Genomic DNA, 261,665 nt, shown 5'->3' on the forward strand with positions numbered 1-261,665 from the left:
TAACATAAAAAAATTGGAATAATGCATATTAAAATATGGCTCATGTCATAAAAATTTATGAAATATCTTATACTATATCTCGCATTAAATTTTGAATAAAATTTATGAAAAGAAAAGTGTGTCAAATTTAATGTTTTTTAGATTCGATATATTATCTCTATTTTCTAATCATTTTAAAATAAATACTATAATTACGATTAAATTATTTTGTGAAACTATTGTTTTCTATTATTTCATGGGGTGATTAATCAATTATGTTATTTTAACTTTCTTTTAGTACAGACGTTTTAAAAACAGTCAAACTGTAACTTATAGAATATTAGATATAATTTAATTTTATCTGAGTTTTGTCTTTAATATAATATATATGATTATTGGATACAACGTGATTTTTTAAATATATTAGAACATATTTTATATTTTTAAATTAGTCTGTCATAAATTAATTTGGCTTCAATTTTTATTTTAAAAGTATAAAAACATTTTTTTTTTGTTTTAATTGGTTTGATCAGTAGTTTTATTTTTAGATTATATTGTATATGTTTCTTCCATTAGGAAATAGATTATATGTTAAAACTAAAGGTTATGTTATGATACCATTATGCTATTTTTCTTTTCTTTTAGTACATATGTTTTAAAAATAGTCAAATGGTAACTTATGTAATATTAAATACAATTTAATTTTATCTGAGTTTTGTCTTTAATATAATATATATGATTATTGAATACAATGTGAATTTTTAAATATAGTAGTATATATTCTATATTTTTAAATTATTTTATTATAAATTAGCTTGGTTTTAATTTTACATTAAAAGTATGAAAACTTTTTTGTTTTAATTGGTTTGATCAGTAGTTTTATTTTTATCTGAGTTTTGTTTTTAATACAATATATATGATTATTGTATACAATGTATTTTTAAAAAATTATTAGTACATATTCTATATTTTAAAATTAGTCTTTCATAAATGAACTTGGTTTTAATGTTTACTTTAAAAGTATGAAAACTTTTTTTGTTTTAATTGGTTTTATTAGTATTTTTTTAAGTTATATGGTATATGCTTTCATTAAGAAATATATTATATGTTAAAACTAAAAATTTCGAAGAAATATATTTTGTAACAATGTGATTTTTTTAAAAAAAAGCAAACTATACACCATATAAGATATAAATAAAATAAAGTATATTAAAAATGTTGTTATTATAATTTAGTTTTGCCCATGGTGTAACAGAGAAGGTTGATGTCGTGAAATGTTGTTATTTAAAAAGAAACTAAATATTGATATAAGATAGAGAGAATTTAGAAAAGCTTAAAAAAAAGGAGCAAGGGAAGATTAGTCGTCACAGCTTCCCGATACACTCACACTTGCCATGCTTACCTCTTCTTCTGGTTATTATAAAAATATTGATTATTGTATATGTTCAAAAAAAAAAATAATGCAAGATGATACAGATAATTAAGAAATTAATCGCATCACAAAATTTTCTTAATCTTATTTTTTTTTTAAGATGAGTTTGAAAAGTGAGGTCGTTGTCCGTACATGAGATATATAAGATCAAAGACTTGAAGAATATAAGAACACCTCTCTTAATGATTTAGAAAACTTCTCAAAAACTAAATCTCTCAAGTCTCTCTAGTCTCATGGAACACCTCTCCATAGACTCATATATTTATATGTTTCATCTTTTCCTAAACCTATTAGGATTAACATATTACAACTTAAGACTTTAGGAACTTTTCCTTTTCCTATTCTATCTCTTAAGGCAACTTCCTAGGAGATAGCTTGTTCTTTAAGTTGGAATTATCCAACATTCTCCCCCTTAATTCCAACATGAACTTTGGGAAGCTTGATCTCTTCAACTCCAAGTAAACTCCTCATTTCCTTGAACTTAACCCGTCCTAGAGGCTTTGTAAGAATGTCGGCCTTCTGTTCTTCTCCTGGCACATGATCAACTTCGATTTGATCATTCTCTACACACTCCCGAATGAAATGATATTTGGCAAGCATGTGTTTTTTTTTCCCGTGAAAGACTGGGTTCTTGGTTAGAGCTATGGCTGATTCATTATCGATTCTAAGCAGGATCTTCTCTCCTTTCACGCTTAGTATCTCACTCAACAACTCCTTAAGCCATATTGCTTGTTTTGCAGCCTCTGTAGCAGCCATGAACTCTGCCTCGCATGATGACAACGCAACAGTCGGCTGTTTCTGTGTTGTCCAAGTGATAGGCGATGAACCATAGTAAAAGACATGACCCGTGGTGCTCCTCCCATCGTCAATGTCAATGTTGTGACTACTGTCACTGTACCCTGTGACCTTCCTTGATCCATCCCTCTTAAAGAACAACCCGTAGCTCATAGTTCCTTTCAAATACCTTAGAACATGCTTGATTGCTTGCCCATGTGACACTTTCGGACTCTGCATATAGCAACTAAGCACCCCAACTGCAAAGGACAAATCCGGTCTTGTGTGAAGAAGATATCGCAAACATCCAATGGTCTGTACCTAGTCGCATCAATCTCTGTTTCTTTCTGTGCCTTCGACAAACTCAGTCCCGGCTCCATCGGTTCATGAGTTGAATTGCAGGAACCCATCCCTGCATCAATAAGAATCCCTTGAGCGTATGCTTCTTGCTTGATTCTTATTCCATCCTCTCCTTGGAAAACTTATATGCCAAGATAATAAGTTAGTTTTCCCAAATCCGACATTTCAAACCTCCTTGACATGTCTTCCTTGAAACGTTTATTGATACTGAGTGACGTCCCTGTCACAAACAGATCATCAACATAGATAGCCACAATCAGAAACTCCTTATCCTCTTTCTTGCGATAGACTGTTGGTTCCTTCACACAATTCTTGAAGTTCATCTCCTTAAGAACTTGATCAAGTTTCAAATTCCAAGCTCTTGGTGCTTGACGCAGTCCGTACAAAGCTTTATGAAGCTTGTATACTCGATCCTCTTCTCCCTTCTTCTCGAACCCCTCAGGTTGAGTAACATAGACCAATTCTTTTAGTTCACCATTGAGAAAAGCTGTCTTCACGTCTAAATGATGAATCTCCCAACCTCGTGTTGCCACGAGTGCTATCAGAAGCCGTATAGTCTCGATTCTTGCCACTGGAGCAAAGACCTCATCGAAATCAATACCTTGTTGCTGCACATACCCTTTTGCAACTAACCTCGCTTTATATTTATTCACCGAACCATCAGCCTTCCTCTTGAGTTTGTAAACCCACCTAACTCCTATAGGTTTGACACCAACCGGTTTATCCACAAGCTCCCAAGTATTATTCTTAATAATCGAATCTAGTTCAATGCTCATAGCATCGACCCACTCTTTTATCTTTCCAGCTTCAAGATAGTTCTCTGGTTCTCCATCGATTGTTAAGAACAGCCTGCAACTCTCTGCTTCTGCATACAAGACATAATCATTGAGATGGCGTGGTTTTGTTACCACACGACCAGACCTGGTCACCAAGGGTTGTACTACTGCAGCTTGTGGTTGAACTACTGCAGCTTGTGGTTGAACTTGATTCTCGACAATCGCATCTTCCTCATTGTCTTCTTCTTCCTCTTGATTACCATGATTAGCATATTGGTCTGCATTTTGCTGGTCGTTTTCTTGACCATTGTCATGTCCACCACCATCTTCTATAAAACCTTCTTTGAAGAGTTTAAATGCTCCTGGTTCACCTTCTGACTCCACTGTCGCAGATGACCAGTCCCAAGCCTTATTTTCATCAAAAATCACATCTCTACTAACCATTACCTTCTTAGCAATCGGATCATAGAGTCTATACGCCTTAGAGCCAGGTTATGTGCCGAGATTGATCACTTTCCTTGATCTATCATCCAGCTTTTTCAACTGTGGTCCATTGACCTTCGCATACGCAACACAACCGAATACTCTTAAGTGTTCAATGTTCGGTTTCTTGGACATGAAACACTCATATGGAGTCTGACCACTCAAAGCTTTTGTGGGAACTCGATTGATGAGATACGTTGAGTGGTGAACAGCTTCTCCCCACATATTATCTGGAATCAACATTCCCTTCATCAAGCTTCTTGTCATCTCCATCAAGGTATGGTTTCTTCTCTCTACTACACCGTTTTGCTGTGGTGTATACGGTGCAGTCAAGTGTCTAGTGATACCATTCTCCTCGGAGAACCGATTGAACTCACATGAAGTGAACTCTCCTCCTCTATCGGTTCGAAAGGTCTTAATAGCCAACCCACTATGTTTTTCAACAAAGTCTTTAAACCGTTTAAAACGTTCAAAGGCTTCGCTCTTTTCCCTCAGCAGCATCGTCCACATGTACCTAGAGAAATCATCAATAAGCACAAAAACATAGCGGTTGTTGGCTGGTGTTTGTGGTGAGATAGGACCACACAAGTCTCCGTGAACTAACTCCAAAGGTTGAGATGCACGAAAACTGGTTTTACTTGGGAAAGAACCTCTTGTTTGTTTCCCTACTAGACACACATCACACACATCCTTCTCATGAATCATGTGTGGCATTCCTTCAACCATGTTCTGTTGAACCAAATTCTTCATGACTGCGAAATTTACATGCCCCAGCCGAGCATGCCAACGCCATGTAGCTTCACCATTGTCGATCTGCAGACACATCGGTAAGCTAATCTCCATCGGAGTTTTATACAAATGGTTTGGTGACCTGATAACTCGCACAAGCAGCCTTCCACATGAGTCTAGAAGTGTCAAAAAATCCTTTTTCATATTCACCTCACACCCTCCTTCTGTAGCTTGTCCTAAACTCAATATGTTGTGCTTCAGTTCGGGTATGTAGTAGATTTCTTTTAGGGCTCTTATCTCGCCTGTCTTCCAAACAAAATTAATAGTTCCTTTCCCAACAATGTCAACATATGAGCCATAACCAAACCTTACTTTCCCCTTAATTCTTTCGTCCAAACTACAAAAGAATTCTCTGTTCCCTGACATGTGATTACTCGCTCCATTATCTAGATACCATACACTTGCATTGCCTTTGTTGATATCGTAATTTTCCGGAATCACCTTGTCTTCGTTAAGGAACACAACTTCATTCATATAAAGTCCATCTGCTTCTTGTGTCTCATTCAGGTTCGACTCTTGATTATGATTCTGTATCGGCTTGTTGGTGCAAGTCGTCGCATAATGTCCAGGTTTGTCGCATCTCCAACATATCACTTTAGACAAGTCTTTCTTCGGTTTGTTTTGGTTGTCTTCTGTGGTTTCTCCTCCTTGGTTTTGGCCATTGAATCTCCCTCGACCTCTGCCTCTACCGAAACCACCTCTGCCTCTATCGTACCTTCCTCTACCGTAGCTGCCTCTACCTCTTGATCCTCCTCTAAAACCTCCATATCCTCCGCGATTGTTAGAGGTATTAGTGAACATCAACTTCCCTTGATCTTCGATCGGACTCACTTCACCAATTCGCTCCTCATAAGCTTTTAGTCTTCCCACAATATCCACAAACGTCGTGGTGTTTAAGTCAAGGACTTGTTCTAGAGAAGCTACCATATAGATAAACTTTGCTCTAGGCATGTCCTGTGAGAAACTTCTTTACAAGTTTCGATTCATGAATGGTCTCTCCCAATGATGCTGACTGCGATGCAAGGCCTGAGATCTTGCCTGCAAAATCATCTACGGTATCTGAATCATTCATCTTCAAACGTTCTAGTTCAGCTAACAGAGTTTGAAGTCTAGCCTCCTTAACACGCTCCGCTCCTTGGTGACGTGATCGGATGGCTCCCCAAAGAGATTTGGCTGAATCTTGCTCTCCTATTTGCAAGATAAGTGACTCTGGAACAGACTGAAACAGAAGTGCAGTCGCAATATCGTTCTTCTATTCATCTTTGGATCCAGGTTCAATAACATCCCATACCTCGCTGACTCGAAGTATGATCTTCATCCTCATCGACCAAACTGTGTAATTAGTCGGTGTGAGTAACGGACATTGGATCGATGGATTTGCTTCAGCCGCCATGCTTTGTCGTAGTTCTTCTCCACCGGTTTTAGGTCAGAAGCACACCTTGCTCTGATACCAAATATAAGATCAAAGACTTGAAGAATATAAGAACACCTCTCTTATTGATTTAGAAAACTTCTCAAAAACTAAATCTCTCAAGTCTCTCTAGTCTCATGGAACACCTCTCCATAGACTCATATATTTATATGTTTCATCTTTTCCTAAACCTATTAGGATTAACATATTACAACTTAAGACTTTAGGAACTTTTCCTTTTCCTATTATATCTCTTAAGGCAACTTCCTAGGAGATAGCTTGTTCTTCAAGTTGGAATTATCCAACAAGATAAACGTGATATTAGGCCGGATGGGATCAACCGATCAAGTCTTCCTATTTACCCTTTTGAAACTCATCTTATGACTTTGTTGAATTATTTGTATATATTTTACTCAACTACCTATCTCTTCTCATATTTACAAAATACAAGTCTAATATTTGCACAATAGCACACTTTATCTAAAACTTCTTTCACTTGACACACTTTTTGCTATTAGAGCACTTTTTGCATCATATTTTTTACTATTCATTAATTTTATGACTATTATACCCTTACTAAAAGCAACAAAAAAAAATACAAATATTTTTGTCTCCTTTCTCATTCTTCTCTCTCTTCATTTCTTGTATTTTCTCTTATTTTCCTTCTCTCTTTTTCATTGCATGTTTTTTTTCTTATTCTCTATATCCTAAACTTTAGATCATAAACCATAATCATAAATTTAATTTCATAGAATTTTAACAAATGTAGCCAAGTCTGAATAATTTTTACTAGAAAACATGAAACTGAAGAATTTTGACTCCTTGTATTAGATTCTTTATAAATTTCCAAATTCATTGATGTTGTTCTTAATTGATAATAAAATATTTGAGGATTATATCACTGGTTTTTGTGCTAGAAATACTTGGAAAAGCAGAAAGATTGAAGCTCTCTAACCAAGTGTTAACTAGAATTGTCCATTTTTTTCTATTCTTCACTTTTTTCTTTATTTTTTTCTTTTCTTGTTTATCTCGTTCTCTCTTTGTAATCATTTTATTTAATTATTATGACATATATTTTCAATTTTGTTTTTATGATTCATTATAATTTTATTTAATCTACATTTTAAGATCCATTTTACTATATTTAAAAATGAATAATTGTATTACATATTCTCCAATTATAGTTGAATATTTGTGAATTATTATGTGGATACTTATTTGTGGATACTTTTTTATGGATACTTATTTGTGGATACGTTTTTGTGAATATTTTTTTTGTGGATACATAAGAATGCCTAATTAACATAATAATGCAATGTTTCCAATAAGAATGTTTCTCTAATGGTGTCCATTATGTATTGTTTATGTGGACAACATTCTTTACAAAATTGGTGTCCATTAATTTGTATGGAGTGGATTGTATTTGTATCTTCAAAACTAGGTTTGTATAATGAAGATTTGATGCCATCATGTGGATGAGGTGCTATGGATACTGATTAATTATACATTATCTATTTATATTTGAATAACTGTTCGCTATTATGTGGATGGTTAACATATCTAGATGAATACTTACTTTTGGATGATCAGAGAAAAATATATGAATACCTAATTATCAAATTATAGTTGAATATTTGTTAATTGTTACGTGGATGCTAAAAATGTCTTATTATGTGGATACGTATTTGTGGATACTAATGTCTTCTTTGTGGATACTTATTCTAAAATCAAATTCACATGGATGATGAGTTATACACGTCCACTAAAAACTACTTGTGTTTTGGTGAAACAATCGTTGTTAACTATCAAACAATTTTAACCTCATCATATTCCTAAAAAACTAAGCATGAGACCGTTCATTATATCCTATCCTAAACCCTAAACCACTGGCGGACCCATAAAATATTTTTACTTGTGTCATAGGGAGGATTGAACCCTGGTTTAGGGGTGTCAAAGTCTATTATTTACCATATTTCTATACAAAAAATCTTAATTTCAACATGAATGGGGGGTCAATTGAACCCCCTTTCCCCTTAATAGGTCCACCACCCTAAACCTCTAAACCCTAAACCCTAAATCCTAAACCCTAAACCCTAAACCCTAAAGCCTAAACCCTAACACCTATATCCAAAACTTTAGACCTTAACCTTAGATCATAAACTATAATCATAAATTTAATTTCATAGAAACTTTAACAAATGTAGTCAAATATGAAGATCTTTAACTATAAAACATGAAATTGACCTACCCCAATCTGTAAACCCTGAACCTTAAATTAGGCCAAATTTTTGACTTCTTGCATTACATTCTTTATAAATTTCCAAATTCATTGATGTCGTTCGATATTATTTGGATGGTTAACACGCATAGATGGATACTTATTTTGGATGACCAGAGAAAAAAAACATACGAATACCTAATTAGTTAAACAACTTGTGGTTTAGTAAAGTAGTCATGGTAAACTATCAAACAATTTTAATCTTTCATGTCCATAAAATCAAGTCCACATGGACGCTAAATTATACACGTCCACTAAAAACTACTTGTGTTTTGGTGAATTAGTCATTGTTAACTACCAAACACTTTTAACCTCATCATATCCCCTAAAAACCTAAGCATAAAACCGTTCATTATATCATATACTAAAACCACTTAAAGAGATGATATATTGTAAAGAAGAAGTATCATTTAAGAGTCTTTTTTCTGCACTAACCTTAATATAACCTCAAACCCTTTGAAATCGGCTTGAAACCATTTTGTGACAGCAACTATACTCGGTGATGGAGTTTGATTCTCTTGACTCAAATTCTTCTGATGGGTCACACTCCATCAGATATTTTTCGTACATACATCGAATGAAGCTTCTAAAACCCAATGGGCCTACATTTCAATAAATAGAGATAAACGCTAGAGGGATCCAAATTTATCGTCTTCAGTATAGATCAGATTACCTGTTATGGTACGAGAGAAGTTAGTTTTACTTGAAGCAAAGAATCTGTCGTGTGGTGGACACGATCCTCTGTTAACGTTCTTACTCCAACACTCAAAGACACCAATATGCTTCTTCCTTTTTTACCTTTTCAAATACACTTTTTTGATGGATGGATTTAGATCAGATCTTACTTATAGTACCGAAGAATCAATTGATTCCTCAAAATTTGATGAAAGAAGAAAAAATAACAATGAAGACTACAATGAATTGTTGTATTAACAAATCAATTACACACAAAGAATACGAATTAGTATTCTTAACTAGGTGTTAAAAAAACCTAGCCTTCAACTCTGTTTTTATAACACTCACGTCACCTGACGGTAACCCAATCCCCTTCGACAGACCAATCAGGTAACGATTCACTAACCAAACTCCCAAGTCTCTTCACCGGAGAATCCGACGGCGTGTGAGAATCCGATGACATTAATTCCCAATCGGGAAATTCGAATGGACACTTTGGTGACGTCGGTGCTTCTTCCTCCTTCACCTTCAAAACATAGTCTTCTCGTTGGTCGTGCTCATCACAATCAACGTCTACGAACGGATGGTTCAAAAGCATCTCAACCGTCCATCTTTTCTCGGGATCTTTGACAAAACACTTAGACAAGAAATCTTTTCCTTCTTCCGACAAGAACTCTGGGATCATCGGTGACTCACCGCCGGCACCGATACGTAACAAAAGCGACATGAAGTGTGATCCTTCTTTCACACTCCACGCCGTTTTGCCACTAATCATCTCAACTACAGCGCATCCTAACGCCCACACGTCAGCCGCTGATCCATACTCGTTATAGTTAACAGATTCCGGCGCCATATATAACGGCGTCCCTCTAATCTCAACCCCTTCTTTTGACGGCGTTAAAACTCCGTCAACTCTTCTCGCCAATCCGAAATCGGCTATTTTAACGGCGCCGTCGTTAAACAACAGAATATTCCCGAGTTTTATATCGCAGTGAGCAAACCCTTTCGCGTGGACGTGACGTAACCCTCTGAGCACCGATCCCGTGTGGCGGCGTACGGTGGATTCCGGTAAACCCTCACCGCCTAGTTTCTTCAATTGTGTCGCTAAACTTCCTCTCGAAGCGTACTCTAGCAACAAGTTATGTAACTTCTCTCCGTTCTCCACCGTTCGCTCCTCGCCGTAGCACCGTACGATCTCAGGGCAATCACCGAGCGAATCCAACACTGATTTCTCGTTAGAAAGAGAAGCGGCGCCATAAGAATCCGACGATTTCACGGCGATAAGCCTCGGAAACTCACCGGAATCTTTACTAATATTCGTCGCTACACTTACAGTAGAAAACGTTCCGAACCCTATTGTATCTCCACGAACCCACTCCATTGAGACAAAAAGCTTCTGAGATTATGAAGAACTATATGATGTGTGGATGAGAGAATTGTAAAGAAAGGTTTCGTTTTTATAAGATTGGAACAATGAGATTTTAGGGTTTTAAGAAAGTTTCCTTTTTTCTTTAGGATTGGATTCACCGATTCAGAATTGGAATGGGAATTGAAGTATATTAGCAAACAGAGAGATACAGAGCATGTAGCTCGTGACTGTTTATTGTGCCTTATAGCGCAACTTCTTCATTATATACTAAAAATTTTATTATTAATTTTTTAGATGTTGATAATTATTAATTATATCTCAAAGTTTAAATTTTTGAGATAATAAAATTTAATGCACGTGATGAGAGAGTGGACATTTGATTTTTCATTGTTGGGCTGCTAAAATTAAAAAGGAAATTAAATAACGAAATATATCTATTAAATTGGGAAATAAATAGTATCGCACGACTTTGGACTTTGGAGTTTGAGACTTTACAAAATCTTGATATATTTAGTTTACTAATAACCAACATTATACAGTAAAATCTAAATAGAAATATTTGTTTCTCACCTAGACATATATAGCTTAATAGTTTACATAGTAACTACTAGTACCAAATATGTAAATTCGAATAATAATATGTGTTATTAACTGAAAGGAAAAAATTATTTTATGAATAATGGTGTAAATTGGGATTTGACATCGAGAAATTTGATAGTAAATCTTTAATTAAATCTTAACCGTGAACTAATTAACCAATTAATGACGATCAATATTAATTACTTATATAATCATATAGTTAGAACTTCTTTCAAGGGCCGTTGATGATATAAAAATTGTAAAAATTGCAAGTTGGGGTTTGTAATGTTTGGTTGGTCAATCCAAAGTATCAAATTCTTTCTCCATTTAGTAACGTTTTTGCATTTCCTCATAGTTTACGGATATTCTTAGAGCAGCTGCAATTTGCATGCTTATTTTCGAATAGTTTAATGTTTCTCTGTTAAAAAAAAAACTAAACTTATATTGATAGATGAGAAAAATGCTGAATACAATGAAGTTGTCACATGTGAATTCTACTATAGTTTGTTTTTTATTTGTTTTCTTACCAAATTCCAATAACAATTCAACAGATTTTTGTTTGTCCAAAAAAAAAAAAAATTCAACAGATTTTTATGCTTCAATATATGACTTTATCCGACAACTCTTCCAAACACCATTCTTTTTGCGAATATTTTATTAGTCACGACTTTACGATGAACTTTACTTTTTATCGCTATAAAAATGCTTGATATAGAAGTTTTCACAACAACTTGCTTGGCCGTCCAAGTTTTGAGGTCGTTATGGGCATGATTGCATTAGAATCATCGAAAAATAATACTCTATCATTTGTTTTGATAAATACTTAATTTCATAAGTCCCTTTGCGTCATGATTTCGATTTTTTTTCCGTATCTAATTCATATCTAACGTTAGAAAAATCTTATTACAAGTACAGTTTTGTTACAATAACTCAGATAGTGTAGTATATATAAACGATATTTTGATATTGCTCATCTATACACTTAAGCGTTTGCACATAGTTTACTTAATAGCGCTGATATTGTTTACTTCTCTTCTTTTGGATCAGAAGGTTGCGAGATTGTCTTGAAATAAATTGCGGCGCAACTCACAACTCTAGAATATAAAAGAATAGTGATAACTAAAATAAATAAAATAATAGTGGCCAAGAAACGGCAAAGAAGTGCTTCACAGTGAAGTTTAGTTTCTTTTCTTTCTTTATTGTCGGAATCAGCAGACCTGAAGTCTTCGATTCCAAACAGAGTAACAGACTTTCGCAAGTTGCGGCTCCTCTTAAAAACATACATAAATCTATAATATTATCATATGATTTGTTTCACCCATTTTTTAGTGCTATTAGTGAAAATAAAAAAGAGATAACAGACATTAACGGAACCTGACGATGACGAACGCACAAAGGTCAAGAGTTGCAGTAACACGAGTTTTGATGAAAGTGAAGTTAGTATATCCTTAATTACTTAGCCGCCACTCCGTCACCCTCACATGTTCGCATGTTCTTCCCACCATTTTTTATTTTATTTCCTTCTATTCAATTTATTTGTTTCCTAGATTTTCTTGCATAATAAGTATTACTATTACTATTCTTCTAACAAATATCTTCCTCGATAATATATATAGATATTCTTTTCTCTGTATGAATGGATAAAGATCTTGCGACTTGCGAGCTCTTTTTTCTTTTTTTGGTTTTGATACCATGAACCAATCACATACTCCGATTTTTCTTTTCTTTTCTTCTTTCGGCTACTTTATCCTATAGTTTATACTTTTTCCCTATCTGCTTAAATTTATTTCTGTTGCAAGATTTCTATGATTCTTCTGTATCCTACACATTATAGAGTCTTCAACCGTCGCTTGCTATTAACGCATGATTATTGTTATATGTCAGCTTTCACTATATATATATATGACTTTGCTTATGGTATATGCATATCGACCATTAGTTTCAGAAGAAAAAAAATTATTCAAATGGTATCATCCCAATTGTGTTTCGTAAAATAAATACAGTCTTAAAGGTTGGAACTCGATCATCAAAAAAAAAAACCCCTTTTCTCCCAGACACGAGAATTGAGACACTTTCACCACCGCTTTTCTCCGATGCCGGCGAAGGAAAACTTTGCTGGCGTCGGGACACAACTCGATCGCTCCCTCTCGTTTATTGCTCTCTTTGGTTCTTCTTTTTATTTTATCTAGTTTTTCTTAAGTTCTCAATCTCTATTAACCCCTCTCGACCCCTCACCAACACCATGCACCAATTAGCCGATTCTAAATCCAAGGAGGCCAGCGTTTGGCCGGAGTTTCGCAGCTCTTACTCGCTACCCACCTCTTTCCTGGAAAAGGTATCAAAAGATCCAGCAACCTTCAGATCTAGGTTCTCATCTCACCAAGAAGAGATCTCAGACCAAGTAGGGACGATGGCAGGAGCAGATCCTCTTAGCCCATCATATGCGCCTTGCCTGGTGGAGTCGTCGGCGGCACACGACGGCCATCTCGTTCTGGTTTTGCCTTCGGGTATCGGAGACCATAAGATTCTTGGTTTCTCTTTTGATGCCTCCAGTCCCGCTATCAACCTTCACCCAACATCCTCCCCCTCGTCGGAGATGTTCTACCCCATGAAGCCGATGTCGCTTCAATCCGGCCACCGCTTGAGCAATCCCCTGCATCCGACTAGAAAACTAGGGTTTTCTTTAGTGGATCCACCAATTCTCGGCCCATTAAGGCAATTGAGCCCATTAATTCAAGGTGTCTCACAAAAGCTTTCTCCGCGTGTACCCAGGTTCGAGCAGAACTCAACTCTCTCCCATTCTAGCCAATCTTTGTGTAGATTTATAAAACCTCTTGTTCGAAGACTGCATTTGGTTAGTAAACTACATTTGGTTGCTAGTTTGGTTAAAGATTTTTTAGACAACCTGTTGTTAGTACCACCTAGGATCTCTGCCTTTGGAGATAGCAGCTTGAATATAATCGGCATTATGATCCAGTCCATAGGGCACTGTGGTTACCGATGTATGTTCAGGCTCCCTCCATTAACTCGCCTGGTTTCTGAACCCGATAAACTGCTTATCATCAACTTTTTGAAGTTTCCGTCTAAGAACCTGAAGATTAGTGGCATTATGATCCCAATTCAATGTAATGGGGGTTACCACAACACCTTCAAGTGTTTCACTTATGAACCTAAAACCGCTACCAACCCTTTACATATCCTCAACCAGAGCACTTATAACCCTGCTCAAACCTTTGGCAAAGCCCTTCTTTGTGAAAATGCTCTCAGCCTTAGATTCCTCAACGCCGTTTGGTTTTTGATCCAAAACAATGGCCATCTCTTCATCCATTGAAATATCCATGGAAGAAGCATCGATATTTCTTGACCTCACAGGTTCCAAATCCCTTGCAAGGAATTGGCTCATAGCTCTCAAGTCTACAATCTCGATGAACCTTATCTATATCTATCTACTTGTTGTACTAGTTCTCATCTCTGCTTTTCTTTGCTGTATGTTAAACAATGATCTTTATGTTGTATGTTGTGTTCTATGTTAATGGAATAAAGCATATGTTTGTTCAAAAAAAAAAAAGGTTGGAACTCGATCTACGGTTTAAAAATAAATAAGTTGGAAAGAAGGGAGATTGTCTAGCAAATGGAACGGAACAAAGTCGTGAGCCTTACCGATCGAATATTTTAATCTCTTGGTATGGGATATCTCTACTCCTAATACACAACTTGCCTTGTTCTATTAAATTAGACATATATATATCTAACAAAATAACATACTGTACATAGGATGTCAAATTACATACCTAATAAGCAATGGAAGTCTATAGTAGATATTAGTGGAATATGTTATATAATGTTTGTTAGCAATGATTTTGGACAACAGAATTGTACACTATCATGCAGTAAATAACACGTTTACTTTTATATGATCATAATATATAATGAAAAGTATAAATTAAGTTTGATATAGTAGAATTCCCATATTAGCTTAAAACATTATATTCATTGGAGTGGAAACATATAACTCAATTATACTGCCACAGGATCCTAAGTAGGCCTCCTTTTTTGTTTGGTTAGATTATAAAGAGATTCAACTACAACATTGCGTTTAGCCTATAAAGAGAAATTACAACATTGCGTTTAGCCTATAAAGAGAAATTATTTGAAACTTTTTTGATATGTTGATAAGTAAAAGCACCCGTTAGTTCTGAAGAAACGGAAACCCAAATTCCCATACGACTTGATCGTTTATTCCCATACAAATTCCTATAGTATATATATAAGTAATTCAACTTGACGTCCTAATAAGTGGAATCGTTTTCCTCAAAGCTAATAAATGGGGTCCCTATCCTCTAAAGATAAGCATAATTCAAGATTTTCGAATATTCCTTGGAATACGGATTGTAGTAAACTTCTAACCCTTAAACGTCGTTATATAAATGCTAAAACACTGCACGCATGGTATCCCAAAATTAGACAAAAGACTAATTCAAACCTTATGCTGATTGAACAACAGTCAATTTCAGCGGATAGATCAAATATGGTTTGGATTTTAATGAGAAACACTGCATGTATCCACTTCATTGACCGAGTTGATAAATTCAGAATTAGGTCATCTTATTAAACCAAACCCAAAATGGGCGGCCGAAACCAAGTGCATGAACATCAATTTAAACATGTTTTTCTTTCTATTGTTGAAGTTGCAGTCAAAGGCTATTCTTAAAGTTAAAACATATGTTATGTTTCTTTGGAAGTTCCCAAAAAGGAAAGCCATCGGTAAACTATTCACGATAAGAAGATTTTTTCATGCATTAATAAATTTGGCTAGGCCAGTTCCTAAAGTTATCAATGAAACGAATATCTAAAATCAAAAACTTGTATGGGTTTGGACTTTCGAACAAATTTTCCATCTCGTAAGGGCATGATTATCGGGGGTTGTTAGGGGGGTTTTTAGATTTTTGGTAGGTTAAAAATAAATCAAAAGTAAAGAAAATAGAGTAGAGACTCTCTTATATAACATACTGAAATTAATCTTAAGAGACGCAACGTGTCCATTTATTGTTGGTCCAAGAGAAAAATAGAGAAGGGAATAAATTTTTTTTTCCACGATTTCTTTCTTTCAATTTCTTTCTTTCTTTCTCTCTTTCTCTCGTTCTCTCTTTCTCTCCCGATCAAAGTGTCGATCCGCCAAAGGAAGAGCTGGTTTAATCGCAGGCTACAGATTGAGGCAAGTTGAATCGGCGGAGATGTCATCATCGTGACGGTAGCGGTGGCGATTTGAATCGTCGTGGAGATTGTAGCGGTGGTGAATTGACGGAGTATGCGATGCAATCGGAACACCAATAATCAATTCGATTGAGAGGGTAAGTTTATCAGGGCATTAGTATGATTTTAGGTAAACTGTTAGGTTGATTTGATTTTGTTTGCTTGAAATTAGGGTTCTTTGTTCCTTGTTCGAAAATTAGGGTTCTTTGTTCTTTGTTCAAAAATTAGGGTTCTTTGTTCTATGTTTGACTGATATCGTAATTCATACTCCTTATTTCCAGGTTTCTTCTTCGTCTTTCAATTCTAATTTTTCTTCTTCTTCTTCGTATTGCAGAATCCTCTCGTTTCAGAGGATTGAAGGCACACGAGTTTACATTGGAATGCCTGTGAGTTCTTTCAGTTCTGGAATCAAAGGTTGTAGAGGTGATTGAGATAAGCTCAGACAGTGATGAAGAACATAGTTTAGTTCTTGTCCGAAAGAAGAAGGCTACTAAGAAGAAATCAACCACTTACACATCTGTTCTTACCGCTAGAAGCAAGGTATTAATTTTGCTTTGTGAAGTGATGATTCTTGGTTTTGAAAGTAAGAAGATGTTTGGTCTGTTCTAAATTATCTCTTTTTGTTTCTTTCTTTTGATTTTTCAGGCTGCTTGTGGTATAGAGAAGAAACAGAAAGAAGTGATTGTTGATATCGATTCTGCTGATGCTAAGAATGACCTTGCAGCTGTGGAATATGTGGAAGAGATCTACCGTTACTACAAGTCTGTTGAGGTTAGTATACTATTTAGTCTTATATAAATCATGAATCTTTCCTTGTAGAGTGAACTTGTTTTATTTAAAGTTCTCATTTGGATTGGCAGAGTGAATGGAGACCATGAGATTACATGCATTCACAACCTGAGATTAATGAAAAGATGAGTTGATTCTGGTGGAGTGGTTGATAGATGTACATGTCCGATTCGAGCTAAACCCAGAGAAGTTTTACCTCACTGTTAACATTCTCGATCGGTTCTTGTCAGTTAAGACAGTACCTAGAAAAGAACTGCAGCTAGTTGGTCTCAGTGCTCTTCTCATGTCTTCCAAATACGAAGAGATCTGGCCACCACATGTAATAGAAACAGGTAACTCTTAAATCATTTGTAGCTTCTGATTATGATTCTTCTTGTCTTCAGCTTCTGAATTATAATTTTTTTTGCAGGTGTCGGACTTAGCTGATATTGCAGACCATGCATACAGTCACAAACAGATTCTGGTGATGGAGAAGACTATACTGTCTACTCTCGAGTGGTAAGACAACGGTTTTAGAGTTTCTTCCATGGTTTTACATTACACTATATATAACATTTCAACTGGTCTCTTTTTGTCTTCAGATGGAGAATATGGTACACTATTTGGCGGAGTTAAGTGTGATGCATTACGATACTACGATAATGTTCAGTCCATCTATGCTAGCTGCTTCTGCAATCTACGCAGCAAGATCTGCTCTACACCAAATTCCCATTTGGACCAACACTCTCAAGCATCACACTGGCTATTCCGAGACTCAGCTCATGTAAGTAAACAAACCTCTGTCAATTTCTTCATATGGGTTTTGTATATGTGGTTGGATATTGATTCTTTTGTATGAAACAGGGACTGTGCAAAGCTATTGGCGTATCAGCAATGGAAGCAACAACAAGAAGGGAGTGAGCGTCTCTTACTGAAGCAGTTAATCATCTCCCATTTCCCAAAGGTAAAGTTTGAAACCCGAGAAAGTTGGAGAATCCTACAAACCAACGGTAGAGTCCTTGTTACTCTTTACCTCACACACACTTTATTTAATGCTAGTTAAAGTATGATAGTGAGTCATTGATGTTTGTTGGTTGGTTGTGATAAATGTGTTTAGTACTTGTTAGTGTAGGTATTAGTCTAGTCAATCATTATTGATGTTATTATTTGAAGTGTGTGTGAGTTGGTTGTGAAGATGTTTAATGTTTGGTTGTTGTAGTTTAGGGAAGACTTAATTACAAAATTTAAACCAACTAGTTGTAAAAGTAAAAATAACTTACACCTTATAAATTCATTGTCTTCCTCTTCATAGTAACTAGTAACTTACACCAACTAGTCTCTTTGAATCTCTTTTTTCTCCTTTAACACCTTTGAATCTTCGTTCATAGTCTTCCTTATAAACTCGCAAATGAATCTCTTCTAAACCCTTTAACACCTTTCAGTCTCGTTCATAGTCTTTCTTATAAACTTCTTTGAATCTTTTTATTCTCCTTCAACCCCTGTGATATGGATTCTGACGACTACATGAATCCATATCATCCCTCCTCTAGCTATATGAATCTGTTACAAAGTCAGCTTGAAACTCAAAACATCGACAGTCCTTCTCTAAGTCCATGTTCTGAAACTCCATCTGAACCTGCATCACCTCAAGAAAGCCGCAAGTTAAGGCATGCTTGGTTACCAGCTGATGATAAGATGCTTGTCTCTGGTTGGCTCAACACCAGCAAGGATCCGGTAACTTCTAATCAGCAAAGACGCGGTGCTTTTTGGGGAAGGATTGCAGACTATGTTGGAAAGTGTCTGAATGCTGTAGGTCGGCCAAAGAGGGAGGCGAGTCATTGTAAGCAGAGGTGGGGGAGGATCAATGACTTGGTGTGCAAGTTCGTTGGTTGTTACGAGACTGCTACAAGAGAGAAGTCGAGTGGGCAGAGTGAAGATGACGTGATGAAGGTAGCACACAAAATATTCTCCAATGATCAAGGACATCGGTTTACCTTGGAGCATGCTTGGCGAGACTTAAGGTATGATCAAAAATGGTGTGCATCCATATCTACTAAAGGCAATGGAGTGAAGAGGGGAAGGGAGGATGCACATCCGGTGAATGACATCGATGGATCACAGCCACGTCCTCCTGGTGTTAAGGCTGCAAAGGGGAAGTCGAAAAAGAGCACTAGTACACAACCGGCTGTGGAGGAAGATGGAGGCGATTTCTTGGAGCTTCAGTTGGAACGTGTAGAGAGGATGTATGAGATGAAACAGAAAGATTTCACCTTGAAGGAGAAAGAGTTCGCTATGAAGAAGGAGCATATGAAGCATGTTATGCTTGAAAATCTGATTGCTAAGAAGGATTCACTATCTGAATCCGAGAAAGCTCTGAAGGACAAGCTAATTGATGACATGATGTCATCAAGTTGAATCCGAATTACGCTTGTGTTTTTAGTGTTCTATGTATTTGGTTGTTGTAGTTTCGAATATTGTTGTGTTCTAAATATGTTTGTGTTTTTTGTGTTCTAAGTATTTGGTTGTAATCGGACAAGCTTGTGTTTTTTTGTAATCGGACAAGCTTTATGTAATCCAAGTGTTTCTTGTTTTGGTGTAATCGAATTGTTTCTACTTAGTTTATGTTTTACTTAGTTTATGTTTCAGTTTGATTCAGTTTATGTTTCAGTTTGATTCAGTTTATGTTTTACTTAGTTTATGTTTCAGTTTGATTCAGTTTATGTTTCAGTTTGATTCAGTTTATGTTCTACTTAGTTTATGTTTTACTTAGTTTATGTTTTACTTAGTTTATGTTTTACTTAGTTTGATTCAGTTTTATTTGTGTTTTGATTCAATTTTGTTTGTGTTTGTGTTTTTGTTTCAGTGATGCTTCGTGACACCAAAAGAACAGCAAGATTATGTCATCATGTGACACCAAAAGAACAGCAAATGTGACACCAAAAGAAGGAAACATGTGATGGAGTCGGTCAAGATTATGTACTTTCACCACATGTTTTCATCCCCGTGACACCATGTGAAGAGCAATAGGATTCACTTTTGTATAATTATGTATTTTCACCACATGTTTTTACGAGGGTTTTTGTATTTTTGTACATCTACCACATGTTATCTTTTCATTTAAGACCACAAATTGTATTCAATATTTTCTATCCACATATTTATAGTTTTGACTGTCCCAAAATTTCCTATATATGTCCACTACTAGCACACAAAATATTCACACCAAACCAATGAAAACATAACTCCATCTCTAAATTCTAAACACCAAAACACTTTTCCTTTATTTCCAAAAGCTCCAAAATGGCTTCTTCTTCTTCTTCCCATAATGATGATGTTGATGATATACTTGATGAATGTTTTAATCAAACATGCGATCAAATCACCAATCATGTATGGCAAAATCTTCTTACTCCACCAATCCAAAGTCAACCACCACCTAAACCAAGAAAAAAGCGAATTCACATTGAAAGAAATCGAGAAGTCGGTCATGACCACTTGTGGAATGATTATTTCAGTGATGCTCCTACTTACCCTCCCAACATTTTCCGTCGCCGTTTTAGAATGAACAAGCCATTATTCATGCGTATTGTCGATAAGCTTGCAAATGAAGTCCCCTATTTTCAACAAAGAAGAGATGCTACCGGAAGATTGGGTCTGTCTACATTGCAGAAGTGTACAGCAGCAATTCGTATGATGGCATATGGTTCTGCAGCTGATGCGTTTGACGAATACCTCCGACTTTCTCCAAACGTGGCGCTAGCATGCTTGGACAAATTTACAGATTCAGTCGTAAATTTATTTGGAGATGAGTACTTGAGAAGACCCACACCAGCAGATCTTCAAAGACTACTCGACGTTGGCGAGTATCGCGGATTTCCCGGCATGATAGGAAGCATCGATTGTATGCATTGGGAGTGGAAGAATTGTCCTACCGCATGGAAAGGTCAATACACCCACGGAACAGGAAAGCCCACAATTGTTTTAGAGGCGGTGGCTTCATATGATCTCTGGATATGGCATGCTTTCTTTGGACTACCAGGTACATTAAATGATATCAATATTCTTGACCGATCTCCAGTCTTTGATGATATTTTGCATGGTCGAGCTCCTAAAGTGAAATACAGTGTCAACGGCCATGAGTATAAATTGGCTTACTATCTGACAGATGGTATTGATCCAAAATGGGCTACTTTTATCCAATCTATTCCACTGCCACAAACTCCAAAAGACGCTTTATTTGCGAGACAACAAGAAGCTGTGCGTAAAGATGTAGAGCGTGCTTTTGGAGTTTTGCAGGCTCGATTTGCCATAGTCAAAAACCCGGCTCTTATTTGGGATATAGTAAAAATTGGGAAAATAATGAGAGCGTGTATCATACTGCACAATATGATAGTGGAGGACGAACGAAATGGGTACAATCTGTTTGATCAAACTGAATTCACACAAAGGGAGTCAAGTGCTTCAGAAGTTGACTACACGCTTCCAACACCCATGCCTTCATGTGTCGCTACTATGCTCAAGAATCGAAATGATGTTCGTGATAAAGAGAAAAATAAATGCTTGCAAGATGATTTGATTGAAAATATTTGGGCAAAATTTGGAGCAAATCAGTATTAAAATTAATCATTCTCTCCATTTATAAATTGCACTTCTGTTGTAATATGTATTAATGTTTTTGTTATGTTTTGTATGTTTGAAAATTAATTAAAATGCATTATTTTCTAATTTAATAAAATCTTAAATGTTTACACATTTATATCACTTCTATTCTAATTAAAATTTTTTAAAAAAAAATTTTAAAAATAAGAGACCCAAAATAAGAACCTACCAATAAATAAGAAAATTTTATCTAAGAGATCATGGGTTCTTATTTTTTAAAAAACACACAATTAATTCATATTAAATTTAACAACCCCCTACTAACATACTACCAATAAACTTGGTCTAATGGGCTTTAATATAAGAGATGTAGTTATACACCTAGAGATGGACATACTTAGAGCTTTGAAGAAATTGTTGGTGTAGTAAGTAAGTAAGATCTTTCTCTGTGTTGACATGGGATTTTATTAACTGATAATGCACCATATGATTCGTAGTACATCTTCTGCTTCTAGAACAAAGTCCCTTGGTCAATAATGTTGTTGTATTTCCTCGACCAAAACATGTATAATATTGGACTAACTTTTGTATCGGTGTCGCCGTGTCGATTAGATCAAAATTATATCTCATTTATGGCATGGTATGCACGACCTATGATTGTAGTGGTCATGGGCTCAAACTTCTAATCTTTGTGAAATGGGTATTTATTTGGGCTTAGGTACCTTGTGAATTGTGACACAAACAACATACAAGTTAGGATGTCAGCTAGTTGGGTTTCACCATCTTTTGTAATGAATGTAGGTGATTCAAGTTCCAAGAAACTAATAAGTAAGAAAAAAAATTAAATCATTTTGGGATTAAATTGTTTAATGTACACTTATTCAAAAGATAAAAAGTTATTTATACAGCATGATATTATTACAATAATCCACAATAACAGTATGTATTGCTCAATCGGAGTATTGTATTATACAATATGCCTTTCTACGTTAATTTGAAATATAAAATTTTTGATCAAGCAAAGAAGATCGAACTAGTTAAAATATAATTTTAAATATATACATTATGTTACTTATCCATTTTTATCATAATTTTCAATATTTTGAGTTCATTAGTATTCAAATCACTATATATGGTAATTTATTTCCTATAACTATATTTGTTCAGGAAATGATTATTAATAAGAGAATTAGAATTTCAGAATTTGTAATTCAAATTTTGAATTTATTACATATAATATATCGCAGACTCTTACAAGTTAAAAAGTATCTGATATACTTTTTTTTTTTTACAAGAAATGTAAAAATTTCTTTACAATATCAAAAATATTCAACTTATAATCTATCCCCCAAAACTTTGTAATCTAGAAAAGCATGTGCATCAAGATAGTATTACAACAAGTACGAAATGACATAAATTACACACTTTGACACTTATTACATTAGAAACAAGACAGAAACATGTCGGATTAATCGGTGACAACAGTGGATTAATTCACTTGGTGATAATTAAATATTACTAGTACTCCGTAATACTTTAGTCTTTACAACACAAGACTAACTTTTAATTAAACCATCCCAAAACTAAAACATCATCGATAGCCGGAAAGATTGAAAAGGATAGTTTCATAATATTTAATTCAACTCCTCCTAAAATATTGATTCACTTCATATTAATAAATATGAAATATATTTTAAAATCATCATCATCATCATCTAAGAATCTGTGCATTTCCAAGCATCTGGTGATGATCAGACCGCATAGTCCCACACCCTTTACCTCCATATCCTCCACCAACAGTACCCGCCAGTGCTCCTCCGGCCACCGCCGTCATTCCTCCCCCGTTAACCACCGCATGTTCCTCCAGCGATTGCACCTGCTTCTTAAGAAACTTAACGTAATGGATAGCCTCGTCGAGCATCGACGCCGTATCCATCTTGGTTCCACCGGGGACAAGCCGTTGAAGAATCCGAATGCGCTCGCTTATCCTCTCCCTTCGATGTCTAGCCGCCACGCTCTGTGGATCCTTAGAGATCCTCACGTTCTTTCTCTTCGGTGGCTTCACGGACTCCGGATCAATATGTATAGGCTGCATCACGGCTATGCGAAAGATCATCTCTCTCATCGCCGCCATGTTGGCGTTGTCGCTACATCCTCCTCTTCTCTCCGGGAGAGATGATGACATGGACGGGGCATACCGGAAATTGAAACCGGGTTGGTGGTGATGAGAGATGGTTGGGTCAAGTGGGAGATGAGTATGGGTGGGGTTGAAGAAGAACGGATGGGTGTTGGATTCGGAGAGCATCATAACGTTATGGGAATTAGGGTTAGGGTTTGAGTGAGAGAAGTGTTCAGGAAGCTTCTCCATCTGCTGCATCATCATGTTCATTAGAATGTCGGAGTTATCCATCTTATTTGATCTTTTTGGGAGAATATATAGGGTTTCTTTTTTCTTTGAGAGATATGGAGAAGCTGGTGAGATAAGGTATGGAGGAAGAAGAAGATGGACTGACAAAGCTTGAAAATTTAGGTTTTTGTGTGTGTCTGTTACACAGAAGAGATGGTGATGAAAGAGAGAGGAAGAGAGTTATGTGCGAAATGTAAACTGGTTACTACCAATCAGAGATTCAGCAATATAACAGGAACTAGAAGTGATGGATTTATATAGCACTTTGTGGCCCATTCTTATTTTTTAACTTATTACATAATATATAATATTCAACAATTAGGATTCTTTTCCTTCTTCTATTTTTCACACTCGTAAACTTTTTTACACACACATATGTATGTATGTATGTATTAATGTATCCTAGCTAGGTGTTGAAACTCTTTTGAATACGATGTTGAAATTTTTTTCCTTGCTTTGACATGTATGTTACAACCTTCCATGCAACATTTATATCTTTTTTTCCCATTTGGCCTTTTATGTTTGATTCTAGATGAATTAAAATGTAGTTAAGGAGAAATTAAAAAATATAAATTTATTTACCTCAACATTTCAATGCTAGTTTTGCATTAAGTTCAGCTGGTGTTACATCCAGAACTCGCAAAAATCACTGATTAATCAGTTGGTGTTATGTTGTAGTCATTTAGCTGCTGAATGAAAAATTCGTATCACTTAAAGAGTCATCTTGATTGAGTCTTGACTGTCGAATTATGAAGATATTATCCTTTGTTTGGATCGACCGTCCACGTGTAACAAATCGGTGGGATATTGGACCCACGAGTTGTGAACCAAGGCGCCTCTGGACAAATCAAAGGTGCATGAACCGCTCTCACCACCATTGAGTGAGGCACCAACCATGAATTTTCCTATTTTTACCATTTTAATTTGTTCCTTTTTTTTTTTTAATCTAAGTAACTTAATTTTTTTTCTTATCTGCGCGAATGCTAGATATTGAAGAAAATAAGAACTACTTTGAATTATAATGGGAAAGAGAGTAGTCGTGTATTATTTTTATATTTACCTTTTCTACTATCAATATTTTATACTATTAGTTTCTTTATAATTGTTAATTACCCCCACATTCACATGAAATATGTCAGAATCCAGGGAACCCATCTGCTTCGCCGGGATCTGTTCAGGCGACGGCGAAATATATTTAACAAAATATTACCTTGGATTCAAGGTTTTCTTATTTAATCGTTTAATTTGGATCCAATATTTTATGCATGAGAATATTTTATGATTTTGTTCACCAAAAAAAAGAGAGAATATTTTATGATATGCATAACACATTGTCTTGGTTAGTAACTATTTAAGATTGATGTCACGTGTTACTACTTCTTCGAATATAATTGTAGGAAACGTGAATATAATTAAGGTTAAATTGATTTTTTATATAACCATCAAGTTATAACTCCGATCAAATTTTCAGTATATAGTTGATAACTTTACATTGACAGTTTTCCAGTGTATTATATGATACACACGTTAGTTGTTCATATATTGTGGAAGAATATTGTCTATAATGGACTAAATATATAAATCGAATCTCACTTGGCGTCGAGCGTTAGCATATGGGCACGCTTATCAAAGCCGATCGGAAAGGACTTATTGCGATCTTCATTAAATTATGTTTTCCTTTATTTATTTATTTTTTTTTTTTGTTTCAAGAGCTTTACGTGAACATAGAGTACTTGTGTGTGTTGACAAAGAAAGAACAAAAAAAAATAAAGAAAAATTAGTAACATTAGTTAACAAGGAAGCACTGCGACAATCAAATTAATAAATGACCCTTTCCTTAAAAAGGCACAAGTCCAAAAGACACCAAAAACCACACAATCTTCAGTCAAGATTAATGCTTGGCTTCATTTGTGCAAAATCATTGGTTTTTTCTTTTCACCCACAAGAAAATACTAACTTCTTTTGACGTCACATTTAATACACATCAAACGATTGTTAATTTAAATCTACATATGCTGATTTCTTCTTCTTCCCTAGAATTAGACAAAAATGGACAGACACAGTAAGTTGCTTTGGACTTGGTTTTACCCTCTTATGTTGACACTGAAACATGTAAGAAAACCCAACGGAACGATGACGTTTCGCTGCACTCACTTTTTCAATCAAGAAACCAGTTTTTGATTAGATGCTATTTTCCCTTTTTCACCTTTTTCGTTTTTACTTCAACAAAGTCACTCTAAGAATTAAACACTCCTCTCCTTTCCAACGAATCTAAATTTCTTAACCAAGATTCGAAGTCTTGTTCGTACTTCTTTTTTTTTTCCTGTCAATTGAAGACTTTCTTTTCGATTATTTATTACTATATTATTGAACCTGTTTTATCGAAAGTGCCCATGTCATTCATTACGTTATGGATAGATAAATACCGTTAAATTTGTCATCAGACCGAAACATATTAATTAGCTTTGATTGTTTACTGCAATCTAGCTACGATGCAACTCTATAATAACTACACGATTTGTTTTCTTTAATCTGGTTTATGTGATCCGTTTGTATCTGGTTTAATCTCATCATCTCACCAAATAAAGAAAATGCAACGATCTTATCTGACTTGTTTTTTTTTTTTGTTTTTTTAAATATATGAAACCCCTAAAACTAATTATAAAATAGATGAAATCTATAGTTTAGTATTAGTCATTTACGACTGGCTCTTTTTTAGTCAGATGTATTTATTAAAAAAAAAAAATTGTCGTCGCATTATTTGGTTGTTTGGTGAGGATGGGCACTGTATTAAAATAACAAACACTGGGATATTGGAAGCAAATAGCATACAATTTTCAAAGGAATCATACTATTTTAATACTACAAAATTTAGGGTAGGTTGCCTCCCAAGGCAAGGTAGTGATACAGCTGTGTTCATGTCCCAAGCATCATCTATGCTCTTTGCTCCATATTAACACCACAATTTATATCCCAAACGATTAATCAAGATTTCCGACAATATTAAAAAATACTCCGTAATTAAAATATTCATAGTTGAAAAATGAAACTAATAGTGCTGAGAAAAATTTATCACACTAAGGTCACAACATTACCACTGATAGTTCTGATTTTTCTGATCATTATTATATCACTTTTTGTAACTCGACCATTACAATATCTTTAATACTATTAGGTTTTATAGATAACTCTCATATTATATCTTATAATTTCTTGAACAAGTGCTCTGTATTATTCTGACACATTTTTATCTTTTTTCCTTTGTTTTTAGTTATTATATTGTTCATATATGAAAATAAGATAAATATGAATTCATTTACTTTCTTCAATGCTTTTTTTTTTTTTCAATTATGTCTCTCCAATCTCTCTTTTTATTCGGATAAATTCTCATGTTCTCTGTGACAGGATAAAGTTCATGCACCCCTCTTTAATTATTGCTATTATTGAATAGTATATTTATATTGCACTATTTCTGGTGATTTCTTAAGAAATGGAATTTTCTTAAATTTTTTAGACAAACTTCTGAAACAATACTCACCAGCTTTATCAATAGATTCAATACATAAGTTCAAACAACGGGAGGATACATAATACTTAAATCAACCCAAAAACAAAAAAAAAAAAAAACAATGAAAGAAAAAATGTATGCATGGAGATGCATACGAAAGTCAAAAGTGACTAAAACCCTAGAATGTAGGAGCCTCAATCGGGAGAATCAAATTATCACCAATTTATGGAAGAATTAAAACAAACAAATATGGGGTGATATGATAAGATTTGTTGATTTTTATTATAAAGAAAAACAAAAGAAAACAAATTTTCCCAAATAAGGAAATATTATGGGATGAAGAAGAGTAGATCACACATATCCCTATTATTGGTTCTGCTCTTTTTTATTTGTTTGCGTCTTAGTTTTAGTAGATTTTTGGTATTTGGTACATTCTTTGACTCTTGTTTTCTAATACCCATCCATGTCCCTTGTGCTATATTAAATATACTCAACTTATTTATTTTCCGGTGCACCTCACAAGACATATGTAAAATGTATCCTCTAAGATAATAATTTTTTTTCTCTATTATTGAATATATGTTTTGAAAGAATTGAAAGGATAATGCAAAATAGTTTGTCTTGTCTTCCATATATGGAGTATAAGGAAAGCGATGGTAAAAGCTGTGGATTAAACAGAAAATAATAAACTCGTCGATCTTCTCAATGTTGTTAACGATAGTCGATATATATCACATAATTATAAGTCGATATCTCACAAATTTGTATAATATATTGCGTGGGATATTTTGTTTTCTGACAAAACAATAAATGGCTGTTAAAATGTTTCAGTAACCATTGCAATACACATGAAAATCTATAAAACAAAAGAAAAGCCGGTTAGGGAGAAAGGACCGACATACAACATCATAATAATATCAGCTCTGTTAAGAATTAAATGGGCCTGAAAACTTATGTGGCCCAATACAGGCCTATAGCTTTAATCCTTACAGAAGCATTCTCACACAAAATGCTGACATGTCGCACTCACAGAGCTTCAGACATTATTTCCTTTATTTGTTATTAATTATTCATAATATTTATATCAGTTTTCCAAAAATATAATTAACACCAAAAAATAAATTCTTATATTCTCTTTTTAACTTAATTATATCTTTTAATTACATTATCGTAAAATCTTTAAAATAAATTTTAAGAACTTTTTGTTCATATGATATGATAATACAAGATTAATATTATAATAATTCTCACGGGTTAAATTTTAATTATTATACAAAAATTTTATATATTTTTATATACTACACAATCAAATTTTATATTCTAATTACTGATAAATATTATAGATATAAAAAAATATAGTAAAAATATTTAATAATTATTTTATACCGCACATAGTGCGGGTTGTTACCTAGTAATGATAATAAGCAGATTATTTTTTTTTTTACAACAAAAGATTAGCTCATATGATCCAATTGGGTGGGAAACTGTTTACATACAAAACATTATGCGGAGATATACGTGCTTGGCATGCCAAAAAATCTGCATTTACATTTGCATTTCTAGAAATAAGAGATAAAGAGAAAGAAATAAACTCCTCCCTGTCAATCTTGACATCATCAAGGTACGTCGAGGAATGCCGGCCAGTCTAAAGGAGAAGACACCATCTTCACCAAGTCTGAGCAGTCTGTATAAAAAGGCACATCCCGATAGTCATGTCCGGTCATGCACCGCAAAGCCAAGATGAAAGCTTCCACTTCAGCATGTAAGGGGAGACTACGCTGGAAATTGGTGGCTCCCATAGTCGGCGACGAATCCTGAAGCAACGTACAAAACCATCCTGCACCTGCAAATTTATCACTCTCTTTCCATGATTCATCTATGAAGCACCGATCATCCTCCACCTGAGCTTGCTGCCATGATGTCGCATCACCTTCCGCTATCCGAACAACCTCCTCGGGCTGCTCGTCCTTATTCTCAAAAACTCGTGCGTTCCTTGCTTTCCAGATATACCACATAAGCCAAGGAAAAGCCGATATTTGAGAACTTGAATTTTTAGGGCCAAAAAGATGATCTACATTTGCATACAAAGACTCCGTCGAAAAATAGTTTGGCCCCACCGGTACCTGAGCTAAAGTCCAAGCCTGGCGAGCCGGAGGACATACAAAAATGGCATGATTGATTGTTTCCTCATCGGCACCACACCTTGCACAGCCCGAATCATAAGCAATACCTCGCCGCCTCAAAATTACCGATACCAAAATTGACCCTGACAATACTTACCACATAAAATGTTGTATTTCTAGTGGACACTGAACCAGCCAAACTCTGGCTAGAAGAGGGGTAATCTCTGGACCACAGCCAAGGATCTGAAAAGTCCTAGGTGCTGCCTTCCGTTCCGTACGATACCCTGACTGAACCGTATACTTCCCCGTTTTTGTAAAATGTTGAACCGTATATTTCCCATAATAAGCAAATTGTTCTTTTGCTAATAGTACAGTAATGGTGGTAGGAAATTTAACTAATTTTTTAATCATCCAATTATTTTCAGATAGTAATCAAGAAGAGGGATTGGAGTTATAATCCTTCTATGTTTTCATATAATGTCTTTAATTTTTAACGAATGTAATTACGATTTTCAACTAGAAATTTTTACTTCTCTACGTTTGGTAATATATATATATATATATATGTCAATATAACTTTTCTTAAGGGCAATATGCTATTTTGATATAACGAAATCCCCCAAAATTAAGGGCAATATGCTATGATGCGGATGGGGCAAACAAAATCCCCCAAAATTTTGTCCTTCTCCTTTGTATTTTGAAGATTGATTATAATGAAGCCAATTTCACTAATTGGTTGCAGAATTCCTCTAACTTTTGTTTCTAAATGATATGAAAATAAGACCAAAAAATTATAAGATTTTGAGTTGCTTATCTTTAATAAACGCGTAATTTTTTACTTTTGTTTATAGTAACTACTGATTTTTTTGTTAGGGTCTTAAAATCTTCATATCCAAAAATAACATATAACTAAGTAACAACCCGCACCCTGTGCAGGATAAAACTATGCAGATAAAATAGGGTTATGACTAAAGTTATTTTCTGGGATCTAAAATTTGTTTATGTAAAAACAAAATATATAACCCGTAAGAGTATGTTTAGATCAAACTATTATGTATCAACTAAATATATGTATAACTCACTCTTTCTTCAATCTATGCAAGATTTTTTTTTAAGTATGTTTATTTTGTGTAAGTATGTTTCACCCGCGAAATATTATAACATTAGTATTAAATAAGTCTATTCCCTATAATAATGATTATTGTGATAATTTATTTTAGAAATGTTAAATATGTGAATAGTAATCAATTTTTTTTAATATGTGAATAAATTCCGGTTTTAAAAACGTTTTAGATCTAATAATTTTATATTTTAATAATTAAACGATTGAAATAAATTTTAAAATTGAAATAATTGATTTTTTAATTATTTGTAAAGGAATATTCCTTAATCATTCAATAGCAATTATGTGTAAATATCCATAAAAATGAAGGTAATAAATTCTTTGGTATCTCGAGCTTTATAACGACGACACATCAGCATTTTCTTGAAAGTGCTTCTTGATTAATATATAGGGGATCACAAGTATAAATTAGTTAGGTTGCAAGTTTAATGTAAAACCAAAAGAATCATAATCCAGCACAATGCATACTATTTTACTACATTAGTTTTAAGGTGTGTTGAAATCAACGGTCTATGCCTCTGTAACAATATTATCGAACGTACTTGTAAGACTTTTGGGCCTTAATTGGTAACACACTTTAAGACTTTAAAAATGTTTAAAGTCTTACAAGCCATTTGTTTACCAATCATACTTTTTTTGCTTTTAAATTTTTTAAAACTTTGAAAGCCACTTTTTTTTCTTTCTCTTCCTTGTTTTCTCATTTTTTTTGAAGCGTCAAAATTTATGTTTTAAAACTAAATAGTTTTAAAAACATTCTTTTTCTCCTTTTTATATTTAAAAGCTCTCCAAAAGTATATAATATATATTTTGCATATTTTATTTTTATAAATTAAATTTTCACATTTTTTTTTCTCTTTCTTTTAAGATCCATTTCAACAATAAATTTTGTTTTTTCATCATCATCACTAATAAGATTGCTTAAAAGAGTTTATGACATTCATCATTAATAAGATAATAAAATCATTAATTATTTGTTTGTTTGTTATAGTTGTTCCTATAGTTGTTTGTTTTAAGATCTTATTCTTATATTTGTTTGTTTTCAAACAAAATCACATATTTGATTGACTTATATTTTTAAAAATTTTAATTTATCATTAATAAAATTTATTTTGTCATTAAACTGCTATATGAATTAATTTCTGACATAATATATATTTATTATTAATATTTAATAATAATAAGAAAATAACAGCTACAACTTTAAAAGTTGTTGGTAAACAATCAGATTTTAACAGTTAAAGCATCTACAGCCAAATTCTCTGCAGCTAAAATTTTAAAGTCAAAGTCTCTACAGCCAAAAGTAACAGCCATTATCAATCAGAGAAATCTGTTTTGTTACATCAAGTGTATCTATATCCTATTAATTATTATCCCATTTGTTTCTGAATATAAGATATTTTATATTTCTGAGTCTAACGCAAAGGCAGATTGTCTAGCTCGTTCTTAAAGATCTTTAATTTCTGAAATTTATTTTGTAAACTCTTTTCCTTCGGTTTGGGTAACCAACCTGGGAGTATTCTTTTAATTTATTAATGTTTGGTTGAAAAAAAATATAAATATATATATATATATATATATATATATATATATATTTTTTATATTATTTATTTAATATTTTTGCAAGTTTTTATGTAAATTTAAAAGTAGTTTGTGGTTGGTTAACTTAAATATGTTTTAATTAAATATACTATAAATATTTTTTTTTGAAAGAAAAATAAGTTATCTAAATTTGTGTGTGTTTTTACCTCAAACATCAGAGAGAGTATTATTATTATTATTTACTTGCTATGTTTTAGAGATAATCAGACAATGATGTGTGCACCAAGTATATCGCAAGATAATTAAAACAAATATAAATTATTAAAAGATCAAGGGGATACTATATTATATTATGTTCACACAATTGAAATGCGCATAAATGCGAGGATACAGAATACAGTAGTAAAAGTAAGAAAGCGATATACAATTCTTTAGTAAGAAATAATAATAACGTCAAATTTTCATTAATACTACAAGATATGTATTCTTTGATTCATTTATGCTATAGAGTTATGCTTTAGATTCCCTTAATTGTCGTTACATCAATAGGGACGTCGACCAAGGGGGATATTCCCCGGGGGATCGTAGCTACATATGATCCAGACGTACTCCTCATTATAACACCTTATCGAGCCGCAACCAACCTGTTGTAACTTCGTTTAGCTCTTTACGTGGTCTGTTACTTAATCTATGTTGTGTTTGTTGTTTGCAGGTTAGAACAAAAAGTAAAGAGACAGAGGATTTACGAGTTCCCAAGGCTTAGACCAGCCAAGGTACGTTTCGGTGAGCTTGACCGCTCACTAGAGGTTCCACTATGAACAAAGAACAGAGTACAACCTGAGAATCACACACCCTTACAGAAAGCTTAAACCCTTAAGAAGAAAGAAGGAAGATGATGAAGAACTCTCACCAAAACCCCAAAACCCTCTCAAACTCTCACTGAACAAAAGGTAACTCTCTTTGTTGTCTTATCTTCTGTCTGATTGTCCTTCCTTTTAAAACCTCCTTGTCCCCTCTGTTAATTCCCGTTTTTACCCTGTAGCAGTCTCTCTTGAGCTCCACGCTGAAGCTTGTCGCGATCTGCTACTCGACAGGATGAAGAGTCCTGTGTTCGTACAAGTTGTTGACCACTTCACTCTAAACCGACTTCTTAATGGGCTCAACACAGCAAGGCCCATTTACGGTTTAAGTCCACCAGCCCAAAACCATAATCGTTTTGACATTCTCCACCTCGATTGTGGTTAGGGCACAAACCCGAGAAACTCTACCTTCTCTCCTCCTTTCCCCGACATCAACCTGCCGAATCTGACCTCCGACATTTACCTGCCGGATCCATCCTCCAACATTTACCTGCCGGAACAATAGCTCCTCAACCGGAGCCAATTCAGTCTCTGGGCAATCTCAGACGACTCAAAGCTTCTTCAAACTTCAACACCGGTACCGATTTTGTGAGAATATCAGCCGGATTCTCCAAAGTCCCGATCTTAGTCACAACCACTAGTCCATCCGCCACCACGTCTCGAATGAAGTTAAGACGAATAGCCATATGCTTAGTCTTTGAATGGAACACGCTATTCTTCGCCAAGCAGATCACACTTTGAGAATCACTGCAGATTTCTACACTCTTTTGAGGAAATCCCAATTCCCTGGTAATTCCCTTTAACCACAACGCTTCTTTCCCTGCTTCTACTAGAGCCATGTACTCAGCTTTCATTGATGACATAGCTACTACCTGTTGCAGTCCTGAGCGCTAGCTGATTGTGTTCCCTCCTGCCTGAAACACATAACCAGTGATCGAACGACTTCTATCATGGTCAGCTCCATAATCACTATCGCAGTATCCTTTTACTTTAAATTTCTCAGATTTCTTGAATGTCAGACTCAAATCTTTAGAGTCTCTTATTTATCTGAGTATCCATTTAACAGCTTCCCAATGTTTTTCATTAGGTGCTCCCATAAAGCGACTGACCATATTGATTGCATAAGCAAGATCTGGGCGGGATCCCACCATCGCGTACATCAAACTCCCAACAGCACTAGAGTAAGGTACGTTCTTCATACTGGCTTCAGTCTTAGCTTTATCTGCTTCCTTTGTACTGCATAGTTTAAAATGACAACCGAAAGGTGTTTGAACTGGCGTAGACTTGTCCATCATAAACTTCTTAAGAACCTTTTCCAAATAACCTTGCTGTGACAACTTCAATACACCTTTGCTTCTGTCCCTCGAAATGTCCATGCCTAGTATTCTACTTGCTGCTCCTAGGTCTTTCATTTCGAATTCACTGCTTAGGACTGTCTTTAGTTTGACAATCTCTGACATATCCTCAGCAGCCACCAGCATATCATCTACATAGAGTAGTAGATACACAAAACCATCCTCCTTGTAACACTTGAAGTACACACACGTATCAAATTGACTTCTTGAATACCCTTGTGACTTCATAAACTGATCAAACCTCAAATTCCATTGTCTTGGAGATTGTTTTAACCCACACAGAGATCTCTGTAACAAACAAACCTCATTATCACCCTCTGAAAAACCTTCCGGTGGTTCCATAAGTATCCTTTCATCTAACCTTCCATGTAAGAAAGCCGTTTTCACATCTAACTGTTCCAACTCCATATAACGGTCTACTACCATCGATAAAAACAGCCTTATAGTGACATGTTTATCCACTGGTGAGAAAATCTCATGATAATCAACTCCCTCAATCTGTGAAAAACCTTTAGCAACCAACCTTGCTTTGAACCTAGGCTCTTCAACCCCTGGAATCCCTGGTTTGAACTTGAATACCCACTTGCAACCGACTGTTCTTTGCTTCTCAGACCTTGAAATAGATTTCCAAGTGTGATTCTTCTTATGAGATTCCATCTCCTCTTTCATTGCTTCTATCCATTGCTCCTTGTACGGTCCACTGATAGCTTCTAGATAGGTATTAGGCTCATCATCATCCATCAGTTCCGCAGCACTTAGAGCATAAGCAGTTATATCAGCCTCGATATACCTACTTGGCTTCTTGAAGTTTCTTCTTACTCTATCTCTTGCCAATAGGTAGTTATCAAGGGGTGAATTTGAGACTTCATATTCAGACTCTTCTCCCGAGTCTTCTTCTTCCTCTTCTTGATCAGAAACTTGCGTAGCTCCACCTTCACCAGAAGTTTCTCCTGTAGTACTTGACTCACCAGCATTTTCTTCCTCAGGGAGTTTGAATGTGACTTTATTTTTCCCTTTTAGGTCTGATATCTTGTCTAGCTCAGTAGACTGTTTCCTGATATCCTTGTAGACAATATCCTCACAGAAGATAGTGTCACGACTGACAATGCACTTCTTGTCTTCTAGACTCCAGATTCTATAACCTTTCACACCTTGAGGATAACCCATGAAGACTCCCTTCTTAGTTCTAGGTTTGAGCTTCCCTTGATCAACATGGTAATAGACTAGACATCCAAACCTCCTCATATGTGAATAATCTGGTTCTTTCCCAGACCACACTTCTTCTGGAATTTTAAAGTTTAGTGGTGTAGATGGTGTTCGATTGATCATGTACACCACAGTAGATGTAGCTTCAGCCCAGAAGGATTCACCCAATCCAGTCTCGATTAAGAGACTTCTTACTTTCTCCAGTATGGTCCGGTTTAACCTCTCAGCGACTCCATTTTGTTGAGGGTTGTACGGACACGTCTTGTGCCTTAGGATCCCATGAAGCTTACAATGGTCGTCGAAGGTCTTGTTGCAGTATTCAAGACCATTATCCGTCCTTAAGGCTTTCAACTTCTTTCCACACTGATTCTCACTGACTGTATTCCACTCAACAAATCTCTCATAAGCTTCATCCTTAGTCTTGAGAAAATAGACCCATACCTTTCTTGAGAAATCATCAACAAATGACATGTAGTATTGGCACTTAGACAAACTTGGAGTGACATTAGGAGAGCCCCACAAATCCGAATGGACATACTCCAAAGGTTCTTTGGAAGTATGAGTTCCTGTCTTGAATGATTTCCTGTGAGCCTTACCAAGAATGCAACATTCACACTGTTTAAAGTCTTTAAACGTGCTTGAGCTTATTAGCTCCTTCCTGACTAACTGTTGTAGTCCTCTTGCACTCAAATGGCCCAATCTACTGTGCCACAAGTTGGTTGTATTTACTGACTTGACAGCCGCATTAGCCTGCTCCACCTCAGGTTTACCATCTAGGAAGTAAAGAGTATCCTTGTAATCACCAGCTAACACTTCTCTCTCTTTATAGAAAACTTGCATCCTGAAGTTTCTTGACTGAAACCAACACCCGAGTGTTTCTAATTGTCCCAGAGAGATCAGGTTTCTCCTAGTTGTTGCTGAATACCTGACTTGCGTTAATACAACTGATGTGCCGTTGTAATTAACAATCTTTACTTTCCCAATCGCTGTTACTTCACAGTAGGAATCATTTCCCATTAGGATTCTCCCTCCATCGATTTCTTCCACATCAAACATCAAGTCTTTTCTGAATGTCAGATGGTATGAACATGCTGAATCCAGAATCCACTCTTCTCTTGCAACATTTACCGAGACTGATAGCATCACAGGTTCTGCCCATTCAGCTTTTGCAACACTAGCTTCTCCAACCTCATGTTTACTATTGTTTGATGACTGCTTCTTCTTAGGACAATCCTTTTTAAAATGTCATTCTTCTCCACATATCCAACACTCTCTGCTTTTAGGTCTTGACTTAGACCTACTGTTGTTTTGCTTTCCTTTACCTTTCTTCTTTGTTCTTCCTCTTGCCTGAATGACCAACCCTTCACTCTCTGACTGCAGTTTGTATATCCCTTTATCCTTCAGCTCCAACTTAATAGAATAGGCTGCTCTGATAACTTCCTTCTTGGTGATAGTACTTCTTCCACTGTTGTACTTGAGAGTGTGAACCAGGCTTTCAAACTGCTTTGGCAAGCTGTTCATGAGAATTGCTGCATGATCCTCGTCACTCATCTCAACATACACACTCGACAAATCTGATATCAGCTTGTTAAATACGTCTAGGTTCTTGTCCAGATTCTTTGAACTATCCATCTTAAAGCTGTAAAACCTTTGCTTCAAGTAAAACCTGTGAGGTAGTGTCTTAACTTAATACTCAGATTCCAGCACATTCCACATGTCGTATGTTGTAGGTTCCTTCATGACCTTTCTCAGAACAATATCGAGTAGGCTCATGCTCAAGAGATTCCTCACCCTCTGATCCTTGTCAAGCCACTTTGGATCATATCTAACTCGTTCTTCTGCTTGTTTTTCATCTTCTCCCTCCTTAACGTTGTCCTTATCGTCTCCAGCTTTTACAAACGCCGAGGCAGGTAACTAGGCAGATTCGAGTCCCAGTATCTCTAACTGAGCCTGGATCTTATGTTTCCACAAAGCAAAATCTCCTTCTCCATCAAACTTTTCTACTTCAAACCTTCCTTGAGTGGGTTCCATACTCACCTAGTTCTTCTACCAGATAACTAAGTGAATAACTTCCACTACAACCCAGGAGTTACCGATCTACAAGCCTTTATAGATCTACTACCCAGAAAACCCACAAAGTTTGCACCTTTCTTAGATTTAGTACCTTAGACACGCTTGAGCTGCAACCTGAAGCTCTGATACCACTTGTTGTAACTTTGTTTAGCTCTTTACTTGGTCTGTTACTTAATCTATGTTGTGTTTGTTGTTTGCAGGTTAGAACAAGAAGTAAAGAGACAGAGGATTTACGAGTTCCCAAGGCTTAGACCAGCCAAGGTACGTCTCGGTGAGCTTGACCGCTCACTAGAGGTTCCACTATGAACAAAGAATAGAGTACAACCCGAGAATCACACACCCTTATAGAAAGCTTAAACCCTTAAGAAGAAAGAAGGAAGATGATGAAGAACTCTCACCAAAACCCCAAAACCCTCTCAAACTCTCACTGAACAAAAGGTAACTCTCTTTGTTGTCTTATCTTCTGTCTGATTGTCCTTCCCTTTAAAACCTCCTTATCCCCTCTGTTAATTCCCTTTTTACCCTAAGGTCACTTCACTGTTTTTGTTTTTTTTAGAGACGACAAATCAAAATTTACAAAACCTAATTTTAATTCCAAACCGGATTCCGGTTATTTGGAAATCCGGTTGAGATCAAAAGCTGTAAAAACGACGCCGTGTTTGATTCCCAAGATGAATTGGAAAAAAAAAGCTCTCGGCACAGAAGCAACCAAATATGAGAAACAAGCGTGAGCGTTCTGAATGTGTGAATGTGAATATTTTATTAGTTCCAATCAAACAGTAGAAAAAGAAAAAAAAACGCAAAATGAAAAATTGCATAAGAAAATTACTTAAAATGTGAATGTGATGCTATCATGCTAATTAGATACATTTTGTTGAATGAGTAATGGGACTACTAAATGGAGATGGCCTAGCCGAACTGGTGAGCGTATACCATGCCCGTTTTGGGAGATACAGTGTTTATGTTACTTCCTTCGTCCACGAGGTTTCTTGGCTACGCATAGCATTCTTTCTTTTTATGTCTAAGCGGAAATTAATGTTGTTATGTTCATCGTTTCAAAACCTTTTAATGAATGTTAAAACTAATATGGCTTTGTAATTTCTATCTTGTTTAGTCTTAAATGTTGCCTTATGTGTCATGTAATCGCATCAATGGCTAAGGCAAAACCTTTTAATGAATGTTAAAACTAATATCGCTTTGTAATTTCATCTTGTTTAGTCTTAAATGTTACCTTATGTGTTATCATGTAATCGCATCTATGGCTAAGGCAAATCAACTATCTAGGAACTAGGGGAATTTGCTGTTAGATCGTATGTATGTGCGTGTACGTACTGATATAACTTCAAAATATAAATTTTGGATTTTGTGGAGTGATTTTGAATCCCTTTACTTTTTTACCTTGCGGAACTTTAAAAGCTAAATAGCATCAAGTTACATATATCAAAACCTTCACATGTCAAGGTTTGATAATATAATCTCCCATTATGTATTACTACTAGATTAAACCCGGATTTAAATTCATTTTATTTATATTGTAATTTTAATATAAAATATAGTTTATGTAATTTGAATAAAACATTATGCTATAAAATCAAATATGATGGCTTGAAAAAAACACTTATTTTGTAAGTTTTATATTGTTAATGATTCTAGATAAGTACCCGTGTTATAACACTGGTTAAATTTAATTTTATACAAAATTTTGTATATTTTATATTTTAAAATAAAATTTTAATATGTTGTATAAGTTTATGTATGTGAAGTTATTTCCACAATACATCATGATTTGAAAGTCATTATAAGACATAACTAGATTAAGACCCGCGGTATACCGCGGCGCAAAATTATTTATAACTAAAATATTTAAATTATAAGTTGTATTTGTTGGTTAAATATGTTATAATTATATAATAATTATTAAATAAAACCATATAATACTGCAATATAATTTATATTTTACATAATATTTACTTAATCAATTTAATTAGATATGTCTATTCTCTCATACCGACAGTGTTAACAAAATAATGAAATGATGTTTTACCCCTGTAACACCGAATTAATGATATTTTTTAAATATCGATAAAACTCATCCCGCTATATAACTCCGTCCCGAGATATTTTAACTCACACTATATCATCTTAATTTTTAATATTTATTGTGTATCTACAGTATAATATTTATCATATTTAACTTTTTAAAAGTTTTAAATATTTTTCATATTTAACCTTTTAAAAATATTTAAAATAAAGAACCGGAATAAACCAAATAAAAGTTTTAAAGTTTGAATGCCTGATAAATCAAGCATTCTACTCATTTGTATTCGGAATCATTTTGGTCTCTTTTATAGTATGACTATGAAACATTGCCCAATTTTTTAGACGATGTGAGATATTGTATCCGTATTTTTTTATTCATCTATTGAGTAATATATGTCTATTTTTAAAATTTTGTATTACATAATATGCAGGAAAAAATCACAATTTTTATTAACTAAATGTATTATAGAATAATTCATGATAATTTAAATATAAATGCAAATAAAAAATGAAATGAAAGCATATATTTATGTTTGAATGAGGTAGAAAGTATTCCTTATTTTTAAAAATCTTACCTATAATTAATTTTGAAGTTTTGGTAACTAATATTAAAGTCAATACATTAAATGTAAAAACTTTCCAAAAAGTATTTTTGAGCAAAAACTGCTGCAAAAATACTAGTATAGATTTTGAAAATTTAGTTTTTAAAAATCGAGTTATTATATTATGAGTAATTTAATATATTTTTATACTTTTTGTTTCAATATAATTGGTTTCTTGAAATTCTTTCATATTATTGACACTGCTATAACAAATCAATTTAGAGTGTTTATAGTTTCTAGCAGTGTCAATAATATGAAAGTTTAACAAATCAATATTGAAATAAATTATTTAAAGTTTATTATATTATATAAAATTATATAATTCAACAAAAAAATATGAAATTGAATTTAAATATTCAAATTTTAACCCATTACTTAGTAAAAGTTTTAGTTCAATAGATATTATTTTAAATGAATAATATTACTAAATCTTGAATATTTTATAGATTGAACAATTTATATTTGTTTTTAAAAATTCAACTTATGGTATATCAGGAAATAAAACTATTTTTTAATTATAATAAAAATTTGATAATTTAATTGTTTCACAAAATAGACTCATATACAAAAATGAGAGGTGAAATATAATAATAATTAACAAATTAATATGTTAAGTTAGATATCAACTGATTTTATTTTATGAATAATTTAATAAAAGAAATTAATATGATAAGTTAGATGATATCAAATGATTCTTTAGAATATTCTTTTTAAGATTTTTTGGAAACAATGTGATCTAGTAATAAAATCTTCTGAAAATAAATTAAGTTTGCACCTACTATTTAACTTGTAACCAATTAATCTATCAATTAATTTATAACTTATTTGTAATTGTAACTAACTTATTAAAATTATATAGTCTACAAAATAATGTTGTATATTTCTGTTTTATTATAAAGGGGATTACTAATAATACTAATGGTTTTTTTTGGGATCCATTTTGTTATAAATCCTAAGCATCGTAGATAGATTATATAATTGATGTTTTTGTAACAAATCAGGCACATACAATTTGATATACGTAAAACCTCTATAAATTAATAAGATCGGGACCATGAAATTTTATTAATTTATAGAGGTTTTAATTTATCGATAAATTGATAAAATATTAATTTATGAAGTCGACTATTCATGAACTTGATGATTTGATTAATAATTTTGACTATCGTAATAGGATTGATGCCAATAATTTACTAAATTATCCATGTCAAAATAATACATGTATAAGTTCATCGTTAAGAAAAAATCAATGCTACTATCTTTCAGGGTGATGATGAAGTTGAAGAAGATATTTCGGTACATTAGTAACAAGTTATATACGTAAGGAATCAATTATCGCGTATAAAACTCTCTATAATTTTTAGATGCGATTTGAGAAGACAACACCAGAAGTATTGATGTAGTCAGAAATATTATAGATAAACTCCAACAAGAATACAAATTCAATAATAAGCAAATAACAATAGAGTCATATATTTCACAAGATTTTCTTATATATATATATATATATATATATTTACTTGATTATTAATTATGATATTGATGAGACCATATTTTTACACTGGGTTTTCAAAAAAAATATTATTTTATTATTTTTTCGAAATGTGTCATTTTTTAGACCGGCCCAATTCGGGACAGGAAGAATTTATTAATTTATAACAAGTATTAATTTAAAGAGTATTAATTTATAATATTGTGAATCCCCTATATAATAAAACGGAAGTAAACAATTTTTTTTTGTAGACTTTATAATTTTTATAAGTTGGTTATAAAATAGGTTATAGATTAAATATAGTTTGGTTACAAAAAAAATTATAGATTAATTGGTCAGTCCTTAGGCTATATGAATACACTTAAGAATATCTCAAAGAATCCTCTTAAAGGGAATATTCTAATAATTTATACAATTTCCAAAATAAAATCTTTAGTATTTCATGTATTTTTACAAAATATATACTGTTAGGCATAAAAATATACTGTCAGGCATAAAAAGTAATAAAATCTTGACAATTTATCACACTTAATCGTGATTTCTGAAATCTTATCGTGCAGTTGAAAATAAAATCTTACTTAAGCACGAGTCCTATTAAAAAACTTTCACCAAATATTTTCAAAAATTAAAATAAAAACAAACAACAAACATAACAATTTCTCATACATAAATTACAAAATTATCAATATAAAACTTACAAAATATGTGTTTTTTTCAAGCCATCACATTTATCATATGATTTTATTACATAATATTTTATCTAAAAAAAACTTTTAAAAATAATCATATAAATTATATTTTATTCTAAAATTAGAATATAAATATAAAAAAATTTCAAGGGAATTTTGTTTAATCTACCACATTCAATATAAAACTTTCCTAATCTACCACAATCATAAACTCCTTTTCCATTATACCACAAGTGGCATTATAAATGTCGAAAATACCCTTATATTTACTTGACATTTATTACGCACTGTAGCGCTGAGCAAAAGAAAAATCATGTTTAATTTTTTATGGATAGACAAGTTTCGATTTGTTGAGGCTGTAGACAAATCATGTTTGATGAATTTATAGTGAAAATATTTCTGTAGACAAGTTGAGCATATAGATAACTTATCAAGTTCATTATGATGGACAAGTTCCAATTTGTTGGGTCTATGGTCAAGTCGTGAAACTAGTACTATACAAGCCATGAAAATTAGTATCTAAGTGTAATTAAGTATAACTTGTCCACAAACAACAAAACCAACTTGTCTACCAAAAAAAAAAGAGATTTGGTCCACTGGAACTGGTTCACCGGATCTGGTCCATCTACAACCAAATGTGTGGTCCACAATGTAAATCTGGCTGGATCGTGGACAACGTCTTTCATAAACGTATCACTTGTTTCATCCTATGATCGATAACTTGCGGCTTCAGAAGATATACATGATGGACAAAATTAATTAGTACAGTGGACAAGTTAGGTCGACCAGAAGTGGTCCATCCGAACAGGTCCACTGGATTTGGTTTACTGGATCTGGTCCATCAGAACTTGTCCGCCAGGGGGTGCATCATACACCTCAACATAAGATTATGCATAGCAGATCTATACCTCTTTGCTGGAGCAGATGGCGGTGTGTCAACAAACATCACTGAAAATGCCGCAGCCTACACTTGAAATTACCTAGATAAACAGAGAGAGAAGGCCAAAGCGTGTTTAAATACCCAAGCCACCATTCTCAGAGACGAACCCATAAATGTAGAACTCAAAACCAGACCATTGCAAACTCTGTAAATGGTGTGAAACGATAGCCACCAAGGAAAAATCAACAAACTGTAGACTACACAAAAGCTAGTCCAACCACTGCAAATACATCTTGATTTTAAATTTCAACCAAGCCTAGAAAGACAAAACTCTATCAAAAAAAAAACAAGAAAGCAAAACAAAACTAAAGCTGAAGAAAAACAGGAGGCCGTAGCCGGTGGTATAGAAGCCACCACAGTCTCACATCAGATCTGAAATTTTTTTTTTTTGACGGCTGATGGTAAAACTAAAAAGAAAGTTAAGGTTATGTTTTAAAAAAAAACAACTTTGGCAAAAATATAATAAAGAAACAACTATGAGGAGGGTTATATTCGTCTTTCTACACATGAGTTGTGGTATTGCTTGAAAGGAAAATGGTAGAATACATAAGATAAGTTTTGAAATATGGTAGATTCTTTAAAAAACTCAAATTTCAACTCTTACTCTAGCACAGTCCTAATCTAGTAGTGATTGAATTGAAGAGCACCAGCGGAGGAAAACAAACACATATATCCAAAGGAGAGGATTAAAAGCGTCTAAGAAATATGTAATGCAAAGCACATTTAGTATATTATTCTTTAGTTTCTAAAACGGTTACACTTTTTTTTAGCATGTTTCCACTAATATCAACATAAGTAAGATTAGAGGAGATATGGTATGAATAAATGTTTTTTTATTTTTTTATTTTTAAAGGTATTTAATACAAATCCCCGTGAATTCGTTTGTATCTTAAGTAATTTACTTATGAACGGTACAACATACAGTATATACATATTACTATTCTTTTTAATTAGATTGATAATTTTAATCCTTGCGAACAAAACCCACCAGCAACAACCGGTGAATATTTATTTTTATCCGGTCGGATTATTTCTTTCAAGATTTTATACCGGGTTGAAGAGAGTTGTGCTAATCATTTTTGGTCCTAATTATTTTTGGTCTAAGTGTGTGATTATGTCTTAAAAGCTGGGATTATTACAGAAATAGGCATTTGTTCAGCCAAATATTAGAATTTAGGAACTATTGTCCATGCTTATGAGATTAGGCACTTTTTTTACAATTTTATCCTTGGTTCCCAGTATCTCTTTTTTGCTTCTTCTCCGACCAACACCATCACTTAACACACTTCTCTAATTCTCCACCATTAACATCATCCCGGAGGTTGACAAACTCAATGAATTTATAAATTGTGGTTTGTATTAAGAAAACTAAACTCTAAGGGGATCATGTCTTGAGAACCCAAGGGCTCCAATCATAAACACTAATTGAATTAAAACTTCCAATTCATCTCCATATCTAAAAATTACATGTTTTGTGATTGGAAAAATCCTGAATAAAATTAGTAGTTAAATCACCAGCATTAAACAATGGTCAAGTAACCATTACCAAGGTGGAATCAATATCTTCGTCGCCGCCGTTGGAAGCCGAAGAAGATGAATCGTTGTGAGGAAGCTTTTTATAACCGAAGTTCAGATCTGCGACGAGATCCAATAGCCTGAGATTTTAATGCTTTATGTCCGACAAAGCTTCAGTAGAAAGGGTTCATAGAGATGGGCCAGATGGCCGGTGGTCGAACAGATGCGAGCCGTCGGAGAATGAAATTGAGAGTCTGAAAAAAAAAAACTTGTTCACGGCGGAGAGAAAAGAGGAAAAGAGAGTTTAGGATTATGTGAAAATAGGGATAATTTCGTCATTTGAGTCCAATTAAAATACCTCTTTTTGAGAGTCCGGGTAATAGGTCCTAAATCCATAATATTTTAGAAAAATGACTATTTCTATAATTAATCCCTTAAAAACTTGCTTAACTAGAACAACTGACACAAACAAAAGGCACATAAAGTGTGTTTTTCCTCTTTAGGGAACTCTTCGTAAGCACACATATTCTGATCTACACGAAAAAAAGAAACTAACGGGAAAAGGTTTTGACCTGAAATAAAGTAAAGGTTTGACCTCCCTTAAGACGAAAATGAGAAGCGGAGAGAGAGAAGAAAGAAGATCTGATGTGTTCCTTTTGTTCTTGTTTTACCTCTTTTCACTTGTTTCAGTGGAGAAGAATGATCTGGTTGGCCTTGTTTCTGTCTCTGATGGTGCTAGTTCCGAGTTCTGCATTTGCTGAAAAATCATGTCAAAGACAAATAGACAATGTGGCAAGATCACTACAAGAAAATATTGATGTTACAACAATGGAATTTGTTGCAATAATTTAATATATCGTTACAAATCATGAAATTACAACAAAACTATGACATATTTGTATTCTTGCTATTTGAGCGTTGCAAAATTTGCATTTGTTGCACATATGTTGCAAAATTTATAATGAACTGACTTCTTGCTATATATGTCGTATTAATGTAAGAATATTAGTATAGTAAATTTGTTGTAAAATTGTGACGTACATTTGTAACTCTAAATTGTTATAACTTATTGCTACATAAACATATAGCAAATATCATTACAATTTTAAAATAAATTATTTATTATTATATGTATTATAATATAATTGCAAAAATATTTATGTAGCAAAATCGCAATTTAATTACAACGTTTTAGTGCAACAATAAAGTCATAAGCTGAGGCAATATTATTGTAGATTTGTAGTAATTATTTTTTACTGCTGCATATATTTTATGACACTGATCAAAACAAAAACTGGTGCAAATATTAATACTGCAATTTTATTCATAATTGTAATTTTGTAATCGCTGCATTTTGCTATATTTTTTGTTCAGCACATTAGTTATGTTATTAGTTTACAATTGTTTATTTAGTGTTTTCTTATAGTAAAATATATATCGTAATAGTAAAATCTAAAAGAAATAACTAATTTTATTAATTTTATTAAATAATCATATATTGAAATATTCCAACAATAAATAAAAACTTTTAAAAAGCGTAACTAAAACAACTAAGTAAACATTGGTGATTTTTCTGGTGACTATAGCATCATGGTTGAACCTGCAAATGGATTCAAAATAATTACACAAATGATGAAAAATGAAAGTTCTAAAATATTTTTATGTCTTTATACCACAAGGTTCCATTCAGTCTTTGAGGAATTAAGAACACCTTAAAGAATGTGCCTCCTTGAACTTGGCCTCCTTGATGGATTCATCTAAATATATTTATTGCTAATCAGATCTTAGAACAAAATTGGTTAATGGAAAACTGCGTGTTTGAAGAATGAATGCTGCTTGCTAATGTATTATACTGACAAAAACATCGATCCTTGACCTATATATAATAAATTTAGCCAAATCTTTTATTTGATACCAAATAATAATAGATTTAGCCAAATCTTTAAAGTATCTTTGAAAAAATAAAAATAGATAACAAATGCGAAGAAAGTGTGAATATTAGTTTCTTTTTACACGTGAGGTAAATAAAATACTTTAAACTAATAAAATAATTTCATTTATACATAAATGTTGGATTTGTGTAATTACTAGTTACATTGTTCAAATGATTTACATAAAAGCTGGAAACGGCGGTGGGTGACAAACGAGCTTACACATAATAGCTGAAAAAAAAAATTAACATATCTATATATATAAAGTGCAGTTTTCTCACTCCTCGTGCTGCCAGCTCAGCATACCCCTCTTTTTAATAAGCCTATATTTTTTAGATAAGCCCATATTTTTTAAATAAGCTCATATTTTTGATATTATCCACTAAGCAGTTACTATTTATTTCTATCACATTTCTGTAAAAGCCCAATTCATTTTCCCAATTTTGCGACATTACCCACTAAGCCATGTTTTTTTGGTCGGCGGAATAAAACCCCTCTCCACGTTACTCCACATTGCCGTCGTCCGTTGTGGACCTAAAGCGTCCCTGTCCTTCTCATTCTTTCATCCCGGTTCACCTAATGGTTATCTTTGAAATAAATGTTCTCTACTCCTCCACACCCTTTTGTTGTCTTCCCTCTCTTCCATCTCCATTGTAATGTTTTTCTCTATTACTGTAATTTATCCCATTCAATGCTCGCTCTTTCAATTCAAAACCCACTACTCTATCTTTAATTGGTGTAAGTCCTATATAATGTCTTCTCCTCCAATTTCATGTTTCATATATTTTTCTTCGTCTCTTTAATTAATTTCTCCTCACTAACATGGATTCTCCTGTCGTTTCATTCAAAAATCTCAAAGTTGAGCGCCTTCACCAACAGATCGTCGGAAGAATGCTTCATCACTGGCCTGATCGCAATGTCAAAAAAGGAGGCCAACTCATGGGCGTCGACTTCCTACTCATTGATGAGAAGGTTGTTTCCATCTTAACTAGACTTTTCATTTATTCTTTTGTTACAACTCTATCTAATTTGAAGTTTTTCTCTAGAGTTGTGTCATCCAAGGGTCGATTAATGTGACCCACTTTTCAAAATTTGAAAACTCGCTACGTGATGGGGGAATATATATTGTGTCTGACTTTGAAGTCATAAGATGCAACTTCCGTTTTAAGCTAACAGATTCTCCCTTTTCAATACGCTTCACACCAACCACTGGCAGCACTTCACAAATCAATCACCAAAGACAAAAAAGCAAAGAGATGAACACACCTTTAATAAACTAAAGAGATTCAAAAATATGAATGCCACAATCAGATAACTGTAACACTAAATTATATTAAAAAGAAAACTAAGCCAACAAAAAAACAACCCGGACTTTATAAAATTACAGTAAGATAAACAAGAAAATTAACTTTTCTCAAAACACAACTCACATCAAATTGAAAAAATCACTCAGAGGAAAAAGGGAAAAAAAATTACAAGTAAGAACACAAAAAAAAACTCACAACTTAATTAGGAAATCTAAGGAAGCCATCACATTTTCATATAAACAAATTTGCAACCCAATTCACATTTACCTTTAACGAAATCAACAGGGGATAACCAAATATACCTTACAGATGCAAAGCGAGCGGGAATCAACCAAATACGCAAACCCCAAAACCAAATACGCAAACCCAAAAAAAATGAATATTCAAGGGAAAACGATTACGAAAGGGATGACTGAAAAAATGATTAAGAGCATCAAATAAATAAGTTTAATACTCATATTGTCCTCTAGATCGCAAACATTGCTCTTCTCCTATCCGTTCACGAGGACATCGAATTTTGAAAAAGAACAAATCTATTCCCAACTCAATAACATACAAATAATGACTCAATAGACCAACACATTATAAGCCTTACAGAGAAACTGGGCCCGACTCAAACAAAGAAATATAGCCAAAAAAAAGAAATGTAAGTTATTGTTATTATTTATTTTTCTTAATAAAATCCACAACCTTTTTCACTCCAAACACTAAAACATTGACCAAAAAACTACTCCAACAGTTTACAAAATACATATGAAAATATTAAATAACAATCCAACCACAAAATAAAAAATAATAATAAATTAATCACAACTAATAACTACAGCCAAACAACAACTTCAACTACACAACGTTAACTTCTAATTATAATTTTTTTTAAAGCATTAAAAACACACAAGATGATCTCAATTTTTAAAAAAATAAACAACAAACTAAATTATACTTACTGCAAAACCTATTTTTGTAAAAAATATCCAACAAAACAACAAAGCAACCAAAATCAAATACAAAAACAAACGTAAAGATGAATTTAAGTAACCAAAAAAATAATATACACAACAAAAACTGGAATACACCTTAATCCAACTACCGCGCGTAGCGCGGATCAATTGCTAGTATAATATATTAAGTACTTTTTGATCTAAGACATTTTACGATATGTCAACATATGAATTTTGAACCCAAAAAAAAGTCGACATATGAATTAAAATAGCTTTAGTGTTACTGTATATTATAAAAAAAAATTACTATGATATAACGAATCCTATCTAACTACTAACTGAGGTAAAAGTTTTTTTCAACTTTCAACTCCTTAAAAGAGATTTCTCCTTATTCTCACTGATATTTCTTTTGTTCTCTGCTCAGCTTTTTTAATAATAGAGTGTAAGGTATAAGTAATTCACTGATGACAAAAATAAGCATGTAATATACTAGTTTATATAAGTAACTCATTAATGACAAAAAAATATATATATATATATATATAAGTAACTCATCAAGTCTATACCATAATATACTAATCATGATATAATCGAAAATTGAAGTTAATAAATTTACAAAACATATAAAAATATACATATATATTTTCTTTTGTCAATCATTAAAAATCTTATAGATACAAAATATATTTATAAATTTAATTATAATTTTGTTACAAAAGAGTTATAAATTGTTGTAAATACATTGACAAATGTGTCACATATCCTGCCACATATATTTACTATAATTTTGTAACAAAATAACCACAACTCATAATCGTTACATATTTCTTGCAAAATTTGCAAGACATTTTTGTATGTTGTAATAACGTTGCTAATTTGTAACAAAAAAAATGCAAGGAACAGTTTTATTGTTATTTTGCAATAAACTTGTGACGATGCACTCATCAGTGCAAAATAGTAGTAGTATTTTTTACAAAATCTTAGCGAATATTATCATTACAAAAATATCGTTGCAATAATACTATTTTCTTATAGTGCAATGTTCGTACCGTATCCATTTGGCATTGAAAAAGGTTGCTATCTTAGCAAGTTCTTTGAAGTTCATTGTAAGAGAGGTACGAAGTATGGTGAGCTTGTGGCATATCTCCCAAGTATCAACAAGAAACTGCTTGAGATTAATCTACCGAGGCAAGACGTAGCCACTACTTATGGTTCTCTTCGCGTCGAAGCAGAAATTACATATATAGGATGCCCAGACGATTGCTACGAAGGATTCCCTGGAAGGTCCAAATCTTGGGTTCATGGCGATGGGAAAGAGACTGGCAGTTTCTTGGATCTCACAGGAACTCCTTATACTATCGGTCGGTCCAACAGCCTTGTGGCTATTGGTTGCAACAACCAGGTGTTACTAACAAACCTTGCGCCTAGAGTTATTGGATGCACTTCATCTTGCATTCAGACAAGGAACAACAGAGATAAAGGACCATGCCGCAATTATAAATGCTGCCGGGTAAACACTCCTGAGAGAGTGGGACATGTCATTGGGATAAGCATTGAGGGCATTAATGGTAACACCTCAACAGGAGGGTGCAAAAAGGTATTTTTGACAGACAGGTTTAACATAGGTCATTCACCATACTTTGATATGGGTCGGGTAAATATCGATTATGGATCGGGTCAATTTCCAAAAATTACCCGAAATTAAGGGGGGTGTATTCAAAATAGAATTTAGGAGGATTTTGTGAGATTTATGATATTCTGGATTTTAAGGGGGGTGTATTGAAATAATGATTTTGGAGGATTTGATAGGATTTAGAAAATTTGAAATTTTGATAGATTTTAGGGAAGTTGATATGATTTATAGTAAAATTCTTTGAAATCTCACCTAAAACCATGAGATTTGGATTTGTGTATTTTTAACTAAACAAATCCTCTCAAATCCTCCAAAATTCCTACAACTTATTAAAATCCAAATCCACAAACTGTTTTGAATAATAGTGGATTTTAAAGTAGATTTTAAAGTCATCATTTCAATAACAGTGGATTTCAAGAGACTTTTTAAAATTCATGATTGAATAACATAGGATTTGTAACTTTTACACAAATCACTTAAAATGTCAAGTTGAATAAGAGATTACAGTGAGATTTTATGTTAGTTTGGTGGATTTAATATTATTTTCTATTTTTAAAAAGAAAAAATAGTTTGTGATTTGATGAGATTTGGTGAGACTTTAAAGTGGGGTTTTGGTTGATTTTAAAAGATTCTTACCCAAAACAAATTGTTCGTCAATTTTTAAAACATAGTCATCCTCCGTAATAGTCATATCGTAATGATGAACAATAATAAGTGAAAGAATAACAGAACACCTCTCGTTGCTTTCGTGTCTTCTGAACACTCTTGTTGACAAACCCATATATTTTATATAAATCATAATTCAAGTGTACTAAACCCAAATTTAAACGAAAGTCAAAATAGTGGCTCAAAAAATATAACTCCATACACGATGCTTGAGATTGTTTTTCCCATAAAGGAAACCAAAAGATAAACAAATTAGAAAGATAAGCAATCAAAAATCTAATCAAGTGAAAGTTAGGAAAGCTAAGCAATCGAAAATCCAATTTTGAGATTGAGAAATTTCAGAATTTTGTGTATGAATGATTTTAAGATTTCCCCATTCCCCAACATCGGATTCAAACCTGAAATCAAAAAATTCAGAACTCAAAGACGACTCTTGGATCAATGAAAAGTTCAAGGCAAGATTTCTAGGACTTTTGTTAGTGAGAGAGATGACTTAAGCCAAGGGACATGCAAGAAAAAAAATAGACAAGCTTTTCTTCTGGTGGTGGTGTTAGTTTTTCTGGGATTTTTGTTAGTGAGAGAGATGACTTAACGATAACAATGTGGAAAAGTGACTTTTCCTTCTTTTCTATTAATTGTTTTTTAACAAATCCTTCAAAACACCACTTTTAAAGGTGGGATTGTTTAAATAGGATTTTCCTTACAAAAATGTATCCAAAGTCAGTCACAATCACTATTATGTTTTTCTTAAAAAAACAAAATTTCATTTTGAATAACAGTGGATTTGTTATGACTTTTGCAAATTATTAATTGAATAACAGTGGATTGTGAGTGATTTTAAATGATTTTTAACAAATTCCATATTCAATAACAGTGGATTTGAGAAGTGATTTTAAAATCACTAGTTGAATAACAGGGGATTTTTAAAAAAATCACAAATCCTTTAAAATCCTATTTTGAATACACCCCCTAAGAAGTCGGATTCGGGTATAAAATAGAGAAATACCCCTCACTAGCACTAATCTATATTTTTCTTCCAAAGTTAGCCCCTACTCTCAAATATTCCATATTTAGCACAAATTTAATATAATTAAATACTTTTAATTTTAAGAAAACTCTAAAATATCAATATCTTCTATCTCTCTCGTTTTCGCTTTGTTCTCGTTGCCGAAGACCATCTCCGACGTTCGTTGTCACTGGAGTCTCCATTTCTTCCATCTCCACGGATCCAAGATTCCAGTGGCTGCCGAGATGTGTATTTACAATCAAAATCTACATCAAAAACATCTTCATTCACCAGATTCTGATCAACAACCAGAGTTTATTTAAGCTAATCAGTCTACGATAGTGTGTGGCGGCGGAGAGTCCTCCGGTGACAACAATAGCGGATGACTGGGAGAAAGTATAGGTGAGTCTGATTGGATAAGGAAGGTGTGCTTTGTAACAATGATTAGCTTTCTAGATGCGCCGCCGTTGATGTTTTTGCTGGAATAAGTAAAAAAAAACTTGGCAAATCAATTTGAGAATCTGTTTCATGTTAATGTGTCTTTAAACTAACTGATTTCTTGATTTTTTGGGTTTGGTGATTCACATGTGAAGCTAGGTTTTTAGGAGGTGTTGCTTTACTCAAAGGAATAAATGGATTTTATACAGATGCAACTAAAAAGAGGCCAAGAATTTAATAGATGCGGTTGGGGATTTGTGAGTCGTCTTTTGAATTTTTCTCTCTTTACCAGCATGTCCAAACATAATTCTGATCACATTTTTGCATTTTCTGTTCAAAGGCATGTTCCTTATTGGGTTTATGAAGTTTGATTCTCAATCAAAGAGAAGTGTTTCATATAATGGATTAAGATCTGGTGAAGTTTATGTGTGTGATTTGTTATCATGTGGTTCTTTCATTTAGGTGAAAGTTCAAACGTGGGTTGATGGAGTTGAGAATGTGGAGTTTTTTTGGGTTTGGGGCTAGATTTGGGAGGTGGATTGTGTCCAAGGAGAAGAATGCTAACCAGAAACACTTTGATTTTGCAATCCTTGTGATTCTTGTGAACGTCTAGGTGCAAGTATGGGTGTGTAGACTAGTAGTTACCATTCCCCAGCTTTTATGCTGTAACATGAATGCTCAGAGTCTAAGGGACCAGTGACATGTGTTCTTCTTTTACTAGTCTGATTGTTTCTTGAAAAAGTTTCAGTCTTAGAATTGTCCCATTCATTTCAGCTATACAGATTTGGAATGGTTATGTGAGAATGGTAACTGCTAGTATTATTGTTAGAGGTCTGCTTGCTTATTACTTTGGAATTTCATTCATATATTAATGAATTTAGGAAGGGATCCGTAAATATGAGGAAGACCTCTAGATGATTTAGGAAGAGATCCGTAAATATTAGGAAGAGATCCGTAAATATTAGGAAGACCTTCCTAAACGGATTTTAGTGTGATGTCTTTGAAATGTTTCTTTACAAGATAGAATTATCTTGTGTCATGTGTTGGAGAAGTGTGTGATATCTTTGATGTGTTTCATTGTAATGTGGGTTTTTTGTTTACATATTGATTTCAGCAAAGAAGAAAGAAACAGTGTATGGAAGTTGAGTATGTTGTTCCAAAAAAGAAACATAGAGTTGATGATGAACAAGATGTTCCATGGCAGAGCACTTAACATGTTTAAATCAACCTGAATTTAAGCAAGAACTCTTTAAGATGTAATTTTTTTTAACTATTATTTTATAAAGACCATCATGAATTTCAAGAAGTCATTCCTAGATATTATTGAACTCTTCATAAATTTTAAATTTATGTGTTTCTGAAAATATTCTTTGTATATTTTGGATTAATGTGTCAAATATTAGTAGATACTCCATTAGTGAAGGGTAATGATTTCGTTTTTGTGCATATTCTAATGTTTGGAAATCTAAACTTTCTTATGAAAGTCATTATGAAGTTCAAAAAAATTCAGGAAATCCTTTCCGAATTTCATAGAATCCTTCCTGAATTTCACATACTCATTCCCAAATTTCATATAATCTTTCATGAAGTTTAGTCACATTTAAAGCAAAGTGCTAACATAAAACATGTGAGAATGTTATACATCATACAAGTACCAGAAAATCTAAAAAAGTTTATCAAGCATCATATATGTCAAAACAACAGATAGAGTAAAATTGAATAAAGGAACACAGTCTCATCTACAGATATCCAAAATATATATGCATCTTGTATCATCTGCAACATGACATAGCTTAGAGAAATCTTTAACTCCATTTCCTGCAACAAAAATTGAAATCAAGGAATAAATTTCAGGAAAGTTTTCATGAATTCTCAACAATGCTTCCTTAATCTTCAAATGTTAATGAGAAAAACATCAATACACGAGCAACAAACAATAAATTTTCTTAATCTTCAAATGTTACTGAGAAACACATCAATACACGAGCAACAAACAATAAACATGTAACAATCAAAATTATTAAATCCTAAACCATCACAACTTTCCCTACTAACACAAAAAAAAAAAGTTAAACGGACTCTCCCTATTACATTTAATAGAATTCTACTTAGTTAGAAGAGGAAATTGAAGTGAAGCTAGTGATTAGTGTCTACAGGGGAATACAATGTACACAACCTTGAACATGAAATTTCATATTTGTATCCTATGAAATCATATAATCACTACTACTAATGCTTTGGTTTTATTAGCAAGAAAAAAAACTCACCACTCTAACTTTCTTCAAAGCTACAACCTTGTACACATTATTATACGTTCCTTGCCCAATCTAATTCATAATAAAAATCAAAACTTTACATCATTTAATTAACACAAAAAACAAAAACTTTTTAATTTAAAGAACTGAGCTTTTAAGGCACCTTATCGAGCTTTTCATATGAGGTAGCACGACGAGGTGTTAAGTCTTTGATTGAATCGCCATAAGCAGCAATAAGCCACATAGGCCATCCTTCTGAGTCGAACGGAGACTCATACCCAAACGGCGAGATGAGCCGACGGAGATTGGGACCTGTGAATCCTGGGCTATCTCGTCTTCCTGAACGAGAGCTCAAAGATCTCTCCAGTCCTTAGATTCATGCTTTTCACTGACTTAGACTTGATGACTCACATATTCGATTGGGTTCGCCGGTGGAACGTCTTCTGCGAATGAATTTGGAATCGGCGGAGAGAGCCAAGTGAGAGAGAACAAGATTATTAAAATCTCACGATTTTGACAATTTTATAGTGTTATTAATATTTTATTTTAATAATATATAATTGTGTGCAAGTTTTGGAACTTTTAATCATGTGTGCTAGTTTTGGAACAAAAACTTAAATTGGTGCTATTTTTGAAAATCTCCCTATAAAATATCCGCTGCGTTTATAGTGGGTTATCGGGTTATAATTTAAAACTAAAATTTAAATAGATTTTCTATAAGTGAACCACATTAGTTACTTAAATATTTTGTGTTCCTGTAATTTAGGAAACTATCAATCATTATCAATTAATATTTAATCGGACAAGAACTTTACCAAATTTTGCAAATTGAATCAAACTAAATATAGCATATATCATAAATTATAAATGATATACTCTAGATCGTTTAATATAATATTCTACAATAAATTTTCATTAAATATCTAACTAAAAATATATAATTAAAATTAAAATATTGATATATAAGAGATTACTATATGAAATTTTTCAAAAACGAAACAATTATTTTTATATAAGAAAATAATTTGATATAAAAAATATAAAAGGCATATATGTATATCTATATATATAGCAGAAATTAACATTATTTTAATTATAAAATTTAAAATTATACTAGAAATTATTCTTATTATTATTAAAATATTTTCCATTAATTTTGTTAATTTCCTAATATTTAAAATATTTACTACCATTATTTGGATATGAATAGAAACCAAAAAATTGAAAACAATAGTAATTTTATTAAATTTCTTATGATATAATCGTATAACAAATACAAGGAAGTTACTATTTTTATTGAAACAAATCTTTCGTATTAATTGTCATAATTAATAACCGATTTTTATGGTAATTTTTCATATTAATTGCTCCTAATAAATGTGCAGAATTTTAAAAAATATAATTATATCTAAAATTAATATTAAATTGTTGGATACACTTCTTCTTCTTATAAATATAGAAGATGAGTAAATACTTTCATGATGAAAACATATTCTTTTCTTCTCTCCCTCTCTTTTAGACCATCTCCAATGGTTTTCCCTATTTTTTTCTTTATGATAGAGGAACTCTATAATGTTTTTACCTCAATGGTCTTCTATTCTCACCTCTAAAATAGATATTGCTATTTTTTTCTTTATTTATGGAGGAACCTTTGTAAAAAAAAAAATAGGGTTCTTCTATAAATAGAGGAAAAAATAGCAATCTCTATTTTAGAGGTGAGAATAGAGAACTATTGGAGTAAAACTCACCTCTATTATAGAGTTCCTCTATAATAGAAGCAAAAATAGAGAACCATTGGAGATGCCCTTAGTCTCTTATCATACATTATAGTATTAACTGTATTATACTAATTTAAGTTCTAAAAATCTTGTGATCTTCACATTACCTCTTCCTCATTTCTAATATGATGGTTGTTCATCTATATCATATTGTAAATTATCATATGGATTTTTAATAACATAATACAATTTGCATATTTTCAATCAATTTGGATAGCCATTTGTTTTATAGAGCAAACTGATCTATGTGTTTTACAATAACATTTTATCCAATATCATGTATATTAATTGTTTTATTATTTTACAGGAATGTAAAAATATATGCAGTTATGTAAAACTCACATGTTATTATGCCATGCGGGTATGTACATGCATACAATTTCATCAATATTATTTATGGTTTAATATACATTTATAATCATATAATTTATAATATAAATATTATTTATTTAAAATAATACTTTTAAGAATATACAAATTGGTTTGCAAAACTCACAATCATATTATAGAGCGGGTTTGTCCAAAAAAACAAAAGAGCGGGTTAGTAATAATATCAGTGCTGATGCAACATATATTATATGTTGTACTTTAAACAAATAACATATTTTACAATATTTAAAGTTTATTGCTACTTTTAGTATAAATTATTACATATGAATAAATATTTCCCCGCGTTATAGCGCGGATCCATTTCTAATATCCCTTTTTTTTTTTTTTTTTTTTTTGAACAACCCATTTCTAATATCCCTATTATTGGTTCTGCTCTCTTTTATTTGTTTGCGTCTTAGTTTTAGTAGATTTTTGGTATTTGGTACATTCTTTGACTCTTGTTTTCTAATACCCATCCATGTCCCTTGTGCTATATTAAATGTACTCAACTTATTTATTTTCCGGTGCACCTCACAAGACATATGTAAAATGTCTCCTCTAAGATAATACATTTGTGTTCTTTTTCTCTATTATTGAATATATGTTTTGAACGAATTGAATGGATAATGCAAAATAGTTTGTCTTGTCTTCCATATATGGAGTATAAGGAAAGCGATGGTAAAAAATGTGGATTAAACAGAAAATAATAAACTCGTCAGATCTTCTCAATGTTGTTAACGATATATATCACATAATTATAAGCCGATATCTAAATGTGTTATCACAAATTTGTATAATATATTACGTGGGATATTTTGTTTTCTGACAAAACAATAAATGGCTTTTAAAATGTTTCAGTAACCATTGCATTACACATGAAAATCTATAAAACAAAAGAAAAGCCGGTTAGGGAGAAAGGACCGACATACAACATCACAAATAATATCAGCTAAGGGTTAAGAATTAAATGGGCCTGAAAAGTTATGTGGCCCAATACAGGCCTATAGCTTTTATAATCATAATAAGCAAATGGTTCTTTTGCTAATAGTAAAGTAGTGGTGGTAGGAAATTTAACTAGTTTTTTAATCATCCAATTATTTTCTTATAGTAATCAAGAAGAGGATTGGAGCAGGGCGGTCCTTGAATTTTGGTAGCCTAAAGCATAGAAAAATAATTTTGTTTATTATATAAAACTAATATTTTTTTCACTACAATACTAAAATATTATTAAAAACATGGAAAAAATGTAATAACAATCTAAAATTTATTTTTTTTTAACTTTTATTATAACAAATACTTGTAGACAATCGAAAGTAGTTTGTAATAATGTATTACTATAATAAAATAAAGATTAAGGAGAAGAAGTAATTTTGATATTCTTGTATAAAATTTTAGTTTTGTTTGAATATTATAATATCTTGTAGTCAAGTTAATTCAAATTTTTGTAAAAAAAAACAAAAACCAAAAACTGTAAATAAAAAGCAAAAGAAAAAGAAAAAAAAACTGTATGATCAGTAGAGTTGATGGTTTGAACCCATGACTTGCCACATAATTGTATGACACAGATCCAATAGATCTACCTAATCTCTCAAAAATATATTACTAAAATTTTTACTATATGATGTGGCCTATGTGCTTTGCCTGCTTTAGGGTTGGGCCGGCTCTGGATAGAAGTTATAATCCTTACTATGTTTTCATATAATGTCTTTAGTTTTTAACAAATGTAATTACGATTTTCAACTATAAATTTTTTACTTCTCTACGTTTGGTAGTATATATATGTCAATATAACTTTTCTAATAAGGGCAATATGCTATTTTGATATAACGAAAACTTCTATGATGCGGATGGGGCAGACAAAATCCCCCAAAATTTTGTCCTTCTCCTTTGCATTTTGAAGATTACAATGAAGCCAATTTCACTAATTGGTTGCAGAATTCCTCTAACTTTTATTTCTAAATAATATGAAAATAAGACCGAAAAGTGATAAGATTTTGAGTTGCTTATCTTTAATAACCGCATAATTTTTTACTTCTTTTTATAGTAACTACTAGTATTTTTTGTTTGTTGGGGTCTTTAAATCTTCAATTCTTCATATATAAAAATAACACATAATCAAAAGTATAAATAGTTAGGTTACAAGTTTAATGTAAAACCAAAAGAATCACAATCCAGCATACTATTTTAAGGTGTGTGTATAAACCAACGCACTAGTAAATTTGTATTATATAGCCACAAAAATTTGCTACAAAAGAGTTAATAACAGATGATAGCTATAAATTGTTACAAATTAGTGACAAATAGATATTGTAGCTAATTCGTTACTAAATGTAGCTATATAGATATCGTTACTAATTCGTAGATCTACATCACATACCTTCGATTCATCTCTCTTTGCCACCACAATTGTCTCAATTCGTCTTTATTCTCCGCCATAAACAACGAGGTCGATCTTTTCATCTCCCCTTCTTTCTGTCTATGTATCTTTCTCTATTAAGTCTCAATTTCTTTGACTCGGATGGATTTTGTGAATTTATGATTGTTCCAATTTGATTAAAGTCGATGGGGGTTTGACTTTTGATTTGTCGATGCTTATAAAGAAGGGAAAGTTTGATTTTTGTTCTGAATTCTCGATGCTTGGAGGGACGATTATGGGTTTTGAGAGTCCAATTATTATTGTTTCTTCACTTTCCAATTTCTAAGATTTGTTAAAAACAAACTACATATCTTTATCAGTCAACAATAAAATATATATTTGCTAATGAGGCATAAAACGCTTGCTTCTCTTATTTTTTTTCCCTTTCTTATTGTCAATGTCTTGAGGATTTGTTTACTTGGGTTGTCACATAATCATAAATAATTTGTACTAAGTCAAAATTCCTCTGATAGCATATTCACAAAGAGTAAAAGAATAGATTATTTCATTATCTCTTCATTCTTCATCATGGATCAAATGTTTTTTTGTTGTTGTTCTTTTGTGCTGATTTCTTCAAAGATTCTTTTTTCCAGATGGAACCTGCTGATTTTACTCAAACTCAAGATTTTCTAGATTTCCTACAATGGCAATCTAATCGAAATAATAATCAAAGCCCAACCTCATCTGCTGCACATCTGCACCAAGTACCTCACAACGTTCATGAGACCGAAGACTCATCAGCAACATTCTCAGAAATGTCAATCACTGACTTGCTTTTGACTCCGGGACGGGAATCCATGACGGTGCTCCACCCTACTCGTGCTGGCAACACAACATGGTATCTACCAAAGAGTGTCTTTTTAATACTTGATTTATTAAATTGCTATTTTAACAAATACTAATATTGATTTGCTGTTTATGATTAGGTTTAGTTATGATACACAAATCAACTAAGTCGGTGTTGCAGATGATGAAGTCAGATCTCCCAATGTTCTGTGCAAAATATTCTGAACTCCCCGAGAAAATTAAACGACAATGGTTCAAATCATTTGCGGTCAGTTCTATAAATGTTAAATACAAATCTGGTTTTGTTATTGTTGTTAAAAATTGTTTTATGCGACTTTTTTCTCGTTATTGCAGCAAGAATATAATTGGAATCTCACATATTCGCAATCTGTACGAAAGAGTTATGATAGAGTTGCTAAATCAGTATTTAAGAACCAACTATATTCATGGAAAAAGGGATGGAAAAATGGGAAAGGACATCCCAAATGGATGACGAATGTTGATATGTGGAATGGATATGTCAAATACTGGAAAAGTGAGATGGCGGAGAAAATGGCTAATAAAAACAAAGGCAATCGAAACAGCAATCGCGGAGGTGACGGTCCAGCAGCACACACCACAGGCTCTAAGTCTTATGCAAGACGTTTCGATGAAATGGTAATAGATACATGTGATACTTTTTTATGATTTTATACCAACTAACATCATTTGTACATATGTTGGTTGTCTTTTTATAATTATAAGACAAAAGAAGCTGGTGAACCTCCAAACATGGTGGCTTTTATGATTGACACACATACAAGCTAGAAGACCAACACCATTATTGACAAAAAGGCTGCACGGATCGCTGAGAATGTTTCTGAGAAAGAACAAAATATTCTTTCTGAAGAGACACAAGATGGATTGGTACAATCTAACTCGCTTTCCCAATCTGAAATGAACGAGCTTTTTTTTCAGGTAAATAAAGTATTACATAAGAACTTTTGTATATTGTGAGTGTAATTATCTAGCTTAATAAACAAAATTCATTGGAAAGATGAGTTTGTCTTATAAAGGTAAATAATAAAAAATTTAGCTAGAACCTAACACTGTATGTGGTTTGATTATAATCTTTTGGAAAAGAGAATGTATCATGTTTCTGTTTAACAAGTATGTACGCTTACATTTAGGAATGCTACCTTGCTAAATTGATTATTATTTTAATCTTTCAGGAGATTAAGGATAATAAAAGAAGTCATTTTGGCTTCGGTAGTCTTCCACACTTCAACAAATCCTCCTCTAAATTCTCAGATACTTCTAGTTTGGTAATGCAAGAAGAGTTGAAGGCTGCGAACTTAAAGATATTAGAAATGGAGAAAGCACAAGCAGAACAAGCTAAAGCGCAGGCTGAGCAGGCAAAAGCGCAAGCACGGCAAGCCAAAGAGCTCGATTATTTCAGGAAAGTGTTATTCAAACAATTTCCCTACTTGGTTCCTCCAAGTGTTGAGGCTTTGGATGGAGATGATAATTAGTATGTGTATTTATTAACATTCTCTATGTATTGACTTTTCTTTTCACTTTAGTTATTCTAATTACGTAATTTAAAAGAACAAAATTCAGTTTTTTTTTTTAATATAATTTTGTAAAAAAACAATTTTGGCCATTTTATAATATGAAGTATTCGACCTCTTTTGGGTCAGTAATATAGAAATTTTCGACCAATCAGGTGGTCGATAATTATTGACCAATTTATTCGTCAGGAGATTTTGACCATTTTTTGGTCGTAACTATTTTTGACCACCTTACTGGTCATAAATTTTTGACCATTTATTTGGTCAGTATTTTCGACCACTCTTTTGGTCAAAATTAGTTACAAATATATATATAGCAATTAGTAGCAATGGATACAAATTAATTTGTCACAACTGTGTAGCAAATTTGCGACGAAGAGATACGATGGTGAAATTTGCTACAATGAAATAGTTACAAAGTTTATTTGTAACTAAACTGTAACAAATAATTTTTTGCTACAATATATTTGTTATACCTACAAAATCTATAGTAACTATACATGTCAATTTTGGTAGTGACGGTCTATGCCTCTATAACACTATTATCGAACGTACTTGTAAGACTTCTGGTTTTCAGATTCTTCAGAAAATATCATCATGGATCCAAACTCCCATATCTACCTTAGATCTTGGACCAGACTTGTGGTTGCCCCACAGTGCAAGCACTAGAGTCAAAAGTTTTGTACTTATGTGGCCCAATACAGGCCTATAGCTTTTATAATCATAATAAGCAAATGGTTCTTTTGCTAATAGTAAAGTAGTGGTGGTAGAAAATTTAACTAGTTTTTTAATCATCCAATTATTTTCTTATAGTAATCAAGAAGAGGGATTGGAGTTATAATCCTTACTATGTTTTCATATAATTTCTTTAGTTTTTAACGAATGTAATTACGATTTTCAACTATAAATTTTTTACTTCTCTACGTTTGGTAGTATATATATGTCAATATAACTTTTCTAATAAGGGCAATATGCTATTTTGATATAACGAAAACTTCTATGATGCGGATGGACAGGCCCGGCCCATAGCACAATCTAGTGAAGCAAGGGATTAGGGCATGAAAATATATGGGGCTTATTTTAGAAAAAAAATTGAGGTCTTTTATGTTTTAAAAAAATTCTAAGTTTTTTATAATTTTTTTTGTTTGGCTTTCTTTTTACCATCTTTTATGGGCATTAAGTTTATTAATAAAATGTTACTTAAACATTTTGTTAATAATTTCTTTTGTTTGGTAGCATTTTTTATTAATAAAACCCTAAGAAACTTCAACCGAAGACTTCCCTAAAGCAACAAAATGCTGGATTTTGATTAAAAATTTTCAAGACTTATATAGCTTTAGTCTTTTGATACGTAGATTGGTGTTGGGTTAGCAATAGTGAATCTATGACTATGATTACTATTATTATACTTGTTTTGTGATTGTGTGAATAAAAAATAATATAAAGCATCAAGATAGAATTCAAATTTGATTCAAGTTTTTGCTTGTTATTCGTAAACCTTCTTGTTGATTTTGCAGGCAAAAGTATTAAAAAAACATTTTTTTAAAAGTAGATTTTGTTTTTTACCTTTTTCTCTTTTTACAAATTGGTTAAGAAATTAAACATATTGTTTTAGTGTTTTACAGTTTAAGTATGGTTATATATTATTTTACTAAATAAAGTATGGTTATTTATATTTATAAGTTTGCCAAAAAAAAAATTTATGGGGCATAATTTTTTTTTTTTTTGTGTTGGGCATTAAAAAATGTCAGACCGGCACTGCGGATGGGGCAGACAAAATCCCCCAAAATTTTGTCCTTCTCCTTTGCATTTTGAAGATTACAATGAAGCCAATTTCACTAATTGGTTGCAGAATTCCTCTAACTTTTATTTCTAAATAATATGAAAATAAGACGGAAAAGTGATAAGATTTTGAGTTGCTTATTTTTAATAACCGCATAATTTTTTACTTCGTTTTTATAGTAACTACTATTTTTTGTTTGTTGGGGTCTTTAAATCTTCAATTCTTCATATCTAAAAATAACACATAATCAAAAGTATAAATAGTTAGGTTACAAGTTTAATGTAAAACCAAAAGAATCATAATCCAGCATACTATTTTAAGGTGTGTGTATATGCCTCTATAACACTATTATCGAACGTACTTGTAAGACTTCTGGTTTTCAGATTCTTCAGAAAATATCATCATGGATCCAAACTCCCATATCTACCTTAGATCTTGGACCAGACTTGTGGTTGCCCCACAGTGCAAGCACTAGAGTCAAAAGTTTGTACTTACAATTTTTTTATTTTTGTTTGACGTCCAAATTTACTAAAACGATACGTTTCTTTTTTCATTTTTTTTTTCTTCTGAAAATAGAGGAACTCTATAAGACTATACCAAACTATCTCTTATATTTCTCCAAGTTGTTAGAGAATCTATGAAATTATATGTCAGTTACACACAAATTTTCAAATTAAAAATAATTAAGGTGGAAAGTCAAAGCCTCAACTAATAAATAGTTCACACTTAACAGACGACACACGTAACATATTAAGCGGACCGAACCAACGTTTTATGATACACGGACTCACGAGTTCTCACGGTCGTCTGCTCCACGCCCACCACATGTTCATACGCATCTGTCTAATCAACGGCCCAGATCCGATATGATATGTCATGTTGGAATAAAGAGACGGATGAGGAGGAACGTGATGGGCGGTGGGATCTGCACGTGATCGATCGCAGGAGCAACGGTCTGGTCAGATGGTTTCTTTTAGTGGTGGTAGTGACCGTTTTCAAGATATTATTATTGTGGACCGACATTAAAATATTTACAAGTACGATACTACAGTATCATATAATCTCCGATAAAAAGTAAACTTGTCGCTAACTCGTTCATCATAATTTGCTTCTTTTTTTTTTCAAGTAATCAACTTGGTCAGGTTTGGTTTGTATTAATTTTTAGTACTGCTTTAAAATACAGTAATATTGATTTCTCATATGTCACAAATAAATTATCTCTACCAGTTCAAAATTCATCCGGTTACATCAGAAAGTCTTTTGTTTGACTAATAAACCTATGCTCTAATGAAGAATATGTTTATTTTCCTCTTTATGGGAAATATTTAAAATTATACCAAAAAAAAAGTTTGGTATACAATAATAGTACCAGAAATGTAAGGAATAGTATTATTATTATTATTATTTGGATATAATGATTGCAACAACAGTCCTTTTACTGGTAAAAGGTTGGTTATGATCACTGATCACAACGTAAGCAAACATATTATTTCCGAGTGTACCTAGCTGTAGATTGTCTGATACATCTCATCTAACCTCATAATTTTTCCTGGATTATTAAGTGTGTTTGGTATATCAGCTAGTAGTAGTACACATCTTTTGTATTTGGCTGAATTATCTTATTAACATTTCCCAATAATTGTCCAAATTATTTCCAAAACATTATTTTGTTTACTTGCTTTTGGTTTAAACTTTAAACATAGCATTTGTTGATAACATGTTAAACCATCTGCAACAACTATCAAACAAAAATTGCGATTTCCTTTTTTCATTTCTGATCTTTTCTATTTTGTCAATAATTTTTCTCTTGATTGAGTAAAAAAATACTAGTAATACTTTGTTTTATATCGTGGTTTAGTAATCATTTCATAGTATATTAACAAAAAAGTAATCATTTCATAGTTTGTTTTTCACGTCGACCGATACGGGTACAATTTACAAAAACCACAAAGGTTAAATAAAAGACAGCGTTGCGTTAAGAAAACGACGTCGGCTTTGGCATCGATCGCGGGACCCCAAGTTGGTCACACGTGCGTTTGTGCTTCTTTTTGATGATTTTATAGATAGATATTCCACAAACGAACCTTTCCCAAAAGTAATTAATTCAAAAAACACCCCGATAAAAACAAATCGATCAAATTAGTCCCCCCACACAAATCGCGAAAATGATCAGAGCTGTACACCAAATCATATTAATATACAAATTTGGATCTCTTTATTTATTACTTATTTAGTGTACTTTTTTTCTTCACAGTGCAACAACGCTCACCCCATTTTTTAAAATCTCTTGCTTCTAAATAACAAATACAAGATTACACATATTTTATACCTTTTTTTGAAAACGTTAAAATCTAATTCTGTGTTTTTTTTAATATAGTGATAGTATTCTTGAGGGGGTAATTAAAAGTGAAAAAAGAATCTCGATATTTGGAATATATCATGACCGAGAAACCGACTCAGCAAGTTTCCCGATTCGTTGGACTAGTTCAGGAGATAGCTTCTTAACCGGTTTCTTCTCCTTCTCCGGTCTAAAATCAAAACCAAGTGCATCCGATACTTCTTCGGAGCTCCATCCAGCTTTTCGGAGCGACTCCGAGAACCGACCCGCTTTCAAAAGCAACGCATCAAGAACCGCTTGATTGTCTAAAATCACCATTTCACCCTCAAAGAATCCAGATGCTGACACGTGTACAATATCATCGACGTCGGATTCGCTCCACCCGCCTCCTCTTAAAACCGACCCGATCCGGTTCACGTAATCGTCGACCCATTTCGGCGTCTCTGATCTTGGTAAATCTAGAAACCTCTCCGGCGACGAAGAGTGTGACGAAGACATCGAAGAAGCAGAGTTTCTCCTCCGATGATCAACCGCCGCGTCACTCCAAAACTCAACCCATCTCGGTGTACCCGACCCATGAACCCGACCCGAATCTAAACTCATTCTTGATAAATTAGACGACGACGATGACGATGGCCCGGCTGATTTCTCACTAACCGAACGTTGCTTAGTTAAAACAACCGGACACGTGTCGGAGCCTCTGAACAAAGAAGACTCACGCTCGAAGAAATCAGAAAGATCCGACCCGCAACAGAAAATCCGGGTCTCGTCAATGTAAAAAACCGGGTTACCCGCTAAAGACGGGTTACAAGGAATATAGCAGTGATCAAAGATTGGTATCATCAAAGGAGCTCTTTTGAGAGCATTTCTCGCGACCCGTAAAGCTTTCTCCGGGTCGGACGGTCTTAAACCCCAAGACTTGCTCCAGAGAGTGTTCCTCGCGATCTGAAACGACACGGCGGCGATGGGAAGATCGATCATAGCTCTGAGATGGAGACGAGCTCCGGGAGAACGCCAGTCTGGGAATCCAGCTCCGACGGGTAAACCGGCGGTGAGAACTGCACGGAGGTCAGGTGGGAAAGCGAATGCGAACTCTGCTTCGGCTATGGCGAATTCGGAGTCGGTTAGACCCGGTTGGACTTGGATCCTTGAGGTGTGTAAGTGTGAGATGACTTGATCAGCTAGAGATGAGAAAGAGACGAGACTGTTTCTTACAGTTGGTGTCGTTGGTGCAGCGGCTCGTGCAGAGAGACGACGGAGACCCGCGGCGTGTGATGGTCTGAGACCGGTCATTCTCCGATCAACGTCGACCATTGTTTTTGGGGAAAGACAAAAACTTTGGAGTAAGAGATGTGAGAAAGTGTGAAACTTTATGAGTTATGGGGTTTCAGATATGTCTGATAGCGAACTGAACCAACAAAAAAATAAAGATGATAGGCCAAGAGAGAGAGAGAGAGAGAGAGAGAGAGAGAGAAGCTTTGTTGATGAAAAAAAATGGGAGCTTTGGTATATTTATAGCAAGTTTTATTGGTGGGGTTCTTCTAGTTATTGTCTTTTTATTTTATAATTGTATATAATATGGTTTTTATGAGATATGGAAATGGTGGTGACAAGAAGAAAAAAAAGGGGTGTGTGATTGTGGGAATCTGTAGTGACTTCATCGACTAGACTAATTTTGATGATTATAAAGTGTTTTTGTATTTTTCTTCTTCTTCTTCTTTCATTTGAGAGATTCTTTCTTGTAACTTTTTTTTGTTGTGTTTTGTGTTAATTATGTAAAATGAAGAGGCATCAGATACCTTTCTGATCGGTTTAGACTTTTGTTTTTAAGTTCTCTTATTCACACGGCTCTGATTTTCTTGGAAACAAAGTGTAGGACCCTTGCGTTAAGTGGATGCAAGCATGGTTATTATCCAAAAATCTGATTTATCCACATTAATCGTTAAATAGTGTTTGAGTCGGTTCATTATTTGTTCCTCCTTTTATTTCCTTCAGATTTCTAACGTGATTTAGATCTGGATGAAATTGAGAATTATCATATAAAATTTGAAAAATTATTTTTCAGTTTTTTTTTTCCTTTTGTTTTTTAACATGTAGTAACTTAAGAACTAGATTATTGACAATTAAATAAATTTTAAGGATATGAGAATTTCAAATCATATTATGCTATTTCTTTTGTCACTTTTTTTATTATAGATTAACAGAATAGAAAAATATAATGCAGTATTGTCGAGTTGAAGTATTACAAACTAAAAGCGAACATTTATATACTTAAGTTGGTTTAAGTTCAATAATTACATAAACATATACAATAAAACGTATGTAAACATAATTTTATAATATTGTTATATATTAGAAATTTGACTAAAGTGGGACAAATTAGATCAACTCATCAACTTGTTTTTTTTTTTTTTTGGTTAGTCGGTGTGTTAAGGTATTTTTTGAACTTACAAAAAAAATGGGGAAAAAAGGAAGAAATTCTCGGTTTAAACCAAAACCGATATGGTTTATAGTCGACCTCTTAGTTGGATTAGAGTTTTGTTTCGGATTTTGAAGCATTGTAGATAGTAGAAAACAACAGAAAACAAGTGATTAGACGTAAGCCAATATCATACCCACTCCGCCACGCTGCATCAAATCATGCTCCTCATTCAATTAGGGACAAAATAAATACTTATTAACTACTGTTTGATTTTGATTTGGAATGATCTACTTATAATCATAAAATTTCGCAGTGGAATTAGAAGTAATATAATATTAACCCTACAGCGTACCAAGACGTCGATTATATTACAAAATGGATTTAAGAGTATTTTTTGTTTCTTTCTGAAATCTTATTTTGGAAAGTTCCAAGAAAAGAAAAATAAAATAACAGTACACACATGCAGCTTGCTCACGCGTGAATTGTAGTTGTAAAGTTAAAAATTCCACCGCTTGTGGTTTTGATTTATGTTAAAAAAAAAACTTTTTACTTGACTATTATCTGCATAGTTGTGATTTAATTTAATGTGATGGTGAATCAATGACCGTTGAAGCATACGTATAATCTTTAGGGGTAAGCAATAAAAACGGTCACGCGACTCTAGGCCACACTACTCGGGAATCTCACATGCTAATACCAATATGGCATGGATTCTTTAGATAAAAATGTTTTCGAGTGTTTAATCGAAAAAGCATCATTTTAAAAATGATAATTTGATTCTATTACATATTCAAATTGGCTTCTTACAATGTGTTTAAATATTACAATATGAACACACTAGTTTGTGTATTTATATGTTAATGTCGCCGAAACTACGTATTAAAATAAGTTTTAGTTTCAAACTAAACGGTCATTATGTCAGGCTTAACCACATGGTATCGAACTAATTTTATCACATCACATGTTAGGTATTGCTTGCTTACTTTTTCAATCCCTGGTTATGTTTAAGATTTTGCGCATAATTTCAATCTTTTGTCAAATTTCCATGAACCATTTGGCAAATTTAATATGTTAGTGGGTCAACGGCATACCGTACGTGAATCAGGCGTAATTAATGGAGTACCAAAGGAACTTATTATTGCTTTTACAAGATATTAACTTGTAGATTACATTTATATTTGAAGCTCACACTTGCAAATCATATACTAATACAAAATCTATTTGACATAATTAAGCTTCTCCTCCAGCCCCTTCTCAAGTATGACGTTCTTTGTTTGTAGTTTAATCGCACCAACAGATCTGTTTCATTCTATTATTTTTCTGCGATTTTGTTATAGTGTTATGAACATGTTAAAATGATAATAAATAACCAAGCTAGCTAACTTAGCTAAGAAACTTCTATACCACTCCACTTGCTCTGTCCAGTTATAATTGTGTCCGACCCATTTCCAAAGTTTAAACTATTTATCTATAGCCCTTTATCTATTCATATACTGTACTTCTCAACCGTTGGTGGTGTTATACCATGGCATTCACATACATTATTATGCACTACTAAATAAACAATTTCACTAGAAAAACATTGTTAATGTTATAGCATAACGTATTGTGGTTTTCAGAAATATGGATCACAATTCACAACCTTAGATCTCGTGATCATATAAAAATGAAAAGAAAATGGAGCAGAAAAGAAGCTGGATCAGATCTGTAGCCTGTAGGTAGTAGTAATATACTACTAACTTATAAGAGGTTTTTGGGATTATCATCGATGACAAGACCATACTGAATTTTATTTATTAAAATTAACCATTTTTTCGTCTATACATGAACTATAATATCATACACGATGTGAAAGGTTAGACTTAGGTATGGGTAAGAGTTAATGAAATGTTCTCATAACTCATAAGGTGAGGAGTATTTGTTGTCTGGGTGTGAATCTTTAGGAGGAACATTTACAAGTTAGATGTTTAATTGTTAGCTGAAGTTGTGTGACATTTGTAGGGTCCATTTTGTCCCAACCACATAATCAAAAAAACCTTTTAATGATTTTTTTGTAGGAGTTCTATGGGAAGGTGCCATTTTTTTGCAACTAGTTCATTTAATATATAGGAATATGTATGTTGTCGTGGTCGTCTGGCTAAAATAATTTCTCATTCAAATCTTCTTTGCTTCGCAGACGTGTATGTACTAAGCTATTTGATTGTTCTGATTTGGTCTTCTTACTTCTTCATGTACGTATAACATAAAACAGGAACATGTTAAATAGTCTCCTTCTTCATGTCGATGTATGTACGTCGACAACGACAAGTCTAATGTTCAATTGCTAGCTGAATACACAGTATAGATGTATAAATGTTAGCTAAATATATAAAATTTTTATAGTTAAAATGATTATTACTTTTGTAAATGGCCATCGAAAAAATTATACTCATTTACTTCTTCTTCTTTTTGTTGTTGTTGTTGTTGTTGTTGTTGTTGTTAAAGTATATACTCAACTCATTTACTTGTGAAACAGATTAAAACAATGCTACATGATATATTATTATTAGTTATAAGCTCTAGTTGACTATCATCCATATCAATTTAAATTAAACATGGACGACAAATGATAAGGTCAAAACACCTTGGACTTCACGTGATGTTCCTTATATATTTGACAAATATGTCGACGAAATTTATGGCAATATCACCTTGAATTGAAAGTGTCGTTACAAAAAGTCATTATCGTAGACAAATTTGGTCCGTTTGTGTGGCTTCGACTCTATCGACCGTTGCTATGTCCCCACTCAATCACAACAATCTTTTTTTTTTTGTTGTTGTTAAAGACTCAATCACAACAATCGATCATTCAATTTGGTCCAACAGCTTTGGTTTGGTTCAATGTCTTCGTAAGAAAAATGTCAAATCTCTTGTTGCATGATGGGGTTGGTTTTCGTAATTGCTTTTATTTGTTTGGTGATGTATTTACCAATAATATCACTATCTAAATCAACATTACAAAAGTTTACTAGCACTGGTAAAGAATTATGATCAGATCCAATAATTTTTTTTAATATAATTTGAACAAAGTCACATATATCTTCTTTAGTTCTTAACTATAATAAAGTTTTAATTATATGTTAATAAAAATGAGAGGACCTTAAAATAGTTATTCAAAACTTGTTTTGTTAATAGTTCTTTTTGTTAAACAAATGTTGATTTGTCGCATTTTAAGGTGAGCCACCCGAATATAATATCAAACTACACAAAGATGGCCTATATGATCTCAATGATAGATTAGCTATGAATTTTATGATACACTATTATATTAACTACTACAATTGTTGTCTTAGTTAAATAAATTCAGAGTGGGTTATATAGCTCCCCCCATGTGCCTAATACATTATTAGTTATTACCTTCCACAATAACCTATTTCACGAATAATTAAGAGAACAAGTAGACCATATATGCATGCATATAGCCATATCAAGTTGCTATTAGAAGTTTAAAAACAGATGCACAATAAACACATTACTCATGTTCTTATAAACTTATGATTAAAATCTAGCACTGTTAGTAGCCCAAACTCAATTATAAGTCTAATGAGAATAAGATTAAAACACACATAAAATATACGTCCACTAGCTTGTCGAATGAATATACTCTTTATTAACAACCGAGATGATATATGTGACCAAATCAGTAGTTTTTGTGGTTGCTAAGTCAAAATTCTTAACAACCGAGATAAACACTTTATCAAAATTTATTCCTCGTTCATCACCTATACTAATAAAAGAGACGATTGATTCTAGTGAAAGTAACATTTTTTTTTTTAATATAAAGTATGAGAAACTTTATTGCTTAATTCGCTACCTCCTTTTCATACACAAATCTCCTTTTGATAAAAATATACTCCCTCTGATGTGATCGCAGGACGCGACCTCAGCCAAAAAGACCAAGACACGCCGGACGCGACCGAGACGCCTGACCAAGACGCATCGGACGCGACCAGGGCAACCTCTTCAGACGTGGCCAAGGCTCCAACGATCCTTCCCGGAGCCACCACACGTTCCAAGAGCTCAGCAAAGGCGGCCAAACAGCAGCTCAACCTATTTGTCCGAACCTACGTCCGACACCAGCCACCCAACGAAGACTCCAAAGGCTCAGTCCGCTTAGTCTTCACTCTTACCCAAGAGTGAAGACGGTCAAGTCGTTAAGCGAGGAAGTGTACTCTTTTTCCTCACTCCGGGTTTGTCCCAATGGGTTTACCGGAGGAGGTTTTAACGAGGCATGGAGCTAAACACAAAACGCCTAAGGCTAAGTTGCTTCACGCGCAAGGCCAAGGCGGTTATCTCTCTTTCCCTCTTATTTTTGGTTTAATTTTGAACTTGAGAATATTCTCTTTTGATCCTATGTTTATGAACGTTGGAGAGTGTTTGTGGCTAAGCGTGTTAGTCAAAAGGTGGCGATGTGTTCTCTTTGTAAAGGGGACACGTCAAAAGGACGATGTGCGGATCAAGATGAATCCGCGTGTCCTTAAGCTCCTACCTAGACCTAGCTATTTAAACTCTTCTTAAGCCCTTGTTCCTCCTTAGACTTGTATGAAAATAAAACTTTTCTCAAGAGAGATTCTTGAAACTTGTCTCACTCTTCTCTTTCTTCAATCCGGGATTGAACCTTGAGAAAACCCTAACAAGACACGAATCGGGTTCGCCCTTGTTAGCGACCGTATCAAGAGGTGAGCCAAACCTCTTGTGTCGTCAATCGATCCATCCGTATTTTCCCCTCACTACGTTTCCATCTGTCCTCTTTCATCTATCTCGAGTCCCCTCGAATCATCTCAAATCATTCCGCTATCGTTTCCCTCAAAGACGTCCACCCGCTCATCCCGCATCCGTATTGACCGACTGAACCGTTCGTGGCTTCCTGAAGTATCTCCCGAACGGCTCGTTTGAATTCCTTCAAACTCCGTTTCCATCGTTTGATTCTTCCCTAGAACCGAAGCCCAGAACCTCGGCCGTGAAAGCTTCACCGACTGAAAGTTGGCCGTAAGTCCAAGCCGCGTCCGTACCGCGATCGTACCGAGACCGCGTCCGGCGGTCACATCAGCTTGGTATCAGAGCTTCAAAGCTCCTACGAGGTTGTTTCTTTCCAGAACTCTCTGTTCCTTTAAAGTTTCCATCTTTGAGTTTAAAGCTTGCATCTTTTAGCTCCATAGGACTCGCTTGTTCTTTTTGGTTTAATTTGGTGCATGCTTAGGTTTGTCTTTCGTCCGCTTAGGTTGTTAGAATTCGCATTTGTTCTTCGTGTTCATATCTCTGTTCCTTTGTGTTCTTGCGAGTTCACTTTTAGATCCATAAAGCTAGTTTCGCGATTAGTTTTTGTGTTTCCGGTCTTAGGCATAAAGCAATTCTTGTCGCGTAGTACTTTTACTTTTGCTTTTGCTTTATTTGTTTTAGTCATAGGATTGCATGTGTCATAGCTGTCCTCAATCATTGATAGTGGAACGAATCTTTGTGTGGTCCTCTTGAGCGTGTGAGACTCACGTGTGGTTTTCTTTTTGCGAGGTTTAAATTCAAACCTATACCGCGGAGCCACGCCACGTCACCAACAACCAGTCCGTACGATGGCTGAAGAAATTCCACCAGCGCCACCAGAGATTGGTGTCACCCTCGCCGCATTACGAGCCGGCCTAGAGCAACTAGCTGATCGCCTCACGAGGATTGAACTTATGAATCCTCCTCGCGAAGATCCGTTACCCGCGAGGCGACCACGACGCGAGCCAGCGAGTGATCAGTCCGATGAGGAATTTGAACCGAGGCCTAGACGACGACACCGCTATGATGATCAAGACGACGAAGGTCCGAGACGTTATGAGCCGAACCACAAGATGGTCCCACCAACGTTCGCAGGCAAGTCAGACCCTGAGGCCTATCTTGAATGGGAAAGTTGCATGGACCACTTATACTCGTGCCATGCCTATCCGGAGCTACGAAAGGTCCAATATGCGGTGGCACAATTCACCGATCACGCCCTTACCTCGTGGGATCGACTGGAGGCTGAACAACGACGCAACCGCGACCGACCTATCACTGTTTGGGAGGTCTTGAAAGCAGAGATGCGAAGGCGCTACGTGCCTCCCTACTACCACCGCGAGCTCCAGAAGAAGTTTCGGCGACTAACACAAGGCGCACGGAACGTGGAGGAGTATTACGAAGAATTTGAACACTTGCGCAACCGGTTGCAAGTCGATGGCTCCGAAGAGTCACTCATGGCTCAGTTCTTGGACGGATTGCAAGAACGCATTGCACGCAAGGTCGAGCGCCAACCCTATCAAACTTTTGAGGAGTTGTTGCATCTCTCGGTGCAAATTGAGACTCAAATCAAGAAAAAGAGCGCCTCTGCGCCTCGTGGCCGAACTCAAGGAGCTACCAATTGGACTCCTAACGCGTCGCCATCAAACCGATTGCCGGAAAAACCAAAGGCGACCAGCGCGGACTCAAGGTTCAAACCTAGGGAGCCGGCCACCAATGAGCGCCAAGATCCGCGACGCAACACCACCGACGTCCGGAGCCGCGACATTGTATGTTTCAAGTGCCAAGGGAGAGGCCATTACGCTCGTGATTGTCTGAACGCACGGACGATGATACTGACTGAGGCTGGCGAGATCGAGTCCGACGATGAGGCCACTGAAGAAATGGTGCGAGGAGAAACCGAGCTGGAAGAAGCTGTTGCGGAACCCGAGGTCGGAGAACTGCTCATGATACGCCGCATCCTGAACGCCGGTGTAGCCATGGATGACGCCAACCAACGTGACAACATTTTCCACACGAGATGCACTGTAAGTGGTCGCGTTTGTGGCTTGATCATAGATGGAGGTTCTTGCACTAATGTGGCAAGTTCCAGTCTTGTCAAGAAACTTTCTCTTGAAACCACAAACCACCCTCGCCCTTATCGCTTGAGATGGTTAAATGATAAGACCGTGATCCAAGTAAAGGAACAAGTCACGGTCCCATTCAGTATCGGTCCGTATAAGGATCAAGTTCTTTGTGATGTGGTGCCTATGCAAGCTAGCCACCTCTTATTGGGGCGCCCATGGCAGTTTGATAAGCGCACCACACACTGCGGCCATACTAACCAATACTTTTTCGTTCATGACAACAAACGTATTTGCTTGAAACCCTTGAGCCCCACGCAAGTACATGAAATGCAAGACAAGTTGTCTAAAGACTCGAACGATAAAAAGAATTTCCTGATTCAATATGGTGATGTTAGAAAGTCCCTTAAGGACTCAGCCCAAGTGATTTTGATGTTGTTTCGAGATGCATTGCTTTCAGGTCTTGATGGTTCACTAGAAGCCTTACCGGAGGTCATACGCGGCGTCCTCAAGCGATTCGCCGATGTGTTCCCCGAAGAACTCCCCGAAGGCCTACCACCGATCAGAGGGATCGAACATCAGATCGATCTAGTCCCAGGAGCGCAGCTTCCGAACCGGCCGGCCTACCGTGTCAACCCCGAAGAGGCGAAGGAGCTTGAGCGACAAGTCAAAGAGCTCATGGCGCAAGGTTATGTCCGAGAGAGTTTGAGTCCGTGTGCTGTACCAGTGCTACTAGTCCCGAAGAAAGACGGGTCATGGAGGATGTGCGTTGACTGTCGAGCCGTCAACAACATCACTATCAAATACCGCCACCCCATTCCATGCCTCGATGACATGCTAGACGAGCTTAGCGGCGCCAGTGTCTTCTCAAAGATCGATCTGAAGAGCGGCTACCATCAAGTTCAGATGAAGGAGGGTGACGAGTGGAAAACGGCCTTCAAGACAAAACAGGGTTTGTACGAATGGCTGGTAATGCCATTCGGTCTTTCTAACGCCCCCTCTACCTTTATGCGTCTTATGAACCATGTTTTGAGGTCGTTTATCAATAAATTCGTAGTGGTCTATTTTGATGATATATTGGTATATAGCTCTAGTTTGACTGATCATGTAAAACACCTAGAGGTTGTCTTGTTTACCCTCCGCGAAGAGCAACTCTACGCAAACTTGAAAAAGTGCGTGTTTGCTGCTGATGAATTGGTCTTTTTAGGCTTTGTTGTGAGTTCGCAGGGCCTCAAGGTCGATGGAGAGAAGATACGCGCAATAGAGGAGTGGCCCACGCCAACGAGCATCACTCAAGTCCGGTCGTTCCACGGCCTAGCCAGTTTTTACCAGAGGTTTGTGCGAGATTTCAGTACGATCGCCGCGCCTCTCACCTCCGTGATCAAGAAGAACAGCGAGTTTCGATGGGGAGAGGAACAAGACAAGGCGTTCACCGAGCTCAAGAAACGCCTCACGCAAGCACCCTTGCTTACATTGCCCGACTTCAACAAAACTTTTGAGGTTGAGTGCGATGCGTCGGGAGTTGGAGTCGGAGCTGTCCTGACTCAAGGAGGCAAACCGGTGGCGTACTTTAGTGAGAAGCTTAGTGGGGCTACGCTTAATTACCCTACGTATGACAAGGAGTTATACGCCCTCGTTCGTGCCATGGAGGTTTGGCAACATTATCTATTGGCGAGAGAGTTTGTGATTCATACTGATCACGAAACCCTCAAGCACCTCCGCGGCCAGACCAACCTCAAGAGACGTCATGCGAAATGGTTGGAGTTCATTGAGTCGTTCCCATACGTCATTAAGTACAAGAAGGGCAAGGAGAACGTAGTCGCCGACGCCTTGTCAAGACGGCATGCACTAATCACTACAATGGACGCGCGCGTATTGGGTTTTGAAAGCATCAAGGATGCTTATGCTGGAGATGCTGAGTTTGGAGATTGCTTCCAGAACCATGGGAAAGGAATCTACACCGAGTTCTACATTCACGAGGGTTTCTTGTTCAGAGGTCGAAGGCTGTGTATACCAAATAGTTCTATCCGGGAGTTGCTAGTGCGGGAAGCCCATAGTGGAGGTTTAGCGGGTCATTTTGGCATCACCAAGACCTTGGCCGTGCTCAAGGAGCATTTTTACTGGCCAAAGATGCGAAGTATGGTAGAGAAGCACGTCGGCCGTTGCATAGCTTGTCGCACCTCCAAGTCCACAACTCACCCGCATGGCCTCTACATGCCTTTGCCCGTGTCCACCGCACCATGGATCGATCTCTCCATGGATTTTATCCTCGGCCTACCCCTCTTGGCGCATAAAGATAGTATCATGGTGGTTGTTGATAGGTTCTCGAAGATGGCTCACTTCATTCCATGCAATAAGAACAATGATGCTGTGCTATTGGCGAACTTGTTCTTTAGTCAGGTTGTAAGGCTTCATGGCATTCCGCGCACCATCATATCCGATCGGGATCCCAAGTTCCTTGGTCACTTCTGGCGAACTATTTGGCGCAAGCTCGGGACGAAGTTACTGTACTCCACCGCGGCTCACCCTCAGACCGACGGCCAAACGGAGGTCGTCAACAGATCAATAGGTGCCTTACTCCGCACAGCTATCGCCAGCAACAAAGGCTCCTGGCTCGAGTGCATTCCGATCATCGAGTTTGCATACAACCAAGCGGTGCATTCAGCTACGAAAAGGTCGCCATTCGAGGTCGCATACGGATTCAAGCCTTTGACGCCCCTGGATCTCCTCCCTATACCACCGAATGAAGCCGAGAATCAAGACGGAGTCGCACGAGCAGAAATGGTCAAGGCTTTGCACGAGGAGGTCCGAGCCAACATAGAGCGAAGGAACGAGCAGTATGCACGCTTCCTCAACCGAGGACGTAAACCGATGCTGTTCAAACCTGGTGATTGGGTCTGGTTACACTTAAGGCCGGAGAGGTTCCAGCAGAAACGCAAGGACAAGCTCAGCCCGCGAGGAGATGGCCCATTCCGAGTCATCGAGAAGATCAACGATAACGCCTACCGACTTGAGCTTCCAGGTGAGTATGGTACGTCCACCTCATTCAATGTCACTAACCTCGTTCCGTTTGATGTAGGTGAAGACGAAGATGTTTTGGGGACAAAACCTTTTCAAGGGGGAGGGAATGATGTGATCGCAGGACGCGACCTCAGCCAAGAAGACCAAGACACGCCGGACGCGACCGAGACGCCTGACCAAGACGCATCGGACGCGACCAGGGCAACCTCTTCAGACGTGGCCAAGGCTCCAACGATCCTTCCCGGAGCCACCACACGTTCCAAGAGCTCAGCAAAGGCGGCCAAACAGCAGCTCAACCTATTTGTCCGAACCTACGTCCGACACCAGCCACCCAACGAAGACTCCGAAGGCTCAGTCCGCTTAGTCTTCACTCTTACCCAAGAGTGAAGACGGTCAAGTCGTTAAGCGAGGAAGTGTACTCTTTTTCCTCACTCCGGGTTTGTCCCAATGGGTTTACCGGAGGAGGTTTTAACGAGGCATGGAGCTAAACGCAAAACGCCTAAGGCTAAGTTGCTTCACGCGCAAGGCCAAGGCGGTTATCTCTCTTTCCCTCTTATTTTTGGTTTAATTTTGAACTTGAGAATATTCTCTTTTGATCCTATGTTTATGAACGTTGGAGAGTGTTTGTGGCTAAGCGTGTTAGTCAAAAGGTGGCGATGTGTTCTCTTTGTAAAGGGGACACGTCAAAAGGACGATGTGCGGATCAAGATGAATCCGCGTGTCCTTAAGCTCCTACCTAGACCTAGCTATTTAAACTCTTCTTAAGCCCTTGTTCCTCCTTAGACTTGTATGAAAATAAAACTTTTCTCAAGAGAGATTCTTGAAACTTGTCTCACTCTTCTCTTTCTTCAATCCGGGATTGAACCTTGAGAAAACCCTAACAAGACGCGAACCGGGTTCGCCCTTGTTAGCGACCGTATCAAGAGGAGAGCCAAACCTCTTGTGTCGTCAATCGATCCATCCGTATTTTCCCCTCACTACGTTTCCATCTGTCCTCTTTCATCTATCTCGAGTCCCCTCGAATCATCTCAAATCATTCCGCTATCGTTTCCCTCAAAGACGTCCACCCGCTCATCCCGCATCCGTATTGACCGACTGAACCGTTCGTGGCTTCCTGAAGTATCTCCCAAACGGCTCGTTTGAATTCCTTCAAACTCCGTTTCCATCGTTTGATTCTTCCCTAGAACCGAAGCCCAGAACCTCGGCCGTGAAAGCTTCACCGACTGAAAGTTGGCCGTAAGTCCAAGCCGCGTCCGTACCGCGATCGTACCGAGACCGCGTCCGGCGGTCACATCACCCTCTGTCTCACAAAGATTGATATTTTAGGATATATTTTTGTCCCACAAAGATTGATGTTTTGCAAACTTCAAGAAGTAATCATTTAAAATATTAAAAATTTTGAATTGTTATTGGTTTATATTTTCTCTCTTTACCAAAAAGTAATTATAAATTAATTAACAAATAAAAACTAAAAATTTTCTTAATATATGTGAAAGTCTCAAAACATTAATCTTCATGAGACAGAGGAAGTATATACTTTTACATATCCAAAAGATGATAAGCACTCGTGTGGTCGATATCTCATGTCCTGTTCTTTATAATTCGATTCTTTTGGTAAGTTCTAGGGTGGCTATAAAAGCTTACCATTGTAGAAGCGTGCGTGCATGCGGTGGTGAAGGATAAAGTGAGCTTCTCATTGTTTTTCTTCATAATTTTTCATATTTGATTCTTTTTTTTTTTAATGTTGGATTGAGGTTCGCCAATGTGATTTTGCAGGTCATATTTGAGCATCTCTAATGGTCCTCTATTTTTTCCTTTATTTATAGAGGAACTCTATTTTTTCCTCTCTTCTATAAATAGAAGAAAAAATAGTAATCTCTATTTTAGAGGTGAGAATATAGATGGGTTGGAGTAAACTCACCTCTATTATAGAGATCTCTATTATAGAAGAAAAAAATAGGGAAAACCATTGGATATTTTCTTATACAGATTAACTATTTTATTCAAAATTTAGAAAATTAAATTTATGTGTAGATATAGTAAACTTTTGGGCATGCCATGATACATTTATATAAGAACGAGTTTAGTTATATTGTGGAATCACGATCACGTCAAAAGTGGAATTTACGAATTTACATTGGACGAACAATCAGTACCGTGCCCAGGTTTATCGGGGCTTAAGGTAAGCTTAAAAAATTGGAGGTCATTTTAATATTTTTAAAATTTAATCAAATATTAAAAAATCAAAATTAGAATTAAATAAATATTTCAAATTCAAAATTATAGAAATTATTTGCAAAACAAATATAAATCTAAAAAACTAAGACATAATCGTTTTTTCTTCTGTTTCACTAAATTATTTACCAACTTCTCGTAATCTTTCTTGTTTCTGTTTCACAAGCTTACTCGATTCTTCATAATTTAAGGGTATTGTTTTCTTTTTTTTTATACTTATAAAAATTATATATATATATATTTAAAGAAGTCTTACATGGATTGTTTAGGTAATAATAAGACTCCTAAAACCATAATGATACACCATAATTTTCAGAATTTAAGGTAAAAAAAACTATATATTTTGGGGGCCCGACGCAAATGCCTTTTTCATTAATCATAGGCACGGCCCTGCGAACAATCGGTAAGAATAAATCAAGCAAAAGGTGCATAGTACTGCATGAATCAATAATCATGATCATATACATAAGTGTAACATATATATATATATATATATATCAAATTTTAGTTTTAACATTTAATGATCGAAATTCTTAGAACAAATTTAATTCAATTCGTGTGACTATTTTCAAAAAAAAATTATTTCTTTCTGATGTTTCCAAAAGAAGATTCAACTGCACGTCAACCGTTTCCATTTAAGGTTTCGAATGTGATGATTATCATAGAGCACCACATTCTTCTGATATAAAAGTGTACCGTATATCATGAATAAATATTAGAAATGGTAGTGCAAGCCTATATATTCAATGCAGCAATGCGGCTAATCAAACTCTAACGAGTAAAAGACCCTCCACCTGACTCTACCCGCAATATTGAGTTATGACTTAATGATCATCGGCTATGATGTTGTGGTCCAAACATAATGAGTCTGCTGAGGTTGGTTCACACTGTCTAAACTGGACCCTTTTTTGGTTCAACAACTAGTTCAGGCAGTAAAGTATTATTTAATACAGTTAGTTCAACCGGCCATGAGAAGCTTTTTCCCTGATTGGACATTAGTGATTTACACGTTGTGATACCTCCAATATATATGATCTTCAACAATCTAAGTTTGACCTAGCTCCAATTCCTATTTTGTTTCTAGCTACTCGAATCAAAATCTCGTTGCTAATCTTATCATATATCCCAAAAAGGTTATATATTTTGATCAAGATGAGCAAGTGTAAATGACCGTAGACAGCTTTATGTATGGTTTAGTTATTGGGCCGTAAGAAACCAACTGGACCAATAATATATCCATAGAAACAATCCTAAAAGAAGTCAAATCCATATCGTTTGCTAAAATCTAAAAACAGTATCTTTTAATCTCGAAAGGACATTATATAAAGATGATGATGATGATGATGTTACAACATTTAAGGTCGTTATATCAACCCACTAGTTTTTTTCATATACATAAAACTCATAAAAGCAATTTTGTATCAGACTTTTACTCATAAAGATACCTTTATTCTAATAACAAAAAGAAGAATTTCCAAAATTTTCAGGTATTTAAACCTTTTATGCAACACCAACTTGTGTTAGCTTAGTTATTTCTAGGTACACATTACATAATTTAATAAAATTAAAATAAACAATTCTAAAAAAATCCATGTCATTATCATGATTTGGGCCGGCCCAATATCTCTGAGTCGACTATATCTTCTCCACTTCCTTTATAACTAATCTTCAACTCAACCTCTTTCTCTCTCTCCCTCTAACCTTTTCACCCAATTTTTTCGACTTAATTACCAAAAAAACCAGCCATTGATCGTAAAACCTTTCCTCCACCGCACACCCCCTCGCCGGGGGTAGTGCGTCGTCTCCACGCGCCTCCTTCTTCTTCTTCTACTTCTCTCTTGAAACAGCACTCTTGGTCTCCGGATCTGATCCGCGAAGAAGCTTGGTCAAAACGCCAAGATGTCTCCCGTCGCCACCGTTACCTTCGCCGGGGAAAGAGCTTGACCGATGAAGATCTCGACGAGCTCAAAGCGAGTTTCGAACTCGGATTCGGATTCGGATCTCCAGAGATCGCAGATCAGAGACTCTCCGACACGCTTCCCGCGCTGGAACTCTACTTCGCCGTTCAGAAAAGCTACAACGACGCCGTTTCTAACAAATCCACCACGTCGTCTTCTTCACTCTCCTCCGACGGCGATACCAGTCCTCACAACTCCGTATACCGAAACAGTACGTATAAATCGATACACACAACACATATATATTTATAGAGACAATTCACTGATTATAAATATCAATTTTTGTTTTTGTTTGAATAGGCGATGATCCGCAAACGGTGAAGACGAAGCTGAAGCAGTGGGCGAGAGTGGTGGCGTGCACCGTGAATCAATCGCCTCCGAGATGAGAATGATTATAACGGCGTTAAATTTAAACGTGGTGGGGATGAAGGTTAATTCCGGAACGGGATACGTAAATTGAAACGGCCAAACAAGTCAGGTGGAGTTCAGTCAGCATTGTAATATTATTTATTACACAACACTATATAGTAGTATATAATTATGTTTGGGACACAACTTGTTTATATAGATTACATTATTGTTTAATGTATATTGTTGCATGATTTGATTTGATTTGATTTGATATATACAACAGAGCTCCATTTGCAAAAGTATATTCTTAGATTCTGTTAAGTCTTGACTTTTGTCAGGCATGGGCGTGGCGTGGTGGTGGCTTCTGTAGTTCTGTTAAGCTTGATAAATGATTAAAATAAAGTAAACTTACGTGATTTTTGTGTATGTTGGTTAATTTCAGATAAAACTGATTTTGATTCAAATCATACGTGTATAACTGATATGAATACTTCTTCCAATCACAAACACTTGTCATCATCTATTAACATTGTTGTCGTTGATATGGTACAATGTTGGCATGTTAATGATCAATGGTTAGAAAAATACAGTAATCGTCAATTAGTTTTGATTAAAAATACAAATACAAGTTTCATGAAATCTTCATGTTACATTCTCTTCCTCTTTAAATTAAATTCCAGAAAATCAACCTCAGAAAGTCTTTTAGCTTTAATAAGTTATCATCCACGTATGACTAATATGCATTGGGGACAATGAATCTACTACACTTGTATTCTAGAGAGATTGGCACTATGGCACACTTTTGATGAAAGTGTTTGCATTCTAGCATACTTTCTATCCATGAGACATCTTTTTACAACTTTTTACACTGTTCACATAATTTTTGGACTATTTTGTCCTCTACATATAACAAGAATATGAGAGAGAGAGTTAAGATCAAACTAGAGTTTAAACAAAATAAAATGTGGGGACCATTTTTACTATCAACTAAAACAAATATAAATGTTCTATTTTTTTTTTGTCAACCATTGGACCACAATAGGCCCGCCCATTAGCCTAATCCCTACATTCGTAGGAAGCAGGACTCGATCCCAGGTGTGATGGTGCCTTGTGTATTAAAGACTTACCTTTGGCCACTGCACTAAGGTCACTTCACGTTCTATTTTTTTTATCTCAAACACTTTTATGTCATATTTTTTCTATTCTTCTTTTTACTTTTTTTTTTGTATCTCTTTTTTTTTCTTCTCTCTTTGTAAACACTTTATTTAATTATTATGACATATATGGTTGATTTTATTTTTGTGATTCATTATAATTATTTTTTTCCTATATTTTAAAATCCATTTTACTATACTTAAAATGAATAATATGTATAATTATTCATCTATAGTTTAATATTTGTTCATTATTATGTGGATACTTAAAGTATCTTATCCTGTGGATACTTATTTGTGGATGAGAAAGAGACATAACTCTTGGTTATTGAGTGTAAAGGAGAAAGAGAAGGAGATCAAGCTTTTTTCTTAGTGTTAAGAGAGAAACAGAACTGTCAGGATTTGGGAGAAGGAGGATTCGACGGGTCAAATCGTTTTGAAAGGTACTGAATTTTGGTATGGTTGTAGCTAAGAGATTTTCGTGCACTCGCCTTTTTACAGAAGTGAATTTAGGTTAATATTCTAGGAGATATTGACAGTTTTGTGGGGCGTTTCTTCTCATTCGCGGATTAACACCAGTGTTGCGGGGACGATTGCGGTTTCATCTAAAATCTGATGGTGCTGAAATTTTGTGGGAAGCTTCTGGACGTATATACCTTGCTTTTCACCGGAGGGATTAGAAAGTTAACGGTTAGTTTTGGTGTCGTGGTTTCATTTGTGAGGTTGTTCTTTTCTGTTTTTTTTGACAGTTTGTTTTCAATATTTGTTTGTTGTTGTGATTTGGTTGTAGGAACAAGTTTGGTTGTTATTAGCTATTGGAAAGCCTCTCATTTGGTTGTATTTAGTTTTGTGAATCACTTGTTAAGGTAAGTGCAGGACCATGGCTTATCTAAGCTGGAGATTTCTCTAATCTGCTTGTTTATGTGTTGTTTGGCTTGTTGATTGTTGATTGTTGATTAATGATTGTTGGTTGATGGTTAGAGATGTCTCTATTTCTTGTGTGTATAGCCCAGTAGATGGGAGGATTGCCTTACTGAGTGTTTATTAAATACTCATGCATTACAATATGTGTTTGTGGTGCAGGTAAAGGTAAAGTGTGACCGTGGAATCAGGGCGATGAAGAGGAGGATGTTCTAGTGGTTCGTTTGGTTGTCTGGCTTCTGTTAGGTTGCTAGAGTGGAGTCCTAGAATGTTGTTTAGGATTGCTGGTTCTTTGGATGTTGTTTGGATCATTAGTTTGTGATTGAAATTAATATTGGCTATTTATATTTATTGGATATTGGTAATGTTTTCCGTTGATGATTGTGATTGTGGTTAGGTGGCTAGTGGATATGGGACCACTAGTTGTAGTTTATTATTATATTATATTATATATTTATTATTAAAAAAAAGGGTCGGTCTTTTCATTTTGGTATCAGAGGATGAGAATATAAAAGTATAAGAATATATGTAAACTGACCACATGATATCCACGAGACAGTGACCATATATTTAGTTTCTTTGTGGCATCAACAATCAATTCCCATATGTTATTTTTTTAAGCGGTGTCCACGAGACAACGACCATATGGTGTCCACAAAATACTAACCATATAGTTAATTTACATGTAAATTAACCACATGATATCCACGAGACAGTGACCATTATTCAATTATAGTTGAATATATGTTAATTGTAATGTGGATGCTAAAAAAGTCTTATTACGTGGATACGTATTTGTGGATACTAATATCTTATTTGTGGATACTTATTTGGATACTTAAAATCAAATCCACATGGATGATGAGTTATACACATCCACTAAAAACTACTTGTGTTTTGGTGAAACAATCGTTGTTAACTATCAAACAATTTTAACCTCATCATATCCCCTAAAAAACTAAGCATGAGACCGTTCATTATATTATATCCTAAACCCTAAACCTCGAAACCCTAAATCCTAAACCCTAAACCCTAAAGCCTAAACCCAAAACCCTATACCCTAAAACTTAAATCCTAAACTTTAGACCTTAACCTTAGATCATAAACCATAATCATAAATTTAATTTCATAGAAATTTTAACAAATATAGTGAAATATGAAGATCTTTTACTATAAAACATGAAATTGACCTACCCCAACCTGTACACACTGAACCTTAATTTAGACCAAATTTTTGACTTCTTGCATTATATTCTTTATAAATTTCTAAATTCATTGATGTTGTTCGCTATTATGTGGATGGTTAACATGCATAGATGAATACTTATTTTTGGATGACCAGAGAAAAAAACATATGAATACCTAATTAATTAAATAATTTGTGGTTTAGTAAAGTAATCATGGTAAACTATCAAATGATTTTAATCTTTTATGTCCATAAAATCAAGTCCACATGGACGCTAAGTTATACACGTCCACTAAAAACTATTTGTGTTGGTGAAAGTCATTGTTAACTATCAAACAATTTTAACCTCATCATATCCCCTAAAAACCTAAGCATGAAACCGTTCATTATATCCTATACTAAACTCTAAACCCTACACCTCTAAGCTCTAAACCCTAAAACTCTGACCCCTAAATCCTAAATTTTAGATCATAAACCATAATCATAAATTTAATTTCATAGCAATTGTAACAAATGTAGCCAAATCTGAATAATTTTTACTAGTAAACATAAAACTGATGGTCAATAACAAATGAAAAAGATTTGATGGATGATATTATATATATTGAACATGAAACTAAATAATCACAAACATATAAGCATATAGATTTGATTTTGTAGATGATAAATATATCAAAATGCAAAATTAAAAGAAATGTATAAATGTGGCTAAGAAATATATATATTGTTATCTACCACTCAAGATTATTCAAACACATATATTAAAGAAAGGGAGTAAGATAAACAAATAAAATAAAAATTATTTGGAGATGGAGAGAGAGTTAGTGAGGGTGAGAAAAAAAAAGATAAAGGAAATGAAATAGAATAAAAAATAAAAAATAAAAGAAAGATGTATTGTTGGGAAGTAATATGTTTGGAGAGAGAGTTAAAAAGTAAGAAAGTAAAACAATATAAGAAAATAAGAAAAGTGTGTGGTGGTGCAAAAGTGTGTTAGAATGTAATTTTTTATAGAAAAGTGTGTTAGAATGCAAATATTTCTGTATTCTATAACAAGTTGATTTTGTGCCCAAGAGACCTCAAATAAGAAAACACGACATGATTAAAACTTAAATGATATAACAATTTGATTACAAATCTTAATCATGGTAAATCTTTCAATTTTTTTTTTATCTCTCGTGTAATTGGAGTAGCCCTCAGCCCCTCACAAGCTCCGTAAATGTTATTCTTTCTTTTATGCCTTAAGAGAAATTATGATGATTATTACTTTATTAGTGTGGGATTAAGTTGCTAGTTATGGGCCTGCACTATTAGGCCCATCTGACCCACTTCGTTACCGCTTTTTAGTTTTTTTACTTTTTAGTATGAAAGCAAAGAATAGGAAAGCAGAAACGTTAGATTTTTCTCCAGACGCGCAAATTGAAAGAGCTTTTGCTTCATCGATCGATCTGTTGGATTCATTGCTGAGATGGTTCGTTCGTACCTTTGACTGCTGCTTTTTGTCTTTCTTTTATCTGTAGCGATTAGGATCTATATTGTTAACACAATTTTGCATTATCGGTTATATAAGATCTGATTTGAAAACCGGGATATTTTTTGGAATCAGCGAATATTAGAATGAAGAAATTAGGGTTCTATGATTGAAGGTCATTATTATTATTACAATTGGTTAGATTTCATGAGAAACCCTTGTCGTGTTAAGAGCTGAGATTTTGTTTGAAGTGATTTAAGTTCTGCCTTGTGTTGTTGGGGTATGTTGAAGAAAAAAGATTCGAGACTTAATATGATAATTTTTGAATTTGGTGTTTGTTACTGCAGTCGAGTTTGTACAGAGGTGTTTCGAGGAAAGAGAAACCAAGACGTCATCATGGGTTGACAACGCAGAAGAGGCAAGAGATTAAGGAAGCTTTTGAGCTGTTTGACACTGATGGGTCTGGTACCATTGATGCTAAAGAGCTTAATGTTGCTATGAGGTAATCTTTGTGCTTTTTATGTTTCTCTTCGTTTTTACAAAGGTTTTACGTGATTTTGTTTTGGGAATTGATTTTTGAATTTACAATGTTTGATAGGGCGCTTGGTTTTGAAATGACGGAAGAGGTATTATTATTATTATTATTATTTCGGTTTTTCTAAGAAAGATTCGTTGTTTATTTTCTGATTCTTATAATACCTACCTCGATGTGTTGGTTTTTTGAAGCAAATCAACAAAATGATAGCTGATGTGGACAAAGATGGAAGTGGAGCCATTGATTTTGATGAGTTTGTTCATATGATGACTGCTAAGATTGGTGAAAGAGACACAAAAGAAGAGCTCACCAAAGCATTCCAGATCATTGATCTTGACAAAAATGTATTTTTACTCTTTAGTTTATGTACTTCATTCTAGAAATTACAATCTTAATTTCTCTAGATATTTGACCTACTACTTTCCTTCGAAATTTCAGGGGAAGATATCTGCTGATGATATTAAACGCATGGCAAAGGACTTGGGTGAGAATTTCACCGATGCTGAGATCAGAGAAATGGTTGAAGAAGCAGATCGAGACCGTAAGTTTCTTAATTTTTGTTTTTTCTCTTTCTCTTGTGCAGAGCTTTATTTGAGTAAGAAAGATATATGATCCACTACATAACTCAAAAACTGCAGATGATGGTGAAGTTAACATGGATGAGTTCATGCGGATGATGAGAAGAACAACTTATGGTGGTAACTAGAAAGGTCGTTGTTTTTAACAATATTGATGAGCTCTGAGGCCTATATGTTATCTGTAATTTTACTGAAAATATTTATTATCAGTTTTTATCTATAGCAGCTTATCTTCATGGGAAGTATTGGTCTCTGTCTTTGTATTGTAAGATGAACTGATGATGTATAAGCTGATGAGTCTACTGTGAAAACTTTAGGAGCGCGCATTGGTTACTTAATAAGTTCTGCTGAACCTCTTATGAGCATATATATAATTTGCGATGGACTATAAAATGAATTTCACTAAAGTAAAATATAGAATATTATTAGTTCAATAAGTGTAACTATTTTGAAGAAGATAAGATAATGTTGACAACAGATACATTGGAGCCGTGAATTGGGTATTCTACACCGAAAACCTCACGGCAATATTTTACCAACATCGACAAAATCTAATTATCTAACGAGAACAAAAAAGAAAATGAAAAGCTAATGGAAGTATGGGAAAATTGATTTATAAAAAATCCAGATCTTCTTATGAAGCCAAAGCTGGTTGGGTTATTGGAAAGAGTTTTACATATCTGAACGGACCTGGATGGGGAAGAATCATCAAATTGAGGGGGAAGTGTTGGTGGTGGAGGAAGCAGAGGCGTTGCTGTTACCAGTCTGCTTAGCCACATAGATCTGCTTGACCTTTGGGTTGTTCGGAAAACCTCTCTCTCTTGCCATGGGTTGGTTTCTGCCATGGAAGCCTGACCTCCGGTTGTGCTGGTGTTGTTGGTGGTGGTGGCTAGACCCACCGCCATGCTGAGACGGCGTGATCTTCTCCTGAGAAGATTGTTGTTGTTGTGCTGGTGGCTTGAAGCCAGGACCAGTTGGATTCTGAGTGTTGTTACTGTTGGGATCAGACAAGGTGGTGGTGGCCTTTGGAGGTGGAGCACAAGAAGTGGAACTGTAAGCATTTGAGGACTCCACCATTGCATCTGCCGCTGTGGATGCTTGCATGTTGGGATATCTACTAGGAGGAGGAGGAAGCATGCTGTTGTTAAACTGAGGTGATGGAAGATTGGAGCCATCTGCTGCTTCCTGCTGTTTCTGCATTTGCATTGTTGGAGGACCCGAAAATGGCATGTAAGGCCACCGTGCTCGGACAGGCATCTCCTGAGAAGAAGACTGTATGAAAATTAATATGAAGTCACTGGATTCTGATTTTACTTAGCATTGTTGGAAACCATAATGATGGGATCAAATACCTGGAAAGAGGATGGGTCAAACATTGGCATAGGGAGGTGCTGAAGAGGCGCAGGCACAATGTTACATTGCATGGAGGCCACATTTGGATTGTTTACATCACCATCTCCTCCAACCGGAGAAGAAGACACGATTGGGTTGTGTTTCCAATCTGGTTGTTTTCCAGATGGGATGTAAGTTGTGCCCATGAAACTCAACCCGCCAAACTGTCCAACAGGTGCAAAGTGGTTATAAACGAACATGTGAGGAGGGCCCTGAACGCCAGGAATAGTACCGGGTGGGGTTAGGAAAGGACCCGTGAAACCAGCAGGAGGAGCATAGAATGAATCTACTCCTGAATGACCCTGCTGCTGCCAGGTCGTAGGTGGACCAGAAACTGTTCCTGGACCTTTCTGGGACTGTGATTGGTTTGCTCCTGCGTCATGGTGCGGGCCAAAAGCATAGATGGGTCCTCTTAACATGGGGTTCACATCAAAGAAAGGGTAATGAGGAGGGCCTGGCGGGAAGTGAGTGATCATTTGGTTTGAATTGTGTGGACTTGGAACTGGTGGCCACAGAGAGATTGGGGTGTCCACTGAAAGATCTGCAGGGAGAGAAACAATGAGAGACTCTTCAGCTTTTGATAGACTAGGCTCCCCACCAACAGTACCTGTCAAAGCGAAAGAAATTACTTTAGACAACAAATAACCATTTGGGAATATGCATAAACCCGACAGAAAGCAAATATTACCACTGGCTGACCCATCGTCTAACTCTGTTCCTCCGTAAATTTTGGTTTCAGCAGGTAATACAGGGCCAGTACTCAAGGCATTCCCACCGGTTTCATCATTAGTTATGGCTGCAACAGCAATAGCTGAAGCAGCGGCTTCGGCTTCTGCTTCACAAATCTCCATGCCAGTGGATGATGGATTGCAATGTTTATTATCTTTTTCAAAATATAAAGAGCTATCGTTCTCCGTACGCCCACCACAGGGAGGGATAACAGTGGAAGATGTAACTGCACCTAATAGAGAAGAAAAGATGCATCATTTAAATGCAAAGACGAATCACTTCAAAAGTGACAATCGAGGTATTCCGGCCAGCAACTCACCAAATTGAATTTTGCCCTCGGCAAGCAATGAATTTATTGGAATTGTGCTGCTTGAAAAAGTACTGTTCTTTGGCACGACAGATATTGGTGTCGGATTCGGCTCGCTAATTCGGTTGGCACCATTTTCAACAGAAACACATGAAAGAAGAGATACGGGTTTCATGGCTTCATCAAGCTGACTCTGGGTAAGGGCCATAACCTACAAGGTAATATCAAAAGGCTTCAGAAACTTGCATAGGTACAATCCGTGACTGGAGGTAGAGAAAGAGTCAAAAACTACTTATTTTACCTACTATGACTTTCTTTGTAAATTCCTACTCTTCACGTTTTCAGTAAACCATTCTATCAATTCATATAGAAATCTTTCTTTTTGTTGGATGTCTATTTACGATTTTTGCAGGATCCCAAGTCAAAACAAGTTAGCGAAACCTTGAGCAATATATACTCACCGGCTGATAGGTGAGTTGGTTACCCCAAGTCCCCACAGATGTATGACTATTATCCAGCACCTTCTTGTTGCTGAATACTAAACCTGACGCTGGATTCTGATCATTTTTGGGTATAACTGGAAGAGCACTACTTGCCTGAGCGGACCTGCAAAATGAATTAGAAGGTAAAAAACATAACCAGAGGGGAGCTATCTCTGCAAAAACAAGCATTTCAGTTGATCAAATAGAGGAATGTACTTGTTGCTCCCAGATTTTTCATCAGCATGGGAATCTGTTTTAGGGGAGGGTGTGCCAATTGGTGCTAACAGCTGTCTGTTGGAGACGGGATTATATTGCTTATTGTTCGTAACTCGGCCAGCTGGTGGACTTCTGTTGGACCTGGCTGCAGTAGTACTGTTCTGGAAAGTTGAACGAGGTTTTCGGGATGCCTGCAAGAAAACAACTTCACTTTTAGTGAGAACTACCTCAGACATTGTAACAATTCAGAAGTAGAATACTAGAGTTTTTAGAATGCATCAGAACCTTGGATGCCTGAGACTTTTCCTTGATTTCCTTTTCTCTCTGTTCACGGCGATCATTAAGCATTTGCCTTTTTGATCTTACCTCAATAAAATCATCATCGTCACTAGGACCTTCAATGCCATGTTGCTCAAAGACGCGAACAATTCCACTCTGCAAAGGTGCATCAATTTCCTTTTCAGAAATCATATTTCTTTTAAGGTTTGCTTGTCCAGAATTTGGACTCAGTGGATTCTTCACGACAGCATCTTTCCCAAGTCTATTCTCATATGAACCCCCACTTATTTTTTTCTGCATAGCATTCAAACCGGACACTGAGCTATCCAAGGCTTGTTTCTGGAACTTGTTGGACACAACATATTTTCTACTCCCGTTTTTTGTAGAATTGTGAGCCCTTCCATTGCCATTTCGATTGTCCTCAGAAGATGGCCAGTTTGATTCCCGAACTCTAAATTCAACCCTCTGACGCCGATATCTTCTATTACCACCGGAATCTACACGAGAAACCTCAGCAGTACCTGATGAGCGCATGCCAGAATTTCTAACTGCAGTAGTGTCGGATTGGACTTGGTATCCTGATTGTCTTTCAACAAAATTTGATTTTCCATGACTCATCTTTCGAGAAGGTAATTGCGACTTACCAGACAACTCCGGCTGCTTTTGAGGTAACACAGCAGCCTCAATGCTCGCTCCCACTGGAGATTTATTAGCATTCTTCAGTGTGCCCCCATCAGAAACATTCGTCGGTCTTCTAAGAACACTAAGCTGAGGGTTTGAGACAGAGGTTGCTGCATTTCTAGCAATCAGGTTACCCGAATTTCCTTGAGCAGGCTGAACAGTCGCCGAGAATCCAGGATTCTGATTCAAAGCATAAGTCGATAAACCATTCCCTTGGATAACTGAATGATGTGGTGGTGGCAGCACCCCTTGGGATATTGGGGATGTATATCGTAATTGACCAAACTGAATGATAGGAGACTGGGGCTGTTGCATATGGGTAAGCGAGGAACCAAATTGGGGATGAAGAGGAAGTGGCATTTGGATGGAACCAATCTGTATGGCAGGGAAAGGAGACGGTATCAGCGAGGGACCAGAAAACAAACCAAACTGAAACTTAACAGGCTCCTCCATCTGTGCTGATGTCGTAGATACAGGAGGAATAGCTGTCTGAAGAGATGATGGATGCAGACTAGTGCTGTGAGGGGGTATGACAGGATGAGTAGAAACGGTTGAGTTACTTGTGGAGCCTACTTTATTGGCCACCTCAAATGACTGCCGACCATTATTTTGGTGAATTGGCAAGTTCTGCGTCATGGTTTCAGCACCCTGGAAGTTCATAGACATATTATGCATGCTCAACGGATCAGAAACTTCAACAGGTTGGGCGGCTTGTTCACCACGGCTTTTCTCAATAGAAGGTCTTTCATTATCTAAAGAATCGACACTTTGCTGAGTAAGTGGAAATGTAGCTTCGGAGTTCTGTTGACATTTTTCAAAGTCATCGCTGGGTATTTCAACCTCCACTCCTTCATTAAAGCCTAAGACTAGATTAGAGTCCTTATCCTCAAGATGCATTTCTTCTAACTCTTCAGCAAGATCTATGTTCTCATCTACCCCGTGTATTTTATCATCCTCCTGGTATCCATCTTCATCTTCATCGTATTCTTCTTGTTCCTGCAACCGTTCATTACTATCAAGAGTCCACTCTTCATTATCCCAACAAGACACAGAGCCTGTAGCAATCATCAAACTATCCTTTCCAGTGTCACTAGGAATATTTGGTGCTCCCCTCTTCTCTAGTAAACCAGTATCTTCTCCCTTTCTGGATGTAGCTAAGACAGATGCATCTGCTGATTCATCCAAGTCATCATGAGAGAGGTGAACGGGGGAATCAGGTGGGCTAGTGACGGAAAGTGAAGACTGTGAGTCACATCTTCCAGTCAGCTTGCTATCAAACTGATGATGTTCATCGATACCACTTCCAGGCAGCACATGATGATCTTGAAGATCCCCTATATAACTGGCTAGAACGGTCGAATTAGTCCTACCTGTATGGTTATAATTAATCCCTCCAACAGAAGTTGAGGGACCAGGATGCTCACCCTCACCACTTCTAAAGGACGGCTTCTGCCTAGACTCCTGGGGAGGGGGAAGAACACGCGGCTGCCTTACTGAATACCTTGGTCTTCCAAAAGGATAATAGTCATCTCCCTCGGGATTCTGATACAACTTTTCAGGATAAGTAGGGTATGGACCATGGCGTGCACGGCCATGGTTTTGTCCCCATCCAGGTTCACCATATTGCTCTCCAAAACTTTCACGAGATTCAGATTCCATCCCATAATTCCTAGCATGGGTCCTTCCATCTCCAGGAATTCTCCAACTCTGATCAATTGAATGCTCTGGGAATCCTGGTTTGAAGTAGGAAGGGGCACTGAGATATCCAGTTGTACCAAAGAACTCTTCTTGTGGGCTATGTGGAACATTCTCCATATTTTGTGGAACAAATCTTGAATTGCTTCCACTCTCAATATCTTCCTTTCTCCAAGTAGGCTTTTGTCTATCAGGGAATCCAAAAGAGCCGTCTCTAGAAAATTGAGAAGCGGCATTGTTCTCAAAAGATCTAATGGGCACTGGTAGATCTGAAGTTGATGACGTAGTAATTCTATCCACCATTCTTTCGCTGTCTTCCCAGTCAACAACATCTGCAGACTCTTTTTCTTTAACAATATCTAAGAATTTATCCTCTGAAACGGTTGAAGAGCTGCTGCAACCTTTGGCAGCTTCGGCCTGTCTCCTGGATATTTTTTCTTCCAACTCTAGAAGCTTTTGCTTAGCAGCCTGCTTCCTCCTTTCTTCCTCCATGAGCAACCTATGTTTCTCCTCTTCTTTTGACTTTCTCAACTCTTCTGCCCTCCTTGCAGCCTCTACTCTCTCCTGCTCGTTTCTGAAAGCAGCTTCTCTAGCCTCTTCTTCTAATCTTCTTTGCTGCTCATCTTGTTCGCGAGCCTGCCGCAGTTTCTCTTCTTCTTCGGTTCGAGCTAGTTCTATAACCCTTTCCTGTTCCTCAATGATCCGCCGGCGTTCCTCTTCCTGCACCTTTTGAACTCGTTCAAGTTCAGCCTCAAATGACTCCCTGACAGGATCATGAAACTCTGTTTGCTTTAAAGCCTCTTTCTTCTTCTTAGCAACACCAAGCACTGGGAATGGATCATGGACATCAAATCCAGAGTCACCAAAGTCTTTTATGAAAGGATCTTCCACATGAGGTTTGTCACTTTTGAAGAAGGGACGATTATCCCTGCAAGAAGTTATATTGAAAGCATCAATTAGGAAAATTTTGTTACAAGAAGTAAGCAGACTTATAGAGGCAGAGCCATACTGGTTGAGTTTGTTCCGTACCTATTTTGATGTTCCATTCCATACCCGTCTCGGTTAAATGTTCCTCTGTTGCTGTAGCTATCCATATTATTATTCCATGGCTGTCTTCCTCCATGCTGATATGGAGCCTCTCTAGCTCCAGTATTATTCCAAACATTTTCCCTTGATGATGACGAGACGTAGTTACTTTTCTTAGCAGCTTCTCTGCCTCTACTAGACGGCCTTGCTCCATATATATTTTTATTATTATGTGCACCTTCATTTTGGAGTGGTGCGGAGACTCTCCAAGCGTTGGCCTCCCTTCCTCCACTAACTGGTCTTACTTGAGTCATAGAGGACTTCACAGGTTCATTTTCACGCTGCCCTGGTTTGTCAAAAGAATTAGGTGTAGCATGCTTTTGGGGCAGGACATGAGTCTTCGGAAGATCAAAACCCCTATCCCAAAAAGGTTCATTCTTTGAGTAGCCATGATCTCTGTCCCGATCTCTTAAGCCATGACTAGTGTCACGCTCATCATCAGCCCAATCAGAGCGTGGTGCCAAACGAACAAGAGGCAGTGGCCCTGGAAAATAATCCTTTTTCCTCACTTGTTCAGATGAATGTAATCCATCTGAGAAACTAGGACTCTCGCTGAGCTCATTACCGAGGCGGCTACGCCCAGACTGGTTTTGAGGCCTCATATCTACAAGTGAACTGCCACTACCAGAGACACCTCTCGGCTCTTTTGAAAACTCTTCCCCTGTACCTTGCTTCTGTTTCTGATTTACACCCTCCTTCTGTTTCTGCCCAGACACAGAAGCTGAAGGCAGAGAAGCCTTAAGAGACGGAAAATCTTCACCCCTCAAAGTTGCAACTTTCTCTACATGATGAAAAGCTCGTTCAATAGGTTCAGCAGCACCAACACGAGAAGCAAGGGAGATATTCAACCCATTACTCCCCCTGGTAACACCTTCAGCAGTATGGTTGGCAGTATCACCATCAGCAGCTGTAGCGGCAGGCTTACTCCAACCGATACCAGATGAAGCAGGCCTGGTTCCAGTCCCAGTGATTCCTCCACCAGAATGAAAGCTCGAACCAGATGAATCAACACGCTCATGCTCCTTACGGAGTGAAGGAAGGTTCAAGGGGGGTGGTACAGATAGCTTCGGCCCAGCATTTTGCGAGCTTCTTGGCCGTGAAAGGACAACCATACTTCCTCCTCCTCCTCCTCCTCCTCCTCCAACTCCACCACCGCCATAACCACCACCTCCTCCTCCTCCTCTCCCTCGGTTCGCCCCATAACCTCCAGATTGATTATACTGATGATGAGATTGATAGCCATAAGACTTATTCAGATTCACAGACGCGTACTTGTTTCCATCTCCATGATTAGCCATATCCCGCTTCCGCCGATCACTGAACATCGCCAACGCATCAAACCCTAAAACCTAGATCTGGTTCTCTCCCAGTCAAATTCGTCCGCAGTCTTATTGCCTCAGATCTACTTCACTGACGAATTGATCAAAAAATTGGAAAAATCAATCGAAGAATCTCTCTCTCTCCCCCTGAATCAAAAAAAACACCAAAACCAAATAATCAATTTCCAGATTCGATCCTTTGAGATAAACCAGAGAGCTAGGTTGAAGCATAGATAGATGATATGGAAATCGACGAATTAGGGTTTCGTTTTCTCTTATCAAATCAGCTCGAAACGGACCCCCGTGTGTAAGGAAGGCCGCGCAATATTTACCTTCGGCGGTGGTGGGCGTATGATAACGACGACGGTGGCTAAAGTGCGCTGATGTCAGACGACGAAGCGCGAGGGAACGAAGCGCGAGGGAACGAATCGTCGGAAAAAAAAAAAAGGAAAGCCCTACCCCTACTCACTGCCTCTTTGTCGGAGTTTTTAATAAAAATTAAAAAAATTAAAAAAAATTATACGAACAAAAAAAAAGAAAAAAACCAAAGCTGAGGAGGCACGAGAGATAAACCAGGAGAAAGCTTTATTTACTCTTTTTTTATGTTTTTGACCTCGTATTAACTAATCATCTCTTTATTAGCCCATGATTATCAGTTTGATCATATTACCCCATTACTCTGCTTTTGAGTTACATGGCATGCTACTTTGGTTTATTAACGATTGATTTGGTTCTTCTGCAAACATGTAAAAACTTTGGAATTCGAATAAACACAAAGACATTAGTTTCTTACAAATTTGTTAAACCCTTTTCTTACAAAAAAAACCCTAGTTTTATACTCTCTCCCATTGATGATGAAATCTTCGTAGTCCTCTCTCTTCCATTATTGACTTTTGTTTTGGAGAATGCCCTTCCAGTGATCAATGACGGACTGCGACTCGGAGCGGATTTTAGGGTTACCATTCTTGGAGAGGAATAGAAGAGTAGAAAAGCCGTCGGTCTTGGTGATAACCCGAGCGTTTAGAGGTAAGCTTCGTATCTGTCTAAGGATCTTAACGCATCGTATGGCTTCGGGAGAGACGATGTAAAACCCTTTGTCTCTTGCAACATGAGCGGCTCTTATGGCTGCGCTGATCAATTCTTCGAGTTCCTTCCTTCTTATCGTTCTCTTTTTTGTGCTTCTTCTCTTCACGTGATGATTGTTCTTGTTCACACATGGTGGTGCGAGATCATCGGAAAAAGTCATTGTTTTTAGAGTAAGAAAAACAAACGCAAAGTTAAGAGACTAGTCGGTGATTATTTAGAGAGAGAGCGAGAGAAAATAAGGAGAGACTAATGGAAATAATGTGGGAAGATGAGACTACTAGTTGATTATATAGAGAAAAGTTTTCCAAATTTGAGATGGAATGTCAATGTATCTAGGAAAAAGGAAATATAAGAAGACTAGGATTAAAGTATTTGCAAAACAGATCCCTATACTTATATAATGTGGTTTTTTGACATCGCCACATATTTCCTTTCTTTAATACTTATTAACTAAAACCAAAATAAATGATTGTTTGAAAAAAATATATATTCTAATCGACCAATTATATGTGTTCGCTTAGGGGCCAAGTTTAAAACCCCCATATACTGTACCTTTGCGTTTCCGACGAAACGAAAGCAGTGTCATCGTCCAATGTTAAGTCGCGTAATTGTGTGTTCAGAAGCAGAACAATGAAGCTTGAGAGTTTTGTCATGTCTTCAACGGTTCGACTAATTTAGTAGTTAAGACATAAAACTAAAATCAGACCCGCAAAAATACAATGTCGAAGAGGTGACTGATGCAGAGAAGAGGAAAACGTACGGAGATTTTTATTGCTTTTATTTATATAGTAATAATAATGGTTCTACTGTCGAAGAATATTTACAATTACAGAGGGAAGTGATTATTGTTCACTGCTTTTATCGAGGAAACTTAACAAAAACCCACTCACAATCCGGCGAGCTATTGGATTAGGAATTTGTCGGCACAAACGTCCGTCGATGTAAGCTACGATACCTGAAGCCACAAAATTCCCAATACCTGCTTTCCACATGAACTTCATTTTCTTCTTCTTCTGTTCATTCATTACCGGTACAATTGCACTACTGGAACCAGTGTCACTAGTCTCAGCATCTGCTTCTTCTTTCTTTGGCCTAAGACCTGTAATGGCCTTGGTGGCGTGCTGTTTCAGTATGCGAATTGCAAAGCTGACGAATAGATGTTCACACAATGTCATCAACGTTGGTCCGATCTTCCATTCCTGATCATATAGAGATATAAATTCACATGGCTCAGGGTCCATCAAAATCAAACTCAGATATCATATTGCTAATGGAATGGAATTATTATCAACCAAACACCCCCAAGTCGAATTTATGCTTATGCAGAGAAAAGGGATTTGAATAAACCTTGTCTCCATGGAGACGGCGACGAGGACGAGAGCTTGAGGGATCTCCTTTGAGTAATCCCCTGCTTTCGAGAAATTCTTTAACACGGTCTATCATCTCATCTATGAGAGAATTGCTTGGTGGGAGGTTTTTCAGGAAAACCTATAAGTGAACATGTTTGGTCAGTCACGGAAATATGGGGTTCATGATTTTTGGTTGGTATGAATATGTTTTAGATAAATTATGATACCGTTTACGTCCTTTCTTGGAATTGCATAGCAAAACTAAGTTAGAAAAATATTGTTTTGGCAATTTGTTTACCTGATCGTCAATGACTTTGACTCTGAGATACTCTTGTCTATACGTTGTATCCAACATAGCTTGAAGGTATCCTTCGATGTATAACTGCAAGGAGTTAATATGAGCATACACAACTAAATCTTGAAAGAATCTGTCACAATAGTTCTAAGAAATTGAAGATATTAGTAGATGTGACCGGAAGCTTATTTTTCCTAGGTTTTACAAGGATAAGGAAGCCGTCACATCCCTCAGTTATATAGAGAAAAATTCAGAGGGATGTCAGAATTTAAGAAGTTCTATGCGTCAGAATTTTCTCAGTTACTCTACTCTACTCTAATGCAAATATTTAATTTGAAAGTACAAGACAAGACAAGAAAGGAAATATCACCTCATCAATACCGGGATTACGATCAAGCTTAATTGTTCTATCAGGTCCACCTTCCATCAAAGCTGTTCCTATCACCGAAGGTTCCATTGCCAATTTAAGGATTCCATGGTGGAAACCGCTAACCTGCCAGAAGAGAGAAAAAATATATATATTTTTAAAACCATTGTGGTAATGAAATTTCAGCCTAACGGATCATAAGTAGATAGATGAGTCCTCACCAGTCCGTCAACACCTTTCATTTCTGCACCTCTCAGAACAGAGTCGGAGATTTCAGTGAGAGCAGCAAAGATGACATTGGATCCAGCTGTTCTTAGCTGCAATGGTATTTGCATAAGAGGTTGAATGAATAAACTAGGAATTTCACAGTGATATACTACACGGTACTTACAGTTTTCCCAAGATCGCCAAAGTAACGTCTTGTCCCTGACAATCCTTTGTTGTCTATAAATTTGCTGAGGAGTTTGAAGGTGCCTACAACAGATATAAGCGAATTATAATCCCAACTCAACTGGGACTTGATCCATACAGAATAATATCCATCACTTACCCACTGTCAAACCAGGGACATTGACCAAGCCTCGAGAAGGATCAAAAAAGGCATCAAGAGAGGATGATGCAAAATCATCGAACATGGATGCAAAAGCTGGCGGAAGCAACGGACTGCCCTTTGCAATGTAGATTGCTCTCATTGCATACCTAGGGAGCAATTATGCAAGTTCATAATATCTAAAAACAGAAGGCAGCTTACTTGGAACTTTTAGCATAAAAGCAAAAGATGGTACCATGAGTAATGTTTTACACATCGGAGAAGTAGTTCACGCACTGTTATCAAAGCATGAGTGACCAGTACACCATTTAGCTCTACAACCATATTTTTAATCTCTGGAACCTACAGAAAACGAAGTACCAGACAAGCATTAGCTCATAAGAAATGATGTGCATGTATACGCAAAACAGCAAATTTAAGAAAATGAAACGAAATTCTGATTCCCATACCTTAACCACACTATGCAGCAATGACCTCAGAGTTTCTTGAGATGAATTATAGCTCGAATATGAACTCCCAGGAAGAAAATTGGCAGTAATCTAATTGAAAAGAAGAGAAATAGTGATTTACTAATTTAAACACAACATAGAGTAGAATTTGAAAAAGAAGGAAATTAGTGCAAATGATAGAGCAAACCTTAATTGGGTGAATTTCAAAATGATCAAAATAATATTGGCTACTTTGCGTATTTGTACTGAGAGATGATCTCCAAAATGCCACAATTCTCATTAAAGTCTCTTCATCTAGGTTCAAATTGACTGGCTGCATCATACGACGTAAGAATATTATATCCAATAGCATAAGCAGGCATAGTTGCCAATAAAATCAATACATAAAGACTCAGAAGCTGACTCTCTCTTTTAAATATCTCTGCTCATTATTTTAGACAGTGTTAGGAGAAAAGGGTACGGAGAATTTTGAGAAGAGTGACACAGTAATTGCCTGGTACCTGTAAGATTATTGAGGAGTGCTTGACTTGTGTGACACTGGAACCACTTGATACTAGAACGAAAACAACTTTGAATAGACAATCATTTGCGTCACTTGACCTTGATTGATGCTGACGAAGCATGGCTGCAAAGGGCGCGCCTTCCCATTTGTAATCGACATTCAGAGCCTGCAGCATCCAGAGACAAAATTCCTGTCTTATTTCTACAACCAGAAAGCCAAGCCAACCTTTTGCACGTCATAAAAAGAATACCTCTATACATAATTGGTTAAAGTTCTGTTGGTCAGTGAACATGGAATGTAGACCAACATTGTCAAGTCTTGCCACTAGGATCGGAGAATAAGAGACGACGGTTTTCTCCTCTGCATTCTACATAAATATTTTAACGCAAAATCAAGTTTAGGAGGCCAAAAAAAAAATTGCTTGATGCAAACAAATGCTGGATATAATACAAATATGGGTTATTCGGAATTGAATTTGAGGAAGTACAATACAGACTTACTTGCTTCACTTTTTCAAGTAAGTGAATTCCTAAATGGGTTACTCGGAATTGAATTTTCGAACGAGAATGGAATACTGAGTCTCCTTTAAGGCTTTCTGAAACTTCACAAATGCGAATGACTCGAGTCAGACCATCTGCATAGACTTCATATCCGACCTTTACCATCGGTATGCTACTCAATTCCTCGTCAACCGTTTTATGGCCTTTGGTCTTTTTTTTCATCATTAAGTGTGAGGCTATGCTTCTGTGCTGAGTTGCCTTGAAAAGGGGTTTCCATGGACGGACCTTATCTAAGCTGACTTCGCGCAGAGGTATCATGCCTGCAAAAATAAAGTTCCAGCTTTTTGGTCAATAAGATACTTATGCGTGCTCATTAGATAGATAACATGGAATAAACTGTCGAATTTTGATGTTCCTAGTAGATCTAAAAGGCTGATGGTTTTTAGGCAGGAACATTGTGGGAAGCCAACTATTACCATCTACTATAACTACAAGCTTGTGAGGAAGGGTCATATCATCCCATGCATAATCAGCCCCACTTCTAGGTCCAAGTACTTCAATCTCTGGTGAATCCTGCGATTGTTAAGAAACAAGCCGTGAATGATGCACAGAAATTCAAAAACACAAATGTAGCGATGACAATCAGTAGAAGATGACGAACCTTTTGGTAGTACGTGAGAGATGCAGAATGCAAGAAATTCTCAATTCGATATGGTGGTGGAGTCTTTGGTGGTTTTTGGAAGTGCACAGCAAGAGTTGAACCTTCTTCCGTCACATTAACAGATGCAAATTCAATTGCACCTCTGCCTGCTTCACCTGACTGCTTTCTGAACTTAAGGAAAAAACATCCAATTGAAGTGATGCATAATGGGCCTGACCAATTCCAGTTTGCTTTGTTCAACCGAAACTGAATGAATATCAACGGATTTGCATTGTCACTTCCGTGTTTTCTGATAAAATTTTCGAACAGATTGAGTTCTTTCTTCTGGGTAGTTTCTTCCTGCAATACTAAGGCTGCTCTCTGCTTACTTTTGATGGTAATTACGCCTACAGAGTCATCCTTCCCAGAAAGAAAGAGAAGTGATAGAAAGAAAAGTAAATAAATCATGTCCCTGATAGAAGTAAATAAATAGATAGGGACACAAAACGTACCTGAAAATAGCGTTGGCGGATGTTGATGGTCTCTTCTGATTCATTGATTACAAGATGTCTCGGAACAAAAGTCACAATCCGTGATGGAACAAGCATTTTACTTGAGATTGATCTAACTGACAACCCAAACCTTGTAATAAACTGAAACCCAGACTCATTTTTTGTTCCCAAACTAATTTCTGTAAGTCCTGATAAAGCATCCAGATCCAACACTGCTTCAGTTGCCCCATGACCATCAGCCAATATGACAGAAACCTTGCGAGATCTGGCCAAACAAGATGTGTTTAATTTATTTAAAAAATATATAGGGTGAAAATATCTATTTACTGAGCACGGATAGCATACCTTAAAAACCACGACCCCTGTGACTTTGGGGGCAAATACAATCCAAACTCAGGGGGGACAATGTGATCAAGTTTCTCCATATCTTCCCTGCATTGTTTACTTCAAATGTAAATAGCCATTACCAACTTTAAGGATTTTATATACTTGTAATGTACCTGGATAGAGGCTTTTGATCAGGAGGAAAGAAGAACAAGGTGCATTCTGAGTCGTTTTTAAGAATGTACGATGTGAAAACAGCTGCCTGCGCCAACCAGAAAGAGTTTTAATAAGAAAAGGCAACCAGGAAGGAAATAAATTTCAAGATCAAAGCACGACCTCCAGTATGCCTCTTTTCCCTAGAGACAATCTCAAGGAAGCACAATATTTTCCACCCGAAAAATCAAGATCAACATCCAAACATTCTGCATTATTCTTCTGCTTCTGTAACTTCTTAACCCACTGACCACTATTGACTGGTTTGCAACTCGCTTGGGAAGTAGTGAGCGTAACTCTAAAGTATATCATGTCAGGATTAGCATAGAAATCCATAGTTTTCCCACTCTGTATAGTTGCATGCTTGCCAATGTTGTGTCTCTCCATCGAGGTGAACTGATCTGCAAGCGAGAGTAAAAATGTAAAGGCAGAAATACAGGTCACCAAAAAGAACATACTTTTCTGCAATTACCAGTCTCTGTCAAGAAAATGGCTGCTTCGGAGGACAAAAGGTTGGACACCTGCACGGTGGGCAAAAGAAATATTTCCTTCTGCTCTCGCAATGCAATACATGCTTTCTGTTTCTCAAGCACATCAGAGGATGCATCAGGCCGTATGATCGGTACTTCCCTCCGAATGCAATGGATCAGAAAATGCACTTTACCAACACACTGACTTTTAGATGTGACAGAGCAATATGTAGTAGTCAAGGAGACCTTCACTGATTCGATAGATAATGCCCTTTTAACTCCGTAACTTAATTTATCGAAGATTCCTGTTAGGCGTACCGCCTTGCCTCCTTCAAGCTCTTCTGACCATTCACTTGCCAGTGACTTCTCACCCTCAAACAAAGTTTCCAAAGATTCAGGTCTAAACGACAGTGAGAAATTACCTGCCATTTAGTTCGCGAAATCAATCAGTACACCAATAAGAAAGTAAGAATATTTAACTGTGGTTGATCATCCTTGTACGTTAAGAGAAACTACACTATTGATATTATCCCTAGAACTAATGTAGAGAAATACTGGGACTTACAGTCATTATATACGAAAAAAGACAAACAGATGGAAACCTAGTTGCATACGTTATCGTGATGAGGGGCAATTTCAACATTTCTCGAAAGTTTCAAGTTATGAATATTGTAAGAAACCAAAAGCCTCTATCCAAACATACCAACAGCTAAGGATGTCAACGCCTTCTTCAAATCTCCTGATAAGCTTATGGCATTAAATGCTCCGACTGAATCATCAATTGAACCACCAGGCTTCAGAGGTACAGAAGCAAACTCGTCTCTCTTCTGTTTAGATCGTTGAAAACGTATCTCCATTGGAAGACTGGTCTCATTATGAATCCTTGTCAAAGGAGAAACTGAGATTGATAAACCATCCTACGAGGTGTAACAAATGCAAAAAGTTAAGGCAAAAGTTGCATCGTCAAGCCCACTGGTCGATACTTGATGATATTAGAGAAAACCTTGAGAATCAGCTATGACATACCTCAAATCCCTTCTTAATATCAACAACAACAAACGGTCCAGGATGACTCCTCGAATCTATAAAACATATAAAATTCAGCAGTAGCTACAACATATGCTTATTCAGGTGGTGAATGCATGAACATATAGAAGGTTTGAAGTCAAAGTACCTAGAAGTGATACTATCCTTGTTCTCCAAGCTAGTGTTCTTGCTTCTAACAAAGAAACGTTGATGGAAGAGGTTAGGAACTTTCCAGAAGATAGCTGGACCGCAGCCACTGGAGAAGCTTCTGGTTGATTGTTCATTGAATGCCTTTAAAAGATATTACACATTATTAAGGATCTGCCACCTACTTTTATATGCAAATTAACTAGACAGTAGTGAACGTCTTTCTCCATTCTCAATTAATTCAAAGGATTATTCTTACTTTAGTACTTTTTGTTGTGCACCTTATGGGTAAAAAGAAGTATGCAATATACTAATCGGGAACATAGGAAATAAAACTATTTTAGCAATCTACTCAATAGAGTGCCAAAGACTGCCAGCATTCATCTCGAAGCATGAACACATGCATCTTCTTGTTGCAGAATAAAACAAGGCATTAAGGGACCACGAAGTTACCGAAGAAAAATCGAAGCAGTCTGCTTCCTACCAACTGTGGCAGTCTGCTTCTCATTGAAACGGCAAATAAGGTCAAGGCCAGAGAGGTTTTCTACCTGAAAAAGCCAAAAAAAAAAAATCATGTTTTCGTAATAGTAGAGGTGTAATATCACAGAAAAAAGCATGAAAATTATAAAACCATTGAACAGAAATCAAGGAAATGATAACCTTGCAACAATTGGAAAGAATAGAGGATGTTTTCACAGAAAATGGACCAGCAACCTCCAGTTTTCCAAGCACAAAAAGGAGCATATCCAACGACAGCTCCGTTACAAAGAACTCCAACTGCACATGCGAGGGAAAAATATGCAACGAGTACGAGTTATATAGCCCTAAGACTTCATGAACAATTAATTAAAAAACTTTACGTACCCTTCCAACTCTGCAATAAATATGGGTAGGTACTTTGTGCATAGTATTTCTAAGATCCTTAGTCTGAAAAGTTGAACGGTAGAAGGCACTAACTTCAACTGGATGAATTAATTCTCGCCTATTCCACCAGAGTAATAGGAAGAAAAAATAAACAGTTGCTGGATGGAATTCTATATAGGCGAGAAAAATGCATAATCAGGGATAGCATACACATCTTAAGAACCCAGGGAAAGAAATTTTCTTACCATTGGTTTGTTTGAGCATCAAAGTACAGCACTAGTATGTTTAATGTGCTCATAATCCTGGCCTTAGAAGATAGCATTTGTACAGTGAGCTGAGTGATATTGATTGAACCACGAAAAAGGGGAAATCTGTCCCTTGTTTCTGAGAGTTCATGGACAATGGTCAGAGATAGCCCATCAATTGTGATGGTAATAGAAGGGGGGAAAGAGTCCACCATGGATTGCGTTTCAGACTCATGGATCTCAGAGGAAACCGCAGGTGTAATATTCCGAGTCGCCAAACTTTCACTAAACACTTTAAACTTGAATGGACTTCCTGGCTTCCGGACAAATTCTGGAAAACCATCAATAAATGCAACAGCTGAATCACTCTTCTTGTTGACAAGGTAAAATCTATCTTTGACCAATTTACGGTAGGTCTCCCAGTCAATGTCACCCTTATAATTTTCAGATTCGTCAAAAGATGCTCGAAAGAGTGCTGGTGCATTGTCGTAAAGTCCAGAGACGTTCACAAGGTCTGAGCTTGAATGATAGTTTAACCGTAATGGTTCTCCTTTATTGTTTTTAGCATACAAAGACGTCAAGGAAAACCATAAGGTAGATGAATTCCATCCTTGATGGCGGTGGTAGCTGACCTGCACATTGAACTCAAGTTTTAGGGATACCATCTCAGTAAAAAGCAGGGTCAAGACAAAAAGGTAGCTGGCCTGATTTTATTCTGAAAACTAAAGAATACTATTTACTTTCTCTGTTCTTGTTGTTCTAATACTGTATGTACATACCCTGAAAAGAGCTCTTTCTCCGACAAGAGAATAATGAAGGGTACCAGTCACAACACACTTGTCCCCCCTTTCTTCCACTGAGAAGAACATATGTTGGTTTGTATCTTGAATAGCAACAATGGCTCCTATACATATATCAATTTTTCATTAGAAGAAGGATCACAAGTTTTAAGCTAAAATATTAATATACCTACGTACCATCGGGAACTACAGACTCAAAACTTCTTTCAGATTCGCTGTTGGACGAAGAAGGCCTTTCTAAAGAAGCATGTGTGCTTTCTCCTCCAGGTAACGCAGCAAATGATGAAAGCATAGAAAGTACCATCTGACATAAAAGCACATAATAGGCCAACAATCATAACTATTTGCAACTATAGTAAATGTGTAGACATAAGGCGAATTTGAAAACCGTTTACATATGTGTTGCAAACATGATAACTATACCAACCTGCAATTCTGACAGAGAAATGGAAATATCGAATCCCAGAACAGAACAACCGCCGACCCATGCCTGACTAAACTGGTGACCGGTATTTTCTCGCTTCTTCACAGACGCAGAGGCACGTAGGTCTTCCAAAATATAGTTTTTATTACGAGAGTGAAATTCTTCCTGTAAATTGCTGTTTGCAGAAAATTCTCTTTGAGAACCAAAATCTGCTGAAACACTTGTGCTACCACCTGAACTGATTACATCGTTTTGCTGAAATGATGTTTCAAGAGGAGCACCAGACAGAGAAGAAGAAGATTCACTAAATGCTGGAGAAGAAAATTGCGTGATATCTATGTCCCTTTCCACGCTCTCAAGAATCTTAGAAAGAACTGATAGCCGAGAAACCTCACAAAGGAACTTCTGTTCTCCGCTTGACGAATCAAGGGAACTGTGGAGAGTGATCTCCAGAACAATTTCCCTTATACCTCCTGCAAAATAAAGCAATTATAATTTCTTCTTCCAAACGCCAATTATGAATTTATGTAGCAAAAATGTTGTGCAGGTGGAAAAAGATAGTACGACTTACCATATTCATCATCACAGACAAATCCCAGTGCAAACTGGGTGACATCTATAGAAGATGCTTCTACGGGGAACCAGTTTTCTTGTTGAGAGGGAATACTAATTTCACTGACACCTGAATTAGCTTCGAATTTCTCAAGACTTGGTGCAGCATTCTGAATCACTGACACCTTACTCGAAATGAAATAAAGGTACGTGGAGTAACCATGAATTAACCCTATCAAGGCCTTTGGTTCAAGGACAAAAAGACCACCCTGCCAGCAACATCACGAGTTACTTCACACACGATATAGAGCTAGTCAATATGTATATAAAGCTAGTAGTGTTTATTATTTACCTCAACAATACAGGAGAGTGACTGAAATTTTCTCCCAATAGATACCGATGCTACAAACTTACTTGACCGACGGATTTCCACCAAAACATTTTTTGTTGAGCCTCTAACTACAAGTAAGTCGGTCAATGCTAAAGTGACGTGTATCCAACGGGTCAAGTTGGATGGTAAAGAGATTGAAGCAGAGTCTGACGTGCTCGCTTCTCTCTGAACCTGAACATTGTTTCTAGAAGGTTCATTTGCGGTTGATGCATTTCCTGTAGAATCACCAGCCATACAACTGACGTCCCCTAGTGCTGATGGACTTAAACAATCCATAAACACACTCAATAGGCAACTAGAAAGACATGCTTCAAACAAAATATCATGTGACCTGAACAGCAAAGATTCTGTGATAAAGTTGCCAGAACTCTTCCATATATTACCCTTATATCTGAAGAGAATTGATCGGAGTTCACACAAATCAACATTGACTAAAAACTTATCTTCTTCACAAGATAATTCAACGCATGCTTCCTGGACAGATGACCAGATTTTAGAATTATCTAGCTCCATTAGCTTCTCAAATTTGTCATCTACTGCAGGAACATCAAATATCACATCTATATCCTTCAGCTTAATGCTCGCTTTAACTACAAAAGGAGTTCTGCAGAAATTCCTTTCGGTCTCATGTTCCACATTCACTGCATCAGACCTGAGAAATTCTTGCCCCAATGAATGACCCGCAGAGCCTAAGCCCCTCAAACCATGTGAAAGCCCAGTAACTAAGCTTAGAAGCATCTGGTACAAAATAAGAAAACTTACTTGAATGTTTGTGCATAACCTAAAAGGTAAATTAGGATCTTAATGCTATTCATATGTTAGGCTCAGATCTTAAACTATAAAAAGCACAAGGAAATGGTCATTTAGAATGAGGAACTCATAAGTACTTAAGGAAATCCGCATCTTTTCTATCATCATAAATAGAAATCCTTTAGGCATCTTGATAATATCGGTTAGCAACAACTCTATATCTAAAATTTAATTACTTGGGATAGAAGAGTACTTTACTATGGAGAATCTATAGTCAAGTATTCCACTGACAAAGATTAATGCCATGAAATCATGTAAGCAAGGACAAAAGGCAAACATTTTAAAAGAGACATGTTAATCATGCTGCCGAGTATCTGAACGTTTAGATTAGCTTACCAAAACACATATTAACTCATACAATCAGCAAAGAAGCGAGAAGAGACATAGGAAACTATTTTTCAAAATACTACGCATATTTGTAGACATAAATAGTGAAAACTGCCAAGAAAGCCTCTCTTACCTGAAAGTAAGCATCTAGGTTATCCGATTTTGATACAATAGTCAGTCCCAGCACCAACACATCCAAACCAGTTGAGAAACCCGTTATAGCTTCGTTAAAGGAATAAACATGCTCTCTGCAATAGATTGCAGTTCTCTCAGTATTATATGGAATTTCACAAAACGTAAGTGGTACAATAGTAAGTCTCCTTTCTATGATATAGCGTCACTGGAGTTTGGAAACATCTTATGGACATACACTAACTAGTTCAACGAATCACCTAAGATCAGTCCTATAAGTTGGGAAGGAGATGCAGCTAAGAATCAATCTTCAGCGATAAATTATGGGGTCGAACAGTTCGCATATGACATTAGAACGAAAACAATGTTTAGCTTAGTATAACACATATGTAGCAATATAAGGCAATTAACTGATGTCAAGAAAAAGAAATAAAAAAGGCAATCAGTTACCCAATAATTAAAAGAAATTAATCTGATATAAGAAGAAATCCCACACCTTAAGGATGAAAAGCAGATAGTTACGGGTCTCAGTACAAAAACTTGACTCCAGTTCTTTTCTGCCATTTTGCAGAAAGAACAATCAACACCAGAAAACCCTAGGTGTGAGGACAGCGAGTTCCATCCTTGAGAAACATATTTTTCATAACTTGGAACCACCGTTTCACTCAGCCCCACCTCCTGAAGCAAAGGCCTATCTGTTCTTGAGTTATCAGGCCCTTGAAACATCCTTAATGGCGCTAAGTCAGATTTTGAAGTCGGCCAGACAACAAACTCAATATCATGGAAATCAAATAATAGAAGATCTTTCTTCCCAACCAAATTATCCACTTGTTTAGCCTTCTCAACTAACAGTTTGACCTGGGGGCCACCAACATGTATGCCAACCTGAATCTGTCTCTCTGGATGAACTCTATGCAAAGACAGTTCAATATTGCCTCTGTAGATCCCATATGCGTCATAACTAGCCATTTCAGGATCAACCCCACCAGTTACTAAAGAACTAGAATGCACCCCTCCAGTATATTCGTCTATATTCTGGGCCCATTCAGTCTGCCAAATTAGCAAAGCCATTGAAAATAACGATGAATATTCTAAAACAATATCCATCTTTCCCAATACCACGCTGCATTTCCAGAACTCGGAATCTTGGTTACCAACATCCTCATATGCCATGCAGCTATTAATATCAACGAGTAGACAAGGGTTATCAGAAATTGTAAAAGTACTGTTATCCAACTTCAAGCAATTGCTGTTCCAGTTCAACCACATTTCTCTTAAAAGATTCTGTAGACGCAGAATACCTTCATGTTGATCATTGCCATCATTGTTAACTGTTCCGGTTATGCGCTGTGCTGGGTCCATGTCTAGAACAATTCTCACATCTTCACGCATGTGCTTCTTATTTCCTTCAGAAGAACTACTGGGATCTTTCGTAGATTTCATGAAACGACTGGCATTATTAAAACTAGAGGACTCAACCTTCAGTTTCCTACAGGAAGCAGACAAACACTGAGTAAAACAGCCAACATTAGACATTACCAAAAACTCATCAACCGAAAGGCAAAGCATGACAACGTTTGAGTCCATGTGTTCAGTCCCGTCTTTTGTTGTCATAAAATTTGAAATCATTTTCTCTGGATAAACTGAGACTGAAAGTTTCCCAAGATTTACAACTGCATGAAAATCAAGGGATAGCCGCTCGGAATCATCTTCATTGTTCCTATCAGTTTGTAGTTCTTGGGTCAGCAGTTTGTTTAACCAGAGACAGCAGGCTACAGACAAGAACGTTCTACTTATAAGTCTCCAGATATAAGCTAAAACCCATGTGATCTTAGACAAACAATTGAAGTGGCCGTAAGGGGAAGATTCCTCATAAATATCATCAACATTCTGAGAATTCAGACGTGTTCTGTATCTGGCTACTCTCCGCGCCCGTGCAATAGCTTCGGCAGGGAGTTCTTTCTCAATATTACATATCATCTCCCATTTACGTCTTGCAGTTCCAAAATGTCTTTTGTTTTCTGAAAATTTCCAAAGCAATGATTTCTCTGGGATTTTCCTGGAGTACCCAGCTAAAGATAGCAAATACTCGTAAGCATTCACGTATCGCAGCCAGAGGATAACAGCACTAACTACATTCTGAAAAGTGTGAGGTGAAATCATCAAGCCAGTTCTGCGAGCAGCTACTTTCCAAAGACGACGTCCATCTCTGACAGAATTGCTATCTTTGGATGATAAATTTGCCAGTCCCATTAAAACCGGAAGATCAGTGGGTCTAAACGAAAAGCTTAACTCTGGAATGCGGACAATCAGATCAACAAGTTGAAGATTATGCAGCGTAATCAGCATGAAAAGGCTGTCAAATGCACAAAGTTCCACGCTATCGTTATTCCGCTTATATCCAATCTTAAAACTGTCGCAACTCAGTGTCGACGAACTACGTCTCAAAGGAAACAAAACTGCAGCAGCTGAACTCCTAACTAAACCAAGATTCCCCAAATTCTCAGAATCACTCCTCAACTCATGGATTTCCAGAACACAACTCAAGTCACTTGAACCCGGTAAACAAAATTGAACATTAATCCCATGTATCTCGATACGTAAATGCCTGAGAAGAAGATTCGAGAAAGAAGTCTTGAGCTTACTTATCTGAGAAGTGCTACGACCCAGCATCTTCTCCAAAATGTCATGTAAGACACATCCCTGCAATTGGCATTACACCCAAACACAAATAAGATCAACAACCAAATCAATCCCAGCGTTAATGAAGATTAGTTAGATTACCTCGGGATCAATAGACGATAGAACTTTCTTTATCTCGTTTGCTACTGTATCACTTAATGCTCGCTTCCTCCTCGAGCTTCCTTCCTCCGTTCCTCTTTAATTAAAAAAAACGCAGAATCCGATGAAACCCTAACGAACTATAGAATCCGAAACGCAATTTTACAAAAACAACAATTGAGCAGTGGGATTAAGTTACCTGGCGGACAATTTGACATTGACACCGCGAATTTCGATTTTAACCGCCGGAGCTGACCAAACGGAAAACTGAATAACCAAGTGGTCGACAGTGAATTTCTCGAATGGATAATTCGATCCATCGAGGAGATGATTAAGCTGAGAAACATCGAATCGAAAATTCCGAACGGTGATGAGAGTATCAGTAAACCCTAATTCGACTTGAAGGTCAGGTTCATCCCGAGAAAAAGGGAGCAACAGAGTACGAAGTCTCCGTCGAACCCAATTGCGAAGGAACGTCATGCGAATTTTTTTAGTGTGTGGTGTGATCGAACGATTTCGCCATTAAACGAGCTGGAAGAAAGAAAACGGTTAATATGAGATTGAGAGGCTTAGGCTTCCTTATCAGGGCAGAGCGGGAAAGCAAGAGGACAAAGACGAAGTGACGAGAACGAAGCCTTGTGGACGCGTGTCAGTCTCTTCCTTCAGTTGCAGGCGATGGAGCTTCTTCTTTTGCCGTTTCTTTCTTAGAGAACGAGACTACCTGTTGTTTTGTTTTTGTTAAAGAGACTACCTGTTGTTCTTTTTTGTTAAAGAGACTACGACGACTACTACTACTACCTGTTGTTTCCTAGAGGATATTGCTATAACTTACACGAACCATGAAAAGATTAGGAAGTTAGATGTATGTCGACATCACGTAGTTTTTGTTTTGGTAACAATGTTAAGTTATAATATACTGTAGTTTTGATGTTGATCTATATGGCGATATCACCTAGTTTGTGGTAGCAATGTTAAGTGTATATTTTTTTATTATAAAAACATTAGTTATTATTTATCGCTGTCGCCTTGATCTGCTGACAAGAGCGTAAAGGATTGGTCTTCATGAGGAATCTCTTTTAGTTACTTGGTTTTGAGTGTTCCAGCCGTAAGTGATAATGTTCTACTCCTCTTTTTGTATTGTAGGTTCTTAGAGCAAGTTTATCGGTAAGCTCTTAGTGGAGTTTTAAGGATTTTGAATCAAAAAAATAAATCAGAAGTAAAAAAAAAACTTAAGGGAACCCCTTATATAGTATACCGCTTTATGTTCTAAGAGACGCTACGTGTCTTAATCTTGTTGGTCGAACTAAATAATACAAAAGAAAAAAAAAATTCTCTACACTCGATTTGTTTTCCTCTCTCTCTTTCTCTGCGATTGAATACAACGAAGAAATTTGGAATCAGAAGAAGGGTTTGGAATCGAAGGATACTTGAATCAGAGGAGACTGGGTCGGAGGAGATGCATAGCGGAGGAGATTGACTGCGGAGGCCAATCGCGATAGATTGAATCATCGTTTCTTCCCCTCTCACTCTCTCTCGAATCTCTCCGATTTTACAATCGGAAAAGAGCCGTCTCACAATCGATTGGAAACGAGAGGAGATTGAATCAATTGGAATCGGAGGTGACTGAGTTGGAGGAGATTGAATCATATGATAAGAGTTCCATGGCCATACCAGTGGGGAGCACCATCATTTGATGCCGGTGAAGCCTTTGCCATGATGATGGTTTCTTTTGTTGCTCTTGTTGAAGTTTGTTTCACCGTGTAAATTAGATTACATAAATATTAGATTTTATGTTTTGCCTCAGGGCGAGCAATTGCTCAATTTATCTAAGGTTGTGCCTCAACTATGTTGATTTCTCGTTTAGGGAGTTGCAATTTGTCTAAGGCTGTGCCTCAATTTATCTAAGGTTGTGCCTCAACCATCTTCACGCACAATCCATTTATTTCATCTTTGTGTTTATTGTCTTGTTTGGTATACCGTATACATACAGCCACAATGCTTTGCACGTAATGTGTTTCTCACCTTCTAAAGATTATAGAAACTGTGAATTAAGTGCCTTGATTTCGATACTGGTGATTTTCATTTTAATTTGTTTACGTTCCCTATGATTACCAACTTGTTCAAAAAACTTCTCTAACACTCTGGTTTATATTTTCTTGCAGGCTGTGTGGTGACTATAATATAAAAGGTACATATGGTGTCTTCAACTTGTTCTGTGATTTCAGGTTTTCAACAGCTGATTCAAACAAATGAACAAAGGAGTTAATGAGTGACGAATCAGAATTAAGGTTGGTTTATTTGTTACTTACTACTAAACTTGTTTCGTTGAGCTCTGTATAAGGCTTAACAAATTGGTAGAGGGACTTTCACACCTCTTGCTCCTTTTTTGTTTGCTTAGCTTCTGGTTCATATCTGTTCCTCTTGTACATTTTCTTAAGTTGGATTTCACATAGAGCGACTTAGAGGATGAAGAAGATGGAAGAAATTCTGATAACAACAAAGAAGGAGCCATACACTTTAAGGTACTCTTGTTTTCTTCTTTTGCATATATGTTCCTCTTCAAGTATGATGTTATTGGTTTATTTTGCTGCTGGCTTGGATTGGTCACTGTTTAATTTTGTTGCAGGCTTGTCTTGGTCACCGTTTGTTTTTGCTGCAGGCTTGGCTTGGTCACATTTTAATCTCGGGTCTGATTGGTCGCTGTTTGATTTTTCTGCATGCTTGGCTTTTCCTAGCTAAAAAATAATCGATGGCAACATGATTGTATAATTTAAGAGTACATTGTTCTTGTTCTATTTATCTTGTAGTAATATCCTTTGGTATGCTTGACAAATTTGATTTTATTTGGCCATGAATGATTAATTGTACTTCTAAATTGCAATTAATCATTTTCCCCATTTATGAATTGCACTAATGTGTATTAATGTTTTTATTCTGTTTTCTATGTTTGAAAATTAATTAAAATACAATATTTTCTAATTTTATAAAATCTAAAATGTTTACACATTTATACCTTTTATTCTATTTAACATTTTAAAATTTTAAAAAACAATATTTTCAAAAATAAGAGATCCAAAATAAGAACCTACCAATAAAAGAGAAAATTTTATCTAAGAGATCATGGTTTCTTATATTCCAAACAGTACACAATTAATTCATAAAAAATTTAAGAACTCCCCTTATATGAACCCCCCAATAAACTTGCTCTTAGGTTCGATCCCTTGTATGATCCGGAACAGGCTGCCAAGAGTTCTTGGACTGTTTATCAATGGTATATTGGTATGTGTCTTAAAAAAGAAAAAAAAAATGTAGATTCATATATTTAACGCACTTCATGCATTAATTAAGTTAATTTAATTACTATTTTTTGTCTTTTACTTTTTCGACTTACTTTAACAATTTCTTTTTTCCAATAATAAAAACTACTAAACCATTCCTTTAATTATTTATATCTTGGAAATTGCAATTAATCCTAAGCAAAACCCCTAATTTCTCCGATCATGGACAGCTTACCTTTGCATCTCCTCAACCAGCAGTGCCGGCTTAACTAGGTGGGCAGGCAGTGCGACCGCCCCGGGAGCATATACGTATGAGAAAAGGGGTAAAAAAAAAGTTTGTAAGTTAAAAGAGGCACAAAAAATAAACTTTGTAAGTTAAAGGGGCACAAAAAAAAATTTGTAAGCTAGAAAGGGGCAAAAAAAACAATTATATGAACCAAAGAGAACCAAAAAATTATTAGTAAGATTTTCTATAGATTAAGGGGCATTTATTTTTTAGTTTGCCCAGGGGCATGTAATATGTTTAAGCCAGCACTGTCAACCAGATTCTCTTAGTGGATCTCAAATCTGTGGTGATGATGGGATGTACAAATAGATCTCTCCAATCACACATATCCGAGGACCCGTATTTTAAATCAGAATACTTTTCTCTGCTCTGGCCTTCTTCTACTCTCCGTTGAGGGTGTTAATGGTGTGTGCGTTGCAAATCCTATCACAAAAAAGTTTCGATTCTTGAATCAACCCAAGTCAAGGTGTTTGCCTTGTCCTCTACCAACTGCTCGGCGAGACTCACTGATGTACATTGGGTTAGCGGTTGATCAAACTGATCGAAACACTCAAAGTTTTAAAGTTGTCTGCATAATTGAGTTGAAAAACTTGGACGAAACGACCTATAGATTCGAGATTAACGCAGGAGATTCATGGAAATTTTCGGAAACAAAGATTACTTGCAGTACAAGCGATCTCGACAACCGTATGAGAAAACCTGTTTTACTTGAACGGATCTCTTCACTGGCTACGAAACGATGGAAGCATCTTTGCTTTCAACCCGGAAACAGAGCAAGCAAGACTAATCCCGACCAGATTCCCCAAGGAACTGAGTTCGAAAACCTTGTTCGCTGCTGACAACAAGAGCCTAACTTTTATATCGGCCACAGAGGAAGTGATTTACGTTTATTCCCTCGAGAATATTCTCACTGATCCCAAGTGGGTTCTCGGGAGTCGGATCCGGAACGGAGTGCTGGACGAAAAGAGGCTGATTCGTTGGAACGTGGAAGCTTACGACGGCATATGTTTAGTGTTGAGGGAGGAGACTAAGAATGACTACGACAACTCTAGCGCACGAATGCTTCATGGGTACGACTTGAGAACTAACAGCTGGGGGCTCATGGGTTCGATAATAGTGTGGTGCAATGCAATTCTAGACTTTTTTCAGTTTGCACCGTCGTCATCTTATGTGATAGGACTTCAGGAGTAAGAGGATATGATACGGGCTTGTGATCGAAGTATCTCCTCTGTAAGATCAATTATGAGACTGGTGAGTGATGGAATTTTATCAGAAAAAAGGGGAAAACAATTTTGGGAAACATCGATAGGTCGAAGAAGATAAAAGGAAACCAATACTGTTTGAGAAAGTGAAGCCTCCGTCAAAGTTTTCGGACGTGGGAAATTCCAACACCAAAAAAAAGTTTTCGGACGTGGGAAATTCCAACAGCAACAGAAGAAGAAGAGTGGAGTCAACATGTGTCTTTTAGTCAATGAACATGTGCTAGTGCTTTTATAAGTTTTTTCTCTCTTTGTTCACTACGTTTAATATGTATGTGCTAGTTTTTAATTTGAAGTTATTAAACACTTTGCACAAGATCTCTCAAATATCTAAAACTTCAACATATATAACGACATCTAACACATCATGCTTTGAATTCTTTAACCAAAACAAAAAAAAAACTATACTATGAATCAATAAAGCATGACGAAACCTAAAGATGTTCACATGTGTGTCTACATTCAAAAAAAAAAATTAAATCAAAATTTTCATAATATATGTTTCTTCTGCTAAAACAGTACAGAAGATGTACTTTGTAAATTAATGAAAAAGTGTATATTATAAATTTTCCCTTTTCTCTTATTAATTTAGATTTGATTGATTTGTCATGCATGAAATATGTAATCAAACCTACTACAGTAAAACTTCTATTAATTATTAATAATGTTGAGACCATGACATTTTATTAATTTATAGTGATATTAGATAAATTAATAATTATTACTTTACAGTGTAAATTATTAATTTATATATATATATATATATATATATTTGATTGTTTAAAGTTTTTAAAATTATAAATTGAGATAATTTTAGGAAAATAAAATTAAACTTTCGAATATTGTAAATATTATGGTTTTGGAATTAAATTTATAATATCTAGAAAATATTGTTGATAATAAATTACAAATGTTATAGACAAATTCACTTATACATATGCATACATTCAAATTTATGAATATAATATCAATTGTCGTATTTTAATAGTTTGTAACTATCAAAATATAAATGATGCATATCTAGAAATTGAATTTTTTAAAAATTAGCTATTTTTATGATATGTTATACAGTTTTTTATATCATTATATCTTGAAAATACAACATAACAATTGTTTTATAAATATGAGTTTTAGGAGAAGCATACATTATTATATTACATTAATATATTTGCATATATATATATATATAAATTTACATGATTATTAATTTATGATATTATTAGGACCATATTTTACATGGGAATTTTAAAAAAAAAATATTATCTTATTATCTTATCGAATTTTGTTATTTTTTACACTGTACCGACTTGGAACTAGCCAAATTTATTAATTTATAGTATTTATTAATTTATCAAGTATTAATTTATAGAGGTTTTACTGTACCAGAAAATGGATTTATGCTGAACGGGTGGAAGGAGTTAACATGAGAATTGTGCTGAAACCATGAATGTTCTTCAATGTGTGCAACATCGACAAGAACCCTTTATCACTAGTAATCACGACCGCCACACCTCCTTTCTCATTACTTTCCATCCACACCTTCATTTGACTGATCATCAAACCAAAGTCAGTTGCGTTCTTTTCAGCTAGATTTTCAAAAAAAAAAAAAAAACAAATAAATTTTAACCCGTAAGATGAAAAAAAAACACAAAAGAACTGTAACAAAAGGTAAAAATCTGTCCATATCAATAAAATTGATCTCTCCATCGTAATAAAAGGTTTCTTTTTAAAAGAAATAAAAACGCTCAGGCGACTAGCGTTTTTAATCAGGCGACTACGGATAAATTATTGTGGGAGGAGGCCAAATCTTACTCAGTGAATTATCTGGTCCCCCCGTCTTTTACGGAGGATAGGGGATCCTCTCCCCGATGCCAAGTGGATGGTTCTTGGAAAAGTACAGACTCCTACCAGGGTTTGGGCTGGTGGTGCTGCAGTGGAGAGCTTACAACAATCCTGTTGGGAGCACGGAGTCATCGTCGGAGTCCTTCTCCTCTACATGCAGAACTACAAGCGTTGATCTGGGCTATGGAGTCTTTACTGGTGGCTGGAGTCGATTGTCAGGTTTTTGAGACGGATAGTGTGGAGCTAACGGCGATGGTGCAGGCACCGGAAGACTGGCCGACTTTCTCTAATCTGCTGGAGGATTTTTCATTGCTTCGAAGTTCCTTTCCCTCCTTCTCCCTCTCCAGGATTCCTCGCGATGACAATGTCAGGGTCGATTGCCTCGCTCGATCTTCACGAATCCTACCTTCAGTTTCTACCTTTGTAAACTCGTATCCTCCTGTTTGGGCAACCAATCATGGAGTTCTCTTTTAATTTTAATATAGTTTGGTTGAAAAAAAAAAAAAAAAAAAAAGAAATAAAAACGCTAAAACAGTCCTCTTATAGGATGTATTACCAAATCAGTTTCCATGTTGGAATTTGCTGCTAACGTATAAATCAAAGAATTAAGCAACAACAAGTAACAAACAAAAGGTAGAAATTTTTTTATCAGATCATGGACGGCCTACCATGGCATCTCTTTGACGAAGTTCTCTTCAGACTGGATCTCAAATCTTTGGCAGTGATGCAATGCACAAATAGAACTTTCTTATCGCATATATCCAACGACTCGTATTTTAAATCCGAATACTTTTCTCGGCTTGGATCCGGTCTAGTTCACATCTCCACGTATGGCTCTAGTTTGCTTTGCTACCACTATTTGGGTGATTCTAGGTCACCTAGAACCAAAGATAAACTAATGGTGTCTCGAATTCTAGGCTATTGCTCTGGTCTTCTTCTACTCTCTATTGATAGTCTATGTGTCCTAAATTCTCTCACAAAGAAGTTTTTATTCCTGGATCATCCTTGGTCAAGGAAAGTTCATAGTCGTCTAAATGTTTATCTTGGGGACACTATGTACATAGGGTTAGCGGTTGATCACATTGATAAATCCACTTAGAGTTTCAAAATTGTTTGCATGGCCGAGATGAGAGAGTACACCGGAACGAGGTATGAATTCGAGATTAGCGCCGGAGGTTCATGGAGATTTTCGAAAACGAAGATTAATTGCAGCCAAAGCAGTCTCGATAACCGTATGAAAAAACCTGTTTACTTGGACGGATCTCTTCACTGGCTACGAAACGACGGAAGCATCGTTGCTTTCAACCCCGAAACAGATCGAGCAAGCAAGACTAATCTTCACCAAGTTCCCTCAGGGACTTAGTTTAAAAACATTGTTTGCTGCCGACGTTAACAACCTATTGATATCGGAGACGGAGGGAGTAGTTAACGTTTACGCCCTCGAGAATACTCTCATTGATCCCAAGTGGGTCCTTGTTAGGCAGTTTAGGTACGGAGTGCTGGACGAAAAGAGGCTGATTCGTTGGAAGGTGGCAGCTTACGACGGGAAGTGTGTTTAGTGTTGAGGAAGGAGTTTTGTAAAGGCTACAATGACAATCGAGTGGTTCATGGGTACGACTTGAGAACGAACAAGTGGGGACTCATGGGTTCGATTCCAGGGAGTTGCGATGCAGCTCTAGACTGTTTTTTTGTTTACACCGTCTTCGTCATCTGTGATAGGACTTGACGAGAAGAAGGAGGAGATGATATTGGCTTGTGACGATCCAAGGATCCCTACTGTAAGATCTATTATGGGACTGGTGAGTGATCACTACAAGAAATATGAGCTTCGGTAGCAGACCTTTGTAACGCAAATTTACGAACTGCTACTAAAAGTACCAAAATCGGATGTGAACTCTATTGTAGCATTATTGTAGCGCTATTATAGCATTTGGAAAGATTTTCAATAAGCGGGAATCCAAAAATCATTATTGTAGCTGGAAAATCATTGAGGAGGCAAAACACTTAACCAAATTTCTAGTTTGTCCGCCAAATTAAAACTTAGCTCATCTTTTTTTCCTCTAAGAACAACATTTATACAAAAAAAAAGAAAATTCAATTCATTTATCCCTAATCTAAATCAAAGAAAAGTTCCCCTCTTCTCTCCACTTCTCCTCTCTCTCCGATCTCTACTCTCCCTCTCAGTCCCAGTCTCCGTCTCTCCACGTCCGCTCGTCGGCAATTTCTCTTCCTTCGCCGCCACCACTTTCTCCTCCATCATCTCAGCCGCCGTCACCGGAGGTGGCCATTCACGGGGTTGCCAAACTGAGTCTCATGACCAGAAACTCGCCAAATCCTTGACCTTTCCTCACTTAATCACAATTGGTACTCTTATTATGAACTAATCAATCTTCTCAAAGATACAAATTTTTAGGAATCGATGTTTCTTTGTAAGTCAATGAATTTCTCAATCTGATTTTGTGTCTGTAATATCTGGGTTTATAAAGTCTGTAACTTTTTTTTTTTTTGCTGTCTGAAAGTTAAATATTGTTTAGCTGTTTATTACTTTACTCATGATCTTGTCCTTATGTACGATATGATAATAAATTATGTGTCTTTTTTGTTTTTGGATGTGTTTTTCACTAAACCTCAGAGTTTTGGTTTGTAAACTTTTTAGGTGTTGGATCAAAAATTGGAGCAGGGGTTTATATTCTTGTGGGAACAGTGGCGAGAGAGCATTCAGGACCTGCTCTGGCCTTTTCATTCTTTATAGCTGGTGTTTCTATAGCACTCTCTAGTCTTTTTCCTTCAGCTGGAAGTGCCTATCACTATACTCTTACATTTGCATTGGTGAAGGGTATCATTTCACTTGCTTGTTTAGTTATCTAGCAGTTTGTTGCGGTAAGGATTTGGAGCTTTTGAAGTTTTGTTTATGAATTTTGTGGGATTCTGCAGAGTTGCGTGGTTAATTGGCTGACACTGATTCTGGAATACACTCTTGGTGGTTCAACTGTTGCTCGTGGCATATCTCTAGATCTAGTATTATGATGCCCTTTGACTAATATATTCTGCAAACGGTTATGATGGATTTCTCTTATTTTCTTGGGCAGATTAGTACCTGCAATGGCTTTTACTGTGACCAATTCACACCTAATTCGCCAGACAAACCCAAGATTTGGACTGAGAACTGGCCTAGATGGTAAGTAGATTGGTCTTTGGTTCCGCTAACATTTCCTTGAATTCAGTTTCCATACAAAGTTGGAGTCTTTTGGAGATTCTTGTTCATTAGCAGGTGAATCTGATTTTTGCGGTCTGAAAAGACTTGTTCTTTTCTTCTACGTTTAAAACTTTTGGAGGCAGAGACCCTCACAGACCAGCAGACGAGGAAGTTAGTTAGCTCTGTATCATTTTGTAATCTAAATGGATTTTGGTTGTATGTTAGTATCACGGAGGAACGAATTTTGGACGTACTTCAGGAGGACCTTTTATCACTACGAGCTATGACTATGAAGCTCCGATTGATGAGTATGGTGAGTTTGTACTTTGTAAAAAAGAAGATCACTATGTAATGAGATTACTATGTAAAGAAGATCACTTTATTATATTTAGCATTTTGCAACTTTTTATAGGAAATGTATTCTGAATTATGCAAATTTTATACTGCAAACGGTTTGTGATAATTCAATAAGTTATAGATTTTCTTTTTTATCAATCTCTTAACATTCTCCAAAATCACTAAATTACATTATCAACTCACAACAACAAAAAGAATTCATGATATTTGATTTAAAGTTTATGAAATAGGATTTAGGGTTTATCTAGGGTATAGAGATTCATATGTAGAATATTTTTCTACTTCAAAATTAAGAAAAAAAAATATAACGAATTATTATTTCATACTAAAAATATAAAATAAAATAAAAATTATTACAAAATACAAATAAGGATAAAAAGTTAGTTGAATTTTTGAATTAGGATTTAGGGTTTATGCTTTGGGGTTTAGGGTATAAGAGTATATAATGTTTGAAGTATATATAAATCTACTTATAATATAAATACAAATATTAAACTTTTAATTGTAAATTATTAAATTTTCTACTTATAATAGCAATGAAAATATAGAATATTTTTATATTGTTTTATTACAAAATAGAAATAAGAATGAAAGCAATAGAGTATTTGATGTTAGGGTATAGGGTATAAGAGTTGTGATTTAGGGTATAGGGTTTGAAACTACTAACTCTTAACCATAAACACTAAATTTTTAATTGTAAATAATTTAACACCAATATCATAAAATATATCAAAAATAAAAAAAGATTCAAGTATTAATCTAGTAATTTAAAATATATATATATTTCAAGTATTACAAATTTTAAAATTAAATAGAAAAGCTGGTTTCTGATTGGTTAATCTGTAGAGTTAAGGACCACCCCTTGTTTAATATACACCGTTGATTTTATTAAAATCAATGGATTAGCTTCCTTCTTTCTGATTGGTTAATCCGTAGAGTTAAGGATCACCCCTTATTTAATATACACCGTTGATTTTATTAAAATCAATGGATTAGCTTCCTTCTTTTTCACTACCCTTCGCTGTCTCACGCTCCTCTTTTCTCTTCTTCTTTTTTTTTTTTTTTTTTTTTGTGTGTGAGAGAAACTCTTCCTCTTCTCTTCGTCGATAGCTTCTCTCTATGTCCACGATTTTTCATTAGCTTGTCTTCTTTGCCTTCGAGCTACCGTTCTCATCTGTATAGACGCAACCAAAGACCAAACCCAAGGCAAAATCGGATCAATCGTAGCAATTGGAGGAAGCGAAATCACAATACCACCACCAAAAATTACTTGTTCATCGGAATCAAACACACTCAGTATCATTCTATTGTTGTCAGATTGTGACTGATTTTGGTTTCCGTTTGTTTTTCCCAGAGACAGATGCTGGTTCACTTTCTGGATTTTCAACCAAAAGCCTTTCTAATTTGAATTCTCCCCTTCTCTTCAGGTCAGATTTGTTTCGTTCTAGCTTTTGTTGTTGTGATATTCGGTTAGGTTAATGACTTGAATCTTCTGCTAATTTTTTTTCTTTCTCGTTTAGGTTATTGATTAAGATCGAAGATGAGATTTAGTATGGCTTTTCTCAGATTGATTTTGAATCTGATTTATGTATGTGTAGGAGCTGAAATGGAGACATCACATGTATATAACTCAGTTTTCCTCATGACTTGTGAAGTTCTTGGTTCCTCTTCCTCTGATCCTTCTAATAGCTTGTGTTTGGTATTTCGTTTTGTTTATTTACGTTGTGAACTTTGCAGAGAAAAACTTCAGCTGGTGATCCTGGGACCATATGTCTATCTGCTTATGTTATTTCGGTTTCTTGATTTCAGGTTGTTCAACAAAAAACTGCTTCTTGCTTGTGTTTGACAACTGTCAAGAACGAAGACAAGCTTGAGTTCAGCAAGATCCTTGAGGCATGGCAATTGTTATTGGTCTCTGCATATGCGTTATGACTCTTATGAAGAAATAGAGAGTTCACACAAAGCTAAAGGCTCTAAGGTCATCTGCTGATGGAATGGCGTTGGCTGTTAAATGGTATGAGTTGGCGATTTACTAGAGCTGCTTCGGTTTCTTTATGACTTGGTTTGGTGAAGAAATGTACTTGTCTTTTTTTTTATGACTTTGTTTGGTAATTCAAACATTTGTATTCTTTTGGGTATTTGATAGAATAATTCTATGTAAAATGTATGTTTTATAAATTCAATGTAATATTAATTTTATTTATGAATCAATTTGTAATTTATATTTTATTATTTTATGCAATATAGGTTTCAAATAATTGAAATATAGCACATAATATTATACATTACAACAGCATTAACAAAATGATACAAAACAATATTTTACAGCACTAATAAAATGATACAAAACAATAGTTTATAGCATGAAATGTTTGCTATGAAAACAAACATAATAGCATGAACTAAACGCTAGTTAATAGTATTAAATAGCGGAGTATTAGCGCTATAATAGGTCAATCTATCATAGCGCGTAAAAACTGCTATGGTAGAGGGGGGGTCTACTATAGCTCCTCATTATACAGCGTTTTCAAATGTGGTACGAAAGCCCTTTACTTTAGTAGCATTTTCTGTGTGCTAGTAATGTCTATATTTCTTGTAGTGGATGCACACTCATCAGGAAAAATGGAAAAGCGATTTAGGAAAAGATCGGTCGAAGAAGCTAAAAAAAAAACCAATATTGTTGGAGAAGCATCCGTCAAAGTTTTTGGACGTGGAAAATTCCAACACAAAAAAAAAAGAGAGGAGTAGACAAAATTACTTCGTATCAGGTTTTAACAATGACCATGTGTTTTATATGTTGTCTACTTGTCTTCTCACTTTCTTCACACTACGTTTAATATGTGTGCATGCTAGTTTTTAATTTCTAAGTTATCAAACAGTTTTCACAAAATATCTCAAATATCTAAACACTACGTCAACATAACGACATCTAACACTTCTTCTATTGGAAATAACTTGAGAAAAACATGTCTATCTTATGGACCAACTACTATAAGTTCTTTAACAAGAAAAACTATTATGAATCAATAAAAGCATGATGAAACCTAAAGCTGTTCACATGTGTGTGTAATTCAACGTTTTTGAAAAAAATCATATTTTCATAATATATGTTTCTTCTACTATAACCATAGAGTAGAATAGATGAGAGGATGTACTTTTGTGAATGAAAAAGAGTAGATAATAAATTTTCATTTTTCTCCTACTAATAATATTCAATTGATTGGTCATCAAATATGTAATCAAACCTAATAATAGAAATCGGATTATACTTCCTATTCATCTCTAAAAGAATTCTATTCCGAAATAAACGGTTCCAATTTTCAAGAAACCATAAATAGAACTTTAAAAATTTCCATAAATTCCATATACACACCATCGTCCCCAACCTTTTTTCCTTCTCCATAATCGAAAAAAAATCTGTCTAAATCCAAAAAAAACAAAAACAGCACATTAATCTTCTTCTTATGTCTTCAAAACATAATAAAGGTTCAAGCAGGGATGTAAATGGCCAAGCATTTACAAAACTAACGAAAGTAGAAACCATACCAGATCCAGACATTTACGACATAACCTACGTCGACATCTCTCCCTCCGAAGGCTCCTCATCTCCATTATCCAAATCACCATGGTCCGTACAAGTCGATCCATCCGCCGTAGACTCGCCGTATCATTCGGCCAAAGGTACGGGGGATACCACAAAAGAAGAAAAAACAAACTACTCTCCAAACATTCTCCTTGGATCTCTTGTTCGCGAAGAAGGTCATATATATTCATTAGCTACATCAGGTGACTTACTCTACACGGGATCTGATTCCAAGAACATTAGGGTTTGGAAAAACAATGTTGAGTTCTCGAGTTTCAAATCGAATAGTGGATTGGTCAAGGCCATTGTACTCGCCGGAGATAAAATATTTACCGGTCATCAAGATGGGAAGATACGTGTGTGGAAAGCTTCGTCTAAAGAATCAAACGTTCACCGTCGTGTGGGTACAATGCCTAACCTACGTGATTACATAAGAAACTCCATCGTTCCTTCTTCTTACTTCAACTTCACGAGACGTAACCGTAGCAGCGCTGCGTTAGGGTTTCGACATTTAGACGCGATCTCGTGTCTCGCGTTAAGCGAAGATAAGAGGCTGTTGTACTCTGGATCTTGGGATAAAACTTTTAAAGTCTGGCGGGTTTCGGATCTGCGGTGTTTGGAATCTGTGAGCGCTCATGAAGACGCGGTGAACGCAGTCGTTTCCGGGTTTGATGGTTTGGTTTTCACCGGTTCAGCTGATGGTTCGGTTAAGGTATGGAGAAGAGAAGATCAAGCCAAGGAGACGAAACATTTTTTCTCTCAGACGTTGCTTAAACAAGACTGCGCCGTCACGGCGATCACGGTTGATCAGAGCGCGACGTTGATTTACTGCGGTTCGTCTGACGGAACCGTTAATTTTTGGGAACGAGAGAATAATATGAGAAACGGCGGCGTTTTGAAAGGACATAAACTCGCCGTGCTTTGTCTAGTGGCGGCGGGGAACTTGATGTTTAGTGGTTCAGCTGATTTAGGGATACGTGTGTGGAGGAGACCAGAAGGTGGTTGTGGTGGTGAGCATGTTTGTCTTTCGATTTTGACCGGACATGCTGGTCCGGTTAAGTGTTTGGCGGTTGAGAGAGATCAAGAATCGGCTACTGGTGAGAGAAGGTGGATTGTGTATAGTGGGAGTTTAGATAGGTCGGTCAAGATGTGGCGTGTGTCGGAGAAATCACCGCCGATGGTGAATCAGGAGTTTCGGTTGCCTGATCAGTTAAGTTGTGGTGGTGGTCCGTCGGAGTTATCGGTGGCTCCTAGCTTCTCGGCTCAAGGGAGGATTAGCCCCAAAAAGTAGTTAAAAGAATTTTTGTGTTTATAAACAACATTAAACTAACCAAATGTGTATGTAACTGTAATTAAAACTATATTAAAGTGATTGATCCAACAAGCTTCAAGCAAATTAATTATGCATGGAGTTCCGGTTCGCCTTAACCGGGATTATGACAATTTGTTTGAAATACAACTCTACAATTAATGGTTCAGAGAAAGAACCTTACTTCCACCGAAACTGCAAAATTTTAATCAATAAAATTTATGATTAGAGTTCATAAACTCGAATCCATAAGACAAGAATGAATTTTATAAATTGAGTTCTTTCCTTAAAAGTTAAAACACTAATGATAACATAAAATTTCATTCTTGTGTTAGTTGTCAAAATCATTACTCTTTCTTTTGAATCTAATCAGAGCTCTCAAGTCTTCTGGACCGACTCTAGCTACTCGTTTATCCGACCATGGGAATTGAAGTGGACACGAGTCATATTGTGAGTGATCTGATCATCCTTTTGGCACTATTGTTTTGTCATTTTCCATTCTTCAATCGTATGTTACTTTATAATTTTTGTTACTACTAGTCAAAGTTTCTTCTTACATAAGAAAATGGGACATGATGGATTTTGATTTTAAGTGGTCCAACGGCAATGAAGTTAATTCAACTTTCATTGAATCATTTTAATAATGTGATGTTTGGTGCGTCATGCACAACACACAACATCAGACATCATCATTAGGCCCTTTTTAATAATAATATTGATTGTTTTTCTGTAACAAATTCATCTCAGATTCAACAAACGGTTCATTAATTATTTAACATTGATCAACAAAACTATAATCACATGGATCCAACATCCAAGTAAAAGAAAAACAACAAAATTATGTACACATTTCAACATCTTATAGGTTGGTGGTGGTTCGATGGTTAAGAGATTTCACGGTCGATTCCGGTATTTAATTATAAAAAAAAAAACAAAAATCAAATCTCAATATGAAATTATATTATTTCCATGACGAATATGCATAATACTAGTTAAATGATACGTAAGTTTGAGATGCATAGCTTCGTATTTTTCTAACCAGAAAAGAAAGAAAAAAAAAATTCTCTAATTAAATAAAATACTTTAGAAGGATGATGTATTTAGAGGCTATAGAGTTAAGGAGTATAAACCATAAAACAGGGATAGTTTATTTTCAAACTTTCTAAACCATAACACACAACAGTGTTGGTGTCCTAACTTTATCTGTTTTGTAATAATAATTAAAAAAGTATTGGAAACATGTTGACCATAACAAAAGCCCTTTGTTTGTTAAACAACCCGGTTTCGAAATCTAACACATGCATGAGGTTGCGTCTCATACCTTCTTAACCAGTCAAAAGAGTTATCTATATAAACTCGTCTTTGTCAAAGAACAATAAAAACCAAAAAATTAAAAATCAGAATCATCATATATTCATGACAATGAAAAAAGCTAATTTCTTCGTCCCATTCTTCTTCTTTGGAACGATATTTTTCAGATTTGCTAGCGCAGGAGACAAAAACGCCTTAGCCGCATCATTCGTCTTCGGTGATTCACTTGTAGATGCAGGAAATAATAATTACTTTCAAACGTTGTCCAGAGCCAATAGTCCTCCTAACGGCATCGATTTCAAACCATCTCGTGGAAATCCAACCGGCCGGTTTACCAATGGTCGTACCATAGCTGACATCGTTGGTAATTTAATAAAAAATATAAATCAAAATTCATTTTTTTAATCATCATCCATGCTAATGTTTATTTAAATTTTATATTGTTGTCTATAGGAGAAAAGTTAGGGCAGCCAAGTTATGCAGTACCTTATTTAGCACCAAATGCAAGTGGTGAAGCAATATTAAATGGTGTGAACTATGCATCAGGTGCTGGTGGAATTCTCAATGCTACAGGAAGTGTATTTGTAAGCCTCTTCGTGTCCATGCACACATTATCCTGTCGTATATTACGTGTCACGTTTGGTTGGTGGAAAAAGTTTACATAAAATTCTATATTAATTATTTTTAGAAATATGTGTTAAATTTTGCTTTTTGACTCAAATTTATGTTTGGTTGTGTACACACATATGCAAATGGACTTGTGTATATGTTTTACAATTTGAAAAATTACGATTTTGTAGGGGAATCGATTAGGAATGGACATACAAGTTGATTACTTTACCAGTACAAGGAAACAGTTTGATAAGCTTTTAGGTGAAGATAAGGCTAAAGATTACATTAGAAAGTCATTATTCTCCATAGTCATCGGTTCAAATGATTTTCTCAACAACTATCTAGTCCCTTTCGTCGCTGCTCAAGCAAGGCTAACACAAACTCCTGATAGTTTTGTTGATGACATGATTAGTCACCTCCGCAACCAGCTCAAGGTAAGTTACACAACTTACATTTGACAAAAGTTATTATACGTAGTTAATGTTAATTGTACGTTTGTAAAAAAATCAAATGTAGAGATTATATGATTTGGACGCTCGGAAATTTGTGGTGGGAAATGTGGCTCCAATTGGATGTATACCGTACCAGAAATCGATCAATCAACTGCAAGATAAACAGTGTGTTGATTTGGCAAACAAATTGGCTCTTCAGTACAATGCTCGTCTCAAAGATCTCTTGATGGTGGAATTGAAAGACAGTTTCAAAGACGCACACTTCGTTCATGCCAACGTTTATGATTTATTCATGGACCTCATTGTCAACTTCAAAAACTACGGTAATTAAGATTATATACTATAGGCCCATGGGCCTTTCAAAAACATCTAGTGACCACTTAAGTGTTGGATTTTAGTAAGAGGAGAAAAACTTAGTATATATTATAGCATTGCATGGTTTTGAGTTTTTGACTACTTTTGAACAATGTTGCGTAATTTGTAGAGTATTAGGTTTTTGTATAAAGTTTAGCCTTGTTAAATCCTAATAATATCCTAGTATGAGTTAGTTGTTAAGATTTTAGATATCCGTTAACATTCATTTTAGGATTGTTTCTTTGACTAATCATAAATAATGTTAATTACGAAATTAATATGTTGTTGTGGAAAATGAATGATGGATATAGGGTTTAGGACGGCGAGTGAGGCGTGCTGTGAGACGAAAGGGAGATTGGCGGGGATATTGCCATGTGGACCAACGTCGAGCCTTTGTACGGACCGGTCAAAGCATGTCTTCTGGGACGCGTACCATCCTACCGAAGCCGCTAATCTTCTCATTGCTGACAAATTGCTTTACGGTGACTCCAAATTCGTTACTCCCTTTAACGTCCTCCACCTTCGTGATCTTTGAGATTTTACCCTTTTTGTCTTTTTTTTTTTAAAAAAATGTAATTTCTTTTTCGACTGTTGTGAGTATCTTTTTTTTTTTTTTAATGGTTATATATATTACCTATAAAAACATGTTTTCATCTTTTTCATGATTCAAATTATATTGTAGAATTGTGGTTTGTTTCATAATGTGTTCCAGCGCAACAAATTTAAGCCATATGGTTTAACGTTTGAAGTTGATACTATTATAGAGAGATATTTGTCTTGTCTTTGTCTTGGAATCTACAAGTGTCGGATACTAAGAATCACACACTAGTCTAAATGAGTAGAAGAACTCAGTCACATTTTTTAAAGAAAAAAAACAAAGCAAAATTATAGAAAAGCGAAGGGAATAATCAGTTATATACTTGTTTATTTTTGGTAACCGAGGATAAAAAAACTATTGGACCGTTGGGTTAATGCCATAAAAGATAAACGTGAAAAAGACGAAGCTAGCCCTCTTTGGCTCTCTTTCATGCACGTTCAAAGGACACACAAAAAAAAAACGTACCCATTGGATTGGATCAATTGGAATCAGAAAACAGAGTGGATTGAGGAAGAAAAAGACAAGAAGAAAGAGAGGGAGGGAATAAGGGGGAGGGTGTCAGTGGTTTTGATCTGATAGGACCGGTCCGGAGTCCAGACCCGAATATCCGACAACGAAAGGACTGCTGCAAAAACAAATAGGACACATCGTCCCATAGCACCAACACACACAAACCATGACCACACCACACCAAACCTCTCTCTCTTTCTCTCTCTTTCTACAAGTTTCGTTGTTTTTGGGTGTGAAAGCGACTTGAGAGAAGAGAGAGAAAGTCGTTGAAGTGGGGGAAGAGGTGGCTCAGTAGTGTCAAGTGTGGGTCATATCATCCTCCGGCCGCGCGTGCTTATCCACCTCCTTCGACCCCGACCCCGACAGCTTCACTCTTGTCTCCTTGACCAGTTTTGTTTTTTTTTCTCTCTCTTACCCGTTTTGCTACGTAACGTACGTATTTGTAAGGTTTTTGTCACAACATTTATATGGACCAGACCAGTATGAGAATACTTTACTTTAAAAACAAATAAAAACATACTAGGATTTGTTTGTCTTAATCATCTTCTGAGTCTTATAGGGTATCTCTTGACGTTCTTAAAAGTCGTCAATAATAATATATTTCTATACATTTGTTTGTTTATAAAGAAAAGATAAGAACGAACGAGAAATGCGGAGAGAGACAGAATGATGGGAAGGGTCGGGAGAAGGCGTGAAGAATTATTATTACGCAATTTTCCTCTGATTGCGGACTCTTCCTTATCTCTCTATTAAGACCATCTCCAATCTCCTGTGTATATCTCTATTTTTTTTCTCTAAAATGGAATAACTTTAAAATAGAAGATTGTTTTCCTCTAATATATTACTCCATTTTAGAGTTGAAAATAGAGGTAGTGTAAAAAAATAGAAGTGAAAATAGAGTTACTTTATAGATAGAACAATCCTATTATTTTCTCTATTTTAAAGTAAAATATAAAGTAGGATTTGAGCAAATGTTGCTCTATAATAGAGTTTTGACTTTAAAATAGAGTGGGGTTAGAGATGCCCTAACACGTTCTTCAATCTCTATTTCGAACTAAACATGAAACAATCCTACTACTCTAGATCATATATAGACTTATTTGTCATGCTCATCTTATATGTTTTCCATATGTAACAAAATGTAAAACACGAGACTTATCGTTTAAAACGTATGAGTTTCTTATCAACAACTTTTTTATTACATGTTTCTTGAAAAAAAAACGGTTATGTTTGTTTTCGTCCTATGATGTTTACTTTAAAATCTTAGTATAATAAAATATATATTGCTTAGATTTAGTGTGTTTATTGTGGTCCTTGAGAGATCAAACTCCACTACAAATTTGGTTGTTGTATATTGACTAAGATAGATTCGGATTGGGAAAAATGTCATTAAAATCATGAACTTTCAAATTTTGGCCATTTAAAACATGAACTTTTTTGTAGGCCATTTAAAACATCAACTTTCGTTGACTAGCTTTTTTAAACATGAAGTTTCGTTGACCAGGCCAAAAAAGACATGACGTTAAATCCGATAATTGACCTACAAACAGACGTTACTATGCCGTTAATCACTCCGTTACTAACAAAACGACGTTGTTTTGATGGAAGTTTTAATTCGAAAAGTGTCATTTAAACCATGAACTTTTAAATACAGGCCATTTAAACCATGAACTTGTAAATATATGTTATTTAAACCATGAACTTGTAAATGTATGTCATTTAAACCATGAACTTTCAAATTTATGTTATGTAAATCATAATACATAAAAATGGTGATCAATCTTTTAAACTCTAGTGCAGTACCTAAAACAAGATGATCAATCCTTCAGACTCTAGTGTAGTGTCCTAATAAATGAAAAAGACTCAAGAAAAAAACAAAAAGACACAAAATACATGACAAAGATCGAAAAAGAATGATGAACTGATGTTCTTCTCTCTCTTTCTCAGAATCGCATCATGAGGCAGAGTCGAAGAAAGAAGAGATAAACTAAACTAGGGTTAAACGGGTTAGCCGATTAAGCTTATATACTTCTACAGTTTCTAATAAACCAATCGATTCGATTACCGAGTCAAACCAAAATCCGGTTATTCAAATCAATTGCACCGAACGATTAAGATTTCTCTCTTCGATTTGCTCCGATAACCAAAATTTTTAGGTTGTCTGGTTTTTACCGAATGTCCAGGGCGAGTTCATGGTTTCAATGACATAAATTAAAAGTTCATGGTTTAAATGACATACATTTACAAGTTCATGATCTAAATGGCCTATATTTAAAAGTTCAAGGTTTAAATGACATTATTTCAAACTAAAACTTCAATTAAAACGATGTCGTTTTGTCAGTAACGGAGTGATTAACGGCATAGTAACATCTGTTAGTAGGTCAACTATCGGATTTAACGTCATGTCTATTTTGGCCTGGTCAATGAAACTTCATGTTTAAAAAAACTAGTCAACGAAAGTTGATGTTTTAAATGGCCTACAACAAAGTTCATGTTTTAAGTTGCCAAAATTTGAAAGTTCATGATTTTAATGACATTTTTCCCGATTCTGATTCGCTTGTTATAATCAAATCAACGTAATAATTTCTAACGCGAATGTAAGTTATATAGTTTGATCAATGATCATTCGTAGTAATACAAATTTAGTGATGAAAACACGAGCATAGTCCACACCGCCCACCGCCACTACCGTTTTAAAATTAAAAACACAAAAATAGATAAGCGACTGTGTCACCTGTCTATATATAGTTTGAATTAAAATTTGTAAAAGTATTCGAAAGAGAACAATCGATAAATAGAGTAATAAACAAACAAAAGGTTTCTGGTACATTACAATATAGTATTGTCTTTTCTAAGACAGCGAACAAATGAAACAAGATCAAATTTTTTTGGAATTTAATTTCAAAAGCCTGCGTGATTGATCCAACAAATTATAAAACAATACTTTAATTTTCGTTCTCAAATAAAGTAATACAATAAATCCAATTATCCATTTTTCAAATATTTTTTTTTGTAACGAAGACGATAGAAAAACGTGTCCCTTGTTTCCAACTTTCTGGAACATTCGTTTTATTCTTTTTTAATTGCCGATGAGTTACGCTTACGATACAAAACTATTGATTTTTTTGTTTTTGTTTTTATGAATTACACAAATTTGAATAAAAACTATACTTTATAAGTTCTGAGATTGGATATATTTTTTTTTTTGAGCAAAACAAAAATATTGGAGAAAAGCAAAATCAGTAGGGAAAAAAGCTTAAAAATACCTCATCTATTTTTTATTTGGACGTTTAATACCTCGTCTTTTTTGGTTGGAAGAAAAATACATTATTTAATTAAAACGTGCGATTTAATACCTAAACTAATAAATTTTGTTAGTTTCATACCTACGATTTGTTGACAAAAATAAAATTCCGTTTTTACCCTTACTATATCAATTAATAATTAATTTTAAATGATATGACATTACTTTATAAGTTTATCTGAATTAAAATTATTTTATTTTGATTACAATTTTGTTTTAAATATTTAAATAAAATTCTGTTTTTACCCTTACTATATCAATTAATAATTAATTTTAAATGATATGACATTAATTTATAAGTTTATTTGAATTAGAATTAATTTTATTTTAAAATTTTTATTTTAAATATTTAAATAAACTTCCATTTTTACCCTTACTATATCAATTAATAATTAATTTTAAATGATATGACATTAATTTATAAGTTTATTTGAATTAAAATTAATTTTATTTTAATTAATTTATTAGTGTATTTGAATTAAAATTAATTTTATTTTATGTTAAATGATATGACCAAGTCTGTGAAAGCGAGAGAGGAGAATAAACATGAATTAGAGTTTGATGAAGATAATTGTATTTTTTTGTAAAACAAAATTGTAATTAAAATAAATAATAATTCAAATAAACTTATAAATTAATGTCATATTATTTAAAATTAATTATTATTTGATATAGTAAGGGTAAAAACGGAATTATATTTTTGTCAAAAAAACGTAGGTATGAAACTGACAAAATTTATTAGTTTAGGTATTAAATCACATCTTTTAATTAAATGATGCATTTTTCTTCTAACAGAAAAAACGAGATATTAAACGTCCAAATAAAAAATAGATGAGGTATTTTTAAGCTTTTTTCCCTTTAGCTAGTGGAGTATTTATATAAATTTATTATATATAAGCATGAAAAATTGAAAGAATCTCAAAAGATAAATGTAGAATTACTTGGAAATGACCGTACACATTGATAACCTCAATAGTCGTTTAACCTGTGTTGCCTACTGCGACCTACTCTATCATTTTGTTTTTTTTGGTTTTTTATAATCAACGTGTCTTCGTTATTACACAGAAGAAGATAAATATTACTACTATGACAACTAGTAGTAATTTAAACTTTAAACATATATAAAAGCAAACGTGATGACCAAACTTTCAACATTATTAGTCACATAAGTACAATAATTATCTTTTTCTCTTTTGTCAAAAAACTGATTTATAAGGTTGGTAAAGACAAGACTAAAATATACATCATGATGTTTTTTTGATTTTTTCAGATGATTTAGGCAGGTACCAAAATTATACTACTAGTTTATCGATCAACAAAACCACAACGGTAAATTATTACCTCGTTGAAGTTTTTCTTTTGGGTCGTTTTCTCATTTTTCCATATGCATCAAATATGTGTGAGATATTGTGTCACCCACCCACACTATTAACATAACATAAGATAGTCAAATATTGCGACGATCATAAGAAAATATGTTTTCTTCATGTCACCACTCATTAGTAGTGTATGTTATAGATGTGATTTTATATTGTAATGTTTTAATTCATTGTTCAAAACTGAAAGCTTTGAAAACAGAGCCGTCTACGTATGAAGAGAGCCGACTTCGTAGTAGTGTTCATTCATAGGGATGAAAAGAACAGAGCGTAACACTGTTTACAATAATCCATAGCCGACTTAACCAATTCCTATAAACAATAAAATAAAAAAATCTTCATAAAAAGACAAAATTTAAAGACAAGAGCGTGGCCTCTAATTAACCCAACACCCTCTGTCAAAAAAACAAAATAAAGCCTGAAACTTTCTTCTCCATCCCCATTTCTATCTGCGCATGTCTCTCTCTCTCTCTCATCTCCATAAAAACCAAACAAAGTTCCCAAAAAAAATCCCACTCTCTCGTACCCTAAAGTTTCAACCTTTACCTCTCTATAACAAACCCAAACAAAAAAGCTTCCATTTTTTTCTCCGGTTATGCCGACGTCTGACTCCAGTGACTCACGGCGGATAGTTATGAAGCCTCACGGTGTAACAGCTCCGAACACTGAGCAGCTTCCTTGTCCTCGTTGCGACTCAAACAACACCAAGTTCTGTTACTACAACAACTACAACTTCTCTCAGCCTCGTCACTTCTGCAAAGGCTGTCGTCGTTACTGGACTCACGGTGGTACTCTCCGTGACATTCCCGTCGGCGGTGGTACTCGCAAAGGCGCTAAACGCTCCCGCACTTGCTCCTCCTCCAACTCAGCCTCCTCTGTTTCTGCCGTTAACTCTGTCGTCTCTTCCGCTAACGGCGTTCGTTGCGTTACGCCTGTTCTCTTCCCTCCTCACTCGTCTATCTCTAACGGCTGTACTCACAGCGTTGACAGTGACGCAAAGGGGAGTGCTTTGTCTCTCTGCGGTAGTTTCACCTCTCTGTTGAACCCTAACGCTGCTGCGACGGCCACACATGGATCCGGTTCGGTTATTGGACTCGGTGGATTCGGAATCGGACTCGGTTCGGGTTTTGATGACGTCAGCTTTGGGCTTGGAAGAGCGATGTGGCCGTTTTCAACTGTGAATGATGCTGGGACGACGAATGTAGGGAGTAACGGTGGTCATCACGCCGTTCCGATGCCAGCCACGTGGCAGTTCGAGGGTGTAGAGAGCAACGTCGGCGGGGGGTTTGTCTCTGGTGAGTACTTTGCGTGGCCGGATCTCTCCATCACGACACCAGGGAACTCACTCAAATGAGATGACTTTACCATCAAAGCTTTGGTCTTTGCTAGAGGGTTTTCTTTGCCTTTTTTTTTAGTCTCTCTATTGGGGTTTCTGTTCTTTAATCTCTTAGTGTGTCTTGTCATTTTAGTACTTGTGTTCGGAAACTAGAAAACAGAGAAAGTTTGTGTTTTTTTTGGATCTGTGATCTTACGTTGTTACGTTCTCCTCTGTTTCACAAGTGATTTCGAATTGAAATGACAATACTTCCTTATAACAACTTTGAATCTGAACAAACAAGTGTTATAAGGAATGAATCTTGTTCATTGGATGGTGATCTCTGTACAACATAGACTACTCTTTAGCCTATGTAATTCATCTTGAGCTCGACTTACTTCTGTGTGAGACTGGTCTCCGGAGGAGAAAACTTGTGTGTTGTTCACTTCAATCCAGCTCAACCCTGGATTTTTGGCAGAAGTTAATCCTCTAATCTTCCTTCTCATCTCTGCTACATCTTCCCATCTCCCATTCACCGCGTATAAATTCGATAGCAGAATGTGTGTTGCAGTGTCTTCTGGTTCAAGTTTTAGTATTTGCTCATCTCCATATAGTCCCATCTGCAAGTTTTTTGTGTTAACACAGGCGCTCAGCAGAGTTCTCCAGAGCTCTGCGTGGTTGTTCTTTGGAGGAGATTGTTCTATCAGTTCAAGTGCTTCATCTAAAGAACCCTGCTTTGATGCCACTTTCCTTCATTTGGTTCCATAGCAACTTACCTTCCTGCGTTGATCCCCTGTGGCTGCAGGCTGCTAGTAAAGACAAGTATGTTATAGCATCTGGTCTGAAACTGTTAACAAGTATTTGCTCGAAGAAACTCAGAGCCTTTTCTACCATTCCATGCTGACTATAAGCTCCTAGCATCGAGTTCCAACATTTCAAATCCGGATTTGAGACAAGAGAGAATTCTGATTCTGCAATTTGGTATTTGCCATATTTCCCATACATGTCTACTAGGGCTCCGCATACTGACATAACACTATCTAATCCTGTCTTTATGGCAAGAGATTGAAACACTTCACCTTGTCTTAACAATGCCATATCTGAACATGCTCCTAAGACACTGCTCAGTGAAAAACCACCAGTTGTATTTTTGTCTCTGTACATTTCAATGAGGAGTTGGACCGCGTATTCACCATTTCCAAGTCTAGAATGCCCTACGATCATCTCAGTCCATAGAACAACATCCCTTTCTGTGATCACACCAAACACCTTCTGTGCAGATTCAGCTTCCCTGTTTTTGAAGTACATGGACAAGAGTGTTGTTCCAACAAAAACACTGCCTTTCTACAAACATCTACACCCATATTTCTGTGAGATCTTATGGGCCTTTTTTTTAACTTAAGGCTTAACGTGGAAGGACATTCGCGTCAAGATGAGGAACAGACTATTCTCTTCCGTTTATCAACCTTGTTCAATCCCGTAGTCCTATTCTGTATATTTCTTTCAGAGGTAATTTTCATAAAGCATTCACATAAGGGAATCTCTTGTGCTATGTTCCATGTAGGCTTTAGTAATTTATTCAATCACTGATGAGATTTCTTAACGCGACACGTCTGTTTTTCCTTGTCAGTTGCATTATGATCATCAAGTCCTTCTTGATTACCTTATATCTAAAGACATTGGGGCTAGCTGTGCAGAGTACCTGCTGAGGTTAATCCTTTTTCTCTTATGTTATTTGCATATCAACTTCTCCATCCCTGCGTATCAAGATTGGATATGATCTGCTATTATGTTTGTGTGAGAAACCAGCCATGTTAGCTCAGACTCTAGTCTTTGAATGATTTCTCTAGCTACAAAATAACCTAATGCCTTTCCCAAACAAATACACATAATATAGGTATTTAACTACTGGATGAAGGCATTGGACTATGAAAAAACCCATGTAGCTCCATTCTTCCAGAAAATTTCTGAGCTTGAACTTAAACATCCAATCCTTGCAAAACTTTCTCTTCCAGACGTCTGCAGAACAGAGACGTATAGCACCCAAGCCAAGCACACAAAGAACCTCCATCCCCACGTTCGTAGTTTCTCCAAAAGTGTAACCTTCAAATAGAGTAGGATGCATAACGTGAGTGTCTCTGTCCAGAAATTGGTCCACTGTGACACTCTCGTTATCACTTGCCACTGTTTATATTTAAAAAACCGAGATTTTCTCTGCTTAAAACTGTTGCATCACTTGTTTGTCCACAAGAGAAAGGTGTTGCATGTTACTGAAATTCTGCAACATCCTCTTTTTTACACTGAATGTTCATGATTCCCTTCTCAAATCTTGAGTTGAATCGTTCCCCTTTTTATATGCTTGTAAGTAAGTTTCAAGTTTCCAGCCCTGAGGATTGAGAGGCACAGGAGCAAACAGACAGTTGGTGTGCCATTGGGGTGTCAATGTCACCTGTTGAATGCTGAGCCATTCTCATCCACAACCGATGCAAAAAAAGAAAGTGAAGTGTATAATTTTTTCTCCTTGACATCCAATCCAAGCATTCACTCCATCCCACTAGTAGTTTATATAGGAGTCTTCCTTAATTGGTTTTGCTTTTAAGAGGATCTTTAGTCGATTTCTTTTAGTTAATTCACTCATAATAAATACATAGAGCGAGATATCGCGCATCCAAAAAAAAAAAAAAAAAAACCTTTGCGATGCGATGCGACGGAGATCGAGGGTTTTGAAAATTTCCATATTTGTGTGTGTGTATATATATCTACGTCGCCATCTTCTCTTCAATTATATATATATAGTATTCATCATCTTCTTTTTAATTGGTGTCCTCCTCATAAACTTGCTGTGCTTTGTTTTCTTCATCTTTTCCCTATCAAAAGTTCTGCACCCACACACCAACCGTACGTCTCCGGTCTCCTGGTTGGTTAGTTAATTTCTTATCTTGGATACACACTTTCTTTTTGTTTTCTTCGTCTAACATTAGTTTGTATTAGCCAGATGGAATCTTGTCCGTGTAAATGCAGAAGAGAGTGTGCGTTTGCGCCCTACTTGCGGGGGAACAAACCGGAGGAGCTATATGCATTGTTGTCTGAGGGGGGAGGTGATCTGACGGCTGTTGCTAGAGTTCTCGTGTGTGCTGGTAGCCATCGCCAGGGGCAAGATTACGTGGACTGGTTATGTAACAGGGCAAAAAATCCTAGCTACAGAAGCCCTGATGAACCTGAGATTCCCCCTGATGAACTTGATATGGAAATTATCAAGAGGGAACACGTGGAGCTTATGAAAAAAATCGATCTTATATATATATGCTGCAAGGACACGTGAACTGGATCTTAAATATGCTGCAAGGACACCTGACCATGCATCCAACATCCAACACTAAGATCACGTCTTTGAAGCCAATCTAATCAGTACTAGTCTTTTGATTATTATTATTTGGATTTGAATTGCTGAATTTCTGTTATCCCTTTTCGAATTGAGTTGTTGTTCTTTTACTCTATATTATATTTGGGCTACAAAGCAATTGACAACCTATTAATAATATTATTGATTGGATTTGAAATCCCTATATTTGTAAAACACAAGTACAAATATCAAACAAGGCACCTTGAAGAACAGAGTCACTTGAAGATCCTCTTTCTAGTTTCTCTATTTCGTTCGTGAACCAAATTAGTCTTTGTTTCTTCTGTTTTGCTTAAAAAGTCATGTTTTAGCTCATGAAAGTAAATCATCCAGATTAACAAAGTATACTACTTTATCAAAGTTTGTGTTTTTTTTTTTTTGGCTTACTTTTGTAACTTTCTCCTCTGTTTCGCAAGTGATTTCGAATTGAAATGACAATACTTCTTTAGAACAACTTTTTAGTCTGAACAAACAAGTGTTATAAGGAATGAATCTTGTTCATCGGATGGTGATCTCTATACAACATACTACTCTTTAACCTATGTAATTCATCTTGAGCTTGACTTACTTATGTGTTAGACTGGTCTCCCGAGGAGAAAACTTGTGTATTGCTGCTGTACTCCACTTTCCTTCATTTGGTTCCATAGAGAACTTACCTTCATTTTAGTACTCCTAACAGAGCTCATCTTCTTCCTTCCTTCGTCTCCATCGATCGAATCCTAAAATCCCATAAAAACCCTAAAATCACAGAATCAAAATCGAACGATATCATGCTAGTGCCAATCATAGAAACGTGTGCCGTAAGAGGAAGAGGAAGCCCAAAGTTTATAGCTCGCAACGGTTCTGCGAAGATGGGGTTCCGATTAACCGGAGCGGGGATTTTCGCGTTCAGATTAGGGTATTTTTACGGGATTTTGGGGGGGGGGGGTGCGAAGTATAGCGTTCTTGGTATGCCTGTTTGGTGTTCATGGTGGTTCCTCTCTACACTGTTGAAGAGGATGTGGCTCGTTTGTCGGAGCCTTACTGTGCGATCAATGTCGTTGCACAGGTTTGTATGGATTGATTCTGTTTTGGGTTTAATTCGATTTTGTTAGATCAATTTGGTATTTGATGAGATTTTGTGAATTGGGTTTTTGTACACGGATTTGTTTCGGTTAAGGGTTTATTTATGATTTGTTGTTGGAGCTTGGATTGAGATTTTTGCGTGGGAAATTCCACGTGGCGTCTCTCCGTTGGGGGTGAAGACGATGATACAGAACCAGCACAACTAGAAAATAAACTGCAATATAGATGGTTCGATCAGGTGATGGAACCAGTGTATTTTTTTTTTATATGTAGCATTCTTTTATTTTGATTCTTTTAAACATGTAATTAAAAAACTTGTAAGATTACTCTAACTTTTAAATATATGTAATTTTTTTTGTAAATTATGATAGAAAGATTTAATTTTATATTTATACAATTCCTATTCATATTGACAACAATATGTATAAAGTTGTATAATGCTGAAAATAGATACAATTATATCTTATAGTTTTGTTAAGCTGATTATTTGATTTTGTTGTATTAAGAATAGAGAATAATACTATAAGATTAAAAAGAAGAAACACTGTATAAGTAGAAACTCTATAAATTAATAAGGTTGGGATCATGAAATTTTATTAATTTATAGAGGTTTTAATTTATCGATAAATTAATATTTTATTAATTTATAGAGAGATTTTTTAATTTTTAAAATTTTTAAAATTTTCTATTATAAAATAAGATATTGTTGTTATCAAGTACATTTTAAAAGAATTTTTTTAATTTATAATATTGACTATCGTAATAGGATGAATGTAATAGATTATCTAGATAACAATGATAAATGTTAAAAGTTTAGAGTTTAGAAGAAATTGCTACTACTATCCTTCATGCCTTCATGGTAACGATGAAGTCGAAGAATATATTGCGGTACCTTTAAAACCAATTACATGTAAAAAAACAATTATCGCATCTAGGTATTTCCACAATTTTTTGATGCGATTTGAGAAGACAACAATGAAAAAAATTAGATATGAGCTCCAACAATAATGCAAATTTAAGAATAAACAAAAACAATAGAATCAAATTTCACTAGATTTTCTTAAATATATATATATATATTTATATATATATATATAGTTTATTTGATTATTAATTTATGATATTGATAGACCATATTTTTATATAGGATTTCCAAAATAGTTATTATCTTATTATTTTATCGAAATGTGTCATTTTTTACACCGGTCCAACTCGGGACCGAAATTTTTTATTGATTTATAGCGAATATTAATATAAAGAGTATTAATTTATAGAGGTTCTATTGTATTTTGTTGTATTAAAGATTTTTTTTAAAAAAAAAAACCAAAATTACTCGTAACAGCAATGGCCAAAAAATCTTTTTTTTTTTAAAGTTGCAATGAACTACTAAAGTGGGGCCCATAAAAATGTTGTTATGTTTCGCGAGTTCTCGCTTCCTTCCCCAATGTTTGATTAATTTGAAATCTTTTTTCACTTACAAATTGAAATTGAGAGCCGGAGAGATTTCGTGATTCCATCATGATCTTCAGGTGATTGCTTCGCCGTGATCTTCAATTTAGGTGATCAGCTCCGCCGTGATCTTTTATTCAGATGATCAGCTCCTCCGTGATCTTCAATTCAGGTGATCAGCTCCTTTGCAAAAACTCTGGTAAGAATTGCGATCTTCAAACATATGTCTCTACCCGCTGGAATTTCACTCATTTGATGCTCTCTAGGACAATACATGTTAAGGATGCCTTATACAACCTTGCAGAGGTTGATAGGAGTTACAAGTGTTAATTTGTCATCTGATTTGGAATGGGAGAGAGCAGAATTGATATGTGAGCTTTTGCAATCATTTGCTGAGCATACAAAGATGATTTCTGGTTCATCTTACCCAACATCAAACTTGTATTTTATGCAAGTATGAGCGATTAATTGTTGGCTGAGAGATCACAAAGATTCTAGTGATCAAATTATTTTGCAAATGGTGGAAGATATGAAGGAGAAATTTGACAAATATTGGGAAGAATCCAGTGACATACTTGCAATTGCTGCAATTCTTGATCAAAGATTGAAATTTCCATTTCTGGAATATTGTTACAATACTTTAGATCCTTCAACCATCAAGTCAAACTTGGCTCATGTTTGCAGCAAAAATGGCTAAGTTTTTTTAAGCTTAAAAGAAAAACACAAGCAACATTACTGCAACCACTTCACAAGTTTCACAAAAGAGGGTTCCTTTTGGATATGATGTAAGTATATTCTCTACTTTATCTTTGCTTTTCTCCATGACTATTGTTTACATTCTTGTTTAAGTATAGTCTTTTTTAATCATGTCTCATCTGATTCCTTTAAGTCTCTTTTACTTGTTTGTTGGATATTAAAGTGGCAACGTTGTGACTTAACTAGTGTTTATGTGTATTGTCTCAGGGGTATTATTCTTACATTTCTCAAAAGAGTGGTGGTAGTAGAAAATCATCTTTATACACATATTTGAATGAACCGGTGTTAGATATGGTTTCATTTAGGAGTATGAATCTGATTGCTTATTGGAAATACAATGCAAGTTGGTTTAAAGAGTTAGCATCAATGGCTTGTGATGTCTTAAGTACTCCAATCACAACGGTTGCATTGGAATCATCCTTTAGCATTGGTAGCTGTGTTCTCAACAAGTATAGGAGTTGTCTCTTACCAACAAATGTCCAAACTTTGATATGTGCAAGAAATTGGTTTAGGGGATTTCAAGAAGTTGGTAAGAATTCTACCATTTTTGCATATGATATTTGTAGTTGATGAATTTATAGGTGATACGTTTTGAGTTTGATTTGAATATTGTAGGTGATGAGTTCAAGTTTGTGGAGGAGGAAGGAACTATTGTCTAAGTTTGACTTTATATTGTTTGACTTTGCTACTAAATTTGGTATGTATTGTTCTTTTGGATTTTAATTGTTTTGGGTTGTTGACTTTGTATTGTTGGTTTGTTGACTTTGCTACTAAATTTGGCTTTGTATTGTTGACTTTGCTACTAAATTTGGTTAAAGTCTCATTAGTTTTGCTTCAATCATGATAAACTTTAGTCTGAACTCATTAATATATGATTCAAATCAATTTCTATTTGTATAATTTGAATTTTGAATTTACATAATAATATTATATTCATCAAACTAATTTTCTTAAATTATACAAATAGAAATTGTTATTTTTAAATATTTTCCATATTACAACACATGAAATTTTAAATCTCATTTAAAAGAGAAAAAAAAAATATGGGCTGTCCATGAGCAAAGACCATTTGGACATTTTCTTTATTGGACACACATTTGTTTTGGATCATTTTCCATTACAGTCCGTCCAAATTTCGCCCATAAAAAAAATTATCCACTGATTGCATATTCAAGCCGCACTTTTCGTCAGAAAAAAAGATAAATGGAGGCTAGATCTATTCTACGGTTCGGGTTTGGGGCAGTCATTTTTGAGAGACATCCTTGGTCAGCATGATCAAGTAGAATCGAGAGAATCTGCTATGAATGACCAATCGATACTAAGGGGGGTGTATTGAAAGTGGAATTTTGAAGGATTTTTGATTTTTTTAAAAATCACCTGTTATTCAATTAGGGATTTTTAAATCACTTCTCAAATCCAGTGTTATTGAATATGGAATTTGTAAAAAGTCATTCAAAATCACTTACAATCTCTGTTATTCAATCAAAAACTTGAAAAAATTATATCAAATCCTCTGTTATTCAAATCATAGCTTTTTTTTTTTGATAAAATCATAACTGTGATTTTGGTAGACTTTGTATACATTTTTGTAAGAGAAATCCTGTTTGAAAAATCACACCTTTAGAAGTGTGATTTGGAAGGATTGGTTTAAAAAAAAAGAAACAATTCACATAAACGAAGAAGAAAAGTCATTTACCATTATCTTGTCTTGTTCATCTCTCTCTTTAGAAGACTGTGTCTCGAACCTCCCTCTTCTCTTTTGTCGGAAGACTTATCATTGATACAAGGAATCATCTTTGAATTCTGAATTCTTTTGTCGAAAATTCCCAGATTCAATTTCACATTCAATTTAGTAATTAAAAGACTCATCAGACTACGTTGTGATTCTGAATTTGATTCATATATCAAAGAGGTTTATATCTCATATATGATTCACTTATCGAGAGAGACTATGTGAGATTTTCTATGTTACTTTTGAAATCATCTAACAAAATTTTGTTATGATTCACATGAGCACCTGTAGATCGATTTGGGTTAGATTGATTTAAGTCATGGTGATGTCGAATGATCTATGGTGATTGTGCTACGCATAGTTATACTCAGCAATACAATTGGGGCCACGGCATAAACAAAACCAAAGACCACTAACATGACTTTTGTATTCTCCATAAAATCACCCCAAAATTATTTTTACAATCTCACCAAATCTCATGAAATCACAAACTATTTTTTTTTATTAAAAATGAAAAATAAAACCAAATCCACCAAATACCTTAAAAACTCACTTTAAATCTCCTAAAATCCAAAATATTATAAATCTCACAGAATCCTTCAAAATTCTACTTTCAATACACCCCCTAACACATGCGGAGATGACGAAAATGACTGCCGAAAATGAAGCACATATCTGTGAACTCATACGGCTAAAGCATAGCGGTGCATCCACATCTGGTTCTTCTCAAAGCCTGCCACTACAACTTGACAATAGCTCTGGCCATCCAACCCTCGACCCTACACAGAGAATGATTGGAACGCAGAAGATTGGTTGAACTTTGATGCATATCCACCTGTAACTGATAGCAACAAAAGCGGTTACTCACTCTGCCAGGCAACAACCACACAGAGAATGATTGGAACGCAGAAGATTGTTTGAACTTCGATGCATTCCACCTGTAATCGGTAGTAATGAGACATGTTACATCACTCTGCCAGACCAGACTTATGAGAAACATTCTAGTGATCAGGGGCGGATGCAAGGCAAAGGAGGGTGGGACACGTGTCCCACACTGTTTTTTTTTTGCTGTATACATTTTATGTTTGGTTCAATTAGTGCCACACCCTAACTAAAAACAAAAACTGTGCCTTAATCCTAAACCAGTATAATTAAAGACAAAACAAATATTTCAGCTCAAAAATAAAAAATTAAAAGACTCACCTAAAATTTTATTTTCACAAACAAATACATCCAACAAATTTTTTTTTTTTTTGTGTGTGTATAAAGGATACATGTGAATTATTAATTTGTAAATCATGCAATTTTATTTTCTATACTGATTTTTGATAAAAATGACAAATAAAATAGTGATAAAAATGTTATTGAATATAGAAAACATATTAAAATTCTATAGTTTTAAATTTATTATAAAACTTATTTTTATGTCTGTTTAATTTATTTTTAATTTTAAAAAATCGTTATATAGTGCCCCAGGCTAAAAATTGTTCTAGATCAGCCACTGCTAGTGATGACAAGATCGCAGGAAAACAACAGTCTCCTACAAAAAAGGCACCTAGACGAACAGAGGGTTTAGAGAGCAACGTCGGCGGTGGGTTTGTCTCTGGCTTTTGTCTTCGCTAGAGGGTTTCAGTTTCTTTGCTTTTTTTTTTTTAGTCTCTCTATTGGGGTTTGTGTTCTTTAAGTGTCATTTTAGTACTTGTGTTCGGAAACTAGAAAACAGAGAAAGTTTGTGTTTTTTTGGCTCTGTGATGTAACTTTCTCCTCTGTTTCACAAGTGATTTCGAATTGAAATGACAATACTTCGTTATAACAGCTTTAAATCTGAACAAACAAGTGTTATAAGGAATGATTCTTGTTCATCGGATGGTGATCTCTGTACAACATACTACTCTTTAACCTATGTAATTCATCTTGAGCTTGACTTACTTCTGTGTTAGACTGGTCTCCGGAGGAGAAAACTTGTGTGATGTTGTTCACTTCAATCCAGCTCAATCCTGGATCTTTAGCAGAAGCTAATCCTCTAATCTTCCTTCTCATCTCTGCTACATCTTCCCATCTCCCATTCACCGCGTATAAATTCGATAGTAGAATGTGTGTTGCAGTGTCTTCTGGATCAAGTTTTAGTATTTGCTCAGCTGCATATAGTCCCATCTGCAAGTTTTTTGTGTTAACACAGGCGCTCAGCAGAGTTCTCCAGAGCTCTGCCTGGTTGTTCTCTGGAGGAGATTGTTCTATCAGTTCAAGTGCTTCATCTAATAACCCAGCTTTTGATACCAAACTCACCATGCAAGAATAATGCTTCAACCCTGCTTTGATGCCACTTTCCTTCATTTGGTTCCACAGGAACTTACCTTCCTGCGTTGATCCCCTGTGGCTGCAGGCTGCTAGTAAAGACAAGTATGTTATAGCATCCGGCCTGAAACCGTTTTCAAGTATTTGCTCGAAGAAACTCAGAGCCTTTTCTACCATTCCATGCTGACTATAAGCTCCCAGCATTGAGTTCCAACATTTCAAATCTGGATTTGAAACAAGAGAGAATATTGATTCTGCAGTTTCGTATTTGCCAATTTTCCCATACATGTCTACTAGGGCTCCACATACTGACATAACACTATCTAGTCCTGTCTTTATGGCAAGAGATTGAAACACCTCACCTTGTCTTAACATTGCCATGTCTGAACATGCTCCTAAGACACTGCTCAGTGAAAAACCATCAGTTGTATTTTTTTCTCTGTACATTTCAATGAAGAGTTGGACCGCGTATTCACCATTTCCTACTCTAGAATGCCCTACGATCATCTCAGTCCAGAGAACAACATCCCTTTCTGTGATCACACCAAACACCTTCTGTGCAGATTCAGCTTCACCGTTTTTGAAGTACATGGACAAGAGTGCTGTTCCAACAAAAACACTCCTTTCATATCCTAATTTCGTTACTTGTCCATGGAGAAGCTTCCCATGAATAGACCATTCAGGTTCCGCTGTCGCAGATATAGCAGCAGAGAAAGTATATTCATCCGGCCGAGGCATGGACATCCTCTGTAACCTTCTATACATTATAATCGCTTGCTCTCCAAAGCCGTTCTCTGAGCACCCCGAAATAATCGAGTTCCATGAAACCAAATTTGGTTTACGAATCCTCTCAAAGACATAGAAAGCTTCTTTTATGTCTCCACAACTGCAGTACATGTCAAGAAGAGCATTTTCAACAGGTAAATCAGCTAAATGATCGGAGACTATTATTATCCGGGCATGGATTAGCTTCCCCAGTGAATAGCTTCCCAGTTTACTACAAGCATTCAGCACCATGGAAAACGTGAACTGCGTTGGATCAACACCAGACATCAACATGTTTCTAAAGAGCATAAGCCCATCTTCTATCTTATCATTTCTCAAACTCCCAACTATGATTGTGTTCCAAGCCACAGCATCTCCATCATTTACACACTCAAACATTCTCCTAGCAGATGCTAAGTCCCCGCAACTAGAGTACATACCTAAAACCGATGTCTGGACAACCACATTATCTAAATATCCAAGCTTTATAATCTGTGAATGTAGTGATGATCCCATTAAAACATCTTGAAGCACAGAACATACTTGCACTAAGCTAGTAAAAGTCGAACTATTAGGCTTCAAGGAATCAGATGCCATATGGGTTATCAAACTAAACGCATAACTTGCATAATCTGGGTTACGGGAATACGCTGAGTAGAGTGCATTGTAAGAAACCACGTTTCTCTGAGGCATTTTGTCGAACAGTTTCCGGGCTTGTTCCAGACAACCACATCTGACGTACATCGAAATGAGGTTGTTGTTAGCGAACGGAGACTCGGAATATGCGCCGGCGCCGACGGTGAGGACGAGAGCGTGGAGCTGACGCGCCCGTTTTAGTGCCGTAAACGATACGCATTTCCGTGTAAGTTCTACTACGGAGGAAGCTACTTCGTTCAATGGCATAAAGAAGGCTTCAAGTTTGGGACGCAGAGGAATCTAAAACGCAGCGTTTTAATAAAATCTCTGTTAATTTCAAAACGTAGCGTTTCATCTGACCTCTCCTTAAAAAAAAGAGAGGTTTATTGCCGGCGGCGAGAGAGAGAGAGAGAACAGTCGCCGGAGAATATGGTTCCCGGGAAGATAGCAACTCGTCTTCATCTCTTGATCGATCGTTGTGTTTGCGGATACGCCGTAAGTAGTAATTTTCTATCTCTTTGTTTGTTCTCTGTTGCGTTGTGAGTTAGTTTAACTTATAATTTGTTTATGTGGTTTTTGTATAAACGCAATGGTCATGTAGGAAAGAGAAGAGATGAGTTCGCCGGCGAAGGAAACGGAGAAAGAATTGCTTCTTTCTTTATCTCAGGTACATCATTGTTAATGCAGTTTTCCTGGAATTGTGTGGTAACGGACGAAGATTGTTTTGATTTTCAAGGTATTGAGAGAGATACAATCTTGGATTAGCGAAACTGTAAGTGACTCCTGTGAGTTCGTTTCTTTGAGAATTATTCTGTGTATATGTTTGATTTCAAGGTTGGTTGATTAGTTAAATTCAACAGGAAGAGGAAGAAGAGACTACTGATCATGAGGATGGATCTGATACTGCTTTATGCTTGGAAAGAGTTGTGGCTGATCTTGTAAGTTCCTCATTCTTAGTTCACAGCAGCTTATAGTTTATCCCAGTCTTTAAGGGAGTTCCCAAGTAGAGAAAAATTGTACCTTTGATGGTTTAGCCGTTTAGGGGTTGTCTATGATTTGGAGTTATCCTTTAGCTTGATTTGGTTTCTCTGGGGTTTTCTGGCAGGTTGGTTTGTTGGGTATGAAGAATGTGCATGTTAAACATTTGGCTGGCAACATTCTTGTGCAAGTATCCGAGTGTCTTGTTGAATCTGTATGTTGCTTGCCTCTGCCTCATTTGAAATTTTAGATATGTTGTATCTTTTTGAACTTATACCTACTCATTTGTTTTCCTAGGGAAGCCAATGGGATGATTTCATTCGTTTGCTTTGTGAATGTTTGCGCTTAGCAGTTATCTACAGTTGCCCACCAATCCCTGCTGTTTCTTCATCAACTGGATTTGGAAGTCCGGATCTACATTTATTGGGTTCTGATGTTCTTAAATGTAAGCTGGAAAAGGCTAACTGGTACATGGTGTCTGATATTTTTCGAATTCTTCGTAATATATTGAAGCGTTTGAGCCTAGAAGAAAATGAGGATCTTCTTGATGTATACTTGGAATCTGTCAACTCTACACTTGCAAAAATTCCTTGGTGCCGAGTAAACACTATTTTCTCTCATCAGCATGGTAGTGGAACTTTTGGAAGCTCTGAAAATTGTGAGGAAGGAACAGTATTTCTTGGGAGCTTTGTTCAGTTTCTCTGTTCGGTGGTACAGCAGGTTCCCTTTGCCGAAGATTCTGATGGTTTTGAACCTGCACGTTTGATCATCCAAAAAACCATCGAGCTTGTTCCGGATCTCCTTCGTTGGTGCCAACCAAAGTTAGAAAGTCAAAATGGCTCTTCCATGTCAAGATACCTAGGTCACAAGTTGCTGGTTCGTTTTTCCACAAGTTCAGATATCATCTTTGCTTTGTTTATAGATTTCTCAGGATAGTAAGTTCATCCTACGCTAATGTTTCCCCCTTTTTGTAGGTCCTAATGGCCAGGCTCACGTATCAGTCCAATATAGAATGTACCATTCTTCTTTCATGGCTGCAATATTTACAACGCCAATCTCAAGGCCTTCTTCAACACACCCTAACGAGCTTTAAACCCGTCCAAGATAATTGTTTGGAAGGTTCGCCATTTTTTGTGAGTTTGTCTGATAGGGAGGTCAGTGAGACGCATTCTAATCATCTGCAAAGACTTTCTGTGTTTCTGTTCCTACGGTGCTCCTTCACTTTGCTTTATTCGAGTAGACATACCGACAAGCACTGTCAGTCTGATTGTAGAAAGAAAGGAATGGAAGAAATGTTTAAATGGATTGAACGACTGATTCCAGGTGATACATTTTCAGATCACAGAATTTATACCAAGAAGAGAGTTGTCTTTTCTGCATCCTTCGTCCGGTTGTTCATGCATGAGGTTTTAGTTTATCCTTCTGTATCTGTTCATTCGTATTTAGGGCTTTAGTATAAAACCGTACAGTAGATCATTATTATATCTTCTCTATATTTACTTGTAGGATGATCTACTATTTAAAGTCCTCCTGCAATTCCTGTCTGTACCATTGCATAGAGAAGAACTGTAAGTAGGGTAATTCGCTGCCTTTCTACAAACAGCTACCCAGATTTCTGTGAGCTCTTATGGGCGTTTTTTTTTACTTATAAGGCTTAACGTGGAAGGGCATTCGCGTCAGGATGAGGAACAAACTATTCTCTTCCGTTTATCAACCTTGTTCAATCCTGTAGTCCTATTCTGTATATTTCTTTCAGAGGTAACTTTTGTAAAGCATTCACATATCTCTTGTACTATGTTCCATGTAGGCTTTGGTAATTTGTTCAATCACTGATGAGTTTTCCTAACGCGACACGTCTGTTTTTCCATTGTCAGTTGCATTATGATCATCAAGTCCTTCTTGATTACCTTATATCTAAAGACATCGGGGCTAGCTGTGCAGAGTACCTGCTGAGGTTAATCCTTTTTCACTTAAGTTATTTGCATATCAGATTGGATTTGATCTGCTATTATGTTTGTGTGAGACCAGCCATGTTAGCTCGGACTGTAGTCTTTGAATGATTTCTCTAGCTACAAAATAACCTAATGCGTTTCTGTTGATACCTGTTTAACATCCAGTGTATTTTCCTGGTAGATGTTTGCGAGCAGTCTGTGATTCATGGACCCTATTTGTGGAATTCCCATTTGAAGAAAGTACAAATGCTTCATCTTTAAAGAGAAGAAAACTTTTGCTTGAGACTTCTGGGGTTGAAAAGAACTGTAAACTACATCCTCAGGCTTTTGAAGATGCCAAAGATTGTCTGCTTTCGTTACAAAACTCAGTTGTTAAGCTACATCAGAAGAAAATATTTCCATACAACCCAGAAGCTCTTCTACGACGGTTAGTCTATCACCGCTACAATAAACTCACCTTATGTATATAGTCACCTAATACAACCTTTTGTCTATTTTGAGGCAGTTTGTCAAGGTTTCAAGAGCTCTGTGTATACCACGAGTAATTTATCTGGACCAAAGGTAATTTCAGTTGCATACTCGATGTTATATGGAAATTGTCATATGCTTAATTGTTCTTCTTTATATTCGAAATCTTCGGAGTCTATAGAAATTTCCCAAGATGTTTCCAATTATTGACAAGAAAAATGTGGTGATAGAAGTCTTTGAACCTCTCAGTTTAGCTTCTCAGCTGAGATTCTCTGAGAGAGAAGGATCAGATGCCAACACAAAGAAGACTCCTTTCCAGATCAAATTGCAAACTAATTGGCTCATAAATTGAATTGTATGTATCGTCAAAAAAAAAAAAATTGAATTGTATGTAAGTTAAAGAGAATCTCATGAATAGAATTTCTTGGGGTTGTGATATAAGTGTAGCTGACATGAGTTGTGTTTCTGCAGAGAGATCCTAAATTCGTTGTTGCTGCACCTGCTGTGAAACAGAGAGCATTATGTTCTTGCCTCCATAATCCATATCTGAAAGGTATAAGATACTCTTGTCAAGCTAATGTGAAACTGCCCCAGCCAAATACAGTAAGCAGTGAAATGTCGAAGTTACAGTGTAGAAATAACCAAAATCACATATATTGAAACTCTCTTATTCATATCATAGATGTAATTGAGCTCAAATCATACATGGTTGTTATCATTTTACATTTAGTTATATTTCGCTGCTATTTCTTGTAGCAGTTGAGAAAGCTGTTGTGGCTTAGTGAGCATAGCCATGTGACCAGCTTCTTCAATCCTCCTCACTTCGTTAGGCTCGTAGTTACTAATCATCCACTTCTGAATCTCCTCTGGAAGCACATTGTCGCCTTCACAGACAATAAACACTCTCTTTCCAGATCCATACCTCTCCTTGGATATCAAATCTTCACCTCCCAATTCCTTAGCGTATAACCAGCTCGGTTTCACCAACGCCATGGCTAATTCTAGATCCTGCAATCATATTACCAACAGTGACCACCAGATCTCAGACAAAGATTATCTTAACTCACATAGAAACTACTACGTTATGCTATAATCATAACTTTAGACTCACCTCTAATTGGCAATTACTATATGCCTTCTCCTTCATGAAAATAGTACCGAACATAACTGAACTCGGAGGGTGTTCTGGTCCTTCCTCGAATGTAAACTCACTATCCATGGCGAAACCCTCTGGTAGTCTCTTAAAGTACTGCATATATACAAACAAAATGTGTGACATGCGATTAGCAGATAAGTTCATAAGGATATGGTCTCAAACAAGATAAGAGAAAGATAATTTTATTTCCGGAACCTCTTGAATCAAAACCGCCGGAGGAGAATCATGGTGCGGCATATAAGCAGAGAGGAAGATTCCAACAGAGACTTTGGTCGGAAATCTTTCCATAGCGAGAGAAGTTCCAATGCCACCATAGCTATGACCAACGAGAACCACCTTCTCATTCGCAGGAAGAGACTCCATGAAACTCATCAAAGGCTCAAGATGCTCCGACACCAAACGAACCTCATCGAGCCGCCTCGTGTCGATCCCGGACCCACCAAGCTCGATAGCTGTCACACGTTGACCATCACCCTTGAGCTTTGCAGCTAGTTTGAACCAGCACCATGCTCCATGACATGAGCCGTGGACAAAGACGAAGTGATGGAGTTGTTGTTGCTGCATGTGTTGTGTTTGCATTTGGTATTGTTTGGTAAGTCATGTTATCTTCGTCCAATTCGTGTTGTTATATAGGCAGCCATACCCATCAACATCAGGGCACACATTGGTTTAATTGAGGACACGTGTTGAATTTTTTATCCAAAGAATAACTATAAGATATTAAGAAAAAAATCTTTGAAAATCTTTATAAAAATAGGGTGAATCTATTTTGATATTTAAAAGATAGACAATTTTATTCAGGTACAATGTCTTAAAAGATTAGGTTATACTGTCGTCAAGATTTAGTATTCACGGTTTAAAATGTATGGTTTAGAGTTTTTGTTGATATACCTTACCACTTTAAATGTAAAATTTCAGGTTGGCGACTATGCATATTTATTATTTATTTTATAATAATTTTCAGCTATATATATTATATATATATATATATATATATATATTGTCGAAGTACTAGTTTACTACAATATATGAAGTGGACCATATTTCTGATTTTTCTTTTGTGTAATATGAACTCAATCATACTTATATATTTTATTTTTCATTTTTATTTTTATTTTTTGTCGGCAATCATACTTTCATCTAAGAATATGTTTACCCTCTTGTTCAAGGTTTGTCTTTCATAAATTAAGTTTATCTATAGATTCACATATATCCTTATCGATTCATTGACATGTCTATAATAATTTTGTCACATATTAGTTTTTTTTGGGTGAAACGTGGTTAATGTTATAAATATAACGTAGTTGATTATTCTTAATTAGTGGACTAACTGATATAGTATAAAGTAGAGAACGAGACACAAAAAAGAATAAACATTAGTGGGTTAACTTAGGGTTTTACGCAAAAAAAGATAGAAAAACCGAAAGAAAAAGTCTTGGACGGTTAAAGTTGAGCACGTGGGAAAAACATTGTGAAAATCCATATCGACAAATGTGAGACTGTTCTCTCTTTAATTCTTGTCAGATTAGTTAATAAATGATTCACTACTCGGCAATTTTAGGCCATTGGAACTTTTTCGAGTCAAATTTGGTTTTCCAAACGTTACGAGAAGAAGCAAAATTGACAGCAGAGAAATATAACGTATGAGAACAATGATAAAATAGTAAGAACTAGGTGTGATCCATTTATTTATATGTTTAATTTTAAGTTTTCTGTTTGAGAGATATATATTTTTAAATTTAAATATGAAAGAAATCTTAGATTGTACTACTATATATATTATACATTTTTTTTGTTAAAGATAAGTAAATGACTCAAGAATCCTCAAACATATTTTCTATTTTTAAGTTTGTGTATCTAAGTATACGTACATAAATTAATATGCGTATACACTTATAGATTTAGCAATAAATGTACATCAAAAGTACGTATAAGTTAAGGTATGAACCTACGAATATATAGTGACTCTTCATTGCCATCTTGCCGACCATGAAAAAAAAAGAGTGCTCTTCATTTTTTACAAACTCTCAAGTCTTATTAATAATTCTAGTCAGTCTATTTTTCTTATTTTTATACTAAATTTAAAACAATATCTCTGAAGATAGATAGATTGAGAGTATAGCACAAGTCTTTATGCTTCTTCATCCAATATTTATACAATTTATTTTCTACAATATCCTAATAGTGATACTACTAAAAGATCATTTTGGGGGGTTATTTTTCTTAAGAATTAATAAATTTAGAACTTGTAAGGAAATACAACTACGCAAGTACAATCCAATGCCAAAAGAAACTCTCAAAAGACAATATACCGCAAGGAGAAAAAATAAGAAAAAGAACAAATAATTCATTGCGGAAAAGTAGAAATGACAATCCAATTTTAGAAATAGTGTAAAAGCTTGAAAACACTAAAGGGCAAGAGAGAGGGAAAAACAAAGAGTTGAAAGAGACGAGACAAATAGTAAACATGTCCTACATATAGAAAGATCGACAATAGATCTATCAAATGACGAATGACCACAGAAGAAGACTGTTCAGATCGATCAAAAGGCATTTTCAACAGTAAATGCAACTAATGTGGACAACAAGATGAGTTAACCCCTCATCATGAACGGTTTGAGGCATCTTAAGATGGGCACCATGCATTGCATAAGTGCAGACTGGTAAATCTAGCTGGGGAAAGTGACTTTTAGAGGACAAAGATGACTGTGACACCATCGTTTGATGGGAAGAACCTGAACATTTTTCTCGTTTATGAATTATTATGATGACCTTCGTGATAGGATTGGATGAGCAAGGTCCTACCAAAGCTACTTTCCTGATATAAATACTTTTACTGTAATTGGTAGAGAAGATGAGAACAAGATAAATATCACTTTCCCCAATGAATAACACATGTTTACCTCACGGGTCTAACATCTACTTTAGAATAGTGGGACTTTCCCAATTTGTGATTTTGCAGCCTGTGTCACTTTAAGATTTGATGTACCATTGTTCCCAGTAAGACCATTTGAATTTTGTTCCTGAACCAATGATAGTTGTTTCACGTTTTCACTTAATATAAACTATATAACACATCTGTGATTGACAACAACAACCAAAATGTATCAAGATTAGCTCAATCCTAACTTACTTTGGTTGCATAACACAACCTAAGGCCCATTTAATAACTTTAAAAGCCCAAATTTTTTTTATTTAGTAGCCTTATTCTTACACGATGTTGATGATATAATAAGTGGATTATAAACATTAAGTAGCCAAAACTACATATGTATAACGTATGCTTTGTATAAATACGAAAGAAGAAGAAGATTGGTTACAACTAATTTGTAAATTAAGCTTTGGGAGATGGCACGTGCGTGCCCTACCTACTTTACATTTAGATCCGCCCCTGTCACTCCTCCATACATTAATCTCGAAAGCTGAAGCCCATCTTCCTGATCATAATCGCGATTATTCTAATTTCCAAGAATAATGTCAGTTGTTGAGATTGTGGTAAGGCCTGCTCTTGGATTTGTTCTCCAAGCCCTTCATTATGCCGTCAAAAAAGCTATAGATAGATCTTTAACCTCAGCATACATCTTTGACCGTCTCGATGCAACAATCTTTAGGCTCACTCCGTTGGTGGCTCAAGTTGATAAGCTTAGCGAAGAAGTGGAAGATCCACAGAGGAAAGTTATTGAAGATCTTAAGCATCTCCTTGAAAAGGCTGTTTCTCTTGTCGAGGCTTATGCAGAACTCAGACGCAGAAACTTACTTAAGAAGTTCAGGTTTTGTATACAATATAGTTACATAAATTTCTTAGTTACATAAATTTCTTTCGGTATATATGAAGGCGCCTCACTTATTTCTTAGTTTAGTACTCTTGAAAAACCTCTTAAGGTATAAGAGAAGAATTGTTCTTTTTTTTTTTTTTTTTTTTTAATGAAATAATATGTAGTTGTGTTTTATGAAATAACATGTGTACGCATCATTTTTGTGGTTTTCAACTTTAGGTATAAGAGAAGAATCAAAGAGTTAGAAGCTTCATTAAGATGGATGGTAGATGTGGATGTTCAAGTCAACCAGTGGGTAGATATCAAAGAACTCTTGGCCAAAATGTCTGAAAGGAACACTAAACTTGAGGAAAACACGCGTCAACCAACAAACTTTATGTGTTTCAAGAGCAGTAATAGCATATCACAAAGTAATAATCAAGATATTGTAGAAGAAACAGACCAACCTTCAGAAGAAACCGCTGAATGCTCGAGTGATGGATCTAAACCGAAGATTGATATCCAAATTCGCTGGAGCTCAAGAAAACAGAACAAAGACCACGAAATCCGATTCGTTATGAAGTGATGATTTCTTGACGTACCAATTGTGTCAAATCACTCTTAGACTTTTTTTTATAATGTCATATCTAATGTCATATACTTTTTTTTTATAAATTGTGCCGATTGTGATCAAACAAAGAGAATACATAAATATATTACACATTACATTACATATATATATATATATGTGAATCCAAAGTTTGTAGAGTTAAAAAACCAACAAAACGGTCCAAAAATGAACGATGGAGGTGGAGCTAAGACAAAACTCCACTGGTGTGTCTCAACAGTACGGACAAAACAGACTTTTGTCCTCAGAATCTCAGAGAGCATAAACTATCTCTCCACTACTGTCAACATCAATCTCAGATTCAGAATCAAAGTCATCCATGTCATCGTCTAGATCAAGATTATCAGCCATTCCATAATTTCCTGAGATTATTCCCTATGCGTAGCGTTTTTAATCCTTGAATTTACAACACTTTTTTATTCTGTCTTTGCATTGCTTTTTAATTACAATTTTGATTTAGCATAATAAAAAAATTAATAAGTCTATTGTGTGATATTGAGTCTCTTTGACCCCTATAGTATTACAATTGCAAGGCTATTAGTACCATTAGGGTATTACAATTTGAACATATCATATTTAACATCCGTGTTCTGGGATTATATTTTGGGTTGTGGTGAACAAACCAAATGAGTGGATTTTAATTAATTTCGGTCTAATTAAACCAACACCCAAATTTCTTTTATCAAGTGATGCCTCTTCTCCTCTCTTTTGTGTGTGGTTGTCGAAATGGTTATGATCAGAGAGAGGGAGATAATGATAGAGAACTCTTGTTATTTGGTGAGAATGAGAAAGAGATCAACAAAGCTTTGTGTTAAAGAGAAAGAGAAGGAGCAGAATTGTTATGGTTTGGGAAGAAACGGTTTCGACATACCAAATCGTTGTCAAAGATTATGAAAGTTGGTAGAGTTATTCCTGAGCCTTTCATCGTCATTCTCCTTTTTACTGAAGTGAATTTGGGTTTAAACTCCGTGAGTTATTGGCAGTTTTCTGAAACACGTTTTCTCAGACGCGAGTTGGGACCATCCATGATTGTAACTGAGATCGTAGTCTCGTCTAGCTTCAAATCAGCACGAAATTTTGTGGGAAGCTTCGTGATGTCTAGGGCTAGCTTATTACTGGAGGGATTTGATAGTTAACGATTGGTTTTTATTTTAGGGTTTCGTCTTTGAGACTGTTCTTTCTGATGTTTCTGTCCAGTTTGCTTCAAGGTTGCTTTTGGTTGTGTGACTTGTCGTAGGATGTTTCTGGACTGTTGCAGAAGCAAGGAGAGTCTCTCCTGATTGTATATGTTGTTAAAATCAGCTTGCTAAGGTGAGTGCTTGACCATGAGCTTATCTGAGCGATTAGGCTGTATGACTTGTTTTGTGTGATGATGTGTAGGTGTGGTGAATGTGTTATTGACTGTTCTATTTAATGGATGATTTGTTATGTTTTGTTTGTGGTTGTACTCTTGATTTGCTTGTGTGTATAACTTGGAAATGAGAGGATCGCCTCATTGGGTATTTCTAGTAATACTCACGTATCTCAATTGTTGTTTTTGGTGTGCAGGTATGTGACGTGGAATCATGGCGATGAGAAGGAGAATGATCTAGGGTCTCGGTTTTATTATTGGTTATATTATTTTGTTGTTGAAATCTTGGTTAAGGTGCTAGTTTGATTTATATTTTTACACTGTGCATGTTGATGTTTGTTTTATATTAATTTGTTGTTGGTTAATTGTTTGAGTTGTAATTAAATATTTTGAGGTATTTAATTGTATTGTTACTATAAATTATTTTTTAAAAAGAAACGGGTTGGGTTGTTTCATCGTACATCAAGAATTATTACTTCAAGACGAAGTGGATTACAGATTACTTGAACGAAGTGGATTACAAATTACTTGAACTCCAGCGAATGTGGATATATATTAATCTTCGATTTAGATTAAATATTTTCTTTTGATCAATATGTTTCTTCCACTATATCTTGGTCACTACTTTGTGGTATATGAATGCTTTTGAAAAATATACAACTAGGTAACAACTTGCACTATGTGCGAAATAAATCAATTCAAATAAATTTGCTATGAATAAAACTATTATCCGGATCCAAAATCCGTATTTGACAAACAAAATATGTAACTAATTTTTTTTAAAATTTATTACATTTATTTTGTATAAGAATACGTTTCACCCATGAAATATTTGAATGTAGAAAAAGTTTTAGCATGGTATAATATTGATAAAATGTTACCATTTATGAAAATGTCTTTTTAGGTTTTTAAAAATCAAATATATATATTTTATGTTTTATCGAGTAACCATAATAACTTTGCATGTTACTTATGGAATCATAAAAACATACATTGTATTACTCAATAATTTAATTATTTATTATTATTATCTGTTAGTAACAATCAGATTTAAAACTCATTTTTAATGATAATCTAAACCAGTAAATCACACCCATGGTAGAAAAATAACCAAAACTATAATAGGGATAAAGTTATAATCAAGCTGAAAAATAGACCACACAAGACATGAACAATTTTTTTTCTTATATATATAGTTTTTTTTCTTACAACTTCTACAAATTTCCTAAGAAATTGTTCACCGTTCCTAAGTTTACACCACCACATGTTTACCTTCTTTTATACTTCTACTTGTGTAGAAGTTAATAAAATGTCACATGTTAAATAAGACCTATGTTTTTCCTACCATAAATTAACCTATGAAATACTGTTCATAATAAATTGGTAGGAAACTTTTCTACGCATTTCTTATGAAATTCATACAACATTGTATTCGTAGAATACTTTCCTACCAAATTCCCAAGAAATTAATCTTAAGACGTTGCTTCTGGTGTCTATGTATACTTCATCATCCCCTTTTAGATTAAGGGAGCTAAAGAAAAAGTATTACCATCCATATCAGTATCACCAATAATTACTCAAATCTCATCTATTACTCTAATATATATTAACTATATATTATTCTATGTAATCCCTTTAATTATATTCTTTGGTTATGGTTTGTTTTTATATATAAGTTTTATCATTCTATTCAATACCAGAACAACAATAATAATACAAATCTTATTTTCTCTATTCACATGCTGCTTCCAATTTCCTACGACAATCGTCTCTCGAAAAAATCAAAAGTATATGGTAGGAAATCTTTTCAACCACAATTTCTTGTTGCATGCATCGTTCACTTAAAGGGCGATTTTGCCCACTAGCCAACTTAGAAAACATAGTAAGGAAAATAGCACTATAACATCGAAAATAAAAGAAAAAACCATCACACTATGTGAAAAGTCAGATGGGGTAAACGTGAATGACACGCTCAGCCACAAAAAAAAAAGGTTTCAATTTTTATTTATTTATTTTTTTTTTGGATAAATAACATATACCTCCTTACATTTTAATTACAATAAAATGTTTCAGTTACTGGCTTAATTTCATATCACCACCACTATACCAAATTTCATTTTTTCATGTAATAACATACAAATGTTCAATGTTCTTTTGGTACAAGAGAAGAATCAAAAGAGTTAGGACAGTTATAGATGATAGATGAATCATGCGTCAACCGAGATATTGTATTAGATCTGATGAGGATATTACTAATCAGAACATAGTTGGAGTCAAAGATGGCTGCTCAAATGGCAATCCTAAATCTGAAGATGGAGAAACCAAATTGCGAACATCACAAAACGCGTTTTGTTTTGCCTTAAAATTTTCATGTGGCATATGTGTCATAGGCCAAAAAAAAGAACTGAAATAATCAAATGTAAAAATTTGACTGATCATATGTTAAAAAGTCATAGATTTGAGTGTTAGTGTTAATGGTAGGTATTTATTTACCGAAATTGTTTGTATTTACGAACATTGCATTGATCATATACATTACACACATGATGAGCAAATCTACATATGTATGACGTACGTCTGCAAAGTCATCAATCATTGAGAACGATTTTCACATCTTCTTCGTAATTTAATGAATTTTGACGTGCTTTAATACCGCAATGCAAGTTGATATAGATCCGTCTATTCCTTTCACATAGAAGAAAGAGAGATGATCGATCGGTATAAATTAGTGTCTTTAGTTGGGTTAAACAAAAGACTCTTCAATGGTTCCATGTACATAGATTCCTCCTCCATATATATACATACACCTCGAGAGCTAAAGAACTAATCTCAAGAAAATGCCGATTAGTGAGGCTATTATAGGGGCTTCTTTAGGAGTTGGTCTCCAAGTCCTTCAAAACGCCATCAAAAGAGCAAAAGATAGATCTCTAACCACAAGATTTATCTTAAACCGTCTCAAGGATACAATCACTAGTATCACTCCGTTGGTGGCTCAAATCGATAAGCGCAGTAAAGTGGAAGATTCATCATTAAGGGAAGTCAACGAAAGTCTTAAGCTTCACCTAGGAAAAGCTGTTTCTCTTGTTGAGGGTTATGCGGAAGTCAGACGCATAAACATATGCAAGAAGTACAGGTTTGTATATATTACTTGAAATCCATAAATTTCTTTTGGTTTATATATGTGATGTCGCCTAATTTATTTAGTTTAATGGTTTTGAAAAAAAAAAAAAAAAAAAAAAAAAACTTCTTCTTTGTGGCAATTTTTGTTTGTTTGTTTGTTTGTTTGTTTTTTTTTTGTCAAACCGATTTCTAAGTTAACACCATTAAAAACTTAGATTGATAATTTGATACCATGACATGCATAGACTGACAACTTGATATCGTGACATACATAGTCACATAGACTTAGTTTCATGATGTTCAAATAAGATCTCTTAGATTATAAATGGTTAACTCGGTTTCAATTTAAGACCTAGAATTTTTTGAAGTTTAAGTCTGTTGTTTTTTTCAGCTTGATTTGCTGTATCCAAATGATAGTTTGGATCATAATTTTTTTTGTTTATTTAGAAGATCGTTAGCGGACAATGATACATAACCTAGTGGTTTGTGCTAATTAATGGTTTCTATGCCATTTCCATAATGCCCAACACTAAATCTAACAAAACCTATATCATGTTCTATACAATAGCATGTGAATAATAATTTTGTTGTTTATCTTTAGGTACTGGAAGAAATTCATAGAGTTAGAAGCTACATTAAGATGAATGGTAGAAGTGGATGTTCAAGTCAAATCAATGGGCAGATATCAAAGAACTCAAGGCCAAGATTTCTGAAATGAACACTAAACTTGACGAAATCATGCGTCAACCATCGGATTGTACTTGTTTTAAGAGCAATCATAGCACATCGCAAAGTACTAGTCAAGATATTGTCGGAGAAACAGACCCATCTTCCGAGAAAAGTGGTGAATGTTCAAATGATGGATCTAAACCGAAGATTGATATCCACATCGGGTGGAGTTCAAGAACACGGAACAAAAACCACGAAATCCGATTTGTTTGGAAGTAATGATTTCTCGATGACCCAATCATGTCAAATCTCTCTAATGTAGTGATATGAATAACATAAAATGTATGTAGATTCAACTTAGGAATAATTTTCCTCAAATTTCTAATGCCATATATAATTTGTATAAAATGTGCCAATAGTGATTAAACAAAGAGAAATACATAAATATATTACACATTACAGTACATTACATATATGTATGTGAATCCAAAGTTTGTAGAGTTAAAAAAACCAACAAAACGGTCCCAAAATGAAGGATGGAGGTGGAGCTAAGACAAAACTCCACTGGTGTGTCTCAACAGTACGGACAAAACAGACTTTTGTCCTCAGAATCTCAGAGAGCATAAACTATCTCTCCACTACTGTCAACATCAATCTCAGATTCAGAATCAAAGTCATCCATGTCATCGTCTAGATCAAGATTATCAGCCATGAAATCATCAAGGCAACGGTTACGAACAGTTGGAATCGTAGCCTCTGATATTATCTGCATGATTGTGTCAAGGCTCTGCATCGGCTGCTCTGGTTCTTGAAACTGACTTCCCATTCTGTTCTCATCCATCAAGTCACCTGGAAGATTCTTCAAGAACCATTTATCGGATTTGATCTCTGGAATTGTGATTCTCTGCACCACATTGGATCTCTCAATTTGTTTATTCAGAACTCAAAAATGCTTTCAAGAACAGAGTTTTTTTTCCAAAGAGTAGGACTTACTGTTGCAGGATCAGCAACGAAAATCCTCGATATTAGATGTCGACATTCTGGTGAAAGGTGTAAGTCCTCTGGGATTGAGTATGTGACACTAAGGATTCTCTGCGTTTTAGGGTCAACGAAGAAGCAAACTCAATACAATCAAGTTTGAAGGATAATGAGTATAAGAAGGTGGTGGATAAAGAACTTAGAAAAAAAGCTTTACTTGTATTGTCTTTCGATAATCTCTTGGCTCTTGTGGATCCTCAAATGGATATGCTCCAACCAACATTATATATAAGGTTACGCCACATGACCATACATCTGCAAGCTGGGTATTGTAACACCACAAAATTCAGTGACAACTCAAAGAAAATATTGTGGTATAAATGTAGACAGAGGAATTGGTCTCAGGGGCTTACCTTGCCATCATATTCCTGTCGAAGAAGAATCTCTGGTGCAATGTATGCAGGTGTACCAACAGTTGACTTTGGTTGGGAATGAAGAACAGAAGACTGAAGAAAAGAAATGCATCGGTTAGGGCTTCAATGATAAATCAGTAGTAGGAAAGACATGATAGGCAAAAGAACATGAGAAAATAAGAAGCACAACGAGGAGTCTCAAGATGTTCCCCACTGATTTGCGCAGGGCCATGTCGAAGCATATACAAACTTGGAATTCAGAGAACAAACCTTGAGAGAAATAGTACCTTGGAATATCCAAAATCACATATTTTCAAACGAGGGGCAGGGCTTCCATCCAACAATGTATTCTCCAGTTTCAGATCCCGATGGCATATTTGCTTCATAGGGAAATCAAAACATAATATTACCAGAGTGAATCATTAAACTCTCAGAAAGAAACAAAAGAGAAAGAGAAAAAATTCAAACTAAAAGAACATTGCTCTGCACACCATTGCATGACAATAGCTAACACCAGATATAAGCTGCTGAAAGAAGAACCGAGCCTATACATTAAAACAAAAAAAAAAAAACACTCAAAGATCAGTACTAGGACATCGATACCGCAACACAGAAGTAAGAGAAGTAAGATAATCAGAATCAAAACCTCATCTTCACTAAACCTCCCAGCATTACAAATCCGCTCATAAAGTTCTCCACCAGCAGCATACTCCATAACAATAGCTAAATGGGTAGGCGTCAAAATCACCTAAAACCATAACAAAACACAAAACAAACTCAAACCCCTCTGCCTTACCACATACAAAACACACAAAGGAAGAAACATCAAAGGTGTATTATACCTCTTTAAACCTGACAATATTAGGATGCCTCAGTGATCTATGATTGATAATCTCCCTCTGAACATTCTCATCAATCTGTTAAACACAAAAAGTATTATCACAACAAATTCAAATACAAAATAAAAAGCATTAAACTGAAACGAATTAAAGAAAGGAGAAAACTTTGGAAGCATTTAATCATAGTAACAGAAAACAGAATTAAAAAAGCAAACTGGATCAGATAAAAAGGGAAGGTACTAAATCTAGAAACTAACAAAAAAACCGAAACTTTGGGGATCATCATCATCATCATCATCATCAGCATCACTAAAAGCCTATAAATATCAAATATTTTAATCCGTATTGAAATATTTAAGTAAAAGGGTTATGATAAAAAGCAAACCTTTTCACCTCTCTCGATGTACTTAACAGCAACAAGCTCCTTGGTAACCCTATCGGTCATAAGACGAGCTACGCCGAAGTTACCAGACCCGATGTCTTTGACGAAGTCGTAACGATCACTGTCGTGCATAATCGGTAAATCAATCGGCATGATCGGTGTATTACTCCCCGGATCCATTTTTTTTGTTTCTCTCTCTCTTAGTCTACTATTTCTCAAATCACATCAGATCTCTCAGTAGTAGCTGAGAATCTAGAAGAGGAAGAGGAAGGAAGAAGAAGAAGAAGCTTCCAAGCAAAAATATCTCAAAGAAGGGATTTGGATAAATTTGGGGGTTGGGGGAAAAAGATTGGATCAACAAATGAGAAAGACAAAAGCCAATTATTGGTCGCTCTCCAAGTTAGATAAGAGGACAAAGAGAGAGAGAGAGTGCTTTGAAACGACGCCGTTTTTGTTTTGTTTGATATTTTTAATCTGTTATTGATACGACAAAAGCCGCCGCGTTTTGTTGATCTTTTAAGTTGTTTTTGGCTTCACTCCATCTTTGTCTTGTAAAAGATTTTTTTGTTTATCCATAATTCACTACAAGAAAATTGGGTTTTAATAGCATCCGAATAAAGCTATCTATCAATATTATAGCGTTTTAACAAACGCTATATCTGCGCCCGTCATTATAGATCAGACACTTTATATAGTATTTTTTTGTTCTGCTATTGTATTCGCGGCTACCATAGCATTTGTGCGTCTGCAATTAAATATTCTATAACAGCGTTTTCAAATTATTGTTTTAAATATTAATATAGCATTTATATAAATGTAATTGTTTACATTTATTTTTTTATTATTTATTTTAATTATTTATTTTTTATTATATTATTTTTTTTAATTGATAGAAATTTTGATTTGTTTAATAGAAATTTAAAATATCCAATAAGATTGAATGTTACAAAGCCACAGACATTCTAAAGATACAAGTTCATAGTACTACATAAAATTCAAATGTGTCAGCCTCAAATGAATATAATCTTGTCATTAGGCCAAGCCACAGTGGTTCCGACTGCATCAGCTATGAATTCAACCTCAGAGTTTGCTCTCCATACTCTAGCACCATCAACCTTTGAAACCTCTACCCATACCTTGCTAGCATTGGGACCTAAAGGGACGAAATGAACCTTCTCTGCTGGATCAGTTGAGGATACACGACCGGTGGCAACTCTCTGCCCAGAGTTATCAATATCCAACAGAATACACTTCTGTTTGGCACATTTGCTGCTACTACAAGTGCTGGGACTAGCACTCTATAACCAAAAATTATAACACATCATCAGATCAACAATTGCAATCAAAGTTTCAACCATTCAGACATGCAAAAAAACTAGTTGCAAAAACTTACCTGACTTGATTTCCTGGTTGATTCATCGGTTGGAAGTGTTTGGATTAGGTTTATCTTATCAATAGGCCATGCTATGGTCTCATTTAGTGCATCACCCATGATTGAGAATTCAGGCATTGGTCTCCATAAATAAGCATCCGGGTTTACCACTAGCTGGACCTTAACAACTGCAGCATTTGGTCCCAGTGCAATATCGTTCACCAAATGTTTAGCATCAGTTGACAACAACAGACCCTCAGCAATCAAATCCCCATTTCCATTCCAATAATCAAAGATGTGAACTCTTCCTAGTGATGCATCCGTTTGCTAACGAGTCGCAAAAAATATACAGTCAAATTATAATCTAATTCACATTATTCTAGAGAGAAATACAGCAGTCGTAATTTACCTCTTCACTAACAGTGGTAGGAGGTTGGGATAGGGGATCGTCTAATATTATCTTGTCAGTGGGCCATGCGATTTTACCTCCTACAGCTTGACTAAGGGAGACAATGGTTGGAGTAGGTCTCCAGATATATGCTTCTGGGATTGATGCATACTTCACAATTACAGCTGCTGCATTAGGACCCAATGGAATGCGACCAATCTTATATGTAGGTTCACTGGAACAGTATTCTCCTTCACCAACAACCACATCATTAGCCGAACACCAATCCAGTAGCTGGCACCTAATTCCTCCTTTGGTAGCATCGCTTAAGTCAGACTGCGAAACCGGATCATGACTCTGCAAGGACATGATAACCAAAACATCCATATAAGTTGGTATCTAAATCAAAATTACATCTTAAAATTTCACATCATGACAGAACCAGTTTAAAATAGTTACCTTTTTACCAGCTAAGTTACTGACCACATTCTCCAAATCTGCAATCTTGGTAAGTAATTCTGCTTGAGTAGCTTCAAGCTTCTGGACATGGGAGTCTCTAGTCTGTAAGAATGCCATCTTGGTAATAGTAGCGCCTCTGCCCATGCCTCTAAGTCTTCCTGGTTTGTCTTTTCCAAGTACCTGACTCACAGCATCGTCTCTAACATTATCCGTGGTTGTGGAGTCCATTTCACTATCAATTGTCTTGATCTTTTCCTGAAATAAAAATTGATACACAACATATATAAACTACTTTCAAATAACTTAAAGAACAAACATTATGATTGGTGATTCTTACAATCGTTTCTGCAAATTCTTCCCTCACAGGTCTTCCATCAGAATGTGTATGTCCTGCTATCCACACCTTACTTCTAGTAACTTTCCTAGGATCAGAACTCTTTCTTTTCTACAAGTACAACCAACCAATTCTATAATATCTCAAGTAGTCATACAACCAACCAATTCAATATAGAAGCACACATACCATCTCATGAGCTAAGCGAACCATTCCTTTGCGGCTGGTGGTGTGAGGAATTTGACCCTTCCTCATACGTCTGAATTTTTCACTTTTCTCCTATTGACACAAAGAAATGGCCATAAGTAATATACACAAAAAAAGTTAAATAATCAATGGGAAGTTTTTTAATAACCTTAGAAGCTGTGCTATTCAATTTATTCACCCAACTGTTCCAAGCTGATGCACATTGGATGTTGCTAGGCTTTAGTTCCTGTAATTTGACCTTGCTTTTAGTAGCTCGAACTTTTCTAGAAAGCGTAGATTTAGAAGCCCTCCACAACCCACCCATTTGCCTTAAGAGTGCTTCTTTTTGCCAATCTTCTTTCAAATTGAACCTTACCTGTCAGACATTGCCAACTTAAAACATTAAAATCATTTACAGATTATTAATAGATAGATATACACTTAGTCAAGCTTACCTGAATTTCTTCCCACATCACGTCTTTTGTCCTTTCATCGAGATGTCTCCAGTCATCTAGCAGTACTGGCACATGCTCTCTCACAAGAGGACCAAGGAAAGAGGAGAGTGTCACTGATCCACTGCCAACATGCTCACCCATAGCATTAAACTCCACATCCACCTTATCGTCATCATGCTTTGCCACTTTGCGCATTCTCGTTGGACCTCTTGACTTCTTCTTTATGTTATCTGATTGTTGTGTTTGTGTTTCAGAGGCGTTAGATTCTTGTACACGGGGTGAGTCTTCTTCTGCTTCAGTCTCATCTCTTTCTCCAACATCTGGTTCCTCTGCGTTCTTATCTCCTTCAGTTACATTTTGCATTATCTCAACACTCTGATCTAGTTCCTCTGCATTATTATCTCCTTCAGTTACATGAGCCTTCTTGTTTTTCTTCTTCCTCAAGGATAATACAGGACTCACATCAACTCCCGCCTGGCGCTTACTGCGACGAACTACTTTATCAGCTACAGGTTTCATCGTCTTTGGTTACCTGAAACACAATCAAGTTTTTAATTAAATCTTATACTAGAACACCTTCACAATCATCCCTAACACAAAAACTGTCATCATCAGTCTCATGATCTCCTAAATCTTCAATTGGCTGGACTGATGATTGTGCAGGAACTAACTCATCTACTATGTCCATCATGTTGTACCCTCTTGGTGGTGCCCGCATAACAACATACCAAGGTGAGTTCTCATCATCTCTGGAGTAAAAAACTTGTTTAGCTTGCGATGCCAGAATGAAAGGATCATTTAAGAATGATGTCTGATTCATATGGAGATTGACAAGTGTGAACCCCTCTTCCTCTTTCACTCCATTCCCTTTGTTAGCCCAACTACACCTAAATAATGGAACATGGAACATGTGGTTGTCCATCAATACGATCTCCTTTATCACTCCATAGAATGCTACTATGTCTGCCATTTGTCTCGTATCTTTAGAACTAGCTCTACACATAGAGAATGCTTCATAAGTTACTCCACTATTCTGAGTCTTCCTCTTGACATCATCTGTTTGAAAGCGATGGCCGTTTACTACAAAACCCTTATAAGTTTGAGCGATATGTCTTGGTCCAAAAGCAAGCCATCTCAGCCTACTAGAATGGTCCTTCGAGTTACTTGGTATCTAGCAGTTAACAAAAAACAATTATTTGTCATGAACACAACCACAATCAAATTTATAACTAACAAATTGATATTTGACATTCTTCTAACCTTTTTTTTAATCCACTGTGGGAACCTTTCGTTATGATATTTCCATAATAGAGTTGAATTCTTTGCGCATCTTGCATCTATAGCTTGCAGTTCTTCCAAATGCAACCTGTTTTACACATAGTTAGACTCATATTTCATAAAAGTCCAAGATTGTAAATATAAAACTCAATAAAATTTACCCTTACTCAATATATGGTTCCATGACTGCTGTATTCATGAGAATATACCGATGAGCTATGTCTCGCTCTTTATCTGTGAGAATCTTTTCTGTGGCTTTCTGCAGTGGTCGACCTTCAAGGACATGTTCATCTACCTCAACATCTTCATTGCGAGCAAGTGTTTCTTCAACTGGAACAGACTTCTGAAGAAACTCTAAACAAAACGCAAGGCATTCACCCGCCAAGTAGCCTTCAGCCATACAAGCTTCTGGCCTTGCAAAATTCTTCACATATGCCTTTAGTGTCTTCATGTATCTACATGTACATAAGAAAACTCATTATAATTATGGCCATACAAGATTATTTAACATCTTAAATATATAGAACATAGAAATTACCTCTCAAAAGGGTACATCCATCTGAAGTGTACAGGGCCACCCAAGCGTGCTTCTCTTGCTAGGTGTATTGGCAGGTGAAACATAATGTCAAAAAGAGATGGTGGAAAGTATCTCTCCAACTGACACATTGTTTCCACGAACTCTGATTCTAGTGTAATTAGCTTCTCTGGATCAATTACACGTTGGCACAGCCTGTTGAAGTAATTGCATACTCGATTCACTGCTATACGAGGTCCTTTAGGCAGTAAACCTCTCAAAACCACCGGAAACAGGTTCTGCATTATGACATGATGGTCATGTGACTTGAGACCACCAATGCTGGGAGGATATACTGACACACAATTGGAGATGTTGGCACAATATCCATCAGGACCTCTGAATTTGGATAACCTTCTGCACAATTTACGTTTCTCCTCCTTAGAAAGCCAATACGCAGCTGGAGGTAAGTAGGTTCTCTTCCCACGTATCTCCGCATGTAAGTTGCTTCGAATACCAATGTCTTCTAAATCTTTCCTTGCTTTCAACCCATCCTTGGATTTTCCACTATGCATTAGAATAGATAATAGTGCATCAGACACATTCTTTTCCACGTGCATGACATCAATATTATGCCTCACAGGCAGATACTGCAATATCCATTCAACAAGTGAAAATCAGAAACACACTATAGTAGTTAAATTTAAGAACCAAATTGAAATTTCATTTATTAATTTCTACTAACCTTCCAATAAGGTAAGTCAAAGAAGATTGATCTTTTTTTCCACCGCCATTGATCATCGCCTTCTTCATATTCATCAGCTGAACTTGCATCATCAACATCTGCCTCAACTCTTTTTCTCTTGCCTTTCTTATCTAAAGGTCTACCAAATTCATTCCTAAAATCTTTAAGGCTCTCAAGTATTTCTGCTCCACTCTGAATTCTATTTGCAGTACCAACCTCCACCGTATTGTCAAACCACCATTTCTTACGTCTGTAAGGATGTCCAGGTCTCAAACGCTTCCTGTTACCCATATATACATGTTTGCGGCTGAACTTTAACCACCTATGAGGTGTATCCTTCCCACAGACAATACACGCTTGCTTCCCTTTCACTTTACATCCAGATAATGTACCTAATGCTGGATAGTCAGTGATACTCCACAACAATATAGCTCTTAGAGTGAAACTCTCCTGCTTAAACGAGTCATAAACCTCCATACCATCATTCCATAACTCTTTTAGGTCATCTATCAGCGGCTGTAGATATACATCAATATTGTTGCTTGGTGCGGTTGGTCCAGGTATCAACATTGACAACATGATGTTTTCTTCTTTCATACACTCCGTTGGAGCCATATTGTAATTGACTAAGAACACCGGCCATGTGCTGTATTTGGTGTTTTGGATAGCGAACGGATTCATCCCATCAGTAGAAATTCCTAGTCTAAGGTTTCTAGCATCCCCAGCAAACTCTGGCCATTTATCGTTTACCTGGATCCAAGTCAAGGAGTCCACTGGATGCCGCATTGTACCATCTTCACTAGCATTAGTAAAGTGCCAACGCAAATCCTTAGCCAACCGTTTTGATCTAAACATCCTCCTAAATCTATCTTTTATTGGAAAGTACCATAGCACCTTTGCTGGAATCCCTTTCCTCTCCTCACCGGTTATATTATCTGTTTCCCATCTTGATTCAGCACATCTTGGACAGCTTGTTGACTCCGCATATTGCTTCCGATAAAGGATACAATCATTTATGCAGGCATGAATGGAATCATAACCAAAACCAAAAACCTTCAAAAATCTCTTCATCTCATCCGTAGACGTAGGCAGCACATTCTCTCCAGGTAGCATTCAAAAAAGTTCTCTGACATCCCACTCTTGACCTTTATCCGGTAAAGTGCCATGATTGCAGAAACCTTTGTGTAGTTAGCACACGTCGAGTATAAGGGAGTTTCTGCATCCTCTAACTTCTTTCTAAACTCGATTTCCTCTTTACTGTCAATACCCTCCAACTCTTCTACACTGTGATTCTCAGACAATTTCTTGCCTTCACTCGACTTAAAAGCTGTCCTAATCAACTCAAAAGCCTCGTACTCAGATGTATCAGCATCCGCTGTCTTTTCATTCCTTATCTCCCCATGTTTACTCCAACATTTACTTCTCTTGTACTTTAGATCCATCCCTCTAATAACCAGATGCTCCAACACTGTCTCATTTGACTGATGAACCACATTGCGACAGTCAACGCAAGGACAAAACATATCTGATAGATTACCCAAACATCTTGCTGAATCAAACACAAATTTAGTTGCTCCTAGCTCATACTCAAGACTATTCCTGTAAGTAATAAAGAAACGTACAAAAGTAATCAGAGAAACAAAATCTAAGAAACCCGAATCTGAAATGATATGGATGAAGAACATTCAAGTTAATACCTTGGTAACCAGACCCAAGTTTTATCCATGTTACAACAGCTCCGACCAAATGTGCACACAAGTAATCAGATACACTCACGTTAAGTCACAACAAAAAAGAACGAAATCGACCAACAAAAAAAAAAACAAAAAAACGAAATCGACCAAGTTGGAGTGAAATACCTTCTAGATTGTCTTCACTTTTCCTTGAAATCGACCGACAAAAAAACAAAATTAACAAATTAGAAACATATCAGAAGAATCAGAACAATAAAACTCTAGATCGAAAGAATGAACAAAACTGAGATTTCGTACAAAAGAGTGAGATTTACCAGAAAAATAAAACCACAATCGACCGAGGGGAAGCTGGAAAGACTCGGGAGACAATCCGATTTGGCAAAGACTTTGAGTAAGATCTGTGTCGGAGAGTGAAATTGTCGGAGATCTGTGTTGGGAGAGTAAAAATTGTGTCGGACACAAGTCGGATTTCGGAAATAGACAGTGAAAATCGAGCAAAAAAAAGAGAGAGGGAAGAAATGAAATTTTAGGGTTCGTGGGTAATTGGGGATTTTTGTCGAGAAGTGAAAAGATAGCCTCCAAATGTTTCTAAGTGTCGCGGGATCTAATTTTTAGTTTACCGCCTAACACTATCATAGCGTTTACTAATTGGTATTGCTATTAAACATAGCCCCGAAATAGGCAAAAAATTTATTCATTTTTTAATATAATATAACATAGCGTTTACATATACATAAACGCTATCTAAAAATTAAAGGTCTACTAACGATAGCATTATTGCCAAAAACGCTGTACTACTGTGCTATTAAAACCCAATTTTCTTGTAGTGATTTTTTTTTTTATATTCCCTATTTTTTTAATATATAACATTTACCACTAATTCCCATTAAGTTTCTCAAGGTTAGTTAAGCTTAAGCATATAAATTATAGTCCATCCTGCATGAGATGTCTCATGATGAATCTATACATTTGATCCTCCAGAGAACCATCGAGCTTGAACAAGGAACATCTCCGTTGGTGCCAAGTCAAGTGGCTCTTACAAGTCAAGATACATCTAGCGTAGGTCATAAGTTGCTGGTACGTTATTCATCCTGCATTCATGCTTATAAACTTGACTTCAGAGAACTTCTTTACTCTGTTGCTAGATATTATTTTGGATAGTAAGTTCATCCTAAGCTACTAAATTCTCCATTTATTGTGTGTTCGCGTGATACGGTGATAGGGAGGTCAGTGAGACACATTCCAATCATTAATCCAATCATAATCAATACAATAAAAGAAGAAGAATGCGTTGCATTCCTGGTGTGACACATCAGCCTCAACATTGAAGCTGGTGTTGACACCTCAGTAAAAACCTATAACCAATCAAATTATAATATTAATACATATCAGCTGGTTTTAGTCTTATGTGGACAAAGCAAAAAGTAAAACGATACGTTTATTCAATCGACGCTTGATTTCTTCTTCTTCGTCGCCATTTAGATGAGATTGAGAGATGCAGCCTAATCTTTTTCCATTCAGTTTTGGGTAATCCATTTCTCTTCAATGGCAGAGATCTAAACGAACTTGGTTATGGTGCTGAATTCGACAGCTCTAGGGTTTTCTTCTTTCTCCCTTTCTTATTATCTCAGGGTAGTGATGGGATGGATTTGTCTAAGGTTGGTGAAAAATTCCTCGGCTCTGTTAAATCTATTATGTCGCTTGGTCTCTTACCTTCTGCTTCTTTCTCTGATCATCCTGAGGTAATTTCCAACTCATAACATCAATGGAGTTTGTTTTTAGGAGAATTGAAATTATTTTAAATGTGGAGATTAAAAGATCCATCTTTTAGTAAATTCTTGCATGTGTTGCAGTTGATGCTGTGGTTGCTGTCTTGCCACTATGTAAGCATTAATTTTTAAATCTCCATTTAGCTTTCTCGACAAAGGAACGAAATTGTCATCTCTACTACCATTTCTCCGACTTGAGAATTGAGAGATGGATGATAAACGTGTCTATGACTTTGGTAACTCTATAGTCTTTGGTTAACGCTTTCACTATGAAGCCGCAATACAAGTCACAAACCAAACCATAAGTGTTTAGTTAACCAAACCGTAAGTGTTTAATCTGAGTTTAGTCTAGAGCATAGTGTTTAATGTCTAGTAGATATCTCCTTTGGTTTAATGGTATTGAGAAGCAGTAACATGCTTTGCCTTATTACACAGGTGGGGTTCAAGATGTTCTTAGGGGTCACTGCATCAGTGACAAGCTGGGACGCAGATGAGGCTTGCTGCAGTATAATCTTGGAGGACTTCCCAATACTTGCCAAGGTCTTTACTACTGCAATGTCTTAAGTGGAGTCATTAGAGGAGCTTTGGAAATGGTCAGTCTCCTTTTTATTCCCATTTTCTTGTTACATAAATTGCGTTTTTTAAACTTCTCATCAAAACAGTCTCCCTAGAAACTTAAAAGAAACTTCTCTTACTCCTCAATTACCAAGTGTAGAAGAATATTTTTGGGCTGAGTGCTTATGTTCTTATATCCGTCTCCACAATGAACAGGTTTCGATGACATGGACGTGTGATGTTCTTCGAGGGGATGATGCTTATGAGTTGCAGGAGAAGCTACTGAAACAAGTCGCAGAGGAGTACAACGATGATGAACAATTTGTTCAAAATTACAATTTTGTGTGAGGGAACAAACTGAATGTAACTACAATGGACTACAATAAAACCCAATACGAGCCAACTTTTTTCTAAAGACCAAATAACCATTTAGCTTGTGATATGAGCGTTTAGTGGAGCAGCCGAGCAGCCGGTTGCTTCTATACCATATACACGATATACTTGTGAGTTGGTATCTATTTTTTCAAATAATGTTGGCCGACCAAACAAGTTAAAGATAGAAACTTCGATTAGTGTGGTTTGAAAAATTTGTGTGTACTCAATATGGTTTTAAAAATGTAAATATGTGTCTAAGCAAAAACAAAATTAAACATAGTGCATATAGTTAATGAAACGATATATGTATATTTATATGAAGCATTCATTGCATACGTCATTGAATTCTCTTTAACAAATACGTCCCAACTTAAATCTCACTTGAGAGCATACCATAAAATCGATATTATCTCACGCTCAAAAGTATTCATCATTTTCATTAATTCTTCTAATTCTACAGTTCAAGATATGCAAACATTAGCAAACAACAGTTAAAGAGAAATCAAAACATCTTCAGGCAATAATATAAATTTGCTAATGTATCTAAAAGATTTAAACAATTTTAATTTAATTATGATTGCACAGATAAAACAAATATAAAATGAAAAAATCATCCAAAAACAATCGGGTATCAACCTAGTACGTATAATAATACTATAATTTCAATAACTAAATTTCTAAATTAATTCTAAAAAAAATACAAGAAATAAAAACTGATATGTGTTTACGAAATCGAGAAACTGAAAAAAGGATAACATAAGTAGAAAGAATTATTGAAATGTTATCCAAAAGTTGGTTTATTACTTATATCTATAAATTTTTTGAAAATTACTCAAATGTTTAGTGGTCTAGGTGTAATTACAATATACTCCTTGGTTTTTGTTTTTCGATTTTGAGTAAAAAATTAAAAAAAAAAATACACATCAGCAAATTAAAATATACATCATTTTCGATTTTCGAGGTCACTAATCAGTTTTATTTCAGAATCTACTCTTGTTTTTTCTTGTTTATGTTAAAGAAGGAAAACAAATAGTTTCGACTTCATAAACCCGAAAAAAAACATATTTACTCGAGATCATTGTCGATGGTGACGGTGTGGGCACTTCGGCGTAATTTTCGCCGGAAAGTTACTCGAGTAATATCGCCCATGACGAAACCAAGTCGTGACCGTCGTTCCCCTTCTTTGTCTGGCTCTTCTTCTCGTTCCAGCTTCAGATCCCGTTCCCGCTCTGGTTCGAGTCCCTCTAGGGTCTCTTTCGCGCTCCCGCTCCCGTTCTAGATCGCTCTCTTCATCTTCATCTCCTTCCCGGAGCGTCAGTTCTGGGAGTCGCAGTCCTCCACGCCGTGGAAAAAGGTTAGGGTTTCTTCCTCACTTTTTCCAATTTCCAATTTCCAATTTGATTCCTGTAATTAGGCTTTCATCCTTGTTGTGGGAAGAAGAAGTTTGTAAGAACGGAGGCTTTTGCAATTTAACCTATTTTTCTGGGTTTAGATATATCTAATCGTGACCTTGATGTTCTGATAAATCTTTTATTTCTTGCAGTCCTGCTGGACCTGCTAGGCGAGGTTGCTCTCCTCCTCCACAATCTAAAGGAGCCTCTTCACCTTCTAAGTAATTTCGAAACTCCTGTCTCGTGCACATAATTCATGTTTTCGTCAGATGCTTAGTTTTGCTGACTTTACAATCTAATTATGCTTTCAGGAAAGCTGCTCCTACTCAAGAATCTCTTGTTCTCCATATTGGTTCTCTTAGTAGGAATGTGAACGAAGGCCATCTGAAAGAAATTTTTGGTATGTTGATTGGTCTTTTGTGTGTTCCTCTGCTTGTTCTTATTCTATTACACCATAACCGAGTAGACAAGTGCTGTAGGCCTCAACTTTGATCCGTAGTGTATAGGTCATTACCTATTACTGGTATTGTGATTATTTTATTTGGGATGACTAGTTTGCTTGGTGAAGATGTTAAGTCTTAACTCGTCACGTTATTAATGGCTTGTTTTTTTTGAATTTTCAGGCAACTTTGGTGAAGTTATACATGTGGAACTTGCGATAGATCGAGCTGTAAGTTACTATTTCTTACTCTCTTTTGTTTACTAGTATCACTTGTTAAGAAAGTTGCTCATAATTCTTTTCCATTTTAATAGGTTAACCTTCCAAGAGGACATGCCTACGTTGAATTCAAGGCAAGAGCTGATGCTGAGAAACCGCAGCTGTTCATGGATGGTGTACGTCTCTTGCCAGATACAAACTGCTATATGTCTGTACTTAACATATTTGCTGAGAAGATTTATGCAAACTTTTTTTTTGTTTACTTAACGCAGGGCCAAATTGATGGAAATGTTGTTAAAGTAAGTTTTACACTACCACCTCGTCGGAAAGTATCTCCACCCCCTAAACCTCTCTCAAGTGCACCAAAGAGAGATGCATCTAAATCTGATAATGCCGGTGCTGAAATTGAGAAAGATGGTCTCCGTCTTCGAAGACGGTCTCCTCTTCCTCTAAGGAGAAGGTAATTCTATGTGGTACCCTAATTACGGCTGTAGTAATTGGATGATAGGAATTGCATCTTGAGAAATGTGGAGTTTTAATATATATTTTGTATTGGGCATGATTCAGGTCACCTGCAAGGAGAGTACGCAGTCCTCTCAGAAGATCCCCTATCCGCAGGCGTAGCCGATCCCCAATTCGTAGACCTGGTCGCTCTCGTTCAAGGTCCATCTCACCCTGCAGTATAGTGCAAAGTGAGAAGGATTTTGCTGACTCGTTTTTAGGGGCTCAACGTGAAGCTGCTGCTTCTTTTGGCGTTAACACTATTCTTCTTGAGAAATACATCACTCGACCTAGGCATATAGAAGTTCAGGTAGTTGCTCATTGCCATGATATCCAGGCAAAAATATCAACAATTGTTATTATATCTTTCTGTTATGGTGCATTGAAACCAATTTATTGTGTGTAGAAGGAAGACAGATATTATAACTTTAGTTTATATTTGGTTGAGTGATTGTTTAATAGTGGCTGAGTTATTGTTTAGTAATGGCTGAGTTATTTTTTAGTAATGGCTGAGTTATACAAAAAGTGTTGTTGGGGAGACCCAAACAATAATTATGTTTATTGTTAAAAATCACACGCGTAATAAATGAGATTTTAGCGATTTTTAATTTAAAAAGAATTAAAAATTTGAATTTGAATTTTAAATTTTTTTTTTTAATAAAAGTATTTTTCAAACAATTGATTGATATGACTGAGTTATCGACATAAACGGCTGACTTATGAAATATTTGTAAACTAGAATTATTATAACTCAAAATTAAAATATAGAATGAAAAAATTAATATTACAATCATAATAAGCAATAAAAAATAATAATTATAGACAAATATTGATTTTTACACAGTCTGATCAAAATGTGTAAAACATTCAAAGCATGACATTTAGGGGTTAGGTTTAGGGTTAGGGTTTGGGTTTGAGGTGTAAGGTTCATATTTCCAACATTATGAGTTTTAATATAACAGTTTGGTTTTGGTTATGTTGTGTTTGGTTTAAGGTGGTAATTTGAATATACTAATATGATAACCATTTGAAAATTTGAAAATTTTTGAAATTACTTTTCGGTTATTTCCGGTTATGGGTTGGTTAGATGAATATATAACCATAAATAATTCAAATGTTATCCAAATTAGGTGGATTAACTTAGTATAACCGATAGCAAGCCGAATATAACCGTAATTAACCGAAAATAATAGAAAAAATAGTTTCTGGTTCGTTTCGGTTTGGTCGGTTATTTAGTCATTTTAATTTGAAAGTTGGCTGAGTTATGGTAACGTTATGGCTGAGTTATGCAACAGATATATTAATTTATTATATACCTTCTCGAGAATACAAAAAGTGTTGTTGGGGAGACGCAAACAATAATTATGTTTATTGTTAAGAACCACATGCGTAATAAATGAGATTTTAGCGATTCTTTTATTTAAAAAAAAAATCAAAATTTGAATTTGAATTTGAATTTAATTTTTTTTTAATAAAAGTATTTCTCAAACAATTGACTGATATGGCTGAGTTATCGACATAAACGGCTGACTTATGAAATATTTGTAAATTAGAATTATTATAACTCAAAAATTAAAATATAGAATGAAAAAATGAATATTACAATCATTATAAGCTATAAAAAGTAATAATTATAGAAAAAATTGATTTTTACACAGTTTGATCAAAATGTGTATAACATTCAAAAATATGACATTTAGGGGTTAGGGTTAGGGTTAGGGTTAGGGTTTGAGGTTTGGAGTTCATATTTCCAACATTATGAGTTTTAATATAACAGTTTGGTTTTGGTTATATTGTATTTGGTTTAAGGTGGTAATTTGGATATACTAATATGATAACCATTTGAAAATTTAATTTTTTTTGAAATTACTTTTTGGTTATTTCCGGTTATGGGTCGGTTAGATGAATATATAACCATAAATAATCCACATGTTATCCAAATTAGGTCGATTAACTTAATATAGCTGATAGCAAGCCGAATATAACCGTAACTAACCGAAAATAATGGAAAAAATAGTTTCCGGTTCGGTTTGGTTTGGTCGGTTATTTAGTCATTTTAATTTGAGGGTTGGCTGAATTATGGTAAAGTTATGGCTGAGTTATCGTTTAGGGTCTTCTCAATAATATGAAAACGTATTATTCTTTCCTGGCTTTTTTGTTCTGTCAGATTCCTAATAAGTATTAAAACATTTCTCGATATTACAAAAAGTGTTGTTAGGGAAGCGCAAAAAATCACTACTTCTGTGCCTACTCAAATCCACACGCATAATAAATTCATAAAGTGAGATTTTAATCACAAGATATTATTGCAAATAATATCTGGGTCTTTTGTTCTGTAAGTTTCCTAATAATTATTGAAACGTTACTCGATGTCACAAAAAGTATAGTTAGGGAAGCGCGAAAAATCACTAATTTTGTGCCTGCTCAAATCCACATGCATAATAAATTCATAAAGTGAGCTTTTTATCACAAGATATTATTGCAAATAATTAACTAATTATTATCCTTTGTAAAATTGTTAACTCAAAAGATTAGTCAACATCATGGAAATTTTCATGAGTTAAAGATGTGATAAGTTAAGTTATCTATTTTTTTAATTAAAAAAAACGAAAATTCAGTTATATAATACAAAAATTATTTTTTTCGTTTTAATTTAATTCATATATCAAGAAAAATATTTTTTTTATTGTTTTTCTTTTATTTAATAATTTTTTTAATTAGTTATTTTATTTCTCCTAAATTAATATTTTTTATTATTATTTGAAATGAAAATAGACATAGACCTAAATTTTATTCAAAAATGTTACCAATCACTAACAAAACTAATTTTTTTGAAGTTGAGTTTAAATAATCATGTGTTATGGTTGATGTAGAAGTTTCCTTTGTAAAATTGTTAACTCAAAAGATTATTCAACATCATGGAAATTTTCATGAGTTAAAGATGTGGTAAGTTGAGTTATCTATTTTTTTTTTAATTAAAAAAACGAAAATTCAGTTATATAATAAAAAAAAATATTTTTTCGTTTTTATTTAATTCATATATCAAGAAAAATAATTTTACTGTTTTTCTTTTATTTAATAACTTTTTTAATTACAAGATATTATTGCAAATAATTAAATAATTATTATTCGAATTTAGAATTTTATTTTTCTAAAAGTATTTCTCCAACAATTGAATATTAAAATTATTATAACTCAAAATTTAAATTTAGAATTGAAATATGTCTATTATTAGGTTAACTGATGGTTTCCCGCCAAAATATCGCTTTACGGCTGAGTTATAATCATTACGGGAAAACGAAAGGTCATGTGACGGCTGAGTTATAGTGAGTTATGGCTGAGTTATCAGAAAAAACAATCTGAAAGTAAATGGATGATATATATGACTTTACGGCTGAGTTATAATATTTACGGGAAAACGAAAGGTCATGTGACGGCTGAATTATTGTGAGTTATGGCTGAGTTATCACAAGAAAAATCTGAAAGTAAATAGATGATATAGGCTATGACTGGTAACATGTGTTACTATTGACTTAAGTTGAGTTATGGACTTAACTCAAATTTTATTCAAAAATGTTACCAATCACTAACAAAACTAACTTTTTAAATTAGTTATTTTATTTCTCCTAAATTATTATTTTTTATTATTATTTGAAATGAAAATAGACATAGACCTAAATTTTATTCAAAAATGTTACCAACTACTAACAAAACTAATTTTTTTGAAGTTGAGTTTGAATAATCATGTGTTATGGTTGATGTACAAGTTTCCTTTGTAAAATTGTTAACTCAAAAGATTATTCAACATCATGGAAATTTTCATGAGTTAAAGATGTGGTAAGTTGAGTTATCTATTTTTTTAATTAAAAAAACGAAAATTCAGTTATATAATACAAAAAATTTATTTTTTTTCGTTTTTATTTAATTCATATATCAAGAAAAATAATTTTTACTGTTTTTCTTTTATTTAATAACTTTTTTAATTAGAAGATATTATTGCAAATAATTAAATAATTATTATTCGAATTTAGAATTTTATTTTTCTAAAAGTATTTCTCCAACAATTGAATATTAAAATTATTATAACTCAAAATTTAAATTTAGAATGGAAATATGTCTATTATTAGGTAAACTGATGGTTTCACGCCAAAATATCACTTTACGGCTGAGTTATAATCATTACGGGAAAACGAAAGGTCATGTGACGGCTGAGTTATAGTGAGTTATGGCTGAGTTATCACAAGAAACAATCTGAAAGTAAACGGATGATAGATATGACTTTACGGCTGAGTTATAATATTTACGGGAAAACGAAAGGTCATGTGACGGCTGAATTATTGTGAGTTATGGCTGAGTTATCACAAGAAAAATCTGAAAGTAAATAGATGATATAGGCTATGACTGGTAACATGTGTTACTATTGACTTAAGTTGAGTTATGGACTTAACTCAAATTTTATTCAAAAATGTTACTAATCACTAACAAAACTAACTTTTTTAATTAGTTATTTTATTTCTCCTAGATTATAATTTTTTATTATCATTTGAAATGAAAATAGACATATTCAACATCATGGAAATTTTCATGAGTTAAAGATGTGGTAAGTTGAGTTATCTATTTTTTAATTAAAAAAAGAAAATTCAGTTATATAATAAAAAAAATTATTTTTCGTTTTTTATTTAATTCATATATCAAGAAAAATAATGTTTACTGTTTTTCTTTTATTTAATAACTTTTGTAATTAGTTATTTTATTTCTCCTAAATTATTATTTTTTATTATCTTTTGAAATGAAAATAGACATAGACCTAAATTTTATTCAAAAATGTTACTAATCACTAACAAAACTAATATTTTTGAAGTTGAGTTTGAATAATCATGTATTATGATTGATGTACAAGTTTGAGGTATATCCTTTTTAAAATTGTTAACTCAAAAGATTATTCAACATCATGGAAATTTTCATGGGTTAAAGATGTGGTAAGTTGAGTTATCTATTTTTTTTAATTAAAAAAAAAACCGAAAATTCAGTTATATAATATAAATAAAATTATTTTTTTCGTTTTTATTTAATTCATATATCAAAAAAAATAATTTTTACTGTTTTTCTTTTATTTAATAACTTTTTTAATTAGTTATTTTGTTTCTCCTAAATTATTATTTTTTATTATTATTTGAAATGAAAATAGACATAGACCTAACTTTTATTCAAAAATGTTACCAACCACTAACAAAACTAATTTTTTTGAAGTTGAGTTTGAATAATCATGTGTTATGGTTGATGTACAAGTTTGAGGTATATCCTTTGTAAAATTGGTAACTCAAAAGATTATTCAACATCATGGAAATTTTCATGAGTTAAAGATGTGGTAAGTTGAGTTATCTATTTTTTTTAATTAAAAAAATGAAAATTCATTTATATAATACAAAAAAAAAAATTTCGTTTTTATTTAATTCATATATCACGAAAAATAATTTTCTGTTTTTCTTTTATTTAATAATTTTTAATTAGTTATTTTATTTCTACTAAATTATTATTTTTTATTATCATTTGAAATGAAAATAAACATAGACCTAAATTTTATTCAAAAATGTTACCAATCACTAACAAAACTACTTTTTTTGAAGTTGAGTTTGAATAATCATGTGTTATGGTTGATGTACAAGTTTGAGGTATATCCTTTGTAAAATTGTTAACTCAAGAGATTATTCAACATCATGGAAATTTTCATGAGTTAAAGATGTGGTAAGTTGAGTTATTTATTTTTTTTATTTAAAAAAACAAAAATTCAGTTATATAATACAAAAAATTATTTTTTTTCGTTTTTATTTAATTCATATATCAAGAAATATAATTTTTACTGTTTTTCTTTTATTTAATAACTTTTTTAATTAGTTATTTTATTTCTCCTAAATTATTATTTTTTATTATCATTTGAAATGAAAATAGACATAGACCTAAATATGATAAGATTTTAAATATTATGGCATGCATGTAGTTAATTTTTTAATTTGCAATGTAATAAAGAAGTTTAGTTAACAATGTAACTCAGCCACAACACGAAAAACATTACAGTAATTAAAAAGCAAAAAAAATTGCTGCCAAACTCAGCCGCTTCATGAACTGAAAATATGTAACTCAGCCGTATCGTTTGATAAGTCAGCCGTAACTGAAAAACTTTTTTAATTAGTTATTTTATTTCTCCTAAATTATTATTTTTTATTATCATTTGAAATGAAAATAGACATAGACCTAAATATGATAAGATTTTAAATATTATGGCATGCATGTAGTTAATTTTTTAATTTGCAATGTAATAAAGAAGTTTAGTTAACAATGTAACTCAGCCACAACACGAAAAACATTACAGTAATTAAAAAGCAAAAAAAATTGCTGCCAAACTCAGCCGCTTCATGAACTGAAAATATGTAACTCAGCCGTATCGTTTGATAAATCAGCCGTAACTGAAAAACATTCTAGTAATTAATCTTTTGCCAATAAGTCAGCCGTCAAACGGCTGACTTGTCGATAAGTCAGCCTATGACGGCTGAGTTATAGTTTTTTTACCATAACTCAGCCGTAACTACATCTCATAAGTCAGCCATTTTTCATAACTCAGCCAGTCGGAAAATGGCAACTCAGCCGTGTCGTTGTGATAACTCAGTCAAAATTTTGACAACTCAACCGTGTCGTAGCGATAACTCAGCCAAAATCTTGACAACTCAACCATCAGGTGAAAACTCAGCCATCACTACAGCTGAGTTATGCGCATAACTCAGCCAAATTTAATAAGTCAGCCATAACGCTTGGCTGACTTATGCGCATAACTCAGCCAAATTTAATAAGTCAGCCATAACGCTTGGCTGACTTATGGGCGTAACTCAGCCAGATTTTCATAAGTCAGCCGTCCGCTCTTACTCAAATGTTTTTTTGAGTAACTCAGCCGCAACATACCTATAATTCAGCCGCAACATACTCTGTATCGCGTTACGGTTGAGTTATGGTACACGTCAGCGATTTCTGACGTGGCGTCTGACGTGGCAATAACATTTTTGTAATAACGTTTTTTCCGATAACATAAAACAGGGGCACGCTGGGTATTTTGAAAATACCCGAAACATTCTAGTAATAAAAAAGTTTTTTGTAGATTCTGGTAATATTACCTAAAATGAGTAACATTTGAGTAATTTAATACTATGTAAAATTAACATCAATGTACTACATCATCTTGTATACCTTACCTTTCTACTGAGCAAAAGATTGCATTTTTGCTAATGTGTTGTTACCATTTGATTTGTTTTTTTGCTTAGCATTCGTTGAGCATTGAATCTCTTACACAAAGGAATTTTGATTCGGTAGTATTAAACTATGTCATAAGAAATTTACTTGATATAATCACCAGATAATTGTTCTACCTTTAAGTATTAAACTATGTCATAAATCATAAGACATTTACTTGAATCAAAGTTCGATTCGCTGGACATCTATGCCTTATGTGTCTACAAACAGCACAACCGGTAGACATTTGTTCTACTTTAAAAGTGAGGGAACAAAATAGAGAGAGAGAGAGAGAGAGAATGAATTGTGATCAGATTATAGCAGCTGATGAGAAGAAATCAAGCTTCTATCTACAATAAGTCAATATGAGCGTTTTGACTCTATACTGAAAGAAACCACACTTACTTGGTAGCTGATAGACACAGTTGTTGTGAACACGGATCCTTTTATATCATCAATATGATGATGGGCTCGAAGATCACAAACAGCCCATTCGTATAGCATCACTGTTTTGGCTTCGGCGTTGGTGTGATGCTTTTGGTTTTTGCTTACAAGTAGGATATTCTCAAACACTTTTTTAAAAAATATATTTTCGGGTATTATTCCTTATTCTAGATAGATACAAATCTCTTATTGTGTTTTTCTATTTATAAGTCATGTAAACCAAAGGGAGAATATGAAGAACAGTGAATATGTATATATCGGATTCTTTATATCATCACTAACTTCTGTTACAAGAAACCATTCTAATTAATATTCTCCTTTTCTCCATAGAAGTTCTAATAAGCTGCTTGATGTTAAAAAAAAATATCTAAGCTGCTACAGCCCAAACACTATTCCTCTGTACACATTTGTATGATTTCAGTTATTATAACTAACATTAACAGTTTAACACCAAATAAACAGAGAACAAATTCACGATGAATTCATCTAACACCACGATAGACCTATGTATCTCCGAATCATTTAAGGTCCAATGTGGTTATGGTTCTTTATCATTCATGTCTCAACGTCAGTTTGTAATTAAGCCTTTACTTTATTAAGAAAACCCCTACAAGGCTTGTTTTTAACACAACAAAACTAAAGAAAGAGAAGAAATCATTGACATTGACATAGTATAAGAAAGTAGAAATTACTGTTGCTTATTAGTTATTTCATCTTAATCCAAAACTCTGATCTCGAGATCTAAGTCAAGAAAGAAAACACAAAGAGGAAATAAGCAATTCAAATCCTAATCCAAAACTCTGATCTCGAGATCTAAGTCAAGAAAAAAAAAAACATAAAAGAGGAAATAAGCAATTAAACAGGGTAACACCACCTTCAGCAATTCAAATCCTAATCCAAATAATAATCAAAAGACTAGTTAGGTGCCTCAAAGACGTGATCTTATTAAATATGGATGATGACGGTCGTGTCGTTGTGCCATACGATTGCGGTGGTGTATCTCTTGTAAAACTCCCGCGAGCTCCCTCTGTTTTATTCTCAACTCATGTTTAAGGTTTTCAAGTTGACGCCTGAGTTGGATAATCAAACCAACGCAGCCCATGACTGGGTCGCGGATACGGGCTTCTGCCTCGAAACAGAGTGAGTCGACACATGCTTGCTTCATGCTAGGCTCAAGACCCATGACAATTTCAGCTATGCTGCTCATGTCAAACACCTTAGACAAGTTAGCGTACTTCTCCGGTTTGTTCGCTGGCAAGTAGGGTGCAAACACACACTCTTCTATGCATGTATGACTCGCATCTTTACACGCACAGGGTTCCATCTGAAAAAGATCAAAAAAGTATATATACAAGAAAAAAAAATTCTGAAATAGTTCTATTGATAAGCAATAAAACTTCGTGTAACCATTAAAAGCAGATAAAAAAAACTTGGATATGCAAGAGAATTAAAAAAAAAAAAAACTTTACCACCAACAGTTCGTGTGATTTCGAATACAAAGAGGAAGATCTCTATTAACCTCAAACTCTTGAAAACCCTAAAATTTCTAAATCTAACTATAGTTGATAAATCTATATAAATATGGCGTGAAAATAATTAATTAACCTACCATCTCTATCTATATATATATATATATATATATATATATATATATATAAGTACAAATTCGAAAATTGCACAAAATTTTCGAGAATGTCCTTCAATCTTATTATATAAACCTTGGTTCTCAAAGTTAGTAACTCACCAGATCGTGACATGTGTTAATTTTAACGATCAGAGATCAAAATTAAAAACTCACCAGATCATGACACGTATCAATTTTAACGATCAGAGATCAAAGTTAGTAACTCATCAGATCGTGACACATGTCAATTTTAAAAAGTTATTAACTCACCAGATCGTGACACGTGTTAATTTTAACGATCAGATATCAAAGTTAAATACTCACCAGATTATGACACGTGTCAGTTTTAACGATCATATATCAAAGTTAGTAATTCATCAGCTACTTATGTTATACATGTTTTCTCAATAAGATTTTGACATGTATAAACAAAAAAATAATTCACTAATATATTATTATTAATAAATTATGTCAAAAGAATAAGTTGAGAACAAGTTGAGAATAATTAATAAATTATCCCCTCTCCACGATATCGTCGCCCTACTTTTGATTCGGGTAAAAATAAGTTGAGAATTTATGATTAGAGAATATTTGAGACGAGGTCATAACTTTAAGTTGTTTTGGTACAATTGGATACTTCTAAAGAGTAAATAGGTTGTTGATCCTTAACATGATTATGACATATGTCATGTTTTGGATTGTATATAAAGTTTCTATATTGTATATCTGAATTATCTAATACTTATATATACCATCATGATTATAATTTTCAATTTTTTATTTTTATTATATTTATATTAAATTTCTTTCAATTTCTCAATTTTTATTGGGTTAGTCATAAAATCATTGTAATTGAGTAGATAATTTTCACCAGTTGTTCATCCAATATATTTGAAGTAAAAAAAACTTCATGGTTAAAGAAATTATGTAACAAAAAAATTTTAGTAATTAGAAGAACTATAATTATGCCAAAATGAAAGTAAAGCAACATAAAATTTGTTTAATTTGTTTAGAAGACATTTTATAGGTGGTGATAAAGAGCATACTTTAACAATAAAATAATTTTGGGTGTAAGAATATATTTGTAATGGTAAAACATAAGAGTAGAATTGTATGTGGTTAATTATTAGATGTTGCTTGAATTTGTTGCATGTAAAATATTTTGTGAATAAGTTGTGAAACGTTTTTGAAATTTGACAATAATAATATTTGTAATGATGAATATTTGGTAAAAGTTTTAATGGGATGTAGTTTAGCTTTAAATTATTATAATAATTGTTATAATATATTAAAAATATAGAAATATAAATAAATGTATGAAAGTAACTACAAATATTCTCTAACTTAAATTATTTATATATTTACTTTAGAAAAAAAAATTCTTTATCTATTTTCAAACTTTTTTTTAGATTTAGGATTTATTTTTTCAAACAATTTTTAAACCCGCACATTGTGTGGACCCTTATCTAGTTAAACATAAAGGAGAGAGTTTATTAAAATTGGAAGAGATAATTTGGTCAAAATCTAGGAGGAAATTGATTACCCGACCCGAAAGAGATAGGATCCGCGACTTTTACCTTTAACCCGACCGATACAGTGGATATTTTTGGTCCGTTTGAGGCTTTGTAAGCCCAGTAATCTTTTTTTTTTTTTTTTAAATATGGGCCTTTGTTTTTGTAAACCTGATCCAATGGTAAGCTTTAATTGTATCAAGTCTGAAATCTTAGTTAATCATATGAAGATTTTGGCTTTAATGAAATTTACTTTAACCTGATACCAAATTTTAAGCAAATAAATTTAATTTCTATTTTTGTAAACCTGATACTTAACTAACTATACATACGGTACCTAATTTATATTATTGTAAACACTGATTTTTTATTTTTTTCATCAAACATTTGAACACTCTCCTATGATATATATAAACTCACCTAATCATAGTGATGGCTGCCTCCTATGCATTCCTCCTAGATATCAAGTCAAGGCTACAAGACATCGTAGTGAGTCTTTTCCATGGAAGTCATACAAAACCATGTACAAGTAAGTATACATAAAAATGAAATAAATTCAGTTAAGTCATATTATAGTCCTTTTTAATTCTCTCAACTTAACTAAACTGTTCTTTTTAACAGGGAACCAATATTCATCCTTCAATGAAGAAGGAGTACATTAGTTGTTTTGAAATCAGAGTTACCCCCAGTGAATGGAGTTCTGTAGAGAACTTTGGTTTGAGTATCGCACTTTGGTTTGAGTATCGCCAGTGGTCAATTCAAGCCAACTTCTCATCAAACCAATGATAACTCCAAGTTATGTAACACCATAAACTTTCTTTTACTTAATTTTAGATCTAAGAATGATGAATAACTATTATGCATGTTCGGTGGTCTTTGTACTCAGTCGTGGATTCACATCTAGAAATGAAGATAAGTTTTATGAAAAGGTAGTAGATTCAAACTACTAGATGAAGAGCCAATGTAGATTGTTGGTTTCACTAGGTCAAAATATTTTTGTATGTTTCTTACTAGATCTAAATCTTAATCACATGTGTTTAACTAATGGATTTATTAAAGTTTTTATTGAATAATACTTTGTATATTTTATTGGGATTCTACTGGTGGTGATATACTGATATATGAACTAACCTTCTGAACTAACCTTTTGCTTATATAAGGTGTGATTAAATGGTATAAATATTTTAATCTAAAGAAAATAGATTTAGCAAGGTTTTATAAATCATAAGGTTTTAATAAAATTTGCAGGTTTATTATTATTTATTACTAAAATTATATAAATATGTTAAATAATTTAGTATTCAGATTAGTATATACTTTATAAATTAGAAAAGGATACGATAATACAAATTTAGAAATCGTGAATTAGTATTGTTTCGAAGAAGAAGCACAAACTATAAATATATATATCATCCAATTATTAGCTTCTTATACATATAAGTTCTACTTACTTTGTTCTTTAAAAAAAACACCACGAAAAAAACACAAACCTGCTAATTCACTTTGATAAATAGTAAAACTTAAACTCACAAACAATAAATTCGATGTATAAAAAATAATACAATCTTACACTAACTAACTAACGATTGAAAATACGATTGAAAATACGACAAACCCATAATATATTAAAAACAAAATATATTGATATCTATTACTTTTAAAAATATAGAATAACATTGATGTACCGGGTTCAAATCTAGTATAGATTGTATTTGATATACAAAACTTTCTCGATTTTAAATTCGTTGGGGAAGGCGAAAAGAAGATGAAAAAAATATAACACGAAGGAGATGAATATTAGTAATATATATATATATATATATATATATTTGTCTAACACAAATACGGAAATCTCTAAACCATTAATATTCCTTTTCCATATATCTATATATACATTTCTGTAGATATTTAACAAATAAATCATGAAGTTGGAACCTATTTACAAGTATGCCATTGACATTAATTATTAATTCGTTTATCATTTAAGTAATTAATATTAAGTTTTGATTTTGAAAAACAAGATTTCCCATCATAATAAAATTTCCAAAACAATAGGAAGTTAGGAACCACTCTCGTTAACATTAAGTATTAATTTATAATTAATTTTATTAATATTAAATTTTTAATTTTACAAAACAATATGAATTAATTCTATAAACACAAAGTATTTAATTGTATGTTATAGTTTCTATAATATAAAACAATAAACTTCAAACAAAATAATTTCTACACTAACTAATATATATCTGTATTTGTAAGGTTGTACATTTTAAAAAATACAAATTAAATATAAGTTATTAATATAGTTAATCTACAAAACAAATAACATTTTATTTTTATTAAAAAATAGCTCTGCGGTCTACCGCGGGTGAATATCTAGTGTATAGCATTTTTTGTATTATGATTGAAAACTTTTGGAAGTCATGAAAAGATAATTTTAAAATTAACATTTATTCGAATAATTCTTCAAAAAGATAAGTACATATAATATACGTAAATAACGCATATAAAGTTTTAAGTGAGAAAAAATCTTAATAATAAATTTTAAAAAGAAAGAAAAGAAGAAATAAGATAAAAATATTATTTTAAAGCTAGCTATTTTTTTCTATTTTATTGACAGAATATATATATTTCTTTGACAAAATGTATATTATTAAATTATTAAACATCATTGTTTGAAAAAAGTATAGCCAACAAATATAGTTACAGAGATTTTTTAAAATAAAACAAAATAGAGAAGAAAATAGCGTAGAAAATCCATTACATGTACACATGCGAAGTAATGTTCACTTGTATTGTACAACTAGACAAGAATTTATAAACTTAGAAAAGGGTTACTGTAACATTTTGTTATTAAGGGCTAGCGCATATTTTTGTATAATTAGTTATGAATTTAAATTCTAATTTATTTAAGAATCATAAAATATATAACAAATAAATTTTTTAATGTCAATAATATTTTTCACGATTTTTCCTTTCTAATATGTTATTTTTGGTGCGGTAAATATTTAACTGAAAATTGCAAAAGATAATAAAGAACTCAACACGTAATATAAAGAAGCGTTAACAATATAATATGTAATAGTTTATAGTTTGGTTAATTAATATTAATTATGTTAGTAGTTCCTCATTAAACTAAAATAATATATAGCTTTACGAAATTGAGGATATTGTGGGAATATAATGTTCTCCTTGCACGTTCAAATGAATATGTATTCTCTTGAGGATAAAGTCCATTTTAGCAAACTTCAAAGTACTTTATTGTTAATATACACTACTACAAACATTTGTTTTCTGAAATAGCGATCAAATGAGAAATTGTTATTGTTGCACGAACCTCACCTACGAAAAAAAAAACCCCAACTATCTTCCTCATTGCTGAATCCTTTTATTTATGGTTCTTTATCATTCATGTACATCTTTGTACTTTATCAAGCGTATATTTTATTGTGAACGGTGAACCCATTTAGGGCTTTATATTCTATTGTGAACGGTGAACCCATTTAGAGTAACATAAGTTCAACATTTAAAATCCAAATGCAAATAAAATAAGAACAAGAAGATTAGTTATAGATGTCTCAAAGAGGTGATCTTATAATTAAATGCTGATGGCGGTGGTTCTCTTGTAAAATCATCATATAGTCTCTCTTTGCGATTTTCAGTTCAGCCGTAAGGTCTTGAACGTGACGCTGGAGGTGGAGAATCAAACCAGTGATGCCCATGACCGGGTCACGGAGACGGGCTTCTGCATGGAAATAAAGCGAGTCAACGCATGTTTGCCTCAGGCTAGGCTCAATATCCATGAGATGTTTAGCCAGCTTGCTAGTGTCAAACTCCTTACACAATGTAGCGTACTTCTCCGGTTTGTTCGCTGGCAAGTAAGGCGCAAACACACACTCTTCTATGCTTTTATGCCTCACATCTTTACACGCACAGAGTTCCATCTGCTGATACAGTAAGTGATAGGCTCAAATTAATCCCTAGAGCTACTCTCTCAAACAAGAGATCACTGCAGTACTTAGGGGTCGAATCCACAGAGACTCAAGATCAAACACAATAGATTGTAAAGTTTTGTAAATTACGCTAAACAAGTTGAATTGAATTAAAATAAAGCAATGCAAATATTTAAATAAAAGTATTGTGAATTCAGAAAATCGAAAGAGCTAAGCCTAGGGAATTTCTCAGGAAATTATGAAATATTAAATCAGATAAATTAACTAAGGTTCAAGCAATGAAAATCAGATCTAGAACTCTAAACTTTTGGTAAAATAATCAGTTCTCACTGCAATTATAATCTAAATTTAAAACCAGAAAATCCAAATCTCTTTGTAAAATTCCAAGTAATAAATCAGCTTTAAGAACAGGTTTAGATAAGTTCACAGAATTATTAATTCAAATCTCTTTGTAATAAACAATTCTGCTCATCAATGGTTTAATCAGGAAAACAATTATATTCTCATATCAATTTATTTCCCTAAGATAACAATTCTAGGTGATCAATCAAGAATTATTGTGAAGAACAACCAAGGATGAAGATCATAAAAGATTAAGAACCCTAAAAATCTCAGATCTAATAAATCATAAAAACCCTATGAAAAACCCTAAACCTAACAAGCAAATTACTCAGACATGTTTAATGAAGAACAGATCATAATTCTGAATAACATGCAATAGATATTAAAAAGTAGAAGAGGGAGTTCAAGAATTCTTCTCTACAAAGCAGATCTCTCTCTCCCAAAAGCTCTCAATATCCTTCTCTCAAAAACTGCTAGAAAATAACTTAAGGGTTTCTAAAACCCAAAAACCATATATATACATCCTAAAATACGTCCAGGGGCTTATGTTGCAATTATAGAAGATTTTGGGCAAATTTGTAAAACTTCCAAATTTGTTGTTCTCTCGTCGGGTAAACACGAGTGTCGATCGATACTCCTTAAGTGGTGTCGATCGATGCTTGGTTTCTGATCCGACTCCAACTTGATTTCCTTCGGTAAAGTGCTCCAAAATGTTCCAAATTGCTCCATCCGTGCCAAATTCCTAAATAACCTGTTAAGACTCAAAAATAACCTAGAAACAAATCAAAAGACTCAAAAAGCACACTTACATCATGGTTAAAAACCGTAAAAACCATGATATATCAACTCCCCCAGACTTAGCCTTTGCTTGCCCTCAAGCAAAACAGAAACTTAAACCTGTGAAAGAGGCTTGAAAACATAGAATTCACTCAACTGCTGGTAACTGATCTTCGCACTCTTTATCGCCTTGACTCTCAAGAACTTACTTCATATACTTTGTCAATTGAAAAGCATCAACATTCCTTACTCAAATCCCACAATCCTCTGGAATCTCTAGTCTCACCATTGCTATCTCATTACATAAATTAAAGTAAGTACAGGTGAGTTCTTACCTTGTGGTATTCAAACAGTGGCATATGGACTCTCTTCAGGCCAAGACATTCTTCTTACATCTCCTTTCCTCTCCCTTTTCTCACTTCCTTTTTTTTCTTTCTTTTCTTATTCTTTTTTTTTTAGCAAAGGTGTAAGCGAATACCGGGGTCATTGGTAATTTACCTACCCCTCGCTTCCAAGCTTTGTGTGATCATTTGACTCAAGAGTAGAATAATGAGGTCACTGGTAATTTACCTACCTCTCTAAACTGATCAAAATCATCTCATCTTTTTTCTCTCTCTTTTTTTCTGATTTTTCTCTTTTTTTTTAATTCTGAAGGGAAGAGAGAGGGGAGACATACTTTGAAAAATTGCACTGTCTTGTATGGCCCGAAGAAGAAGTCTAGTCACTGATTTCCAACTCCAAAGTAAGAGATTAAGTCCGGTTAAAATCCTGATAAAAGTTGAGACAGCATTAGTTGAACTAGATATCCTTTGAATAAGGGCTTTCAGGATTGTTGATACAGCTCATAGTCTTTCCACACTTCAGTTCTGAGGTCAAGCTTAGTCAAGAATCATTAGAGTGTTAGCCAAAGAACAACAACCATCAGTTAGAGATCATAATTCAACAGAAATTTTTGAAAAATTTGACTCAATAAAAACAAAAATACAGTTTTGACACAAGACACAAAAACCAAGTAAATAGTTAGTACTAACCTCCCCCAGACTTAAACAACACTGTCCCCAGTGTTATCAAAGAAGGGAAAAGGCAAGAAACAAAAATTGTGTTGAAAAATTGAATGAAAAAGTGAACAGATTCTCGGGTTACCCAGTGGTGTCGATCGATACCATGCAAGGCAGCATCGATCGACACCTTCGGCGAATGGTGAATTCTGGCCGAATCTCCTTGTTAGTTGCAGTTAGTTGTGCGTGTTGTTTGATCAGTCCTTTGATGTTAATTATGTTAAGAAGCACTCAAACACAAACACAGGTTAAAAGCAACATGATAGATAGATAGTTCATAAATCCAAACAACTTTCAAACACAAACTAACTCAAAGCAAAAATAAAAATGACTCAATCCTAAAAAAGGAAAAAAATAAAAAGAAACCGTGATCAGAAGCTAAAATGAAACAGAAACATCATCAGCACCATCATCACCATCAGTATCGTCAGCATTCGCAACATCCTCAGCATCCTCAGCAGATGGTGAAGATGGCGAAGGGGACCTGCGCCTAGTACGCCTGGTAGGACGAATGCAGCCACACTGGGAGAGTCGAGCCATGCCATTCCAGATGGCACGCAAAGCAGAAACCACATAAGTCTGATGAGCTCCCTGGTCCATAGTAGCGGGATCCTCTGATGGCTCTGGAAACTCAAATGCCGCAGTCCCAGAAGAAGAACCAGTCTCAAAACCCCCAGCAGGGTTAGTAGCAGCTGCAGCATCAGTAGTAGTCCGCGAAGTGCGATAGTGACGGGAAGGAGCATAAACAACATAGTCATCTGGTGAAGGGCGAAAACGCAACTGCTCAGGATCATCACCGCGGAGTGCGATGGTGGTAAGATCAGGTCGTGGAAGGCGGACAAAGTGCTCTCCTGTCGCATGAACAAACCTCCACAACAAACCTGGTTTCAGCCAGTGTGCACTCCTCAAATATGGCTCATCCATAAGCTGTCTCCTAGTGATAACACTATAACCAGCAATAGGAATCTTCTTGAACTGAAGGATAGCAGTAATAAGGCTCCCCACAGCCTCTCTCTTAACTCCAGTACCCGAGAATGGCTTGGTCTGCAGCTCAACCAAATGGTGTGCAAAAACAGCTCCAAAGTTAAGGAGCATAGGGTCACGACGCTCACCAATGGACATGGAAGGAATCATGTTGCCAACACCACAACTCAAAAAGTATAGCTCTGCAGCTCTCATCTTGTTAGGCTCCATCTTGCACTGAAAAGTGGTAGCAACAGCTCTAAGAACATATCGGAGTACAGGATGGCGGACCTCTGATTGAAGCATCTTCTTAGAATTATACGGACCATGTCCTATGTAGGACCACAAAGGAGAGAGATCCTCATAATGCTTAGGCAAAGCAACCTTCTGATAATAACGAGTCCAACGAAACACATCACACAAATGAGAAAAATCAATATCATAAGGCATTCCGTTAATGAAGAAATGCAATCGACCGTCTCTCGTAGTTGGTGCCTGCTCATTCCCATAAGTGACCCTAACAGATGCCATGAACTGTCGCACTAAATCCGGGTACAAATCATACTGCCTAGTACAAACAGTTCCTAATCCCATCCTATCAATCAAATCCAAGACCTCATCATGAATTCCCAACCTACGAAGAATGACAGGATCAACAAACCTTGTAGGCTCAATCTCAACTCCCAACCATGCATTGTAGAGCATTGTTTCATACTCTCCCCAAACACCCACTGGCCTGTTGATGAATTCAGGCTTATTAAACTCAGGAAACTTGTGTTGAGGCCATTCTCTCTCTGATGGAATTGGTTGACCTTCTTCTTTTGGCCATGGGAACCTTGATTGAATGGGAGATGGAAGAGAGAGGTCAGGTAAGGTTGCGGAGGCCGTCGTCGAACGTCGTGGAGGCTGGGGAAGGTTCGCCGGAGCTCGCGGAGGCGGACGGCGGTCGGATTGGCGAGGTGGCTGAGCTGAAGAAGAAGCTTCGCCGTCGTTCTTTCGAGTCCTCTTGTTGGCTGTCATCACTCCCAAACACGAAATTGACACTAGATCCAGGTAGAGGAGAGAAAATCGAGTGGATTAGAGCTTGGAATCACTCAAAACGAAGTTGAAATGAGAGAGTTATGAGCAATTTAGGGTTTAGTCGATTTGGGGATGAAATGAGGAAGAAGACGAAGTCTCGCGATTTTAATCGGTCTTCCTCGGGTTTAAGTGGTATCGATCGACGCCGATATAAGGTAGCATCGATCGATGCTCCTTCTGTTGGACCCGGCCCAGTTTCGATCCCAAGCCCATTCAACTGAAACCCAGCAAAAATCAAACCCGATGGCCCGTTTTCTCGCCTCTGTCCATAAGAGTGTCGACCGATGCTCATTACATGGTATCGGTCGATGCTCGCTCTGATCAATGGTATCCGTAATTTTTTTATTTTTTTTTCTTTTTTTTTTCTGAAATAATAAAACTCAAAACCAAAAATTAATATGTTAGTGATCCTAAAAAGCAAAAATTCAAAATAATTAATTCTTACCAGTGGGTTGCCTCCCACTCAGCGCTTGTTTTAAGTCATTAGCTTGACTTGGCAGCGGATTAGGCAGAGGGTGCATCCTCCAAACGCACAATGTGTCCGTCTGGTATCTCAGCTTTTGCCCAATAATGTTTCACCCTTTGGCCATTAACAGTAAATTCCTCCCCTTTTGAGTTCAACAGCACAATAGCTCCATATGGTCTGACTTCTTGAACAGTAAAAGGACCAGACCAGCGGGAACGCAGCTTTCCAGGAAACAGCTTCAAGCGGGAATTGTAAAGGAGTACTTGGTCATTTGGCTCAAAGTGTCTGGAGATGATCTTCTTATCATGATAAGCCTTGGTCCTCTCCTTGTACAGCTTGGAATTCTCAAATGCATGAAATCTCAGCTCATCTAACTCATTCAACTGCACTAACCTTCTCTCTGAAGCTGTCTTGGCATCAAAATTCATCAACTTAACTGCCCAGGCTGCTTTGTGCTCTAACTCCACTGGAAGATGACAGGCTTTCCCATAAAGCAGATGGAAAGGAGTAGTGCCAAGTGGTGTTTTATAAGCAGTCCTATATGCCCAAAGTGCATCATCAAGCTTCATAGCCCAATCTTTTCTTGTAACACCCACTGTTTTCTCTAGAATCTCCTTAATCTGCCTGTTGGAAACTTCAACTTGTCCACTGGTCTGAGGATGATATGGGCTAGCTACTCTATGTTGAACACCATACTTTTTCAGCAGCTTCTCAAACACTTTATTGATAAAGTGCTTACCTCCATCACTGATGACAATTCTAGGAACTCCAAACCTTGGAAAGATAATGGTCTTAAACAGCTTAAGAACCACAGCAGAATCATTGGTTGGACTTGCAATAGCTTCAACCCACTTGGAGACATAGTCAACAACCACTAAGATGTATTCATTCTTGTAAGAGGAAGGGAATGGTCCCATAAAGTCAATGCCCCAGCAATCAAAAACTTCAACCTCAAGGATAAAGTTTTGTGGCATCTCATGCCTCTTACTAATCTGACCTTTCCGCTGACAAGCATCACATCTGGAAACAAACTCATTAGCATCCTTGAACATTGTGGGCCACCAAAACCCAGCTTGTAGAACTTTAGACACTGTCTTGAAAGTAGCAAAGTGTCCAGCATAATCTGATCCATGACAGTGAAAAAGAACATCAGGAACTTCTGTCTCAGCTAGACATCTTCTGTAAACACCATCACTGCAATGCTTATACAGATAAGGCTCATCTCAATAATATCTCCTTAGCTCTCTTAAGAACCTCTTCTTATGATAGCCTGTGAATTGATCAGGTTCTACCTCTGCAGCAAGATAATTGGCAATATCAGCATACCAAGGTTGATTGGAGCTAGCCACAGCAGCTAAATCTCCATCATTCGACCAATCTGATTCGGGAAACAAAGGGTGTCGATCGATGCTAGTATGGTGTCGATCGACACCACATGCATCCGAAGACAAACTCTTGAAATCATCAGTCCGAAACCCAGTTTCAACAAGGTACACATGCTCCTCAGGTAGACAATCACGAATTGGGACATCATCATCAATCCTAATCCTGGACAAGTGATCAGCAACACCATTCTCTATCCCCTTCTTATCCCTCACTTCAATGTCAAACTCTTGTAGAAGAAGGATCCATCTCAAAAGTCTAGGCTTAGCATCCTTCTTCTGCATCAAGTACCTCAATGCAGCATGATCAGTATGAACAATGACCTTTGAACCAACCAGATAAGATCTAAACTTCTCAAAAGCAAACACCACAGCCAAAAACTCCTTTTCTGTTGTTGCATAATTCCTTTGTGCCTCATCAAGTGTCCTGCTTGCATAGTAGATTGCATGAAGTTTCTTATCTTTTCTTTGTCCCAGCACTGCTCCCACTGCAAAGTCACTAGCATCACACATTACTTCAAAAGGAAGATCCCAATCTGGTGGCTGAACAATAGGTGCACTCACAAGCTCCTACTTAATCCTCTCAAAGGCTATGCGACATTCATCCGTGAATTCAAACTTGACATCTTTGCACAACAAAGCAGAAAGTGGTCTTGCTATCTTGCTGAAATCTTTGATAAATCGCCTATAGAACCCTGCATGTCCAAGAAAGCTCCTCACTGCCTTCACATTCTCTGGTAGTTGAAGACTTGTCATCACCTCTATCTTAGCGCGGTCAACTTCTATTCCAGCTTCTGAAACCCTGTGGCCAAGCACTATGCCATCTCTAACCATAAAATGACACTTTTCCCAGTTAAGTACCAAATGCTTCTCTTCACACCTTGCTAGCACCTTACAGAGATTATCCAAACAGCTTTTGAATGAAGACCCATAAACTGAGAAATCATCCATGAAAACCTCCATATAATCCTCAATCATATCAGTGAAGATTGACATCATGCATCTCTGAAATGTTGCAGGAGCATTACAGAGACCAAAAGGCATTCTGCGGTAAGCGAAGGTACCATAGGGACAAGTGAAAGTGGTCTTCTCTTGGTCATCAGGATGAATAGGAATCTGGAAAAAGCCTGAGTAACCATCCAAAAAGCAGTAGTATGGATGATTAGCTAACCTCTCCAACATCTGGTCAATGAAAGGAAGTGGGAAGTGATCTTTCCTTGTTGCAGCATTCAGCTTCCTGTAATCGATGCACATCCTATGACCAGTAATTGTCCTTGTAGGGATCAGCTCATTCTTGTCATTCTTCACCACTGTAACTCCACCTTTCTTAGGAACAACATGTACCAGACTAACCCAATTGCTGTCAGATATTGGATAGATGATCCCAGCATTCAGCAGCTTCATGATCTCCTTCTTTACAACATCTTGCAGATTCGGATTCAGCCTCCTCTGATGCTCAATGGATGTCTTAGCTCCTTCCTCAAGATGAATCCTATGCATACACAAGTCTGGAGAGATTCCTGCAATATCATCAAGAGAATAGCCAAGAGCCTTGCGAAACTTGCGCAGCTTGCTTAGCAGTAAAGTGAGCTCTGCATTGTTTAAGGAAGCACTAACAATAACAGGATAAGAAGAGTTCTCACCTAGATATGCATACCTTAAACCTGCAGGAAGTGGCTTGAGATCAACTTTTGGAGCTTTTTCAAGACTCCAATTAGAAACCTTTGCAGCTGGTGGAGAAGTACAAACCAATTCCTCTTGTGCAACCAGCTTCTTGACTTGTTCATTAGCATCAAGCAGTTTGACATACCCAGCAGCAATGTCATCTAGATGCTCAGCTTCTTCAGCAGAAGCAACCAATGCTCTCTCTAAAGGATCCTCAGGATGCAGCTCCTGGAATATCTCCTCAGCCAGATTAGACAATGTGTCTACATAGAATGTCTGGCCATCAATGGTAGGCCTCTTAACCAGCTTCTCCATGTCAAAGCGCATTTGTAAATCACCAATGTTGAGACCAATCTGACCCTTCTTGACATCAATTATAGCTCCAGCAGTAGCTAAGAATGATCTTCCCAGGATAAGAGGGTCCTTGGGTTCCTCCTCATACTTTAACACCACAAAATCAGTAGGTATCAAGCACTCACCAATCTTAATTGGAACATCTTCAAGAACACCATCTGGAATGCGAACAGACCGGTCAGCAAGGATGAGAGTGAGCTTAGTAGGCTGGAAGTCTGTCATTCCCAGGCTGAGTGCTACTGATCTTGGCATAAGGTTGACACTAGAACCAAGATCACACAAAGATCTAGCAAATCTATCAGTGAAGATAGTGCAATCAAGAACAAAGCTCCCTGGATCAGGAAGTTTTTCTGGGATCTTGTTCTGAATAATGGCACTGACTTGGGCTGATATCATCATAACTCCTTTGCTTTGAAAGCTTCATCTGGTCTCCGCTTGAAGGAAGACAGCTTGATTCTCAACTCATCTGACATTGCATCATCATAGAAGTGGTTGAGGAAGGCCACCTTGACATCACGCCAGCTTGTTAATGATCCAGCAGGCAGCTGTTTCAACCATTGAGATGCCTCTCCTGCAAGTGAGTAAGGGAAAAGTTTGCAGAAGATGTAGTCCTCAGTTACCCCATTAGCCTTGATACTAGTCACCAAATCCTCAAAATGCTCAATGTGATCCAAGGGCTTCTCATTGGGCAAAGCAGAGAAAGGTCTCTGCCCAACTAGTTGAAAGTATGCAGGTTTCAACTCAAAATCATTCCTCTGAAAAGGGGGAGGAACAATAGCAGACCGGTTCTCATACACCAGATCAGCCCGATTGTAGTCAGCAATGGTCCTGATCAGATCCGGGTTGTTCTCCTGTCGTCGAACTGGGTTCTGTACGTGGTTGGCAGCTCCACGCACGTCTGCAGGTTGGTGTCGATCGACACCCAGATCCGGATTATCAACGACACCAGCTTGCTGGTTCACAACAGCCTGCTCGTTGACAACAGGTTCAGGGATCACGTTCCCTTTTGCATCAAGCTTTTGGCCCTGCTCATTGCGCAAGTGGCCCTCTTGATCCCTCAAAACACCAGCTTCATCACGCATCAGAATGATTGTATTAACCATCTTCAGAGATTTAGCTGCCTTTCTGTTCTCACGTTCAAGTTTTCCCAACTCTTTGTTTGAAAGATTCACAGTAGGACCAGACTTGTTGTTCCTTGTGTGAGGTTTAGGAGGCATGCACCTGAAACACCAAAGAGAAGAAAAAAAAACAAAAACGTGTAAGTAGAAAATAAAAAGAAAAGTTTAGACGAAATTAAAAACTTAAATATAATGGTAGATCAGAGAGTCCCCGGCAACGGCGCCAAAATTTGATAGGCTCAAATTAATCCCTAGAGCTACTCTCTCAAACAAGAGATCACTACAGTACTTAGGGGTCGAATCCACAGAGACTCAAGATCAAACACAATAGATTGTAAAGTTTTGTAAATTACGCTAAACAAGTTGAATTGAATTAAAATAAAGCAATGCAAATATTTAAATAAAAGTGTTGTGAATTCAGAAAATCGAAAGAGCTAAGCCTAGGGAATTTCTCAAGAAATTATGAAATATTAAATCAGATAAATTAACTAAGGTTCAAGCAATAAAAATCAGATCTAGAACTCTAAACTTTTGGTAAAATAATCAGTTCTCACTGCAATTATAATCTAAATTTAAAACCAGAAAATCCAAATCTCTTTGTAAAATTCCAAGTAATAAATCAGCTTTAAGAACAGGTTTAGATAAGTTCACAGAATTATTAATTCAAATCTCTTTGTAATAAACAATTCTGCTCATCAATGGTTTAATCAGGAAAACAATTATATTCTCATATCAATTTATTTCCCTAAGATAACAATTCTAGGTGATCAATCAAGAATTATTGTGAAGAACAACCAAGGATGAAGATCATAAAAGATTAAGAACCCTAAAAATCTCAGATCTAATAAATCATAAAAACCCTATGAAAAACCCTAAACCTAACAAGCAAATTACTCAGACATGTTTAATGAAGAACAGATCATAATTCTGAATAACATGCAATAGATATTAAAAAGTAGAAGAGGGAGTTCAAGAATTCTTCTCTACAAAGCAGATCTCTCTCTCCCAAAAGCTCTCAATATCCTTCTCTCAAAAACTGCTAGAAAATAACTTAAGGGTTTCTAAAACCCAAAAACCATATATATACATCCTAAAATACGTCCAGGGGCTTATGTTGCAATTATAGAAGATTTTGGGCAAATTTGTAAAACTTCCAAATTTGTTGTTCTCTCGTCGGGTAAACACGAGTGTCGATCGATACTCCTTAAGTGGTGTCGATCGATGCTTGGTTTCTGATCCGACTCCAACTTGATTTCCTTCGGTAAAGTGCTCCAAAATGTTCCAAATTGCTCCATCCGTGCCAAATTCCTAAATAACCTGTTAAGACTCAAAAATAACCTAGAAACAAATCAAAAGACTCAAAAAGCACACTTACATCATGGTTAAAAACCGTAAAAACCATGATATATCAACTCCCCCAGACTTAGCCTTTGCTTGCCCTCAAGCAAAACAGAAACTTAAACCTGTGAAAGAGGCTTGAAAACATAGAATTCACTCAACTGCTGGTAACTGATCTTCGCACTCTTTATCGCCTTGACTCTCAAGAACTTACTTCATATACTTTGTCAATTGAAAAGCATCAACATTCCTTACTCAAATCCCACAATCCTCTGGAATCTCTAGTCTCACCATTGCTATCTCATTACATAAATTAAAGTAAGTACAGGTGAGTTCTTACCTTGTGGTATTCAAACAGTGGCATATGGACTCTCTTCAGGCCAAGACATTCTTCTTACATCTCCTTTCCTCTCCCTTTTCTCACTTCCTTTTTTTTCTTTCTTTTCTTATTCTTTTTTTTTTAGCAAAGGTGTAAGCGAATACCGGGGTCATTGGTAATTTACCTACCCCTCGCTTCCAAGCTTTGTGTGATCATTTGACTCAAGAGTAGAATAATGAGGTCACTGGTAATTTACCTACCTCTCTAAACTGATCAAAATCATCTCATCTTTTTTCTCTCTCTTTTTTTCTGATTTTTCTCTTTTTTTTTAATTCTGAAGGGAAGAGAGAGGGGAGACATACTTTGAAAAATTGCACTGTCTTGTATGGCCCGAAGAAGAAGTCTAGTCACTGATTTCCAACTCCAAAGTAAGAGATTAAGTCCGGTTAAAATCCTGATAAAAGTTGAGACAGCATTAGTTGAACTAGATATCCTTTGAATAAGGGCTTTCAGGATTGTTGATACAGCTCATAGTCTTTCCACACTTCAGTTCTGAGGTCAAGCTTAGTCAAGAATCATTAGAGTGTTAGCCAAAGAACAACAACCATCAGTTAGAGATCATAATTCAACAGAAATTTTTGAAAAATTTGACTCAATAAAAACAAAAATACAGTTTTGACACAAGACACAAAAACCAAGTAAATAGTTAGTACTAACCTCCCCCAGACTTAAACAACACTGTCCCCAGTGTTATCAAAGAAGGGAAAAGGCAAGAAACAAAAATTGTGTTGAAAAATTGAATGAAAAAGTGAACAGATTCTCGGGTTACCCAGTGGTGTCGATCGATACCATGCAAGGCAGCATCGATCGACACCTTCGGCGAATGGTGAATTCTGGCCGAATCTCCTTGTTAGTTGCAGTTAGTTGTGCGTGTTGTTTGATCAGTCCTTTGATGTTAATTCTGTTAAGAAGCACTCAAACACAAACACAGGTTAAAAGCAACATGATAGATAGATAGTTCATAAATCCAAACAACTTTCAAACACAAACTAACTCAAAGCAAAAATAAAAATGACTCAATCCTAAAAAAGGAAAAAAATAAAAAGAAACCGTGATCAGAAGCTAAAATGAAACAGAAACATCATCAGCACCATCATCACCATCAGTATCGTCAGCATTCGCAACATCCTCAGCATCCTCAGCAGATGGTGAAGATGGCGAAGGGGACCTGCGCCTAGTACGCCTGGTAGGACGAATGCAGCCACACTGGGAGAGTCGAGCCATGCCATTCCAGATGGCACGCAAAGCAGAAACCACATAAGTCTGATGAGCTCCCTGGTCCATAGTAGCGGGATCCTCTGATGGCTCTGGAAACTCAAATGCCGCAGTCCCAGAAGAAGAACCAGTCTCAAAACCCCCAGCAGGGTTAGTAGCAGCTGCAGCATCAGTAGTAGTCCGCGAAGTGCGATAGTGACGGGAAGGAGCATAAACAACATAGTCATCTGGTGAAGGGCGAAAACGCAACTGCTCAGGATCATCACCGCGGAGTGCTAGAAAATAACTTAAGGGTTTCTAAAACCCAAAAACCATATATATACATCCTAAAATACGTCCAGGGGCTTATGTTGCAATTATAGAAGATTTTGGGCAAATTTGTAAAACTTCCAAATTTGTTGTTCTCTCGTCGGGTAAACACGAGTGTCGATCGATACTCCTTAAGTGGTGTCGATCGATGCTTGGTTTCTGATCCGACTCCAACTTGATTTCCTTCGGTAAAGTGCTCCAAAATGTTCCAAATTGCTCCATCCGTGCCAAATTCCTAAATAACCTGTTAAGACTCAAAAATAACCTAGAAACAAATCAAAAGACTAAAAAAGCACACTTACATCATGGTTAAAAACCGTAAAAACCATGATATATCAGTAAGTTATTAAAATTTTATTTATTTAAAAGTGTACCCCCAAATTAGTTAATAAAACAAAAAAATGAAATATATAGTTCTATCTGTATCCAATAAAACTTCGTGTCAACATTAGAAGTGAATACAAAATTTTGGTCTGTATATAGGAGAAGCAAATCATAACATTAGGAATACTAAGAAGAAAAAAACTCTATTAATTAACCCTAAACCTTGAAACCCCTAGAAATTATAGAAACTCTTAAACTATAAACCAATTAAAAATATGGTGTAACAAGAAGCATAATTAACTAACCAGAATAGAATGTGTCTGTATGTATATACTATACAGAACTTTCTCAGTTCAGATTTGGTAGGAAAGACGAAAAGATGTAGAAACTGTAACAGGAAGAAGAAAATGAGTACTACTGAGGAATATAGCGATATATAAATACAAGTATAATTTTTGTTTTTCTAACTAAATTTTTAGAATTATTTATTATCATATTAAAAGAAAAGAATACTTCAGTTACGATATCATAGTAACCACTAACTACAGGTATTAATAATCATTGTTTATATTTATGTAATATTTTTTTGTAATTAATGGTATATTATAGATATTATAGATACCATCAAAATAAAAATATTTCATGTATGTCCTGTAAATTAAATGTTGGTTATTAATTATACTATTCTCTATATTGACAACTCCTAAAAAAAAAAAAAAACTCCGATGCCGGGAATCGAACCCGGGTCTCCTGGGTGAAAGCCAGATATCCTAACCGCTGGACAACATCGGATTTGTGAAGAGGATAACAAAAAGACTATTTAGACCAGGAATATTGTTACAGGTCTGAAAAGCCAAAGTCAATTCAGATCAAACAATTGCCTTTTCATTTACAGTTACCGAAATTAATGTATCTTGTATCATACAAATAAGATAAGAGTTATCAAATAAAATAAAAAAAGTTAACCTTGAATATGACTCCTTTCTTTTGTTTTCTCCTGGCATCACCTTATATACTTTTTATTTTGAATAAAATTACTAAAATCGAAAGGCCTTATATAAATCTACTGGCATCACCTTATATGTTTTCTCCCGTCTCACTCGCTCGTGCAACAGCCAACAGCTAAACTTTTTTTTATTTTTATGTCATCACCTTAGGAATATACAGTCTTCCTTAATTCGATTGCTTTAACGAGGATCTTAAGTCGATTTCTTTTAGTTATTTTTCCTTTTTTCTTTTATGTACTTCGTTCTAAATTTTACAAATTAAACAATGTTGTTTAATATTTGAATAATTCTTAAACAAGTTTTTTTTTTAATAAGAATAGTACTTTTACCAAAGATATTCGAGTGATCTCTTGTAACCGTTTTCGACTTTCCCTATACATATAGTAGGAAATATTCACTCATATAATAAATACGTCGAAACGTCGCGCATCCATTAAAGAAAGAAAAAGGTCTGCGATGATACGCGATGGATCGGACAGGCTTCGAGAATTTCCATATTTGTGTGTATATTATATACCTACGTCGCCATCTTCTCTTCAACTATATATAGTATTCATCATCTTCTTTAATTTGTGTCATCATAAACTGGCTGTGCTTTGTTTTCTTCATCTTTTCCCTGGTTAGTTAATTTCTTATTCTCACACAATATATTTTAACCATTGTTTGTTTTTTTTTTAGTTTGATCGATCATTAGATTTAGGATTTCTAGGTTTTCTTTGCTTCTATTGATTGATTGCTAATAAAGAATTTATTTTCGTCCCCGTAAGTGATATCAAACTTTTATATATGAGATTTTGAAAAACAGAATTTTTTCAGATGATTTTTTTTTCTTGGATGCATTTATTTGTTTCCTTTCTAACAATTGATTGTATTAGCAGATGGAATCTTGTCCGTGTAAATGCAAAAAAGAGTGTGTGTTTGCGCCCTACATGCCGGCGAACAAATCAGAGATATACGCGCTTGGTTGTCTAAGATGGATTATGATATGAGGGGTGCTGCTAGATTTCTCATGTGTATCCCTAATGAGCGTGGGAGGCAATATTACGTGGACCGGATCTGTTTCTTGGCAGAAACCCATCTACGTGACCCAGTCAGGGGCTTCTTGAGTTGGTGTTCCCCTGAAGAGCTTAAGCGCGAGTTGGAAATCGCCAAGAGGGACCACGTGATGCTTATACAAGAAGTGGATCGTATGATACGACGACACGAAGAACAGCAGTATCCTATAAAAAGATCACGTCTTTGAAGCATCTCAAATGCAATATAAGAGATGGATGATTGTCCGTGACAAAAGATATCATCAAAGTTTTGAACAATGGAATTGTCTTTGATAACAATGTTACGTTAACCTTTTATAATTTTATAACTCTTGTCTAGTCGTTTGTACATTAACTTACAAGTGCATGCACAACAACGCCATATCTCAAAGAAATTAAAAGTGCACAATAGAATAGCCTTTTCTCGTTTCTTCAAAACTCTAGAAAAGTCGTTTTTCTTGCGTTTTACAATTAATAAAAACTTGTTTATTTATTTGCTTTTGAATTTCTTTGAATAATGATATAAACAATTAAACATTTAACACTCTGGTCTTTGTTGCACACAAAAGAAATCATGAATTTAATTAGACAAATGTCCAACAATTAATACGGAGGTTTGTCTTGGTGGGCATCATCATTTAGGAAAAATGCAGCTTTTAAAGAGGGAACAAAAAAAAGAAAAAGATGAGGAAGATACAGTAGTTGATTTTTAAAAAATTTATTGTATATAGATACTAATTAATTCCGTGAGCATTATATATCCATATTGATCGCTAGCTAGCTAAAGCAATATTGCAGAAAACAAATGTACTAAAGATTCATGCTAAAGCATAGGTTAAAATTCATTTTATTTATATTATAATTTTTATATAAAATATGTTGTGAATTATAACCAAAATACACTTAATTTATGTTTGTAATACTTTGCAAACACTACAAGAAAACCTGCGATATGTGACCATTGGTTGTGACCAAAATTGTAGTCGCAAATATTAGCGACTACTTTGTAACGTATTTGTGACCAATTAACGACCAATACCAATACCAAGACAAATCAGTCGCAAATTAACGACGATGTTGGGAAGTCGGCGAGTAGTCGCAAATCGCGAACCCTTTTGCTACGCTTTTAAGACTGGTCCAAAAAAGGTCGTAGTTTGCGACTAATTTGGGACGGAAAGAACATGGTTGCAAAAAGCCGTCGTTAAATCGTTACAAAATAAGACTTATTTGTAACTCTCTTAAAGTTTTTTTGTTCCGTCACAAATCAATCGCAAAATAAATTTAGAAAACGTTGGAAACATTAGTATCTAACTCACCTAATGTTTGAGACGCCCAAAATGAAGTCGCAAAATCGTCACAAATATTCACCTGTCATAGTTTGCGACCACTTTGAGACGCAAAAAACTGACAGATGGGCAAAAACATAATTTACACACGATTCATCTTCTTCTCTACAAACCCTAAGTGCCGCCTGTGCTTGCTGCAAGTTTCAATATGAAATTTTGGTGTTTTTTCTGTTTTGTTGGGCATTTTCTTATGTGTTTTCATCAAAATGGAACAAATCTACGGTCACCTATTTGCGACTAATACCTGAGTTCGGGACGACTTTGTAACGACTTTGCGACGCTCATATTTTTTTTGGACATTTCTCTATTCAAATTTATACCATTGTCAATATTAGATGTCTTCTACTGATTACAACAACCTTAGACATGGAAAATATAATCAATGGCATACAAATATTATAGAATTCTAAACTTTTGTAAGAATTTCTTAAAAATCTTAAACATTGCTTAATATATATTAGGTAATGTTTACTAATGCTTTGTAATGATCATAACTTAAATGCATTTCATGATTATAGTCATGTAAAGGATTAATCTTGCTCTATTGTTGTAATTTCATTGATTCTAACAGTTTAGATGGACTGTAGATCGATCAAAAGCTTTAAAATTCATTAGAAAGTTTTGTGACTCTTTAGATTGGTCACAATAAGGTAGCGTTTTTGCGTCTGTTTCTTGATGCAGTTACAAAGCGGTCGTAAATTAGCTACAAAACGACGACGACTTTGCGACCACCACCTGAGTTCGGGACCATTTTGCGACTAACACCTGAGTTCGAGACGACTTTGTAACGCTTTTGCGACGCTCGTATTTTACTTGGACATTTATCTATTCATATTTTTACAATTATCAATATTATAAGTCTTATAATGACTCCAACAACATTAGACTTGGAAAAATATAATCAGTGGCATACAAATATTATAGAATTCTAAACATTTGTAAGAATTTCTTAAAAATCTTAAACATTGCTTAATATATTAGGTAATGTTTAGTAATGCTTTGTAATGATCATAACTTAAATGCATTTCATGATTCTTGTCATGTAAAGGATTAATCTTGCTCTATTGTTGTAATTTCATTGATTGTAACAAATTAGATGGACTGTAGATCGATCAAAAGCTTTAAAATTCATTAGAAAGTTTTGTGACTCTTTAGATTGGTCACAATAAGGTAGCGTTTTTGCGTCTGTTTCTTGAAGCAGTTACAAAGTGGTCGTAAATCAGCTATAAAAAGACGACGACTTTGCGACCACCTCCTGAGTTCGGGACCACTTTGCGACTAACACCTGAGTTCGGGATGACTTTGTAACGTCTTTGCGACGCTCGTATTTTACTTGGACATTTATCTATTCATATTTTGACAATTGTCTATATTATAAGTCTTATAATGACTCCAACAACATTAGACTTGGAAAAATAAGCAATGCTATAGTCAACTTATGGTTTTGTATCTTTTTTATAATTAATCAAACCATAACATGTAACATGATATGTAATGTTAAGTAATGAGTTTGCAATTTCATAACTTACAAGCATTGCATGTGTTTTTAATAATTTAACTTGCTAGACTTTTAATTATTGTAATATCATCCTTACATCACAATAGATAGGTGTTATTTCGATCATAAGGTAAGAAATTCTTTACAAACATTTTGTGACTTTTAGATGTTAGTCACAAATTCGTCTCTCTTTGCTACACTTTGCGACTTATTAGCGACCATTTCAAACTTCTTTGCGACTGTATTGTGACATAATTGTGACGGATGATTTTCAGATTAAAATTTCGGGTTTTCTTTTAGCGGCAAAACCTCCCTCCTAATATTTGATTATAATTTCGGGTTTTCAGATTAAAATTTCGGGTTTTCAGATTAAAATTTCGGGTTTTCTTTTTGTGACCCTTTTGTGACTACGTAAGATTTCTAAAGTTAAAACAAAACCCATTCGACACTTAGTAAATATCGACATAACTTTTTAGATCTAGGGTTTTGCTCTCTTCCTCTCAACCCGAAACTCTCTCTTCAATTTCTAACCAAATCTCTCTATTTCGATCGATTTCTCTCATACTCTAAACCCAATCTCTCTGTATTCTCTTTGATTGCTCCTAATGGCTGGTAAATCGACCAAAGGACGAGGAGGGAAGTCTGTTGCTCCCCGAGACAAAGACCATGGAATGAAGCAAATCTTCCGCAACACGACCAAGCACCTCACCTCGTCAGCCACTGTTTGATGAGGATGAGTATATGGAAGAGGAACAGCCTGAGAGTGATGAAGATTCTAGTGATGGCGAATGGGAATGTCCACCGGAAGCTCGAGAACCACCGGTGCCGCTAGACTATGAAGCTTTGATTGACGGTTTGTTGCAGCTTCCTGGGCGAAATCATCTACCAGTCTTGATTAAGGACCATATTGAAGGCGTTGAGACCATATGGTAAGGAATCTTGGCTTCTTGTTGGAGTAATTTCTGTTTGAGCTTTTGAATTTGTGTTTGAGTTTATGATATTTGTGTTTAAGTTTGCATTTGGATAGAGTTATCTTTTGATTCTTTGACTGGTTAGAGTTAGCTTTTGATTCTCTCTAATGTCGATTTGTAATTCTGATTCTAGCTTTTGTAAGTTTTTCGGTTTTTGATTTAGATTTACATTTCATTTGATTTATATTTCTCTGATTCTAGCTTCAGCTTGTATAATGTGTTGTGTTTCTGACAAGGGAAATCCTTTTGGGCTTGGATGACTTGCTGAAACCATGGCCAAAGGAAAAAGAAAAGGGAGTTGTGAAAGCTCTTCTTCCTCATCTCTGTTGAAGTTGCATCAGAAACTTGAAGATGCTCGTCGTAAGCTCATGAAACAAAATGAAGAACACCAACAAGCCCTTTCTCGACTCTAAACCTTGGAGCACCTTTTCTCATTCATGAAGAAAAAAGATCCAGAATTAGCTGACTATATGGATGCTCACCAACCACCACCAGCAAATACACCTGCAACTGATGCAGGCAATGCACCAGCCACCTGAGAAGGCACTACACCAGCCACCGGAGATGGCATTACACCAGCCTCCATACCTGCCAATGAACAAACCGTCAATGAAAACGGTTTAGTCATTCTCTCTACCTCTCAGAATTAATCTTCTTATACTCTTCTGAACTTATTGTTTATGTTTGTTTTCTCTTTTGAAATTATCTCTTTTGTTGGAACTTGAATTATCTCTTCTGGGACATGAATGTTGTTTGGAACATGAATGTTGTTAATGTTTTGGTTATGGATTGTGTTTTTTGGTCAATATGGTGTTTTAGGTTTCAAATTTGAATTGTCAGGATTTTTAGCATTTGATTTCAGCTTTCTAAATTGGTAAAACAATAATAGTAGTGACTAATGACACGCTTATTTCTCTCCAAACCAGGAGTCTCTAATTCGTCTCAAATACACATGAATCACAAAAGCGTCACAAATACGTCGTCTAATTTACTACTATCTTGCGACTAAATTGAGACGACCTTTGTCACTTATTTGCGACCATATTTTCGTCATGATTCACCGACGCACAACTCGTCCTAACGTAGTCGTATATACGCGTTTTCAAATTCAGTCACGTTTTGGTCTTTAATTTACGACTAAAAGTTACAGTCTTAAAGGAGTCGCTTATAAACGACCAAATTTAGTAGTCACAAAATCGTTGCAAAATTGTGACACTTTTGCGACGCTTGTCATTTTGCGACGAGAAATTTGTGACTACTAGAGGTCGTCGCTCAAACGTCGTAAACAGGTGTTTTGCGACCCATTTGTGACGATTACTGGTGTCACAAAACGCAGGTTTTCTTGTAGTGAAAGTGAACAAGAAATAACAAAGTGAGAGAGAGGGAGGAGCAGCCGAGAGAGACAAAGACTTTGAGAGTCTTTTGGATGAAAGACAACTTCTATTATTTCTAACTCTTCTTACACAACCTCTTATTTATAGTGTACTACAAAACACATGAGTCACTACCTATTAGTTTTTGTAATGACAAGTGGAGAGATGTAATGACAAATGTTAACACTTCAAACATTACATAGACAAGTGTAATGCCATGTGTCTTGTGATGGAATAATCACACTTGTATTTTACAATACTCCCCCTTGATTATCCATCACCATTGACGAGTTACGTACTACCTCATTAAAAACCTTGTCACGGAAAAACCCATTTGGGATAAAAACCATGACAAGGAAAAAAGAGTATAGTAATGTAATCTCCCCCTCGAAAAGATACGTATAATCTTTCTTCATAAATCTCGTAGATGACGCATTCCAATACTGTGAATATGCTTTCTGAATGTGGTAGTCGGAAGCGCCTTTGTGAATAGATCTGCTGCATTGTCACTTGAGCGGATATGTTGAATATCAACTTCCTTCTTTTGCTCGAGTTCTTGAGTGTAGGAGAAAAATCTTGGGGGTATATCTTATTCTGTCGCTCTTGATGTAACCTTCTTTGATTTGGGCGACACAAGCAGCATTGTCTTCAAATAACGTTGTTGGCTCTTTGCTGATGACTATTCCACTCGATTCTTGTATATGGTTAGTCATTGATCTGAGCCATACACATTCCCTCGATGCTTCATGAAGAGCAATTATTTCTGCATGATTTGAGGAAGTGGCGACCAAAGTCTGTTTCTGTGAGCGCCATGAGATTGCAGTTCCTCCAATTGTGAAAACATATCCAGTTTGGGATCAAGATTTATGTGGATCTGATAAATATCCTGCATCTGCAAAACCAACAAGACCAACCGAAGAGTTTCTAGGATAGAATAATCCCAAGTCAACCGTACCTTGAAGATAACGAAGAATATGTTTTATCCCATTCTAATGCCTGCGAGTAGGAGATGAGTTGTATCTTGCAAGTAGATTCGTAGCAAATGCAATATCCGGTCTAGTGCAATTTGCAAGATACATGAGTCCACCGATAGCACTCATATAAAGTACTTTGGGACCAAGTATTTTCTCGTTGTTTTCACAAGGTCTGAATGGATCACTATCGACATTCAGAGATCTATTGACCATTGGAGTACTCAAAGGAGTCGCTTTGTCCATATTAAAGCGCTTTAAAATCTTTTTCGTATAGTTTGATTGATGCACAAATATTCCATCTTGGAATTGTTCTATTTGGAGCCCAAGACAAAATTTAGTCTTTCCAAGATCTTTCATTTCAAACTCTTCCTTCATATGAGTTCTTGCATCATCAATCTCCTTTTGAGTTCCAATTATATTTAGATCATCAACATATACAGCAATGATCACAAATCCCGATGGAGATTTCTTTATAAAGACGCATGGGCATATTTCATTATTAACATACCCTTTTTTCAATAGGTATTCGCTTGAGCGATTATACCACATGCGCCCGGATTGTTTTAATCCGTAAAGTGATCGCTGTAATTTGATCGCACAAATTTCATTAGACTTAGAGTCTAATGCCTCAGGAATCTTAAATCCTTCTGGGATTTTCATGTATATATCATTATCCAATGATCCATATAAATATGCTGTCACTACATCCATAAGGTACATTTCTAAATTCTTAGAAGCCGTTAGACTCATTAAGTACCTGAATGTAATTGCATCCATGACTGGAGAATATGTTTCTTCATAATCAACTCCAGGTCTTTGAGAAAAACCTTGTGCAACAAGTCGGGCTTTATATCTTGTGATTTCATCTTTCTCATTTATTTTTCGCACAAATACCCACTTACAACCAATAGGTTTTACATCTTTAGATGCAGTGACAAGAGGTCCAAAGACATTTCTTTTATTGAGGGAGAGCAATCAAGTTGGATAGCTTTTTTCCATTTCTCTCAATCAGGCCTATGTTGGCATTATGATACGGACCTTGGATCTGGATCATCTTTTTCATGATCGATCTCTTTAGATACAGAAAAAGAGAATATTCCATTATCATCATCGATTTCATCTCTAGCCCATAACATTCCATCTTGAGCATAGTTAATAGAAATCTCATATTTTTCTGTATCATCCTGAGGATTTTTTTTCTTTATTTGGTTCTTCTTGAACCTTTTCATCTCCCATTTTCTTTTTCTTTCGGAGATTTTTATCTTTAGAGCCCATTGGCCTCCCCCTTTTCAATTGAACCTAAGGTTTATTAGCTTTGTTTCCATCGAGTTCATCTCTAGGAATTTCAACTCTTGATGCTGCATTTGCAGCGGGGATATATGACTTTGTCACCCTTTTTGTATATATGAACGCATCTGGTAATTGATTTGCCAAACCTTGTAAATGTACAATTTTCTGAACTTCCAGTTCACGTTGATTTGTAGGGGGATCAATGTGTATCAAAGATGGTGTATACCATATGATATCTTTTGATTCTTGTTTGATACCTCCCCCTAACGCTGGAAATTCATCTTCATTAAAATGACAATCAGCAAACCGTGCTGTAAACATATCACTAGTTTGCGGTTCAAGATACTGAATTATACTCGGGGATGCATAACCGACGTATATGCCCAATCTCCGTTGTGGCCCCATTTTTGTTCTTTGTGGTGGGGCTATAGGCACATAAACCGCACATCCAAAAATACGGAGATAGGATATGTTTGGCTCTTGGCCAGATGCCAATTGTAAAGGGGAATATTTATTATATGCGCTTGGTCGTATTTGGACCAATGCCGCAGCATGCAATATAGCATGATCCCATATAGAAATTGGGAGCTTTGTTCTCAATATTAACGGTCTAGCAATGAGTTGTAGCCGTTTAATCAAAGATACAGCCATGCCATTTTGTGTATGAACATGAGGAATCAGATGCTCAACATCGATTCCTATTGACATACAATAGTCATTGAAAGCTTGTGAAGTGAATTCACAAGCGTTATCAAGTCTGACTTTCTTTATGGCATAATCAGGGAATTGAGCTTTCAACCTGATTATTTGGGCAATGAATTTTGCAAAGGCCGTGTTTCTTGTTGTCAATAGACACACATTTGACCATCTACTAGATGCGTCAATCATTACCATAAAATAACGAAATGGCCCGCATGAAGGGTGGATAGGTCCACATATATCACCATGTATTCTCTCTAAGAACAATGGTGATTCATTCCCAATTTTGGCTGGCGATGGCCGAATTATGAGTTTTCCTTGAGAACATGCATCACATGAAAACTCATCAGATCTAAAAATCTTTTTGTTCTTCAATGGATGACCAAGTCTTTCATGCCATATCTTAAATGTACTAGTAAACTTAGAATTTACTGTAACATAAGACGCAAAATTATTTATTTTTGTGCAATACAATCCAGAGGATAACATTGGCAATTCTTCCAATATATGTTTCTTCTCAGACATTATGCAAAGATATTCAATGCCATTCTTATTTAGAGTCTCTATATGATATCCATTTTTTGGATTCTGAAACTAATCAAGTTTCTATGAGATTTAGGGCAATATAATGCATCAATTTCAAATTTTGTTCCCCTTGACATTGAAAAACTGGCTTTTCCAGAGCCTATAATAATCTTTGCATTACCACATATAGTGCTCACGCTTCTAGCGGAGTCTTTTATTTTGAGAGAGGAGAAATATTTTTTCTCTTTAAGTATTAAGTGCGTTGTAGCACTGTCTGCTAGACACATATCTCCATCCTCAATCTCAAAATTTGATATTTTCTGAGATAAAATATTTATAAAATAAAGATTAATACAATAACAAAAAGTCTTACAAAAAGGCTTATCATATATTACAATAAAACTATTATCCAAAAAGACATTTTATAAACAGAAAGTACATATCAAACTATGACAAAGCATATCATGGCATATCGGCCTTATTCGCATGATTTTCCATTTTCATTATCAACGAGAAAATCTGCTATATTAAGATGGGGTTCATCGTTTAGGCCATGGAAAGAAGGTCCAGCTTTATCATAGATGAGGTTGGTCTCAACATCCCTTTCTTTTGCCTTTTGGGATGCTTGGTACAGATCGGCCAAATGTTTTGGAATACGACAGGTCTGATACCAATGTCCTTTCATGCCGCATCTGTAACAAGTACTTTCACCTTGTTTCTTTAGAACACGACCAACATTATTGATTTGAAGATGCTTGTTGGTTTTTCTTGCGTTGAAGTCATCATCTTCCTCTTCCACGACCTCCTCCACGACCATGACCACGGCCTCGACCGCGTCCGCGTCCACGTCCTCGTCCTTGCCAATTATTATAGCTGGATGTAGCAACATTCACTTCTGAAAGTGGAGCTGATCCAGTTGGACGGGTTTGATGATTTATCATCACGAGCTCATTATTTTGTTCAGCAACATGCAAAACTTGCATCAATTCAGAATATCGAGTATACCCTCTTTCTCGATATTGTTTATGCAGGAGTACATTTGAAGGATGGAAAGTTTGGAATGTTTTCTCGATCATATCATAATCGGAAACTTCTTCTCCGTAGAGAGCCATCCTTGAAGTGATTCCGGACAAAGCGGAATTGTACTCACTTACGCTTTTGTAATCCTAAAATCTCAAGTTTAGCCATTTATGTTTGGCTTTTGGTAAGATCACATACTTTTGGTGATCAAACCTATCCTTGAGCGCGATCCAGAGATCTGCAGGATTTTCTCTCGTGATGTATTCATTTTTTAAACCATCATGGAGGTGATGACTGTAACACCCGCGAACCGGAATCCCGGTTTAGGGTGTGCATCGATCGATACAGTAGGAGCATCAGTCGATGCTGGTTCAACTCTCTGCGTTTTGACTTAAGTCAAACGCTGCGTTTTGGGCAAAAGGGAAGGGAAAACCCTTAAGTCGTGTTTTGTCTCATTAGTCGTGCATAGCCGATTTTGAAAGAAAGAAAAGAGATAAAAACTGTTCTTGAGCGTTCTTGGTGATTTCTAGAGATTTGAGGCGTTTCTTGGTGAGATCTGTAGCTGGGATCGTTGTAGGAGCTTCCTAGAGGCTTGTTCTTGTTTGTTTAAGGTTCAGATTCTTCTGTGGCAAAGGTAAGTGCATGACCATGGCTTATCTAAGCTAGAGGACTCTTTAATCTGTTTGTTGTGTGTTGATAGACTTGTTAGATCGTGATTATGGACGTTAGGAAGCTTTCTTGTGGCTTGGGATCGAGTTTTGTGGTTGTAGGAACGAAGATCCGGCGAGAAGCTTCGGGGAAATCATGGTGCTCGACGTTGCGTCGATCGATGCATATCTTGCGTCGGTCGATGCAAGTGCGAGGACGGCGCGTAAACTCTAGGGTTTTCGTGTTACGTCGAGCATGCGTCGGTCGATGCAGATTGGGTATCGGTCGATGCAAGTTACACTTGCATCGGTCGATGCAAGTTACACTTGCATCGGTCGATGCAGCTTCTGTGTCGATCGATGCTTCCCCATTTGGCATCGGTCGATGCATGTGTGGCGTCGTTCGATGCTGAGTCCTGGTTTGTTATTAGTCGTTTGTTGATTGTTATATGTTGGTTATTAATACTCTATTGCTTGTGTGTATAGCCCAGTAGATGGGAGGATTGCCTTACTGAGTGTTTATAAAATACTTATGCATTGCAATATGTGTTTGTGGTGCAGGTAAAGGCAAAGTGTGATCGTGGAATCAAGGCAATGAAGAGGAGGATGTTCTAGGGACTCGGTTTGATGTTGCCTGGCTTGCTAGGTTGCTAGAGTTGAGTCATTAGAGCATTGCTAGGTTGCTGATTCTATGATTTCTGCTATTTGATTATTGGATATTGTTGATGTTATGATTATTGGTTATTAATGGATTATTTATTGGATATTGATTAGTATTGGTTATTCCGCTGTTGGTTGTGATTGTGGTTAGGTGGCTAGTGGGTATGGGACCACTAGTTGTAGTTTTATTTATTATTATTATTTATTATTTATTACTTATTAAACAAACAAAAAAAAGGTCGGTCGTTTCATTTTGGTTTCAGAGCCCTTATGGTTCTAGGTTTGGGTTCACTAGGTTTCTGTTGTAGATGTTTGGGATTGCATGTCTTGATTGATTATGTGAGTTATTCAATTGTGTGTGGCATGGAGTTCTAGAACATCCTCTTCAAGCCGACTGTGTGATTCCACGGTGAGTTTATGTTTCTGTATTATAATAGAAATTGTTTGCTTAGCCTTCTGTTCATGGTAGTGCAGATGGTTAGAGAGGATGTTGTGGCTGGTTGAGGTCGTGGACGCGGACGTGATCGTGGGTGCGGACGTGGTCGTGGTAGGGGCAGAGTCCTAGTGGTTAGTGAGACCGAGGACCAGAGTGTGACAGCTGAGGGTGTGGGCGAGTCGCAGGGTGTTCCGGGGGATTCCGTGAGTGTGGCAGGAGGGGGCGGTGTTGATGCTCCAGTGGCCGATGATGCTCGGGTTCCGGGTGTGGGAGTCCCAGCAGGTGGAGTCCCTGGTACTGACTTTGCGGCTATGCTAGCACAGGTGTTAGAGCGGTTACCACCAGTGGTACCGGCTCAGGCTCAGGTAGTGCCACCAGTGGTGGCGGAGCGCGGCAGCCAGTGGTTGCGGATGTGGGAGCACATAGACGTTATTTGTCTATGCTCAAGGAGATGAAGGATCTGTTCACTGAGAGGTTTTCGGGTGGTATAGATCCTAAAGTTGCGGATGCGTGGAGGACGAGTGTAGAACGTAACTTCCATATTCTGAGATGTCCTGAGGAGTTTTGGGTGGACATAGGGGTCTACTATTTGAGTGGTGATGCTGATTTGTGGTGGAGATCAGTGGCTGCTAGGAGAGTGCAGCGGGAGATGACTTAGGCTGACTTCGTCTTGGAGTTCAACCGCAAGTATTTTCCTAGAGAGGCATTGGATCGGTTGGAGGTGCAGTTCCTTTAGTTGTCTCGGGGGACACGGTCAGTGCGGGAGCTGGACTTGGAGTTCAGTTGACTTCTTTGTTATGGGGGTCGGGCTTTGGAGTCTGAGGAGGCTCAGATCAGGAGGTTTTTTAGGGCTCTACGTGATGAGTTGAGAGTTCACTATAGAGGGCGGAGTTATGCTACGCGTGCAGAGCTGGTTGAGACTGCAACAGAGATTGAGGAGGATATCCGGGCACAGTCAGTGGTAGTAGCTCCAGCAGTTCAGCCTAGTAAGGCTCAGCAGCAGGGTGGTTCTAGCAGGGGCGGTAGGCATGCTCAGGGAACCAAGAGGAAGTGGGAGGCTACACAGAAGCCGAGTGGTGCGGGTTGCTTTGATTGTGGGAGCAAAGATCACAAGGTTGCTAGTTGTCCCAAGAGGAGTGTTCCAACGACAGGACCTCGGGTATGTTATCATTGTAGGGAGACAGGGCACATCAGGCCTTTTTGTCCCAAGTTGCAGCCGACAGCAGTGACAGCGTTGCAGCAGGTGCAGCCTGGAGGTCAGCAGGTGGCACGGATTGAGCAGGGGCTACGGGTTTACACGACAGTAGAGACTGGTGGAACCAGTGCCGGGGCGATCACAGGTATAATTTCTGGTACTTAATCTTTGTGATTTTAGTAGGGTCAGATTTTATGTTTTCCTGTGATAAAGTGTTAGGTTCTCAACACATGAGGTTTGTGTAGGGACCTTGTTGGTGGGGGGGTTTAAGTCCCATGTTATGTTTGATTCTGGAGCTTCTCATAGCTTCATTACTCTGGAGTGTGCAGAGTATGCGGGGATCAGCAGGGATCCTGGAGAGCGTGCAGGAGTTGTCAGGGTTACGGGAGGTGAGTTCCTGAGAGTGATTGGACGGGCTAGAGGAATTGATATTCAGATCGCAGGGGAGTCGTGGCCAGCGGATTTGCTTATCAGTCCAGTGGAGCTATATGATGTTATTCTCGGGATGGATTGGTTACATCGGCATAGGGTGCATTTGGATTGCCATCGGGGTAGAGTGGAGTTTGAGCGTTCAGGAGGGAAGTTGGTTTTTCAGGGTATTAGACCGACTTCGGGGAGTCTCGTGATCTCAGCCATTCAGGCTGGGAAGATGATCGAGAAGGGCCGTGAGACTTATTTGGTTACTATATCTATGCCAGAGTCAGTGGGGAAGTCTACGGTGAGCGGTATCCCGGTAGTGGAGGAGTTTGAGGATGCTTTTCAGTCTTTGCAAGGATTACCACCATCTTGGTCGGATCCTTTTACCATTGAACTGGAACCAGGGACGATGCCGTTATCCAAGGCTCCTTACAGGATGGCTCCAGCAGAGATGCCGGTACCACTGGAGCTAGAGGATTTATTGCGTAAGGGATTCATCCGTCCTAGTGTATCACCGTGGGGAGCGCCGGTGTTGTTTGTGAAGAAGAAGGATGGGAGTTTCAGGTTGTGTATTGATTATCGGGGTTTGAACCGGGTCACTGTGAAGAACAAGTACCCTCTTCCTAGGATCAATGAGTTGTTGGATCAGTTGAGGGGTGCGACTTGGTTCTCTAAGGTAGATCTGGCGTCGGGTTATCATCAGATACCGATAGATGAGGAAGATGTGAGGAAGACTGCTTTCAGGACGAGGTATGGGCACTATGAGTTTGTGGTGATGCCTTTCGGGTTGACTAACGCGCCAGCAGCGTTTATGAGATTGATGAACAGTGTGTTTCAGGAGTTTCTGGATGTGTCTGTCATCATTTTCATCGACGATATCCTGGTTTATTCTAAGAGTCCTGAAGAGCATGCAGTGTATTTGAGGGCAGTTATGGAGAAGCTGCGGGAGCAGAAGTTGTTTGCTAAGTTGAGCAAGTACAGTTTTTGGCAGCGTGAGATAGGCTTTCTGGGTCACATTGTTTCTGCTGAGGGGGTTTCAGTAGATCCAGAATAGATTCAGGCTATCAGGGATTGGCCTAGACCGTAGAATGCCACTGAGATCAGGAGTTTTCTTGGATTGGCAGGTTACTACAGGAGATTTGTGCAGGGGTTTGCAAGCAGAGCACGTCCTATGACTAAGTTGACAGGGAAGGATGTTCATTTTGTCTGGTCAGAAGAGTGTGAGGAAGGCTTTGCAAGCCTGAAGGAGATGTTGACTACTGCGCCAGTGTTGGCTTTGCCTGAGCAGGGAGAACCCTATGTGGTTTATACAGATGCATCTAGAGTTGGTTTGGGGTGTGTTCTGATGCAGCATGGAAGGTGATTGCCTATGTTTCGCGGCAGTTGCGGGTGCATGAAGGCAACTATCCTACTCATGATTTGAGATGGGTGCTGTAGTTTTTGCCCTGAAGATTTAGAGATCTTATCTTTATGGTGCAAAGGTACAGGTGTTCACAGATCATAAGAGCCTGAAGTATATATTCACTCAGCCTGAGTTGAATTTGAGACAGAGGCGGTGGATGGAGCTTGTGGCGGATTATGATTTGGAGATAGCCTATCATCCTGGTAAGGCTAACACGGTTGCAGATGCTCTGAGTCGGAAGAGGGTGGCTTCGGCTCAGGAGCAGGAGATGGAGTCTCTGGTAGGGGAGATCAGTGCTTTGAGCTTATGTGTTGTTTCACAGAAACCGTTGGATTTAGAAGCAGTAGATAGAGCAGATCTTCTGAGTAGGGTGCGGTTGGCTCAGGAGAAGGATTTGGGGCTGGTGAATGCCTCTAAGGATGTGGATTCAGAGTATCAGGTCTCAGATAATGGTACTATCTTGGTGCACGGTCGGGTTTGTGTGCCCAAGGATGAGGAGTTGAGGCAGGAGATTCTGAGAGAGGCTCATGCAAGCAAGTTGTCCATTCATCCAGGAGCGACTAAGATGTACTGTGACCTCAAGAGGTACTATCATTGGATCGGGATGAAGAAGGCCGTGGCTAGTTGGGTTTCGAGGTGTGATGTGTGTCAGCTAGTGAAGGCTGAGCATCAGGTTCCTGGCGGTTTACTGAAGAGTTTACCCATTCCTGAGTGGAAGTGGGATATGATCACCATGGATTTTGTGGTAGGATTGCCAGTGTCACGGACCTTTGATGCTATTTGGGTCATTGTGGACCGGTTGACTAAGTCAGCACATTTTCTGGCCATTAAGAAGACTGATGGAGCAGCGGTCTTGGCTAAGAAATATGTGAGGGAGATAGTCAGATTGCATGGGGTGCCAGCGAGCATTGTGTCTGACAGAGATTCTAAGTTCACTTCGGTGTTCTGGAAGGCATTTCAGGCAGAGATGGGCACTAAGGTGCATATGAGTACAGCTTATCATCCCCAGACAGATGGACAGTCTTAGAGGATGATCCAGACGCTGGAGGATTTGCTGAGGATGTGTGTGTTGGATAGGGGTGGCCATTGGGCAGATCACCTGAACCTGATAGAGTTTGCTTACAACAACAGTTATCAGGCGAGTATTAAGATGGCTCCTTATGAGGCTTTGTATGGGAGACCATGTCGTACACCATTATGCTGGGCTCCGGTGGGGGAGAGGAGCATGTTTGGTGCTAGTTTTGTTCAGGAGACCTCAGAGAAGATTCGGGTTCTCAAGCTGAACATGAAGGAGGCTCAGGATAGGCAGAGGAGTTATGCGGATAGGAGGAGGAGAGATCTTGAGTTTCAGGTAGGAGACAGAGTGTACCTCAAGATGGCCATGTTGCAGGGTCTGAACAGGTCATTGTCAGAGACTAAGTTGAGTCCGAGGTATATGGGTCCATTCAGAGTGATTGAGCGGGTTGGACCAGTAGCATATAGATTGGAGTTACCTGAGGTGATGCATGCATTACATAAGGTTTTCCATGTGTCTATGTTGCGGAAGTGTCTCCATGAGGGTGAGCAGGTGTTGGCTAAAATTCCTGAGGATCTTCAGCCTAACATGACTTTGGAGGCGAGACCAATGAGGATTCTCGAGAGGAGGATCAAGGAACTTCAGAAGAAGAAGATTCCTTTGATGAGAGTCCTGTGGGACTGTGATGGTGTTGAGGAGCAGACTTAGGAGCCTGAGGCAAAGATGAAGGCAAGGTTCAAGAAGTGGTATGAGAAGCAAGTCACGACTTGAGCTTGTTTAGCCGGGTCCCATCTGTAATCCGTGGCTGGAGCGGGAATGGAGTATTCCAGCCCATCTCTCTTGTTACTCGGTCGCTTGGGGTGGTTTTGCGACTCAGTAACAAGATGAGGTGGTGTTCGGGGTACAAAGTTTCCGTGAGGCGGGGTTTTGGAGGAAAGTTTCCTGAAACAGAAGTTTCCAAAAGTGGAAAGCTTCTAAAAATGGAAAGTGCTAAATATGGAAAGTTTTACGGGAGTTAGAATTTGTCCATTTTAGCGGTGGAGAGCCTTGGAGGGGCTTGGGTATGGCCTTAGTGGCGGACTTTTGAGTCAGTGTGCCCGTGTGTAGCAGTCTTTTTAGACATTGTGTGGTCTTTGTGACGGGCTTTTTAGCCAGAGTGTCTTTGTGACGGTCCTCTTTAGGACATTTGTTTGGCCTTGGTGGCGGTCCTCTTTAGGACATTTGTTTGGCCTTTGTGGTGGGCTGTTTAGCCAGAGTGTCTTTGTGACGGTCCTTCGGGACATATGGTCTTTGTGACGGTCCTTCAGGACAGATGGTCTTTATGACGGTCCTTCGGGATAGATGGTCTTTGTGACGGGCTTTTTAGCTAGAGTGTCTTTGTGACGGTCCTCTGTAGGACATTTGTTTGGCCTTGGTGGCGGTCCTCTTTAGGACATTTGTTTGGCCTTGGTGGCGGTCCTCTTTAGGACATTTGTTTGGCCTTTGTGGCGGCCCTTGTGGCATGTATATGATCCTTGTGTGGTCATGAGGTATTCCAGTGAGGGGATATGTAGTTGGTAAGACATTGAGATGTTTTATGCGAGCAACGGGAAGGAAACCTGGATAGGGATAGGACTCAGACGTGTTCAGAATTGTTTGCTCGCGGCTCTTGGAGGACTTAGGTTCTCCTAGTACTGCCATATCCAGAGACTTTGTGGCTTGGGAGTATGGTTGGTATATCGACTTAGGGTGGCAACCCGAGAGACGAGTTAGATTTTCCTTATATATTATGGCATGCGGGTCTAGGCCCGATGAGGAGCCAACATTATGGCATGCAGACTTAGGTCTGATGAGGAGCCAATAAAAACTCAAGGTTTAGGCCTATGAGTAAAGGAAAGTCCAAAAGTCGAGAGCAAATGACGCCTGAAGCGTGAGTCTATCGCCTAGAGGTGACCTTCTGTAGATCAGTCGGAGGAGTGCGGGCCAGGGGGACGGTTGCACGGAACTCCTTGGCTGATAGTTGTTCGAGATTCGAGGATGAATCCAGTTTGGTGGGGGAGAATTATAACACCCGCGAACCGGAATCCTGGTTTAGGGTGTGCATCGATCAATGCAGTAGGAGCATCGGTCAATGCTGGTTCAATTCTCTGCGTTTTGACTTAAGTCAAACGCTGCGTTTTGGGCAACAGGGAAGGGAAAACCCTTAAGTCGTGTTTTGTCTCATTAGTCGTGCATAGCCGATTTTGAGAGAAAGAAAAGAGATAAAAACTGTTCTTGAGCGTTCTAGGCGCTTCCTAGAGGCTTGTTCTTGTTTGTTTAAGGTTCAGATTCTTCTGTGGCAAAGGTAAGTGCATGACCATGGCTTATCTAAGCTAGAGGACTCTTTAATCTGTTTGTTGTGTGATGATAGACTTGTTAGATCGTGATTATGGACGTTAGGAAGCTTTCTTGTGGCTTGAGATCGAGTTTTGTGGTTGTAGGAACGAATATCCGGCGAGAAGCTTCGGGGAAATCACGGTGCTCAACGTTGCGTCGATCGATGCATATCTTGCGTCGGTTGATGCAAGTGCGAGGACGGCGCGTAAACTCTAGGATTTTTGTGTTACGTCGAGCATGCGTCGGTCGATGCAGATTGGGTATCGGTCGATGCAAGTTACACTTGCATCGGTCGATGCAGCTTCTGTGTCGATCGATGCTTCCCCATTTGGCATCGGTCGATGCTGAGTCCTGGTTTGTTATTAGTCGTTTGTTGATTGTCGTGTGTTGGTTATTGATACTCTATTGCTTGTGTGTATAGCCCAGTAGATGGGAGGATTGCCTTACTGAGTGTTTATAAAATACTCATGCATTGCAATATGTGTTTGTGGTGCAGGTAAAGGCAAAGTGTGATCGTGGAATCAAGGCAATGAAGAGGAGGATGTTCTAGGGACTCGGTTTGATGGTGTCTGGCTTGCTAGGTTGCTAAAGTTGAGTCATTATTGCATTGCTAGATTGCTGGTTCTATGATTTTTGCTATTTGATTATTGGATATTGTTGATATTATGATTATTGGTTATTAATGGATTATTTATTGGATATTGATTGGTTATTCTGCTGTTGGTTGTGATTGTGGTTAGGTGGCTAGTGGGTATGGGACCACTAGTTGTAGTTTTATTTATTATTATTATTTATTATTTATTACTTATTAAACAAAAAAAAAAGGTCGGTCGTTTCAATGACGCAAGAACATCATGGTTCTTGCTTTTTCCTCTTCTAACCCCGTTTCTGACGGATCAAGGGTTTTGAGAAGCCCATTCCCTTTTAGACAGAATTTTACCTCTAATAAATAATAAGCTTTGCCAAGTTTGACATGATTACTATATAAATAATAAAACAATTTGTTAAATATAAAATTTTATGAAATAATTTTGTAAAATTTTGTTTTAGCAATAAATATAAACTATAAAAAAAAAATTATAAGCTACATAATATATTCATAAATTGAAACAATCATTTTAGGAGGCATAGCCTTCCATATGATTTATAATATATAGATCTGAACATATGATCAAGGAGGCAGAGCCTACCATTAGATCAAGAATGTAGATCTAAATGATCAAGGAGGCAGAGCCTACCATTAGATCAAGAAGTATGTATAGTCTTTTACTCTATAAATAATACATATAGTAATATGCATGTAAAATAATTAAATTCAAACAACTTTAAGAAAACTTAAATCTTATCTCAAATTGATGATGTATCACAAATCTCTTATGCTCAAACTTGTAACGGATCGAGAGTCGTTCGTGCTGATAATGTATTGTAAATTATAACCAAAATACACTTAACTTATGTTTGTAATACTTTGTAAAGTGAACAAGAAATAACAAAGTGAGAGAGAGGGAGGAGCAGCCGAGAGAGAGAGAGAGAGAGAGAGACTTTGAGAGTCTTTTGGATGAAAGACAACTTCTATTATTTCTAACTCTTCTTACACAACCTCTTATTTATAGTGTACTACAAAACACATGAGTCACTACCTATTAGTTTTGGTAATGACACGTGGAGAGATGTAATGACAAATGTTAACACTTCAAACATTACATAGACAAGTGTAATGCCATGTGTCTTGTGATGGAATAATTACACTTGTGTTTTACAATAAAATATAATTTATGTGATTGTTTTTAAAAGTTTTTTTGGATAAAATATTATGCAATAAAATCATATGCAAAATACGATGGGTTGAAAAAGACACATATTTTATAAGTTTTATATTGTTTACGATTCTAGATAAGTACCCGTGCTATAACATTGGTTAAATTTTATTTTATACAAAATTTTGTATATTTTATATTTTAAATTAAAATTTTAATATGTTGTATTAGTTTATGTATGTTAAGTTATTTCAATAATGTATATTCTACATCATGACTTGAATGTCATTATAAGACATAGTACTAGGCCTGGGCATAAAAACCGTACCCAAATACCCAACCCGGAACCCAACCCGAAAAACCGGGTTCGGGTTGGGTACGTGTTTGCCTATAAAACCCTATTGAGTTCTATTTTCTAATACCCGTGGGTTCGGGTTAGGGTCGGGTAATACCCGGTACCCGTTTGGGTACCATCAACCCGAACCTATAAACATATTTATAATATTTACCATTAATATAATGCAATTATCCAAAATTATAATAATTTTGAATATTTCATTTAGTCTTATACCTAAATATCAAAAATAATCAAAATATCTAAAATAAATTATTACATAAGTCAAAATTTAAATAAATTTAATTAATCTTAGAGATTTTTTTTCGGGTACCCGGTAGTTCGGGTGCTAATCGGGTTCCAAAATTTGTAACCCAAACCGACCCGAACCCGATAGTACCCAAACCGAACCGAACCCATATATCTAAAAATACCCAATGGGTTCTATTTTTCTAAACCCGTTTACCCGAACCCGAACGGGTAATACCCGAACCCAAACGGGTTACCCGAATGCCCAGCCCTAAGACATACTTTTGTAAATTTGGTTTTTAAAAAGCGAGTTACTCCTTCCGTTTCAAAATATAGGATGTTTTAGTGAAAACACGCATATTAAGAAATAATTACTTTTAAAAAGTTTAACCGATCACAAACAAGTCTGCATAATATAAAATATAATTTTAATCTAAAAGTTGCATAGAAAGTTGAAAACATCCTATATTATGAAACAAAAATACTTCTCTAAACATCTTATATTATAAAACGGAGAGAGTATTATATTATGAGTAATTTAATATATTGTTATACTTTTTGTTTTAATATACTTGGTTTTTGAATTTTTTTTCATATTAAAGTGACATATTATTGACATTGCTATAACAAATCAATTTAGAGTATTATAGTTTCTAACTTTTATACCAAGTTTCAATATTTTAAAAATATTTCAAAATAAATTATTTAAATTTGATTATATTATATAAAATTATAAAATTTAACAAAAAAATATGAAATTTAAATTTAAATATTCAAATTTTGATATGTTACTCAGTAAAATTTTTAATTTAATATATATTATTTTTAAAGAATTATATTACTAAAACTTGAATATTTTATAGATTGAACAATTTATATTTGTTTTAAAAAATTCAACTTATGGTATATCCGGAAATAAAATTATTTTTTAATTATAATAAATAATATGATAATTTATTTGTTTCACAAAATAGACTCATATATAAAAATGAGAAGTGAAGTATAATGATACTTAACAAATTAATATGTTAAGTTAGATATCAAAAGATTTAATAAAAGAAATTAATATGGTAAGTTAGATGATATCAAATGATTTTTTAGAATATTTTTTTTTAAGATTTTCGGAAACAATATGCTTTAGTAATAAAATCTTCCAAAAATAAATTAAAATTGCATCCACTATTTAACTTGTAACCAATTAATTTATTAATTAATCTATAACCTATTTGTAACCAACTTATTAAAATTATATAGTATACAAAACAATGTCGTGTACTTCCGTTTTATTATAAAAGAGATGTTGTATAGAACTAAACTGTATATTGTAAAATTGACTTTGACGACTATTACAAATCGACCAAACTTCATTCAAAACACGAGAAAAAAAAAGAATATATATCTGTTGTGAATTCGGATGAACAGAAACAGAATAAGAAAGACTTTGAAAAGAGAAACAGAGTGTTCTTGAGGCGAATACCCTTTGTCTAGGGTTTATATTATTAATCTGATTAACATCCTTACAATCCCCTAGTCTTCTTATATAGGCCTCAAAAACCCGATACAATAGGAAATAAAAGATCTTGTGAATCTTCTAGAATCTATTACACCGTACAGGCGGCTGCACCGCCTATACCTCCAAAACCCTAACCCTAAGTTTCATTGAGTCGGTCTCTACAAAAGCCTAGTAAAAGCCCAGTAAAAGCCTTGTACGCCTTACACAGTCTTGTACATCTTTGTAGTCGTCTTCAGAGATTTCAAGTCACTTTAACAACAAACTCCACCTTGACGACAAAATCTCATTGACTTCAACTTCAACTCCTTGTTAGCTTTTGGGGAAATATTTTGTCTTCATCTAGCAATGAAAGACCTGAAGCAAATCCAAGCAGTGCTTGAACTTCTCCATGGTGACTGGCTTGGTCAACATATCAGCTGCATTCTCAGACGTGTGCACCTTCTGCAGTAAAATCACACCAGAAACTGATAACTCTCTGATCTTGTGAGATCTTACCTCAATGTGCTTTGTCATCACTTTATAAAATTATTTTTTAATTATAAAAAATAATATGATAATTTATTTGTTTCACAAAATAGACTCATATATAAAAATGAGAAGTGAAGTATAATGATACTTAACAAATTAATATGTTAAGTTAGATATCAAAAAATTTTATTTGATGAATAATTTAATAAAAGAAATTAATATGGTAAGTTAGATGATATCAAATGATTTTTTAGTATACAAATATGCTTTAGTAATAAAATCTTCCAAAAATAAATTAAAATTGCATCCACTATTTAACTTGTAACCAATTAATTTATTAATTAATCTATAACTTATTTGTAACCAACTTATTAAAATTATATAGTATACAAAACAATGTTGTTTAGTTCCGTTTTATTATAAAAGAGATGTTGTATAGAACTAAACTGTATATTGTAAAATTGACTTTGACGACTATTACAAATCGACCAAACTTCATTCAAAACACGAGAAAAAAAAAAGAATATATATCATATTCGCACTTTTGTTAATGTATCATATTCATATAAATGTATTTTATACAGAAGCTAGCGTCGACGTGCAAATGACATGACATTCCTACAAGATGCTCTATTTCTTTTATAGAGTTGTAATAGTATATTTTGTTGAGATATTGTAAAGCAAAATAATTAAAAAAACATATTTTGATTAATTGAGTAAACAGTTTTTGGAGGGTGAAAATAAAAAAGAAAACAAGTACTATAGAGTAACGGGAGATCAAGGTGTGGAAAAAAAAATGGTAATATGGGGAATAAAATGAGGTATTATCTATCTTACATTTTTCGTTATTGGGATTATAAAAGTATATATCTATATATATATATATATTTTGAATTTATTGTATCAAGAATAAATACAAGATCAAACAAGAAACACTACATTAATGTTTTTTTCTTTTTCTTTTTAAAGGGTATTCAATTTATATAAATAAGTGCCCAATGGGCTATTTTCGGATTTAGGCCCATTACAATTTCCTTAGGGTCCAAACCAAATACAACAAACCAAATAAAAACCATAGAAACAAAACCGACCCGGTTTCCTGAACTAGTTACAGGAAACTCTAATCTCTGAAAGTAAAACACATTCAGAGCCGCCGTCCACAGATTGCGAATACACACCGGAACGTGACCTCCAGTGTGCCTGGACGCCACGAGTCGAACGGAGATGGTGATCTAGGATCCGTTTCCATTCCACCACCGTAGAGCCGTAGTTGAGGAGGAAGAAGATAAACGAGCTTTTCTTTGTCGAGAAGATCCAAGCTTTGTCATGAAAGGGGAATAGTGGTAGGGAGTAGATCTGGAAACCTTCAACGGTGGCTTAGCTCCACCTTGCCGCAGATGACCTCCCCCATCGAACAACGGCACAACGAAACCTCCAGAATCTTCAGTCTTCAGATTTAACCACCATCCTCGTTCGTTTCTCCGTCGTGGATCTCCTTCTTCTGTTCTGCGTCGCTACACCGGCGGTGGAGCTCTCACCGACAATGTCTCGCAGAAGCTTCTCCCCTCTACTTCTCCCTTGATTTTGATCTGAAATCTTTACCTAGTTGATGCAGCGGTTTACGAATGAAGCACCATGGCCACAGGGTCCTCATCGTCGCCGAAATCAACGGAGAACCCTTCCGACAGAGCAAGAGGTTGTGATCAGAAGAAGAAGATTTTTGAAAGAGAAATCGCCACGCGTGGATCTCACTCGCGTGACTTTTCTCAAATTTTATTTTTGTAAATTCCTCACTACATTAATGTTACAATTAAAAGAAGAAAAAAAACGAAATACTACTCAGGTGATAGAAGTGTCTCTACCCTCTATTGGGAGTAGTATAAAAAAAAAATACATCAGCTTGATTTTAGTCCATTTATTATTAATATAATGGAATTTGAAAAGGGGAATTAACACATCCATCCCAATTTGTTTATGTGTTGATTATTTGAAACAGACGGTTAGTATAAAAAACGGTTAGAAGAAGAAGAAGAAGAAGAAGAAGAAGAAGAAGAAGAAGAAGAAGAAGAAGAAGAAAGAAGAAGAAGAAGAAGAAGAAGAGAAGAAGAAGAAGAAGAAGAAGAAGAAGAAGAAGAAGAAGAAGAAGAAGAAGAAGAAGAAGAAGAAGAAGAAGAAGAAGAAGAAGAAGAAGAAGAAGAAGAAGAAGAAGAAGAAGAAGAAGAAGAAGAAGAAGAAGAAGAAGAAGAAGAAGAAGAAGAAGAAGAAGAAGAAGAAGAAGAAGAAGAAGAAGAAGAAGAAGAAGAAGAAGAAGAAGAAGAAGAAGAAGAAGAAGACCAGTATCCTAACGATCGAGCCAGAGACTGAGAAGTAGAGAGCGAGAAGAAGAAGAAGAAGAAGACCAGTATAGAAGAAGAAGAAGAAGAAGAAGACCAGTATCCTAACGATCGAGCCAGAGACCAAGAAGTAGAGAGCGAGAAGAAGAAGAAGAAGAAGAAGAAGAAGAAGAAGTATCCTAACGATCGAGCCAGAGACTGAGAAGTAGAGAGCGAGAAGAAGAAGAAGAAGAAGACCAGTATAGAAGAAGAAGAAGAAGAAGAAGACCAGTATCCTAACGATCGAGCCAGAGACCAAGAAGTAGAGAGCGAGAAGAAGAAGAAGAAGAAGAAGAAGAAGAAGAAGAAGAAGAAGAAGAAGAAGAAGAAGAAGAAGAAGAAGAAGAAGAAGAAGAAGAAGAAGAAGACCAGTATCCTAACGATCGAGCCAGAGACTGAGAAGTAGAGAGCGAGAAGAAGAAGAAGAAGAAGACCAGTATAGAAGAAGAAGAAGAAGAAGAAGACCAGTATCCTAACGATCGAGCCAGAGACCAAGAAGTAGAGAGCGAGAAGAAGAAGAAGAAGAAGACCAGTATCCTAACGATCGAGCCAGAGACCGAGAAGTAGAGAGCAAGACCAAATTTGATTTCGAGTTCAAGGTTCATCAATTCGTCTTCAAATTTGGGGTGAATTAATCACAGTTGAAAGATTCAACATGTTGAAACACACCAAAGAAGAAGAAGAAGAAGAAGAAGAAGAAGAAGAAGAAGAAGAAGAAGAAGAAGAAGAAGAAGAAGAAGAAGAAGAAGAAGACCAGTATCCTAACGATCGAGCCAGAGACTGAGAAGTAGAGAGCGAGAAGAAGAAGAAGAAGAAGACCAGTATAGAAGAAGAAGAAGAAGAAGAAGACCAGTATCCTAACGATCGAGCCAGAGGACCAAGAAGTAGAGAGCGAGAAGAAGAAGAAGAAGAAGACCAGTATCCTAACGATCGAGCCAGAGACCGAGAAGTAGAGAGCAAGACCAAATTTGATTTCGAGTTCAAGGTTCATCAATTCTGTCTTCAAATTTGGGGTGAATTAATCACAGTTGAAAAGATTCAACATGTTGAAACACACCAAATTTGGGACCACTATGCCATGTGTCATCGTTTAATAGAAGAATTCAGTATAAATTATTTTATGCCCACATTTCTTTTTTAAAGAGTGATAGATGTAATTTTTGTTATTAGACATTGGGATTTGTAAATATTTTTATTTACCCTAACTATTTGAGATCAATTATTTGACAACAAACTAATATCTCTTTTTATTTTTTAATATCAAAATTCATAATTTTTTCTTCTTTATACATAGAGACTTGTTTTGTTTGATTCCAACATAGAAAAAAATCATTTTTTCGGTGAAATGAATCCTAACAATATTATTTTCAACAGCCAAAATAATATTTCTTTAAAATGTAAACATTCGTATTTTTAATTTAATTTCAATCGATAATTGTTATAATCTATAGTTATAAAATTATAAAAGAAAATAAGAATATGAAATAAAATTAGTGGGGTAAAATGTTAATTTTATTAAACAGAACCATTGTACAGATTAAAATTGAATTGGATATTGAATGATTAGATGGAAGAGAGAGAAGATGATGTGGAGAGTAAAAATTTGAGGTGGAGAGTGTTGAATCTTATAACCAATGTACATAGTCTTTGTTTCCATTTGATTTGCCAGTGTATTTGTTTTTCACGTTGATGTAATGACATTAGGAGGATTAATGATTATTCAAAAGCCTTTTTCTACCATTCCATGTGCATTGAGTTCTCACATCTCAAATCCTGGATTCTGCAGTTTCATATTTGCCATTTCTCCCGTACATGTGTCTACTAGTTTTCCGCAAAACTGATTACGTAACACTATTGATTTTATCACATTGACCATTAGAAGCTGCTACAAAGAATCTGGTCTTGTACTCTCTAACCATTAGAAATCTTTATCTGTGTAGTTATGGCGCCCAAGCAGAAATGTATTGTTTGTGAGAAACAGAAGAAAAGATGCCCAGAAGATTGCGTATTTTTACCCTACTTCAATAAAGAGAACGAGTGGAAGCTGACCCTACTAACAAGTGCCAACCATGGACCTAAGTTTTTGAGAAAACTACTTCGAGACAAACAACCTCACATGAGAGGAGATGCAATGGACTTTTATGTGCGCAAGGCACATCAATCTTTGCCAACGCCTCTTTTTGAAACAGCAGGACGTGTCCATCAACTTACTAACCCCCAGCCTCCTCACAGTACTTTACCTTATAGATCGACTTCTTTGATCCCCAATATCTATCCTCTGTCAGACCAACAAGTGAGCTATGGGAACCCATCTATTCTTCCTTATGGATCGACTTCTTTGATCACCAATACTTATCCTCTGCCAGACCAACAGACGAGCTATGGGAACCCATCGACTCTGCCTTATAAAAAGTGATGAGAATTACATGTATAAAATAATTTAATTAGAGAAGTTACTCTTATGATTTATAGTGTGTTTAAATGAAAATAAATGGAGAAAAAATAGTCAATTCATAATTTATGTAATTTTAATTACAATTTTGTAGTAAAGTTTGGATTTAAAGTATGGATTAGTTGAAATACATATTATTATTAATAATAAAATGGCAGATGGACTAATAAATAAAGTGAGGAAACTTATTTTTATATATATGATGCCATGATTCAAAACTTTGATCAATAATATTTTCTTTTCACGGAGAATTAATCATTGCATTCTCAATGCGGATTAGCTTAATATGGAAGTGATGTCACCATGTCACTGATATAAGAAAGGCATCTGATGAATGAACTTCTCTGATTTATTTGAAAACCACAATGTACATACATTGTGCAGGTGTTTTTATAAAACTATAGACCACATGACATTTGCTTTGTAGTATATATGAATGATACAAGAAAAATGTGATTATATTATTATATCAATTAGTATATTATTATATCAATAAATTTTTACTTTCTGATAATATACTACAAAGCAAATGTCAATTAATATTATTGATTCAATAAGTAAAAACAGATTCAGAAGAGTTGAGATGATCACCTTCCAAATCCACCAAATCTCTCTGTTCTAACGGAGACGTAGACGTGCGATGATCACCTTCCCCTCTAACGCAAACTAAGAAGAAGAAGAAGAAGAAGAAGAAGAAGAAGAAGAAGAAGAAGAAGAAGAAGAAGAAGAAGAAGAAGAAGAAGAAGAAGAAGAAGAAGAAGAAGAAGAAGAAGAAGAAGAAGAAGAAGAAGAAGAAGAAGAAGAAGAAGAAGAAGAAGAAGAAGAAGAAGAAGAAGAAGAAGAAGAAGAAGAAGAAGAGAGAGAGAGAGACCAGTATCGATTTCACTTTTCTTCTTCATCAAGCTAACGATCGAGCCAGAGACAGAGAAGTAGAGAGCGAGACCAAATTTGATTTCGAGTTCAAGGTTTATCAATTCGTCTTCAAATTAGGTCATATTGTCTTCAAATTAGGTGATCGTCTCCTTTAGACCATATACAACGAGGGTGTTGAATAAAAATTTCAACTGTTTAATGCTTGTAGTGAGGGTGTTGAAAAAATAAAAAATCTGAGGTGAATTAATCACAATTGAAAAGATTCAACATGTTGAAACACACCATATTTGGGACCACTATGCCAGGTGTCATCGATTAATAGAAGAATTCAGTATAAATTATTTTATGCCCACATTTCTTTTTTAAAGAGTGATAGATGTAATTTTGTTATTGGACATTGGGATTTTTAAATATTTTTATTTTACCCTAACTATTTGAGATCAATTATTTGACAACAAACTAATATATCTTTTTATTTTTTTAATATCAAAATTCATATTTTTTTCTTCTTTATACATAGAGACTTGTTTTGTTTGATTCCAACATAGAAAAAAAAATCATTTTTTCGGTGAAATGAATCCTAACAATATTATTTTCAACAGCCAAAATCATATTTCTTTAAAATGTAAATATTAGTATTTTTAATTTAATTTTAATCGATAATTGTTATAAATCAATAGTTATAAAATTATAAAAGAAAATAAGAATATGAAATAAAATTAGTGGGGTAAAGTGTTGAATTTTATTAAACAAAACCATTGTAGAGACTAAAATTGAATTGGATGTTGAATGATTAGATGGAAGAGAGAGAATATGATGTGGAGAGTAAAAATTTGAGGTGGAGAGTGTTGAAACTAGGTTTTCACCCGCGGTACACCGCGTGACTAAATTATAAATTAATGTATTTTAAATAATAATTTTTAATTTATTTAGTTTTCAAATTCCCAATTAATTAAATTTTATCTAATTAATTTATAATTTTGTTTAGAATGTTTTTTTTCTTCATTTTATAACGTTTATAACCTAATTACATTAAATTTGTTATTAGATATAATATAAAAATTTAAAACACTTAGTTTTGTTTTCTATAATTAAACAGAGGTATATGCCTATATGGTATGTTAGTGTATATTTTTACATATATACAATTTTTTTTGGAATATTAAGAATGTGTTGTAGTATGTGTAATATTTTGTAGTTCATATACTAAATAGTTATAAGTTAATTTTCCAAACTATGACTACAAATCTATAGTATATGAAATAAACTAATAGTTTTAGTGTTGGTTCTATAGTCCAAATCCGCCATGCTAGGCGGATCACACAACATGTTTAAAGATTTTTAATCCGCAAAAACTCATCATAAGAAACCAATGAAAGTAAAATATAATATGTGAGGCTAAAAATCACTTTTTATCAAATCAATTTTTCAAATTTGTAAAGAACAATACCTCTTCACTCACCTCCGTATAAAATAAGGAAATAAAATCAGTATACATTTACAATTATGTTCGTTACCTTTTAAAACATTTACTTTCTATAAAAAAAATTAAATATAAATAGAGTTAATTTGTTTATTAAATTAATTATTTAATATCAATGGCATGTCTGTAAATAAGTGTCAACTTCAGGATTTATTTTATAAATGTCTCCAAAAATGTATATATAGATATACATAGTTTTAGTTTCCATTTGATTTGCCAGTGTATTTGTTTTTCACGTTGATGTAATGACATTAGGAGGATTAATGATTATTCAAAGCCTTTTTCTACCATTCCATGTGCATTGAGTTCTCACATCTCAAATCCTGGATTCTGCAGTTTCATATTTGCCATTTCTCCCGTACATGTGTCTACTAGTTTTCCGCAAAACTGATTACGTAACACTATTGATTTTATCACATTGACCATTAGAAGCTGCTACAAAGAATCTGGTCTTGTACTCTCTAACCATTAGAAATCTTTATCTGTGTAGTTATGGCGCCCAAGCAGAAATGTATTGTTTGTGAGAAACAGAAGAAAAGATGCCCAGAAGATTGCGTATTTTTACCCTACTTCAATAAAGAGAACGAGTGGAAGCTGACCCTACTAACAAGTGCCAACCATGGACCTAAGTTTTTGAGAAAACTACTTCGAGACAAACAACCTCACATGAGAGGAGATGCAATGGACTTTTATGTGCGCAAGGCACATCAATCTTTGCCAACGCCTCTTTTTGAAACAGCAGGACGTGTCCATCAACTTACTAACCCCCAGCCTCCTCACAGTACTTTACCTTATAGATCGACTTCTTTGATCCCCAATATCTATCCTCTGTCAGACCAACAAGTGAGCTATGGGAACCCATCTATTCTGCCTTATGGATCGACTTTTTTGATCCTCAATAATTATTTTAATGCCCGTGTCCTGAAAAAATATGAAATATTGGAGTTTATATCGAGAATTAGAGTGGATTCGGTTTAGTTTTTGGTTGGTTTATTAAGCTTGATGCGATCGAAGGACGCGGTTGCGGTATGGACGGAAAGGTTGCTCTCGAGCCGATCGAACTAGGAGAGGCTTTCCTCGGACAAGGCTCGATGAAACGAGTCTAGAGAGGAAACAAACGAGGGAAACGAGAGATGAGCAAAAACGAACGAGCGGATTGGAAGATCGGACTTTTGGCCTCGATCTGGTCGACTGGCTACGGTAGGCTGCGAGCGGCTGCGAGAGGCTACGAACGGTTACGACGTGGAATGATGGAGGCTGCGATACAGAACGATGGTGAACTCGAGAGGCTGTGAAACGGAACGATGATGAACTCGAGAGGTTGCGAAGGAACGATGATGGAACGACGACACGCGAGGATTGGCTCGCCACACAATACGGCCACTAGCAAACGATGAACCCGGTTCAAAGTTAGCTAGGTTTCTCTCGATAGTTCAATCCCGGATTGAGCCTAAAGAAAGGAGTGAGACAAGAGGCAAATAATCTCTCTTTGGAAATGTTTTTGAATTCATTCAAGTCTGGAGTCTACAAGAAGCTAAGAGAGGGTTTAAATAGCTAGGTTAAGAGAAGGCTTAAGGACACGCGGACTCGCAATGGTCCGCACACTTGTCCTTTGACATGTTCTCTTTGAAATAGAACACGTCACTCCTTTTGACAAACAAACTTAGCCACAAAACACTCTTAACGTTCAAAAAGGAATATTCTAGAGTTCAATTTAAAACGCACAGCATAAGGAAAGTAAAAGAACCGTCTTTGGCCTTGGCGCGGGAAACGACTTAGCTTTGGACGTTGTGCTTTGAAGCTCCTCGCCTCGTTAAAACCTCCTCCAGTAAACCACTTGGGAGAATCCCGGAGTGAGGAAAAAGAGTATGATTCCTCACTTGCAATGACTTGGTTGCCTTCACCCTTAGGTAAGAGTGAAGGCCATGCGAACTGTTTCTTCATGGTCTTTGGTCGGGTCGCGGTGTTGAATGAACGCTCGGATAAAGAGGTTGATCCTCTGCTTGGTGGCTTTGGCGGAGCTCCTTGACCTTGTCGTGGCTCCCGGGATGATCGCTGGAACCTTGGCCGTGCTCGATGATGGAGTCTCGGTCGCGTTCGGCGCGTCTCGGTCGCGTCCGGTGCGTCTCGGTTGGGTTTCTCGGTCGCGTCCAGTGCGTCTCGGTCGGATTCCGATCATGTGCTCACATCAAAGCTGGTCGATTTTACTAATTAAATCAAAGGATGGTTTAATTAATTCTAGTTTAGGTAAATCTCAGTTTAATTTAATTAAACCACAAACCCTTTTTTTTAATAAGAGGACGCCTCCTTCTTTTGTGATTGTCGACATTGGTGGCTCAGAGAAAGAGAGAGAGATCTCTTGGTCGATTTGTTGTGAAGGAGAAGAAGAGATCAATAAAGCTTTGTCTAGAGAGAAGGAGAAGGAACAGAATTGTCAGGGTTTGGGAGATGGAGAATCCGACTGCTCAAACGTTTCTAAAGGTATTGATATTTAGTAGGGTTGTAGCTAAGAGATTTTCGTACACTCTCCGTTTTACATAAGTGAATTTGAGTTAATATTCTAAGAGATATTGGCAGTTTCGTGGGGCGTTTCTTCTCAGTCGTGGATTGAGACCAGCGGGTGTTTCGGGATCGATTGCGATTTCATCTGAGATTTGATCGTACTGCAATTTTGTGGGACGCTTCTGGACCTCTAGACCTTTCTCTTCACCGGAGGGACTGGAAAGTTAACGGTTCTTTTTTATTTTGTGGTTTCACTTGTGAGGTTGTTCTTTTCTGATTTTTCTGGCAGTTTGTTTTCAGTGTTTGTTTGTTGTTGTGATTGGTTGTAGGAGCGAGTCTGGTTGTTCTTGGATATTGGAGAGTTTTTATTCTGACTGTAGTTATTTTTGTAAATTACTTGTTAAGGTGAGTGCGGGACCATGAGCTTATCTAAGCGATTGGGTTGTATGAATTGTTTTGTGTGATAATGTGTAGGTGTGGTGAATGTGTTATTGGAAGTTTTATTTGATGATTGGTTTTTTATGTTTTATTTGTGGTTGTAATCCTGATTTGCTTTTATGCATAGCTCTTAGATGGGAGGATCGCCTCACTGGGTATTTTGGTAATACTCACGCATCTCATTGTGTTTGTGGTGCAGGTAATGAATGTGTAGCGTGGAATCATGGCAATGAGGAAGAGGATGATCTAGGGTCTCGGTTGTTGTGTTGTGTTTATGTTATTTTGTTGTTGGAACCTGGTTTAGAAGCATGCTAGGTTGCTGGTTTATATTGGTTATAATTGGTATTGTATTTTAATACATTGGAGTTGGTTTGATATGTCTTCCGCTATGTATGTTTGGTTATTGATGGTTTGTTGGTTGGTTATAATTAAATATTATGGGGTATTTAATTATATTGTTATTATTATTAAGAAAAAAACGGGTCGGGTTGTTTCAGTTTGGTATCAGAGCCCTTCAAGTTCTAGGATGGTTAAGTGGATGGTTTGAAGCGGTTTAGGAATTTAATTGGTGGAATTATTTTCCTGTTGCTTGATGCATGATGTTGTGTGATGGAATTGATTATGAGTAGTTAGTCAATTGCATGTGGTATGGAGTCCTAGTATCATCCTCGTCGAGCCTTCAATGAGATTCCACGGTAAGTGATTTTGTGTGTTGTTAGTTGTGTAGTGTTTTTAGCTTTTGTGCGGGAGGTGCAGTTGGCTATTGAAAGTTGTTGGAAAATGGTGGATCACGCCGGTATCGGGAAATACCGTTAACGGTGATTGGTGGGAGAGGATGTTTTGCACATGAAGTTCTTTTGGATTTTTGACTTTTGTGTCATGTGGAAAGGAATTTGTGCCACAACTCTAAAATTGGAAAGTTTTCATAAATGGAAAGTTTCTAAAAATGGAAAGTTTTTTGGGAGGTAGAACTTGTCCAAACATCCAAAGTGTTTGAGATGTTTGGAGTGAGGCCTGGGGGTGGCCATGCCAGTGGTGATATTCTCGGAGAGATTATCGTGTTGGTAGGACATTGAGATGTTCTACGCGGATCACGGGGGGTGGTCCCGGTTGGAAAATGCTTATAGACATTATGACCGTATGACCGTTTGCTATAGGGACGGGGGGTCCTGAACAACTCATGAGGAGATGGGGGTTCTCCTGAGGGGACGGGGGGTTCCCTAGATACCGATAGCTCGGAGGACTGCGGTCCTGAGGGTGGCAGAGGAGATGGGGTTTCTCTTGAGGAGATGGGGGTTTTCCTGGTACCGAGATCCCGAGGGTGAGATGGTACTGCTCGAAGACGGGGGTCTGAGAGTGAGATCGGTATGGCTTGAAGGTTGCGACCTAAGAGCGGATGAGTTGGAGGCAAAAGGCTCAAGGACGTGGGGATAAGCATTGTAACTGAATGTGGATTAAGGGATTATGCAATTCTAGAAATGGAAAATTTCCTTAAGTGGGAAGTTCCAAAAAAGGAAAGTTTCCATAAATAGAAATCTCTTTGAATATTTAGCACTTGTCTATTTTTGGAAAGGGGATGTGAAATGCTTGGAGTGGCGGGAATGTTTAGAGGTTGACCTGAAGAGTGGTCACTGATGAGATGATCAGTTCTCATGGATTTTGATTGGTGATGTCACGGTGCTACGAGATATGCGGGTTCTAAAAATGGGAAGTTTTATGAATAGTTAAAGCTTGCCTATTTATGGAAAGTGCGATTGCAAACAAATAGAAAGCTCTATGAATAGTTAGAACTTGTCTATTTTTCTAGAAGGGCGGGTGTAAACACCCAAATGGTTGAGAAGTTCTAGTGTTGGCCTGAAGAGTGGTCATGGGGTGGTGATATTCCGGTGAGGGAATATGATGGTTGGAAGGAAATTGTGTTGCCTTATGTGGACCACGAGAGTGTCGGAAGGTGCTTAGAGACGTCAAGACTTGTTTGCTCTAGGGACGGTGGGTCCTGAACAACTCATAAGGAGATGGTGGTTCTCCTTAGGGGATGGTGGTTCCCCATATACCGATAGCTTGAGGGGTGGTGGGCCCCAAGAGCGGCAGAGGAGATGGTGGTTCTCCTGGGGATGGTGGTTCTCCTGAGGGGATGGTGGTTCCCTTGGTACAGAGATCTCGAGGGTGACGACCCAAGAGTGAGACGGTATGGCCCGAGGACGGCTTTCTGAGAGTGAGATCGGTATGACTCAAAGATGTTTAGCTGAGAGTGGATGAGTTGGGAGCAAATGATGTCTATAGCGTGTGATTAAGCACAATGATTGAATATGGATGTCGGGGTTGATGGTGGTTTAATCTCATGTTTAGTGTTGACCAGTGGGGTTAGGACTTTGTTTGACCGGTGGTGATGTGACCAAGGGCTGCGGTTCCGGTACGGACAGAAAGAACGACTTCGGACAGAACTCGGCTCGCGTAAGTTTCCTCGGACAAGGATGGAGGATTCGAATCTAGGGAAGACTCAAACGAGGGAAACGAGAAATGAAGAGATTCCAACGAACCGTTTGTGAATACAGTCGGAGGTTTCTATTGGGTCGAACGGACGCGGAACGGACGGACGATGCGGGAAGATGACCGATTGATATGATCGCAGGATGCAACCTTGGCCAAGAAGACCAAGACACGCCGGACGCGACCGAAACGCCTGACTAAGATGCATCGGACGCGACCAGGACAACCTCTTCAAACGCGGCCAAGGCTCCAACAATCCTTCCCGGAGCCACCACACGTTCCAAGAGCTCAGCAAAGGCGGCCAAGCAGCGGCTCAACCTATTTGTCTGAACATTTGTCCAACGCCAGCCACCCCATGAAGACTCCGGAGTCTCAGTCCGCTTAGTCTTCACTCTTACCCAAGAGTGAAGACAGTTAAGTTGTTAAGCAAGGAAGTGTACTCTTTTTCCTCACTCCGGGTTTGTCCCAATGGGTTTACCGGAGAAGGTTTTAACGAGGCATGGAGCTAAACGCAAAACGCCTAAAGGCTAAGTTGCTTCACGCGCAAGGCCAAGGCGGTTATCTCTCTTTCCCTCTTATTTTTGGTTTAATTTTGAACTTGAGAATATTCTCTTTTGATCCTTATGTTTGTGAACGTTGGAGAGTGTTTGTGGCTAAGCGTGTTAGTCAAAAGGTGGCGATGTGTTCTCTTTGTAAAGGGGACACGTCAAAAGGACGATGTGCGGATCAAGATGAATCCGTGTGTCCTTATGGCTTCATATTGCTATGCTTGATCATCCCACAACATTGTGGAATTTTCTGGGCTGTTTTGTTATTTCGTTTATGCTCTGCATCAAGGCAGGAGAAGAAGCTCAGTTCAAGACCTTATGTTTGGAAAAAGAGATAGAAGTTCTTAATGTTCCTAGGTCAGGAAATCACAATCAACTAGGTATCAAGACTCAACTGTGAGTAAAAGAAAGTTGATTGTGTAGAAGTGTGGAATGAAGACTTATCTGAAGTTGTGGTGATGAAAGTGAAATTTTCTTTGTGATGCAAAATGATTGTAAAGAAATTAATCTCTGCTGGGAATTAGTGTCGCGAGAGAAGTGTCTTTTTGTGGAGATGTGAACCCGAAAATATTTTGCTTGTCGAAAATATTGGTGGTTCTTGGAGGTTTTAGTGAGGAAATGTCCTTGAAGCTCCTAACAGATGCTAATGGTTTTGCTCTCAGTTGTGCCCTGTATTGGTTCACGCTGTTAAGTTGGTTATTGCAGAATATTCAAGAAGACCTCTGGGTGTTGGAAGAGAAGAATAAGAGCGCTGGATTATTAAATTTCAAGAGAAGGATTCACTTTCACTAGTAGTATAAGATGGTCGGGATCAATCTGAGGTAGAATACTCAGAGATGTGTAACTTCGGTTCAGTTCTGCAAGGTTAGCTTAAGTGACATCTGCAAGGAGATATTGGTCGGGATCAATTTGAAGTAGAATACTCAGCTTTGAGTAACACCGATTAAGTTGATATGTGTGTAGGAAGCTGAAGTGTCTTGTCAGTGAAAGTTGGGACATCGCTTTTGAAATTCAAGAAGTTGTTGCTGCTCCAGGTTCTAAAAATCTGAGGATTTTATATGAGGTCCTTCTTATGTGTGTTTGAAGAAAGACGTTCCAAAATACTGAAACAACAACTGCTACAGAAGCTGCAATCATCTGTCTTATTCACTGGTTCACATTTGGGCTCAAAAGATGTTGTTCAAAGGTTGCCTCAAGGTATGTTCATCTAGATTTATATCAACGTTGCTCTTAAGCTGAAGTATAGTTTTCTGGTTAAAGTCGGTGTGCACACCTGGTTGATATTATGGTCATGATGTCTTGTTCGGTGTTGCAAGCAACTTGTGTGCGTGTGGTTTTGTACCCAATCTCTGGTTTGGTATATTGCTTGAGGTTCAGGAGGAGTTTCAAGAAAAGCATAGGTGTGATCTGTATTGTAACTAGTTGATATGGAAGATACCTCTACTTCATGAAGTACAATATCTGGATATCTGATCTGACTTAGTAAAGAAGAGCGTTTTGAAGCCTATATTTGCAAAAATGGAAACAGCTCTAAATCAAGGCTACTTGAGCAAGAAAGTTTGCAGAAGCTGAGGCTATTCAGTCAGTGCTACGTTCAACAAATCATCAATTCTTCGTGAGAATATATGTCTAAGTTTCCGCTGCGACTACAAAGGTATTAAGTTTGATGATCATGTTAGTTTCCATTGTTCAAAGGCTGAACTTCGAAATGAAGCACAATGATTGCTAGTGCTAAGAGGTTCTTATCAAGTTAAGATTCATGAGGTCCAAAGAGGATTTTAAGATGTTAAACAATTGTGTTCTCAAGGAAGTGTTCTCGGCTCAGTACTGGTTTGTATCTTTGTCTTCAGAAATTAGCTGTTATGTGCGTACGACAGGCTTTGATCCTGTTCCTATTGGCGACAGTGGTACATTTCTGAAGATGGGTTAACTAGTTCTGAGTTACTCTCATATGTGTCATTGTAACTGAATAATCATTGTCAATGGTTTGATGGCTGATATCGTGTTCTGGTTTTATGATTTTGGTATGTGTGAAGTTTCTGCAGTGTTCAGGCAAGTCACAGCAGACTCTTAACATCAAAGCAAGAGGAGGATCAATATTATGCTTAATGAGTTCTTTATTGGATTATGCTCTCGTTTTGTTACTTTTTACCTTAGTTATGCACTCAAGCAGGGGGAGGTTTTATGGTTGCCTTGCAAGATGAGTTGGTGCCATTGGTTGCTTGAGTATCAAACTGCGCTAAAAAGAGAGAGTTCTTACTTACTCCCATTTGCTAGTTGTTGGGGCTGCTATGCTTGTGTTATTGCTGCTGTCACAACTTGAAGGTGTTTGATAAATACAAAAAGATGGCGTTACATTCAAAATCCAAGGTTTGATGATGATGAGTTGGTTTCATTATATGAAGTGGAATATCAAACTGAGCTATAAAGGGAGACTCTGTGATTTACTCCCATATGCTAGTGGTTGTTGTTGCTATGCTATGTCGTGGTTGCAGGCAACACTTGGAGGCGTTCGATATTCACTGAAGTTGTGATCATGTCGAGATCAATGAGCTTGATGGGTTACGATTAAAGGAGAGCTAGAGTCCTTCAACTCAGTCGACAAAGAAGAGATTGAAGTTGTTTGAAACGGATGTGCCAAAAGAAACAAGAACATGATATGTAGAGGTTGCAGATCATCAATGTTTGTCAGTCCTACAACTCAGTCAACAAGGGAGAGATTGAAGATACATTGTGTTGACAGAATTGTAAGACTGACAACAAGGCGTAAAGGAGCAACTATTAAAACAGAAAAAAGAAGATCACAATGACAGAATCCTCTCAAGATAATGAAGATGCCAAAATTTCAGTTACACCATGAAAGCTTGAAGATCATCAAGTGAAAGAATAGAGAAAGCTTGAGTTCCGCAGAGAGACAAAGCACTTCCCTTTGCGTCACTGTCAAGCAAGCGGTACGATCCAGACGATACATGACACTCTGTGGAAGTATTTGGTAGCAATTAGAATTAGATCCTTAGCTCAGTTTAGGTTGACTGGTGCGCAGAAGGATTATATATAGTGGTTGGCTCAGATATATGGAGATCTGTGTGAACAGTTCCGGACACTTCCAATGGACTTGCAGAGGAAAATAGCAGACGAGTTGGATAGAAACACCTGCGGAGATTCTGAAGAAGCTCGAAGACACTAGGAATTTGTTGAAGAGGACAAAGTAGGGTAGAGAAAGAGGTTATAATAGTTTTATGTAAAGTCTTCAATGCCTTGTAAAACAAAGCATCTTGTATAAATAAACTGATGAGTGAAGTCCAAATTTTACATATGAATCTACAATTATACAATTTGTATTTTACACCGTACCATTTGTACCAGTTCCAATTCTTCATATTTTCTCATGTACAAATGTAAACGCAGAAAAATGTTTTGTGAAACAGTCTAGTTAGGTTTATGGCTAACGGTATGATAATATACATATATATATTTTTAAATGATAAATTTAACAATGTACAATGTCTAATGAGGTCAAGAAAGAAGAGATGGACCAGATATTTTGGAGAAATGTGAAGAGACATCGTCAATGAGAGACAGAGAGGCCGCCTGATCTTCCATGTCCTTCATATTCAATTCCATACACAGCAAAAACCTTCCTTCGCAAAATTAGATGCAATTATATCTACAGCCTACAGGCAAGAATAATTCACATTTAATTCACTTCTTTGTTCCTCCTCTAAAATCCAATGAATGCATAATGATATTGCATAGCCATGGCAAAAGAAGATGAGAGCTCTTGGTTCTTGATTCACTGCAGTAAACCACTTGCAGGTTCAGAGTTGCATTCCCCGTGTTCAATAAGCCAGAAAATAAGAACAAAACTAACTAGGTTGTTGTTTCATGTGGAAGAAGAAATATGTGAAAAAGGTTTGAATATTTTCGTCACTGAAAAAGGTTTGCATAGCCATGACAATATATACGTACTTGCATGCCGCACATGGTGGCGTTATTAATGTTGTACATTTTGACGACAATAAATAGTATTTTTATTAATTAAAATATTCGAGTGATCTCATAACCGTTTCCAACTTTCCCTAAACATACTAGGAAATATCCCACTCATAATACGCCGAAATATCGCACATCCAAAAAAAGAAAAGGCAAAAAAGCTTTGCGATGATACGCGCGACGGACAGGTTTTGAAAATATCCATATATCCATATATATCTCTATTATAGTAAAGAGAAGTACAACTTTCACAACGAACAAAAATACCGTTTTCACCAACAGCTGCAAACATCTCCGAGAAGGTCAAATTTGACTTTAGTGTTTCTTGAATTAGGTTATAATTCAAAACAAACCCAAAATTCCAAAATCGGATCTACTTGATTTCATGTGGACTTTATATATGGGCTATCAACATCTATAAAAGACACTAGAATTTAACCCGTGGTACACCGTGAAACAATATTTTTAATTTTAAAATTTAAAATTTGTATTATATTTATTTGTTATTTTATTATTGTTTTATTAATTTTAAAAATATAAATTTTACAGGTATTTGATATAAGTATTCAAAGTATAGAATTTTTATAATGTTTTCAAGGTTTTAACCCGTGTGATATATGTATAGTCTAGTAATACATTTATCCCCTGGTACACATCTAAAAGTGTTTTAAAAAAAAACAATTCCACTTAACTCCATATATAAAATTAATGCAAACCCGTCTCACCAAAACCAAAATAAGTTTTTGCGTAAAAAAAATAATCAAAATAACTTTTTTTTATCAAGTTTAATTATGTTAATTATTTTACCAAATTAGCATATTTTTATAGTTTATAATATTTCCATGTCAATATATATAGTTTATGATAATTAATAGTATTTTAATTTTTTGGTAATTTCTCAAAAAATAAAAAATAAACCAAATTATATGGGGGCTTTTCAACATATTTAATGTGACATTTTATAATTGGATTTTTGGTATAGGAAATTTATTAATGTTAATATAATTATGGAGATTGTAAACTTTTGTTATGGAAAATCTGTTGTATATCATTTAAATTTGAGAGATTCTAGCATCCATAAAAATAGTTTTGGAGGTTTAATGGGTTAAAACTTTAATGGGTAGAGTTGTTTTTGGAAAAATCGGAATGTATAGATGTTGTTAAGATTTTATGAAAATAAATGTAACAAATGTAACAAATAGATTTTATGAAAATAAATGTAACAAATGTTGGTCAATTTAAGAAAGTTTAGTATTTGAGTTTCTCTGCAATGTTATTTATGAAATTGTTTTAGGGGTTAATGTTGTAAACAAAAAAAAAAACTTAAAGGGCATAAATCAAAATGTACTTCAAAAATGTTAATATAAATTTAACAACGACATTAGATCCGATATGGTTGTTTTTACAATTACTAATTTACCTCTCTATCACGAACACTAATTCAGAAATCTCGCTATATAATCTCTTCAATATACTAAAAAGATTTCCAAATACTAATTTACCTCACTATCACGAAACTAATCTAGAAATGTCGCTATACAATCTCATCAATATACTAATAAGATAGCAATCTCGGTTGCAAATTTTTGCCCAAATTATTTCACTCAAAAATTAAAAGACATTTTCAAAAACCACTATTATAAGTCATATACATATATTACACTATTAAAAACCACTGTTGTACTTAAAATTATTTATATACAATATTGTCAGCACATTCAGGGTATACATTGCCCATGTATATGATGCCTAGAAAAATAAATACATAGTAGTATTATGTACATATTCCTATTAATTTACAAAAACTTTTAAAATAATATTCGACAACTACGTATTATGTAAATTATTATTTCATTATATTTATATCCCGTCTCATTATATATTTCACTCACTATGTCCTTTCAATTGTATACAATCGTTTTAAATCAATGGTGTACAAAATAATTAAAACTCACAATGTAACCCTTGCTCTATTTTATTGTGTTTTGAGCATTAGTAGCAAATAGAATGAACAGAAATCAGTATAGTAAACAAATACCATAACATCTTATATATTGTTATCCGCTAAAACATCACCAAAATATTTCTCATGCTGTAGCGCGGGTGAGATCCTAGTTTGTGTGTATATTACATATCTATGTCGCCCTCTTCTCTTCAACTATATATAGAATTCATCATCTTCTTTAATTTGTGTCCTCATAAACTGGCTGTGCTTTCTTTTCTTCATCTTTTCCCTGGTTAGTTAATTTCTTATTCTCACACAATATATTTTAACCATTGTTTGTTTTTTTTAGTTTGATCGATCATTTGATTTAGGATTTCTAGGTTTTTTTTTGCTTCTATTGATTGATTGCTAATAAAGAATTTATTTTCGTCCCCGTAAGTGATATCAAACTTTTATATCTAAAAGAAAATAAAAGTGCACAATGGCCTTTTCTCGTTTCTTCAAAACTCTAGAAAAGTCGTTTTTCTTGCGCTTTACAATTAATAAAAAATTGTTTATTTATTTGCTTTTGAATTTCTCTGGATAATGATATAAACAATTAGACATTTACAACTCTGGTCTTTGGTTAACACAAAAGAAATCATGATTTTAATTAGACAAATGTCCAACAATTAGTATACGTAGGTTTGTCTTGGCGGGCATCATCATCATTGATGAGGAACATAGTTGATTTTTTTATTGTATATATATACTAATTAATTTTGTGAGCATTATATATCCATATTGATCGCTAGCTAGCTAAAACAATTGCAGAATACAAATGTATGTAAACTGTATATTGAAAAATTGACTTTGACGAAAATTACAAATCGACCAAATTTCATTCAAAACACGAGAAAAAAATAGAATATTTCACATTCGCACTTTTGTTAATGTATCATATTCTTTTCTTTTAACATCTTATAAACTTTATTGATATGTATCATATTCATATAAATGCATTTTATACAGAAGCTATAAATTGTTCTTTTTTCGTACAGAAGCACATATAAAAGTATTTTTATACAGAAGCCACATTGATATAATGTTCTTTTTGGTCCTTTTTCCTTGAACATGAACCATCGATCAATCCTGTTTTTGAAACCAATTATAGCGGATTATTGTATAAACCAAAGTAGTCATCTTTTTAACATCACAATTTGATTGTTCAGTTTTACGCAGTGTTCAAGAAAGCGTTAGGCGTTAACTAGGCGGTGATCCAACGCTTAGCGCCTAAAACGTCTAATCAGAATTTAGACGGTTTAGGCGTTTATACTATAAACTATTATATACCTAATTATACAAAATATGTATAAGAATAACAAAAATAATAAATCAAAAACAAAAAATAGATAGAAACATTATTTCAGTTTATTTTAAATAACATATTAAACATTTATAATTATGTATATAGAGATAAACCTTACAAATTTTAAATTAGTACAATTAAAATTTGAAAAATAAACTAAAATGATGAAATTTAGGCGGTCAAAACGGTCGTCTAGGCGGTGCTATAGCGCCTAGCGCCTAAACGGGGCGGAGGCGGATGCCTAGAACTCTTTTTCGAACACTGGTTTTACGCAATTCCTGGTCTATATTTCAATTTGATTTGCCAGTGTATTTGGTTTTAACGTTGGTGTAATGACATTAGGAGGATTAATGATTATTCAAAGTCTTTTTCTACCATTCCATGTGCATTGAGTTCTAACATCTCAAATCCTGATTCTGCAGTTTCGTATTTGCCATTTTTTCCCATACATGTGTCTACTAGTTTTCCGCAAAACTGATTACGTAACACTATTGATTTGATCACATTGACAATTAGAAGCTGCTACAAAAAAACTGGTCTTGTACTCTCTAAACATTAAAAATCTTCTTTTGTGTAGTTATGGCGTCCAAACAGAAATGTATTGTTTGTGAGAAACAGAAGAAAAGATGCTTAGAGGATTGCGTATTTTTACCCTACTTCAATAAAGAGAACGAGTGGAAACTGACCCTACTAACGAGTGTGAACCATGGACCAAATTTTTTGAGAAAACTACTTCGAGACAAACAACCTCACTTGAGAGGAGATGCAGTGGACTTTTATGTGCGCAAGGAACATCAATCTTTGGAAACGCTGCTTTCTAAAACAGCAGGACGTGTCCGACAACTTACTAACCCCCAGAATATGACCTATCCTTCTCACAGTACTCTGCCTTATGGATCGACTACTTTGATTCCCAATACATATCCTCTGCCAGACCAATAGATGAGCTATGGGAACCCATCGACTCTGCCTTATGGATCGACTTCTTTATCCCCAATACCTATCCTCTGTCAGACCAACATATGAGCTATGTGTGATAGGATTAATATCCTTATCTCTATCTTTATTTCAAATAATAAGAATATTTGGTCGAATGATGTTTTATTTGGTTTAGGTTATGTCCTAGGAACTGATATGTGGTCCAGACATTCTCTATGTAAGACAAACGATGGGATTTGCAGAAATAACAAGAATTCAGTATTATCTTTATCCTCTTTGTCTTTTCTCTTCATCGTCATCAATACGCTCCTCTTCCATCTGAACCTAGTTCTCTAAGGTGATCTTTCTTATCCTTGATCATGCATTTAGCTCTATGATTTGTCTAATCTTTGAACTTGTTGATATAGGAACCCAGATGAGGGAACCCACGTGGATAGATGGAAATAGGCAAATGGTTGATAACACTGTTCTGCCTATTCAGTGGATGATAGATGGAGTTGCAGTGAAAAGATGGTGAATAGACAAATGGTTGATAACACTGTTCTGTCTATTCGGTAGCAGTGGAAGATGAAGAGGTAGAGGGTGGATTGAGGGACGCCACACAGATCTGTGAAAGGATCTATGATAAGTCAAATCTCAGTCTTCAAGGATTCACACACAAGAAGAAGGAGAAAAAGGGTGGTTGCTTCGATCTTAGAAGATAACCTAAGAAAACTCTCATTTTATTTCATAAAAACTTAAAAGGTTACAATGCTGAGAAGGGACCTTATATAATGGTCCAACAGCGGGGGATCTTCTAGGGTCGAAATTTATTACAAATAAAAGGACTAAACTTGCAAAAACAATAGACTCGATTTTAGGACTTAAATAAATAAAAGACTCATAAAGACCCAACGGTCGATTCCTGCAAACAAGAAAAGAACGACCATTTATTATTTGAATTCAAACACTTACCTTGATAATAGCTCTCATGCACGCTCCAGCCCTTCATTGATTGCTTTGGAAATGATGAAAAGAACGGGTTCTTTAATTCCTTGTAGAACTGGCAAAAATGATGCTTGTGGGGTCTTCTCTTTGGAATCTTCTAGTTCAACGAGAGTAATCAGACTTGCAATGGACTTGTTGAATTGTTCCCTTAAGGTTCTTGCTCCCAGCCTTGTCATAGGTTTGTGTATCATTGTTGGCAGAACGGGTTCTTCAGGAAATAGTAGAATGGGTTCTTCGGGAAATGGCAGAAGGTTCTTCCGGAAGTTTACTATTGATGTCCTCATCATTCCCTCCCTCTTGAGAAAGTTCTGTTTGCAAAACTATTTCATCTGCATGGAAAGGAGATAAATTAGCAACATTAAAGGTAGGAGAAATGTTCAACTCACCTGGTAGCTCAATCTTGTAGGCATTATCATTGATTTTCTCTAAGACCCGAAATGGTCCATCTCCTCTTGGTGACAGCTTGGACTTCCTCTCCTTGGGAAATCTCTCTTTTCTCATGTGTAACCAGACCCAATCTCCAGGTTCAAACGTCAGCTCCTTGTGGTGCTTATCCGCATTCTCTTTGTTCTTTGCGCTCTTCTTCTCAAGATTCTCTTTAACTTTTTGGTGGAGTTTCTTCACAAAATCAGCTTTGGTGACTCCTTCTGCACTAGAATAAACAGCTTGGGGCAGAGGTGTGATGTCTAATGGGGTTAGAGGATTAAAACCATAGACAACTTCAAATGGAGAGAATTTGGTACCATAATGCTTAGCATGATTATAAGCAAATTCAATATAGGGTAAACAAGATAGCCAGTTTCGGAGATTCTTACCCACCGTAGCTCTCAGAAGAGTGGAGAGAGTACGATTAACTACCTCAGTTTGGCCATCAGCTTGAGGATGACAAGTGGTGGAGAAGAGTAGCTTAATTCCTAGCTTTTTCCACAAAGTCTTCCAAAAGTGGCTTAGAAATTTGGTGTCTCGATCTGAAACAATGGTCCTTGGGATTCCATGTAAACGCACAACTTCTTTGAAAAAGAGTTTAGCAGTTTGAGTAGCATCATTTGTCTTGTTACATGGAATGAAATGCGCCATTTTAGAGAACCGGTCCACCACAACAAAGATAGAATCTCGGTTGTTGATCTTAGGCAGTCCTAAAACAAAATCCATAGAAATATCTACCCAGGGTAGGTTAGGAATAGGCAAAGGCATATATAAACCATAAGGATGTGACATGGATTTTGCTTTCAAGCAAGTGATGCACTTTGCACAGAACCTTTCCACATCTCTTTTCAAATGCGGCCAAAAGAAATGTTCCATAAGAACACTTAGAGTTTTATCATGCCCAAAATATCCCATAAGTCCTCCTCCATGTGCTTCTCCTATTAGCAGCTCTCTCATGGATCCTTGAGGAATGCACAGTCTTTTGTCCTTAAAGAGTAATCCATCATGTTGGTATTATAACCCATAAGCGGCTTTGCTTGTTTCCTTAAAGGCTTCTTTGAAATCTGGATCCTCCTCATATAGACCTTTGATATGATCAAATCCCATGACTTTCGCTTCCATTGTAGTGATCAAAGCATGTCTCCTTGATAAAGCATCAGCTACGATGTTCTCTTTGCCCTTCTTGTACTTAATCACATATGGAAATGTCTCCACAAATTCAAGCCACCTTGCATGTCTCTTCTTAAGTGTAGTTTATCCTCTTAGTTGCTTGAGTGTCTCATGATCTGTATGAATAACAAACTCTTTGGATAACAAATAATGTTGCCAAGTTTCTAAAGATCTTACCAGCGTAGAGTTCTTTATCATATGTTGGATAATTAAGTGCAGCTCCACTGAGTTTCTCACTGAAGTATGCTACTGGTTTTCCTCCTTGAGTTAGAACAGCACCTATTCCTGTACCAGAAGCATCACATTCAATTTCAAACATTTTATCAAAGTTAGGAAGTACCAAAACAGGTGCATTTGTTAGGCTGTCTTTGAGCAGTTTGAATGCATCCTCTTGTGCTTGACCCCATTTGAATTCCACATTGTTTTTAACACTGATGTCAAGGGTGCAGCAATGGTACTGAAATCCTTCACAAATCTCCTATAGAAGCTAGCCAGCCCATGGAAGCTCCTAACATGTCCAATGGTTGTTGGAGTTGGCCAGTCTTGTATAGCCTTGATCTTTTCCTCATCGACCTTTAGTTCCTGAGAACTCACAACAAATCCTAGAAACACAACTTGATCAGTGCAAAACGTGCATTTCTTAAGATTAGCATAGAGATGTTCAGCCTTAAGCGCTTTTATCACCATTTCAAGATGCTTTACGTGATCTGCAAGACTTGTGCTATAAATCAAGATATCATCAAAATAAACAACCACAAACTTACAGATGTACTCCCTTAGGACCTGGTTCATTAACCTCATGAAGGTGCTTGGAGCATTGGTGAGTCCAAATGGCATGACTAACCACTCATATAATCCTTTTTTTGTCTTGAAAGCCGTTTTCCATTCATCACCTTCTTTCATTCTGACTTGATGATAACCACTCCTTAAATCAATTTTAGAAAAGATAGTAGATCCATTAAGCTCATCTAGCATGTCATCAAGCCTTGGAATAGGATGTCTATATTTGACAGTGATGTTGTTGATTGCTCTGCAGTCTACACACATTCTCCAAGTTCCATCTTTCTTAGGCACTAGAAGAACCGGTACAACACAAGGGCTTAGGCTTTCACGAATGTAGCCTTTTGACATTAGATCACGAACTTGCTTCTCCAGCTCCTTTGCTTCTTCAGAGTTTATGCGGGAGGCTGGTCTGTTAGGCAATGGTGCTCCCGGAACTAGATCAATTTGATGTTCGATTCCTCTTATAGGCGGTAGTCCAGGTGGTATCTCCTCAGGAAAGACCTCTTTAAACCTTCCTAGTAATTCAAGCACTTCTGGTGGTAAATCTTTCTCCTCTTGACCTGAAAACAAACCTTCCTTAAAGATCATTAGTAGCACCTTGTCCTGTGAATTAATTGATTTCAAAACAGTATAAGGTGTTATGTAAAGATTGGTTTTGTTTGACTTAGCTCCCTTTGACATTGTTTGTTGCATTTCATGCACTTCTTGAGGGGTGAGTGGAGCTAGAGTATGCTTCTTGTTGTTGTGTGAGAAGGTGTAGTAGTTTGTTCAGCCATTGTGTAATATCTCCTTATCAAATTGCCATGGCCGTCCTAGAAGAAGGTGTCCAGCTTAGGAACCACATCACACACAACTTGGTCTGAATATTTGCCTATGGTGAATGGTATGGTGACTTGCTCGGAGATCCTTAGTTCAGCCTCATCATTGAGCCACTTAAGTCGATAGGGATGGGGATGCTTTGTCTTTTGGAGACCTAGCTTATCAACCAAATACTTGCTGGCTACATTAGTACATGAACCACCATCAATGATTAAGCTACATACCTTAGAGTTTATTGAGCAGCGAGAGTGGAAGATATTTTCTCTTTGAATTGTTTCAGGATCAAAAAGAGTGCTAAGAGCCCTCCTTATGACTAGAAGCTCTCCCATCTCTGGATAGTCCACAATATCCTCCTCAGATTCAACACGTTCTTCTTCCTCATCTTGTGATTCATACTCTCCATTGGCTTTAAGGATCATTACTCGCTGGTTTGGGCACTCCCTTGCATAGTGTCCTTTTCCCTGACATTTAAAACAATTAATATCACGAGCTCTTTGGTTAGTAGGCTTACCTTGCTCTGGTTTGGTTACTTTTGATGCCTCAGGTGCAGCTCTTTTAAATCTCTGATCCACATCAAGATATTTTTCCTTGTCTAAAGGCTTTTGAGGTGGTGGTGTCCATGGAGTCTTACTGCGGTTAGTAGAAGCTGCCTTCCTTTTGATGTGTTGTTCAGCTTGGACTGCTAGATGCAACAACTCTTCAAGATCATGATATGTTTGTCTTTCCACCTTTCTAGCAATCCGATCATGAAGACCATCTAGAAACTGCGCCATCAAGTTCTCCTCAGACTCTTCTACCTCCAATCTGTTTTTAAGAGATTCAAACTCTTCAAAGTATTCCTCAACAGATTTGCTTCCTTGTGAGAGCTTGCGGAACTTCTTTTGAAGCTCCCGGTGGTAATAAGCTGGGACATATCTCTTTCTTAGCTGAAACCTCATATCATCCTAAGTAGTGATTGTTATATGTTTGTGCCTCCTCCTCTCAGATACATCTCTGTCCCACCAAGCTAAGGCATTGTCGGTAAGTTGAGCAGCAGCTAGGGATACCTTTCTCTGTTCAGAATAGTTGTAGTAGCCAAATATATGCTCCATACGTCTTTCCCAGTTAATGTAAGCTTCAGGATTAACCTTTCCAGCAAATGTCGGCGAATTGAGCTTAAGATCATAGCCTCCTTCTCTTATGTTGCCCTCATCTCGTCCTCTACCTTGTTGGTAGTGTCTCCTTAGCCTTTGGTGTTGATTAAGATCTTGATATTCTTCCTCTGAATCAGACTGATCTCCATTATCAACCTCATGGTTTCCTCTTGGCAAGTTACGAACTGGTGCTCTTGGTGCAGGTGGGGGTTGTTCAATTCGTGTCATGCGATCACCAAGCGTTTGGAGTTGGGTTTGAATAACTGCAAGCATCTCATCCATGTTCACCTCTCCTCCTTGTTCTCCCATAGTTCAAAACGTGTTTCTATAAAATAAGAAAAAAAAAAAAGAGATCAAGTACTGCACAGGAAGTCAAAAGGTCCAAATATGGAAAACTTTCAAAAACTGACAGATCTAAGAATTTGGGAGGTTTTGGGCAATCAAATAAACAGATCTAAACGAAATTTTTTTTAGGGTTTTCTTTTTAGAAGATAAACAGTCAAAATAGAGCAAAAACACACGAAAATAACAGATCTGAAAGTGCAAAAACGAATTGAAACAAACACAAACTGAAGAACACTAAGGGAAACAAACTAAAACAAAAGGGATAGATAAAACCTGATTTGGAGCGTTTAGCTCTGATACTAGATGATATAGGAACCCAGATGAGGGAACCCACGTGGATAGATGGAAATAGGCAAATGGTTGATAACACTGTTCTGCCTATTCAGTGGATGATAGATGGAGTGCAGTGAAGAGATGGTGAATAGACAAATGGTTGATAACACTGTTCTGTCTATTCGGTAGCAGTGGAAGATGAAGAGGTAGAGGGTGGATTAAGGGACGCCACACAGATCTGTGAAAAGATCTATGATAAGTCAAATCTCAGTCTTCAAGGATTCACACACAAGAAGAAGGAGAAAAAGGGTGGTTGCTTTTATCTCAGAAGATAACCTAAGAAAACTCTCATTTTATTTCATAAAAACTTGAAAGGTTACAATGCTGAGAAGGGACCTTATATAATGGTCCAGCAGCGGGGGACCTTCTAGGGTCGAAATTTATTACAAATAAAAGGACTAAACTTGCAAAAACAACAGACTCGATTTTAGGACTTAAATAAATAAAAGACTCATAAAGACTCAACGGTCGATTCCTGCAAACAAGAAAAGAACGACCATTTATTATTTGAATTCAACCACTTACCTTGATAATTACCTTGATAATAGCTCTCATGCACGCTCCAGCCCTATTGACCAAGATCACCATGTCCGTACAACTATGAGGCCGTCCGTACAACTATGTCACAAGGACGAGTTATCTATTAGAATAAGGAGGCCTTATTGGTGTAAGCCCATGAGAAGGTTTGAGATCCTCCTTGTAGCCGTTAGAGAAGAAGAGAGAGTGGAGTCAAGGGTTGTGCTTCGTTTAAGGAAACAAGGAGGGGTCGCTTTCAAACTTGGGAAGAACCAATTCTCTTTCCTTATCTCTTATGCGATTTATTGTAAAGGCTGTAGCCCTAGTTCTCTTAGAATATATAGTCTTTTGTAAACCTTTGTAAGATATACTTATGGAATATAACTTTCTCACATTCTTCTTGCCGACAATTCTCTTCTTCTCAACCTCTTCCGCTTAAATCCCAACATGGTATCAGAGCAGTTTTTCGATCTTTGATTCTCTAAACCTACTCTTATTCTCCCTCATATTCTATCCTCTTCAATCTTTCTCTCTATTCTCGGTTACTTGCGTTCTATACTCGCTACTCGACATTCTTAGTTATCATTTCTCTCTATCTTTCGCGAATCTCGCTCATGGACACTACCAAACCTATTGTTACACCGGTGGTCTTAAAGGGGACCAACTATTTGTTGTGGAAAAGAACCACAAAGACCGCGTTGAGTGGCCGGGGACTATGGATTCACGTTGAAACGGACCAGTTTCCCAAGAAAGTCACCAAGAACGACGGTAAAGAAGGAAAGGAAGAAGACAAGGAGGCTGAACTCGAGAAGGAAATCAAATGGTTTCAAGAAGATCAGACCGTGCTTGCCATTCTTCAGAATTCGCTTGATGCACCAATCCTTGAAGCATACTCTTACTGTGAGACGGCCAAGGAGTTATGGGAGACACTTGCGAACGTGTATGGAAACGTGACCAACTTGACCAGGGTGTTCAAAGTCAAAAAGGCTATAAACTGTCTTCACCAAGAAGACTTGGAGTTCACAAAGCATTTTGGCAAGTTTAGGTCTCTTTGGGCCGAACTAGAGATGCTTCGGCCGAGCACCATAGATCCGGCCATCCTCAACGAAAGAAAGGAACAAGACAAGGTCTTCGGTCTCCTTCTCACTCTGAATCCGGCGTTCAACGACCTTATCAAGCACATCCTTCGTGGTGACAAGCTTCCAACTCTTGAAGATGTGTGTTCTCAAGTTCAAAAAGAGCAAGGGTCGCTAGGCTTGTTTAGCGGTAAGGAGGACTTGGCTACGGCTAACAAGGGAGTTTACAAGCATGAGGACTGGAAAGCAATGGTATGCGACCATTGTAAGAAGAGGAGTCATCTGAAAGACAAATGTTGGATCCTTCACCTGCATCTCAAGCCGGCGAAGTTCAAGGCCAACCTATCGCAAGGAGGACCAAGTGGTCAAGGCACCGGAGCAGCAAATCAAGGAGACGCAGCAGCCACGGACATGGTAGCTTCCCTTGGAGACCTGGTGTGAAATTCGGACTTAGAGGCCCTCATCAAGTCCATTGCCGCACTAAAGGACTCCGGTACCACTTTCTTTGCTTCAAAACCTAGTACATCACTTGTTGTAGACTCGGGTGCTTCTCACCATATGATTAGTAACCCTCGTCTTATACACAACATAAAACCGGCACTAGGTAATGTTATCATTGCTAATGGAGATAGAGTACAGGTTAAAGGAATAGGAGAACTAAAATTGTTTGATAAAAGTTCTAAAGCCTTCTTTATGCCTTCATTTACTTCGAATCTCTTATCGGTAAAGAAAGCTACTACAGATTTGAATTGTTATGCGATTTTTGGGCCTAACAGTGTACATTTTCAGGATATTGAGAGTGGAAAGGTTCTTGGAGAAGGAGATGGTAGAGGAGATCTCTATGTCCTAGAGAAAGCTTCAAGTCCTTCTAATTCGTTTTCTTTTGCTTCGAATCTTAGTAGTAGTTTAAGTGATGTGTGGCATGCTACACTAGGCCATCCTTATTCTCGTGCATTTGAATTAATGTTGCCCAATGTTTCGTTTGATAACTCCACTTGTGAGTCTTGTATTCTTGGTAAACATTGCAAGACTATTTTCCCTAAATCAAGTACTATTTATGAACATTGCTTTGATTTAGTACATTATGATGTGTGGACATCTCCTTGCCTATCTAGGGATAATAACAAGTATTTTGTGACCTTTATTGATGAGAAATCTAAATATACTTGGCTCACTTTGTTACCATCTAAAGATAGAGTCTATGATGCCTATGTCAATTTTCAAAATTATGTTACTAATCAATTTAATGCAAAAATAAAGGTACTAAGATCGGATAATGGAGGTGAATATACAAGCCACAAACTCAAAGAGCACCTAGCTAAGCATGGAATCCTCCAACAGACCAGCTGTCCATACACGCCTCAACAAAATGGAGTGGCCGAGAGGAAAAATCGACACTTAATGGAGGTGGCTCGGTCAATGATGTTTCATTCGAATGTCACTAAGTGGTTTTGGGGTGATGCGGTCATGACGGCGTGCTACTTGATCAATCGGACACCAACAAAAGTCTTAAATGACGTATCACCCTATGAGGTACTAAACAAAGTTAAACCTTCTCTTGATCACTTACGCGTGTTTGGGTGTGTTTGTTTTGTTTTAGTGCCCGGAGAATAAAGGAATAAACTTGAGGCCAAAAGCACTAGAAGTATGTTCATTGGCTACTCAACAAGTCAGAAGGGGTACAAGTGTTACGATCCGATCATT

At 35.9% G+C, this 261,665-nt stretch overlaps 16 protein-coding genes, 7 long non-coding RNA genes, 1 other non-coding gene and 12 pseudogenes across 63 annotated transcripts; 21 read left to right on the plus strand and 15 right to left on the minus strand.

Moving 5' to 3' along the window:
- Window positions 1–9,123: 9,123 nt before the first annotated feature.
- On the minus strand, window positions 9,124–10,553 carry LOC104711571 (mitogen-activated protein kinase kinase kinase 20-like). The gene has a single exon (XM_010428273.2). It carries the CDS (start codon window positions 10,336–10,338, stop codon window positions 9,307–9,309), a length of 1,032 nt encoding a protein of 343 aa, XP_010426575.1. The 5' UTR covers window positions 10,339–10,553; the 3' UTR covers window positions 9,124–9,306.
- A 3,690-nt stretch (window positions 10,554–14,243) lies between these two features.
- Window positions 14,244–17,437, plus strand: LOC104715506 (cyclin-B1-1-like; annotated as a pseudogene). Its single transcript, XR_015566262.1, has 4 exons — window positions 14,244–14,391; window positions 16,550–16,698; window positions 16,804–16,929; window positions 17,019–17,437. The product of XR_015566262.1 is annotated as a cyclin-B1-1-like (transcript).
- Window positions 17,438–18,432: 995 nt separating this feature from the next.
- LOC104715508 (glutathione S-transferase T2-like) lies at window positions 18,433–19,341 on the plus strand. The gene has a single exon (XM_010432906.2). The coding sequence runs from the start codon at window positions 18,433–18,435 to the stop codon at window positions 19,339–19,341; it is 909 nt and encodes a 302-aa protein (XP_010431208.2).
- An 885-nt stretch (window positions 19,342–20,226) lies between these two features.
- On the plus strand, window positions 20,227–21,676 carry LOC147938846 (uncharacterized). The gene has a single exon (XM_087467456.1). The coding sequence runs from the start codon at window positions 20,227–20,229 to the stop codon at window positions 21,541–21,543; it is 1,317 nt and encodes a 438-aa protein (XP_087323582.1). The 3' UTR covers window positions 21,544–21,676.
- Window positions 21,677–22,980: 1,304 nt separating this feature from the next.
- LOC104711572 (transcription factor HEC2 pseudogene) lies at window positions 22,981–24,156 on the minus strand (annotated as a pseudogene). Its single transcript, XR_015567119.1, has one exon. The product of XR_015567119.1 is annotated as a transcription factor HEC2 pseudogene (transcript).
- Window positions 24,157–29,056: 4,900 nt separating this feature from the next.
- LOC147938847 (uncharacterized) lies at window positions 29,057–29,974 on the minus strand. The gene is made up of 2 exons (XM_087465782.1): window positions 29,721–29,974; window positions 29,057–29,678 (listed from the first exon to the last, which is right to left on the minus strand). The coding sequence occupies exons 1-2, from the start codon at window positions 29,972–29,974 to the stop codon at window positions 29,057–29,059; spliced, it is 876 nt and encodes a 291-aa protein (XP_087321908.1).
- A 22,512-nt stretch (window positions 29,975–52,486) lies between these two features.
- On the plus strand, window positions 52,487–54,338 carry LOC104711574 (uncharacterized). Of its 2 annotated transcripts, none has more exons than XR_755340.2 (3): window positions 52,487–52,883; window positions 53,079–53,176; window positions 54,034–54,338. It is a non-coding gene; the product is annotated as an uncharacterized LOC104711574 (long non-coding RNA). The 2 variants fall into 2 exon arrangements; XR_755339.2 differs by having other exon boundaries at window positions 53,075–53,176; window positions 54,034–54,230.
- Window positions 54,339–54,498: 160 nt separating this feature from the next.
- On the minus strand, window positions 54,499–55,692 carry LOC104711575 (uncharacterized). Its single transcript, XR_015566993.1, has 3 exons — window positions 55,338–55,692; window positions 55,187–55,246; window positions 54,499–54,737 (listed from the first exon to the last, which is right to left on the minus strand). It is a non-coding gene; the product is annotated as an uncharacterized LOC104711575 (long non-coding RNA).
- Window positions 55,693–59,637: 3,945 nt separating this feature from the next.
- LOC104711576 (uncharacterized) lies at window positions 59,638–62,132 on the plus strand (annotated as a pseudogene). Its single transcript, XR_015566263.1, has 6 exons — window positions 59,638–59,767; window positions 60,331–60,591; window positions 60,705–60,791; window positions 60,845–61,193; window positions 61,278–61,480; window positions 61,735–62,132. The product of XR_015566263.1 is annotated as an uncharacterized LOC104711576 (transcript).
- Window positions 62,133–66,048: 3,916 nt separating this feature from the next.
- LOC104711577 (uncharacterized) lies at window positions 66,049–67,778 on the minus strand. The gene has a single exon (XM_010428277.3). It carries the CDS (start codon window positions 67,506–67,508, stop codon window positions 66,294–66,296), a length of 1,215 nt encoding a protein of 404 aa, XP_010426579.1. The 5' UTR covers window positions 67,509–67,778; the 3' UTR covers window positions 66,049–66,293.
- A 16,664-nt stretch (window positions 67,779–84,442) lies between these two features.
- On the plus strand, window positions 84,443–85,491 carry LOC147938848 (uncharacterized). 3 transcript variants are annotated; one of them, XR_015567312.1, is made up of 4 exons: window positions 84,443–84,635; window positions 84,772–84,882; window positions 84,983–85,058; window positions 85,276–85,491. It is a non-coding gene; the product is annotated as an uncharacterized LOC147938848 (long non-coding RNA). The 3 variants fall into 3 exon arrangements; XR_015567311.1 differs by having other exon boundaries at window positions 84,478–84,635; window positions 84,732–84,882; XR_015567313.1 differs by lacking the exon at window positions 84,983–85,058 and having other exon boundaries at window positions 84,446–84,635; window positions 84,732–84,882.
- A 2,132-nt stretch (window positions 85,492–87,623) lies between these two features.
- On the plus strand, window positions 87,624–89,232 carry LOC104711578 (putative calcium-binding protein CML20). The gene is made up of 6 exons (XM_010428278.3): window positions 87,624–87,767; window positions 88,115–88,269; window positions 88,366–88,393; window positions 88,494–88,646; window positions 88,741–88,843; window positions 88,941–89,232. The coding sequence occupies exons 1-6, from the start codon at window positions 87,765–87,767 to the stop codon at window positions 89,006–89,008; spliced, it is 510 nt and encodes a 169-aa protein (XP_010426580.1). The 5' UTR covers window positions 87,624–87,764; the 3' UTR covers window positions 89,009–89,232.
- A 45-nt stretch (window positions 89,233–89,277) lies between these two features.
- LOC104711579 (uncharacterized) lies at window positions 89,278–97,623 on the minus strand. Of its 4 annotated transcripts, none has more exons than XM_087467810.1 (9): window positions 97,399–97,623; window positions 95,691–97,213; window positions 92,292–95,589; window positions 92,007–92,197; window positions 91,770–91,914; window positions 91,321–91,519; window positions 90,961–91,233; window positions 90,233–90,879; window positions 89,278–90,140 (listed from the first exon to the last, which is right to left on the minus strand). In XM_087467810.1, the coding sequence occupies exons 2-9, from the start codon at window positions 97,070–97,072 to the stop codon at window positions 89,589–89,591; spliced, it is 6,687 nt and encodes a 2,228-aa protein (XP_087323936.1). In that variant the 5' UTR covers window positions 97,073–97,213; window positions 97,399–97,623; the 3' UTR covers window positions 89,278–89,588. The 4 variants fall into 4 exon arrangements, with proteins under 4 accessions (XP_087323936.1, XP_087323935.1, XP_087323937.1 ...); XM_087467809.1 differs by having other exon boundaries at window positions 89,278–90,152; XM_087467811.1 differs by lacking the exon at window positions 97,399–97,623 and having other exon boundaries at window positions 89,278–90,152; window positions 95,691–96,769; window positions 96,898–97,134.
- Window positions 97,624–97,905: 282 nt separating this feature from the next.
- Window positions 97,906–98,342, minus strand: LOC104715510 (uncharacterized). The gene has a single exon (XM_010432908.2). The coding sequence runs from the start codon at window positions 98,310–98,312 to the stop codon at window positions 97,950–97,952; it is 363 nt and encodes a 120-aa protein (XP_010431210.1). The 5' UTR covers window positions 98,313–98,342; the 3' UTR covers window positions 97,906–97,949.
- A 558-nt stretch (window positions 98,343–98,900) lies between these two features.
- LOC104715511 (uncharacterized) lies at window positions 98,901–113,528 on the minus strand. 2 transcript variants are annotated; one of them, XM_087467812.1, is made up of 36 exons: window positions 113,022–113,528; window positions 112,826–112,919; window positions 110,538–112,744; window positions 110,043–110,157; window positions 108,734–109,510; window positions 108,401–108,650; window positions 107,833–108,302; window positions 107,583–107,709; window positions 107,385–107,509; window positions 106,606–107,237; window positions 106,361–106,478; window positions 106,157–106,273; window positions 105,950–106,044; window positions 105,498–105,640; window positions 105,350–105,405; window positions 105,027–105,240; window positions 104,326–104,745; window positions 103,977–104,254; window positions 103,817–103,902; window positions 103,662–103,748; window positions 103,317–103,581; window positions 102,826–103,224; window positions 102,641–102,737; window positions 102,165–102,484; window positions 101,915–102,031; window positions 101,663–101,830; window positions 101,350–101,475; window positions 101,163–101,252; window positions 100,949–101,055; window positions 100,714–100,862; window positions 100,555–100,637; window positions 100,385–100,480; window positions 100,167–100,289; window positions 99,800–99,883; window positions 99,500–99,640; window positions 98,901–99,351 (listed from the first exon to the last, which is right to left on the minus strand). In XM_087467812.1, exons 1-36 carry the CDS (start codon window positions 113,300–113,302, stop codon window positions 98,995–98,997), a joined length of 9,414 nt encoding a protein of 3,137 aa, XP_087323938.1. In that variant the 5' UTR covers window positions 113,303–113,528; the 3' UTR covers window positions 98,901–98,994. The 2 variants fall into 2 exon arrangements, with proteins under 2 accessions (XP_087323938.1, XP_087323939.1); XM_087467813.1 differs by lacking the exons at window positions 98,901–99,351; window positions 99,500–99,640; window positions 99,800–99,883; ... (20 more) ...; window positions 105,950–106,044; window positions 106,157–106,273 and having other exon boundaries at window positions 106,450–106,530.
- A 450-nt stretch (window positions 113,529–113,978) lies between these two features.
- LOC147938849 (uncharacterized) lies at window positions 113,979–115,719 on the plus strand. 8 transcript variants are annotated; one of them, XR_015567393.1, is made up of 5 exons: window positions 114,095–114,544; window positions 114,627–114,728; window positions 114,985–115,110; window positions 115,221–115,344; window positions 115,482–115,719. It is a non-coding gene; the product is annotated as an uncharacterized LOC147938849 (long non-coding RNA). The 8 variants fall into 8 exon arrangements; XR_015567394.1 differs by having other exon boundaries at window positions 114,158–114,544; window positions 115,261–115,344; window positions 115,449–115,719; XR_015567396.1 differs by having other exon boundaries at window positions 114,158–114,521; window positions 115,261–115,344; window positions 115,449–115,719.
- Window positions 115,720–116,411: 692 nt separating this feature from the next.
- On the plus strand, window positions 116,412–117,709 carry LOC147938850 (putative F-box protein At1g57580 pseudogene; annotated as a pseudogene).
- Window positions 117,710–120,142: 2,433 nt separating this feature from the next.
- On the plus strand, window positions 120,143–125,788 carry LOC109126454 (putative F-box protein At1g57580 pseudogene; annotated as a pseudogene).
- On the plus strand, window positions 121,386–123,146 carry LOC104711580 (uncharacterized). 9 transcript variants are annotated; one of them, XR_015567397.1, is made up of 5 exons: window positions 121,386–121,851; window positions 122,144–122,323; window positions 122,422–122,505; window positions 122,577–122,665; window positions 122,909–123,146. It is a non-coding gene; the product is annotated as an uncharacterized LOC104711580 (long non-coding RNA). The 9 variants fall into 9 exon arrangements; XR_015567398.1 differs by having other exon boundaries at window positions 121,390–121,851; window positions 122,759–123,146; XR_015567400.1 differs by having other exon boundaries at window positions 121,390–121,851; window positions 122,582–122,665; window positions 122,759–123,146.
- On the plus strand, window positions 124,064–125,269 carry LOC109128082 (uncharacterized). Its single transcript, XR_015567406.1, has 3 exons — window positions 124,064–124,467; window positions 124,639–124,739; window positions 124,850–125,269. It is a non-coding gene; the product is annotated as an uncharacterized LOC109128082 (long non-coding RNA).
- A 430-nt stretch (window positions 125,789–126,218) lies between the features above and the next one.
- LOC104711584 (protein JINGUBANG pseudogene) lies at window positions 126,219–128,019 on the plus strand (annotated as a pseudogene). The gene has a single exon (XR_015567407.1). The product of XR_015567407.1 is annotated as a protein JINGUBANG pseudogene (transcript).
- Window positions 128,020–129,236: 1,217 nt separating this feature from the next.
- LOC104711585 (GDSL esterase/lipase At3g50400-like) lies at window positions 129,237–131,360 on the plus strand. Its single transcript, XM_010428283.3, has 5 exons — window positions 129,237–129,607; window positions 129,697–129,827; window positions 130,044–130,289; window positions 130,372–130,630; window positions 130,973–131,360. Exons 1-5 carry the CDS (start codon window positions 129,349–129,351, stop codon window positions 131,194–131,196), a joined length of 1,119 nt encoding a protein of 372 aa, XP_010426585.2. The 5' UTR covers window positions 129,237–129,348; the 3' UTR covers window positions 131,197–131,360.
- Window positions 131,361–136,752: 5,392 nt separating this feature from the next.
- On the plus strand, window positions 136,753–138,047 carry LOC104711586 (dof zinc finger protein DOF3.4 pseudogene; annotated as a pseudogene). Its single transcript, XR_015566745.1, has one exon. The product of XR_015566745.1 is annotated as a dof zinc finger protein DOF3.4 pseudogene (transcript).
- A 6,594-nt stretch (window positions 138,048–144,641) lies between these two features.
- Window positions 144,642–145,093, plus strand: LOC147938851 (zinc finger BED domain-containing protein RICESLEEPER 3-like). Its single transcript, XM_087465783.1, has 2 exons — window positions 144,642–144,963; window positions 145,050–145,093. Exons 1-2 carry the CDS (start codon window positions 144,726–144,728, stop codon window positions 145,091–145,093), a joined length of 282 nt encoding a protein of 93 aa, XP_087321909.1. The 5' UTR covers window positions 144,642–144,725.
- A 2,854-nt stretch (window positions 145,094–147,947) lies between these two features.
- On the minus strand, window positions 147,948–150,129 carry LOC104711587 (pentatricopeptide repeat-containing protein At3g50420 pseudogene; annotated as a pseudogene). Its single transcript, XR_015566742.1, has one exon. The product of XR_015566742.1 is annotated as a pentatricopeptide repeat-containing protein At3g50420 pseudogene (transcript).
- A 104-nt stretch (window positions 150,130–150,233) lies between these two features.
- LOC104711589 (uncharacterized) lies at window positions 150,234–154,027 on the plus strand. Of its 7 annotated transcripts, none has more exons than XR_755353.3 (14): window positions 150,238–150,357; window positions 150,464–150,529; window positions 150,599–150,634; window positions 150,723–150,800; window positions 150,968–151,054; window positions 151,138–151,716; window positions 151,815–152,246; window positions 152,347–152,408; window positions 152,493–152,598; window positions 152,715–152,794; window positions 152,974–153,219; window positions 153,298–153,353; window positions 153,442–153,651; window positions 153,732–154,027. XR_755353.3 is itself a non-coding variant. In XM_010428288.3 (13 exons), exons 1-12 carry the CDS (start codon window positions 150,292–150,294, stop codon window positions 153,335–153,337), a joined length of 1,878 nt encoding a protein of 625 aa, XP_010426590.2. In that variant the 5' UTR covers window positions 150,234–150,291; the 3' UTR covers window positions 153,338–153,353; window positions 153,732–154,027. The 7 variants fall into 7 exon arrangements, 1 of the variants encoding a protein (XP_010426590.2); XR_015566743.1 differs by having other exon boundaries at window positions 153,442–153,647; XR_015566744.1 differs by having other exon boundaries at window positions 153,442–153,615.
- On the minus strand, window positions 153,915–155,034 carry LOC104711588 (methylesterase 10). Its single transcript, XM_010428287.2, has 3 exons — window positions 154,612–155,034; window positions 154,372–154,509; window positions 153,915–154,268 (listed from the first exon to the last, which is right to left on the minus strand). Exons 1-3 carry the CDS (start codon window positions 154,993–154,995, stop codon window positions 153,987–153,989), a joined length of 804 nt encoding a protein of 267 aa, XP_010426589.1. The 5' UTR covers window positions 154,996–155,034; the 3' UTR covers window positions 153,915–153,986.
- A 2,781-nt stretch (window positions 155,035–157,815) lies between these two features.
- LOC147938852 (RPW8-like protein 3) lies at window positions 157,816–158,902 on the plus strand. Its single transcript, XM_087467107.1, has 2 exons — window positions 157,816–158,186; window positions 158,412–158,902. Exons 1-2 carry the CDS (start codon window positions 157,891–157,893, stop codon window positions 158,755–158,757), a joined length of 642 nt encoding a protein of 213 aa, XP_087323233.1. The 5' UTR covers window positions 157,816–157,890; the 3' UTR covers window positions 158,758–158,902.
- A 4,085-nt stretch (window positions 158,903–162,987) lies between these two features.
- On the plus strand, window positions 162,988–163,914 carry LOC147938853 (RPW8-like protein 3 pseudogene; annotated as a pseudogene).
- A 447-nt stretch (window positions 163,915–164,361) lies between these two features.
- On the minus strand, window positions 164,362–167,074 carry LOC104711592 (serine/threonine-protein kinase SRK2D). Of its 2 annotated transcripts, none has more exons than XR_015566892.1 (9): window positions 166,555–166,931; window positions 166,173–166,247; window positions 165,977–166,078; window positions 165,822–165,875; window positions 165,601–165,710; window positions 165,331–165,423; window positions 165,135–165,239; window positions 164,933–165,031; window positions 164,362–164,843 (listed from the first exon to the last, which is right to left on the minus strand). XR_015566892.1 is itself a non-coding variant. In XM_010428290.3 (9 exons), exons 1-9 carry the CDS (start codon window positions 166,729–166,731, stop codon window positions 164,553–164,555), a joined length of 1,089 nt encoding a protein of 362 aa, XP_010426592.2. In that variant the 5' UTR covers window positions 166,732–167,074; the 3' UTR covers window positions 164,362–164,552. The 2 variants fall into 2 exon arrangements, 1 of the variants encoding a protein (XP_010426592.2); XM_010428290.3 differs by having other exon boundaries at window positions 165,618–165,710; window positions 166,555–167,074.
- Window positions 167,075–167,453: 379 nt separating this feature from the next.
- On the minus strand, window positions 167,454–174,008 carry LOC104715515 (uncharacterized). 3 transcript variants are annotated; one of them, XM_087467496.1, is made up of 8 exons: window positions 172,283–173,152; window positions 171,562–172,187; window positions 171,191–171,478; window positions 171,006–171,111; window positions 168,771–169,025; window positions 168,333–168,668; window positions 167,945–168,250; window positions 167,454–167,849 (listed from the first exon to the last, which is right to left on the minus strand). In XM_087467496.1, the coding sequence occupies exons 1-8, from the start codon at window positions 173,135–173,137 to the stop codon at window positions 167,562–167,564; spliced, it is 3,060 nt and encodes a 1,019-aa protein (XP_087323622.1). In that variant the 5' UTR covers window positions 173,138–173,152; the 3' UTR covers window positions 167,454–167,561. The 3 variants fall into 3 exon arrangements, with proteins under 3 accessions (XP_087323622.1, XP_087323624.1, XP_087323623.1); XM_087467498.1 differs by lacking the exons at window positions 171,006–171,111; window positions 171,191–171,478; window positions 171,562–172,187; window positions 172,283–173,152 and adding exons at window positions 169,108–169,215; window positions 169,294–169,383; window positions 169,460–169,666; window positions 169,746–170,264; XM_087467497.1 differs by lacking the exons at window positions 167,454–167,849; window positions 167,945–168,250; window positions 168,333–168,668; window positions 168,771–169,025 and adding exons at window positions 170,308–170,916; window positions 173,980–174,008 and having other exon boundaries at window positions 172,283–173,881.
- A 1,369-nt stretch (window positions 174,009–175,377) lies between these two features.
- Window positions 175,378–176,715, plus strand: LOC147938854 (uncharacterized). 2 transcript variants are annotated; one of them, XR_015567113.1, is made up of 4 exons: window positions 175,385–175,718; window positions 175,830–176,069; window positions 176,181–176,338; window positions 176,517–176,715. It is a non-coding gene; the product is annotated as an uncharacterized LOC147938854 (long non-coding RNA). The 2 variants fall into 2 exon arrangements; XR_015567114.1 differs by lacking the exon at window positions 175,830–176,069 and having other exon boundaries at window positions 175,378–175,718.
- Window positions 176,716–177,702: 987 nt separating this feature from the next.
- LOC147938855 (serine/arginine-rich splicing factor SR45-like) lies at window positions 177,703–179,750 on the plus strand (annotated as a pseudogene). Its single transcript, XR_015565537.1, has 7 exons — window positions 177,703–178,029; window positions 178,219–178,287; window positions 178,378–178,466; window positions 178,690–178,736; window positions 178,820–178,900; window positions 178,997–179,184; window positions 179,292–179,750. The product of XR_015565537.1 is annotated as a serine/arginine-rich splicing factor SR45-like (transcript).
- Window positions 179,751–187,875: 8,125 nt separating this feature from the next.
- LOC147938856 (protein ASYMMETRIC LEAVES 2 pseudogene) lies at window positions 187,876–188,271 on the minus strand (annotated as a pseudogene).
- A 5,389-nt stretch (window positions 188,272–193,660) lies between these two features.
- LOC147938857 (LOB domain-containing protein 36 pseudogene) lies at window positions 193,661–194,026 on the minus strand (annotated as a pseudogene).
- Window positions 194,027–207,525: 13,499 nt separating this feature from the next.
- Window positions 207,526–207,597, minus strand: TRNAE-UUC (transfer RNA glutamic acid (anticodon UUC)). The gene has a single exon. It is a non-coding gene; the product is annotated as a tRNA-Glu (tRNA).
- Between the last annotated feature and the right edge of the window lie 54,068 nt (window positions 207,598–261,665).

The sequence above is a fragment of the Camelina sativa genome, chromosome 9 (genome assembly GCF_030686135.1).
Source record: "Camelina sativa cultivar CO46 ecotype springtype chromosome 9, ASM3068613v1".
NCBI classification, from domain to species: Eukaryota; Viridiplantae; Streptophyta; class Magnoliopsida; order Brassicales; family Brassicaceae; genus Camelina; species Camelina sativa.

Coding starts and splice junctions, on each gene's coding strand:
- LOC104711571 (XM_010428273.2), bottom strand. CDS start 10,338: ATGGAGTGGGTTCGTGGAGATACAATAGGGTTCGGAACGTTTTCTACT.
- LOC104715508 (XM_010432906.2), top strand. CDS start 18,433: ATGGATTCTGACGACTACATGAATCCATATCATCCCTCCTCTAGCTAT.
- LOC147938846 (XM_087467456.1), top strand. CDS start 20,227: ATGGCTTCTTCTTCTTCTTCCCATAATGATGATGTTGATGATATACTT.
- LOC147938847 (XM_087465782.1), bottom strand. CDS start 29,974: ATGATTAAAAAATTAGTTAAATTTCCTACCACCATTACTGTACTATTA. Junction 29,679..29,720: donor GAAATACAACATTTTATGTG/GTAAGTATTGTC, acceptor GGTAATTTTGAG/GCGGCGAGGTATTGCTTATG.
- LOC104711577 (XM_010428277.3), bottom strand. CDS start 67,508: ATGGTCGACGTTGATCGGAGAATGACCGGTCTCAGACCATCACACGCC.
- LOC104711578 (XM_010428278.3), top strand. Junction 88,270..88,365: donor GAGCTTAATGTTGCTATGAG/GTAATCTTTGTG, acceptor AATGTTTGATAG/GGCGCTTGGTTTTGAAATGA. Junction 88,844..88,940: donor TGAAGAAGCAGATCGAGACC/GTAAGTTTCTTA, acceptor CAAAAACTGCAG/ATGATGGTGAAGTTAACATG.
- LOC104711579 (XM_087467808.1), bottom strand. CDS start 97,072: ATGTTCAGTGATCGGCGGAAGCGGGATATGGCTAATCATGGAGATGGA. Junction 91,915..92,006: donor GAAAAATCTGGGAGCAACAA/GTACATTCCTCT, acceptor TTCATTTTGCAG/GTCCGCTCAGGCAAGTAGTG. Junction 90,153..90,232: donor TTGACCCATCCTCTTTCCAG/GTATTTGATCCC, acceptor ATTTTCATACAG/TCTTCTTCTCAGGAGATGCC.
- LOC104715510 (XM_010432908.2), bottom strand. CDS start 98,312: ATGACTTTTTCCGATGATCTCGCACCACCATGTGTGAACAAGAACAAT.
- LOC104715511 (XM_087467812.1), bottom strand. CDS start 113,302: ATGACGTTCCTTCGCAATTGGGTTCGACGGAGACTTCGTACTCTGTTG. Junction 109,511..110,042: donor ACCTAGATGCTTACTTTCAG/GTAAGAGAGGCT, acceptor ATTTTGTACCAG/ATGCTTCTAAGCTTAGTTAC. Junction 107,238..107,384: donor GAGAAAGAGCTCTTTTCAGG/GTATGTACATAC, acceptor TTCAATGTGCAG/GTCAGCTACCACCGCCATCA.
- LOC104711585 (XM_010428283.3), top strand. CDS start 129,349: ATGACAATGAAAAAAGCTAATTTCTTCGTCCCATTCTTCTTCTTTGGA. Junction 129,608..129,696: donor TACCATAGCTGACATCGTTG/GTAATTTAATAA, acceptor TGTTGTCTATAG/GAGAAAAGTTAGGGCAGCCA. Junction 129,828..130,043: donor ATGCTACAGGAAGTGTATTT/GTAAGCCTCTTC, acceptor ACGATTTTGTAG/GGGAATCGATTAGGAATGGA.
- LOC147938851 (XM_087465783.1), top strand. CDS start 144,726: ATGGTTTCATTTAGGAGTATGAATCTGATTGCTTATTGGAAATACAAT. Junction 144,964..145,049: donor TAGGGGATTTCAAGAAGTTG/GTAAGAATTCTA, acceptor TGAATATTGTAG/GTGATGAGTTCAAGTTTGTG.
- LOC104711589 (XM_010428288.3), top strand. CDS start 150,292: ATGGTTCCCGGGAAGATAGCAACTCGTCTTCATCTCTTGATCGATCGT. Junction 150,530..150,598: donor TGCTTCTTTCTTTATCTCAG/GTACATCATTGT, acceptor TTGATTTTCAAG/GTATTGAGAGAGATACAATC. Junction 151,717..151,814: donor ACCTAGGTCACAAGTTGCTG/GTTCGTTTTTCC, acceptor CCCTTTTTGTAG/GTCCTAATGGCCAGGCTCAC.
- LOC104711588 (XM_010428287.2), bottom strand. CDS start 154,995: ATGCAAACACAACACATGCAGCAACAACAACTCCATCACTTCGTCTTT. Junction 154,510..154,611: donor CGGCGGTTTTGATTCAAGAG/GTTCCGGAAATA, acceptor GTATATATGCAG/TACTTTAAGAGACTACCAGA. Junction 154,269..154,371: donor ATAGTAATTGCCAATTAGAG/GTGAGTCTAAAG, acceptor ATATGATTGCAG/GATCTAGAATTAGCCATGGC.
- LOC147938852 (XM_087467107.1), top strand. CDS start 157,891: ATGTCAGTTGTTGAGATTGTGGTAAGGCCTGCTCTTGGATTTGTTCTC. Junction 158,187..158,411: donor AACTTACTTAAGAAGTTCAG/GTTTTGTATACA, acceptor TTTCAACTTTAG/GTATAAGAGAAGAATCAAAG.
- LOC104711592 (XM_010428290.3), bottom strand. CDS start 166,731: ATGGATCCGGGGAGTAATACACCGATCATGCCGATTGATTTACCGATT. Junction 166,079..166,172: donor ATATTGTCAGGTTTAAAGAG/GTATAATACACC, acceptor TTATGGTTTTAG/GTGATTTTGACGCCTACCCA. Junction 165,424..165,617: donor GTGATTTTGGATATTCCAAG/GTACTATTTCTC, acceptor TCTTTTCTTCAG/TCTTCTGTTCTTCATTCCCA.
- LOC104715515 (XM_087467496.1), bottom strand. CDS start 173,137: ATGTTTAGATCAAAACGGTTGGCTAAGGATTTGCGTTGGCACTTTACT. Junction 169,026..171,005: donor CACAGTGGATTAAAAAAAAG/GTTAGAAGAATG, acceptor TTTTTATTTCAG/GAAAAGATCAAGACAATTGA. Junction 168,669..168,770: donor GTAACTTAGCTGGTAAAAAG/GTAACTATTTTA, acceptor ATGTCCTTGCAG/AGTCATGATCCGGTTTCGCA.